Consider the following 280,285-nt stretch of genomic DNA (forward strand, 5'->3'; position numbering starts at 1 on the left):
CTATAAATCGTGACCTTGTGTTGACTCATCAATGACTAAGAACATTTATGTCGATGAATAAATTCTACAGTGCCTGTCAGATTGTTGTAACATAATGTAACATTGTAACATACGTTGTACTATGCTGAAATCTGTCACTAACTGAAGAAATAGAGATTGTATTAATCCAGACCCTTGTGTTTTCTTATAATTGAGTGCCATCATTCATTTTGGGGTGTACAGAAACTAAAGCTGGAGCCTTGTAGGAAAAATGGACAGTTGTGGACAAAGGTTTTGATCCTGGCATACAGTTGAAACCAGAAGTCTAAAAAGACACATCTGCAGGTTTTTCTCACTGTTTGACATGAAATGAGAATAAACCTTTCCCGTTTTAGGTCAATTAGGAACCAAAATTATTCATATTTACCCAATGCCAGAATAATGAGATAGAGAATGTATTAAGGCATTAATAATTATTACTTCATGCAAAGTCAAACGTTTACATACATTACATTAGTATTTGGTACCATTGCCCTTAAAGTGTATGAGTTTTGGATATCCTTCCACAAGCTTCTCACAATAGTTGGTAGGAATTTGGGCCCATTCCTTCTGAGAGAACTGTTGTAACGGAGCCATGTTTGTAGGTCGCCTTGCTTGCACCGACTTTTTCAGCTTTGCCCATAAATTTTCAATATGCTTAAGATCAGGGCTTTGTGATGGCCACTCCAAAACATTGACTTTGTTATCCTTAAGCCACTTTGTAACCAGTTTGGCAGTATGCTTCAGGTCATTGTCCATTTGGAACATCTATTTCTGTCCAAGGTTTAAGTTCCTGGCTGAGGTCTTGAGATGTTGCTTCAGTATTGCCACATAATCTTCTTTCCTCATGATGCCATCTGTTTTGTGAAGTGCATCAGTTCCTCCTGCAGCAAAACAACCCCACAGCATAATGCTGCCACCTCCGTGTTTCACAGTTGGGATGGTGTTCTTAGATTTCAAAGCTTTTCCTTTTTCCTCCAAACATAACGATGATCATTATGGCCAAATGGTTCAATTTTAGTTTCATCAGACCACAGGACATGTCTCCAAAAATTAAGGTCTTTGTTCCAGTGTGTATTTGCAAACATAAATCTAGCTTTTTGTATGTTTCTTTTGGAGTAATGGCTTATTCCTGGCAGAGTGGTCTTTTAGCCCATATTGATACAGTACTCATTTCACTGTGGATACTGACACAAGGTTACCAACTTCCGCCAGCTTCGTCACAAGGTTTTTTGCTTTTGTTCTTGGGTTGATATGCACATATCTGACCAAAGCACGTTCATCTCTGGTACACAGAACCCTTCTTGTTCCTGAGTTCTTGGCTGATTTTTTTGCTTTCCCATGATGCTACACAAGGAAGCAGTGTGTTTCAGGTGTGCATTAAAATAAATCCACAGGTGTGTCATTTATTAACTCAGATATTGCCAATAAACCTCAGAAGCTTCCAAAGACATTACATCATCATATGGGCTGTCTTAAATTTGTTAAATGATAAAGGCTGTGGAAAGAAAAGCGCAATAGGGTCTTACCCTAATATATGCAGGGTATGTACAATGAGCAATCCTACTCACCAAATAGAGTTGTGAAAGTCACAACTACTGTAAAAGCATGTAAAATCCAGATCACGGCAGCAGCACCCCAGGCGGCTGATAACAGAGAGAGGTAGAATAGAGCTTTTGTTCACCACCACAAATCTCTGTGATTTGATGTTTCTTGTGCCTGTCGGTCCTGAAGAAGGGAGCTGAGCCTCCAGAAACGCGTAGACCTGTGCAAAATAAAGTTACATTAATCCAACCAATTCATCAGTGATCATTGGCGCGGTGAAAAAAAGCCCTATTCTACCTCTCGCTGTTACATTTGTTAAAGGCATAGTACTCTTAGGGCCGCTTTACACATTGCGACATTGCTAGCGATGTCACGTGCGATAGCACCCGCCCCCGTTGGTGGCACGATATGTGGTGATTGCTGCCGTAGCAAACATTATCGCTACGGCAGCGTCACACGCACATACCTTGTCAGCGACGTCGCTGTGATGGCCGAACAATCCCTCCCTCAAGGGGGAGGTGCGTTCGGCGTCATAGCGACATCACTGCAGCGTCACTAAGCGGCCGGCCAATAGTGGCGGAGATGAGCGGGACGTAACGTCCCGCCCACCTCCTATCTTCCACATTGCCGGTGGAGGCAGGTAAGGAGATGTTCGTCGTTCTTGCGGTGTCACACACAGCGATGTGTGCTGCCATAGGAATGATAAACAGCATTGTAATGGCAGCAGCAGCGATATTAAGGAAATGAGCGACGTGTCAACGAGCAACGATTTTTCACGTTTTTGTGCTCGTTGATCATCGCTCATTGGTGTCACACTCTGCGATGTCGGTAACGGCGCTGGATGTGCGTCACTAACGACGTGACCCCGACGATATATCGTTAGCGATGTCGCAGCGTGTAAAGCACCCTTTAGTGTATATAAAGTTTTGACTTTGCAAAAAGTAATACAAATGCCTTAACACATTCTCTCACTCATTATTCTGGCATTTGGCAAATATAAATAATTCTGTTAATCCTGTAATGGACCTAAAATGGTGCTCCAGCTGGTGACACCAGCCCTACACAAGGCAAAAGTAATAACTAAGTGGCTCAGTGAACAAAACATTGAACTTTTTCGTCCATGGCCATTCCTATTGGGAATCTGTGGTCAATCCTCAAAAAGAAAGAAAACTATGATAAACTCAATGCCCTGGTTACATAAGAATGGGTCATCAGTCAGTATTTGGCCAGAAGCTGATATCCAGCTGTTAGGACGACGGGCAGAAGTCTGGAAAAATAAGGGTGTATTTGTCAATAAATGTTTTAAAAATTTCTGAAATAGTGAAAATTATACTTCAGTAACCAGAGAAACATCCGACTACGAGATCTAAAAACACTGAAGCAGCAAAATGTATGAAAACCAAAATTTGCGTCAGTCTCAAAACTTTTTGGCCCAACTGTATAAATATAAATTAGTCCTATCCACAGAAAAACATTAGCAGGTACGAGGTAAGCATCAAAACAGGAGTAGAGAGGAATCGGTGGGGGTGTGATGCCATCCCACCGGAAGTGATGATGTCCCTTCCAGTAGTCATCCAAGAGTGCAGCCGATAAGGGTCAACTATCAGGCAACTGAACGAACGGGACCAGGGCGGAAACAAACTGAAGAGGTTCCCCTATACAAGAACAATATATTGTCCCTTTGCAGTCCATTAGCTCATAATAATGCACAATTCCACCTGCTTTGGAGGTGGTCATGGGCCCGCTTACATCTTGGGCTGCACCAATGGTATGTCTACCCTAGAACTTCTGGTCCTGGCAACGTACACAGGGGAAGAGGATTGGACTGGAAAGTAACATTTATTTGATTTACAATATTCACTTCCCTCTGAGCCAGTTCTGAAAAAGTGGTGAAAAATCCCTATAAGAACTTTTATCAGATTTATAATATAGCACCTGTTGGTTGCTGGGGGCCAAAACGTAGCTACGTTTGCCTGATTTTATAGAACAGCACATAAGGCATGGCATGTCTGCTGTATTATGGAGATATTGTACTGGCTGCTGTTTCATTTGCCCTATTGTACCATGATCAGCAGCCTCTGCTTAGCTCCAGTTCTCTATGTAGACTTGTTGGCTTAATAGTCCAGTCAAAATACGGTTTGACCCGGAACAAATTCCAAGAAAGCGTTTTATGATTTTTTTGTATTACTATTATATGTGGGGAACAACATATTAAAAGTTTTCCAAAAATTGATCACCACAAAGGTCCTAACTATGACGTCATAAGACGATGACAGCTATCGCACTAAAAATAACGAATATTTCAAAGCTGTAGGTTACAGAAGAGTGCATTTTTTTTCTATACTATATATTTTCATATAACAATTTTTATACAAAGTTTTATACGATCTACATGGACAGGCGAGGTCATGACGTCATCAATGACATCATGACATACATGTACATTTCTAGAAATTTATAGAATTAATACACAGTGTATTTTAAGACCTACTTCATCACTGAATAATCGTGTCAGGTCAATAGTCACTATTTTCATCATCAGACACCGCTTCCTCACTCATATTGTCACAATGCCCTTCTTGACATGGTCCGCATACCCGTGAACAGGTAAGTCCATGTCTTTTGCAAGTGCACCAAAGTGTACTACAACCACGAGAACAATTGCAGTGAATTATTTTCAGAAGTGTTTCTGGCGCGGGTGAAGTATCCATCATCATTGGAACTAGACTGTTGTTTTGCAATTCCCATTCCCATTCAGTAGTGTCCATGGCCTCACCATTGTCCATCCAAAGTATCACTTGGAGATAACTCCGAAGGGCATGATACTTCGTTGCAGAGGAGGTCGGTGGCAGTCGTTCAGGTGTAACAAAGATTTTGGCTGAACCAACTTTATCTTTATCTTTAAACTCCCTTTATCCGAGTAGAAATGAAGCTTGTTGCCATCGCTGGTTGACGTGTGGTGAAGTAACAACGCCAAAAGATCTGTATCTTCACCAATGAGACTAGTACTTTTGTTGGATGACATTGACACTGCTGCCTTAACAATCTCCACATCTACATCTTCCTCTGATTATATTACGTGGCAACCTCTTTCATTCATGCGCTGTGAAACGAGATTGATAAGAGACTATTTGTTCTCCACATTTGAAAGGAAGTCCTCCTTTTTCCTGACAAATTTCGTTCCTTCAGCAATGTTCACTTTGGTACTTGTTCGATTTTTGCGCCATCGCTGATGGGTAATGTCCTTAGTGTTTGGTCCTCCAATGTAACCATCAAATACTATCGTAGCCTTACCATGGTGCTTTACTATGAAAGATGCATAGTCTTCAGCGATTGAACAATGTCTTTCCTTCTGACCACTTCAGTCGATGGAGAAGAGAACCTCTGTCAAGAACATAATGTTCCACTTCTGGTACATCCTTGCCAGGGTCTTGGCTTTCATTGACCGCTTGTACTTAACAGAAAACAGTTATTGACCCTCCATTGTTGCCACTATTTCTCTGCCAATGGTGAACAGGTTATGGACATTCACATCCTTATTTGCATTGACACCGGTGATAATGTTGCAAAGAGACACTTCATCAGAGAAAGGTGAAAAGGTCTCGAGTTTATCTGCAATTTTCTCCAGGTCTTCACGATCTCTTCTCGTCCTTGACGTTCTTGCCTCCTTGTTCACTGGTGACAAAGCTCTGGTGAGTGAAACCCTGCATTGCATCACTGTAGGAAGAGGACACTGGCACAGAGTCCACAAGGCCCTCTGTTGTTCGGACATTCCACTTCCTCTGGTGAGTCCTCCTGCAGTTTTTAGGGAGCGCATCAGAGCTTGCTCGATAACTAGGTCGCAACCCAGGCCTGCCCAGTACTGATCAGTACGCCATACAACATGCAAGCCATTCATAAATCTATGGAAGACTGATGGCATATCCTCTTCCAGAGTGGTCATAGACTGGAGGTAAAGGTAGGCGGCCTTCACATAGTTCCCATGCCCAGCAGCTGCAAGAATGGGCAAACATTCGGCTACAGCATGAAGGTGCATCAGCCAGGATCCTGTACGATCGGCCTCGATAAGCTCCCTTGCAATTACTACCATCTTTTGATAATTCAGCCATAGTTTACTGGCGTGAGAGTGAACGGATAATCTGTTTCTTTTGGTGGACAATTTCACTAAGGCAGGTAGAAGTGATATCCGAATTCAAGTCACTCTCCCCTGTCAGTGTCCGAGCATACAACTGCTCAAGTTCTTGCAACAGGTCTGCAAAACTGGAATGGTCGCAAAGTACTTTGTCTGCAACTTGCTTTAACATTTTACAGCTTTGGCGGCCATATTCTTTGACGTCACATTTGGACCCTTTGTGGTAACGCTATCTCGGTAAACTTTTAGGCTATGTGCCCACGCTGCGGAAAATGCGCGGATTTTGCCGCGGATTTCTCGCGGAAAAGCCGCGGATTTCCCGAAAATCTGCAGCTCAGGCACTTCCCAGCCATTTCTATGGCATTTTGGAAATGCTGTGCCCATGCTGCGGATTTTTCCGCAGCGGATTTCGTGCGGATTTTTGATCCGGAAAAATCTGCAACATGTCAATTATTGTTGCGGATTTTCATCCGGATTTTGGCTTTAAAGTTGGGGGGGAAAAAAAAAATCTGCATCAAATCCGCGGCAATTCCGCGGCAATTCCGTGGCAAATCCGCACCTTTGAAAAGGTGCGGATTTTGCGGGAAAGCTGCGGATTTTGATGCAGAAAAATCCGCAGCTACATTCTCCCGTGGACACATAGCCTTAGTATGTTTTTTGCTACATGTAATACTACAAAAAAAACAATAAAACGCTTTCTTGGAATTTGTTCAGAGTAAAGGGGTTTTTTTTCGTATTTTGACTGGACTTTAAGGCCCCCAAAATATAAAGCTGAGGGAAATGATAAATGGAGATGATGTGGTTGTGGTTATGTCCAGTGGAGTACCTAGTCCGTTAGGCCCCAGTGCAAAATTTGGATCTATGACCCCACCCGCAATTGGTCAGATTTATGGGCCCTTGTAGTGTTTTAGATCCTATAAAGACATATCTGTTCGTCCCCCATGTATTAATGTCTTCCATCCTGGCCTCTTTTAGTAATAATGTCCCCCATCTTCGCCCCTTTCTGCAATCATGACCCGAATCCTAGCTCCTTCTTGTAATCATGTCCTCCATCATCAACCCTTTCCTATAATTATGTCCCCCCTTTATGGGCCCTTTTCTGTAATAATGTCCTCTGTCCTGGCCCTCATCCTATAATAATGTCTCCCATATTGGGCCCCTTCCTGTATTAATGTCCTCCATCCTGGTCCCTTACTTTAATCATGTCCCCATCATAGCTCCTATCTGGGTATAATATCCTCAGTCCTGGCTCCTTCCTGTAATCATGTTTCCCATCATGGGTCGCTTCCTGTAATAATGTTTTCTGTCCTGGCCCCCATCCTGTAAGAAATGTTCTCCATCCTGGGCCCCTTCTTATAATAATGACTTCAGAAGGAACCCTTTGCTGTAATAATTTCCCCCTTTCTGTCCCCTTTCTGTAAACATGTCCCCCATCATGAGCCCTTTCCTGTACTAATATCTACATCTTGGCCATCATTGTCCCCCATCCTAGCCCATATTCTGTAAGAAATGTCCCCCATTATAGGTCCCTTTCAATAAATAATGTAATTCATCCTGGGCAGTATCTTATTATAATGTCCCCATCCTGGGCTGCATCCTGTAAGAAATTGAACCCATCCTGGGCCCCTTCCTGCTATAATGTGGTGCGTTCTACTTCTCCTTTACAACACATTTTTTTAAGTAAACAATTCTTACCTTCCCCTACTACCATGAAATGCTGCATCCTCTATAGCCGGTGGAGAGGTTGGCAGCTGACTTCGGCATCACTGTCAGGCTTTGATGGGCTCATCGATGTGAGCTGCCGACCACATGTATTGCAGTGCCGGTGGGTCTCTGCACCGCAATACACTTCTGATGAAATAGGTGCTGCTGTCAGCAGGCTCTCTTCCTGCACAGGCCCGCTTACGGTCGCACTCTCTGTGACCATGATCGTTACGCCCCTGCTTATGTCTTGAGAATACCAGAGCATAAAGGGAACCTATCAGCAGATTTTTGAAGCCCATATCATCTATGTTAAGTTGCTATAATGCATACATTTGTTTTAGCAATCCGTGTATCCCCTACAGAGAAATTCCTTATCAATTTTTTATGCTAATAAGCCGCAAGTGCAGGGAGCTTGGTCCTGCACTTTCAGCTGTGTAACCTCTCTTTTTCTATCTGCCCAAGGTCTCGCGCAAGCGCAATCATTTTAGGAGTGGTGCATGTACAGTAAGGTTCTGAGGATGTTGTGAGAGTTGACTATTGATCTGCAAATGAGTGGTCCCCACAAATGTGACTGCTTGCACAAGATTTGGAGTGAAGGAGAAGGTCACTTGGTGAAGAGTGACAAGTTAGTTAGTTATGGGAGGCTGTTGGGGAAAGAGACCGGAGAACTGTAAGTCCAGGGCCCTGCGGCTCAATAGCATAAAATATGGATAAAGGACTTCTCTGGAATGCCTGTCGTGGGTGACATGGTGGTATCTGGCAATAGAAGGTCATAGTGTTTGGCTGCCCAAAATCCTCCCTGACTTTCTATTGTTCCTGCTGTCAGTATTCATTCTACCCCTCACCTACTATATCGTCACCTATCCCTTGTAGACTGTAAGCACTCACGGGCAGAGACCTCTATCCTCCTGTACCAGTCTGTGCCTTGTATTTTTTATGATTGTTGTACTTGTCCCTATTATGTATACCCCTTTCACATGGAATTGATGGCGCTATAATAATAAATAATAATAATACTAGATAGCTTTCCTGCTGGATTTTCATCTCTCCGCCTTTTAGGCCCCTTTCACACGTCAGTGATTCTGATACGTTTGTGCTTTTTTTTAAACGTACCAGAATCACTGACATACGCAGACTCATTATAATGAATGGGTCTGCTCACACGTCAGTGATTTGTCACTGCACGTGTCTCCGTGTGGCGTACCCGCGTGTGCGTGATTGCCGCACGGAGACATGTCCATTTTTTTCAGGCATCACTGATGTTCCACGGACCATGCAGTGGTGTGGTCCGTGAAACACGTGCCAGAAAAAAATGTGCTTCTAAAATAAAAATCATTTTTACTCACCCGGCGTCCAGCGATGTCCTCTGCAGCCCGTTCTCCCTGCTGCTTCTGAGCCGGCTCATTATTGTCGCGCATATTCATTATGCGCGACACAGCCGACCCGGAAGCAGCTGCTGCGGGGGTCACCGCCGGCCGGATGCTGCACCGCGGGAGCGATCAGCACCATGGACAGCGGGAGCGCGCACAGGTGAGTAGTTTTCTAAGTGCAATCACGGGCCACGGAGAACGGAGCCCGGATTGCACTTAGACAACCCACGTGTGCCGTGAATCACGGCACACGCAGGGACATGTGCGTGTTTTACACGCCAGTGAAAAACGTCAGTGTTTTTCACTGACGTGTGAAACGGGCCTTAGACACAGCAGTAGCTCGCCTTTCACCCAGCTGCTGATCATCCATATTCTCTTGGTGCCTAAATACTCCCTTTTTCCCTGGACAGGTGCTGGTGATATTATTCAGTTCATTCTAGCTCTGTTGCACGCAGGTGGCTTGCTCTCATCTGTAGTATCATTGCTGATAAATATTATTTTCCCCTGTGTGTCCTCCTTGTGTCTTCCTTTAGCGTTTAGTGGGGTTGACGAAGAGCTCATCCCATCCATTCCCTATTTAGGGTTCAGCACTAGCGATACCTAGGGTCTGGTATCTGGCTCAGCACATAGGTGCGGAACCTAACTAAGGTGGTGAGGAACCCTAGGGATCAGTGGTAGGTTTGTTCAGGGATCACCAACTCCCCTTTCCCTAGACGTGGGGGTCTCTTTCTCTTACCTTTCGCCACTCACTTGGTACTTTTCCGCACCTAGTATGACATTGCCAAACTGAAGGTATGGATTTATTCAGCATTATAGCAACTTAACATAGACAACCTACATATGAATTAAAACGAATAGATGCACATATACAGCAAATGGAGAAAGCAAACCAGACAGTCAGTATAAGATCTTATTTTAATGTTATTTTTTTTCCTTTTTGGCAAACATTATTTTGGCGAACAAACACCATTTTGAATGAAAAAAATTTGTTTTTTCAATTTGCACTTAAGAACAGCAAATGTATCTATTTACAGACAAAATTGTCAAAATACATCACATTTTAACCATGTAAAAATAATGTGAGTTTCTGAGAGATAATACTGCAAGTCTTTATGGTTTCTTACATATATATATTTTTATAATCTTTTTTTTTATTTTACCAATTTTATACATGATGGAAAGGGCAGTATTCCCTTATCTACTAAAGCTCTCCTATTCCAGATCTTGTAGAACCTAAAGAAAAAAAATAAAACAAAACTTAAAAAAAAGTGAAAAAAGTCATTCCGTATTTCTATCTTCTGCCTGAAACCTCGTTATAGGTAACCTTGATAAGCACAACATTAAGAAAGTGGTGGCATCATCTGCTCGGAATCCAATTATTATCACGATTTCTTACACTAAACCTTCACTGAAGATAGTTAGTCTGCCATAATTCGCCCTAAATTCACATGCCGTTAGGTTATAATCATGGAACTAAAGACGTGAACCGAAAAAATATAGTAGGCTCTACACTGCTGCATATTCGGGACAGACACACGAGGACATTTGTGAATACTGTTGCATAGGAAAAAGTGTTGTATCCCTCGCGAACCAATAGGTGAACCAAAGCCTGATTGATTCCGGGGACTACAGCACTTCTTGGCACATCAGAGGTTGTAAATGTCCTAGAATTGGTCGGACACATCTAGCCTTACTTTCTGATGATATAGGACATTATCATACACATGTGTAACATCAAAGTATGATCAAATTTGCAATAGGGGGATATGTACACACCTAACTTCAGTATCGGCTCCTACAATCCAAGCACTTTTCGTAATAAACAATCACCCATATCCAGCAGGCTCTGTTCACACTAACGAGTTTGACTTTTTTCTGAAAAATGTAGAAAAAAAAATGTTTTATTTATAAAGGTCCCTTATGATTTTAATAGGGTTTTTATAGAGGGAAATACTATTGGAAGCCATTATTTCACCTCCACCACCCAGAAAACCTTTTTGGTGTTCAGAATAGCATAGCCAGCTACACCATTCCTAACCGTAACAATGAAGACCCTGATGATCAATATTTTCTACAACTAAAGTCAGTGAAAAAGATTGATCAGAGAGTATAGATTTTCACTATTAAAAATTGAACCATTGAAAATGGATGTTGAACGTCAGTGTGAACAGAGCCTTAAAAAGTATCTTGTAAACTTGTTTCTAATTTAGTTGTTATCCTTCAGGCATAACGCAGTTATAAATTTTAGTAATATATTTTAATACTTTATTTTTTTTTCCTTCTCTCCCACAACCAATGCCGTAATTTTTGACCACTTATAAGCTGCTTTGAACTGCTTCTCAGCAAGATCCATGTACATTCCCCTGTTTGAGTGTAGGGTTGGAGTGATTGGAGAGCAGAAAGGCTTAGAAAAAAGTCCCATACACAGATTGTTTGAATATAGTGAATGGATATTTGTTGAGTAGCAGTTGAAAGCATCTTTTAAAGGAAAATGAACTGGGCATTGAAGATTTGCAACACTGTTTTGGAGAGAAAGAAGCAAACTAAAACAATGAAGTATATTCCAAAAATTTATAACTTAGAAATGCCTGGAAAATGGTTTAGTAACACAAAGAAATTGTTACCTTTTAAGCTGGCCATACACACTAGACACCCGTCAGCAGATCTTTTGTTTTACAGGTTCCTCCATCAATGCCCTTCACCTATACAGTCCGCTGAGCTTGCATCTGTTCTATAGTGGGAGAGGGGACTAAGCCCTCGCTGGACACATCAGACAGGAGCTTATCTGCCCTATGAACAAAAAGGATTGGAAATGTTGAAATCCAACTGTACAATCTGACTCTCCCTTGACATGTCTGCAGAGAAAGGGATTGTACAATTGGACTTCAACATGTCCAATCATTTTTGTTCAGCTTCAGTCCAAGAGTTGTTCTTATGTCTCAAATTTGTACTATGTAGCTGCCTGGGAATATGTGAAATGCAGGATGGCCATCCTACCAGCTCCGACAGATTTGGTCTACCAATTCCCTAGAGTTTCATATGGTGAATCTGCCCCCCAAAATTGGGTTTAGGCCATGCGAGGGCTAAATGCTCCTATACACATTGGAATAATGTCGTCTGATCCTGCCGATATGAATGAGTTTGGCCAACAGTCTATGGAGGGTACAAGCCATCTGATGGTTGGGGCAGATGCTGTATGTCCAATTTAGGGCTGCCTATAACATTGGTCACCTGGAGATAAGATCTGGGGCTGGTGTGTTATTCGGTGACTTTCTCATAGAGAACACAGGAGCCTCGGCCAAATGAGCTGAGAGTTGACTGAGATGGCGGTCATCCGAATGGACGATAGCCATCTATTGTGTATGGCCAGCCTAAGACATTGGTGATAGTCTTTATCAATTGGCTTTTCCAGTTAAGGAAATGGATTAAAGGAATTTTTAACAGTTTACCCATAAAGAACAACTAAAGAACTTACATTTGATCATAATTTCTTTTACATCTATGTGAAAATGCTTAACGAGGAGATCTCATACTTGTACGTACCTCCAGCTCAGCATCCTTGTATACTTTCACCGTGCAACATTTTGGACATTGATCAGACATCTAGTTCAGTTTGACTTTTACCACTATATTAAATTAAAGAAGCAGTACTAGATACTCACATGTTTGCATTATATAAAAAATTAGGTTAGCTGATAGTTTATTAATGCTCATGACTGTAAATATACTGTATATACATGCATACATAATATATCCAGTATATACAGTGTGTCCACCCATATCCTGTCCACTGCCATTAACTTGAGAATGACGGCAGCTATAGGCATAGAAGTGGTGTCTAGGTATAGTAAAGTAGCCATGTGCTACGCAATGAAACCACCTATAGCGCCACCTGGTGGAAAACAACTGAGTTAGCATTTTTATCTCGAAAACGGAACAAGAATCGACACCTTGCATACAGAAATGCTATGATTAGAATGTGTAAAACTCACAAGGCTGCGGACGTGAAGCGATACCTCATGGAGACCTTCCTACAAGTCATTGGGTATGGTGGCTGCATGGAGTGGCCTCCACACTCACCTGACCTGACCCCACTGGACTTCTTTCTGTGAGGTCACATCAAACAGCAGGTTTATGCGACCCCCTCCACCAACATTGCAGGAGCTACGATGATGTATCACAGATGCTTGTGCAAACGTGTCACCTACCATATTGCACAACATGTAGCAAGATACAGTATGCTGTCCAGAGTCCAGATGTGCATTGCAGCTGACGGTGGCCACTTTGAGCATCAAAGTTAAATGAGCGCCACATGCGTGACCAGCATTCAATGTTTTTGGGGGGTCATGGGTTTCATATCATAGCGTTTCTATATGTAAGGTGTCGATTTGTATTGAATTGATGATGCCCTACAATTTTTTAATTCACTTTTTTTCTCTATCTCATTTCTTTTTCTAGTTAAAAATGCTAATTCCATTGTTTTCCACCAGGTGGCACTATAGGTGGTTTAATTGCATAGCGCATGGCTACTTTACTATACCTAGACACCACTTCTATGCCTATAGCTGCCGCCGTTCTCAAGTTAATAGAGGTGGACAGGATATGGGTGGACACACTGTATACATGGAGTGCAAACTTCTGGCTTTCAGCTTTAGATTTCAGATTTCTATGTCTAAAACCACAGGTAGGATTAATATATAATGAGATACTTTATCTTTGAGAAGTCAAAGTGTCAGATAAACAGTCTCCTACTGGTCATCACTTCGTGCTACAGCATCTCTTCAAATGGACAGGTGACCACTGCACCCTGGCCAATCACTGTCATAGATTAGCTCTGTGACCAGTGATTGGCTGCATAGGTCACATGGGTCTGTGATGGGACATCATCACTGCAGCGGGAAGTTGGAGATCTGGCAAAGTAAGAACATGTGCAACAATAAATCAGGGTTTAAGTATATATTTTTTTATATCTATTCTGAACATTTTGAGAAAACAATTACACCCAGAATGCTCATCTGTCCATAAGAAAAAAAAATCACCATTGAATAAGAAGATTTTCCAATTTTTTTTTTCTCATTCGAAATGCTATAAAAATATTTTTAGACTAAACATCAAATTTAGACTCTGTTCAGACTGTGTTTTCTTTTCCCCATTAGATTTCTATTCTTTTTAGTAGTCAAAATGATAAATCTTTAAAAGTTAATAAGAAAAAAATATAATAATGAATTCCTGTTGTATCAAAACTAGAGATGAGTGAATCAGACAAATCTGACTTCACTTGTCTGCAGGAAATTTCATTTTGTGGAGAAGTTATTCTCCGTGAATTAATTTATGTAAAATCTAAAATAAAAAAAATCCTCATGTTCATGTCACCACTTACTTCTCCAGCCCCTTTGCTCCTCACGGTCATCTGTATTGTTGTCACATCTTCTGATCTCCGCTGCTTGTGCTGAAATCCCTGTGCCTCAATCCGTGAGCCAGGATTTTGGACTCTTATGAGTCTTGGTAGGGCTTTCGCAAGTAAATGATTGGTCATAAGGTGTTGACGTCAGAATGTGTACCATGACCCTTGGTGTGCATGCACAGAACAGTCCTGGGCCTCATCAGAGCTGGTGGTAGCCCCGGCTCAATGAAGGAGGCCTGGGGATTTCGGCGTGAGCAGCGGGGATCAGAATATGCGCTCGAGGATCGGATGGGTGATAATGAGGAGTAGAAATGGCCAGAAAGGTGGGTGGTGAGTATAAGGACTTTTTAATTCTTTCTTTAACATTGTGATGACCCTTTATGGTTTAGAAAAATTGTGACCAACAGAAGAATTACTAAAAATATCCATTTTGGTGAATGCAGAAATTTGTAAAATTCAATTCCACTTGGAATGAATTTGTTCTTCTAGAATCAAAACGGAATTTCGAATAGATCACAAGAGATCATGACGGATTGTAATGGTCTGCCCTATCTGTGTAGGATACTGCGCTTTATCATGCCAGATGGGCAATATATTGTCTGCTTGACATGACTGAACATGATCGATAGCTCAGACAGAGAGCAGAACTAACTCACATGGAGAGGTAATGGGAACAAGTCTTACTGACCTTGGGTTTGTTCCAAATTGGAACTACAGTAGCACTACGGCCTAAAGAAGTACAGGAGCAAAATTAATCTGCCATATAGAAATGTAACAACTGAAAACACATTTTTTTTTTCAAAACTAAGGTCTTGGAGAATAAAGGGGTGGATGTTTTGCATTGTTTGCACATGCTCTGTCCAGAATAAAGGCGTGGCTGTTTTGCATTGTTTGCACATGCTCTGTCCAGAATAAAGGCATGGCTGCTTTGCATTGTTTGCACATGCTCTGTCCAGATTAAAGGCGTGGCTGTTTTGCATTGTTTGCACATGCTCTGTCCAGAATAAAGGCATGGCTGTTTTGCATTGTTTGCACATGCTCTGTCCAGAATAAAGGCATGGCTGTTTTGCATTGTTTGCACATGCTCTGTCCAGTACTGCTTCTTTAAATAGGAGAGAAAACTTACTGATTACTAACAATTATCTTTCTATAGCTCACAGTTATTATTGAAGAAATAAAATAAAAATAAAATATGGATGATCATAAAGAAAAGTAAAAAAGTAACATACAAACACACATTCATGAAGCCTGGATTGTTATGATGCATCGTAAAATTTTGTGGCAGTCGACATGATGAGATGCTGAGTATCTGCTGTGCCACCCGAAGAAAACTTGGTGCTGATGGTGGTGGGAGCTGGAGAAGACATGATCTATCTTTAAGGAGTGCATTCAGTGAAATGTTAGAACCAACCAAGATTTCAGAGTAGTCATTAGCTTTCTTCAAAGGTTTATTCCAACATGAAGAAGGCGAACGTCAAAAATTCCCCGATATCGGAAATTGTCCGCGAAGCAAAACTGTTCCTAAAGTCTCTGTAGGAGAGAAGTTGATCTTTTTTTTCGCGGTTGCAGCAATAGTCATCTAGCAAGGGAACAACCAGTTCACGTCTTCTGTATTGTCAGGTCGGCCATCGTGGTCTACTAAAATCATATTCTTCTCACCAGCCATTGAAAGCAGCCATTGGTACCACATCGTCCACCAGCACAGTCATTACTATTTTCCATCTCCATGTGACTCCCACTTTTGTTTTCACAGTAAAATTCCAAAATCAGGCCTTGTATGCATCTTGCGGTTATAGTCTCACTACCACCAGTGCAAACAATAATAATAAAAATAAAATCAGTGTTGCAGTGAGTTAGTTCATTGTACCATTTGCATTTATAATAGTTCTCTATATACCAAAAGTCAGTTACGTCATTGCTTTAACCAATAAGGTCACTATTAGGTTAATTTTGGCACTAGGAGTAAACCGGATTACCACCAGTAGCAGGTTTACAGTCTGCAGTTCCTATACAGTTAATAAAACAGCTTGCGCTATATGCAGAGGAGCAGTTATGAAAGACAAAGAAAAAATAAAACGATGACAATACAACTTATACAACTTTACCGCCTTTCCTGAGGCATACATAGAGGAGAGGAGGCCTCGTAGCGAAAGATAGAGTTAGGCCCATCTTCTAGTGCATACTTACCAACATGGTTGGCAAAATAGGGGTGTGTAAGTTCCATCTTCATAATCAAGCAAAACTTAGTGAACAACCATTTTTGGGTGCAGTTTATGCAAGGCTTGCCTCTTTGCGGGTCAACATGCCCAAATATGGCGAGCTTCTTTATGGCGGGAAAGTTTCGCCTTGTAAAGCTAACCAAGTTGGAGAAGAATGACTTATAAGCCATGCAATGCTCCTCTGTGAATTGAACTATGCAAATAACCTCTTCAGAATATATCTGAAAATTTGGGATAGTTACAGGAAATTTGGGTCTGCTGGCAGCTATGGTAGTGCTCGGTCACACAAGAAAATGCCTATACTTACATTTACACAGGAGCCACCATCTTTTCTAATATAGTAGAGTGTGTGGTGAGGGAGTCTCTTATACACAGTCATCTAGCCAAGGTGGAAGGGGCTAAGGCCTTAATATCTCAGAACCATCCTCTCCAGAAGGCCCCTCAGCTGCTTGTAATGCTGTTTCAAATAATATGGCAGACTTTAAAGCCTTTCAAAAGTGACCAGTTTTTGCTCTTATTTTTCCCCCCACTGCTACCTTGAGTATAGCATTTTTTGTTTTTTTAAATTCCGCCATTCAGTTCCAGAGATATGGGCCTTTTCATTTACTACTAATTTTTATGGACTTTCACAGGGGGCATGGCTCACACGATTCCCTGGGGGCGCGTCCATTGGCTGCCCGGCACAATTATCCAATGAGCTACGTCATCTTGGAAAGACCCCAAAAATTACCACTACAAAAAAATGCTAATTGTTCTGCAACCGTATAACGGAATTTAAAAACACAAAAACTGCAACACTCAGCCGAACAGTGGGAATAAATCAAGACCAAAAACTGGTCAATTTTGACCTGATGGCAAATCCCCTTTAAGGCAGCTATTGTCTGAATTTTTGTGGGTAACCCTAATATGTATCACGACGACGTTTCTAAAAATTGACTGTGTGCAAATGTAAAGGTAAACTTCATTAGTAAACACCAATTGATATGTGTTGATATGTCACTGCCTCACATCAGGAATATCAAATCTACCTACTTTAGTAATATGATAAAATACATGTCATTTTCTCAATTTCACAGTTATTTAGCCCTCGATTATACAGAAATTCTAAGAGCTGAATAAAACAACCACTGGTTTTTTGCTTTCTCATCTCACCTGCATTAAAAAATGTCTGTCTATAAATAGTTCCGGTATATACGCAGCTTACAAAACCTCTTCCCCCACTGCATCTGTTCGAGAAAAAAAAATGCGTCATTCGCCTCTGCTGACAGTTGTTGAAACTTCTCAGCTTAAACACCTCTATATTTCTATCTAAAGTATTTTGCCAGCTCTGCCCCTGGCGGGCGGAAATTGTCTGAAGGCGTCAATTCTCCGAAGAAGAAGACCGCTAGGTGTAATTCAATTACACAAAGAATAATCATAAATGTATTACCGTAACCCTATGAGTATGAAATGCATGGCCTGGCATAATGGAGTGTAAAGAGTTGGATACATTTTTTGGCACTCTGAGAATAAGGCGGATATCCAAATAAAACATTCCAAAAAAATTCCCAGTTTTAGCACTGATTTTGCAATCTCGGAGAACATGGTGTCACGCACACGTACAATAGCAACATAGTGGAGCAAGCCAAAGAAAAATATCACAAGGGTCACTAGATTTGCTTTGTAATCGGAAGTCAATATGACTGGTGCTTTCGTGGCCTAAAATATCCATGTATGATATATAAGATCTCTACACTTTGAAATGGATCTTAGCTCCGAGAAAGCTAAGAATATGAAAAATGTAAAAAAAGCAATAAAAAAAGAACTGTAAACTGAGGCTGTAAACACTGCAGTCCCATTCATTTGAGCCCACAAGACGCTGATGTTCAGACTGAAGACCAAAGCTGGAACTGGACATCAAATAAAATGGAGTCAGTTTGGCACATTTTTTTTTCAATATGAAGAAATCATCTTGCACAGTCGGCAAGAGAAGAGCTGATTATCCAAAATATCTGATGAAGAGTTCCCACGCAGGCTTGATTATGAAGAGCATGTATAGGATGGTCAATTTGTTTTCTTTTGCTTCATAAATTGCAATCTGCGTTGCTCGTCTATGCATGGATCTTGATAATCCAAAGAGAATCTACCGTTGTGGAAAAAATATATTTGCTCAGAGCTAAGCAGAAAAAAAGAACCATAGAAAGTCTGTAGAAAAGTCGCATGAGGCTTCACTAACTCTGGTAGGACAGTCAGATCTCTTAGTGGCCAAAATTTGTTCAGTTTTCAATAGCACCTGGAGAAAAACAAAATAGTCATGGGTCTCGTTTATTCAAGGATTAACAAATTTACCTTACGATCATTGTCAACGACCATTGATGTAACTCAACTATTGAGTCTTCAGGTTTTCATTGTAGTTTCTGTTGAACCTCTACTACTGTGATTCCCCAAAAATAATCCCTTTTTGGAGTATGCTTAAAATATAAGCCCGCCTCCAAAAATAAGCCCTAGTTGCTTTTTAATAATGAAGTGTACATGCAGTTATAAAAGTTAAAGAATACATTAGGACACTTCATTAAAAAGAGCAGACACTTTAAAATCAAAGGATACCTCCAAAAGAGAGAAGACCGCCCAAAACATCGCACTCACCAGACCTTGAACAGCTAGAGCTGGCAAGTGCCAACGGTGGATGGGCTCTCACACAGAGATCTACGTCGCTATCCGGTCCCTCGCCATTTTACTTACACACACACAGATCTGGACCAGTATCCCTCCGTTTTCTCACACACATAGATCAGGTCGAGTATCCCTCTGTTAAAACACACACACACACACACACACACACACACACACACACACACAGATCGGGTCCAGTATGCCTCAGCTCTTACACACACAGATTGAGTCCAGTATCCCTCCGCTCTCTCACACACACAGATCAGGTCCAGCATCCCTCTGCTCTCACACACAAATCGGGTCCAGTATCCCTATGCACTCACACACACATACAGATCGGGTCCAGAATCCTTCTACTATCACACACATACAGATCGGGTCCAGTATCTTTCCGCTCTCACATACACACACAGATCGGGTTCAGTTTCCCTCTGCTCTCACAAACACGCAAATCGGGTGCAGTATCCCTCTGCTCTCACACACACACACACACAGATTGGGTCCAGTATCCCTCCGCTTTCACATACACACAAATCGGGTGCAGTATCCCTCTGCTCTCACATACACACAAAGATCGTGTGCAATATCCTTCCACTCTTACACACACTCACAAAACAGGTCCAGTATCCCTCCGCTCTCACACACACACACGCACGCACACACACACACACACACAAAACAGGTCCAGTATCCCTCCGCTCTCACACACACACACGCACACACACACACACACACACACACACACACACAAAACAGGTCCAGTATCACTCCGCTCTCACACACACACACAAAACAGGTCCAGTATCACTCCGCTTTCACATACACAAAAAGATTGGGTCCACTATCCCTCTGCTCACACACACACAGAACGGATCCAGTATAAATCCACTATCACACACACACAGATCAGGTCCAGTATCCCTACGCTCTCACACACACACACACACACACACACACACACACACACACACACACAAAACAGGTCCAGTATCACTCCGCTCTCACACACACACACAAAACAGGTCCAGTATCCCTCCGCTCTCACACACACACACACACACACACACACACACACACACACACAAAACAGGTCCAGTATCACTCCGCTCTCACACACACACACAAAACAGGTCCAGTATCACTCCGCTTTCACATACACAAAAAGATTGGGTCCACTATCCCTCTGCTCACACACACACAGAACGGATCCAGTATAAATCCACTATCACACACACACAGATCAGGTCCAGTATCCCTACGCTCTCACACACTCACAGATCGGGGGCAGTATCCCTCCACTCTCTCACACACACACACACACACACACACACACACACACACACACACACACACACACACAGATCAGGTTCAGTATCACTGCGCTCTCACACACACATACAGATCGGGTTCAGTATCCCTCCACTATCACACACACACACATACATCCAATTGCAGTAAGATTCAGCTCACACACACACACACACACACACACACACACACGTCCAGTAATACTGCTTTCAGGACTCAGGGGGACCTGACAGCAATACAGATGTCTGGGGGTCTGGTGTGATTTTTTTTGGGGGGTGTGCCTTCCTTTGGGGGTAAACTTAGCCATGTTTTCCCAAAAATAAGATCTACCCTGAAAATAAGCCCTAGTGCATTTTTTCGGGACAAAAAAATAATATAAGACACTGTCTTATTTTTGGGGAAACACAGTAGTTGAATAAATGAGTGGATTATAAAACTAACCTGCAGGTGGAACTACATCTGAGTCACATAATGGACCATGTGGTTCTACAGCAGGCGAAACAGTAAATCGGGTGAACCTTAGTGAGTCCATTAAGTTTCCTTCAACTTGCTTTCCTTGAAGTACAGGAGGTACTGATCCAGTTGGACTTATCGGTGACTTGAGAGCTGCACCTTCTGCTGCCATGGGAAGGAATGTGGTGTTTTGGGTCATCAAGGGAAAGTCATCGTCCCATTCAAAACTTCCACCTATTAGACATAGAAACCACATTATTAAATAGAAGTCATATACACTGCCAAGTAAAAGGGTAACAATGTTTTGATCTTTTGACTTTCAGGCTCCATATCTCATCATCCACTACAGCTTTGAGCATGAACGATCTTCAGTTTATAGACAATCTTGGCTATCGTATACATAAATGTGACTTGTGACTAATTAGCATATGATAAGTTATGCAGATTCATGTCATGTCACTGCATTGTTACTGTTTTGCTCCTAAAAATCTAAATTTAAATCTTTCTTATTTTGTTAGTATATGTAACTTTGGCTTTCAACATTACCTGAATCATTCTGGGCATACTCTCTATCTTATTCAAGCATGTCTCGACTGAAATCTGATCCCAGGTCTTTTCTACACATTCCCAATGTTGGTGCATACTAGTCTCTCACTTGGGGATGTATACAGCTTTTTCTTCAACTCTTCCCACAAGTGTTGGATTGTGTTGAGGTCTGGGGACCAATCCTGCACCTCTACTTCATTGTCATTAAGCCATTTCTTCATCAACCTTGATGCATGCTTCGAGTCGTTGTCCTGCTTGAGCACTATGTCTTTTTCATACCCATAGTACTTGAGTGTATGAAGAAACTCGTCTTCAAGGAAACTCACATATATCTAAGACCACCATCGATCCTGCTCAAGTATCCAACGCCTTTGACAGTGAAACGCCCCATGTCATCAGGCTTCCTCCACTGAACTTGACAGTTCCTTCCATTTCTCAATTCGTTAGCCCCTTATTCCCTTGTTTTTTCCAGACCTATTTGTCCCCATCAGAGCCTAGCCTATTGACTCTCGTTTCATGGCTTCAAATCCCCCGTTTCCAATCTTCTACTGTCCACTTTTTGTACTTTTTTGTAAACTAAAGCCGATGCTTCTTATGATGATATTGAAGTTGAGGCGTCTTCACCTGTTTTCAGGCCATCATTACAGACTTGTGTAACGTGTGTCGCATGGTGTTTGCTGGACATCTGTGATCTCACTATTATGAAGCATACGAATCTACTCCACTGAAGCGGTTGTCGCCAGAAGTGAAAGATCTTTTCATGATCCGATTGTTGACTCCGATATTTTGTCTGGATGTCCACCTTTTGGCTTTTGAATGTATGGATGGACTTCAATTTGTGTTCTTCCAGCTGTCATGGCACTTACATCATGCAGTTTGTTTTTTCATGGGAAATCTTTTTCGTGGCTGCTCCTCAATGTGAACCAGTGACCTTTCACTTGGGAATCAACCTAGTAACACACTGAGCTATTACAAACGTGAGAACAGGTTGTAATTTGTAGTTTGTAGTATACAGGAAGAAAAAGATTTTTCTACCACCAGTAGCAAAACAGTAACAATGAAGTGATATGACAAGAATCTGCATAACTAATCATATTCTAAATAGTTGCAATCAAATTTATGTATGAGATAGCCAAGAGAATTATCTATAAAATGAAGGTAGTCTCATGCTAAAAGATGTTGTGGATGGTGAGATATGGAGCCTGGAAGTCAAAAGTTCAAAAGGTTGTTACCCTTTTGCTCGCCAGTATATTAGAGAAATATTGGTGTTCAGACCCTTTCACATTCGTAGGTTTCTCCTCATCACTAATGGTACTTTCACACTTGTGTTGTTTTCCTTCCATCACAATCCGCCCTTTTGGAAAACAGCGGAATCCGCTAACGGATTCCGCTGTTTCCCATAGACTTGTATGGATGACAGATTGTGCCAAAAGGACCTGCGTTGCTTCCGCTGGGTGACGCTCCGTTGCTTCCACCCAGCGGGAGGAACGCAGCATGTAACTTTTTTTGAGCAGCGGAATCCTTAGGATTTCACTGCGCATGCTCTCTCTGGCACCCTGCACCCGTAACCAAGGTAAATATCGGGTAACCACGCAAAGTGCTTTGCCCGATGTTTACCCTGGCCACGTGTTCAGGGAGACCGACACTTCCCCGCTCGGCTCCGCCCCCTCCCGCACTCCACTCCGCATGTGTATATATATATATACACACACACACACACCCACCTGTCCTCAGCGCCATGGCTCTGCCCCCTCCCGCACTCCACTCCGCATGTATATAAACATGCACACACACTCACCTGTCCTCAGCGCCATGGCCCCGCTCAGCTCCGCCCCCCGCACACATTCTCGGCGGCCGAGCGATCAGCTGATCACCCGGCAACCGGCTGCTGGGAGCGATCAGCTGATCACCCGGCGGCCGGCTACTGGGAGCGATCAGCTGATCACCCGGCGGCCGGCTGCAGGGAGCGATCAGCTGATCACCCGGCGGCCGGCTGCAGGGAGCGATCAGCTGATCACCCGGCGGCCGGCTGCAGGGAGCGATCAGCTGATCACCCGGCGGCCGGCTACTGGGAGCGATCAGCTGATCACCCGGCGGCCGGCTACTGGGAGCGATCAGCTGATCGTTCACAATAGTCTGCCGCCGGTAAAACTGTAAAAAAAAAAAAAAATCAGAAACGCATTCCGTTGTTTTGCAGCATCCGTTGTGCCACTATATGCAACACATCCGTTGCATCCGTCACACAACGCAATGCAACGGATACCATTCAACGCAAGTGTGAAACTAGCCTTAGTAGTCAACAGGTCAGATAATTCAACAGAAGATTTGTCAACATCCCCAATTTTTGGGAGGCAAGCCAATAGATGGATAAAGGTAGGAAATTCTTTGCAAACACGCCCAAAAGATGGGGTTATAGCTTATTGTTGGGTGATCCTAGGGTGAGGCCTAAATGTCCTGATTTGGGGCATTGAACTGCTGGTTAGTATGCTATAGTATTTAAGCAGTTAAAGAGGTCCCTTCCAACTATAACATTCTATGATTCTATGTTAATGAAATGCTGACTGAGGCTGTACTGTAGAGAAGTCAGAAATATAGTCCCATAGAGAGAACGGGGAGTCTCGGTTATTGCTAATCCATAAACTCCTAGGTCATTCTCTTTATATATTACGACTTTGTAATTACATGGATTTCAATGGCTTGTAGGACATTGACATTGCTTACTGAAACCATCGGTTGATGAGAAGGCATCCAGACTTGACTCCAGTGAAGGATTCTGGGAACCTTGATCATTTTCTGGTGCATTCGGATTACTCAGTTCATTGGTGGGTGTCTCCTATGATAAACACATGCAAAACAAAATCATAACAAGGGTCAGAGTGACTTGAGTTTTTTATAAGCCAATCTATGAAAATCCAAGAATTTACACTTGTAGGTCCCGATTCATCAAGACCGGTGTGAACAATGCTGTTGTTCATGAGAAGGTATGCCGGTAGTCAGATGCTCCGGTTTCAGAGGTGGAGCATCTTAATGAATCAGGAAGGTGTGACGAGCAGCATGGGCCTTCTTGAGACGTCACAATTCTTACTTCAGTCAGAGGCAGGAGTAAGATTTCTCATGTAAGGTACTTCAGAGCTTGTGATGAATTAGACGAGACGTGATATCATGCCAACATTGCACACTCATTCCACCATAGCTCTGTCCATTCTGGCGGAGCTGGGTCGAAACTGATGTGAAAATGCCACAAATCACAGGAATTTTTTGGGCAAAAATGTTGCGACTAAAACAAAGCAATTCATGCAAGAATTCTTTGCTTTGATGAATCAAGGTCTAAATGTCTGTATAAATTGTAAGAGTCTGACACATTAAATTCTTTGACCCCTTTTTCAAGTTTGTACTTTAGTTTATTCCCTCTTACTGAAGCCTATGATTATTTTATTGAATAAGTTCTCTGTGTGTTCCCGCCTTCCTGAGCTGCGTATTTCTCTGAGGTATTTCGAGAGATTGGCAGGGGCGGGAGGCAGATGCCATCTGGGCAGGTCCCTAGTAACTGTTCAGGGCTAGGTGCCTCAGCTGCACTGTACCTTGGATAATCACTTGCGGTCACCTCACATAATGTGCTACTGTGCTATGGCTGTAAGTGATATAATGCAAAGTACAGTGATGCTGATGAACCCGGTCATGCCCCAGCGGTGCTGGACCTTTACATTTACAGTAGCACTAGAAAGAGCAGGATGTGCTCATGTGAAGGCACATTGAGGACACATCCCTATCTACCCAACATGACAGAGAGGAGCAGAGGCTCAAGAGATGCAACAAACTGCATCTGAACACTGAGGAGCATGTACTGCAGACTGCGGTAGTATAAAGGAGCCTTCTAGATGTGGAAGCTGTATACAGGGACTTGGGAGCAATTTATTACCCATAGACGTTGTATCCAGAGGCGGAGGAGCATGTAGTGCATATGGAGGCGGTATCCAGAGACTGTGGAGCATTTGCTGCATATGGTGGCTGTCTATAGGGGCTGAGGAGCATATTCTGCATATGGAGGCTGAATAAAGAGTGGCATGATGAAATGCATATGGATCTTGTTTTTAACATGGAGTGTTTTTTTTTCTATTTTCAATAAATTTTTGGATTTTATTATATTCCTATACTTGGATGCTGGATTCCTTTTAGATTATCTGCATATGAAGACTGTATCCAGAAATGGAGGAGTATTTGCTGCATACGGAGGCTGTATCCAGAGACTGAGGAGCATGTACTGTATATGGAGGCTGTATACAGTGCCTGTGGTGTGAGGAACTGCACATGGAGGCTGTAAACAGGGGCTGAGGAGCATGTGTGATGCCCTGGACTAGCCAGGTAGTCACAGATAGTGCCCCGCACAACACCAGTCCCTCACTAGGTAACATCAGCCAAACACATAAACCCTAGTCACCTCCCTCAGAGCTTAATGGATACACCAGGGAGGCGGAGCCAGGCGGTTGGCACACCCACCGAGGAGTTCAGATGGCCTGAGGCAGGAAACACAAGTTTAGTTGTTGTCAGTTGTGAGTTCTAAGTGGAGTCAGGAGTGAAGTGCGGCAGGCCTGTGGTGACAGGTCTGCAGCGGAAACTGACAGGTGCCAGGGTCGTAGACCTGGTACCTTGGCTAGGAGGCACACGGTGGCCTAGCCTGCAGGAGCCGGGAAGACTGCCAGGTGGAACCGTGGTAGACCGGGACAGGGTAGTGGCCCGCCGGTACCGACCCGGGGAACCGACTGGAAACCGGAGCACACAGGGGGGTACTCAGACCCTGAAACGAGGTCCAGAAGCCACTGGACCAAGTTAATTCACTGATTGAGGTCTGGACTATAGGTCCTTTCCCACCCAAGTCCCGACTGAAGACAACAGCCCACCGAGGGGGATAGAAAGCCACCACACAGGCAGAGAAATCCCACGGGCCAGCGTCTGCAGACAAACGGGCTTTCCCGACACACATACTGCCGGGGAGCGGACTCCCATTGCTGAAGCGAAGGCAGTCTACATACACACTACACGGTGCAGGAGAAAGGCAAAGACCACCAAACCGGGTGGGGGACCAGATGCAGCCGGCTGCGGACACCGACCACCATCAACTTTGTTTACCAGAGACTTGTGTATGTCAATCACAGTGAGTACCACAGTGCCATCCGGCCGCGCACCGCCCTGCACCGCCCAGCTCCCCCCAACGGGTCCCGGGGCCATCATCCCTGCCCACGGAGGGGTTAACATCTTGCTGCCTAACCATCTCCCCCGGGTGCCCCGTAACTGCAGCGGTGGTGTCTACACCTTCACCACATCCCGTGGGTTGCGTCACAAACTCATACAAGGCTTCGGCCGTACACCTTCCTACCACCCCCCTACGTAGCGCCAAACATCCTTTCAGAGCGAAGTGACCCCGGGTCCGGAGGCACTCGAGCCACCCACCAGCGAGCCTGGATCCGAGTGGCTTGGCTGCGGTCGAGCGCGGGGCGGTACACATATACTGCAGAGGAGGATTGTATATAGAGGGGGGTGAGAGTGGTAAATCTGCAGGTTTGTCACAATCTTTAACAGCCATACAGTAGGACGCTTCTTTATGCTTCCTGCGAGAAGACGTCATTGTCCATGGCTGTGACATCAGGGGAGATTGATGTTCATTCTAACCTCGTTCTGGCTCTCTTAGAGATGCATTGGGAACTTGTGATGTAACTTCTGACTTACGGCTAGTCAGAAGATACAGACACAAGATGGCGCAGCGGGACAGGAGAGGCGTAAGGTAAACTCTGAAAATGCTGGAGGGTGAGCTCAAAAGTGGAGGCAGGAGGCTTACATTTAAAGCAGTGTTTCTCAACTCCAGTCCTCAAGACCCACCAACAGATCATGTTTTCAGGTTTTCCTCAATGTTAGACAGGGAATAATTCCATCACCTGTGCAACATTATTGAAATCCTGAAAACCTGATGGAGGAAAACCTGAAAACATGATCTGTTGGTGGGTCTTGAGGACTGGAGTTGAGAAACACTGATTTAAAGCATCAATACATCAATACACCACTGGAGTGGTGATTTAGTTAATATATTGCAGGGGGGTCGGATGGGGGTTGATTAACATTATGTATGTGGTATAATTTATTATTCTACTGTGACCGGGTAATTACAGCAAGGGTCTAAGCACATATACCACATATTTTCAGGTTAATAAAGAACCATTATGTAAATGCACTTATAGATTTGACTGAATTTTCTTGCATAAGAAATACTAAAACAACAATCGTCTCTGCCCCACGGTGTGACAAGCCTCAATGACTTACGAGTATGGTATTATGACTGCATTGTTAAAACACCATGACTCTCTTTAAAAAAATGTCTTACCTGGTCAAATAAGTAAACTGTTACATCATCAAAAAAGGACACCATTTTTCGTTTTCGATCAAGGTCATCATCTACCTCATCAGCAGATTTCGGTGACTTTAGCAGACTCCGGAGGTTTCGTCCATCATCCATTTCTGTTACTACAATTGGGACTCCAGCCACCTCTCCTTCAGCTTCTGAGCCTGTTCTTTGATGCTCTGGAAGACCAAAGCCTTCATCTTCTTCATCCTCATCTTCCTTGTTATAATGTGTATCTCTTTTTTCTTCATCACTGTCCCAAAATGACTTTCGTCCACTGGAGCTTTGGAATGCTTGAAGGTTTAATGGTGGAAGAGACAGAGAAAGTCTTGCCACTTTTGCTTCAGGAATGAAAAAAAAAAGAAAGTTAATCGAATATAAATAAAACTCTGTGATAAATAAATATATATATATGTATTTATATACTGTATATTCCTGCAATATAGCTCACATAGTTCAAATTCACCCTTCCCTCCAAAAAAATATAACTAGTGACTTTAATGGTACAGTTAGCAAATTTGATATCTAGTAGGTTTGAACTATTGTTTTATTGCTTTTTTTATACTGTTTTCCTAAAAGCTGATTTTGCTGATCCGCCACCTATCATTGGAAAAAACGTATTATTAGCTTGTATTGAAGAGTAACTAATGTTTTATATCCCCCATTAACTTTGAACCCCCATTATGTAGTAATGTCCACCATTCTAAACTAATGTCCCCCATCCTGGCTCCTTCCTGGTATATATGTGGTCCATCCTAGTATATTGGCCCAACCTGGTATATATGTTCATAATCGAGATGTATATGCCTCCCATCCTGATGTATATGTTCCCTACCCTGGGCCATGCTAGTATATATGTTCCCCATTCTGGTATATATGTTCCTATCCTGGTGTAAATGTTCCCTAGCCTGCTATATATGTTCCTATCCTGGTGTAAATGTTCCCTATTCTGGTATATATGTCTCCCAACTTGGGCCTATCGTGGTATAAATATCCCCCATCCCGGTATATATGTCCCCATTCTGGAATAAATGTTCCCCATCCTGGTATGTATGTTTCTCAACTTGGGCCCATCCCGGTATGCATGTCCCCATCCAGGTATACATGTCCCCATCCTGTTATATATATCCTCCATCCTGGTGTTTATGTTCATCATCCTGGTATGTATATCCTGGATTCTGGTATACATGTTCCTTATCCTGGTATATATGTTACCCATTCTGGTACAGATGTCCCTGATTCAGGTATATATGTTCCTCACCATGGGCCCATCCTAGTATATATGTCCCCCATCCTGGGCCCATCGTGGTATATATGTTTCCCATCCTGTGTCTCCCATCCTGGTATATATGTCCCCCTTCCTGGTATTTATGTCCCCATCCTGAATCCATCCTGGTATATATGTCCTCCATCCTTGTATATTTATTCCTCCTCCTGGTATATATATTCCCTATCCTGGTGTATATATAACCTTTATCCTGACATTTATGTTCCCCATCCTGGTATGTATGTCTCTCAATCTGCTATATGTGTCCCCCATCCTGGTATATACAGAATGTTACCAACTTGGATCCATCCTGGTATCTATGTCCCTGATTGCGGTATATATGGTCTCCTTCCTGAGTCCACACTGCTACTTTGTGTAGCATTATGGCAAAGTCAAAACAAATCAACCAAGATCTCAGGAAGAGAATTGTGGACTTGCACAAGTCTGGTTCAACCTTGGGTACAATTTGCAGATACCTAAAGGTGCCTCATCATCTGTACAAACAATTATATGCAAGTACAAACAAGATGAAAATGTCCAGCCGTCATACTGCTCAGGAAGCAGACAGGTTCTGTGTACCAGAGATGAACATGCTTTGGTCAGACATGTGCATATCAACCCAAGAACAAAAGCAAAAGACCTTGTGAAGATGCTGGCGAAAGCTGGTAAGACTGTCATTAACCACAGTGAAACGAGCACTGTATCAACATGAGCTGAAAGGACACTCTGCCAGGAAGAAGTCATTACTTCAAAAGAAACATAAAAAAGACAGAATAATGTTTGCAAATGCACACAGGAACATAGACCTTAAATTTTGGAGACATGTCCTGTGGTCTGCCGAAACTAAAATTGAATTTGGAGAAAAAAGGGAGAACCTTTGAACCCTAAGAACACCATCCCAACTGTGAAACATGGGGGTGGCAGCATCATGTTGTGGGGTTGTTTTGCACAAAATAGATGGCATCATAAGAAAAGAAGATTATGTAGAAATACTGAATCAACATCTCAAGACCTCAGCCAGGAACTTAAAGCTTGGGCGGAAATCGGTCTTCCAAATTGACATTGATGCAAAGCATACTGCCAAACTGAGTAGAAAGTGGCTTAAGGATACCAAAGTCAATGTTTTGGAGTGGCCATCACAAAACCCTGATCTCAATCCTACTGAAAATTGTATGGGCAAAGCTGAAAAGTAAAGTGCGAGCAAGACGACCTACAAACATGGCTCAGTTACACCAGTTTTGTCAAGAGAAATGGGCCCAAATTCATACCAATTATTGTGAGAAGCTTGTGGAAGGATTGAGCCAAGTCGAATGGGTACTTTGCACACTACGACATCGCAGCTGTTATGTCGGTGGGGTCAGTGGGGTCAAATCGAAAGTGATGCACATCACGCTGTCGACATCAGAGTATGTGAATCCTTTTTACTATGATTAACGAGCGCAAAAGCGTTGAAATCGTATGATCAGTGTAGCGTCGGTCATTTCCATAATTTCGGAAGGACCGATGTAACGATGTTGTTCCTCGTTCCTGCGGCAGCACACATCGCTGTGTGTGAAGCCGCAGGAGCGAGGAACATCTCCTTACCTGCGTCCCAGCTGCAATGAGGAAGGAAGGAGGTGGGCGGGATGTTTATGTCCCGCTCATCTCCGCCCCCTGCTTCTATTGGCCGCCTGCCGTGTGACGTCGCTGTGACGCCGCACGACCCGCCCCCTTAGGAAGGAGGAGGTTTGCCGGCCAGAGCGACGTAGCAGGGCAGGTAAGTGCATGTGAAGCTGCCGTAGCGATAATGTTCGCTACAGCAGCTATCACAAGATATCGCAGCTGCGACGGGGGCGGGGACTATCGCGCTCGGCATCGCTACAATCAGCTTGCGATGTCGTAGTGTGCAAAGTACCCCATAGAGTTTAAGGGCAATGGTGCGAAAAACTAATGAAATGTATGTAAACTTTTGACTTTGCAGAAAGTAATAAAAACTCCATAAAACATTGTCTCTCTCATTGTTCTAGCATTTGTCAAATATAAATAATTTTGGTTCCTAATTGACCTTAAACGGAAAATGTTTATTCTGATTTCATGTCAGATAATGAGAAAAACATGCAGATGTGTCTTTTTAGATAGTGTATGTAAACATCTGGTTTCAAATTGATGTTCCCTATCCTGCGCCCATCCTGATATGTATGTACCCCTCGTTTAATGAAAGAAAAACCCACAATGGTCACAGAAATAACGTGAATCTGACAAAAGTAATAAGTAAAAATCTATGAAAATGAACAAATGAAGGTCAGACATTGCTGCTTTTCTGCTTCCACAGAAATTAAAAAAAAATAAAACTCATACAATAGGCCTGGACAGAAATGATGGGACATTTAACTTAATATTTAGTTGCACAGCCTTTTGAGGCAATCACTGCAATCAAACGATTCCTGTAACTGTCATTGAGACTTCTGCCCCTCTTGACAGGTATTTTGATCACTCCTCAAGAGCAAACTGCTCCAGTTGTCTCCTGTTTTAAGGTTGCCTTTTCCAGATGGCAAGTTTTAGCTCTTTCCAAAGATGCGCAATAGGATTTAGGTCAGGGCTCATAAAAGTCCACTTCAGAATAGTCCAATGTTTTCCTCTTAGCCAGTCTCGGGTCTTTTTAGCTGTGTGTTTTGGGTCATTAACTTGTTGCAAGACCAATGACCTGCGACTGAGGCCAAGCTTTTTGACACTGGACAGCACATTTCTCTCTAAAATCCCTTCATAGTCTTGAGATTTAATTGTACCCTGCACAGATTCAAATCACCCTGTGCAGGATGCAACAAATCAGCCCAAAACATAACAGAGCCTCCTCCATGTTTCACTGTAGGGATAGTGCTCTTTTCTTGATATGCTTCATTTTTCCATCTGTGAACATAGAGATAATGTGCATTGCCAAAAAGTTCCATTTTTGTCTCACCTGTCCACAGGACATTCTCCCAGAAGCTTTGTGGCTTGTCAACATGTAGTTTGGTGAATTCCAGTCTGTCAACAATGGTCAATTTTCCTCCTGCAGCCACATCCAGCGAGGTTAGCTACAGTCCCATGGATCTTAAATTTCTGAATAATATGTGCAACTGTAGTCACAGGAACATCAAGCTGCTTCGAGATAGTCTTATAACCTTTACCTTTAACATGCTTGTCTATAATTTTCTTTCTAATCTCCTGAGATAATTCTTTCCTTCGCTTCCTCTCGTCCATGTTGAGTGTGGTACACACCATGTCACCAAACTGCACAGTTAGTATCTGTAGCCTTATATACAGGCCCACTGACTGATTACAAGAATGTAGACACCTGTGATACATCTTGATTTAACATGTCCCTTTTGTCACATTATTTTCAGGTGTACCATCACTTCTGTCCAGGCCTGTTTCATGAGTTTTATTTATTTTTTTTTTTTAATTCTGTGGAAGCTGAAAAGCAATGTCTGACTTTCATTTGGTCAATTTCATAGATTTTTTTTTTATTCATTATTACTTTTGTTAGATTCAAGTTATTTCTGTGACCATTGTGGGTTTTTCTTTCATTAAACGAGGGGTACCAACAATTTTGACCACGTGTTTATATGTCACTTATCCTCTTATATAGGTTCCTCATCCTGGTATATATGTCCCTCCTTCTTGAATATATGTTTCTATCCCAGGCATCCTGATATATATGTTTCCCATCCTAGTATATATCCCTCGTCTTGGTATATATGTTCCCCATCTTGGTGTAAATGTCCATCATTCTGTTATATATGCCCCTCATCCAGGTATATATGTTCTTAATGGTATCTGCACTATATGTTTCCCATCCAGGTATATATGTTTCCCATCCAGGTATATATGCCCCCTATCCTAGTATATACAATGAACAAATATATAAACGCAACACTGTTGTTTTTGCTCCCATTTTTCATGAGCTAAACTCAAAGATCTAAAAAAAATTTATGTACACAAAAGGCCTTTTTCTCTCAAATGTTATTCACAAATTTGTCTAAATCTGTGTTAGTGAGCATTTCTCCTTTGCCGAGATAATCCTTCCATCTTATAGATGTGGCATGTCAAGATGCTGATTAGACAGCATGATTATTAGACAGGTGTGCCTTAAGGTCCAGTCACACTAAGCAACTTACCAGCGATCCCAACAACGATAGGGATCGCTGGTAAGTTGCTAGGAGGTTGCTGGTGAGATGTCACACTGCGACGCTCCAGCGATTCCACCAGCAACCTGACCTGGCAGGGATCGCTGGAGTGTGGCTACACAAGTTGCTGGTGAGCTCACCAGCAACCAGTGACCAGCCCCCAGCGCCGCGTGGAAGATGCTGCGCTTGGTAACTAAGGTAAATATCGGGTAACCAACCCGATATTTACCTTGGTTACCACCGCACGGAGCTACACGTGCAGAGAGCAGGGAGCAACGCACACTGAGCACTGGCTCCCTGCTCTCCTAGTTACAGCACACATCGGGTTAATTACCCGATGTGTGCTGCAGCTACATGTGCACAGAGCAGGGAGCAGCGCACAATGCTTAGCGCTGGCTCCTTGCTCTCCTAGTTACAGCACACATCGGGTTAATTAACCCGATGTGTGCTGCAGCTACATGTGCACAGAGCAGGAGCCGGCACTGACAGTGAGAGCGGCGGAGGCTGGTAACAAAGGTAAATATCGGGTAACCAAGGACAGGGCTTCTTGGTTACCCGATGTTTACATTGGTTACCAGCCTCCGCAGAAGCCGGCTCCTGCTGCCTGCACATTTAGTTGTTGCTGTCTCGCTGTCACACACAGCGATCTGTGCTTCACAGCGGGACAGCAACAACTAAAAAAAGGCCCAGGACATTCAGCAACAACCAACGACCTCACAGCAGGGGCCAGGTTGTTGCTGGATGTCACACACAGCAACATCGCTAGCAACGTCACAAAAGTTGTTCGTTAGCAGCGATGTTGCTAGCGATGTTGCTTAGTGTGACGGGGCCTTTAGGCTGGCATTTGGTGATACATCCAACTGGCCTTACAATCGCAAGCCACAAGTAACCACACCAGCTAAGGACCTCCACATCCAGCATCTTCACCTCCAAAATCATCTGAGACCAGCCACCTAGACAGCTGCTGCAACAATCGCTGCATAACCTAAGAATTTCTGCACAAATTATCAGAACCTGTCTCATTGAAGCTCATCTGCATGCCCGTTGTACTCATCAGATTCTCCACCTGAGTTAAGTTCGTTGTCGTAACCGACTTGAGTGGGAAAATGCTCACATTGGATGGCATCTGGCATCTGGCTCTTTGGAAAGTTGTTATCTCTACTGATGGATCCTGGTTTTCATTGTACAGGACAGATGGCAGAGTGAAAAATAGTGGTCACACCACATACCAGTGCCACCATCAGGGCACTATTGTCCTTACAGGTGTATGGGGCCTGATGAAGAAGGGGCACAGGTTAATTACTTAGCTGTCCAAGACTGTGGCCCCAGTCATAGCTGCAACCTGCCGATAATTAAAAGTATGGCCACAGCAGAGGGGGCCAGCCATATCTGACATCATCAATGATGTCATGAGTTGCCGGCATGCCCTCTGTTGCTTTGGCCACTGAGTGACTGCATGGCCCACATAACTAATTTGCATGTAAAGGCAGGCTAGGCTGGGGGTTAGGGAGACATATATCCTCAGGCAGGTGTTTAGGGCCACCGGAAGATTGGCACTGTACTTTGACTGCAGACGCCAAACCTTCTCTTGTGGTCGGGAGACTATAATTTTCTTCATCTTGTATCCAAATACATTTGTGTTTTTGAGACACAAATACCTTTAAATACAAGATAACCGGTAGTGGGTCACAGCAGTGCTCATCATCCCACATCCCAGCGTGCATCAGCATGATGAGGACATCACTCTGGGCCCATATCAGACTGCTGTTGTCGACGCAGTGCTGTGCGGAGGAGGCGAAGATGCGGCTATGAATGGTAAGTGCTCAATGAAGGAGCTGAAGATTATATGTCCTAAAACTGGGGAGGGGTAGGAAGGGGTCATGAGGCAAAGTGTTACTATGAGGGCACATTATAGAGAAATAGAGGACATTGTGAAAGGAGGGACAGTGTGTCAGAGTATATGATACAGAGGGGCAGTGTGTTGGGGATATTATACAGAGGGGTGGTGTGGGGGTATATTATACAGAGGGGCAGTGTGTGGGGGGATATCATACAGAGGGGCAGTGTGGGAGGATATGATACAGAGGGGCAGTGTGTGGGGATATTATACAGAAGGATAATTTAGGGGTGTATTATATGGAGGGGCAGTGTGGGAGAGATATTATGGAGAAGAGCAGTGTAGAGGATTTATTATTATTAATTTTATGAGGAAAATACTTCATTTTCTGGAACAATTTCAAGGATGTCAACAGCTTTGGTCCTGACTGTGTGTGTATATATTTAGCCAGCAGATGGTTTTTGATGAGAACTGTTAATGTGTGACTGGTGAGGATGTGGTGCAAAACTGGAGGTTTTCCAAAAGTAGTGGTGGGACTGTGGAAGATTTGCAGGGTGGAGGCAGAGCTGGGGTGGAGCCCTGGGTGAAGTCTCAAGGGGGCCCAAAAATGTTGCCAGTATGGGGCCCTGAATTTCCTGGTGGCAGCCCTGCCAGATCCTGACTTGTTTTCTGATCTCTGCATCCTCCCAATACTTTAAAAGTGCACATTTCAGAGTAGCCTTTTATTTTGGCCTCCCTAAGGCACATCTGTGTAATAATCATGCTGTGTAATCAGCATCTTGATATGCCACACCTGTGAGGTGGATGGATTATCTCAGGAAAGTAGAAGTGCTCAATACACAGATTTAGACAAATTTGTTAACAATATTTGAGAGAAAAAAAGCATTTTGTGTGCATAGAAAAAGTTTTAGATCTTTGAATTCAACTCATGAAAAATGGGAGCAAAAACAAAGCGTTGTGTTTATTTTTTGTTCAGTATATATCCCCTATCCTGATATATATGTCCCACGAAAGTGAATACACCCCTCACATTTTTGTAAATGTTTTATTATGTTCCATGGGACAACACTGAATATATCACACTTTGATACAATGTACAGTAGTCAGTGGAAAGCTGGATAATGTAAATTTTGTGTCCTCTAAATAACTCAACACACACCCATTAATGTCTAAACCGCCAGCAAGAAAGGTGAATACACCCCTAAGTAAAAATTGCCAAATTGTGCCCAATTTGCCTTTTTCCCTCTCCGCTGCCATGTAACTCATTAGTGTTACAAGGTCTCAGGTGTGAATTGGGGCAGGTGTGTTACATTTGATGTTATCGCTCACACACTCTTTCATACTGGTCACTGGAACTTGACCATAGCACCTCATAGCAAAGGATTCTCTGAGAATCTGAAAAAAATAATAGTTGCTCTACATAAAGATGTCCTAGGCTAAAAGATTTCCAACCCCTTGAAACGGAGCTGCAGCACAGTGGCCAAGACCATACAGCGGTTTAACAAGATAGCTTCCACTACAAACAGGCGTCACCATGGTCGACCAAAGAATTTTAGCGCATAGCGCTCAGCATCATAGCCAGAAGTTGTCTTTCAAAATAGATGTATGAGTGCTGCCAGCATTGCTGCAGAGGTTACAGGGGTGGGGGGGCCTCCTGTCAGTGCTCAGACCATAAGCCGCACACTACATCAAATCGGTCTGCATGGCTGTTGTCCAAGAAGGAAGCATCTTCTAAAGATGATGCGCAAGAAAGCCTGCAAACAGTTTGCTGAAGACAAGCAGACTAAGGACATGACTTGCTGAAGACAAGCAGACTAAGGACATGAATTGGAGCCATGTTCTGTGGTCTGATCAGAACAATGTTAATCCATTTGGTTCAGATGGTGTCAAGCATGTGTGGCCTCAACAGGGTGAGGAGTGCAAAGACAAGTGTCCAGCCTACAGTCAAGTATGGTGGTGAGAGTGTCATGGTTTGGGGCTACATGAGTGCTACTGGCTGTGAGGAGCTACAGTTCACTGAGGCAATTCCAACATGTAATGTGACATACTGAAGCAGAGCATAATCCCCTCACTTCATATTTAAACATGATAACGACATCAAACACTCCTCCAAGATGACCACTGCCTTAATAAAGAAACTGAGGGCAAAGGTGCTGCATTGACCAAACATGTCATGAGGTTAAGTCGTCACATCCCTCCCCTTTCTTAATTAGACTAAAAAAACCTGCTGGATCCAGGTGAGAGTTGTCGTTGACAGGGCTGCCAGACGTAATAGGCCTATGATTATCCTTGTTCTCTTCTCAGGGCGGTCCGCCAACAATTCTATGATGTTTGCCCTTTTAGCAGTGAAGTCAGCAACAGAGGCTCCAAACTATACACCTCCCCCTGATTTCCTTCCCTCGTTTGGCAGTCGCACTATGAACAAGTTCTATGGTGGGGTCTGTGAGTTGGGCTTCCCAAATGCCTTGTGATTTATCTCCCCCCAGTCATTCACCACATTGTGGTTAGATGTACTCACTAGCATTGGCTCAGAGGAGGGTGATGGATGCTGGGAATGTGGGTAATCCTCAGAAGAGGTGGCCAAAGGATCAGCATCAAGGTGCTGCTTGGCTTGGTTGCGAGTGATGGCTTTAATTGTTCCCCAAAAAAACAGGTGTGGGGAGGCCGTCCATAAGCCCACTTCAACCTCTTCGTGGTTGGTCCCCCAGTCCAACTGCACATGTTCAAGAGGGATGTCTGAACACTGGCTACTAGCTAGGGAGATGGTCACTTGGCTACCTGGTAAATGGTGTTCAGGGGGAACAATACCTAGGTTGACCAGGGTGATGGAGGACCCATTGTCTTGAAGTCCCTGGGTCTGTATATCACTGACCTTGAGTGGCTGGATGGGGTGATGAAGGTTGGCTTGGGTAGGGTGTCCAACTGGGTCTATCCCATTCTCTGCTGCTGGTGTATCCCGATTGTAGCATCCTTCAGACCCTGATGGCTCATCTTGGCAGATGTTGCCCGCTGGGTCGGCAGACGGGCTCAAGGCATAGGCCCCGGCTTTAGAAACAATCGTTGTCTATATGTCCAAGGTGCCCGCACATATAACAACGCTGTGGATTTGGCAAGTCACAGGTCTTGTTTCTAAATCTTTCTCCTGGTGGGGCTTCTACGGAATAGGGGGATAGTTCTGCTCAAGTAGCTGATAGTAGGGAAACTGTAACTCCCAAAACTGACTCCAGAACACAAGCCCTCTCCTTGATTGAAACTTCAGGCCCTAATGCAACCCACAACTCCTGGATTTGGGCTGCTTGTGACTTGGTGGTTGATTAAAGACTGCCATGGCATTCTTGATCTGGCATGCAGTTTAAATCTTCTGTGTCAACCTCTTCAGGGTCTTCGTCATCCTCCACAACGTTCTGGATATCCGAACAAATCAATTTTTGGGTCACATACAAATGGGTGTCTGTGGTGTATTCAATCTGTTAAATCTGGCACAGCTTCTGTAGCTGCCATTTCTGTGGAGGCTGTATATCCACACTGATCCTCTTCCCAAAGCCAAGCTGGTGTAGTTGGACATGATAATATCCGAAACCTGTATGCCCCACCTACGGCCTGCTGGGTATGCCTATATGCCTTCCTGGTTGCTGAGTCTTTGGACGGTGTCTACATACATCAGTCCCCTGCACCATCCCACTGCTGCCACCAGTTGTGGAGACAAGAGGGTGAGTGGGTGCTCTTGTCCGCTGGCCTGGCTGTCTTCAGAAAGACATCACGGACCAGGGCTCATACCACTGAACACACGCACTCCTTCCCTGCGGGCAGAACACTACTCAGACAACACAGGGTGAGTGAACCACACATTGGTAAGACTTTATTGATTCACCAAAAGGCAAAAACATTGTACTTTCCTAGCAAGAACACAAGAGGGTACAAGCAACAGAGTCTCACCCTTTCGCTTGTCCACTAGGGATAAGAATCTTTGTGATTTCAGGGCTTCCAGGGCCAACTATCCCAGCGAGCAAGCACTCACTACTGAGTGGAGATGGTGGCAAGCCTAGGTAGCTGACTGAGCACAGCACGATATGTAACCAGGCGACCAAATTGTCCCAACCTGGGCTCTCCAAGCAAATTTCTGGGATCAGCGTTGAGCAATGAAGCAGTTATGTGATCCTCCAGCTGGAACCGTGAATCCTAGGCTGAAGACCTGTAGAATGAATGAAGTGAAGCAGTTTTGTGATCCTCCAACTGGAACCATAGATCCTACCCGGAAGTCCTGTAGAATATGAATCTTGAAGCAGTTCTGTGACCTTCCAGCTAGAACTGTAGATCCTAGGCTGAAGTCCTGGTGACAGAGTAAAGGTCCCTTTTATACCCCTCAGTTTCATTTCAGGGTTTTGTGTCTTACAGGATTGGTAGGAGATGGATGCTCTCTCATTGGTCGCTAGTTCAATCCGACTGCATAATGTTCCTCTGAATTATGTAAGCAAAGGGACTGAGGCTCAGGCAAAACACATTTATCAGACAATTCGGCATCACCAAAATAAGGAACAATACGTCTGGCCTACTTATAAACAGTTCACCCCCCAATCAAGAGGCCAGATGCTGAGTCATCATAACATATACTCGAGATTTTGTCATATCGTAATTATACTACCCATAATGGATGGAACATCTAAAGAAAAAGTGAGTGTGCTGGACTCCTTTAACACTACACTATTTCCCTTCTGTGTAACCAAATATAAAAGGTAGTAAGTGACTTTTGCAGATTTTCTGTTGCATTGTAGTCATACATTCACATGACATCCCTATAAAAAGGCCTAAACACAGATTAAAAAATGTTATTAAAAGCACACCATAGGAGCACAACTACAACATTTACACGAGAAACGCAAAGTAGACTAATTCAGCAGCATTGTAGATTATAGATACAATTTATAATGTTGGAGAAAGGTTGAACTTAATAGACATGTCTTTTTTCAATCTATGTAACTATTTAAAAGAATACTACTGAAAATTGTTTTGGGCTTTTCATTTAGGCTAAAGGACTTTTCACAGATGGCTTAAACATGGTCTATACTAAGTAATCTGAGTGCACAAGGGTGTACTGTAGTACATAAGGTGATGACTGGTTCACTGCAAAATTGTAATTCCGACTTCAGCTATTTAAATTTCAATTATCAAACAGATTTACCTTTTATAGCTTCGCTTCCACTACTGGCTGTAGAGCCAAAGTCTAGATAAAGTTTTGATGATTGGCCTTCTGTGTGTTCCTCTGTTTGGTCAATGGGAGTCTGTTCTTGTGGCTTTAAACAGTTTTTAGGGGCCTGTTCTGATGACGGTTCAACAGAATCTCCGCAGTTGTCATTTTCACAATCTTCTCTTTCTTCTTCCCCATTTTTTTCGGTGGGAATCTCGTCACAATTGTTATCATTTACATCTTTATTCACAATCGGTTCTGATGGGTTACTAACTCCTTCTGTACATATGTCCTTGTGGATGTCATCTGGGATAGAATTGCATTCTAGCCCGTAGTATTCAGATGATCCTTTGAAGATAGGTTTATTATCTAACGTTCCTTCTACAACTGCATTCGATCTAGGCTCCATGGACCACAACTTTAACACAGCTTGGTCTTTTAAGACACATGAGTTCACAGTCCCAGACTCAAATGTAGACAGTACATTCCTGGTTACATTTTCTCTCAACGAGACGAGGAGCTGCTCCTTACAAACCTGAACTACAAAGCCACTTTCTGGTTGTCTTTTCAGCATATTTTCATTTGAATATTTTTGCTCTATAACTGCTTGACATATTTCATGTTTCTCTTGTATCACATCAATGGGATTATTTTTATTAGCTGGATTATTTAAGTCCTCCCCTGGAGTTAAGCTGATCCCACCATTGCAATTCAAAATTCCATTTTCAACATCCTCGACTACATCTTGAACATACTCTGGGTTTTCATGGTTTTCCTCTATATCCATTTCTTTTACGGGGAACTCTTCTGTTATTTCCTTCACACTTATAATATCTTCAGTATCACCCTTTTTTGGATTTTCAACTTGGGGGTTTTCAGCGTCCTCCACAGTTGATATGATAACTGATATTTCTTCACTGCAAACTCCATTGAGATTTTCAACATCAGGTTTTGGTCTAGAAACTCTATTAAGTTTATCAGGTTCATTGTCATAGTCAGAGAAATATGCTGAATCTCTATGAGGTGTGGCCAGATTTAATGTTCTAAGAAAGCTGTCTTCTTCCATAGGTGTTGCCTGTGGTTCAGAGAAGTCTTCTGTAAGAGTCAAGTCGCTAGTTGATTCTGAAATAGGGGTCAAGGGTAACTTCAAATCTTTAAGACAAGTTTCTTCTTCCTCTTTTACGTCTTTGAAAATGAACTCTGGGGAAAATGTGTTTTCTGTTTCGTAGCCACTATCCCCAAACTTCTGACTCGGGGATGAGAAATGAGAAGCTGGGCTACATACATCTGATGAGCTGGTGTTGGAGGGAATATCAAGAGAGTCAACAGAATCTAATGTTGCTCTAGAGGCATGTGGTAGTTTTTCGGTTTGTAATGTGCTATGGTTCCCCGGGAACCTATTTAGTACATCTGGAACTATTTCTATCGTCTCTTCTTCAATGCTTTCTGCTAGGGTGGAAAGAGGTGGGATTTCAATTGGGACAATGACACTACAATTGGCCATCGAGTTGGAAATTCCAATGAAAGGGGAAGGAGGGTGGTTAGAAATGCTCTTTTGCAAAGACTCATAACTTTTTGCTTGACGATTACGATAATCTTGAATGTCATAACTTTTCACAGCTGCTCCCATTAAAGGGTCATAAAATTCTTGGTGCTCTGCAGCGCAAAGACTGTCTCCAAAGGGACCGGCATAGAGGTCTCCATCACCAAAAGTTCTTGCAGGTATAGAGCACTCCGATAAAGAACCCTGTTCAACTTTTAGGGAGGAATCATCATCCAAGCCATAATGATCTTGATGCATGGCAACATGTGTGGTCCAATCAATGACAACATCTCCACGCAGCATTGCACAAGAGCACCTCTGTAGACTACCCAACACTCCTCTACTACACAGGGGGCAAGAAGGCATGTTGCGATGACTGCTATTGTCTGTGCTGCTACTACTACTTTCAGTGCTTTGATCTTCCATTAATGAAGGTTCACAATCCCAAGGTGATGCACGATCATCTAAAAACTCAGCCAAAGACTCAGGATCTCCTGCAAGAGTCTCTCCAGCTCCTCGTTCTTCAAGTGTATCTGAATCCCAGCTCCTCCTATGGTCTTCTATATCTCTATAAACATTCAAAATTGAATCAGAAGAAAACACATCAGATAACGAGGGCTCCATTAATGAAGTCTCCTGTACCTGCCTTGATAAGTCTTTTTCTCCTGGACCACAGAAAGGATTTACGTAACGAGGCAATTCTCTTCCTACAGTAATAAAAGGATTATTATTACTAGGTGTCCACCTGTCAATAAGTTTAGGAACTTCATGTAAAATCAGGTGACCAGGAGGATCATCAGGACTGGTTCTGCCACTCTCAAGTGGATCCCAGTCTGAGGAAAACAGTGGTTCCAGTGGTGAAGATGGGCTTCCAAGTGATAAGCGTTGATGGAGCGATCTCTGCTCCTGCATGTCATACTTTCTTTCGTAGATAGGACTAGGCGCACACACGGTACAGTCCACACCGCTGCCCCTGTCTGTATGTTCTTCTAACCGTATGTAATATTCACTGCTTACTGAAGGGCTACGGGCACTGATGACTGGGACAACACTTGGAGTCTCCAAGCTTTGGCGTGAATGTTGATGGTTGGAATCATAGAAAGGGTTAGCAGGCACTGTCAAATTCCCATTATTTGGCGCATAGTCTTCACACTGAGATGTTGATTTCCAGCGTCCTAATCTGGCCTTCTCCCACATGTATTCAAAATTGAGTCCGCGACTGCTCTCCGTTACAGTTAAGATGTCATCCATGTCTGCATGAAAACCATCTCCACCGCTAAAGTTATCTAGCAGTGGGAATGCGGAAATCTCGTCGGAGTGCCTCAGAGGACCCACTGATGATTTCATTGGCTTCAGTGCATTCCAGCGCCACTCAAAGCTTTCCTCTGTCTGGTTCGAGCATTCGTTTAGCAGGTAAGTCAGCTGCAGATGAAGTTCTTCCACTGAAGGTCTTTGTTCCACAGACAGCCAGCAAGATTGCATCACCTCATACCTACGGAAATAACAGATAATCACTATGAGAAGTCAAAATAAATGGTTTTCCAGAGTTTAGAAAAGTATTTTTTTGCTATGTACATTTCAGTACTTGAAGAAAAAGTGCATTCACATGATAAAACCTTTATTTTATGTTATGGCAAAGTAAAGTGCTACAACGGTAGTCTACTACAATTCACTTAGGGGTAAATTTATTAAAGTGGTTGTCTGGATAAAAAAAAAGTTATCACCTATCCATTGGATAGGTGATAACTGGTCAACGGATAATCCACCACTGAGGCTTGCACTGATTGGTAGATGAGGGAACTTTTATCTCCAATACAAAATGGTGCAGAAGGTCCAACCACCACTCTATACATTCTCTATTGGGTAGCTGGAAAAAGTTGGCAGCCCCATACGGAATGAATGCAGTGTAGATCACACATGCACACTACCACTCCATTCTTGGATAAAAGTTCCCCGTTCTGCTGATCGCTGCGGGTCCCAATGGTCTAATCACCGATGATCAACAAGTTATCACCTATCTTAGAAATAGAGGACAGCTTGCTTTAACTAGACAACATCTTCAATAAAGTTTTTTCATATACAGGAAGTGAGAGCTGCAGCTGCCACTCACTTCCTGTTTATTAGTCAAATGTCCAAAGGCGGGGAGAGAGAAGCCATCTGTAATTGGCCATGGGGCTCGCGTGACGCAACAACCTCATGTGAGCCTTAGGAACACGAGTGACTACACCACTGGAACTTTGCCACATCGGAGGGGAGTATAAGAGTTTTTGTTTTAATGGGGCCAAACTTGGGGAATGAGAAGGGGTTGTCCTAGTAGTGGATAACCCCTTTAAACTTGAAGGCTCGATAAATGTGACTGCCATGATCAAGCATAGATTTGCATCACTTTTTGTTCCATTTAATGGTTTTGAATGTTCTATGTTGTTGGTCAACCACTTTTCAAATTGATTTTCAAAAATGGTGGGAGAGAGAATAGCTACAAATTGTAGAACATCAACATTTTTAAACAAAATAGTAGAATAAATGGATTGATACGTTTCTCGATTAATATCTATGGAGTCTTTTGGGACGGAAGTATAGCTTCCTTTTTGAGTTTTACCCTTACCAGTAATCAGAGTGGGGCAGCTTGAGTCGTGGTTTAGCCAGTTTCATCTGTTGTTCTTTAATTACAAATGCTAGAACCTCCTCATCTGATAGGTGGCGATATGGCTGACTTCCAAATTCAAAGAGTTCCCATATTGTTACTCCTAGAGACCTGTATTGGATTCAAAGAAAAGTTATAAACTGCAAAGACGGACTTGCTCTGGATACTATAATAACCATTCATAGGTAAAGGAGTTGTCTCCCCCTGTTAGAATTAGCATAAGTATTATACAAACAACTCACTTTGTCTGTGGAAGGACCTGTGGTGAGGTCATACCCATGTGACCTGGTATTTAGCTTTGCTGGCTGAGGCCCGACCCCTTCTGGTCACATAGTTATGACTTCACCACAGGTCCTGCTCGACAAAGTGAGTCATTTGTATAATACTTTTGCTAATTCTAACAGCGGGAGGAGATAACAATGAATATATGATCTGCTCCAGTGCAACTGTCACTCAAGAAGCAGCTTATTTTACAAACTTAACTTTCTTGGATTTCAAAACCTAAACATCTGAGCTGACCACTAATGGTATGCAGAGAATCAGCCTGATAGTGCCAGTATACACTGGCGTTAGGTTATACACGAAAATCCTGGTGATTGGTTCCCTTTAAAGAAGTTGTTCACCCATATTTATTATTGGCCACAACAAACCCATCACCTGACCCCCGAACTCCATGAACTTGGGATCCGGTGATGTCATGTAAACGTCCTGTTCACCTGATATCACCGCAGCCAACCCCAGTCTCTGTGAGTGACTGGGCTGTGGACGGAGTTTCACCACTTGTCACAGCCCAGCGTATCTCCTACTTGCATGCTCAGCAGTGAAGGAAGAGGGAACAGGGAGAGGCTAGGCTGTGACGCTGGCCTATGATGAGCGGTGAAACTCCTTTCACAGTCCAGTGACTCAGAGAAGACTGGTGCCGGCCGCGGTGATATCAGGTGAACAGGAAGTTGACGTGACATCACTGGATCCCCGATGTCACGGAGCTCAGTGATCAGGCGATGGGAAAAAGCGGTCCGCAATATCGCCGTTCACAGGCACGAATGGCAACACAAGGCATTTGAGAGAAACCCTGTTTCGCAACATAATATCGATGTGGCCAGTAATGAATATCGGTGAATCACCCCTTTAACACAGCTGTATCGAACAAAAAATCCACACTCTTCAAATGTTTTATTTTCTTCTAACCACTAAAATATAACCAAACTATATAAGTATCGTGTGGACCCAATCAGATTGACATGGGGAATCATGATGAAGGGTCATTTTTGTGTATCATGAGTAACGAAAAACAAAATCTCAAAAACAAATGTGGAATTGCATTTTTTTCACCAGTTCACCTCAGTTGGATTTTTACCAGTTTTTTTTTTCCAGGAAAACTAAATGGTGTTATTTACTACATCTGGAGTCTTCAGATGGCTATGTTGAAGGTAATATAAAAAGTTATAGCTCTTGGAAGAAGGGGATAGAAAAAATGAGAGCTCAAAAATGACAATTCCCCAAGTCATGAAGGGGTTAATAAACACCGTAAAGTATTTACCTGCACATACCAAAAATTAATGTAGGGTTATTAATTATAGCTTATTCATAGACCTCTTTGGTCACTCTTCACAAGACAAGGTTCAGATGTTGGTCAAAGTTGGCCTTTCGACATGTGCGGAATTATCAAGAGCCCCGTGTTCCTGCCTTTAATTACTAATGGCTGTTTATTCCTTACAACATACAGAAAATGAAGACATTTCTGGGCCAGTCGGTATACGGAGTAATAATAAATATGTATGTTCTGACGAGCTGCACTAAATAATGCATCACATCTGCACATGGAACAGATCAGCTGTCTACAAATGAAACAAAAGACGAAATCTAGGTCAGAATAAGAGGGTTGATGAGGAGGAAAGAGACTTACCAGACGTTACTTTCCTTGCTTTGGTCTACCACTACTAAGTTTCCATGAACTTCATCTAAAAGTTCTGGAGCAACCCAACGCAATGGGATCCAGAGACGATCCGGAGTGATATAGTAGTCCTCCTGCATTCACATAAAATAACAGAATATAGTGATTACAATGTTAAATGGGTTTTCTAGACCATCAAATTAATATTTAAACAATAAAATAAACAATATTCATCAGTTCCGCCAGGTCCTGTTCCGGCAGTTACCCAGTCCCTTTTTGGTGTCCCATTCACGAAACACTAGAAATCAATGAGATTAGGGGCACTGAGAGCTGTGTTGCATCTCAATGGGTAGAGCCACAGACCATAGTTATTGGTTGTAGCGTTGTTGACATTACGTCAACACTGCAGCCAATCAGAGACACAGCAGGAGTAGTGGCAGAGAATGAGCAGTGGACCCAGGGAGGGTGAGTAAGGCCCGGTGTCTTTTTCTTTAATACAGACTGCACCATGGGGAATAAAATTTTTTGAAAGAGGATAGCCTCTTTAAGTATGACAAAACAGGACTTTACGCACTAGGGGCAAATTAAGTCACCAACAAAAATGATTAAAAATATGCCTTTTTGGGATTTTATGATTAAAATACTCAAAATCTTCTTCACTGTCCTTAAAACTCTGCCTGAATTATGAGGATTATAGCTAGTCTGTAGGATATGCTCAAATATCCACCCCATATAATCCAAAACAACCCAACAGTATGCAAAAATCATACATGCGACTAAAATATAGTGAACCAAACCAGTAACAGAATACGTAATCTAAGTACAATATAATCAAAACACAGATCAAGACATATAGAGACATTAAAAAACTGTATCCCTTCAGGAAATATGGCATAAACACCTAAGATACTCCCCAAAAAGGGGGTGCACCGCTAATGCCCACTCCTACAAAAACTCAGATAGGTCAATGAAATAACAATAAATGTGAAGAGCAGCAAAATATAGCAAAAACATAAGCCAATAGATACAAAAAACCTTCAATCCCAAAACATCATAAACAAGAAATATAAAAGAGGCCCTCGGAGTGAATGCATAGGAATGCAAAGGCTAACAAGCAAAGTTATCCGACAGAAAAAAAGAAAAATCTAGAAAGCGGAACAAATATAAAATACGAACAAGGATCCACTGGGATTTGGCGTGGTCTGACTATGCCCCCGCTTATCACCCTGTACTGTAAAAGTTGTTTTCATGGGAATGATGAGTAACTGAGCAGGGGCACCTTTACTGGCCCTCAGACTGGGGACCCTGGGCTGTCCCTTATTCCAGAGGTACGTTCGATGGTAGTGAGGTCTGGACCACCAGCGAGACCCTAACTCCTACTGGGGGGAGCAGGGGCACCTAGACTGGTCCTCAGACTGTGGACCACATCCCAGTGGTATGCTTGATGGTAGCGAGGTCTGGACCACCAGCATGACCTTAAGTGATGTCTGTACCCTGGTCTAACGCCCACTCTCCCCAACTCCTGGGGAGGACCGGTACCAAAGTAACAAACCCAACAAATAATGCAGACAGGGGAGAATCAAATATGCACAGGACGAAATAAGATACAGTGAGGATAAAAACTGACAACAGTGACATTTCCACACCACACCAAATATCATGCAACTGATCACCAGTAACTGGATCATACGCTAAGATCGGAATCTCTGGAGCAAAGCTGGAGCTATTATCGGTGATGAGGAACCGGAACCAGAACATTATAAAGGGTGGAGGTGGCTGTGAGTGGTTAGTAGCAACCTGAGCTCCTAGCAGCAGTTCACAAGCCTGCAGGGATTAACTCCTCCTGTACTGAAGAACAGTGAACAAAACACAGCTCGGCTCTGGCTGTACAACTAAGAGACATCAGGTTGCCTGTTATACTCTGCAGTGTGAACAGAGTCCAGCACCACCATGACACCTAGCAAGTGCAGAGCAGAACATCACGTGACAGTGGTATGCGTATCATCATGTTCTATAGTTTCCTTCCCCTGAGGAAGCCATAGTACTTGGCGAAACGCCATAGTCTCACCCGTCACTCCCCAGGCGATACCTGTTGGTATATTATGCTTATTTCCACGTGCTTAATTTCTTTTGAATTGTATTGCAAATTTTTTACTTTTTTTCCCACTTCTCATCTATGTATTAGTCTCACTTCAAAGTGTTTTGATATATACATTTTCTTCTTTCATTAAAATTTCCACTGACCTTATAATTGTTGTGAGATATGCCATAGTCCCCAATTCTGACAGTAAGGTCGGAGGTGAGAAGGCAGTTTCTTAGGGCAAGATCGCTATGTAAAGGAAGAAATAAAAAAATAAATCAAAATAGAATCAACAATTCAAAATTGAAATAACAAAACATTCCAGAATTTAGTAATTATATGCTGTATATTTTACGGATTAATTACCGGTAATTTATGGTTAATGAAAAATAAGAAAACCTACTAAATATTATTACTTATTATTATAAGGGATGATCGAATATTTCGATTATTCGGCTTTGCGAATATTTTCCGAATGCCTCGCCGCGATTCGACTATTCGATGCACAATGTAAGTCTATGGGAAGCCCGAATAGTACTGAATAGTTGTTATTCCAGTTTCCCATAGACTTACATTGCGCATCGAATATTCGCGAATAGTTGAATAGCGGTGAGGTATTCGGAAAATATTCACAAAGCCAAATAATCGAAGTATTCGATCATCCCTAATTATTATTAAATCAGGGACTGCAAATCGGATTCGCTCTCTGGGAGCAAAAGTGTAAAGATGATTAAACAGGCAAATAATAAATAAGGTGTTTGCATAGAAATTATACACTATTATTATTTGCAGACAGCATGTGTTATGTATAATAGTTTTCGGGAGACTTTTGTGATTTCTTTTTTTGTTTAATACATTATTACTTCATGGTTTTTCATATTATCACATGTTTTTCTGAGCTACTTTTCCTTCCATTTCACAGTCCACTTTATGATTTTATTCGGGGTATAGAGCCAGAACTAAATACAGTCTTGGTAATAGGAATCATGACTGGTTAAAATGGCCTCCCAATTGCTTGTCATAGTTGACATGAGGGAGTGACTATAAGGCTACATTCACACATCCGAAAAAATGGACTGATTTTATTCTCAGTTTATTCTTTGTTAAATTTTAGCTGGGTGGAGAAGTTTCACATTTCTGTTCACGCCCCTGTTGTTCTTGTTGGTGCAGAGTTCGGAGGGATTATTTCTTTGTTTGAGGTACTATATAAACTGGTCACATGATGTAATAAAGCAGAAACTTTCAGTGCACCACAAAGCGTGTGTGCTTCAATGATTTCCCGAGTGCTCGTAAAACAAATCTATCATTTTGGAGTTCAAGAGGCATAGAAGGAGTGTATGTTGCTCACAGTACACTGAGTCTTCAGTGCATCATCTGGTTTATTCAGCTCCCCATAGCTGGTCGAGTCTGACCTGCAAAAAATATGTGAACAGAAGATTCTCTGAGTCTCCTGGGTCAGAGACAAAGATCTGTTTTTAAAACTGATATGTATATGGATCAATAAAACTCTATGGGTCAATGTACTGTCCAAGAAAAAAAACCAGACAGTACTAGGAAGCGTTACATGTATGTGTCAATGAAGCCTTAGGAATTACTGAAGATTCTATAACTAACACTGCATCCAGGTATATGTACTTTATTACTGGCTTACAGTAATCATGTCAATGTATATCCACGCTTGTATAAATTAGGATCTGAGTATTTATGGCACCATCGAAATGTGTCTATAGTTTAACCCCTTATTGACAAGTGCAATACATGTACAGCTCTCATAGGGAATGGTTGTATGGAACAGGCTCAAAGGCGTATCTAATACTAAAAATTCCAGGAGTGTTGCATTAAGAAGAGGCTGCTCACACTGCTGTCCACTCTGTCTATCTGATCTAATACTGGAGATACAAGAGGTACTGAGGTTAGAAGACACTGCTCACACTGCTGTCCAACCTGTCTATTTGATCTGATACTGGAGGTATCAGACTGCTGAGTTCAGAAGAGGCTGCTCCCACTGTTGTCTATACTGAGTTTTTTATCTAAACTGGAGATAGCAGAGGTGCTGCGGTAAGAAGAGGCTGCTCACACTGCTGTCCACCATGTCTATCTGATATAATACAGGCGATACCAGTGGTGAAGGAAGAAGAGGTTTGTTCCACTACTGTATACAAAGAATATCTGATGTAATACTGGAGATACCAGGAGTGCTGAGGTAAGAAGTGGCTCCTCACATTGCTGTCCACCCTGTCTATTTGATCTAATACTGGTGATACCAGTGGTGCTGAAGGAAGAAGAGGTTGGTTCCACTACTGTCTACCCTGAATATCTGATGTAATACTGGAGATACCAGGAGTGCTGATGTAAGAAGAGGCTGCTCACACTGCTGTCCACTCACTCTATCTGATATAATACAGGCGATACCAGTGGTGCTGAAGGAAGAAGAGGTTTGTTCCACTACTGTATACAATGAATATCTGATGTAATACTGGAGATACCAGGAGTGCTGAGGGAAGAAATGGCTGCTCACACTGCTGTCCATCCTGTCTATCTGATCTAATACTGGCGATACCAGTGGTGCTGAAGGAAGAAGAGGTTTGTTCCAATGCTGTATACCCTAAATATCTGATGTAATACTGCTTATACCGGGAGTGCTAAGGTAAGAAGAGGCTGCTCACACTGCTGTCTACTCTGTCTACCTGATCTAAATCTGGGGATATCAGGTGTGTTGAGTTCATAAGAACCCGATAACACTGCTTTTTACCCTGTCTATCTAATCTAATATTGGAGACCCTAGGGATGCTGAGGTAAAAAGGGGCTGCTCGCATTGCTGTCCACCCTGTCAATCTGATCTAATACTGTATATACCTATAGTGCCGAGGTAAGAAGAGGCTGCTTACACTGCTGTCCACCCTGTCTATCTGATCTAATACTGCATATACAATTAGTTATGAGGAAAGAAGAGGTTTCAAACATTGCTGTCCACTCTGTCTTTATGTATTCTGAGTAGTTGCTATGAGATAGAGATGGCTTGACATTACGCAGTACATGATATCTGCATGTCACAGCAATACAGCTTCCTTCTGCACATGCTCACAGTTACATGTCCTATTACCATTCCAGGACAGGTTTTTGTCATAAGTTATATAAAAATATAAAAACATTGGTATCAGAGCACAAGATATACTCTACCTGTGTATATAATTGGTTTTATGGAGGTGCATAAGTCCAAGTGTTATCTCATATGCCATTCTCTGCAGGGTTGCAAGGTCACATGTTAGGAGGTCTGGTGTCATGCCATCCGCCTTCCGTTGTGCTCTGAGATACCTTTTCAGATCTCCCTACAGAAGAAATGGTGGAGGTACAAATAGGAGTCAGTGCTGACTGTCTGTTATATTCCTGCATTGAAAAGCTGAATAAAGAAAGCAATTCTGGGGCTACATCCTTTGTAAACAAACACCCCTAATCTCTGAGGTATAACGCTGGGAGGTGATAATAACCTCCATGATGACATTGAAAGGGAATCTATAACCAGGTTTTGAGAGTGGTATAATATATGGGCAGAGACTTTTATTCCAGCAATGTGTCATTTTCAGGGCTACTTGCTGCAGTTTTGCTAAAATCACCGATTCATCTGCTGCACATCTCACAGTTCTCTGAATGCTGAGCCTTGTACCACACACCACTTTTTGACAGCTCTGTGTACACTGTGTATAGGCGGAAAGCTGCCAATCAGTTGTGGCAGCAGGGTTATACAGAGCTCATGAACATGAAGGACTACATGACAGCAGGTTTACTAGTTCTCTATTGATAATCTCCTGCTGATAAAACAGTGATTTTATCAAGACTACACTAAGCAGCCCAGTAAGTGACACATCACTGGAATCAGGATCTCTGTCTCTACATTATGCTGCCCTCAGGTTAGGTGGCAAAAACCTGCTGACAGAATCCCTTTAATATTCCTTCACCCAAGAACAGAAAAAGCTCACCCCTAATGATAAGGAAGAAACCATAAAACTGTAAGATCTAGTGTTGTTAAGGTTGACTTGCCAAGCAACCCGCAATGTTTTTGTAGACACAATGTACTATAACAATCCTACATAAATAGCATAAAATGAGACCAGACGGAGACTGCAGCACATTTATCTCAGCGGTGCGTTCAGTAGGACAAATTTGGCAAATCTAGTGAGATATGTTAGATGCTTTTGTCTTTCTACTGGCGCCTCTTGCCTGACTTACTTTACACCATTATTTACTGTCAAAGTAATGATACATTTTGAAACATCACTTTTACTTTTCTAGAAACTTTTACATATTGTTTAGTGAATAAAAAGTGTATATAACACATAATAAATTTGGTACATGACCCCTGTGCCAGTTGTTGTGCAATTGCACGTTGCCTAGTTAATGTCTCCCTTGTATTCCCTTTTCTTCTTCTGTGACAGTGTTATACTCTACGCAGTAAACATTCTGTATTTCAGAAAGTGTTCCCAGGACAATGTTATTCATTTTTTAATAACTAAAATATATATAAGAAAAGTATAGTAGATGAGAAATATGAGCAAAAAGATTCCATCTATACTGGTCTGGAATCCAATCTGCTGTTCATAGCACCCAAAGTAGAGCAGTGTTCATTTCTTCAACATCATTTTCATTAATTCACAAAACAGATCACAGCCAGTTATCCTGCTGCAAAAGTCACTTTGCTGTCCAGGACTAACGTGTCATACACATTAAGGGGATATGGACCACTGTATTTTATGGGGCACAGTATTGTGGAGCACTGTATATTATGGGGCACAGTATTGTGGAGCACAGTATATTATGGGGCACAGTATTGTGGAGCACTGTATATTATGGGGCACTGTATTGTGGAGCACTGTATATTATGGGGCACAGTATTGTGGAGCACAGTATATTATGGGGCACAGTATTGTGAAGCACTGTATATTATGGGGCACTGTATTGTGGAGCACTGTATATTATGGGGCACTGTATTGTGGAGCACTGTATATTATGGGGCACTGTATTGTGGAGCACTGTATATTACGGGCACTATTGTGGAGCACTGTATATTATGGGCACTATTGTGGAGCACGGTATATTATGGGGCACAGTATTGGGGAGCATGGTATATTGTGGGGCACAGTATTGTGGAGCATGGCATATCATGGGGCACAGTATTGTGGAACACTGTATATTATTGGGCACTGTATTGTGGAGCACTGTATATTATTGGGCACTGTATTGTGGAGCACTGTATATTATGGGGCACTGTATTGTGAAGCACTGTATATTATGGGGCACAGTATTGTGGAGTATGGTATATTATGGGGCACATTATGGTGGAGCATGATATATCATGGGGCACAGTATTGTGGAGCACTGTATATTATGGGGCACTGTGCCAGTTGTCCTTGGTGACACTTTAGACATCTTAGGATCACTTCGCAGTCCCCAACAAAATGGCTCCGCACTGTGATCCTATATTTCATCCTCCCTTATCCTGTTGGAAACACCCAGATTGGGAGGGGGAGGTGACATCACACACAGGAGAGCAGACTCCGCCCACTTTACTGCAGCTGTAATCCAGGCTAGTTGTACATTTGGTTTTCAACAGCTGCTCCCCCTAGTGTTTAACACTAGAACTATTGGACTCGTGACACCTATATAGAAATACATGGTGCAAAGTAGTCAAAATGACTACCTCAGTAGTTCTAGTGTTAAAAGTGGAACATCTCAAACTTTTTAAATTATTTTTTCAGATTTTGCTCCATTAAAAACAAATAAGAATATCTAAACAAAACATTAAAACATTAATAATTTATATTTTTCAGTTATTTATTTATTTTTTATTGGCACCTTAACCCTACTGAATCCATATATAGCACTTTCTCAGTAAGAAAAACTTAAATGGAATGTATTATTAATGTCACATTCAGAATGTAAACTTACCAGTTGACAAAACTCCATGATAAGAAGGAAAGGAATGGTTTCTGTACATAGTCCCAGGCATTGTAAAATGTTGGGGTGCTGCAGGCTTCTTAAAGGAAAAAATATTGTCAATACAAAGGCTCTCAATTTACATTCTGTAAAATACTATTTATTTTTTGCACAGTTAAACTACACGAGCACATGTGATGTTTCATGTTGACAAAATGTTTTTTGTTAATCATTAACATAGGGTATAATACAGTTCTCGAATGTCCAAGATGATCACTACTGATTCCATGATACTGTACATGTTAAGAGGGTTTACATACAAAATACATACATAAAATACAAGAGTAAACAAAGAACCGAGCCCTTACAGGCTAACAGTCTACAGGGTATTGGAGAAGACAGAAGATCGGGGGTTTGGAGGAGCCCCGAAGGTGGTGAGGTGGCAGTGATGTTATTGTAGGCCGTAGGCTTTCCTGAAGAGAAGAGTTTTCAGGTTGTGTCTGAAGGTTTCAGATGTCAAAGACAATTGGACGTACTAAGGGGCACGTTGCACACTACGACATCACAGGTGCAATGTCAGTGGGGTCAAATTGAAAGTGACGCACATCCGGCGTCGCAGGCGATATCGTAGTGTGTAAAGCCTTTTTGATACGATTAACGAGCGCAAAATCGTCGTAATCGAATCATCGGTGTAGCGTCGATCATTTCCATAATTTAGAAATGACCGATGTTACGATGTTGTTCCTCGTTCCAGCGACATCAAACATCGCTGTGTGTGAAGCCGCAGGAGCGAGGAACATCTCCTACCTGTGTCCTGCGGCTCACGCCAGCTATGCGGAAGGAAGTAGGTGAGCGGGATGTTTACGTCCCGCTCATCTCCACCCCTCCGCTTCTATTGGCCGCCTGCCGTGTGATGTCGCTATGACGCCGCACGACCCGCCCCCTTAATAAGGAGGCGGGTCGCTGGCCACAGCGACGTCGCAGGGCAGGTGAGTGCATGTGAAGCTGGCGTAGCGATAATGTTCGCTACGCCAGCTATCACCATGATATCGCAGCTGCGACGGGGGCAGGGACTATCGCGCTCGGCATCGCAAGCATCGGCTTGCGATGTCGTAGTGTGCAAAGTGCCCCTAAGACACTGAAATCTATGGATGAGGGAAACTTGGGAGAAGTCTTGGAGGCTATTGAAAGGGAAATGTACGAATGCGAATTTGAGGAAGTTTTGTGAGGACCAGAGATTGCGTGTAGTGAGATATTGGGAAATTAGTTTGGCGTTGTATAGTTATGGACGGTTTTGTAAGTCATTGTTAGTCATTTAAACTGGAATCGCTGGGGAAGTGGAAGCCATTGAAGGTTTGGCAGATGAGAGAAGTGGAGGAGTAGCGAGAAGAGAGGTGGATTAATCGGTCAGCAGATTTAAGGACAGGCTGAAGGAGTGTGGCAGTATTAGTCGAGAGGCCACACAGAAGAATGTTGCAGTAGTTGAGGCGGGAGATGCTGAGGGCATGTACTAACATTTTAGTAAATTGAGAGTTGAGGAAAATTCTGGAAATATTTTTGATTTGAAGGTGCTAGGAGGCGAGGGCTTGGATGGGGAGAGTCATTGATTATACCCATGCAGCAGAATTGTGATATGGTGGAAAGCATGATGTTATTTATGGTGAGATCTGATAGGGGTGTTGAGTGAGAATGGAGTAAAGGCGATGAGTTCAGTTATTTTTGTGCTAGGCATCCATGAGCTATCTCATTAGTACTAAACATTATGTACATTATAACTAGGGATGATCGAATACCTCAAATATTCGGCTTCGCGAATATCCGACGAATAGGTCGCCACTATGCGAATATTCGATGCACAATGTAAGTCTATGGGAAGCCCGAATAGTTGTTATTCGGAGTTCCCATAGACTTACATTGCGCATCGAATATTCGCAAATAGTCAAATAGCGGCGACCTATTCGGCAAATATTCACGAAGCTGAATATATGAGGTATTCGATCATCCCTAATTATAAGATATAAGTTATCCTGCATTCATTTTTAAATAAAATAAATTACTAAACCAAATTATATAACACTGTACATGAAAGTACTAGTGTGAAATAAAAGAATAATAAATAATTGCAGTATCTGATTATTTTGTCATTACAACCATTAAAAGTTTGGCCATAAACATGCAATATATAGTGTACGACATGTTACTAGCATATTTCTGATAAAATCCATTATACATGGAACTTTTTTATAAAAAAAATACCCTGCTTGAAGCTACTAAACTAATAATGATTAGCAAAATCTTGATAAGCAAAATCTCAATGATTATATAATAGCAGGAATAAAGAAGAGGAGACACACCTTGATTATTATGGTTTTCCTAACTCCTAACCTGCACCACCACATCCCAACAGTACCTAGAGCTTAGCACTAAAACACGGAGGAAACCATTGGACCTAAGGAGATAGGACCGGGTCCCATGCAGTTAGGTGAAGTCATAGAGAAGTCCGCCCTAGAATGGACCATAGGAACTGTAAGGTATATGGATCACTCAAAGTAGCAGATGGTTCAACACTCAGAACTAAAAATCAACAGCTTCCATTCTTCTCACAGGTCACTATTACCTTCACTGGGGTCTCAGGCCTTGTAGACCTCTGAAAAATGTTGACTTCATCCTGCTTATTATAACTAATAATGACTAACTCAACTTTTAAGTCATTGTATGGAAAGCATTCACGACTGGGGCCACCACACCGGCTTCTAGTCTTCTGATGCTCCATGGTGGACAGGTCCCAAGTCCAAATAATCCCGGCAGGTCCCTTATTCCTACATAGGAACGTTGTGCAATTTTTTGCAGTCGAATGCTATCTCTAGTAATTTGATACCTATAACCTCATTTTCACTAGTGATTTGTTTGACTTTTTTTCTTCGGATAATTTACTTTCATGTACCTGAATCTATAAGACAAGTGCTCCATCAATTTTTGTCATGGGATATGTACTGACGGAATAGGGGCTTCTAAGCTGGCCCTCAGACTCGAGACCCTGCGCTGTCACTTATCTCAGAGGTAAGCTTGATGGTAGCCAGGTCCAAGCCCCCAGCATGACCCTGACTCCTGTCCGAGCCCTGATCTTACTCCTCTCCATCCAGGAAGAGGTCCAGAAGACGAGAAACAAAATCCCATAGAAAAGACATGGACAAGGGAGAATGAAATCTCATACACACTGCACTCAAACACAAAGGGGAGACAATATGTGTACAGGGGAATAAAGAAATGGGTAGGGAATAAACTCACAATAGGGGAACGTTTACTCCACACAAAATAGCAACTGTAGTTCACCATGAATGGAATAACCACTGAGACAAGGATTGCTGAAGCTATCTTTGGCGATTACCTACTACACCCCCAGCCTTAAATAGGAAGAGACCAGCTGTGGATGGTAATTAGCAATCTGGCTCTCAGAATAGTAGCACACTTCTCCTAAAAGGATTAACTCCTGCATGGCTGGGGGCAGTGAAACATCTCAGCCGACATCCAGCAGAGCTAAGCACTTGAGACCAGGTTGCCTGTTGGACTCTGCAACAGAGCCCGACGCCATAGTAGTAATCCGTGTGTGCGGATCCAGACAGCAGATGACAATTTTATATAGGAATATGGGATTCCACCACTATGGTTTTAGGAGGATATACATGCAATGGTTAAATATTAATGTCACATACAGAAATACTGGTTTTGTAGGCAGCTGTGTCTGATGTACTCAAATATAATGATTTCTGTTGTTACATAAAGCTAATTTTATTTTTCCTGTTGATCTCAACAATTTCATTTTCTTCTGAATGTTCTAAGAGGAAAACAAGTCTGCAAGGCAGAGATCTAGGTCACAGTCCTATTATGGGTAAGAACATCACAGATCAGTGGTTGACTCCGTGCGCAAGATAATCCTTCACTAAATACGTTTTGAAATTGGGAAGATTTTCAGAATATATATGGGCGACTATTAGACTGTGCATATATGTATCATGGTAATCCTGTAAGTAGGAGTATTGCTGTGTTATAGGAAGATCTCATCATCTGTCTGAGCTCTTGCAGTTGAAGGGCATAGAGAGGTCTCAGAAGTGAAAAGATGGTAATCTGTAGGGTTAGTTAAGAAATGGAAAGAATTAAAAATAGGATGACAACAGATGATATATATATATATATATGTATATATATATATTTATTTAAAAATATATATATATATATATATATATATTTATTTTTACTAAAAGCCAAATTAGTATTCCTGCAATTCTCCCACTGGCCTGGGTTTTTAAGACTCCTACTTCCTGTTCTTTCAGGATGACTTTTCAGAAGGCCCCTTATCATCAGAGGAAGGATTACACAGGCCAGTAACACCTCTATATACTTCTGATAAAAAATGAGATAGCTCTGAGCTAAGGAGTCCAAGGGTACAATAGGGAGTTAGGTTGCCAATGGTTGTTTGCTAAGAAGGTTTGTTAAAATGGAGCTATGATCAAAACATGACCTACTGTAATCAGGTTTTTGTGTGACATGTATTCTTTGAAATGTTTAAACTTTTTTTTAAATCCCATTGTTGATAAAAAAAAAATATAGCATTCCTGCAGTTTTTACACTGGCCACTGGGAAGTTTTTTCAGGAAGAGTTTTCTTGGTGGTCCCTTTAAGTATCTCCACCTAGTGGGGATGCACAGCATGACAATATTGTTAAAGTAGGGAAGGAGTATCTTCAAAGCTGCCAAAACCTGTTCTTAGGGTGTGGGATTTCACTTTTGTAACTAATACTTGTTCAGGGGATGTGGCTTAGCTGGCTGGATGCTGGGAGTGTCTTTACTTATTATGTAGCTATATCTTTTACTATTTGCTATCCTGTATGAAACACCTAAATTTATTGATGGTACATCGATATGTCTGGGGACTATAAATAGATGATGCTCATTAAAAATCATTTGGAGAGCTTTGGATTTCACATGCCTGTATATTTCTTTAATTCTCACCGGAGCAGTGCAATGAATTCCAGAAATGTTTAATTGAAGTGAAAATTACTTCAACAATATTAATAAAAAGTATCTAAAAGGTATATCAAAATATATCATCTATTTTCTGTGATTAAAGTAAAGATTGATGTGAATTGAGATTAGGACATACAGTATAATAAAGCTACGTTCTTCGGTTGCTTCTGTTGGCCAGTTGTAAGCTTCAACATGGGATCCACCATGCAAGCCGTTAATTGTATATATTGAGTTATAACGACTTTTACAAGTTCACGTGAATGCAGGTTTGGATGCTAAGACCCCACTAATGGTCTATAGAACAAGGGGACCCCTATGAGTTCCACTGGGAAAGGTGAAGATAAGGAACAATCTAGATTGCACCTCTACCAAAATAAAGGCCACGTCTCACTAAGAGACATCGCTTGCGACATCGCTGCTGAGTCACGGTTTTTGTGACGCAACAGCGATCTTGCTAGCGATGTCGCTGTGTGTGACATCCAACAACGACCTGGCCCCTGCTGTGAGGTCGCCGGTCGTTGCTGAATGTCCTGGACCATTTTTTGGTCGTTGCTCTCCTTTTGTGAAGCACACATCGCTTTGTTTGACAGTGAGAGAGCAACGATCTGAATGTGCAGGGAGCAGGGAGCCGACTTCTGCGGACGCTGGTAACCAAGGTACACATCGGGTAACCAAGCAAAGCGCTTTGCTTGGTTACCCGATATTTACCTTGGTTACCAGCATCCGCAGCTTCTAGAAGCCGGCTCCCTGCTCCCTGCACACGTAGCCAAGGTACACATTGGGTAACTATAAGCAAAGCGCTTTGCTTAGTAACCCGATGTGTACTATGGTTACCAAGCACAGCGTCGTTACACAGGTCGCTGGTGGCTGGTGGCTGATCTCTGATCGCTGTGGAGATCTGCCTGATTGACAGCTCACCAGCGACCACATAGCGATGCTCCAGCGATCCCTGCCAGGTCAGATCGCTGGTGGGATCGCTGGAGCGTCGCTAAAGTGTAACGCCGGTACCTTAAGTCAGAGGTTTAGCACCGCAGTCCTCACATTCTAGATACCGGTGTAATCTTTTGACAAGCCAGACATAATCGGTTACTGAAGATACACGTTAAAAATCTACATTTTGGATGACATTAAAAAAATAAAATTTTATTTTTAGAAAATTAACTATTATTAGAATCAAGAGTTTGTATGAAATATAAGTTTTATTTTACTTTATTGCTAATTTTTAATTACTATTCACATAAAAAAAAAATCCAAGTTAGTGGGAGGTTTTGGAGCGATGGGTGAGGACTGACCAGCATGGTACAAAGTTCAAAGCATGGTACATGGTTCAAAGATGCGTAGATGGGAAATGTGTTGTTTCCTGAAACCACAGGAAGTTTTAGTTTAAAATCCCAGTGGCCAGTGTGAATATTGCAAGATACACTGTGATATGTAAAAAAACTAAATTGTGGGGTTAATTTCCTGTTATTAAATTGCTTTGGATAAAGCTTTTATCCTATATGGTGTACATAGGTAATTGACCACCAAGAGCCTGGTTGGTTATGTGCAGAAGCTATATTCCAGGCTGAGGAGTTAACTCCTGAGACCCCAGTCAGCTTTCTCCAGCCCATTATTTTCATTTAGCTCACCTTCCTCACATTCCCTCTCAGCTCCTCACTGAGCTGCTGTTATCAGTTCTGCAAAATCAGATTCCACCAGCCCTCATTGTTGTCAGTTTTTAAAGTAGTTCTCCTAATCACTGCTTTCACATTCCCAGACATATTTAAAGGCCCTGCTATCTTTATATGCACATACTGTATAGTGATAATAATGTAGACCTGTAAATAATAGGTCCTTTTTTTATGATCATTTCTCTTTGATAAAGAGTGACTGTTGGTACAAACTGATTATAAAAGAATGACTGTTATGGTATTTTGTAAGGATGAAAGGGAAAGGTCTAAGGGTACCGTCACACTTTAGCGACGCTCCAGCGATCCCAACTGGTCAGGATCGCTGGTGCGTCGCTACATGGTCGCTGGTGAGCTGTCAATCAGGCAGATCTCACCAGCGACCAGTGACCAGCCCCTAGCCACCAGTGACGTGTGGAAGTGATGCTGCGCTTGGTAACTAAGGTAAATATCAGGTAACCAAGCAAAGCACTTTGCTTGGTTACCCGATATTTACTTTGGTTACCAGCGCACACCGCTTAGTGTTGGCTCCCTGCACTCGTAGCCAGAGTACACATCGGATTAATAAGCAAACCGCTTTGCTTATTTACCCGATATGTACTCTGGCTACGTGTGCACGGTGCAGGGAGCCGGCACTGGAAGCGTGAGAGCGGCGGACGCTAGTAACCAAGGTAAATATTGGGTAACCAAGCAAAGGGCTTCGCTTGGTTACCCGATATTTACCTTGGTTACAGCTTACCGCAGGCTGCCAGTAGCCGTCTCCCTGCTTCCTGCACATTCAGATCGTTGCTCTGTCGCTGTCACACACAGCGATGTGTGCTTCACAGCGGGAGAGCAACGAGCAAAAAATGAACCAGCACTGTGTGTAACGAGCAGCGATTTCACAGCAGGGGCCAGATCGCTGCTCGGTGTCACACACAGCGAGATCGCTAATGAGGTCACTGGTGCGTCACAAAACCTGTGACTCAGCAGCGATCTCGCTAGCGATCTCGCTATGTGAGACGTACCCCTAAGGGTTTAGCTTGTTTGCTCCTTATAAGCTTCTTTTTATGCAGAGCTCAATTTTTTTTTAGCAATCATGTATTATTATCATATGCAGGAATATAATAAAAGGTGAAAATAAAAAACATCGTTGCATATAAGACATGATTGCACCATTACCAAAGTGGGCACAGCTCATATCACTTACTTGCACAAACACCTTTGCACTTAATACAGAGGATACCCACAACACTGTGCTAAAGAAGTAATTGAGTTATTTTCTTACTGAGGGTTTTTAATAATAAAATAGTGATTATGTTTTAAAGGGGTTGTCCAAGCTTGGGGGGGCAAATCTACAATCACTCTATGTGACTGCTGACTTGTGAATCCTCACTGCACATTGTGCACACTGTCAGGATTCACCAGTAGTAGGAGCATCAAGTTGCTTGCTTCCGGCCACATTCCAACTAGATGTATCCTGCCTCACTAAATGCACTTTTATTGAGCGAGACCCCTACATCTAGTTAGCACATGACTGCATTATGCAAATTGCATACTCGTGGTCATGTACCTGCCTATTCTTAGTGCCAGCACACGGAGAATACTGAAAAAGCACGCACACTGCATGCTGTCAGGATTAGCCGGTGCTAGTAGCATCGATTTGCTCACTTCTGGCCATATTCCAACTAGTCGTACTCCGATTCACTAAATTCACTTTTTTAAGAGAGGCCCCTACGGCTAGTTGGCACAAGACCGCATGTATGGAAATTGCATAAATGTGGTCATGTACCTGCCTATTCTTAGGGGTACTTTACACGCTGCGACATCGCTAGCATCGGCTAGCGATGTCCAGCGCGATAGTACCCGCCCCCATCGCACATGCGATATGTGTTGATTGCTGCCGTAGCGAACATTATCGCTATGGCAGCGTCAAACGCACATACCTTGGCAGCAACGTCGCTGTGACCGCCGAACAATCCCTCCTTCAAGGGGGAGGTGTGTTCGGTGTCAAAGTGACGTCACCGCGACATCACTATTCGGCCGGCCAATAGAAGCGGAGGGGCGGAGATGAGCGGGACATAACATCCCGCCCACCTCCTTCCTTCCGCATTGCTGGTGGACGCAGGTAAGGAGATGTTTGTCGCTCCTGCGGGTTTACACACAGCGATGTGTGGAGCTGCAGGAACGACAAACAACATCGTACCTGCGGTCGACCTGACATTATGGAAATGAACGACGTTACACAGATCAGCGAGATTGTACGCTTCTGTGCTCGTTCATTGTTCCATCTAGGATTTACACGTTGCGATGTCGCTACCGGTGCCGGATGTGCGTCACTAATGACGTGACCCCGACGATATAGTGGTAGCGATGTCGCAACATGTAAAGTACCCCTTAGTGTCAGCACACAGAGAATACTGAAAAACACACACACTGCATGCTTTCAGGATTAACTGGCGGTGGGAGCATCGATTTGCTCACTTCTAGACAAATTCCAATGAGTCGAATTACGATTCACTAAATTCACTTGTATTGTGCGAGGCCCCTACGGCTAGTTGGCACAAGACCGCATGTTTGCAAATTGCATACTTTTGGTCGTGTGCCTGCCTGTTCTTAGTGCCAGCAGCGGAGAATCCTGATAGTGCTCACACTGCACACTGTGATGATTCACCCCCCTGTAGTTACATAAAGTGACTTCAGACTTGTGCCCTGCATTTGAATAACCTCTTTAAGGTGCAGAAACTATACTAAGCGCTGACATTTTATGTACAAATTGTATTTTTAGATTAAAAATTGCATTATGAACATTGCTTAAAGATAATTCTAAGAATCACATTGCTGACCCTAGTGCCCAGTGCTCCGCACTCTTGGATAATACACTTTTCTACACCTACAACTGCTCATGATATTGAGACCACAACTAGTCAGATATGTTTTCACCATAAATACGGTGATACAACTTTTGTTTTATCACGCCATACGACAAAACATTAAAGTCACTAAACATTAAAGTCACAAAAACTATGACTGAAGGTATAAGCGTAAAATCTCATAATGTCTAAGCATCTGTAGTGCATTCGTTGTGAATTGGATGTATAGGCAAGAACACGGCAAAACAGAAAAAAGTCTCGAAAAATTGTGTTACCACAAATCACAAGATACCTATAAGGTTGCGCTTCAGACAGAAACTTCCGTTGCTCTAAAGGACTGGCATTGACCCGGAGCTCCTTAACCACAACCTGCGCAGGAGTGTAGTCTGAGAATATCTCCCCCAAGATCACCTTTATAGGAATGAAAAATAAATTGTAGATCAGTTATGGCCAAAATTATGGATATAGATATATAAAAAATGTATAAAAAAGGTATAAGCATGATTAAATAAATTACCTGGTGTACCCCTTTTTAAATCTAGCAGTTCCCCACATGAGGTCTGCAGAAAATCAGCGGCTACTAATGGGCTGCTGCGCTCTGTTCTTCCACTTGTCTGACATCCGTACAAGGGAAGTTAGAGTGCAGCAGCCCATTACTACCCGCAGATTGTCTGCATTGTTCATAAGGCCCAACTATGTCATGTGAACCCCAACAAACCAGGCGCCAACATTGCTGCAACGGTGCCGGAGGTGAGGATACATTCTACTTATTTTACAAGGGGGAGAACATAATTTAAAATGTGGCTTTCCAGGTGGTGGACAACCTCTGTCAATGACGACATCTGAAGAGGAACATTCTGAATATTGTCCAATTGTCTCTCTCTTTCTCTGTATTTACATTATATATATATATATAGTGAGATGCCAATCGGCTACATTGCTAATGGACGGCAGCTGCTCCCACTCAAAAATCTGCTCAAGTTGCAAGCTTTACTTGCTTGTGTTTCAAAACCTGTACATCCTAGCTGACAACTAAAGGTATGTATAGAATCAGCCTGATAGTGCCAGTATAGCACTGGCTTTAGGTTATATAGGAAAATCCTGGTAATTGCTTTGCTTTAAAGGGGATGTCCACTGCTTGGACAATCCCTTCAAGTAGTGGACAGCCCCTTTAATAAAATACTTGTTCATTTTAGCATTTATGTCTTGCTCCTTCTTATGTAGAGACGTTCATGTAAATCTATTGGATAAACCATTCTTTACAGCCATTTATTTAGTCCTATTAACATTTTTTTTTTGAAGACCATCATTGAACCCTGTTGGGTTATGTTCTAATATGTGCAGATTACATTCCTTATCTCTTCTCCTTCTCTCTTCCCCATTATTCTTGCTCCCTTTACATTTCAGAGATCAGAATGAATACAGATGGATGGAACAGTTCAATGATTAATACTCACCTTACCAAACCAGCCATTTCCAATCTCCTGGAGATAGCTGAGGTCTTGCCGGCTAAATCCTGTCTGTTTTACTAAACATGCAGAAAATATAGTTAATTTCTTGCTTTTCATTCAAATATATTACTACTGTATCTGTACAATCACTCATTAATTATATAATTTCATATGCGCAACATAAAGATAACAGGAGACCTCCACAAAGAAGTCATAAAAGTCTATATAATGCAAGAAAATGCTATCCCACCAAGCTTTATTCCAGATTATCTCCACCACAACTTCAAGGGGTTGTCCAATAGTAGGACAACCCCTTCTGATTTCCACATTTCTCTCTGGTAAATTAATAAAACATACTCACCTCCATATCAGTGCTGTTCCAGTGATATCCATACTCGTGGTACCGAGACTCACCTGGGGTTGTGATGTCACATGAGCCTCGCATCCAATCAGAGGCAGCTTCCCTCTCCCTGCCTTTGGACCAAACGAGAAAATCAACAGGAAGTTAGCATAGCCGTAGCCCTTACTTCCTGTTAATTAACTTGTTTGGTCCGAAGGTGGGGAAAAGGAAGCTGGAGCTGATTGGATGCGGGGCTCATGTGATGTCACAACCTCACGTGAGCCCAGGCACCACAAGCCAGGACACCACTGGAATGGTACCAATACAGGAGGTGAGTGTAGTCTTTATTATTTTCCCTGGGGAAAACGTGGAATCATAAGGGGTTGTCCTAATAGTGGACAACCCCTTTAACTATTACCTTTTCATGTGGATGATGACAAAAGAGTTTTAATGCAATCGAGCAACCCCAGAACATTCCAAGTTATCTACTGAATGGATGCAGGAAAAATGTCACCCTTAGGTTAGACCTAGAGTTAAACTGTTGGGCCCCTTCTCTCTCCACTGAGCCCAGTCTATTGGTTTCTAACACTACTGGGCCCTTTTTGTTTAGAGTTCAATTTATTTGCCAGTGTTTAACCCCTTCCAAACAAGCTATTTTCCATGTTTGTGCTCTTTTTTTCCTATCCTTTTTTTCTAAGAGCCTTAAAGGGGTTATCCGGCTTATTTTAACTTTTTTTTATTATTACCCTATTGGGCTACATTAGGGCAGGTAAGTAGATAGTGAGCACTTACCTGCCCTACTGTCAGACCCTCTCCTCCGGCTTAGAGCAGTCATGTGACCGCTCCTGACGCGATTTTGCTGCTTCCGGTCATTTAATGTCAACATGGGCAGGACCATGTTGACATGCAAATCTGTGAACAGCTTGTTGCCGCCCTGCTGGGCGCATCAGTGCGTGGAGTCTTCGCCCCCTTCCCTGCACCCTCCCACACATTCCCCCTCACCCCGTACTCTCCCCGCCCACGGTGTCACCGCCAGCACCGGGCCCCCTGCTCAGGATAGCAGGAGTGCCCGTGCGGTCTGTGTCCTGCTCCAGCCCCGCGGCTGCCATCATTGCAGTATCAGCAGCTTCTCACATTGCAGTGCAAGCAGCCACGGGGATGATGAGCGATGCTGTCAGGAGGTTAGATGAGATCATTACCTGCTGTGATGATCTTCGCTTCACTCCTGACGTCAGTGCTGTCACTGCATTCTATGTCCACTGCGTTCTCACGTCACTAGCAGTGACATCACGGGAGATACTGCTGAGAACGAGGCGGGCATAGAAGTCAGTGACAGCGCTGACGTCAGCAGTGCAGGTAATGATCTCATCTAACCTCCTGACAGCAGCGCTCCTCATCAACCTGCAGTGACCTGGGCTGACCTATTGATGTTAGCTCAGGTCACTGCATTACTCTCCCAGCCAATGGGGAACATTCTGTTCTTCATTGACTGGGACATTGACTATGGTACGGATTGTCGTGGGACCCCCTTATTGGATTACGCTGGACCCGGATTTGTTTTTCTTTTTAATAAATTGGTGAAAGAGGGAATGTTTCGGGGAGTGTTTTTTCAAATAAAACTTTTTTTTTAACTACTGACTGGGTTGGTGATGTCAGGTATCTGATAGACGCCTGACATCACGAACCCCAGGGCTTGATGCCAGGTGACATTACACATCTGGCATCAACCCTATATATTACCCCGTTTGCCACCGCACCAGGGGACGGGATGAGTTGGGCGAAGCGCCAGGATTGGCACATCTAATGGATGCGCCACTTCTGGGGTGGCTTTAGCCTGCTATTTTTAGGCTGGGGAGTGTCCAATAACAGTTGACCTCCCTAGTCTGAGAATACCAGACCCCAGCTGTCCGCTTTACCTTGGCTGGTGATCCAATTTGGGGGGGACTCCATGTTTTTTGTTTTAAATCAGCGTGGAGTGCCCTCTGTTTTGGATTACCAGCCAAGGTGAAGCTGCCAGAATGTTGTTTGCAGGCTGCAGCTGTCTGCTTTACCCAAGATGGCTACAAAAGATATGGGGGACCTCACGTGTTTTTTTTTTTTTAATTATTTATTTACTTTTTGGCTAAATACAAGGCTAAGCACCCTTTAGTACCACATGAAAGTCACAAAAGGGTGCCAGCTTAGATATGCAGGGGGGTAGGACATTATATATGTCTTTCTTATCTATCTATCTATCTATCTCTCCATTCATTCATTCATTCATTCATCCCTCTATCTCTCCGTCTCTATATCTATCTTTTCATCTCTATATTTATTCAACTATTTATCTTTCTTGCTGCTTCCGTTTTTTGTGGTTTGCAAAAAAAAGGAAGGCACACAGATAACACACGGATGCATCCGTGAAAAAAATGGACCGTTTTTTGCAGACCGCAAAAACGGAACGGTCATGTGAATGTAGCCTACATGTGTTCCCTATGGGGGTAGGGGTCGGTACAGAACGATGATGAGGGGGTTGGCGGCGTAGAACAATGGGGGGGACGGTACAGAGCACCGTGTGTGTGTGTGGGGGTGGGGGAGGGTTGCCGAGCCTGATGTTGTGTGGGGTGCAGAGCCCGATGTGTGTGTGGGGTGCAGAGCCCGATGTGGGGCTGTTATTTCCATTGCTAAAGTGAAAGCAGGTCAGGTGCTGGGGCAGAATGCTGACAGGGAATGTGTGTGCAGAGGGCGGGGCTGGCAGGGGGCGAGGCTGGACACTGGGGCTCGGCGGTGGCAGCTGTGACTGAGATTTAGCACAGGAAGTGGTCAGTTTGCTGGAGCTGAATGTAAACAAAGAGCTGCAGAGAATAAAGTCATAATTCAAGAGGAACAAAAGTTAGAAAACAAAAAACAACAATGTAGGGGTGATTTATATGACAATACAGCACAGATAAACTCAAACGTTTTTGGTAAGCTAATGTCGGACAACTCCTTTAACTTTTTTATTTTTCCATCTACCGGTACATAGCTGTAGGAGCACTCATGTTTTAACTGGACAAGATGTAGTTTTGATTAACAACATCCATATTACCATTCACTGAATTGGAAAAATTGCGATAAAATTGTGAAAAAAATAGCATTTTTGCTTTTGTTCTATCGGTATTCATTGTACTGTAAGGCCTCATGTGCACGTTGTGTAATATCATGCATTTACGCTGCGTATTGCACTGCAGCGTAATTGCATGCGTCCTGCGTCCCCTGCACAATCTATGACGATTGTGCATGATACGTGCACACGTTGCTTTTTTGAACGCAGCGATTTGGGTGCTAAAATTTTGACCCAAATCCGTGCGTTCATAAAAGCAGCATGTCAATTATTTCTGCGTTCTGGATGCAGCTCCCACTCTATCTATGTTGGGGAAAGCAGCCATAGCGCATGAAATTGGCATTTTTTTTAACAAAAATACTGCATTCATTATGCAGTGTTTCTGCAGCGATTTGAAGCGCACATGTGCTGTCAAATTGCTGCAGAGTATTCAGCAGTTACGTGCACATGAGACCTAAAAATGATTTTGCCTTAAGGTCGGAGTGATAACATACAGTGCCTTGTGAAAGTATTCGGCCCCCTTGAATTTTTAAACCTTTTCCCACATTTCAGGCGTCAAACATAAAGATAAAAATGTTAATGTTATGGTGAAGGATCAACAACAAGTGGGACACAATTGTGAAGTTGAGCGAAATGTATTACTTATTTTAAACGTTTGTAAAAAAGAATAAAGTGACAATTGTGGCGTGCAATATTATTCAGCCCCTTTACTGTCAGTGCAGCAAACTCACTCCAGAAGTTCATTGAGGATCTCTGAATGATCCAATGTTGCCCTAAATGACTGATAATGAAAAATATAAGCCACCTGTGTGTAATGAAGTCTCCGTATAAATGCACCTGCTCTGTGATAGTCTCATTGTTCTGTTTAAAGCACAGAGAGCATCATGAAGACCAAGGAACACAACAGGCAGGTCCGTGATACTGTTGTGGAATAGTTTAAAGCCGGAATTGATTACAAAAAGATTTCCACAACTTTAAACATCCCAAGAAGCACTGTGCAAGCAATCATATTGAAATGTAAGGTGTATCATACCACTGTAAATCTACCAAGTCCATCCCTCAAAAATGTCATCTCAAACAAGGAGAAGACTGATCAGAGATGCAGCCAAGAGGCCCATGATCACTCAGGATGAACTGCAGAGGTCTACTGCTGAGGTGGGAGAGTCTATCCATAGGACAACAATCATCGTACACTGCACAAATCTGGCCTTTATGGAAGAGTGTCAAGGAGAAAGCCATTTCTCAAAGATATCTATAAAAAGTGTAATTTAAAGTTTGCCACAAGCCACCTGGGAGACACCAAACATGTGGAAGAAGGTGCTCTGGTCAGATGAGACCAAAATCGAACTATTTGGGCACAATGCCAAACGATATGTTTGGCGTAAAAGCAACACAGCTCATCACCCTGAACACACCATCCCCACTGTCAAACATGGTGGTGGCAGCATCATGGTTTAGGCCTGCTTTTCTTCAGCAGGGACAGGGAAGATGGTTAAATTGATGGGAAGATGGATGGAGCCAAATACAGGACCATTCTTGAAGAAAACCTGTTGGAGTCTGCAAAAGACCTGAGACTGAGACGGAGATTTGTCTTTCAACAAAACAATGATCCCAAACATAAAGGAAAATCTACAATGGAATGGTTCACAAATAAACGTATCCAGGTGTTAGAATGGCCAAGTCACAGTCCAGACCTGAATCCAATCGAGAATTTGTGGAAAGAGCTGAAAACCGCTGTTCACAAACGCTCTCCATCCAACCTCACTCAGCTCCAGCTGTTTACAAAGGAAGAATGGGCGAGAATTTTAGTCTCTCCATGTGCAAAACTGATAGACACATACTCCAAATGAGTTGTGCTGTAATCGCAGCAAAAGGTGGCGCTACAAAGTATTAACATAAAGGGGCCGAATAATATTACACGCCCCAATATTCAGTTTATTATTTTTATAAACGTTTAAAATAAGCAATGCATTTCGTTCAAGTTCACAATTGTCTCCCACTTGTTGTTGATTCTTCACCATAACATTAACATTTTTATCTTTATGTTTGAAACCTGAAATGTGGGAAAAGGCTGAAAAATTCAAAGGGGCCGAATACTTTCGCAAGACACTGTATATGTTTATTTTTGTAATTATTTTATTTCTTTATTTTTTAGGAAGGAAAAAGAGGGGTAATACAAATTTTTATATTTTGAAATTTTTTTTAAACTGTATTACTTTATTTTTTTATTTTACTTGGTGGACTTGAACCAATGATCAACGCCTGTATATAGTAAAAATCACAGTTACCAATGAAGTCCAGCCACATACTGATCTTCACAAAAACACCATTACAACAGGTACAGTTATTGGAGATGGGTACCTATTTTGGGTGCCTGTGTGTTGGGCACAGGTAAAGAGACCTCTGAGAGAGGAAGGATGTAGACATCAGGAATGGATTGGGAAGAGGAGGTCTCCTCAGCCGGTGGAGTGTACTCCCCAGAAAATTCTTCTCCATCTGGATTTTCAAACTCCTGAAGGACACAGTGATATAGTAAGAGAGGAAAATGTACAAAACCATACAAATTATGTTGTAGAAAACCAATACTCTAAATTAAAATTCACAGATTCCTATGTAGTTGGAAATAGATACAAAATAGAGGTAAAAATAGACAGAAATGTTCGAAACTGTAATCAATGGAAATTGGCCAAATGCCAATGGTTGCATGTGGACAATTTGGTGAGAATTGCTGGCCATATGTTGATTTTCTGCTCTTAAGGTTAGCCATATGTTGATTTTCTGCTCTTAGGCTGGCCATATGTTGAATTTCTGCTTTTAGGCTGGCCATATATTGATTTTTTTGCTCTTAGGCTGGCCATAAGTTGATTTTATGCTCTTAGGTTGGCTATATATTGATTTTTTTGCTCTTAGGCTGGCCATAAGTTGATTTTATGATCTTAGGCTGGCTATATATTGATTTTTTTGCTCTTAGGCTGGCCATAAGTTGATTTTATGCTCTTAGGCTGGCTATATATTGATTTTCTGCTCTTAGGCTGGCTATATATTGATTTTCTGCCTTAGGCTGGCCATATGTGGATTTTATGCTCTTAGGCTGGCGATATGTTGATTTTTTTTGCTCTTAGGCTGACCATATGTTGATTTTCTGCTCTTGGGCTGGCCACACACACAGCCAGATACTTCTACCAGAACCAACAAAAAAATCCAATAACGGTGCTGTATACCAGGCTTATGATAATCAGAATTGCTTGTCATTGCTCAGAATAAATCAGTCTGAATCTGTTAATAATAATGTTCACAATCTTTCCCCTTTTTATAGTAAAGAAAGGATTGGCATCCCGCTGTGCTCTGGCATCGACATCACAAGAACTCACCCTGGCACCAAAAACAGAATCAGCAGCTCAGACGCAGCATCTAATTAACTGTACATGGACATTTTTAGAAAGACAGAACATTTTTTTCTTACAGACATAAATATTTCAGGGTGCTCAAAATCTAAGAAAAGCAACAAAACAAACCCCACAACCCTTTCTGCTACGGAAATCATTTTTGTTTTTCAATAGAAGCTAATTGACATATAAATTGGGTGTGTGTACTGAGAAAACAGTACATCCAGCTGTATAAAAAAGGAAAAAAATACATTAACTGACCTATATCATACAGATAAAGAACATACATAACCTTCCTGGCTTTATAGCCACTAATCTTATGGATAAGATGTCACTACCAAACCATAATCCACTGATGCACTGCTAAAGAGTAACGGCCATTTAATCTGTTCTTCATAAATAAGAAATTTTGTCATATACAGTATATTTTTTAGGAAACAATTGCTTCTTTCTCCTCCTGGAGTTATCATTACTTGGCTAAATTCTTAATTCTCCGATAAAATATAAACAAGCCGGTAACCAATGAATGAGGAAAACGTTCGTCGGGTGCAATGATTTTTAAGGTGGCTTAAGAATTCTAATTTTCTGGATGGCCCGTCTGTACACCTGCCAATCGGTGGTCCTTCAATGGCTGTGATCATAGCATTAGGCTCTGCTCATATCTATGAGTAAGGCGGGCTTTACACGCTGCAACATCGCTAGCAATTGCTAGCGATGTCGAGCGCGATAGCACCCGCCCCCGTCGTATGGTGGATATGTGGTGATCGCTGTCGTAGCAAACATTATTGCTATGGCAGCGTCACACGCATATACCTGCCCTGCGATGTCGCTGTGACCGGTGAACCGCCTCCTTTCTAAGGGGGCAGTTTGTTCAGCGTCACAGCGATGTCACAGCAGTGTCACTGAACCGCCGCCCAATAGAAAAGGAGGGGAGGAGATGAGCGGCCGGAACATCCCGCCCACCTCCTTCCTTCCTCCTTTTCTGGTGGGCGCAGGTAAGGAGATGTTTGTCGTTCCAGCTGCGTCACACAAAGCGATGTGTGCTGCCGCAGTAACGACAAACAACCTCATTACTACAGCAGCACCGATATTATGGAAATGATCGACATGTCAACGAGCAACGATTTTGCACGTTTTTGTGCTTGTTGATCGTTGCTCATTTGTGTCACACGCTGCGATGTCGCTACCAGCGGCGGATGTGCGTCACTAACGACGTGACCCCGACGATATATCGGCAGTGATGTCACAGCGTGTAAAGTACCCCTAAGGCAGAGGAACTGGAAGGACTCCATTGTAAGCCAGTGGGGTCTGCCAGGTATCTCTCATGTCCACTTGAATGTACAAGAGACGTGTGAACAGAGCCAACATCTGCAATTTCCACATGAACTGAAGAGTTGTAATTTTTTTTTATTTTGGTGTAAAATTTGGGTAAATATTGTTAAATATTATTGAATGAAAAATGCAAATCCTATAAATATTTACACATTGTAATTATTTTGGAGCCTACAGATGTGTCCAACCAGAATTTTTCTTGAATTTCAATTTGTCATAAAACCAACCCAGGAAAAAAAGTTCCATTACTGTATCAACCTATGGGTGACAACTATTGGATGACATCTCTCCAACATGTACATTTAACCTTATCTTTGTTTAACATCTTCCCCCATATCTCAGGATCAAGTTATGCCGGCGTCACACGGAACGATCTATCGTGTGATCGCACGAGCAATCGTACCCGCCCCCATCGTTTGTGCATCACGGGCAATTAGTTGCCCGTGGCACACAAAGTCGTTAACCCCCCGTCACATGTACTTACCTCCCGGGCGACCTCGCTGTGGGCGGCGAACATCCTCTTCCTGAAGGGGGAGTGAAGTTCGGCGTCACAGCGATGTCACACATTAGCCGGCCAATAGAAGCGGAGGGGCGGAGATGAGCGGGACGTAACATCCCGCCCACCTCCTTCCTTCCGCATTGCCGGCGGGACGCAGGTAAGCTGTGTTCGTCATTCCCAAGGTGTCACACGGAGCGATGTTTGCTGCCACGGGAACGACGAACAACTGGAGCACAGAAGGAGGACCGACATTTTGAAAATGAACGACGTGTCAACAAGCAACGATAAGGTGAGTATTTTTGCTCATTCACAGTCGTTTGGAGGTGTCACACGCTACGATATCTCTGACAATGCCGGATGTGCGTTACTAACGACGTGACCCCGACGACATATTGCCCGATATATCGTAGCGTGTGACGCCGGCATTAGGAAAGGACACATCTGTTCCATCCATTTGGATCTGCAGAATTCTTTACTGGCTTTCTTTTGTATACACGATTCTGTTTTATGTAGTGTAACTGATCTCACCTTGAATCCAACATCTCCTCTTTTACAGCAGAGACAGGTGAGGAGCAGGAAGATGAAGGCTAGTAGACCAGAGCAAGAGATAAGTACTACAGCATAAGGAGGAGCAAGAGGGGCCCTCTGAGACGAGCCATCTGCAAGAAGATTAAGGAGAAGAAATTGTTTAAAATGTTATTGGAATAGTAATTCAGCATTGATTTTATGCACATGATACAGTTGAAACCAGAAGTTTACATACACTCTCTATAAAGACCCATCTGCAGGTTTTCCCCTCCACTCTCTATAAAGACACATCTGCAAGTTTTTCCCTCCACTCTCTATAAAGACACATCTGCCGGTTTTTCCCCTCCACTCTCTATAAAGACACATCTGCAGGTTTTTCTCACTATCTGACATGAAATCAGAATAAAGCTGTCCTGTTTTAGGTAAATTAGGAACCAAAATTATTTATATTTGCCAAATGCCAGAATAATGAGAGAGACAATGTTTTGAGGCATTTTTATTACTTTCTGCAAAGTCAGAAGTTTACATATATTTCATTAGCATTTAGTACCATTGCCCTTAAACTGTATGACTTGGAATTTTTTTTATTTTATTTTTTCCAGATACCTAAAGGTGCCTCCATCTGTTCAAACAATTATATGCAAGTACAAACAGGATGGGAATGTCCAGCCATCATACCACTCAGGAAGGAGACAAGTTTTGTGTACCAGACATGAACATGCTTTGGTCAGACATAAGCACATCAACCCAAGAACAAAAGCAAAAGACCTTGTGAAGATGCTGGCGGAAGCTGGTAACCTTGTGTCATTATCCACAGTGAAACGAGTACTGTATCAACATAGGCTGAAAGGCCATTATGCGAGGAAGAAGCCATTACACCAAAAGAAACATAAAAAAAGCCAGATTAATGTTTGCAAAAACACACAGGAACAAAGACCTTAATTTTTGGAGACATGTCCTGAGGTCTGACAAAACTAAAATTGGACTGTTTGGCCATAATGACCATCATTACGTTTGGCGGAAAAAGGGAGAAGCTTTGAAGCCTAAGAAAACCATCCCAACTGTGAAACACAGGGATAGCAGCATTATGTTGTGGGGTTGTTTTGCTGCAGGAGGGACTGATGCACTTTACCAAATAGATGGCATCATGAGGAAAAAAGATTATGTGGCAATACTGAAGCAACAGCTCAAGACATCAGCCAGCAACATAAAGCTTGGGCGTAAATGGGTCTTCCAAATGGACAATGACCCAAAGCATACTGCCAAACTGGTTACACAGTGGCTTATGGATAACAAGGTCAATGTTTTGGAATGGCCATCACAAAACCCTGATCTCTATCCTATTGAAAATTTATGGGCAAAGCTGAAAAGGCCGCTGCGAGCAAGCGACCTACAAACATGGCACAGTTACACCAGTTCTGTCAGGAGGAATGGGCCCAAATTCCTACCAACTATTGTGAGAAGCTTGTGGAAGGAGATCCAAAATGTATGACCCAAATCATAAAGTTTAAGAAAAATAAAATAAAAAAAATTCCAAGTCATACAGTTTAAGGGCAATGGTACTAAATGCTAATAAAATATATGTAAACTTCTGACTTTGCAGAAAGTAATAAAAATGCCTGAAAACATTGTCTCTCTTATTATTCTGGCATTTGGCAAATATAAATAATTTTGGTTCCTAATTTACCTAAAACAGGAAAGCTTTATTTTGATTTTATGTCAGATAGTGAGAAAAACCTGCAGATGTGTCTTTTTAGAAAGTGTATGAGTGTATGTAAACTTCTGGTTTCAACTGTATGTTTGCAAATCTCTCCAGAGACATAACATAATGAATAATTGTTCCCTACCTTTCTATTTTAGGATTCATTATTGTAGGTCACATAATACAAACAAGTAACGATACCAATGTCCAAGCTCAAGAAAACGGGAATCTAATTCTTGCAATACAATAGAGCCGGGCTATTCTGAATTGGGGCCGTCATGAAGGAGACTCATAATTCATAAGAGGTTGACCACTACTTTTTCATTGAGGGCGTTCTATACTTGATCGGTGGAGGTGCAACATCCGGAACCACGGCTGATCAGCTGTTACTGGTGCCGTAGGACATTCTCGGATGCTGCCAAAACACATTTCCATCATATATATAGTGACTGTAGCTGGGTACTGCACATTCACCCCCTATTCAAATGAACAAAGGATGTATCTGTAGTGGATCAGCAGTACCCAACCACGGCCACTATAGTTTGCTGCTTTCCGGTAGCATCTGAGAACTTCCAGTAAGAACTGATTGGCAGGGTTCTAAGTGTCACATCCATATTCATCATATATTGATGTCCACTCTCAAAGATATCCCATCAATGAAAAAGTGATGACCAACGTCTTTAAGGCTAATGTGACGCCCTGGCGACCGCCAGGTGGTCACACAGTGTAGGCCCCCGCACAACACCTTCCCTCACAGGGTTACATACAGCCGACCTGAAACCCTAGTCACTCCCCCTTAGGGTAGGACAGGCACACCAGTGGGCAGGACCAGGCTGATGGAGAATGCCCACCTAGGGGTCTGGAGGACCTGGGGCGGGAGAAACTGTAGTTGAAGTTTGGAGTTCAAGTGGAGGAGTAGTGAGGAGGTGAAGCTCAAGTACAGAGAGCAGAGGCGCCGGGGTTGGAGCCCCGGTGTATTGGCTAGGTGGTAGACGGTGGTCCATGTCTGACAGGAGACGGAAGACGGCAGCCAGAGATCCGAGGTGGACCGTGGCAGGGTTGGAGCCCGCCGGTACCAACACCGGAGAACCGACCCGGAAACCATGCACAGAGGGGGTACTTGGACCCTGAAGCCAGGACTGGAACCAACGGCCTAGCTAATTAACCAATTGAGGGCGGGATTATAGGTCCTGTCCCAACCACAGTCCCAAAAGCAGACAACCAACCAGAGAGAGGGATAGGGCATACTCCAGGGCCCGGTAGATCCCACGGGTCAGCGTCAGCGGTCACAGCTCCCAAGAAAAGTACCGGGAGCGGACTCCCGCGTTCCACACCGGGAAGTCCACCACATCACAACACAGTGCAGAGGAAAGTGACACAGACCACCAGCCCGGGTGGGGGACCAGATTACACTCGGCTGTGGCGACTGGCCACCAGCACCTTGGTTAACTACTGGACTTGTCTGATTTATTTAACCGTGAGTAAGCTGAGACTCCCTGGTCTGACCAGGCGCGCCGGCCCCTGCCATCTCTGTCCCCTGCACCGAGTCACCGGGTCCTGGGGCAACCATCCCTACCCACGGAGGGGTTAACAACCAGCTGCCATCCCATCGCCCCTGGGTGCCCCACAGCAGCAGCGGTGGTGCCACACTTCACCACACACCGTGGGTGGCGTCACAGACCGATTACGGCAAATCCCGTACAAATACGTCCCCTTTCATTTGGAGTGTCCGCGTGACCCCTGGGTCCAGAGCATCCCTCGAGCCACACTGCGGATCCGGATCCAAGCAGCCTGACTGCTACTGACGTGGGGGCGGCACACTAACTTCACAAAAATCTGAAGAATTGAACCGGAGTATAAGTTTGAATGCACGCAAAGTATAAGAGCATGGTCACACTGGCCATAAAATAAAGAAAACCTAAGATAAAAATAAAATGAGCATAAATCCTGCCGTAAGCAAATAAGTAAAAACAAATAGTGCACAAAAATAAATAACATAGTGAACTCAATAAACAATTTTTTTTATCAAAAAAGGGTAAGAACCATCCAGCCATGACCGATTCTGATGGTATCTACACTCTCCAATATCAAAATAAGAATAAAAATATTCTAACAACTAACAATTGTATGTTATCATAGAGCATAATGACTAGACATTTGCATAATACCCCTATGTAGGTGGATAGGGACACAACTCGTTATAGAATAAACTGCTACATTTGATAAGAATTGGTGTATAAACACAATGGAGAACAATATTCAATTTCATAAAAATGAACAAATACTATAGATTAAAATACACTGAAAAAGGGTATTTCAAGGGAATCCAAGAAAATATCCACAAGGCTTGGAAATGTACATGACAATATTTGTAATCAGTTTATTGACTTTGAAATAAATTTATAAAGTGACATTAATATACTTTCATGTTAAATACAGTGGTAATGGAAAGCCAAGGGATGTCCCAACATGTGTTTCACATTTGCTTTCTCAAGTGTTTCCTGTCCCCTAGAGAAAGCAAAAGCTTTATGGATATTTTCTTGGATTCCCTTGTAATACCTTTACTTAGTATGTTTTAATCAGTAGTATTTATGTTTTCTTTCGTACTTTAATAAAATTTATATTTTTTTTTATGAAATTGAATCCTGTACTCCATTGTGTTTAAAGGGAACCTGTCAGGTGCAATATGCACCCAGAACCACGAGCAGTTCTCTGTGCATATTTCTAATCCCTGCCTAACCGTCCCTGTATACACTAGCATAGATAAAGGGATCTTTAGAAAAAGTATTTCTAAACATCTTTTACCATATGCTAATGAGCGCAGGGACATCCCCTGGGCGTTAGTTCCCCTTGCTAGTTGGCTTCATTAGCATGTAAGTACACCCTGTGGGTCCCTGTGGGTGTGCTAACATGCTAATGAATGCGCAGCACTATAGGATGATCTCACTCACCTCTCCACTGCTATCGCTGCCCGACGCTGGATGTCGGCTCAGTGCGCATGACCCCGGAGTTCGGGTCATGCGCATTACTTAAGTTTGAAGCCAGGACGTGTACACCTGGCTTCATAGTGCGCATGACCCAAACTCCAAGGTCATGCGCACTGAGCCGAAATCCCCTGTTGGACGCGATGGCAAAGGAAAGGTGAGTGAGATCATCCTCTGGCACTGCACATTCATTAGCATGTTAGCACACCCAGAGGGGCGTACTAACATGCTAATGGAGCCGACTATACAGGGGAACTAACGCCCAGGGGACTAGTCCCCTCGCTCATTAGCATACGATAAAAGATCTTTAGAAATACTTTTTTTTAAAGATCTCTTTATCTATGCTACCAGATACAGGGACGGTTAGGCGGGGATTACCAATATGCACCCAGAACTGATATTAGTAATTTGAACAAAATACACATCTCAATAATTTTAGATTATGTCTCAACAAGACCACTCCATAGAAGCATAAGAACCAAAAAGACCAGGAGTTTTTATAGGCAAAAATAAACAATCTTTATTAATACAAAAAGTACACATATATGAAATATATACGAAGATTAAAATAGTGCTATAAGGGGAAAAGACACCCAGGGACACGTGGGACAGGAATAGCACTCTCATATAGGTGTCAAAAACTATGGGTATATAAGTCAGGCCTCAGTAGACTATAAAGTACAATCATATAATAGGCCAAAAATTCAATTGCTTACCCATTATGTAGAGAGCGTCGCAAGTGCGTCCCACAGGTCACAGAACCCTACCACTACTTTATAGTCTACTGAAGCCTGACTTATATACCCATAGTTTTTGACACCTATATGAGAGTGCTATTCCTGTCCCACGTGTCTCTGGGTGTCTTTTCCCCTTATAGCACTATTTTAATCTTCATATATATTTCTATATGTGTACTTTTTGTATTAATAAAGATTGTTTATTTTTGCCTATAAAAACTCCTGGTCTTTTTGGTTCTTATGCACCCAGAACTGTTCGTAGATTTTGGTGCATATTGCACCTGACAGGTTCCCTTTAAACACTATCCTTACCATGTGTCAGAAAAGACCTCAATGTGATTAAGGGCAGACAGGGACCAGATCCCGAGTATGGACACTCAGCCATGAGAAGCTATATAAATGAAATACCCAGCTCAGAAAAAGAGGCTCACAACTTGTTTTTACTAAATGCAAGTGACTAGTTTGCACGTTGCAAATTTACTGCAGATCGTCTATGCAGAATTGCAATATACATTACTACATATCATAGGAACACATTACATTACAATTCATGACACAATATTTACATAAGACGCAGGACATTGTTCACATTACACTACATAACAACACATTTGAATGTGTCAGAGAAAAAATATATTTTTGTACCGTGTTAGCCAGTAGAGATAAAATTGTTTAAAAGAACTGAAGTCCTCAGTGGTTGATACCGTTTAATGGCCAACTGAAAAGATGGTAATAATAGCAAGCTTTCCAGACTACGTAGTCTCGAAAGCTTACTATTATTACCAGGGGCGTAACGACCGCGGTCGCAGCGGTCGCCATCGCGACCGGGCCCGGGCAGTTTGGGGCCCGCAGGGACCCGACAGATCAGCAGCCAGCTCCTCTCAGTGAGAGAGAAGCTGCGCTGATCTGTCACAGTGCACGCGCCCACTATATGACCCGCTGCCGCCCCCGACACCGGGCCCTCCTGCCCGATGTCAGCGGCGGCACCGGGGCCCCCCTCCCCCGTCACCGCGCACAGTAATAATGAAGCATAGAGCGGCCAGCGCCGCTCTGCATCATCATACTCCCCCTGTGCCTGCGCGGTGACGTCACTCCTGTGCGACTGCTGTGCTGAGTGCACAGAGCGCAGGGAGGGAGGACGCCGACCGGAGCACCGGGAGAGAGAGGAGGACGAGCAGCAGTGGAAGGAGGAGAGCAGGGAGTACAGCAGCAGTGGAACAAGGAGACGTCAGGACAGAGCAGCAGTGGAAGGAGAAGATCGGTGAGTACTTGTTTTTTTTTTTTTTATATATATATAGTGAGTACACGGTGGTCAGAGGCCTGGGGTGGGGAGGCTGCATGATACTGTACATGGAGGCCTGGGGTGGGGAGGCTGCATGATACTGTACATGGAGAACTGGGGTGGGGAGGCTGCATGATACTGTACATGGAGGCCTGGGGTGGGGAGGCTGTATGATACTGTACATGGAGGCCTGGGGTGGGGAGGCTGCATGATACTGTACATGGAGGCCTGGGGTGGGGAGGCTGCATGATACTGTACATGGAGAACTGGGGTGGGGAGGCTGCATGATACTGTACATGGAGGCCTGGGGTGGGGAGGCTGTATGATACTGTACATGGAGGCCTGGGGTGGGGAGGCTGCATGATACTGTACATGGAGGCCTGGGGTGGGGAGGCTGCATGATACTGTACATGGAGAACTGGGGTGGGGAGGCTGCATGATACTGTACATGGAGGCCTGGGGTGGGGAGGCTGTATGATACTGTACATGGAGGCCTGGGGTGGGGAGGCTGCATGATACTGTACATTGAGGCCTGGGGTGGGGAGGCTGCATGATACTGTACATGGAGAACTGGGGTGGGGAGGCTGCATGATACTGTACATGGAGGCCTGGGGTGGGGAGGCTGTATGATACTGTACATGGAGGCCTGGGGTGGGGAGGCTGCATGATACTGTACATGGAGGCCTGGGGTGGGGAGGCTGCATGATACTGTACATGGAGGCCTGGGGTGGGGAGGCTGTATGATACTGTACATGGAGGCCTGGGGTGGGGAGGCTGCATGATACTGTACATGGAGGCCTGGGGTGGGGAGGCTGCATGATACTGTACATGGAGGCCTGGGGTGGGGAGGCTGCATGATACTGTACATGGAGGCCTGGGGTGGGGAGGCTGCATGATACTGTACATGGAGGCCTGGGGAGACTGCATTATACTGTACATGGAGGCCTGGGGAGGCTGGCAGCATTATTATAGATGGAGGCCTGGGGAGGCTGGCAGCATTATTATACATGAGCCCTGGGGAGGCTGGCAGCATTATTATACATGAGGCCTGGGGAGGCTGGCTGCATTATTATACATGAGGCCTGGGGAGGCTGGCTGCATTATTATACATGGAGGCCTGGGGACGCTGGCTGCATTATTATACATGGAGGCCTGGGGAGGCTGGCTGCATTATTATACATGGAGGCCTGTGGAGGCTGGCTGCATTATTATACATGGAGGCCTGGGGAGGCTGGCTGCATTATTATACATGAGGCCTGGGGAGGCTGGCTGCATTATTATACATGGAGGCCTGGGGAGGCTGGCTGCATTATTATACATGGAGGCCTGGGGAGGCTGGCTGCATTATTATACATGGAGGTCTGGGGAGGCTGGCTGCATTATTATACATGGAGGTCTGGGGAGGCTGGCTGCATTATTATACATGGAGGCCTGGGGAGGCTGGCTGCATTATTATACATGGAGGCCTGGGGAGGCTGGCTGCATTATTATACATGGAGGCCTGGGGAGGCTGGCTGCATTATTATACATGAGGCCTGGGGAGGCTGGCTGCATTATTATACATGGAGGTCTGGGGAGGCTGGCTACATGATTATACATGGAGGCCTGGGGAGGCTGGCTGCATTATTATACATGGAGGCCTGGGGAGGCTGGCTGCATTATTATACATGGAGGCCTGGGGAGGCTGGCTGCATTATTATACATGGAGGCCTGGGGAGGCTGGCTGCTATATTATACATGGAGGCCTGGGAGGCTGGCTGCTATATTATACATGGAGGCCTGGAGAGGTTGGCTGCATTATTATATATGGAGGCCTGGTGAGGCTGCATAATAAACATGAAGGACACCTTATACATTGAATATAGAGGTGTAATATACATAGAGGTCTATGAGGCTGCATTATACTGGAGGTCTATAGGGCTGCATTAAAATGGAGGTCGGGGGGGGGGGGCTGTATAATACAAAATGAAGGGACACCTTATACATGGAATATAGGGGTGAATTATACATGGAGGAGTATGGGGCTGCATAATACCATCTGAAGTTTTATGGGGTTGTGTTATAATACATATAGGACTATGGGGGCTGCATTATAATATATGGAGGACTATGGAGGCTACCTTATACATGGACTATGGAAGTGCATTATAAAACATGGAGGACTATGTGGTGCAGTATAATATATGGAGAACTATGGGGTGAATTTTAATACATGGAGAACTATGGGAAATGCATTATAATTGAAGGGCTACTTTATACATGGAGGATTATGGGGGTGCATTATAATATATGGAGGGCTATGTATCTGCATTCTAATATATGAAGGGTTATGTGAGACCCTTTATACAATTATTTGGAAGGCTATGTGGGGGCTGTTATAGTATTTTGAGAACTTTATACAGGGGGGACAAAGATACAAGTATGGGATGGAAATGTTTTGTGCTGAGGGAAAAAGGCTCTTTCCCTCAGCAGCCAACTTTCCCATGCTCTGCTATACATCTCTCAGCACCCAGCTTTCCCATGTTCTGATATACATCTCTCAGCACCCAGCTTTCCCATGTTCTGATATACATCTCTCAGCACCCAGCTTTCTCATGCTCTGATATGGGAAAGCTGGGTGCTGAGGACAAGATAAATATCAGAACATAGGAAAGCTGGGTGCTGATAGAGGGATTTCAGGGTGCTGTGGGTGAGAGCCAAGTGTCAGCGTCATTATCCTGTACCCCGAGTGTCAGTGTCATTATCCCTTACCCCATACCTCCCAACCGTCCCGGATACAGCGGGACTTTCACGCTTTACGTTGTTTGTCCCGTTGCCATGATCGGGACGGCCGGCTCCCGGGCTCCGCCCACCCACTCTCTCTCCGCCTCCCTGCTTTTCCCTCCTACCATCCCAGTAGACGTGGCATAACAGAGAGGAGCGCTGCCTGTGCTGCTGCTGGTACAGTAAAATCTCCCCAGCGCTGATTTCCCTCCCTCCCCCCCCCTCACCCCCGGCCGGAGCCTCTCTGTGCGGTCGGCCGGCCGCCTGTCTGTGCGGTCGGCCGGCCGCCTGTCTGTGCGGGCGCCCCCCCGGCCGCCTGTCTGTGCGGGCGCCCCCCGGCCGCCTGTCTGTGCGGGCGCCCCCCTGCCGCCTGTCTGTGCGGGCGCCCCCCTGCCGCCTGTCTGTGCGGGCGCCCCCCTGCCACCTGTCTGTGAAGGCGACCGGCCACCTCACTGTGTGGGCGACCGGCCGCCTCACTGTGGCTCCCTGCGTTTCCATGCTGGAGGCCCGCCGGCTGCCTGCGTGTCCATGCTGGAGGCCCGCCGGCTGCCTGCGTGTCCATGCTGGAGGCCCGCCGGCTGCCTGCGTGTCCATGCTGGAGGCCCGCCGGCTGCCTGCGTGTCCATGCTGGAGGCCCGCCGGCTGCCTGCGTGTCCATGCTGGAGGCCCGCCGGCTGCCTGCGTGTCCATGCTGGAGGCCCGCCGGCTGCCTGCGTGTCCATGCTGGAGGCCCGCCGGCTGCCTGCGTGTCCATGCTGGAGGCCCGCCGGCTGCCTGCGTGTCCATGCTGGAGGCCCGCCGGCTGCCTGCGTGTCCATGCTGGAGGCCCGCCGGCTGCCTGCGTGTCCATGCTGGAGGCCCGCCGGCTGCCTGCGTGTCCATGCTGGAGGCCCGCCGGCTGCCTGCGTGTCCATGCTGGAGGCCCGCCGGCTGCCTGCGTGTCCATGCTGGAGGCCCGCCGGCTGCCTGCGTGTCCATGCTGGAGGCCCGCCGGCTGCCTGCGTGTCCATGCTGGAGGCCCGCCGGCTGCCTGCGTGTCCATGCTGGAGGCCCGCCGGCTGCCTGCGTGTCCATGCTGGAGGCCCGCCGGCTGCCTGCGTGTCCATGCTGAATGGGTGTGGATGGGGAGTGGATATGGGCGTGACTGTGAAATGGGTGTGGTTAGGGGGCGTGGCCTAAAAATTTGCCGCGGCGCGCTATGCGCGCCGCAAACTTTATCCTTCTTTTCCTTCTTTAAAAGTTGGGAGGTATGCCTTACCCCAAGTGTCTGTGTATGTGGAGGGGGGGCCCAGGTCTAAACTTTGCACCAGGGCCCATCCAACTCTAGTTACGCCACTGATTATTACCATCTTTTCAGTTACCCATTAAATGGTATCAACCACTGAGGACTCTCAGTTCTTTCAGAGAAAAAAAGAATAGATCTACCTGTGGCCAAACATTTTTGTAACCCAGACCACAGCATCATGGACATGAAATTGCTGGTATTGAAAGGAAACTTGAAATCCCAGAGAGATAGGAGACTAGGGGAGTACAAACTTATGATGACCTTTGATACTTTCAGATCAGGAATGAATGTGTCTCATGGATTTATGTCTGTTTACATCAATTAAGGAATGTGCTCCTCAAACCATCTGGGGGCATCACAGCCCCACACCAGACCCCAATCAGAGGACAATACAACTTTCACACTGCTTATCTATGACCTGCTGCAATATTTATGGCCACAACAGTTTGTCCTCTTGCCATAGTGATAGTTCTGCTTCACATAACTTGTCTTCTTAACTGCCCTATTCTGTCCTGTTGTGTATAAATGTGACTCTTCAGATTTTGTGTTATACCATGCCTGATGAAGAGACCTGAGTAGTCTCGAAAGCTTGCTATTATTACCATCTTTTCAGTTAGCCATTGAAAGGTATCAACCACTGACAACTCTTAAGCGGGCTTTACACGCTACGATGTCATTAATGAATTATCGTCGGGGTCACGGTGTTTGTGACGCACATCCGGCGTCATTAACGATATCGCAGTGTGTGACACTTATGAGCGACCTTAAACGATCGCAAAAGCGGTCAAAATTGTTTGCGGCGGAGAGGTCGTCCTGAATCAAAAAATCGTTTTCTGCTTATTAGCGATGTTGTTAGTCGTTGCTGCGGCAGCACACATCGCTGTGTGTGACACCACAGGAGCAACGAACATCTCCTTACCTGCCTCCACCGGCAATGCGGAAGGAAGGAGGTGGGCGGGATATTATGTCTCGCTAATCTCCGCCCCTCCACTTCTATTGGACGCCTGCCGTGTGACGTCGCTGTGACGCCGCACAAACCGCCCCCTTAGAAAGGAGGCGGTTTGCCGGCCAGAGCGACGTCGCTGGGCAGGTAAGTCTGTGTGACAGGGTTAAGCGAGGTTGTGCGGCACGGGCAGCGATTTGCCCGTGTCGCACAACCGACGGGGGTGGGTACAATCGCTTGCGAGATCGCAGCGTGTAAAGCACGCTTTAGTTCTTTTAAACAATTTTCATATGGAGACCTACTCTTCATAGCTGTTTGCTAGACCTGGTACTAATGAACCAAGTTGGCAGACAGCCACGAGCCACACGTCATAAGCCCGTAAGCCACATGATTGAAGATCCCTGGACTAATATGTAAGGGGATCTTAACTTTCTTATGTTGGGATTATCTGCCACCAGCCTGTACTGCAGTAATAAAATATTAGAAATGGAAACATACAAGTCCGTTCACAAGTCACCATATCAGGCATTGGATACTCTAAAGAATCTGTAATAAACAGAAGTGGTTCCGCACTGAACCGTGCAATACTTTACACCAAATACCTTGGAACAGCCTCAGTCCTCCTTTTAGAAGAAATGGTAATGGGGGCACGTGGGCGAGGAGAGGAGATATCCAAAACAGAAGTCCATAAAGTAGAAAAGCATGGCATACACCATCCAAGACCCAGAAAGTGCTTTTATTCCATATAGCGTGCAGGTAAAATAGCAGGGAAGAGAGCGGACCCGTAGAAGCACACAAGGTGTGAAAAGGACGTCGTCCTTGGGGGGCCTGCACCCGGCTCTCTCTTCCCCGCTATTTTACCTGCACGCTATATGGAATAAAAGCACTTTCTGGATCTTGGATGGTGTATGCTGTGGTTTTCTACTTTATGGACTTCTACTCGAAAGAATCTACAGTCCTGCAAGGCTATTACTACATTGCTTGGGCTCTCAACTAAACAAGTAATTAAGTCATTCTAAGGGAATTGTTCTCTAATCAATTACCACGTATATTGTGTAAGGTGGCTTCAAAGATGTCACCTTTAAATGATATTTTGGATCAAATCAGTTAAAGAGAATGAAGGATTTCTATTGCTGCAGAGGCCGTAGTTTACTCATATTTAGTTGGTTTCCGGTATTTTGTATTTTAAGTGTTGACCATTTATCATACACTGATTAAATGTCGATGTTATAAAACAGCAGGGAAAATACAGCCAAGGGAGCTTTCAGCCGGGCTCGGAGGGTTCCTGCTGCAGTGCTAAATTTGACTTGAATGCCAAGCCGAGCTATTAGCCGAGAAAATACTATATTACATCCTCTCTCCTGAGAGCGTTGTGGGCACACGAGAAGTATTTGTCCTCCTAAATAATATCCAAGTAATTTATATCCTATGTATGGTGGTGAGCCAGGCGGGCAGGACAAATGGCACTCGCAATCCTCTGCACATAAAGATACTACCCTAAATGTCTTCTGTCCTTGCATGGGTTGTCCTCAAGCCCGGTGTTTCCATGATCGTACTGAGATGCTCAAGTACAGTGACGATAATTAGATACAGTATCTAATTAATTCTAAAACCCCTTCACAACCTATAATGTACCGGTACATCATAGGTCGTGTGAGTCCCTTTGATCAGGGCTTTCACAGTGAGCCCGCATGTTTCCCCAGACATGTCCGCTGATCTGATCAGCCAACATTTTCCTCTAAATGCCGCGGGCAGATTGGAGATCTACCCGCGACTGTTAACTGGTTAAATCCCGCTGTCAATCTTGGACGGTGGGTTTTAACACGAGCCGGTGGGGAGAGCGTTACTCCTCGCCCCCATTGGTGGCTCCATGACGTGATTACGGGGTGACGATGGGTTCTCATGACAGATGGTGGTCAGCTCTTGACCCCAGGCACTGTCATGATGCGGTACCTGTGAACGCCTGGGATCATCATTTGTGCTGTAAGGAGTAGTGCTGAAGCATCGCTCTGTACGATAAAAGCGACTGGAGTACATCAGCTTTAAGTCCCACTAGTAAAAACAATAAAAAGGGCATAAAAAGGTTTCAGTATTATGAAAAAAGAAGTTAAAATCAGCCCCTTTTGCCCCACTGAAAATTAAACAAAAATAAAAAAACATACATATTTGGTATCGCTGCATTCAGAAATGCCCGATCTATCAAAATATAAAATAAATTAATCTTATGGGTAAAGGACGTAAGGAGAAAAAAATCAAAGTGACAGAATTATGTTTTTTTGGTTGCCGCAACGTTGCAATAAGAGGCGATCAAATTCTGTACATACTTAGTATCAACAAACTCATACTGACCTGGGGAATAATATTGCTAGGTCAGTTTTACCATGTCGTGAACATGGTAAATACAAAAACAAACAAACAATAGTGGAATTGCACTTTTTTTGCAATGTCACCGCACTTGGATTTTTTTCCCTATTTTCCAGTACAACATGGGGCAGAATGAATGGTGTCAAATGTACATCTCGTCCTACAAAAAACAAGCCCTCATATGGCAATATTGATGGAAAAATAAAAAAACCTTATGCATCTTGGAAGAAAAGAAGGAAAAAAGGAAAACAATACGGAAAATCGTCAGATGGTAAGGGGGTTAAAAATAAAATAAAAATCTTGCAGCTTTTATAGTCTAATCTCTGGGGGGTTTTGACGCTTCTACTTTATTCTACCAGAAAATCTACATGAACATTAGAAGTAATAAAGTGACTTGGATCCTATCCTTTGTATTAAAGCATCTAATGAGTGTGTGAAAAAATCATTGTGAAGAGAGGTGGAGCAGGGTCAATTTTGACATCACCAACAGACTGCCTATGGATTGCATTATCAGCTGTATATGGAGGTGTTACCTGTCATTGTAATATTTCCTATAAAGAGACTGCGGAAAACTCTTCCTAAAAGAATATGAAGTATAAGTCTATAAAAGCCTCAGTGGCCAATGTGAAAATTGGATTGCACAGCCGGCTGCCGGGCCCCTATGTGTAGTGCCGCTGTGTAGTGGCCGACAATGCGATCGTCAGGGGGCCGGCCTGTGAGTCAGGGGAGCCCAGTGTCAGTAGAGGGGCCCCTGACCTGGAGAGGCCACCAACCGTTTCTGAGCTGCAGCAGAGCAGGAGTGCTCCTGACCTGCAGTGCACAGCAGACGGAATAATCCATCCTGCAGGACCTGCGATGATGTCACGCCCTTGTGACTGTGTGGGAGGAGACACAGGATGCCGGGCAGAAAGCAAAGATACTGAATCCTGAAGGAGATTTAGACACATGATGACTGTTAATAAGAAAAGAGGGGACATGAGGGGGAGGGGGGTGCAGGGTGAGTGGCATATGAGGGCTGCAGACTGTGACAGAAGCACGTGAAGGGGTGCAGAATGTTTGAGAGGGGTAAGTTGGGGTACAGGCAGGGTGAGATATGTGGGCAGGGTGTGTGAGATATGGGGGTGTAGTGTGTGTGATCTGGGGGGTGCAGGCTGTATGGGGAGCAGGGTGTGTGAGATATGAGGGTGTAATGTGTGTGATCTGGGGGGTGCAGGCTGTATGGGGAGCAGGGTGTGTGAGATATGGGGGTGTAGTGTGTGTGATCTGGGGGGTGCAGGCTGTATGGGGAGCAGGGTGTGTGGGATATGGGGGTGTAGTGTGTGTGATCTGGGGGATGCAGGCTGTATGGGGAGCAGGGTGTGTGGGATATGGGGGTGTAGTGTGTGTGATCTGGGGGGTGCAGGCTGTATGGGGAGCAGGGTGTGTGAGATATGAGGGTGTAGTGTGTGTGATCTGGGGGTGCAGGCTGTATAGGGAGCAGGGTGTGTAAGATATGAGGGTGTAATGTGTGTGATCTGGGGAGTGTAGGCTGTATGGGGAGCATGGTGTATGAGATATGAGGGTGTAGTGTGTGTGATCTGGGGGGTGCAGGCTGTATGGGGTGTAGTGTGTGTGATCTGGGGGGTGCAGGCTGTATAGGGAGCAGGGTGTGTGAGATATGGGGGTGTAGTGTGTGTGATCTGGGGGGTGCAGGCTGTATGGGGAGCAGGGTGTGTGAGATATGGGGGTGTAGTGTGTGAGATATGGGGGTGTAGTGTGTGTGATCTGGGGGGTGCAGGCTGTATGGGGAGCAGGGTGTGTGAGATATGAGGGTGTAGTGTGTGTGATCTGGGGGGTGCAGGCTGTATAGGGAGCAGGGTGTGTAAGATATGAGGGTGTAATGTGTGTGATCTGGGGAGTGTAGGCTGTATGGGGAGCATGGTGTATGAGATATGAGGGTGTAGTGTGTGTGATCTGGGGGGTGCAGGCTGTATGGGGTGTAGTGTGTGTGTGATCTGGGGGGTGCAGGCTGTATAGGGAGCAGGGTGTGTGAGATATGAGGGTGTAATGTGTGTGATCTGGGGGGTGCAGGCTGTATGGGGAGCAGGGTATGTGAGATGAGGGTGTAGTGTGTGTGATCTGGGGGGTGCAGGCTGTATGGGGTGTAGTGTGTGTGATCTGGGGGGTGCAGGCTGTATATTGAGCAGGGTCTGTGGGATATGGAGGTGTAGTGTGTGTGTGATATGGGGGGTACAGGCTATATGGGAAGCAGGGTGTGTGATCTGGGGGGTGCAGGCTGTATAGGGAGCAGGGTGTGTGGGATATGGGGGTGTAATGTGTGTGGGATATGGGGGGTGCAGGCTGTATGGGGAGCAGGGTGTGTGGGATATGGGGGTGTAGTGTGTGTGATCTGTGCGGTGCAGGCTGTATAGGAAGCAAGGTGTGTGAGATATGAGGGTGTAGTGTGTATGATATGGGGATGCAAGCTGTATGGGGAGCAGGGTGTGTGAGATGTGGGGGTGTAGTGTGTATGATATGGGGGTGCAAGCTGTATGGGGAGCAGGGTGTGTGACATATGGGGGCAGGGGCGTAACTACCACGGTCGGAAGGAGAAGAGAGGTACTTGTTTGGTTTTTTTTTGCTGGCTGCATGATACATGGAGGTCTATGGGACTGCATAATAAACATGAAGGACACCTTATACATGGACTAGGGGTGCATTATGCATGGAGGAGTATGGGGCTGCATAATAAAAAATGAAGGACACCTTATACATGGAATATAGGGGTGCATTATGCATGGAGGAGTATGGGGCTGCATAATACAATATGATGATTTATGGTGCTGCATTATAATATATATAGGATAATGGGGGCTACATTATAATATATGGAGGAATATGGAGGCTACCTTATATATGGACTATGGGGGTGCGTTATAAAACATGGAGGACTATGTGGTGCAGTATAATATATGGAGAACTATGGGGTGAATTATAATACATGGAGAACTATGGGGGTGCATTCTAATATATGAAGGGTTATGTGGGGCCTTTTATACTATGTGGAAGGCTATGTGGGGGGCATTATAGTATTTGGAGATCTATATACAAGGGGGGACAAAGATACAAGTAAGGGATGGTAATGTTTTGTGCTGAGGGAAAAAGGCTCATGCTCTGTTATGGGAAAGCTGGGTGCTGAGGGAAAGATGTATAGCAGAGCATGGGGAAGCTGGGTGCCGAGGACAAGATGGATATCAGAACATGGGAAAGCTGGGTGCTGATAGAGGGATTTCAGATCATGGGAAACCTAGGTGCGGAGGCTAAAAGCCAAGTGTCAGCGTCATTATCCTGTACCCCGAGTGTCAGTGTCATTATCCCATACCCTAAGTGTCGGTGTATGTGGAGGGGGGCCCCGGTCCAAATTTTGCACCAGGGCCCATCAAACTCTAGTTACGCCACTGATCACATAGCTTGCTAATCCTTTTCTTTATGCCTATACATTGACATAGAAGACAACAGATCACAAGGTTCACCTAAATCTACAGTGAGCAAATCCCTGTTGTGATCCACCGTGGAGTAAAAGGGTGACACGTCCTTCCTGTTTTAAGATAAGAGCAAGGACAGTAGAGATGTCTGCCTGACATGTATAATTCATCTTATAGAATCCCATTAAAATGCTACCGTTAAGATATGTTATAAAGATGAACACAACGGGTTAGCGAAAGTATGACAGAACACCAATTCCCATGAAAAACTGAGTTGTTAAGCTACATTATGCACCAGTGCTTCGCAAACTGTGAGGTTTCTATCCAGCGTATATGATCGTGGTAGCCGACCAGATGGATGCCTTGGCAACTATCAAATTACAAGGGTCTTTTTCTATAAAAAAAAAAGAGCTCCACAAGTGAAATAAACCTTGTAAAAGGACAAAATGAGATAACACTCACTTTACTGGGTCTATCTCAAATCAATACTGCAGCCAATCTACATTGGCAGAGCTTCCAAGCTCACTGATTGGCTGCAGCAGTGATATGAACTGTGATCTCACAGCTGCAGCCAAAACACTGAAACATATAGTGGGTGAAAGAAGTATTGAACACGTCTTCAATTTTCTAAGTAAATATATTTCTTAAAGGTGCTATTGAAATTACTTTCTCATCAGATGTTGGTAACAATCTAGTGAATCGACACAGGCAAAGAAATCAAACCATAGATATCCATAAATTGTTATATGTAATAACTAGAAATATCACATAGGAAAAAGTATTGAATACTTTAAGTAAAAGAGGTGCAAAAAGCTATGGAAAGTCATGACACCTGCTGAAATGTATCAGTAATTACAAAGCAATCCTGCCAATTAGTGAAAATAATATCAGCTGCTTCAACTGATGGTCTATAAAAAGGTGTCTCATTACCAAGATGCCACACAAGAAACATCTCAGGATGGGTAAAACCTGTGAGCTGTCTCAAGACCTTTGCAACCTTATTATTGCAAAACATAGTGATGACATGGCTTACAGAAGAATTTCTAAACTACTGAAGGTTTCAATGAGCACTGTTGGGGCCATAATCCGGATGTGGAAAGAACATAATTTTAAAATAAACCATCCAAGATCATGTGCTTGCTACATGATTTTAGACAGATGAGTGAAAAGAATTATCAGAAGAGTTGTCCAAGAGCCAAGAACCACCTGTGTAGAGCAACAGAAAGACCTGGAATCAGCAAGTACCCTTGTTTCAAAGAAAACAATAAGTAATGCATTCAACCTCCATGGCCTGTATGCATGCTCAGTATACAAGACTCCAATGCTGGGCAAAAAAGCATATTCAAATGCATTTTAAGTTTCCTCAACAACATTTGGGCAAGCCTGTGAAATATTGGGAGAACATAGTTTGGTCAGATGAGCCCAAAACGGAACTCTTTGGATGTCATAATGCACACCATGCTTGGAGGCCAAAAAGCACTGCATATCGTGCCAAAGACAGCATACCAACAGTGTAGTTTGGAGGTGGGAACATCATGGTGTGAGGCTGTTTTTCAGCATACAGCACTGGCAAACTTCAAATAATTGAAGGAAGAATGAATGGACAAATGTACTGATATTGTTGGTAAAAATCTGCTGCCATCTACCAACATGAAAAAGATGAAATGAGGTTGGACATTTCAGCAAGACAATGATCCCAAATGCACAGCCAAGGAAACTCTCAATTGGTTTCAGAGAAAAAAAATAAAGCTGTTAGAATAACCCAGCTAATCACAGACCTGAATACAATAGAAAATGTATGGAAGGAACTATTTGCACCAACTCCACTTGTTATAGATAATTTAGATATATATTTTTTTCCAGACACTCTGAATAACAACAGTAAAGTAGCATGATCAATATAATGCAATAATCTAAAATTACTCCTTGTTCCCTTTAGAGAATATTCCATTACATAATTCCATTGAAAAATGCATTTGAATTCCCCCTCAATGTTATTACAAAGTTTCCATATTACCTCCAAACCGCAGAGTCAATAATTAATTTACTTAGTAAATGAATAAATGACAGGAAGAAAATAAAATTCCGCTACAAGGAAAAGTAATACCTGTGGTCCTGGCTGAAGAATCTAGGACATGAAACGGGAAAAACGTGGAATAAAAAGAATGCATCAACTACATGAGCATCGTCATGTACTGAGCAATGAGATGTTTTTCTGACTTCTCTGTTTTTAAGTCTGGAGCATTATAAATTATAGAGGTTTACTAGTGACACTAAGTGATCCTCTATGATGCAAACCTCGAGTGAGCAGGATAGAAAATCATACTCCGGCATGAACAAGCGTCTACTTGTTGCTGTGTTTGTCAGTTTTTAATATAGCACATACATTTTTAATGCTTCACCATCCACATAATGTTTCCACCATCGTTACAATACCCATTCACATTAGCAGTTTTATTTTTTATGCCTGGGGCTTAGTGATGCTATCCAAAAGTCAAAGAGATCTAATAATAGAGCTCAAACTAGGGTGCGAATCTAAAGAACCAGGACTGCTTGCGATCCAATGTTTTAACCCAAGCAAAGATACAGCACTTTGAAAAAGTATTCATACCCTATTAGCTTTTGCACATTTTTTCATGCTACAGCCACAGACTTAATTGTACTTTATGGGATTTTATTTTATATACCAACACAAAGTAGCAAGCATTTGTGAATTGTAAAGGAGACGACATATGAATTTCAAAATATTTTACAAATATAAATCTGAAAATTGTGATGTGCATTTATATTTAGCCCCTTGAGTAAAAACGTTGTAGGACCAACTTTTGCTGCAACTACTGCTGCAAGTCTTTAGGAACATGTCTCTACCAGCTTTGATCATCTAAAGGCTGACTTTTTTGGCCATTCTTCCTTGAGCACTCATTGTAGCTCAGTGAAATTTGATGGAGATGTTTTGTCACAGATTCTTGATGGGATTTAGGTCTGGACTGTGACTGGACCATTCACCACATGATTTTGATTTAAACCCTCCATTGTAGCTTTGGCAGGATGTTTGGGGTCATTGTCATGCTGGAAAGTGAATCTACACCACAGTCTCAAGTCTTTTCCAGCCTCTAACAGGTTTTCCTCCAGGATTGTCCTGAATTTAGCTCCATCCATCTTCCATCAACTCTGCCCAGCTTCCCTGCCCCTGCTGAAGAAAAGCAAACCCTTGGCTTTCTTGATGCTGTTTGATCCCTAATATTCTCAATCAAACCTCTGAGGCCTTTACAGAACAGCTATAGTAATGAGAATAAATTACACACAGGTGGACTCAATTTACTAATTAGATGACTTATAGAGGCAATTGGATTTTATTTAGGGGTATCAGACTACAGGGAAGCTGAATACTAATGCACATCACAATTTTTAGATACCACTGCAAAATTTTCAGCTTTTCTGATTTTTCTCTTTATATTTTTGAGTAAAATGTAAATTTTTCTTTTATTCTATAAACTACAGACAACATCTCCGAATTTCCAAGCAATTCATTTTGTATTTATTTTCTGAAAATGAGAATGGTGACAATAACCAAACAATGCGTTGCTTTCAGACCTCAAATAATGCAAAGAAAACAAGTTCATAATAATTAGAAACAACAATACTAATAATGTTTTACCTCAGGAAGAGATCAATCAATCAATCAATCAATCAATCAAGAAGATGATGGTTAATCACAAGCCATCAAACAAAGAAGAACTGCTTACATTTTTACACCAGGAGTGGCATAAATTCACCCAAACGCAGTGTGAAAGACTGGTGGAAAACAGCCAAGACGCATGAAAGCTGGGATTAAACATCATGGTTATTCCACAAAATATTGATTTTTGATCTCTTTCTGAGTTAAAACATTAGTATTGTTGTTTCTAAATGATTATGAACTTGTTTTCTTTGCATTATTTGAGGTCTGAAAGCAATGCATTGTTTTGTTATTTTAACCATTTCTTGTTTTCCGAAAATAAATACAAAATGTATTGCTCGGAAATTCGGAGACGTTGTCAGTAGTTTATAGAATAAAAGGACAATTTACATTTTACTCAAAAAATATACCTAGAAAGAGAAAAATCATAAAAACTGAACATTTTGCAGTGGTCTCTTAATTTTTGCCAGAGCTGTATGTTTTTTTTTAAATATTTAATAAACCAGGCATCATTGCCTTTACACGTCACAAATGCTTGCTACATACTGTTGGTATATCACATAAATCCCTATAAAATACATTTAAGTTTGTGCTTATATAGTGAAAAATTAGGAAATATTCACAGGGTATGATTACTTTTTCAAGGCACTGTATGTATCTGTGTTTAGTGTTGCCATAATGAATCCTGTAGAGTAGTGTGCCCTAACCAGAGTTTCATTAAACTATTAGGTTCATTACAACTTATGCAGGGATTCTCATGAAGACCTAAGCATCTGAAGACGTGTTACATTTAGGATGCTTGATGAAGCTATTGGCGAAACATACATTTTTGGTGGATGAACAAGTCACTTACAGGTTATTTTTTTTTCTCCTCCACTTATTACTTATATATCTCTAAGCCAACAGGATTGTTTTCGATGCCCCAGTAGACTTTATGTTTCTTATCTTTTTTTGTCTTGTGCACCAGGTGATTACATCTGCTTTTGACTAGTCCTAAATAGTTTTACATGCCACTTGGTTCTTTGTATACTATTTATATCTACTGGTTTTATGCTTCAACCTATTTTTACAGAGGTCATTAAGGGGACTTATAAATTTTTCCAGATGCTGAGGAGTGAATAATATCCTTGGATGGGTGAAAACGTTGCGATAATGATTGGCTTTAGCGTCGTTTAAACCGTTAGATACTACTGTCAATCACGACAGCGGCATTTAGATGGTTAAAAAGGGATGAGGGCTTCCTCTTTAACCCTATAGATGCCCAGTGACCAGAGGTCATGTATTGACTTCAGGATAAGGTTGTCTATTAGGCCCTGCCATCAGCAGGGTCTAATAGGCTGTGTGAAACTGACAAGACTAATGAACACGCAGTATCATGTCAGTGTATAAGACTAACAATCAAAGTCAAATATATTCAAGACCTGCTGTGGGACTAAGTAAAAAAAATTCTGTAAAATTTGTAAAAATGTTAAAAAAAACCCCCACAAAATTAAGCAAAAAGAAAAAAAATCAAGGAAAGTGGTTTTCTGAAGCCCCTCACATCTATAAAGTCGTCATGTTATTCATCCCATACAGAAACCACCGCAAAACAAAATTGACTATATAAATCTTGTAACATATAATCTTATTGCATGGTGAATGATGTAAAAAAAAAAAATAAATAAAAAAAAAAAAAATAATAATTAGAATTTCTGGCTTTTGTTCATTTTGCATTAAAAAAATCAGGAAGAGATAAAATGTTATTTATCCCAAAATGATTCTAATAAAAACTTCACTTCTTCCTGCAAAAAAACCCCTTCAAAAAGCAAAAAAGTTCTAGCTCTCAGAATATGGTGCCGAAATTTATTTTTTTTTATAAAAAATAATTTTTAGCATGTAAAACGTAGCATACATAAAAACCTATATAAATATGGTGATGATTTTTTTTTTATAACAAATAATTTTTCGTGTATAAAAAGTAGCATACATAAAAACCTATATAAATAAGGTGACGATTTTGTTTTTTTTTTTTAGAAAAAATAATTGTTAGTGTGTTAAAAGTAGCATACATAAAAACCTATGTAATTATGGTGACCAAAAAAATTATATATTATTATAAAAAATAATTTTTAGCTGGTAAAAATTAGCGTACGTAACAACCTATAGAAATCTGGGATCAATGTAATTGTGTAATTGCATTGACCCAAATATTAAAGCTGTCTTAGGCCTGCAACACACATCCGTGCCGCCGATACGTGTTTGGTACGTTTTTCCATGTACCGGCGGCACGGAGACATGTACACCAATGTTACCCTATAGTAACAGGCACACACACCTACGTGTGTCCGTGTCGTTTGTACGTGTGTGCATTTTTCCTCACGCTTAACATGTCCGTGTTTCTCCGGCATTACGCAGGCACAGACCCGCTGAAGTTAATGGGTCCGTGCCTGCACGTACGTGACACGTAGCATGTATGTGTGCTATCCGTATTGTCCGTGTGCGTTTTTTGTGTTTTTTAATGGTGAAACAGCTCAAAAAACACGGACGTCACACGGACATGACACATACGTATTTCACGCATACACAGACATTCCACATGCACACACGTCGAGCATACGCCATCACACGGATGTTACATGTACCGGACATAAAAAACGGAACACGGACACGAAAAACGGAATGCGAGACACTCACGTGTTTTTTGCGGAAGTGTGGCAGAGGCCTAAGTACTTATACTGCCCAGTGAATGTTGTAAAAAAAAATAAAAATAATTAATGAACTGCTGTTGTTTTGTTAATTTTGCCTTTCAAATATCAGTCTAAGTATATGGGCACATAATGTCTTTTTGAAGCAGGTATACTCTGTAACCCGCCTGAAAAACCCTTGATAAATGTAATAAAAAACGAACATATGTCCTGTAATGTAAAAACGAGTTGCTGTACAGGTGTTCAGTCTTTTCAACTTTTGACCATGCGCGCGCCACTGCTCAATAATATTATCAGCCTGGGAAGGTCCATGGTTATTGGGCCATTCCCAGCCTAAAAATATCAGCTCACAGGCGCCCCAGAAGTGGCACATCACATTAGTCCGGCTGTTCATGACTGCCCTGGTGAGTGGCAATCAGGGTAATATTTTTTGGTGTTGATGTCAGCTGAGTAATGTCAGCTGGCATCAAGCCCATAGGGTGAAACTTCTATCAGATACCCCCATTACTAACCCAGTAATAAAAAAATACATACAGAGGAAAAAATAGTTTATTTGAATAAAGACTCCCCCACACTATCCCTCGTTCACCAATTTATTGTCAAAAGTGTTAGCAGAAAGTTCTGTCATAGTCCACATTCCCCAAATGCAGCTTTAGCAAACACGAATATTAGAAAAGTACAGCTATTCACAGGCATTGTGTAATGACGACATCTCACGTCAGAGCCACCAGCTCGACGCTGCACTCAGTGAGACCTGGAGATTGTGATGAGAGTTGTCGTCAACACCCGGCACCTGTGAATAGCTGTATTTTATTGCTATTCACAGTTAGGGAAAGTGGTCTACAACACGACTTCGAGGGAACATTTTTGATAATAATTGGTGAATGAGAGATAGTGTAGTAGAGTATTTATTCAAATAAACTGTTTGTTTCCGATGTGTTTGTTTTTAACTTTACACCTACCTAGTTAGTAATGGGGGTGTCTGATAGACGCCTAACCATTACTAACCTCTAGGCTTCACGCCAGCTAACATTACACAGCTGACATCAAATCACAAAGTATATTACCGCTATTGCCAACGCATCAGGGCAATTGGGAAGAGACAGGCAAAGAATTGGCACATCTAATGAATCCGTCATTTCTAGGGAGGCTGCAAGCTGGTATTTTTAGGCTGGGAAGGGGCCAATATCCATGGATCTTCCCAGCCTGATAATATCAGCCCACAGCTGTCTGCTCTATCTGAGGTGATTATCAAAACTAGGGGGACCGCATGTCATTTTTTAAAATTATTTATTTATTTAGTTCCCCGCAGCGACATGGGAGTCCAGGCATCTTCCCCATGCTATTTCCATCCATGTCAGTGATTTTCCAGCTCCCCCACCCCTTCTGTTAGAGTCTTCTGGAAAAATGTTTGAGTTCCCTATTGAATTCCATTATGCTTGGTCCAACCAGTCCGAGTGCTCAACCTGCCTGAATCGAATACCAACCACTCAAGCATTTTAGTGCTCACTCATCACTATTTACAGTATATTATATCTAATGATTTGTTATACAAGGCACCACTTCCGCATATTGTTCTTATTGCACTGCAGGAGTGGAGCTTTAAATCTAAGTTACCTGTCTAATATTCACCTTCTGCCACCTTCACTTTTTCCAACAGAGTTTTAGTTGTGTTGCTGCAAAAAGTGACTAGCCGGCAGCTCCAGTGTTTCATGGAGCGTGCCGGAGGTCACTGTTCAATGCAAGTCTATGAGATCATCGTTCTGGCTCTCAGAGATGTATTGAATGCCTGTGACGTAGCTTCTGACTCAGCCAGTGAGAAACTAAGGGCACAAGATGGCATCACGCTACCAGAGCGTTGGTAAAGTAGGAAAACGGTGGAAGGTGAGTATATGACAGGGGGATGGAGGCTTACATTTAAAGCACCACTCCAGAGGTGACCCCCCTCTCCATCTCGCTGTAGTAGTGCTTTAAGAATTTGGTCTATATCTCTGTTATGTGCCAATTTTTATGTCGATGTTTTCTTGGGTGGTTCTTTAAGGCTACATGCACACATTCAGTATTTGTAGCCAAAACCAGGAGTGGAACAATCCGGACAACTATCCAAGAGACACGGGCACCACTTCTACATTTTTCATCCACTCCTGGTGCACATGGCCTTAAAAAACTACCCAAGAAAACAGACATAAAAATTTGCAGAACATGTCCAAAGCCATATTGATGGGGAATTTAGATTGTGAGCCAGTGATAATGATAAGTGCCACGGAATTTGTGGCGCTATATAAGAGAGTAAAATAAATAAATGGAAAAAAAAAGTATTTTAGTGCAATCTGCACGAAATCATGGAGCCCTCTCAAAAGATGCTTGGCAAAGTAGTCAACTTATATACCATTAAACAGAAATCCAGGGTCAGGGTCTTCGGATAAAAACATGTCTTCTATAGAAATAGTAAACAAAAAATCACAGCTTCCACCCCACGCATTTCATACAAAGATTTTAATGTTTCTTATCGCAGTAATGGGAAAATCTGCCTTCAATGAAAACAGATTTTACAGATATAACCCCTGAATTGAGAATGAATGATCAGTCCAGGAGGAGAAAGAAGCAGATTTCTCTGATAAGATATATACAACGTTGCTAATGATTTGTCAAATATAAAAATTATAACGACGGTTAAACAATCACCAGGTCTACATATATACCGTAAATCAGAGCAATATAAAAATTATATAAAAAGAACGATACAGCGTGTGCCCATAAAGAAGGGAATTTTGTTACTTACCGTAAATTCCTTTTCTTCTAGCTCTTATTGGGAGACCCAGACGATTGGGGTATAGCTACTGCCCTCCGGAGGCCACACAAAGCACTACACTAAAAAGTGCAAGGCCCCTCCCCCTCTGGCTATACCCCCCCGTGGTATCACGGGTTCTCCAGTTTTAGTGCCAAAGCAAGAAGGAGGAAGCCAATAACTGGTTTAAACAAATTAACTCCGAATAACGTCGGAGAACTGAAAAACCGTTCAACATGAACAACATGTGTACCCGCAAACAACCAAGAAATCCCGAAGGACAACAGGGCGGGTGCTGGGTCTCCCAATAAGAGCTAGAAGAAAAGGAATTTACGGTAAGTAACAAAATTCCCTTCTTCTTCAGCGCTCTATTGGGAGACCCAGACGATTGGGACGTCCAAAAGCTGTCCCTGGGTGGGTAAAGAGATACCTCATGTTAGAGCTGCAAAACAGCCCTCCCCTACGGGGATGTCACTGCCGCCTGCAGGACTCTTCTACCTAAGCTGGCATCCGCCGAAGCATAGGTATGCACCTGATAATGTTTGGTGAAAGTGTGCAGACTCGACCAGGTAGCTGCCTGGCACACCTGTTGAGCCGAAGCCTGGTGTCGTAGCGCCCAGGACGCACTCACGGCTCTGGTTGAATGGGCTTTCAGCCCTGAAAGAACCGGAAGCCCTGCAAAACGGTAGGCTTCCAGAATTGGTTCTTTGATCCATCGAGCCAGGGTGGCTTTAGAAGCCTGCAACCTCTTGCGCGTACCAGCGACAAGGGCATCGGAATGGCGTCGTGCGTGAAATGTAGATTCTGAGTGCTCTCACCAGATCTAGCAAACGTAAATCATTCTCATACCGGTGAACCGGATGAGTGCAAAAGGACGGTAAGGAGATATCCTGATTAAGATGAAACGAGGATACTACCTTAGGGAGAAACTCCGGAATGATGCGCAGCACTACCTTGTCCTGGTGAAACACCAGGAAGGGAGCCTTGGATGACAGAGCTGCCAGCTCAGACACTCGCCGAAGCGATGTGATCGCAACGAGAAACGCCACCTTCTGTGACAGGCGAGAAAAGGAAACTTCCTTCAGAGGCTCGAAAGGCGGCTTCTGGAGAGCAACTAGAACCCTGTTCAGATCCCATGGATCCAACGGCCGCTTGTACGGGGGTACGATATGACAAACCCCCTGCGGGAACGTGCGCACCTTAGAAAGACGTGCTAGACGCTTCTGAAAAAACACGGATAGTGCTGAGACTTGCCCTTTGAGGGAGTCTAGCGACAAGGCCTTTTCTAACTCCTATTGTAGGAAGGAAAGAAAGATAGGCAATGCAAATGGCCAGGGAGACACTCCCTGAGTAGAGCACCAGATTAAGAAAACCTTCCACGTTCTGTGGTAGATCTTAGCAGACGTGGGCTTCCTAGCCTGTCTCATGGTGGCAACGACCCCTTGGGATAATCCTGAAGACGCTAGGATCCAGGACACACAAGCCACACAGTCAGGTTCAGGGCCGCAGAATTCCGATGGAGAAAACGGCCCTTGAGACAGTAAGTCTGGTCGGTCTGGTAGTGACCCCGGTCGGCCGACCGTGAGATGCCACAGATCCGGGTACCACGATCTCCTCGGCCAGTCTGGTGCGACGAGTATGACGCGGCTGCAATCGGATCTGATTTTTGCGCAGTACTCTGGGCAAGAGTGCCAGAGGTGGAAACACATATGTGAGCCGGAACTGCGACCAATCTTGCACTAAGGCGTCTGCCGCCAGAGCTCTGTGATCGCGCGATCGTGCCATAAATGCCGGGACCTTGTTGGTGTGCCGAGACGCCATTAGGTCGACGTCCGGCCCCCCCCCCAGCGGCAACAGATTTCCTGAAACACGTCCGGGTGAAGGGACCATTCCCCCGCGTCCATGCCCTGGCGACTGAGGAAGCCTGCTTCCCAGTTTTCTACGCCCGGGATGTGAACTGCGGATATGGTGGATGCTGTGTCCTCCACCCACATGAGGATTCGCCGGACTTCCTGGAAGGCTGCTGACTGCGTGTCCCTCCTTGGTGGTTGATGTATGCCACCGCTGTGGAGATGTCCGACTGGATTCGGATCTGCTCCCTTCTAGCCACTTTTGGAAAGCTAATAGGGTAAGATACCCTGCCCCGATTTCCAGCACATCGAACTGAAGGGTGGACTCCTGCTGAGTCCACGTCCCCTGAGCCATGTGGCGGAGACAAACTGCTCCCCACCCTGACAGACTCGTATCTGTCGTGACCACTGCCCAGGATGGGGGCTATGGCAATGAGGTGGGAATAAGCCACTATTGCAGAGAGTCCTCGGCCGTCAGGGAAAGGGAGACTTCCCGTCCAGGGAGGTTGACTGCCCATCCCATTGGCGGAGAATGTCCCATTGCCGTTGGCGCAGATGAAACTGCGCAAAGAGAACTGCCTCGATGGCTGCCACCATCTTCCTTAGGAAGTGCATGAGGCGCCTTAAGGGGTGCGACTGGCCTTGAAGGAGAGACTGCACCTCTGTCCGCAGTGAACGCTGCTGGTTCAGCGGAAGCTTCACTATGGCTGATAGAGTATGAAACTCCCTGCCGAGATACGTTAGTGATTGAGTTGGAGACAGATTTGACCTTGCCAAATTGATGATCCACCCGAAAGTCTGGAGAGTCTCCAGCGTAACATTCAGGCTGCGTTGGCATGCCTCGAGGGAGGTTGCTTTGACGAGTAGATCGTCCAAGTACGGAATCACCGGGTGTCCGTGAGAGTGCAAGACTGCTACCACTGCTGCCATGACCTTGGTGCCCACCCGTGGGGCTGTCGCCAGACTGAATGGCAGAGCTACGAACAGAAGATGTTCGTCTCCTATCACAAAACGTAGAAAAACGTTGGTGCTCCGTAGCAATTGGCACGTGGAGATAGGCATCTTTGATGTCTGTTGAGGCAAGGAAGTCTCCTCGAGACATTGAGGCAATGACGGATCGGAGGGATCCCATCCGGAACCGCCTGGCGTTCGCATGCTCGTTGAGCAGTTTCAGAACCAGAACAGTACGGAAGGAACCGTCCATTTTTGGAGCCACAAAGAGACTGGAGTACAAACCCTCGCCCTCGTTCCTGAGGGGGGACAGGGATCACCACTCCTTCTGCTCTTAGAGCGTCCACCGCCTGCAGCAGGGCATCTGCTCGGTGGAGAGGTGGGGCCGTTCTGAAGAATGGAGTCGGAGGACGAGAACAGAACACTGTCCTGTGCACGTGAGCACAATGTCCGTCACCCACCGGTCTGTGACCTGTGGCAGCTAAATGTCGCCAAAGGCGGGGGAGTCTGCCATCAACCGCGGATGCGGAGAGAGAGAGAGAGAGCTGAGAGTCCTGAGGAGACCACCTTGGTAGCGGTTCCTCCGACTGCCCTCCTTGGGCGAGATTGAGCCCGGCCGGAATCTGAGCCCGTCTGAGGTTTTGTAGCCCTTTTGCACGAGGACAATTGGGACCTGCCGGAGCTTGGGAAGGACCGAAACCTCGACTGTACTTTTAGGACAGCATTAACAGGGTAAGTCGCAGTGCAGACATTGCGGGGTTACGGACGCCTCTGCGGTACAGATGTCCCTGCTCAAGGTCAGCTGCGCAAGAACAGCAGAAAAGGTTAGGTTGCCAATACGGCTGTGGATGCCGGAGCAACCGACACGCCGATAGCCTCCTAGACAGATTTCAACCAGAGTCCATCTGTCTGTGAATGGCATCTTGAAGTGAAGCCCCATCTCCAGTGCAACTATGGCTCTATATGCAAGCCTGGAGATTGGAGAATCCACCTTTGGACCCTGGGTCCAGCGCTGACCACGTCAGGGGAAAAAAGGGATAACGTGTATCCTAAAAACGTTTGGAGAAGACGCTTATCTGGTAAGCGTGGTGTTCCTGGACTGCTTCTCTGAAGTCAGCGTGGCCAGAAAAATACTCAATATCTGCGTGAGACACTGAAAAGGAACTTCTCCTGTTCGTCTCCTATCTCCACTGGGGGAGCTGAGGGAGAAAGATCCAACCTTCCATTGGTGGACGGTATAGGATCATTCCGTATGGCGTTACCACCCGGTGTATCCGGATTGAGAGCGATGTCAGTATCAAAGCCCTGAAGAGCTGCCTTTTGTTCAAGTAGATTGCCCATGGGTGCAAGTCTCTATATTATGACTACTCCGTCCCTGTCCATGGACAGGGTTGACAGGAGGTTTCTTTGGCCACAACTAGTAGAGCCCCGGCAGACGAAGTGCTAGAGACCCCGGCAGACGACGTGCTACAGGGGAGCATGCACACAATGGGACGGTGTCATGAACAGCATCCCATGTAGTAAAAACAGCACTGAAAACTGTGTTGCTTTTTTGCCGCTGCCGACTAGCTATCTAGAAGTATATAGCCAAGATTGGTGACCGTACATTGCAATGTATAGCATACAGGCATAAAGTACAAATGACCACTGCAGCACAAGCAATACAAGCAGCATAGAAGCCTGTGCCCTGGCACCCCTGCTCTTCTGCTGCTGTATACTAGTCATCTAGGGGAATATAGCCCAGAAGAGTGACCCTACAGTGCAATGTATATAGCACAAGTACAAATGAACACTGCAGTACATGCAATCCAAGCAGCATAGAAGCCTGTGCCCTGGCACCTCTGCTCTTCTGCTGCTGTAGACTGGTCATCTCGGGGAATATAGCCCAGAAGAGTGACCATACAGTGCAATGTATAGCATACAAGCACAAGTACAAATGAACACTGCAGCACATGCAATACAAGCAGCATAGAAGCCTGTGCCCTGGCACCTCTGCTCTTCTGCTGCTGTAGACTAGTCATCTCGGGGAATATAGCCCAGAAGAGTGACCATACAGTGCAATGTATAGCATACAAGCACAAGTACAAATGAACACTTCAGCCCATGCAATACAAGCAGCATAGAAAAAAACCTGTGCCCCAGCACCCTTGGTTTTCTGCTGCTGTAGTCTAGCCATTCCAGAAGAATATAGCTAAGACTAGCGACTGTACAGTGCAATGTATAGCATATAAGCATAAACACAAATGAACACCTCAGTCGTGCAAAACAAGCAGCCTAGAAAGCCTGTGCTTTAGCACACCTGCTTTCCTGCTGCTGATGTGTCGCTCCCCAAGCGGGCATATAGCGACCTATGTAGTCAAAAACAACACATGTATACACTGCAGTTATATCGTGGTCAGCACTATGTGTGCCTCTTACCGCCCGCCTATAAGCGGGTGTATGATCGCCACTGTCCTGCCTTGGTGCCCCGAGCTCTGCAGTAATGGCTGCCGGCTTCTTCCCCAGCTCGTGTGAGTAGGGGCGGGCCGTGGGCGTGCCCCCAAGGCAGAGCGGGAATCCGGCGTCCGACAGAGTGCAGTGAGAGGGCTGGAGCATGTAAAAAGGCTCCAGCCCTCGGCGCTGCTGATTGCTCAGCGCCTGTCCCCTTCCCTGAGTGACAGGGAGGGGGCGGGAACGAAGCGGCACTAGGCCGCAGAAGCCGGGGACTGGAGTTATAAGCGCCGCCGCCGTAAAAGCGCGGTCGGCGCCCAGTCCCCGGCGAACTACAAGTCCCAGCCGCGCCGCCGCTCCCGGAGCGTCCGGCGCGGTAGTTCCCAAAACACAAAGTCACTCAGCAAAGCTGCAGTGACTGTAACCCTTTACTGTCCCCGGCGCACTAGCACACCCAGCAAGTCTGGAGTGTGCTGTGCCTGTGTGTACGGGGACACAGAGTACCTGTAATGGTGCAGGGCCATGTCCCTGAACGGTACTCCAGCTCCGTATCCAGCAGGTTCAAATGGGTCTGTGGATGGAGCCCGGCCTCAGGGCTTTGAGGCCGGCAGGATCCCACTTCCTCAGAGCCCCTCAGGGGGATGTGGAAGGAAAGCAGCATGTGGGCTCCAGCCTCCGTACCAGCAATAGGTACCTCAACCTTACAACACCATCCAGGGGTGAGAAGGGAGCATGCTGGGGACACTATATGTGTCCTCTTTTCTTCCATCCGAAATAGTCAGCAGCTGCTGCTGACTAAAATCTGTGGAGCTATGCGTGGATGTCTGACCTCCTTCGCACACAAAGCTAAAACTGGAGAACCCGTGATACCACGGGGGGGTATAGCCAGAGGGGGAGGGGCCTTGCACTTTTTAGTGTAGTGCTTTGTGTGGCCTCCGGAGGGCAGTAGCTATACCCCAATCGTCTGGGTCTCCCAATAGAGCGCTGAAGAAAAGTAAAATTAATTTGTGAGACGAACACAGGAAATATAGATGTTTGTATAACCTCAAAAATCGTAAAACATTTCTTTGGGTACAAGGCAGCGCGCGGAGGCTTTGTGTCCCAATGTGCTCAGTACTAAAAATAATAATATAATGATTAAATGGATTAAATGGTGAAATGTTCCAGACCTCTATAAATAAAAAATTGTTTTGAGTATTAATAAAATACTCTACAACATTCAGAAGAAACGTAGTATACGCAAGTATATAAAAAAGTGCCAACATTTAAAAATTCTGTATAGTATACGTACTGTGTATATATACGGTAAATCAGCAGTAAATCAGATTTGCAAGACCAAATCGTTTTAATTGCAATATATATGTAAAAATCAAATGCTGTATGGCTGATCCGTATGGGATCCGGTTTCTATTTCGTCATTTAAAGACTTCAATAGGCGAGTCTCATCCGAATACACAAGAGAATGGTGAATGGCGGAATTTTTTTCAGGCGGACATTTGCACTGTAATCTGAACATATTCGATGGGGATGGGGTTAAATGTTTTTATTGTTAATTTATATATTATATTTTTTGTACATGATCACGAGGGCAGCCATCTTGAAAAAACATTTAAAGGGAATGTTTCATCAGTTTTTTCCATATATACTTTGGCCACATCCAGTAAGCTCTTACATATAGCATTCTACAGTAGAATACAGTATATAAAAGCCCAGGCAGCTCTGTATAACATAATAGAGACCTTTTACTACACTCATTTGATCAGGTACTGCCTCTCTGCTTGCAGGCGCCTTCCTCTTTCCCTACTTTGTGTAGATGACGGATCCTACATCATCCACACACTGTCCTCCATTGTGCTCCTGCGCATTTCTCTCTGCACTTTTGATGGCAAAGTTCTGTAATGTGCATGCACGAGGAAAGGTCAAAGAACGCCCATGCATGCGCACTACAACACTTTGCTCTGCCCTCAGTAGCAAAGAGAGAAGTGTGCGTGTGCAGGAGGGCAATGGAGGCCACTGGTGGGGATGATGGGGATGTGTCATCCACATGAAGCAAGGAGGAGGATAGTGATCATGAAAAGAGAGGAGGCACCAGATCAAGATCAGCGACGTCCATCAGACTGCCTCGCAGATGAGTATAATAAAGGTTTTTTTATGTTTTGCTGATTTGTTTAGGCATACCTCCCAACTTTTAAAGAAGGAAAAGAGGGACAAAGTTTGCGGCGCGCGTAGCGCGCCGCGGCAAATTTTTAGGCCACGCCCCCTAACCACACCCATTTCACAGTCACGCCCATATCCACTCCCCATCCACACCCATTCAGCACAAACACGCAGGCAGCCGGCGGGCCTCCAGCACGGACACGCAGGCAGCCGGCGGGCCTCCAGCACGGACACGCAGGCAGCCACAGTGAGGCGGCCGACCGCACAGACAGGCTCCGGCCGGGGGTGAGGGAGGGAAATCAGCGCTGGGGAGATTAGTTTACTGTACCAGCAGCAGCACAGGCAGCGCTCCTCTCTATGCCACGTCTACTAGGATGGTAGGAGGGAAAAGCAGGGAGGCGGAGAGAGAGTGGGTGGGCGGAGCCCGGGAGCCGGCCGTCCCGCCCGTGGCAACGGGACAAACAACGTAAAGCGTGAAAGTCCCGCTGTATCCGGGACGGTTGGGAGGTATGCAGCATGTTAGAATGTGTACATAAGATCCCGCTGGTGGTGGCCGCAGCTTATAGGCCCCAAATCTGGTGACAGGTTCCCTTTAAAGTGAACCTGTCAGGTGCAATATGCACTCAGAGCCAGGAGCAGTTCTGAGTGCATATTGCTAATCCCTGCCTAACCGTCCCTGTATACACTAGCATAGATAAAGAGATCAAGAACAAATATTTTTAAAGATCTTATATCTTATGCTAATGAGCGCGGAGACTAGTCACAAGGGCGTTACTTCACTTGGCTAGTCGGCTCGCATAGCATGTTAGCATGTTATTACGCCCCTGTGTGAGTACTAACACGCTATATGAGCCGACTAGCCAAGTGAAGTAACGCCCTTGGGACTAGTCCCCGCGCTAATTAGCATAAGATATAAGCTCTTTAAAAATACTTTTTCTATAGATGCCTTTATCTATGCTAGTGTATACAGGGACAGTTAGGGAGGGATTAGCAATATACACCCAGAACTGCTCCTGGCTCTGAGTGCAGATTGCACCTGATAGGTTCCCTTTAAAGGGAACCTGTCACCAGAAATTTAGCAAAAAAAATAAAAGATTCCCCTCTGCAGCTCCTGGGCTGCATTCTGGAAAGGTTCCTGTTGCTATTGTGCCCCCTTTGAGACCTAAAATAATACTTTATGAAGTCTTACCTTTTTGTATGCAAATCTGTTTTTATGGTCACGGGGGCGGGCTGCCTGGCGTCCGTTATTCCCCCTCCTGCCGTTGTACGCCGTCCCCCATTGCTCATTTCCATACATGAGCACGCCTTCCTCATGTAACTGTCCTCCTGAAGTTTTGTGCATGCCCAGTGCCACTCTCGCGGGAGTAAGCACTGTGCAAAGTGTGAACGCTTTTGAGGTGATTGCGCAGGCGCGAGATTATGGGCGGGTACTTGGTTAACGCTGCTGATGACAATCACAGCGCTGCCCATAATCTCGTGCCTGCGCAATCACCTGAAAAAGCGTTCACATGCGCAAAACTTCGGGAGGACAGTTACATGAGGAAGGCGTCCTTGTGTATGTAAATGAGCAATGGGGGACTGCGTAAAGCGGCAGGAGGGGGAATAACGGACGCCAGACAGCCCGCCCCCGTGACCATAAAAACACATTTGCATACAAAAAGGTAAGACTTCATAAAGTATTTTTGTAGGTCTCAAAGGGGGCACAATAACAACAGGAACCTTTCTAGAAGCAGCCCAGGAGCTGCAGAGGGGAATCTTTTACTTGTATTGTGAAATTTCTGCTGACAGTTTCCCTTTAACTGGTAGGGGAGCCAGGATAAAGCAGAGCTGAAGCTGTTGGGAAGCTAGGACCCAGCAGCTCTGCTCCACAGGCAGGAGACCACTGATCGGTAATAGAAGCCTGCAGATGTCACTCTGCATAGGTTATTGTCACTGCTATCTGCAGGAGATAAGTGCTGATTGCACGGTCTCCTCAGCGTCCTGACTCCCCGCGTGTCTGCAGCAGTGAGAAGCCGCACACGGGGAATCAGAGAACAGCTGCAGACAAACGCAGGCTCCGGGACTGGGGGGGGTCGGCTCTGGTGCAGGGGGGGGGGGCTCTGCTGCAGGGGGGGGTCGCTCTGCTGCAGGGGGTGATTCATACCTCAGCAGCAGTCACAGGAGTAGGTGCGCGCTCGGCTCTGTAATGAATAGTAGAAGGGAGAAACAGCGAGGCGGGGCTACAGTGGGTGGGTGGAGCCGGGATAAACAGCCTCACGGGCGGGACCCGGGATCAAAGGCTCAGACGAGGGACTGTCCCGCTGTATCCGGGACGGTTGGGAGGTATGGTTTAGGGACTTATATACAGTACTTGCTGTAGTACTCGGCGTTGCCAGGGATAGTAACTGTCTCTCTGTTTTCTCACCCCTTCTCTATCTGTCTTCCTCTCTGTCTGTCCCTCTCACTTTGTCTGTCTAGCTCTCTGTCTCTCTCTATCTCTTTGTCTGTCTATCTCTCTGTCTCTATCTCTTTGTCTGTCTGTCACTTTCCCTGTGTCAGTCTCTTTCCCTGTCAGTCTCTTTATCTCTTTCCCTGTCTTCCTCTTTCCCTGTCTTTCGCTTTCCCTGTCTGTTTGTCTGTGTCTGTTTCTTTGTCTGTATCTATCTGTGTCTGTCTGTCTCTCTGTCTGCCTGTGCCGGTCTGTCTGTCTCTTTGTCTGTCTGTCTCTTTGTTTATGTCTGTCTGTCTCTTTATCTGTCTTTGTCTGTCTGTGCCTGTCTCTGTCTGTCTCATTGTCTCTGTCTGTCTCTCTGTCTTTCTTTCTGTGTCTGCTGTGTCTGTCTCTATCTCTGTGTCTGTCTCGTTCCAGGCTTATCTCTTTCCTCGTCTGTCTGTCCCTCTCCCTGTCTGTCTGTCTCGCTCTGTCTCTTTCCCTGTCTGTCTCTTTTCTTGTCTGTCTCTATCTGTCTCACCACCGACATCTTATTACCTCACACATAAGCTTCTTATACTATGAATGTCTTTCATTGCCTATAGCAACCAATCAGAGGTGCTAATAATTACCTGTAACTCCTAGCTCCATTGACTTTAATGGAGGCAGGTTTTTTGGAGAGTAACTGTAAAGCGTGGGGTTAAATTTTTCTGTCAAAACATAGTCTGTGATATGTTCCTTGAGTCACATGAGGCATCTGTGCAAAATGTCGTGATTGTAAATGTGATGGTGAGGATTCCTTTAGTGGACATACACACACACACACATACACACACATACACACACACACACACACACACACTCACTCATCTTTATATATTAGATTCTAGAATGCTGTATATAAGGACTCACTGATGGTGGCCCAGGAAAACCTGATGACAGGTTCCCTTTAAAGATATGTTTTACAGCAGCTTCAAGGACAAAAAACAACAAGATTGAGGATATCGCTGTTCAATTTCCAGGGACTGTTTTCTAGGCATGCTCTGTGATATGTCCAGAGTTTATTATGCAGGGTGGGGGAGGAGGTGAGCTGTTACCATCATGTATTAATGGTGGATCCTGTATTATCTATCGGGCGGCACGGTGGCTTAGTGGTTAGCACTGCAGTCTTGCAGCGCTGGGGTCCTGGGTTCAAATCCCACCAATGACACCATCTGCAAGGAGTTTGTATGTTCTCCCCGTGTTTGCGGGGGTTTCCTCCGGGTTCTCCGGTTTCCTCCCACACTCCAAAAGACATACAGATAGGGGCTCTAGATTGTGAGCCCTAATGGGGACAGTGTTCCTGATGTATGTAAAGCGCTGCGGAATATGTTAGCGCTATATAAAAAAAATAAAGATTTGATTTGATCTATATTTATTTGTTACCAAAATTGGACAATCGATTCATAGCACTCTGGTCCATCAGCCAAATCACTAATTTGTGTTACGCTGGATGGGAAGCTCACAAATCTCCTTACCCCTGGTACTCTTGGCTCTTCTTTTAACTGGGCTGGCATAAGATCATCATTGTGGAGTGATGCACACATGACATTGCGCCAGCATCGCCAATCAAAAGAGGAGCTGGTAATGTCATGAAGTAAGTAGATTCAAGAGCGATTATAGATTACTGACCGTGCCGATTGACCGAAATCCTATAAATAGATTCACCCAACTTTATTTACTACCTTTCATTGTAATCCTGTCTGTACTGATAATGAGATGAGACTACTGAAAAGTGATTTCTACAAATAGAAAGTTTGAGTCTATTATGAGGCTCAGTGGATGCAAAACTGCAAAGATTTATACAGATAGTAACATGTAAAATGAAAAAACACCTTTTTTTATACCTGATTTAAGCAATGTCATTTTTTTTATATGTCCCCTTTAACTCTAACAGTATGTTCTGATAAATTACATACATGGGTAAGAAGATATGATCAGAGCAGTGCTATATACTTGATTTCTGTATAAAACTAAGTGTCAGGGATAGTGATGAGCAGACTCGCAGATAACTGGTAACAGGTGATCCGGTTTCTAAAATCTGGTTCCGGGCCGGATTCCAGCCCCCAAATAAAGCCCACTTTACACGTTGCAATTAGTTGTACAATCGCATTTGCGATGTGACACGCCCAGGTTGCATCCGGGATCTATGAGATTTCACGTTGGTCGTTCATTTGCTGTCACACGTGCGTTAGTAGTCTATGTTAAATTGATCAATGTTATGTGCGATCCTTTAGATCATGTGATCTGTGACGTATGCATTGGGCACCTTTTTTTATTTTTTTATTTATTGACTTGACAAGCGTGTGTAATGTGTAGGGATGTGTTTTTACTATGTCATCTGCCATTCAGCTCTGCTACATGGCCGCTGACAGAAGACACAGACAGCCATGTAGCAGAGCTGAATAGCAGATGACAGCAGACACAGACAGAGCCGCACTGTCAGAATGAACTCGGGTGAACTTCACCCGACTTCATTGTCATGCTGCGGCTCTGTCTGTGTCGCGTCCTGATTAGCGGTCACCAGTGAAGGACTCACCGGTGACCGCTAATCTCCTAAGTTACTGAAGTTAGCAGCCCTCTCTCATACTCACCAATCCCCGGCGCTGCACGGCGTTCACACTGCTCCGGCGGCTTTTACTGTTTTGAAAAAGCCGGCTGCCCATTAAACAATTTCGTATTCCCTGCTTTCCCCGCCCACCGGCGCCTATGATTGGTTACAGTGAGACACGCCCCCACGCTGAGTGACAGGTGTCACACTGCACCCAATCACAGCAGCCGGTGGGCGTGTCTATACTGTGTAGTGAAATAAATAATTAAATAATTTAAAAAAACGGCGTGCGGTCCCCCCCAATTTTAAAACCAGCCAGATAAAGCCATACGGCTGAAGGCTGGTATTCTCAGGATGGGGAGCTCCACGTTATGGGGAGCCCCCCAGCCTAACAATATCAGCCAACAGCCGCCCAGAATTGCCGCATACATTATATGCGACAGTTCTGGGACTGTACCCGGCTCTTCCCGATTTGCCCTGGTGCGTTGGCAAATCGGGGTAATAAGGAGTTATTGGCAGCCCATAGCTGCCAATAAGTCCTAGATTAATCATGTCAGGCGTCTATGAGACACCCTCCATGATTAATCTGTAAATTACAGTAAATAAACACACACACACCTGAAAAAATCCTTTATTAGAAATAAAAAACACAAACATATACCCTGGTTCACCACTTTAATCAGCCCCAAAAAGCCCTCCTTGTCCGGCGTAATCCAGGATGCTCCAGCGTCGCTTCCAGCTCTGCTGCATGGAGGTCACCGGAGCTGCAGAAGACACCGCCGCTCCGGTCACCTCCACGCAGGTAATGAAGACAGCCGCGCGATCAGCTGCTGTCACTGAGGTTACCCGCTGTCACTGGATGCAGTGGTGGCCGCGGGTAACCTCAGTGACAGCAGCTGATCGCGCGGCTGTCTTCATTAGCTGCGTGGAGGTGACCGGAGCGGCGGTGTCTTCTGCAGCTCCGGTGACCTCCATGCAGCAGCGCTTGAAGCGACGCTGGAGCATCCTGGATTACGCCGGACAAGGAGGGCTTTTTGGGGCTGATTAAAGTGGTGAACCAGGGTATATGTTTGTGTTTTTATTTCTAATAAAGGATTTTTTCGGGCGTGTGTGTTTATTTACTGTAATTTACAGATTAATCATGGAGGGTGTCTCATAGACGCCTGACATGATTAATCTAGGACTTATTGGCAGCTATGGGCTGCCAATAACTCCTTATTACCCCGATTTGCCAACGCACCAGGGCAAATCGGGAAGAGCCGGGTACAGTCCCAGAACTGTCGCATATAATGTATGCGGCAATTCTGGGCGGCTGTTGGCTGATATTGTTAGGCTGGGGGGCTCCCCATAACGTGGAGCTCCCCATCCTGAGAATACCAGCCTTCAGCCGTATGGCTTTATCTGGCTGGTTTTAAAATTGGGGGGAACCGCACGCCGTTTTTTTTAATTATTTAATTATTTATTTCACTACACAGTATAGACACGCCCACCGGCTGCTGTGATTGGGTGCAGTGTGACACCTGTCACTCAGCGTGGGGGCGTGTCTCACTGTAACCAATCATAGGCGCCGGTGGGCGGGGAAAGCAGGGAATACGAAATTGTTTAATGGGCGGCCGGCTTTTTCAAAACAGTAAAAGCCGCCGGAGCAGTGTGAACGCCGTGCAGCGCCGGGGATCGGGGATCGGTGAGTATATGAGAGAGGGGGATAGACTGACATGGACAAAGAGTGAGGGACAGAGATAGTGACCGACTGACAGAGATTAGTGACTGACAGACATTGTGAAGCGCTTCAGAACGCAGCTTTTCAGCTGCGCTCTGAAGCGGACCTTTTTTAAGCTGCGGTGCAGAGCGCACACCTGCGCATAGCATCAGACACCAAAATCGTATGAGGGATGTCACACGTTACAATTGACTAGGTTCGTGCAACAAAACGCTCAATTCTAGAGAATGATACGATGTGTTTGCGATCAACGGTTTTGCGTTCAATCCTGATCGCAAGTAGATGTCACACGCAGATACCTCACAAACGATGCCGGATGTGCGTCACTTACAACTTGACCCCAACGACAGATTGTGAGATATATTGAAGCGTGTGTAGCGGGCTTAAGTCTATGGGGACGAAAATCCGGCAGTTAAAAATGGTGGTAGAAGGAATAGAGGGGTGGGAGTAGGCGCGCTGTACTTACGAAGGCTCCGGCATGACTGTACACTATTCCCAGGCCTCGCATTCACTTCCTGGGTCGCTAATTACTGCTCATCCATGTGCACTGTTTATCCCGCCACTGGTGCCTGTGATTGGTTGCAGTCAGACACGCCCCCACCTGAGTGGCATCGTGGCAGCTGACTGCAACCAATCACAGGTGCCAGGACGGACGGTGGGCGGGGAAAACCGTGCAACTGTCTGTGGGTCAGTATTGTGGTATAAAAATAACTAAATAAAACATGTGGCGCAGCGTCCCTCCGTATTATGATACCCAGCACAGATAAAGCCCGTGGCTACAGGCTGCACCCCACTGGCGTACGCCTGACTTGGCTGTGTATCAAAATAAGAGGAGCAGCATGCACCTTTTTTATTATTTAAATAAATCATTTTAAAAAAAGATGTGTGGTCCCTCCCAATTTTGATACCCAGCCATAATAAAGCCCAACAGCTAAGGGTTGGTATTCTCATCCTGGTGAGTCCCATGGTTATTGGGACCCCAACCTCACCCCCTAGGCTAAGAATAGCAGCTTAAAGCTGCCCCGGAATTGATGCATCCATTAGATGAGACAAGACCAGCGCTTTACTCGACTCTTCTGACTGCCCTGGTATTGTGGCAATAGGGGTAATATAAGAGGTTAATAACATCTAACAGCTTCCACTAAGCTCTAAATTAGTAATGGCAGGCATCTATGACACCCGCCATTGCTAATCTGTCAGTGAAAGTAAATAATCACAAACACCAAAAAAATCCTTTATTTGGAATAAAAGACAAAAAACCCTCCCTCTTTCACCACTTTATTAACCCCCAAAACAACCCTGAAGGTCCGACATAACCCACACGAGGTCCCATGACGATTCAGCTCTGCTAAATCTGAACCTCACAACGCGTGATCATGGAACTTGGCTGCCCGCTGTGAGCTCCAGAGATTGAATAAGCCGTAGCGATCAGTGGTGACGTCACTCCACCTCTCTCTGTAATTATAGGGGGAGGAAAGACAGGGGGATGAAGGACAGGCAGGCAGATAGGGGCGGGAATACCTAGCAAAACCTGACCCACCTATTAGATATTCTGTAGCTGCTATCAATCAAGTTACTGTGCATTTCACAAACTTTACTTGCCGATATTTCAGAAAGTATACCTCCGATCTCACAGATAATGGTATGTTTAGAATCAGCATGATAGCGCCAGTATAGCACTGGCTTTAGGTTATATAGGAAAATCCTGGTGGTTGGTCCTCTTTAGGCTATGTGCGCATGCTGCAGATTTGCCGCGGATTTGCTGCAGGAAATGTGTCGTCGGAGATACAGTTAGGTCCAGAAATATTTGGACAGTGACACAAGTTTTGCTATTTTAGCTGTTCACAAAAACATGTTCAGAAATACAATTATATATATAATATGGGCTGAAAGTGCACACTCCCAGCTGCAATATGAAAGTTTTCACATCCAAATCGGAGAAAGGGTTTAGGAATCATAGCTCTGTAATGCATAGCCTCCTCTTTTTAAAGGGACCAAAAGTAATTGGACAAGGGACTCTAAGGGCTGCAATTAACTCTGAAGGCGTCTCCCTCGTTAACCTGTAATCAATGAAGTAGTTAAAAGGTCTGGGGTTGATTACAGGTGTGTGGTTTTGCATTTGGAAGCTGTTGCTGTGACCAGACAACATGCGGTCTAAGGAACTCTCAATTGAGGTGAAGCAGAACATCCTGAGGCTGAAAAAAAAGAAAAAATCCATCAGAGAGATAGCAGACATGCTTGGAGTAGCAAAATCAACAGTCGGGTACATTCTGAGAAAAAAGGAATTGACTGGTGAGCTTGGGAACTCAAAAAGGCCTGGGCGTCCACGGATGACAACAGTGGTGGATGATCGCCGCATACTTTCTTTGGTGAAGAAGAACCCGTTCACAACATCAACTGAAGTCCAGAACACTCTCAGTGAAGTAGGTGTATCTGTCTCTAAGTCAACAGTAAAGAGAAGACTCCATGAAAGTAAATACAAAGGGTTCACATCTAGATGCAAACCATTCATCAATTCCAAAAATAGACAGGCCAGAGTTAAATTTGCTGAAAAACACCTCATGAAGCCAGCTCAGTTCTGGAAAAGTATTCTATGGACAGATGAGACAAAGATCAACCTGTACCAGGATGATGGGAAGAAAAAAGTTTGGAGAAGAAAGGGAATGGCACATGATCCAAGGCACACCACATCCTCTGTAAAACATGGTGGAGGCAACGTGATGGCATCGGCATGCATGGCTTTCAATGACACTGGGTCACTTGTGTTTATTGATGACATAACAGCAGACAAGAGTAGCCGGATGAATTCTGAAGTGTACCGGGATATACTTTCAGCCAAATGCCGCAAAGTTGATCGGACGGCGCTTCATAGTACAGATGGACAATGACCCCAAGCATACAGCCAAAGCTACCCAGGAGTTCATGAGTGCAAAAAAGTGGAACATTCTGCAATGGCCAAGTCAATCACCAGATCTTAACCCAATTGGGCATGCATTTCACTTGCTCAAATCCAGACTTAAGACGGAAAGACCCACAAACAAGCAAGACCTGAAGGCTGCGGATGTAAAGGCCTGGCAAAGCATTAAGAAGGAGGAAACCCAGCGTTTGGTGATGTCCATGGGTTCCAGACTTAAGGCAGTGATTGCCTCCAAAGGATTCACAACAAAATATTGAAAATAAAAATATTTTGTTTGGGTTTGGTTTATTTGTCCAATTACTTTTGACCTCCTAAAATGTGGAGTGTTTGTAAAGAAATGTGTACAATTCCTACAATTTCTATCAGATATTTTTGTTCAAACCTTCAAATTAAACGTTACAATCTGCACTTGAATTCTGTTGTAGAGGTTTCATTTCAAATCCAATGTGGTGGCATGCAGAGCCCAACTCGCCAAAATTGTGTCACTGTCCAAATATTTCTGGACCTAACTGTACATTTTATACATAACTGGATGTGTCAGATGGTATCTAATTTTTTCTGTTTATTTTTTATATAACCGACCTTGTCAGTTTTATAAAATCAACAAGTTTAAAATTTTCCATTGCGTATAATTGGCAAGCAGCAAGCTACAGAGGCTTCATGTTAAATTAACACTCACTGTATAAGACAAAAAGTATTGTATTTCAGAGTTCAGCTGTGCACGCAGGGGAAGGATAAACTACAAGCCCAAAGGACTGCATATATAGGCCATTCCTTCATGTAAAAGATTAAAAGACAACATAAAAGGGTAGATTATGACCAGGACACAATCTGCATGGAGAAGGAGAAAAAGTTCAGATCTCAAAATATAACTTGTCCAGTCAGCATTCTGCTAATTATTAAGGATCCCACTTTTAAGATAAAACGGTGGCCTATCCAAGTGATCCTAAGACCTCATTCAGACTTCTATTTTTCATGTGCGAGTTCTGTGTATTTCATGGCTTGAACACGTACAATCATAGTCTATGTGGCAATTCACATTTCCTCACGTATAAAAAAATGGATGTCTGATGGTCTAAGGATATGTGTCATCAGCTAAAAGAGGGAATATATCAGCAGGTTTTTTTATATTACCCCCTTCACGGCATATGACACGGATTTACGTCATATGTCATGTGCCTGAATTTGTACATATGTTTCACGGCTGTGCCCATTGACATGCCCGTGATGTGATTGCGGGGCGCTGATGTGACGCCCTGGCCTATCAGGTCGTCACAAGGGTGCCATGCAATCTGCCCTTCTGCATGGTACCCGCTCCTCCTTGGTTACGGGTTCTGTCCATTTGGTGTTGCTAAGAACAGGTATACACAAATCCTGAGGAACACTCTGCACCACACCCATCAAACACCCATTGGGTAGCCTATGGGGAATAGGGCCGCCCAGATGGAGGGATGGTAGAAGGAGGGCCAGAAGTGTCAGGAGTGAGTGAGAAGTTGAAGGAGAGAGGAGAAAAGTGCCAGTGAGCAGTGACAGGAAAGGTCACGCTGCGGAGCTGGGCTCCTGTAACAGTCTCAGATGCCAGACGTTGGTCTGGCATGGAAGGAGCTGGAACCCTAGTCGCAGGGGGTAGTGATAGGGGGCACAATACTGCCACGTAGGGCAGACAGGCGGCCTTTTCCTACAACCGGGCAGGGGCCAGGGCACGACAGGGTACGCGGACCCTAGGCTGGGAAGTAGCTCACGCAGCCCAGTAATTCACCCGACGGGAACGGAATCTTCAGGAACCGCTCTCCACCCGCTCCAAAATCGGGGTAATATCGCAACCACAGGGATAGGACTTCCCAAAACTGTCCAGAAAATCCCACGCGTGAACCCTGAGAGCAGGCTCACCTTGCTAGCCACGCAGGTGAGCGGGACCCTAGTAGTTATAGGCGAAAGGGATCCACCAAGTGTAAACACAGTGCCACGGGACAAGGCTTCAGACCAACCAGCAACGCCAAATGAGCACGGACCCAACGTGTTTGGACTAAGGCTGCAGGACGTTCAAGACTTTGGTTTACCTGGTGTCAGTGTCAGCATCTCTGGACTGTGTGAGTACGTTGTGCCCCTTTGCTCCCCATGGGTCCCCAGCAAGCCAGCACATAGCCCCGGGACACCTTCCCCTGCCCACGGAGGGGTTAACATCAATTGCTGCCATTCCATTGCTCCCAGGCGCTCCCATCTCCCCTAAACACAGCAGTGGTGGTATCCCAATTTTACCATGAACCGTGGGTGGTGTCACGAACATTATCCAAATCCACCCTTTTCACCCCCCCTTTTATTTTTGAGAGGCCGCGCGACCCCGCCTCGGGTCCGGAGACCCCTTGAGCCACTGCAGATCCGGATCCGAGCAGCCCGTCGGCTGTCGCGGGGGCGGCACACCCTCGAAAAACTTGGCGTCACAAACAGGATGTGAGCAGGACCCACTAACCTGGATGACATGCGCCTTGAAAAATGAAGTCCGGGAGTCCAAAGTCTTTTTCCCCCGACGTCCGCCATTTTTCCGCTATTTTCGCGTCAAAAACGCCATCTTCCCCGGAAAGTGCATGAAGCCGAAGCCCCGCCCTTTTTCCTCAGCCTGAAACAGGAACCGGAAGTCCCCAGAGGGCCAGAGTGCACGAAAGAGTGCTGGGAGAAAACTGAGGGGGGATGCAGAATGTAGCGAAAGCGGAAGAGAAGCAGGAACGCCAGGACTCTGCCATACTGTTCCTGGATAACGCAGATGGCAGAGAAGCGCAGCCGCGCACTAGAGGCTCCTGCGCCCGGAGTGGCTAGGCGGAGAGGGATGCAGCGAGCAGCCGTGGCAGTGCAGACCCGGGAGAATGAAGGCCCACGTGTGGAGCGGATAGGCAGTCACACAGTCCCTGCTGATTTCACTGATCCGGCTGATGCGGCTGAGGGATCCGGCCCGCCCACGCTCGTGGCAAGCACTTGTCCACCGCCGCCTCTGCCCCCTGCCCTGGTTGATCCGGGGATTCTGCCCGTACCACCGGCAGCGGATCCTGTGGCTCCCGAATGGGATGACCAAGCCGAGATTGCCGACCATATTGACCCGGTTGCTGTGGACTCGGAACCAGAGGAATTAATTGAAGGAGATTCAGGTTCCAGTACCCCAGAAGCAGCATGGGTGCCCCGCTTCGGAGGAAACGGCCACAGCATGAGGTTGTCGTCACGAGCCCTGCTGGCGCTGAAGATCATGGAAATGGAAGTAGAGTCCACTTCAAATGAGGAGATCTCCGCTGACAACATGGAAGTTGAAGTAGTCCCATCTGCCGCCATTTTCGAGAGGCCGCGCGACCCTGCCTCGGGTCCGGAGACCCCTCGAGCCACTGTAATGATGAGCCAGGGGAGCCTCCGGCCTTGTAGTCGTGGCCTTTGTTGCGTCAAGGCTTACCCCTGACTCCATCACTACCTGAAGGTCGGGGACTGGCTTGGTGGGGCAGAGTGTGATGGTGCATTCGCCGGACGATGTACAAACGATCTTCAGACAAAGGGTGCTGGTAACAAACGACATGCTTTATTTGTACAACACGATCCGGCAGTAAAATCAGGCACTTTCGGTGGAGCTGGGGGCAGCCTGCCCTAACGCACCCTCTGGTGGGGATATGCCCGGGGTACTCCACTTCGCCGGGCTCCCACTCTTTGGTTTCATGCACACTGGACCCACACCAGTTGCTTCACACCCTGAGGTTTCGTTCCACACCTTACTCTCCGGCGCCCCCTGCTGGTCCCGCTCACACACTCTGCCCCTCGATGTTTTCACTCTTCCATCCCAGATCCAACTCCTCTCACACACACACACACTCCCCTGTGATTCAGCCGGCTCCTCCTCCCCGGTGGCGACAGCCGTCCCACCCGGCCACTAGGGGTGCCCTATCACAATATACAATAAAAGTCAAACATTTTTATTAATTACAATTCCGGGTTATCTCAGCTCCCTCCTGTAGGGGGTATGCTCACCCACTACATGCCTCCCCTCTTAAAATCCGAGCCTCCCGGCAAGGCTCTATCTATAAACATATAAACTGTAAAAACAAACATATCACGGTGGTAACCTTCAGTCCAGTCCACCACAGGCGGCCCGTCCGAGAAAAGAGGCACCAGTCCAGCGCCCGGCAGCTTAGCAGCGCTCCCGGTCTTTGCTGGCGCCCGGAGGCTTAACAGCGCTCCCGGTCTTAGATGGCGCCCGGAGGCTCAACAGCGCTCCCGGTCTTAGATGGCGCCCGGAGGCTCAACAGCGCTCCCGGTCTTAGATGGCGAGCAACACTTGTAACAACTGCAAACTCTTCGCCCTGCGGAGGAGTCCCTGACTCAGTCTGGCAGCGAACTCTCTCCGGGCTTTAACAACTGGAACATAAACTTCTGCCGGTCAATCAACAATACCGGTCTTCATACAAGCCGTCTGCGGTAATCTACTCCGGAGGCCAGGACCGCTTCCATTCGGCCGCCTGGGCCTGGATGTAGGCGCCCAGGGACTGCCCAGGTTGGCGGCGTACCCTCCGGAAAGATACAGGAGCGAAAGGGGGCTCCACTGGCGTGGCTTCTTTTTCTTTTTTAAAATACCGCCCACTTCATATTTCTTTCTTCGTGCCCTGGGACTGGCGCCTCCCCTCTTTGGGCGGAGTACTCCGTACCTCTTCTTCGGCACCGGCCAGCCCCAGGCTCTTCTTTTGGCGCCAATTTTCCGGGCCCTTTCTTCCTCAGTTTCACAGACGGCGGCCATTTTGCCGTCATCTTGTGCCCGGTCCAACGCCTTAGGCACTTCTTCCTCCCACCATGGGACGGGAAATCTTCTCTCATAGCCCGGATACGGTGCACTCGGCACCACTTGATCTCCGGCTTCTTGGGTTCCTGGCAGGGGAATCGCATCCTGCCGGCTACGCCACATGTAATGAAGAGCCAGGGGAGCCTCCGGCCTTGTAGTCGTGGCCTTTGTTGCGTCAAGGCTTACCCCTGACTCCATCACTACCTGAAGGTCGGGGACTGGCTTGGTGGGGCAGAGTGTGATGGTGCATTCGCCGGACGATGTACAAACGATCTTCAGACAAAGGGTGCTGGTAACAAACGACATCCTTTATTTGTACAACACGATCCGGCAGTAAAATCAGGCACTTTCGGTGGAGCTGGGGGCAGCCTGCCCTAACGCACCCTCTGGTGGGGATATGCCCGGGGTACTCCACTTCGCCGGGCTCCCACTCTTTGGTTTCATGCACACCGGACCCACACCAGTTGCTTCACACCCTGAGGTTTCGTTCCACACCTTACTCTCCGGCGCCCCCTGCTGGTCCCGCTCACACACTCTGCCCCTTGATGTTTTCACTCTTCCATCCCGGATCCAACTCCTCTCACACACACACACACTCCCCTGTGATTCAGCCGGCTCCTCCTCCCCGGTGGCGACAGCCGTCCCACCCGGCCACTAGGGGTGCCCTATCACAATATACAATAAAAGTCAAACATTTTTATTAATTACAATTCCAGGTTATCTCAGCTCCCTCCTGTAGGGGGTATGCTCACCCACTACACCACTGCGGTTCCGGATCCGAGCAGCCTGTCGGCTGTTGTGGGGGCGGCACGCTGATGGGTTCCATGACAGCTGGAGGTCTGCTGCAAACCCCCATGCCTGCCATTATGGAACTCCTGTAAAAGACAGACTGTAGAAAGCTTTCCTAGGAGACCGTGATTTTTTCTATACATAGTACTGCATCAGCACTGGTCTTCATGGCGCTGTTTGGAGATCTCCTTGGTCTTCATGGTGTTGTTTGGAGATCTCCTTGGTGTTGATGGTGTTGTTTGGAGATCTCCTTGATCTTCATGGTGTTGTTTGGATTATCTTCTTGGTGTTCATGATATAGTTTGGAGATCTCCTTGGTCTTCGTGGTGTTGTTTGGAGATCTCCTTGGTCTTTATGGTGTTGTTTGGAGATCTCCTTTGTTTTCATGGCGTTATTTGGAGATCTCCTCGGTCTTCATGGTGTTGTTTGGAGATGGTCTTCATGGTGTTGTTTGGAGATGGTCTTCATGGTGTTGTTTGGTTAGTGGTGCCTCTTGCTTAGTGGTGTTGCAGCCTCCGTGGCCTTTAGGAAAAGTTCTCCTGGCTTTACTCCATGCTTGTGATAGTATCTCTATACTGAGCACTTTGAAAGCACATTTCTCTGGAGTTGCTGCTAGTTATTTCAATTGCAGCTGTGAAGTTTCCTGCTGAAGAAAACTAGGAGTGTTATTTGTTGTGTCGTTTCCCCACCCCATTAGTCTTACTTTCCATCCTGCTGTTTTATTGTAATAGTGGGACTAGTGTCTCACTGACCTACTTACTAGCTAGGGTAGGTTCAGGGTCAGCGCGGGCCTAGGCACGTGATGACACTTGGTGTGAAGGACCTGTCTATGGATGTTAGGGAGCTCAGGGATCAGTCACAGGTGACTGTGAGGTGGTGACCTCTCTCCCCTCACCCTATCGTTAGGGCTTTCCTCTACATCTCCCTAAAATACCAAATCTTTATTTTTATTGTGCTTGCTCATACAGTGTCAACATATTCCATACCGTTTTACAGACATTGTCTTCACTGGGTCTCATAATCTGTATGCTTTTCAGTATGTCTTTGGAGGAAAACCAAAATACCCATACAAAAAACATGCAAACATCGGGAGAATATACAAACTCCATGCAATTGTTGCTCTAGTGGTTATATTTGAACCCAGGGCTACAAAGCTACAGTGCTAAGAAAGGAGCCACTGTACATATGTGACGCCCCTGGACTATTCAGGTCGTCACAGGGTACTGCACGCTCTTTTTCTTTAGTGCAGGACTCAACCCCCCATGGTTCTGGGTCTCTGTCCTGCAGTACTGCCTCCACCAGCATTCACATATCCTAGATACATCTTGCACCACACCCTGTCAGGCACACCAGTGGGCTGCTTAAGTAGGAATAGGGCCGCCTACCTAGGGGTCAGGCAGGGAGGTGTCAAAGAGAGTGGAGTGGTAGCCCTCGAACTGTGAGGAGCTCTGAGGAAGCTGGGAGTTGTAACTCCCAGGGGAGAAGCGAACTAGGTCATAGACGGTGGTCTGGACCTAGAGGAGTCGAACCCCCGGTCGCAGGGGATTGAGGCTAGGTGCCTGGGACCTGTCTTGGAGGACGGGCGGCAGCCTGGGCCTAATCACCGGTCCGGGACCGAAGGCACGGCGGGGTTCACGGACCCTAGGTCAGGGAGAGGCTTCAGGCGACCTGGCAATTAACCTGCGGAGGACAGGGCCCATATGGACTGTTCCCACCCAGCTCAGAGTTCAGGGGCACTAGCACAACGAGGGGGATAGGGCTTTCCAAACAAGAGTCCCACTGATATCTCAAGCGTGAGCCCCTGATAGCAAGCTCCTTCACTTAGCCATAGTGGGGAGCAGGGCCCAGAAAGCTCCAAGCTGACAGGCCACAAAGGACACTCTAAATTTGTGCCATGAGGCAGGTCACGGACCACCAGGCAGTGCTGCAGGGGACGGGACCTGGACAAGCTCCGGTTGAGAGGCAGCGGCAGTCAGAGACTTGGTTTACCCTATTGTCAGCGTCTGCTTTATTGCTGAGTGAGTACATGACTGACCCCTGCAACCAGCGAGCCTGCACTCTCCCTGCATCCCAATCCACCAACCAGAGTCCCGGGGCCTTCCCCTACCCGTGGAGGGCAACATCATCTTGCTGCCCCACTCCAACACCCTGGGTACTCCCAACGGCAGCGGCGGTACTCCCAATTACCGTACACCACGGGTGGCATCACGAACTATATATACTTCCCCTGTAAATACCCCCTTTTCCATTTGAGTGTGGCCCCTAGCCCCCGGGTCCGGAGACCCTCAAGCCACGAGTAATCACCACCCCCGGATCCGAGCGGTTCGATACGCTGCAGGGGCGGCACACATATTTGATACAGTATCGCCTTATGGTACTTCTTTCTTCCAAGCAAAATTGGAAGAAACTGACTCCAATGTGTTGTGTGTTAGACACATTTTCTGCAGTGTTGTGCAATATGTTGGTACGATAATAATACTGGTTTACAAAGGACACAGGCTCCGATTCAGCAAACCGTTTTCTCCAAAATTCTGGCACAAAACTGTTTGAAATGTTGAAAAACGTTTGCCCAACTCGTAGTTGTGTATAGATTTTTAAACTTTTGCCATTTTTACTGCAGTCCCCAACAGCTCCATCATCTTTTTGAAAAGTGGACACAGCATAGAAGCTTAGACGCCATGATTGCAGCCGCAGGTGGGACCGCAACCAGATTTAGCTGTTGGTCTCTGTGCGGCACGTCGTGGGAAGGTGAGAAGAATGTTTATTTTTTAATGTGTTAGAGAGCAGCAGCAGAACAGGAAACATTATTACAGGATGTGTTGAGTAGGGGAGACATTACACCAGAACGGGGTCCAAGATGGAGGACATTATTAATGGAAGGGGGACAGATGAGGGATGTTATAATTGGAAGGGTCACAGGATGAGGGACATAACATTATTACATTATGGGGGGTTCAACAAGTATGTCTTTGTATGATGCCCATGCATCTGACCAACATGAAGATGGGGACCCAGGTCCAAATTTTGTGCCCATTTGACTCCAGTTATAACCCTGCATAGCAGGTAAAATATGTAGGAGAACATCGCCGACAAATTCTTTAGAATTGACAGCACAAAATTCACTGATTGAAGTACATTTCTAAAGTGGCACAAGGCCAGGAAAGATGTCCCAAATTCTTTCAGAGGTGCGTGCATAAAAAGCTGGTGGTCAATGTCCCTAAACCTAGTGGAAGGTTCTCTTTAATTAGACAAGTCAGCAAGGGTAAAATTGTCTGAAAAGTAAGAGGTGATGTTTATATACTTCTGATCTCTGAGCTCAGTAAAAATATTTTAAAAATTCCATCACGTACAATTTTTACTCAATCACTGACCCCATAAGCTTCCAAAAGAACAGATTTCCAAAAGGGTTCCAATTGCTTCCATACTTTTCTCCAGACGGTGCTCTAATGTATTGCAGTGAAGTTCCTGGGATGATGGAAAAATGTAACATTGAGTACAATGTGAGCAAGTGGAGAATCTTTATTGATTCATCCAAAAGAGTCTGAAAGCTGCTACTGCACAATGGCTGCCAGTATGCTTCACTGCCTGTAGGGTATTCTGTGCACTTGAGGGAAAGCTATGAGAATTTAGACTGTATTGTAAAGAAACGTAACTACGAGGATCAAGGACAGTCAATATGGGGTGATCTGACAGTTGTCTTTGCTCATTGGTCAGCAAGGAGGGTACATAAAGTACCCATGCGTTTTGCATAATTGGGACAGCCGGGATAGGACTCATCACTGGAGCCAAAAAAGTTGGCCAACGAGAACATCTGTGCAACCTGGGCTCAAGTATCGGAAAGCTTAGTTGATGCCATTAAAGTTCTCCTGCCCCCACTCCACATTAAGATTGGACTGATGAAGCAGTTTGTGAAAACTCTACCGAAAGAAGGAGACTTTTAGGTCCCTGTGTACCAAATTTCAGGGACTATCAGAAGCAAAACTGAAGGAAGGCATTTTTGTGAAACTTTTGGAGGACCACATGTTCGAAACAATATTGAAAGCTGTTGGGAAAAGAGCTTGGGATTCTTTAAAAGAAGTTATGAAGAAACTTCTAGGTAACAACAAAGATCCAAAATGTAAGTCCATCATGGAGGACATGCTGAAACGTTTCAAAGCCTTGAGTTGTCTGATTAATTTGAAGTTATATTTTTTACACTCCCCTTTGGACAACTTTCCTAAAAACCTCGGTGCCATTAGCAAAGAGCAATGAGAAAGATTTCATCAGGATATCAAGGAGATGGAAAGTGAACATCATGGGGACAACTGCTGGAGGCTTCACGGAGAAGATCCGCAGCCTTCTATAAGAGAAAAGGGGTCAAGAGAAGCCAAGAAGAGAAACGGAAAATTGCAAGAATTAATTTCCAATAAAGTTGCTGAATGAATGATCAATAAATGTATATATATATATATATATATATATATATATATATATATATATATAAAATATTGTGTACTTTTTTGACTACAATAAAGCTTTCTCTTGTTCATCTCTCTTGTACGTAATTTCAAGCACGTTTTGTGCAGAATCCACACTTGATGGTTGAAAATAGAAGAGGTTTTTTAATTCAGGACATAAGAAAACAAAAGAAACAGTCATTGGATTTTAAACAATTTTCAGAAATAAAGCTTGCACACCTGTCTAATCGAAAAGTATGCAGTAAGGCCCTAATCTTCCTCTATTGTTGGCTGCAGGTAACCTAAATGTTATGTTTTTAATCTATGCCTGTGCAAGGTTTTTGGATCATAAAAATGGCGCTCATCAGGACAGAATTTCATACATAGGGTTTAGTACTGTTGCTTTGAAGCAGTGGAGTTTTGAATCTGAACCACAGACACAGTCGGCATGGCTTTTGTGTGTTTTTTCTCTTATTTTTGGATTTATCCCATACTCTAAGAACATACCAATAGGATAATAAGCTACCATTAACTTGATTCTAGTTTCAGTCTATGTCGCAGTCCTTGTTCCCTATGGGGCAAGAACTAACGGAAATCTTGAACTTTGTAAAGCAATACAGAATATGCTGAAAATGTAAAAGCAACAGTAGCTGAATATTAATAATAGTTTAAAAGGTATACATAACATTTAAAGGGATTGACTGAGACTTAAAGACGGTGTCCAGGTTTGGGATGAAAGTCTGAAGTCACGCTATGCGACTGCAGGCTTATTAATCCTCACAGTGTGCACACTGCACACTGCAGGATTCTCCAATCTCTGGGCAGTCACATGACCTCAAGTAGGCGATTTGCATATATGCGGTCACATGCCAACTAGACGTGTCTAGCTTTGCTCAATTCACTTGTATTTAGTGAGGCCACGCATATCTAGTTGGAACATCACCAGAAGTATGCTCTTGCCGCTGACACCAGAGAGTCCTGACAGCATGCAGTGAGCGCGCTTTTAGGATTCAAAACTCTGCAGTCACATAGAGTGACATTCATCCCAACCCTGGACAACCCCTTTAATAACTGATGATCTTTGCAAGAAATATGTCATCAGTAGGGGATTGGAAGGAGGGGGAGGGATCTTTCACCTATTAGCTTAAAATGGCTCACTCAGAGGCCACATATATAAGATGTACGGAGTGCAACACAGCTACTAGTGGATAATACAATTTATCCTCAATTCAAATGAATTGGAAATACCCAACCGTACCCGGTAGGGACCATAAGCAATGTTCAAGACTTCTTTGCCACGTACATTACTTAACGGGGATGTCCACTAATTGGACAACTCCTTCTCATCCCCCTTGTTCGCCTCTGTAAAATTAAATAAGCCTATACTCACCTCTGGCATGGCCAAGGTTAGTGTGATGTCTGAAGTTACGTTCCCTGGACTCACGTGTCATAACAATGACAATTAGCACCTGGCATCTGTCTCCCCGCCTGTAGACATTTAAGCAGGACGTGAGCTCTGTGCCGACTTTCTGCTCAAATGTCCGAAGGCAGAAAGAAGAAAACTTGCTCTGATTGGTCATAACAATGTCACATGTTCCCCGGAAACACAGCTTTAGACATCCCTGGAAATGAGGCTGCACTGGAGGTGAGTATAGGCTTATTTATTTTGACGGGAGCAAACAAAGGGGAATGAGTAGGAGTTGTCCAAATAGTGGACAACCCCTTTAAGTCTGGTCGAAACAGTTTATCGGTGGGGTTGCTCGGTGTCTGATCCCCACTGATAGGTTAAAAATTCCAAAGGACAACCCCTTTAAGTCCCTTTCAGACAACATCCTAATATATAGTACCTTATCAATAATGTAAAGAAAAATATATTGAAATATACAGTATAAATTCATCTTGAGCCAATGTGTATTACTTTTGCTACCAGTCCAGGTTTCAGAACTTGAGTAAACTATGGTGCAGTAGGTGATAAAGCTACTGTCAATAGTGGTATTCATTACCCTGCTAAGCAGAGAAGATGAAGGTGATGACCTCTGCAAAACTACAGCAAAACAGTAATTGAGAGAAATGAAGCAAGACGTTTATTGCTCTCTCTAAAGTCATTATTTTTTCACTGAGTATTCAATACATGACTCATGAGACAGATCACTATGTATAGACCAACTGTTTGGTGTCTCATCTGCATGGAGTTCATTTGCTCTTTTTAAGTTTATGTGATTTTCATCACTTTGTTGGTCTATGACATGAAAATTACACTGTAGGCTCCTCGGGGGCGGGGCTTGGTAAGAATCATAACACACTTTGCAGAACTCTACACAGTATGTAAGTCTTTTAATATGTGGGAAATAAACCACCCTAAATATTCGAGCTCAGGGACCTCTCTAACCTCTTTTAAACTTTATAAATGTCTTCTCTTTTAGTCTCCAATGATAAATACCCACAAACTAGGGTATTTAAAAGAGGCCTTCACTTTGGACATCCCTAAGTGCTAAAAGGATCAACAAAATTGATACTTCGGTGTCCCTGTGCTGGGACTCTAGTTATTAAATGTTATCTGTGGGAAAGCTCCTTGTTCATTTTACTACAGTGCCTCCATACTCACCTATGAGGTATTGCAGAGTGGCTATTCTGATCAGGTTGATCTTTCTAATGACTAGCTTTTTGGATAAGAGACAATGATCCTGATACTAGTTTGTAAACAGGGTATCTGAAAATGGAGTTTATGTTTTATAAGCCTGTGTCTCTGTTTTATAGAAATCCATTTAATATGCAAATGAGCAGTAAGTGCAGGGGGCACTACGGCCGCTCTTCCCTTTTCCCTTCTTTCCCACCTGTCACTGGCCTCTTATCGGTGATTGACACGTCACTCTTCTCTGCGACCTGCTTCCCCACCTTAGATCCCATCATTCCTGTCATTATGCACTTGAAGATTATTTGCATAAAAATTTGTAGATTGCTATCTATAAAACAGAGACATAGACCTATAAAGCAAAGTATGGATGTCATCAATGTAACAGGGACTTTACATTGATATTAGTAGTTTAGGGTCTAAACACCTGCATATAGGTTCCCTTTACAATAGTGATATTGAAAAAAAAAGTTTTAAGACAGCCCTAACAGCTCTATATATATTTAGAAGCAGATCTGTTACCATATCTTGCAAATATAAACAACATATATTAATAAAGTATGCAGGAACCAGGAGAAAACGTGGATTAAAACTGCGCTGCTGTAGATTAAAGAAGATCCAAATTGTTGGAAAAAAGATAGTGCTGTTTTATTCAACGCGTTTCGAAGTGGAACCTCACTTCATCCGGAAATGCACTGACTACCATGCAACACTTTTCAAAGTGAAACCCCAGTTCATCAGGAAATGCACTGAATACCATTCAACGCGTTTCAAAGTGAAACCCCACTTCATCAGGAAATGCACTGAATACCATTCAAAGCGTTTCGAAGTGAAACCTCACTTCTTCATCAGTAAATAGACCAAATACCTTTCAATACATTTCGTAGTGAAACCCCACTTCTTCATCAGGAAATGCACCAATTACCATTCCACACGTTTCGACGTGAAATCCCACTTCTTCATCTGGAAATGCATCGAATAACATTCAACGCATTTCAAAGTGAAACCCCACTTCAACAAATGCACTGAATACCATTCAATGTGTTTTGAAATGAAACCTCAGTTCATCGGGAAATGCACCGAATACCAGTCAACACGTTTCAAAGTGAAACCCTACTTCATCAGGAAATACATTGAATTCCAATCAACGCGTTTCGAAGTGAAACCCCTCTTCATCAGGTAATGCACAGAATACCATTTTGTGTGTTTCGGAGCGAAACCCCACTTCATCAGGAAATGCACCAAATACTATTCAATGTATTTCAAAGTGAAACCCCCCGTCTTTATCAGGAAATGCACCGAATACCATTCAATGCATTTCAAAGTGAAACACCACTTCATCAGTAAATGCAGGAATACCACTCAACGCATTTTGAAGTGAAACCCCACTTCATCAGAAAATGCACTGAATACCATTCAACATGTTTTAAAGTGAAACCCCACTTCATCAACAAATGCACTGAATACCATTCAATGTGATTAGAAATTAAACTCCAGTTCATCAAGAAATGCACCGAATACCAGTCAACGCGTTTCGAAGTGAAAATACACTTCTTTATCAGGAAATGCACCAAATACCATTCAATGCGTTTCAAAGTGAAACCCTACTTCTTTATCAAGAAAAAATGCACCGAATATCATTCAATGCGTTTCGAAGTGAAACTCCATTTCTTCATCAGGAAATGCATTGAATACCATTCAACATGTTTCAAAGTGAAACCCCACTTAATCAGGAAATGCACTGAATACTATTCAATGTATTTTGATGTGAAACCTGACATCTTTATCAGGAAATGCACCGAATACCATTCAACGGCATTCAAAGTGAAACCCTACTTCTTTATCAGGAAAAAAATGCACCGAACACCATTGAACGTGTTTTGAAGTGAAACTCCATTTCTTCATCAGGAAATGCACCAAATACCATTCTACGCATTTCAAAGTGAAACCCCACTTCATCAGGAAATGCACTGAACACCATTCAACTTGTTTCGATGTGAAACTCCTCTTCATCAGGAACTGCACAGAATACCATTCTACGCATTTCGGAGTGAAACCACACTTCATCAGGAAATGCACTGAATACCATTCAACTTGTTTCGATGTGAAACTCCTCTTCATCAGAAAATGCACAGAATACCTTTCAAAGTGAAACCACACTTCATCAGAAAATGCACAGAATACCTTTCAAACGTTTCAAAGTGAAACCCCACTTCAACAAATGCACTGAATACCATTAAATGTGTTTTGAAATGAAACCCCAGTTCATCAGGAAATGCACCGAATACCAGTCAACATGTTTCGAAGTAAAACCCTACTTCATCAAGAAATGCATTGAATTCCAATCAACACGTTTCGAAATGAAACCCCACTTCATCAGGAAATGCACGAAATACTATTCAATGTATTTCAAAGTGAAACCCAACTTCTTTATCAGGAAATGCACCAAATACCACTTAACGCGTTTCAAAGTGAAACCCTACTTCTTGATCAGGAAAAATGCACCGAATACCATTCAACGCGTTTCAAAGTGAAACACTTCATCAGTAAATGCAGGAATACCATTCGACGTGTTTCAAATTGAAACCCCACTTCATCAACAAATGCACTGAATACCATTCAATGTGTTTAGAAATGAAACCCCAGTTCATCAGGAAATGCACCGAATACCAGTCAACGCATTTCGAAGTGAAACTACACTTCATCAGGAAATGCATTAAACACCATTCAACGTGTTTCGAAGTGAAACCCCAACTTCATCAGGAAATGCACTGAATATCATTCAACGCTTTCAAAGTGAAACCCCACTTCTTTATCAGGAAATGCACCAAATACCATTTAACGCGTTTCAAAGTGAAACCCTACTTTACCAGGAAAAAAATGCACCGAATACCATTCAACGCGTTTCAAAGTGAAACTCCATTTCTTCATCAGGAAATGCACTGAATACCATTCAACGTGTTTCAAAGTGAAACCCCAGTTCATCAACAAATGCACTGAATACCATTCAATGTGTTTAATAATGAAACCCCAGTTCATCAGGAAATGCAACGAATACCATCCAACGCGTTTCGAAGTGAAACCCCAACTTCATCAGGAAATGCACTGAATACCATTCATCGCGTTTCAAAGTGAAACACTAATTCTTTATCAGGAAAAAATGCACCAAATACCATTCAACGCATTTCAAAGTTAAACTCCATTTCTTCATCAGGAAATGCACTGAATACCATTCAACGCGTTTCAAAGTGAAACACCACTTCATCAGTAAATGCAGGAATACCGCTCAGCGTATTTTGGAGTAAAACCCCACTTTATCAGGAAATGCACTGAACACCGTCCAACGCATTTCAAAGTGAAACCCCACTTACTCAGGAAATGCACCGAATACTATTCAATGTATTTCAAATTGAAACTCCACTTCTTTATCAGGAAATGCACCGAATACCATTCAAAGCATTTTGAAGTAAAACCCCACTTCATGAGGAAATGCACTGAATACTATTCAGTGTATTTCGAAGTGAAACTCCACTTCTTTATCAGGAAATGCACTGAATATCATTCAGTGGGTTTCGAAGTGAAACCCCACTTCATCAGGAAATGTACCAAATACAATTCAACGCGTTTTGAAGTGAATCCCCACTCCATAAGGAAATGCATTGAACACTATTCGGTGCATTTCCTGATGAAGAAGTGGGGTCTCTCTTCGAAACGCATTGAATAAGGCATCCCTATCTACTATCTGGCAATTTGGATGTTCTTTCACCTACAGCAGCGCAGTTTTAATCCACATACTGCAGCAGCTGTTTTTTATCTTTACTACTGGTTGTAGGTAACCCACCTTGTAAGGTGAGCACATTACCAATACAGTATTTCCCCTTGTATTTGGATAAGACCCTATTGTGTTTGTTTGTCCAAACCATTTCAGTATATATTAACAAAGACATTTTGATATTTGGACCTGATGAGGCTGCTAAACTTACTATGTAGAGCAATGTCTCAATGACTGTATAATCCAGCTGTAAAGGGCCTTCTAAAATGCTCATTTCAATATTAGGCAGCAACACTTTAACAACAACAAAAAAAAGATTACGCAGCCATTCTGATATGGATTTTCAAAGTAAGTGTGCCAGCTTCCTCAGGTCTAAGAGATCTATTTAATAATGGATGCAGTTTAAATGGTAAAATTTGGTGATGGATCGGGTTTAAATGCCTCCAAGGGGTAGAAACATCTGCATGGAACAGGTGTCAGGGGTGGTTATGAATAGCAAACAGCGCCACGCACCTCCGCAACCACTATTATAAGCTGAGGAGCTTGAAATAGGGGTGACCAGATGTAATATGGTCTACCATTTTCCAACAGGTCAAAAAAAAATTAGATTGCAAGCTCTTCTGCAAAACCAGATGTGTCTTCTGCAGCACTTTCCATAGGACTGTATATTAATATATGGCATGTTTAATGCTCTCCCTCTATTATAGGGTAGATGTATGGGATTCCAGCCACTATGAATGGCCTAAGGACACAAATAACACTAAAGGCTCTTCATTATTTGCGGTGTAGTACATGACCATGTGTTGTGCCTTGTCCACCGCTCTACGGAGTGATATCATTTTCTGCTGATACGAGTACAATCACACCCATGTATACCGTGGGGAGCCTTAGAGGTAAACACTTGACAGAGCCTCCGGGAATTAATGAAGACGAGCACAAACCTTGAAGAGCGTTTCATTTCTACACCGGCAAAAAGCAACCGACGCTTAATCTCATTTTGCATTCGGCCAGATTAACATCGGAGCAAATAATCTCCCTTATTTATTCCGGGCTGTGATTAAAAAGCGGCATAATTGATCGGCAATTATTGTCCTAGGGTTAAAATATAGCTGCCATTGCAATGGAAGTGGACGTAGTGAATAAACAAGGGGGGTGGGGAGATTAAAGGGTTAAAATGGATGAGGTAACCGGGGCGCCGAGCCTAAAATGGGGAGAAAAATAAAAAGGCAAGTGGTGGATAAATGAGACAAATCGACATATAAAGCAGCACTTGGCGTCGGTATGACATAGGAAAGACACAGGACAAAAGGAAAAAAGGGGGTTGGGTAGCTCACCGCTTTCTGCTGGGGCTGCCAAGGCCTTTTCTGGGTTGAAATACGACATGGAAACCACCAGGATAAAGAGGGGGTCCACTCTCAGCATCTTAGGGGGACAAATTCCGTGGTCTTGGAGAGATCACACTCTGCTAGAACATAAGATATAAGCACAGACAGTATGCAATGCACATCATGAATGCCGAGAGCATGCAGCCCCGAAAAGTCTAAGCCTCCTGCAGGATGAAACCCCCCAGGTCTGGACGCCATGCAGAGGATTTGGGCTTTTATGAATTATGTCAGTGTCCCTATTGTGCCTGACTGAAGTGATCACCATCATCATCATCATCACCATCATCACCATCACTATCATCCCTACCACCATCACCACTATGACCATCATCCCTACCACCATCACCAACATCATCCCTACCATCCTCACCACCATAATCACCATCACCATCCCTACCATCCTCACCACTATCACCATCATCCCTACCATCATCACCAACATCATCCTTACCATCATTACCCCTACCATCATCATCCCTACCATCACCAACATCATCCTTACCATCATCACTCCTACCATCATCATCATCATCAAAACCATCATCCTTACCATCATCCCCATCACCATCCCTACCATCATCACCATCATCCTTACCATCATCATCATCATCCTTACCATCATCCCCATCACCATCCCTACCATCATCATCATCATCCTTACCTTCATCACCAATATCATCCGTACCATCATCATTCCTACCCTCATCATCATCCCTACCATCATCATCACCCTCGGTCTTACCTGCTTCCCCATTGGTGTGATATCATTGCAGAACGGAGGGATCTAGGTCTCATGTCAAAAAATAAACTCCGCTTGTCTGAAGGAGAAAAAAAAATGCACACATGGAATACGGAGAAAAAAAACCTTCCCAGACGGAGGCAATGTGGCCAAGGGTGATGATATTGAGACACTACGGATGGTCTTGGCCGTCGGACACGGTGAAAAACAGGCTCTGTGCCGGGAATATGGACATGTCATGCAAAAGGGAAAAGAAACCGGGTATCAAATAAATATAATGAAGCGGAGATTGATATTTTTTTTTCAGCTGTGTATGTAGCAAGGGCCCCCTTCTATGTGATGGATAGGAGACCCTCCTATTGTCCCGCCTGCCTGCCTTTACAGATGGGGATAGTGATTGGCGCTCGGCTCTGTCTTTTAGGATCTCGGGTAGGGGAGATGCTGGAGAAGGGAGGGAGGAGGCTGTCGTCATGGAGACCGTGGTGCTAGCAGCCTCAGCAGCCCGCTCGCTCCGACGGGGAATCTGCAGAAGGGCTGAAGCTAATTTGGTGGAAAGGCAGAGCTGACTTACCCTCCATTGTGATGATGGCAGAGATCACTTACGGAGGCTAAAAAGCAAAAGGTTCTTCACGTCATTCCTCCACCTGACGGCCCTGCGCCCCTGCATGATGCCACGTCTACCACCATTACACCAAGCAGATGTGCGCTGCCTCAAATGCCTCTATGCAGATCTCATTTTTAGCTTTTATTTATTGTTTTGCTTATGGATTTTATGAGGGTTTTTTTCTGCATTGATGCTAGTGAGAAAAATACATAAAATTGAAAACAGCTCGTAAACAGCACATTTATGTTTATAGCAATAAATAAAAACATACATGTAAATAATCATCTGAAAATAAACACCGCCTAATCATATAAAAAGATGTATGTATACACTGAGGCTAGGACACTTGTTTTTATTTTATCATGATGTGATGAAAGATAGATTTTACCTTGCAGAAGGGGATTTTTATTATTCTGCCTATGGCCTCATTCACACCGTATTTCATCAGTATTCTTGATCAGTATTGCATCAGTATAAAAAATACTGATGAAATACTGATACAATACTGATCGAAATACTGATGAAATTCTGTACACAAATGCTGATGAAATACTGATCAAAATGCTGATGCAATACTGATCAAAATACTGATGAAATACTGATCAAAAATACTGATGCAATGCTGATGAAAATAATGGTTTAAATACTGATGGAATACTGACCAAATATACTGATAAAATACTGACCAAAATACTGATTAAATACTGATCAAAAATACTGATGCAATACTGAACAAAATACTGATAAAATTCCAATCAGTATTTCATCAGTATTTTGATCAGTATTGCATCAGCATTTTGATCACTATTTCATCAGTATTTTTGTACAGAATTTCATCAGTATTTTGATCAGTATTGTATCAGTATTTCATCAGTATTTTTTTATCAGTATTGCATCAGTAGTTCATCAGTATTTTTGATCACTATTTCATCAGTATTTTTTGATCAGTTTGTCATCAGTAATTTTGATCAGTATTTCATCAGTATTTTTGATCAGAATGTCACTATTAATTTTGATCAGTATTTCATCATTATTTTGGATCAGTATTTTATCAGCATTTTTGCTTAGTATTGCATCAGTAATTTTGATCAGTATTTAATCAGTATTTTTAATCAGTATTTCATCAGTATTTTTGATCAGTATTGCATCAGTAATTTTGATCTCTATTGCATTAGTAATTTTGATCAGTATTTCATCAGAATTTTTTATCAGTATTTTGATCAATATTTCATCAGTATTTTTTATCAGTATTGCATGAGTATTATTGATCAGTATTGCATCAGCATTTTTGAGCAGTATTTTTGATCAGTATTGCGTCAGTATTTTGATCAGTATTTCATCAGTATTTTTGATCAGTATTGCATGAGTATTATTGATCAGTATCAGTATTGCATCAGCATTTTTGATCAGTATTTTTGATCAGTATTGCATCAGTAACTTTGATCAGTATTTCATCAGTATTTTTAATCAGTATTGCATCAGTAATTTTGATCTCTATTGCATCAGTAATTTTGATCAGTATTTCATCAGTATTTTTTATCAGTATTTCATCAGTATTTTGATCAATATTTCATCAGTATTTTTTATCAGTATTGCATGAGTATTATTGATCAGTATTGCATCAGCATTTTTGCTCAGTATTTTTGATCAGTATTGCGTCAGTATTTTGATCAGTATTTCACCAGTATTATGATCAGTATTTCATCAGTATTTTGATCAGTATTACATTAGTGTTTTTGATCAGTATTTCATCAGTATTTTTGATCAGTATTGTTTCAGTAATTTTGCTCAGTATCTCAGCAGTATTTGGGTACGCTCACATGAGTGATGAAATCAAATGAGTGCAATGCGAGAAAATCTCGCATTGCACTTTGACCAATGTTCGTCAATGAGGGACAGCAGTTGGTCAGCTTTTCTCGCATGCTGCGATTTTCTGCTAGAGCCGAATCTCTCGCACCCATTAAGTGAATAGGTGCGAGAGATACATCGGACTGCACTCGGATGTTATCCCAGTGCAGTGCGATATATGGGCAGGTTGACAATGGAGGAGATGGGGGGATTAACCCCTCCCTCTCCTCTGCAGCACCCGCCCTCAGCTTCACAGCTGTGACCCGATTGCAAGATCCGGTTACAGTCGCATGACACTCGGCTCATGCTCGCAACAGAGCCTGAGCCGGGGGTCATTAGCATATCGCATCCGATGCTCTTGCATCGGATGCCATACGCTCGTGTGAGTCCAGCCTTTTGCTCAGTATTGCATCAGTAATTTTGCTCAGTATTGCATCAGTAATTTTGATCAGTATTTCATCAGTAATTTTGATCAGTATTTCATCAGAATTTTTGCTCAGTATTGCATCAGTAATTTTGATCAGTATTTCATCAGTATTTTGATTAGTATTTCACAGTATTTTTGATTAGTATGTCATCAGTATTTGCATGCCAAACCAGGAGCGTATCCAAAACACGGAATAGGTTTCAATCTTTCAGTTTTTCTCTGTACGTTTCACTCTTGGCTTTGGCATACAAACACTGATACATGTATATATTGTTGTGTGAATGATGCCTAAGGCCGGCTTCACACTTGCGATTAACTCGCACGAGTGCTATGCGAGAAATTCTCGCATTGCACTCGGACCAATGTTAGTCAATGAAGCAGCTCCCATCTGCTATTTTTTACTCACTCCAAATCGGACTGAGAAAAAAAATCGCAGCATGTTGCGTTTTGGTGAGTTTCTCGCGCGAGTCTCATCAATGCAAGTCTATGGGTGTGTAAAAAAAAAACACGGATATCACACAAACGGCACACACACCATCCTAGTGACATCCGTTTTTCTCAATAGGTTTCTAGCAAGTAGCAGAGAACACTGTAAGTGCTCCTGTACATAACAGTACATGAATAGCAGCTGCTGAGGGTGAAACTGATTGCACACTGACTGCACACTGACTGCACACTGACTGCACACTGATGAAATGTGAGAAGAAATCATCCGACTTTCTGGCATGAGAATCGGACCGATTTTACACTCGCAGGTGTGATTCCAGCCTTAAGCCTGATTTACATGGGACGACCGATCGTGCGATTTCACAATCGACCGTACCCGCCCCTGTCGTTTGTGCGTCACGGGCAATTGATTGCCCGTGGCGCACAAACTCGTTAACCCTCCATCACACGTACTTACCTCCCGGGCGACGTTGCTGTGGGCGGCGAACATCCACTTCCTGAAGGGGGAGGGATGTTCGGTGTCACAGCGACGTCACGTTGCAGCCGGCCAATAGAAGCGGAGGGGCGGAGATGAGCGGGATGTAAACATCCCGCACACCTCCTTCCTTCCACATAGCCCGCGGGAGCCGCGGGACACAGGTAAGCGATGTTCATCGTTCCTGTGGTGTCACACGGAGCGACGTGTGCTGCCACGGGAACGATGAACAACCAGCGCCATGTTTCATAAACGATTTTATGAAACCTAGCGACGAGTACACGACTCACGATTTGTGAGCGATACTGCGTCGCTCGGAGGTGTCACACAGGCCAACGTCGCAAGTGACGCCGGATGTGCGACACAAAAAACGTGACCCCGACGATCTATCGCACGATAGATCGTCTCGTGTAAAGCACCCTTAAGGGTGCGTGACCATCAATGAGTTATTTTCACTGCTTCACATATGCATTTTACAGTTCAAATAAAGTGGATGTAATTTATGGAAATCTCCTGCCCACTGTGCTTCTTTTTTTACGCTGCGTAAACTTATCTGCAGTGCATTTCTTCAATCCACAGCATGTCAATCTCTCTTGCAGGTACGCTGAGTTTTCTACGCAAAATTTCCCCATAGACTTGCATTACATGTGGAAACTCTGCAGGTGAAAGAAAACATGCGTTTTTAGTGCATCTCTGCAGCGTAAATGCATATAAAATGCATGCAATCCATACTCAATGATGTCAATACCAGGAAATATCAAAAACAAAGCATGACACATCAAACAAAGACAAAAGCCAAAGTCAAAAACGCAATACAAATGCTTGGTAGTAAAATGTGCACAAAAATGCAATGAAAAATGCAAGTAAACTAAGGTGCACAATTTCTGCAGTGTCAAAAACTCAATAAATACTGATGGTGGGATGCAGCCTTCTACTTTGTATTATTTTATAACCTACTAGACTTGGTGTGGATCGATTTGCAGAACCTGGTCCATTGGCCACTGCATGAGAAATACGAGGTCTGTGAATGGAAGCCCTGAAAACCGCCTCTTACCTGATGGCAACCGTGCTCTTCTTTTGATTATGTGGCCTGGTGTGACATCACATGTTCGTCACACTGCAACAATGACATCATCCCAGGTTTACTAATTAAAAGAGAAGCCATGGGTACCGTCAAGTGGGAGATGACTCTCGGGATTCCTGTCCAGCAGCTACAGATTACTGATGTGGGCAATGCACCAGGTCCTGCACAAAGTGATCACATCCCTCTCTATATTGTACCTGTCACGCTGTACTCTAAGATGTACAATAGCAGTACAGCGCAGTAATGTGAGAATGAGAGGATTCCTGAAACTATCTGAGAAGGTGGTTAGCTGGTAAACCACTAGGGGGCGTAAAAGTGGAGGAAACGTATGAGCAGGGAATTCCCTAGCAGAGGTAATACTAGTCAAGCCCACCAGATGGCAGTAGAATCGTCAGAAAGCCGTGTCACAACATGAGGTCTTGTAAGTACACAAGGGCAAAGTCTAAACGTAGTCAGAGGGAAGCAAATAGTCAGTAGCCAGGAAATCAGAGCCTAGAAGCGAGGGGGAGTGGGAAGACAAGACAGAATAAAGGTAAACAGATAAGGAACGAACAGGGAGACAGCGGGAGAGACACTGATGGAAACAGACAACAGAGGAGGTTAACAGGTCAGGTGAACACGGAGGTCAGGAGGGGGCAGGGCAGACAACAGGTCACTCAAGAGCAGAACACAGCAGAGCCAGAAATATCACTGGCGAAGTCCAAGAGAAGCAGTGCCCTAATAAAGCAGCCTGACCTCCAGAACGAGGCAGAAAGGATTAACCCCTAACGTGACCTGCATCAGAAGTGAAACTAAAAAAAAAGGCTCAGCTCCAGCTGAGCCAGGAGTCAATCATGACAGTACCCATTTTCCATGTATATGAGCAGTACTGTATAATAATACAATTTGAAATCTTATTTTTGCTGTAGCAAACATTTCATATGATTGCAATCGCCGGCTATGTCCTTAGGCAATATGTTAGTCACCTTGTTAGGTCTCTTTCACATGTTTCCAGCATGTGTGTCCGCGAGATCCACGGAGACATGTCTGTTTGTTTTTTCCAGGCAGCACAGATCACACAGACACATATAAGTCATTGGGTAAGTGAAACACATGTACAACACATTAATGACATCTGTAAGACATTTGTGTGCCATCCATGTGACATGGACCACAATTAAATTCATTCAAGAAATTACTTATTTTAATGTATTAAAAATGTGTGAAAATGATGGGAAATGGATCGATAGATAGATTCTACAGATATTAACTAAATAAAAAAATTATATAAAAAAACCTATGTGGGGTTCCCCCCATTTTTCATAACCAGCAAAGGTAAAGCAGACAGCTAGGGGCTGGTATTATCAGGCTGGGAAGGTCCATGGTTATTGGTCCCTCCCCAGCCTAAAAATATCAGCCCGCAGCTGTCCAAGAAGTGGCGCATCACAAGATGCTCTAATTCTGGCCCTTCGCTTCGGCTCTTCTAGATGGCCCTGGTGATGTGGCAATCGAGGTAATGGTATTGGGGTTGACATCAGCTCTGTAGTGTCCATATGCAGAGCTGGCATCAAACATTGGTGTTAAAAACAAAGAGGCGTCTCTCAGACACCTTCCATTACTAACAAAGTAATAAAATAGAAAAAGTCACACACAAACAAAAGAAGGGAATTTTGTTTACTTACCGTAAATTCCTTTTCTTCTAGCTCCAATTGGGAGACCCAGACAATTGGGTGTATAGCTTCTGCCTCCGGAGGCCACACAAAGTATTACACTTAAAAGTGTAAAGCCCCTCCCCTTCTGCCTATACACCCCCCGTGCCTCACGGGCTCCTCAGTTTTGGTGCAAAAGCAAGAAGGAGGAAAAGTTATAAATTGGTTTAAAGTAAATTCAATCCGAAGAAACTTCGGAGAACTGAAACCATTGAACATGAACAACATGTGTACACAAAGAACAACAGCCCGAAGGGAACAGGGGCGGGTACTGGGTCTCCCAATTGGAGCTAGAAGAAAAGGAATTTACGGTAAGTAAACAAAATTCCCTTCTTCTTTGTCGCTCCATTGGGAGACCCAGACAATTGGGACGTCCAAAAGCAGTCCCTGGGTGGGTAAAGTAAAACCTCGAAATAGAGCCGTAAAACGGCCCCTTCCTACAGGTGGGCAACCGCCGCCTGAAGGACTTGCCTACCTAGGCTGGCATCTGCCGAAGCATAGGTATGCACCTGATAGTGTTTCGTGAAAGTGTGCAGGCTCGACCAGGTAGCAGGAGATATCCTGATTGAGATGAAAGGGGGATACCACCTTAGGGAGAAATTCCGGAACCGGACGCAGAACCACCTTGTCCTGGTGAAACACCAGGAAAGGGGCTTTGCATGACAGCGCTGCTAGCTCAGACACTCTCCGAAGTGATGTGACTGCTACTAGGAAGGCCACTTTCTGCGAAAGGCGTGAGAGAGGAATATCCCTCATCGGCTCGAAAGGTGGTTTCTGAAGAGCCATCAGCACCCTGTTCAGATCCCAGGGTTCTAACGGCCGCTTGTAAGGAGGGACTATGTGACAAACCCCCTGCAGGAACGTGCGGACCTGTGGAAGTCTGGCTAGGCGCTTCTGAAAGAACACAGAGAGCGCTGAGACTTGTCCCTTAAGGGAGCCGAGCGACAAACCTTTTTCCAATCCGGATTGAAGGAAGGAAAGGAAAGTGGGCACGGCAAATGGCCAGGGAGAAAAACCCTGATCAGAGCACCAAGATAAGAATATCCTCCACGTCCTGTGGTAGATCTTGGCGGACGTTGGTTTCCTAGCCTGTCTCATAGTGGCAATGACCTCTTGAGATAACCCTGAAGACGCTAGGATCCAGGACTCAATGGCCACACAGTCAGGTTGAGGGCCGCAGAATTCAGATGGAAAAACGGTCCTTGAGACAGCAAGTCTGGTCGGTCTGGTAGTGCCCACGGTTGGCCCACCGTAAGATGCCACAGATCCGGGTACCACGACCTCCTCGGCCAGTCTGGAGCGACGAGGATGGCGCGACGGCAGTCGGACCTGATCTTGCGTAACACTCTGGGCAACAGTGCCAGAGGAGGAAACACATAAGGGAGTTGAAACTGCGACCAATCCTGAACTAAAGCGTCTGCCGCCAGAGCTCTGTGATCTTGAGACCGTGCCATGAATGTCGGGACCTTGTGGTTGTGCCGGGACGCCATTAGGTCGACGTCCGGCATCCCCCAGTGGCAACAGATCTCCTGAAACACGTCCGGGTGAAGGGACCATTCCCCTGCGTCCATGCCCTGGCGACTGAGAAAGTCTGCTTCCCAGTTTTCTACGCCCGGGATGCGAACTGCGGATATGGTGGAGGCTGTGGCTTCCACCCATAGCAGAATCCGCCGGACTTCCTGGAAGGCTTGCCGACTGCGTGTTCCGCCTTGGTGGTTGATGTAAGCCACCGCTGTGGAGTTGTCCGACTGAATTCGGATCTGCTTGCCTTCCAGCCACGGCTGGAACGCCTTTAGGGCAAGATACACTGCCCTTATCTCCAGAACATTGATCTGAAGGGAGGACTCTGGCTGAGTCCAAGTACCCTGAGCTCTGTGGTGGAGAAAGACCGCTCCCCACCCTGACAGGCTCGCGTCCGTCGTGACCACAGCCCAGGATGGGGGCAGGAAGGATTTCCCCTTCGACAGAGAAGTGGGAAGAAGCCACCACTGAAGGGAAGCCTTGGCTGCCCGAGACAGGGAGACGTTCCTGTCGAGGGACGTCGACTTCCTGTCCCATTTGCGGAGAATGTCCCATTGAAGTGGACGCAGATGAAACTGCGCAAAAGGAACTGCCTCCATTGCTGCTACCATCTTCCCTAGGAAGTGCATGAGGCGCCGCAAGGGGTGTGACTGGCCTTGAAGGAGAGATTGCACCCCTGTCTGCAGTGAACGCTGTTTGTCCAGCGGAAGTTTCACTATCGCTGAGAGAGTATGAAACTCCATGCCAAGATATGTCAGTGATTGGGTCGGTGTCAGATTTGACTTTGGAAAATTGATGATCCATCCGAAACTCTGGAGAGTCTCCAGAGCAATGCTCAGGCTGTGTTGGCATGCCACCTGAGAGGGTGCCTTGACAAGCAGATCGTCTAAGTAAGGGATCACCGAGTGTCCCTGAGAGTGCAGAACTGCTACTACTGTTGCCATGACCTTGGTGAAGACCCGTGGGGCTGTCGCCAAGCCAAAAGGCAGTGCCACGAACTGAAGGTGTTCGTCCCCTATGGCGAAACGCAGGAAGCGCTGATGCTCTGGAGCAATCGGTACGTGGAGATAAGCATCTTTGATGTCGATTGATGCTAGAAAATCTCCTTGGGACATTGAGGCGATGACGGAGCGGAGCGATTCCATCCGGAACCGCCTGGTTTTTACATGTTTGTTGAGCAGTTTTAGGTCCAGAACAGGACGGAAGGATCCGTCCTTTTTCGGCACCACGAACAAGTTGGAGTAAAAACCGTGACCCTGTTGCTGAAAAGGAACAGGGATCACCACTCCTTCTGCCTTCAGAGTGCACACCGCCTGAAGAAGAGCATCGGCTCGCTCGGGGGGCGGCGATGTTCTGAAGAACCGAGTCGGAGGACGAGAGTTGAACTCTATCCTGTAACCGTGAGACAGAATGTCTCTCACCCAACGGTCTTTTACCTGTGGCAGCCAGGCGTCGCAAAAGCGGGAAAGCCTGCCACCGACCGAGGATGCGGTTTGGGGAGGCCGAAAGTCATGAGGAGGCCGCTTTGGGAGCGGTTCCCCCGGCGGTCTTTTTAGGACGTGACTTAGACCGCCATGAATCGGAGTTCCTCTGATCCTTCTGAGGCCTTTTGGACGAGGAGAATTGAGACCTGCCCGCGGACCGAAAGGACCGAAACCTCGATTGTACCTTCCGTGGTTGAGGTCTGTTTGGTTTGGACTGGGGTAAGGATGAGTCCTTTCCCTTGGATTGTTTAATGATTTCATCCAATCGCTCACCAAACAGACGGTCGCCAGAAAATGGCAAACCGGTTAAGAACTTTTTGGAAGCAGAGTCTGCCTTCCATTCACGTAGCCACATGGCCCTGCGGACTGCCACCGAATTGGCGGATGCTACCGCCGTACGGCTCGCAGAGTCCAGGACAGCATTAATGGCGTAGGACGCAAACGCCGACGCCTGAGAGGTTAAGGACACCACTTGCGGAGCAGACGTACGTGTGACTGCATTAATCTGCGCATGACAAGCTGAGATAGCTTGGAGTGCCCATACAGCTGCGAATGCTGGAGCAAAAGACGCGCCGATAGCTTCATAGATGGATTTCAACCAGAGCTCCATCTGTCTGTCAGTGGCATCTTTGAGTGAAGCCCCATCTTCCACTGCAACTATGGATCTAGCCGCCAGTCTGGAGACTGGAGGATCCACCTTGGGACACTGAGCCCAGCCCTTGACAACGTCAGGGGGGAAGGGATAACGTGTATCCTTAAGGCGCTTGGAAAAACGCTTATCTGGACAAGCTCGGTGTTTCTGGACTGCCTCTCTGAAGTCAGAGTGATCCAGAAACGTACTCAATGTACGCTTGGGAAACCTGAAACGGAATTTCTCCTGCTGAGAAGCTGACTCCTCAATTGGAGGAGCTGGGGGAGAAATATCCAACACCTGATTGATGGTCGCTATAAGGTCATTCACTATGGCGTCACCTTCAGGTGTATCTAGGTTGAGAGCGGCATCAGGATCAGAATCCTGGTCTGCTACCTCCGCTTCATCATCCAGAGAGTCCTCCTGCTGAGACTCCGAACAGTGTGATGAAGTCGAGGGAATTTCCCAGCGAGCACGCTTAGGCGGCCTGGGACTGCGGTCCATGTCAGAGACCTCACCCTGGGACCCATGGTTCACCCCAGGAGCACTATGCAGCTCCAAATGAGGGGGGCCTGGGGTCAATGAATGAACAGTGCCCGGGGCCTGAGTTACCGGTCTGGACTGTAAGGCTTCTAGTATCCTAGCAGACCATTTATCCATACTCTCAGACAGTTTGTCAGCAAATACTGCAAACTCCGTCCCTGTCACCTGGACAGTGGTAGCAGGTGGTTCCACCTGGGCCACCAGCAGCAGAGGCTCCGGCTGAGTAAGTGCCACAGGGGCCGAGCATTGCACACAATGAGGATCGGTGGAACCTGCCGGTAGTATAGCCGCATATGAGGTACAGGTTGCAAAGTAAGCCTGTGCTTTGGCACCCTTGCTTTTTGCGGACGACATGCTGTTGTCTCCTCTGAGTACAATCCAGGAGGGTATATAGCCAAAAATCAACAGTGCGACCGTACAGTGTAAATGTATAGCATATAAGCATATATATATATGTACACTTCGGCACTCAGTGGGGCCAGCACCCAGGTGCTGCTTACCGACCGCTAAAAGCGGTTGTGTGATCACCAGATTCCCTTGCCTGGGCCTCCCAGAGCCGTGTTGTCTCTCCTCTCCAGCGTCAGAAGTGCTGACAGGAATGGCTGCCGGCGTTCTGTGGGGAGGAGGGGGCCGTGGGCGTGCCCTAGAAAGTGCGGCAATCTGATGCCCCACTGAGCTGAGTGAGGGGGGAGGAGGATACAGAGTATGCTCCAGCCCTCAGCGCTGACGTCCTGTGCAGCGTCCCGCCCTTCCCCTGACTGGCAGGCCTGGGGGCGGGAATATGCGATACTAGGCCGCAAAAGCCGGGGACTAAAGTTATAAGCGCGGCCGGCAAATAAGCGCGGCTGGCGCGGTAGTCCCCGGCGCACTAACACACCCAGCAGTGCTGCAGTGTGTATGGCACAAGCGCTCCATGCGCGGTCCCCCAGGGGGACACAGAGTACCTCACAGTAGCAGGGCCTTGTCCCTGACGATACCCGGCTCCTGTCCAGCAGATTCCCCAGGGGCTGTGGAGGGAGCACGGTCTCAGTGCCTGGAGACCGATTAGGATCCCACTTCACCCAGAGCCCATTAAGGGATGGGGAAGGAAAACAGCATGTGGCTCCTGCCTGTGTACCCGCAATGGGTACCTCAACCTTAACAGCACCGCCGACCAGAGTGGGGTGAGAAGGGAGCATGCTGGGGGCCCTGTTATGGGCCCTCTTTTCTTCCATCCGACATGGTCAGCAGCTGCTGCTGACCAAGATGTGGAGCTATGCGTGGATGTCAGCCTCCTTCGCACAAAGCATGAAAACTGAGGAGCCCGTGAGGCACGGGGGGTGTATAGGCAGAAGGGGAGGGGCTTTACACTTTTAAGTGTAATACTTTGTGTGGCCTCCGGAGGCAGAAGCTATACACCCAATTGTCTGGGTCTCCCAATGGAGCGACAAAGAAATCCTATATTAAGATAAACACTCACCAAAACATTCCCTTTTTCCCCACATTATTAAAAAAAATTCACACAGGTACGCAGTAGTCTAGCAAATCTGCTGAAGTCCCCTGAATCCATTGTAGACTACAAATGGAATCCTGAAAAACCCACAAACATACAAACTGTGATGCCAGTCACTACTTACGGGTAGTACGAATGGGAGAGTAGTCAGATAAGCCTGAGTCAGGTACCAGGAGGATATGTACTGGAGTAAACAGAGGCATAGTCAAGTCACGATCTGGGGTCAGGATTCCAGGAAGACAGGTAATAAATACAGGGAGTAAACTGAGACGTGGTCAGGTAACAGTCCGAGGTCAAAATACCAGGAGGTAGCATCAAGAACAGAGAGCGGGCAGAGGGATGTCAAACAACAGTCCAGAGTAAGGAAACAAAGATCAGAACACAAAGGTATACATGGATACCATGCAATCTTGCCACATGATTGATGAACAACCTGGAAAGTGTTTCAGCATTAGGTAACATTGATAACAGAACAAAGTGAGCTTGTTTACTAAATCTGTCAACCACCGCCCAAATAATGGTCTTCCCACCAGACACAGGTAAATCAGTAATGAAAATCATGGACAGATGGGTCAATGGGCTTTCCGGAATTTGCAATGAAGCCAATTTCCTGGCTGGCCGGCTATGACATACTTTAACACGTGTGTAATTTTCACAAAATACAATATCTATGACATCATTATGCAAGGAGGACCACCAGTAGAGTCTGGAAATAGCCTTTTGGGTAGCTGCGACCCCAGGGTGAGCACTCAACACAGAGGTGTGAAATTCCTGCAGCAGACGTAACCTCAGGTACACAGGAACAAATATCTCGGACTCTGGGGTAGTAGAAGGTGCCAAGGACTGTGTATCATAGATTTCTGCTTTCAACTCTGATGACACCATGGCAACTACAATACCCTGCGGAAGAATAGAGGATGGAGGTTCTGGAGAAGATACGGAATCCAGACTATGTAGCAAAGTGTCAGCCCCAGCACCTGGTCAGTGGAACGGGCCACAGGCGCTTGCCGCGCTCCTAGTGATCCCTGGGATCCCCCTTCTTCCTAAGAACCAGGGCCAAGCCGCTTCAGCTCCAAGCCACGGGTCCCTTGTTCTTTCATGTCCTCTCTCCCTTGTCTGCTGTTGCCTGTCCGCAGGTCTAGGCTCAACTCCCTGTGTTGTTGCTCCTCTCTACCCCTGATGGTGCCCCGCCTCCTGGGTTGCCGAACTAGTGGGCAGGAGGTCCCATACCTCCTGATGGCCGCCCCCAGCACCTCCCCTAGCCCAGTCCTGGAGGGAGGGCAGCTAACTGTGTGTTGTATGAATTGTGCTGTGCACCGGTGAATGACCCAGTCTTACCCGGGATGAATAAGACACCTCGGCTGAGGTGCAATACTCTGTAGCGACTGAAGCCTCAAGGGCGCCACATAGGCGGGCAGCAAGAAAAGGCAAAAAAAGCTGCTGGATCAGGATCAGGAAAGCAAAGTGTCAGACATTACATGTCTCACAATGCTAATGCAGATTCTCAGGGAGATCTGTCTGGCCTATAGAGCTTATAACCTATACAGCTCATTTACATATTGAGAATAATGGGTGTTTCTCTAGAATAAGACATCAGATTGCAGTTATCAAAGTATAATTTTATTTGCGTTTCTATGACCTACATTTCCATATAGATGGCTTAGGCTGGTTGATCATACTAACAGATTCCCTTTAAGAATGTTTTTGGAGAGTGGGAGGAAATGGAGAGCACCTGTATTCTGTACTGTGTGAATACAGAGATACAAATGTGCTGGACAGAGTATTTTTATATTGCGTACATAAAGTGATGTGTGTGTGATATAATAACATAACCTTTAACAAAGGCATCACTGTCGCTGTGTGAACAAAGTCCTAAAAGCAAGAAGAAACTCAATTGATCAAGCCGAAGTAATGATTGTGACACAGTAGTTTGCTGTATAAATAACAAAAAAGCTACTAACGAGTGATGAGTGAACCCGAACTGTAATGGTCGGGATCCGTATCAGATACCTATTGTCCGTGCATGGACCCCAAACACTGATTTCTCAGGGAAGTCCATGTTACTGTTCGGGTTCTGCCACCCGGATTATGATAGAAATTTAAATAAAAAGGCAAAATAAGGAATAAAGCAGGTCAGTTATACTTACCGACTTTCCCCGCAGCTGTATCACCGCTTCCGGGTCTTCTCATACTTATTCACTGCTTCCCCCGCCCTCCGACAATACTGATTTCTGTGATTGGTTGTAGTCAGACTGTGCCCCCACTCTGTGACAGCATCTGTGATTGGTTGGAATCACACACGCTTGTCTGTGTCCCTATAGTGTAAGAGATTCAAATTTGGTGCTGAAATTTATACACCAAATTCTTGCACCAAGTCTGCATCTTCTATCAAAAACGCATCAATATCGCATCAAAACCGCATAGCGTTTAGATGCATTTTTTTGCCAGAAGATTCCGATATCGTGCAGGAATTTAGTGTATACATTTCAGCACCAAATCTGCATCTCCTGGCAAAAAAAACTGCAGTTTTCTGCCAGGAGAAGCAGGTCTCATTGAACTGAATGAGTTCCCCTGAAGTGAGGTCACTGAGTTCAAGGAGGTCATCTGAGGTTAGTAAACCTAGAGTCACAGATGGGATACCGTGGGAACTTCCAGCTGTAACTGCAGATAAACTGAGTGAGATCACCACTCACAGCTAGAAGCTCAGTCAGTCAGTCTTTGACTGAAAACACGGAGGGCAGTCACGTTCTCTAATGTGCCCTTACTTAGCAGAGCCATGATTGTCGTGGGACCTCATGTTTATTATGTCAGAACTAAGTGTTTAGGATTAATAAATTGGAGAAAGAGGGTGAGTTTTAATTGTATTTTATGTCAAATAAAGGATTTTTTCAGTGTTTGTTTTTATTTCTTTGCAGTTACAATATTAGCAATGGCCGGGGGTTGTCTCAGACGCTCTCCATTACTAATCTAGGACTTAGTAGCAGCTATAAGCTGTCATTAACCCCTTATATTAGCACGATTGCCACCGCACCAGAGCGATCGAGATGAGCTAGTTTTGGGTGGCTGCAGACTGCTATTTTTAGGCTGGAGAGGTAATAACCATGGGCCTCCCGAGCCTGGGAATTCCAGCCCCCAGCTGTCAGCTTTGTCATGGCTGGATATCAAAATAGGAGGGATGCACGTTGTTTTTTTATTATTTATTTAAATAATTTTTAAAAAGCCTACATAGCAAAGATAAGAGCATGTCTGGGGTCTGCAGCCTGTTGCCTTCTGTTGCCTTCTGCTTTATCTGTACTGGGTATCACAATACTCGGTAACTATAACGGTCCTGTTTTATTCCTTATTTTCTTTCTTTTTCCTTTCTTTTTTATTATCCAGGTGGCTGAATCCCAATAGTTACATGGATTTCCCTGAGAACTCTGTTGTGGGTCCGTGCACGGATACTAGGTATCCGGAATGGACCCCAAACTTTACAGATTAGGTTCACCCATCACGAATAGTAATTATTATGATATAGTAGTTTGCTGTATAACTGAGAGTTCATCCTTTAAGTGAACTTGACAGTGATACTACCACTGCATAAAAAGAGGTTGAGACAGATAGGCATATTTCATAATTTTCTATATTGCCCTATTACAAAGCCATCTCCAGAGCTGTTGTGCTAATATACTGGTTTTGTTTATATGCAAATTATTTTGCAAGTGCACTGATGGATATATAAGTGCACTTGCAGTCTATGAATCCTCCTTGTTCGTGCTGCCCTCTACTTCTTGATTGTCAGTAGAGACTATATAACATCACCTCTGTTCTCTACTGTCAATTTTGAAGCTAGAACGGCACCAGTAGGGAGAAGCATTGGCTGCAAGTGCACTGATGGATATATAAGTGCACTTGTGTAGCGCCCCACGAGGCAGGTATTTTAACCTACTCATTGCCGGGCCGGGGGTGCAGATCCTCTGCGTCGTCACTGGGTGGCTTGGCCCGGTTCCGTTGCCCCGAGGCGTACAGGAAGGAGGATTGGAGGGTGGTAAGGAGGACGGAGGTAGTAGTCGGGGGTTTAGGAAAGTCTTTTAAGGTGATCGTGATGCCACCTGTTGTACATGGCCAGGGATGAGGGCCGCCGCTGCAGGGTCTCTCACCGGGGCAGATGTTAAATGCAGCCAGGATGGTGTCGCTCCCCACAGGAAGAGCGGGATTACCCCGGGAGGATGGCAGGGTTTGGTGGTAGTCCCCATTGGCGCTGCAGCGCAGGGCGTCGGCACCGGTAAAGGAGAAGCAGAGACAAAGGCAGCGGTTCCAGGTGTTTTTACTCACAAGTCTTTCAGACGCTGCCCGAGGTACCGTTCTCCACCACGATGGGCTCCAGCCGATCCTGGATCCGTGAAAGGTCAAGTCCGGTGTGTGTGTGCCTGTGAGCTCTCTCCTCCTTTTATGTGCTAAGTATCGGACTCCCATGGCGTGAAGCATTTGAGGGTCCCGGTGTCAGTAAAGTGTGTCCCGTTCTGTATGCTGATTTTGCGGTTCCGTTATGGGGCCAGTCCTCAACCCTGGATCCTATGTGCCATTTGCTGCAAACTCATGGTTTGGTTCGGTGATTTTCTGTAGCCAAACTCTGCGACCCTTGCAGAATTGGTAACCCTTGCAAAGTTGGTAGACAACATGAAGTATATGTGCCCTAGGAATCTGTATCCCGACAGCGATAGTCCTGTGAAAGCAGCTGCCCTGGTTCTCCCCAGCGACTGCGTTGAACGCCTTGGCCCACAGAGCTGCTGGCGGCACGTCCACTCTGCTCTGTGTCTGGAGCTGAATTCTCTGTTGTTGTTGTTATGTTGTGTGGTCTGAGCTTTTGCCCCCAGTCGCTGCCACTGACCGGTTCACTGCTCTCACTAGGTCAACCTGCTCTTCCCACTGTGCTCCTAAGTCCCCCCTGGTGGTTGCTTCTCCCTGACCCTGGGTCCCCAGTCCAGTGGATCTGGGGAGCCCCTGGTGCGGTGGCGTCCTGTAAACCCACCGCTATAGTGACCCCCTACTGTGATCAGACCCTGGCCCAGTCCCCATTGGGGAGTGCAACCCTGTGACTGTATGTTTGTGCATGTGTAAACCAGCGTCGACCTTCCTCGGACCCAGGATGAGTACTACACCCTAATGGGGGTGCAGTACCCTGTGGCGCCTGAAGCCGCAGGGGTGCCACACTTGCAGTCTATGAATCCTCCATGTTCGTGCTGCCTTATACTTCTTGATTGACAGTAGAGACTACATAACATCACCTCTGCCCTCCACTGTCAATTTAGAAGCTAGAACGGCACCAGTAGGGAGAAGCATAGGCTGCAAGTGCACGTAAAAACCACCTGTGCACTTCCAAACTTAATTTGCATATCTATGAAATGCCAATTTCAGTGCAGTGGATGGAGCTGTAGTAGGCATCTTTCTTAATGATTTACACTTTGCTATGCACACTACCAGACGTAGTGTTAATGACATACTCCCTTTAAATGAGGATTATTTTGTAATGTATCCCCACCTCCTTTGCAATAACTTATGGCCAGACACTCCTATAGAAAAATACAATATATACCTGTGACATTACTGCAGGTTATTATACAAAACCAAGTGAAACATTTATTAAATGACCAAAGCTTAAAATAACAGCAGCACAAGTTATTAGGCCGAACGTTGACCTGATAAAGGCGCCTCACAACATATGGCCCTTGTTCCTGCTATGTCTCATGGGCACGTGGAAACACCAACGAAAAAATGTGCCAGGTGAAATGTATGATTAAAATAGTAAAATCTTTATTTCATGATTTTAAATACACATACGTCATATACAAAAGCTAAAAACACAATGGTGCCTAAAAATAAAAAATTGTGGCTTTCTGGCTCAAAGGTGAAGAAAATTGAAAGAACGATGTAAAAGTTAATATTGGCTGCACATCCGGTACAATTTTGATGCGTAGTATTTATTTTAAGAAGTCCAGTTAGAAAAGTACCTTCAATAGTAAGCACATTTTACAGAGAAAACCAGTAGAGAAAAAGTTAACAAAGGACTAAGGTGGTCACCAAAACTCAACAAATTTTCCCACTCGTATCTCCAACGTTTTTCTCATTCACAACCCAATTTTGTGTTTGATTCTCCCCTACAAGCAGGTGGTGGAGCAACTTGCTCCAGCAGAACATTCCCTCATCTTATCAGATGGTATCAGATTAACTCTGCTTGTTTTAGATGCAGATTGACCTAGGTCTTTTTTCAACCTATGTAACTAGGTAATCCAAAAACGTCTAAGCCAGTCTCAAGTAGATGATGCATCATTTTGACCTCAATGAAAATCACGGAAGTAGTTATAGTGGATGAAGTGGGTATAGAAGCGTCAGTTGCACCCAAGCATTCTGAGTCTGAGTCTGAGGAGGTCCAAACATTAGAGCAAAGTTGGCTGAAACACCAATTTTGGTAGAGCCTGCTCACTATGGGTCATGCAACTGTTACTTGACAACATGCCCATAGGATAAGACATGTTAATTTTCAATGCCCGATCCTTAACTTCTGAGGGAGTCACTGATAGAGATATCTGGCAGTGGCTTACTCACTCCACTCTCCAGCATAGGCACCTTTACACATGTCAAAATATCCTATCCACTTAAAGGGAACCTGTCAAGTGGAAAACCACTATTAACCTGTAGATATGAGGTTAATCTGCAGGTTATTAGCATTCTGAATCTGCCCGGCGCCCACACTTAGAGCCCCACTGCCAGGAGGAAATTAACTTTATTCCTCCCAGCATCTTTTGTCATCCAGTTAACGGGGCACCGCTTTAGTCACCACTCAGTGTATAGTCAGCAGTGGTTGTAACTGTGCTTTGACTGAGAGTCGGCTCTTCATTAGACCAGTGCTGTCAGTCAGTGCATGGGGCGTGGTTACAGACGACGCTCACTATACACTGAGTGATAACTAAGCTGGCACCGGCACCACCTCTATGGCTGGAAGCTGAATGCTGCCAGGAGAAATAGAGTTAATTACCTCCCAGCAGCGAGGCTCTAAGTGTCGGTGCTGGGCAGGTTCTGAAGACTATTAACCTGCAGATTAACCCTATATCTGTAGGTGAATAGCATTTTTTCACATAACAGGTTCCGTCATTGGAGATGGTAACGGCGGGGGGAGGGGAGGGTAGGCGGCCCGTACTCATACATCCCAGCGGGTGACAGGGGTAAAGTGGAGCAAACAGCATAGCTGTGAGCTCCACAATGATGGCGCCGATCTCCTCCCTCTGCTGTGATCTGGACAGCCCAGGGAGCGCGTCCAGGTCACAGCAGACGCCTACTGTAACATTACTAAATGGGGTCGGATCCCAACCACTGTTCTCTATGCACAAGGGCTGCCATAAAGGAGTGAGTAACTGTCGTTACACACACAGCAAATCCAGCATGGCAGCCCCCAGTGCCTCCAGTAAAATTAGAATTAAATAAAAACTAGATAAGCAGTGATTTTAATTTTATATTAAAAATACTTGATTTCATAATCACTATTTTTAATACAAAAATAAAAAACCGCGACACCTTCCTTTAAGTAAGGTATTTACATGCAAATGACTTATCATCAAAATTACTGCAAACGAAAATCAATTCCATTCATTGTTGTTTTAGTTTTTCACAATCCACCATACGGTGCTACAGATACGGGCTTTTTATTTAGCACTCATTTTTTATGGTCTTTGCCAAAGGGGCGTTGCTTAGAGTCTAAAGTCACACGCCTCTTTGGTAAAGATCATAAAAATAAGCAGTAAATAAAAAGACTAGAATCATATGTGGATTTACTAACCGTGCAGATTTCTATATGCTGATACAAAATATTTCCTCCCATACAACAACAGTGTACGGAAATCTATTGTGGTCGTTCACCGCATACTGTAAAACCATATGTTGTTACACTTGTCAGTCACAATAGAGCACGGGACGTGATCACAGCAAAATATGTCACATATGCTCACCGGCGGCGTATCGGTATCTGCGCTCTGGAAATGAGGTGACTGCATGTAACGTACCGGAGAGGTGTTTTGACATTAGTGACAGCAAACCTGAGAAAAGGAGGCATCATATGAATCCAATTAGAAGCATTTCATACAAACTCATACCAGTGATAATTCGTAGCACAAATTAGCACATACATGGATGGAGTCATATATATAACATAGTTGGGTGAAAAGATTCAGTAAGTATCAAGCACAGCATGAAAAAATAAAAAACTGTAAAGGCACCGGCTAAATCAGATCTGATGACACCGTACACTATGACAGAGGGGCAACGCTGGATTTTGAGATTTGTAGGTTTCCTTGCATTAATGCTGCCAGCACTTAAAGGGAACTTGTCAGTTACAATATGCACCCAAAACGATGATCAGTTCTGGGTGCATATTGCTAATCCCTACCTAACTTTCCTTGTATCTAGTAGCATACATAAAGAGATCTTTAGGAAAAGTATTTCTAAAGATCTTTTATAATATGCTAATGAGGCCAGGGACTAGTCACAATGGCGTTAGCACCCTTGGCTAGTTGGCCCCCGTAGCACATTAGCACGCGTGTGGGGGTGCTAAGATGCTGATGAATGCGCAGTCACTCTCACCTCTGCTGCTACAACTAGTTTTCGGCTCAGTGCGCACAATCAGAGCGTCCCCAGACTTCTGGTCATGCGCAGTATACCAGTTTGAAGCCAGGGTGCGTACACCCAGCTTCATAGTGCGAATGACTGGAAGTCTGGGACTTCTGATCATGTGCACTGAGCCGAAATGCAGTGTTGGGTGAGGTGGCAGCAGAGAGCGATGAGAACGACCATGCCTTTGACGCTGCGCATTTATTAGCATGTTAGTATGCCCACAGGGGCATGCTAACATGCTAAGGAGGCCGACTAGCCAAGGGAACTAACACCCTTGTGACTAAGGGTGGTGTCACACACAGCGACGACGACAACGACGTCGCTGCTACGTCACCATTTTCTGTGACGTTGCAGCGACGTCCCATCGCTGTCGCTGTGTGTGGCATCCAGCAACGAGCTGGCCCCTGCTGGGAGGTCGCCGCTCGTTGCTGAATGTCCAGCTTCATTTTTTGGTCGTCACTCTCCCGCTGTGAAGCACACATCGCTGTGTGTGACAACGAGAGAGCGACAAAATGAAGCGAGCAGGAGCCGGCATCTGGCAGCTGCGGTAAGCTGTAACCACGGTAAACATCGGGTAACCAACGGAAGACCTTTCCCTGGTTACCCGATATTTACCTTCGTTACCAGCGTCCGCCCTCGCTGCCAGTGCTGGCTCCCTGCTCTCTGCACATGTAGCTGCAGTACACATCGGGTAATTAACCCGATGTATACTGTAGCTAGGAGAGCAAGGAGCCAGCGCTACACGCGGCTCCCTGCTCTCTGCACATGTAGCACAGCGACGCCCGTCGTTATGATCGCTGCTGCTTCTGCTGTGTTTGACAGCTAAGCAGCGATCATAACAGCGACTTACAAGGTCGCTGTTACGTCACAGAAAATGGTGACATAACAGCAACGTGGTTGTCGCTGTCGCTATGTGTGAACCCAGGTTTATACTGGCCTCATTAGCATATGATAAAAGATCTTTAGAAATACTTTTTCTAAAGATCTCTTTATCTATGCTGGTATATACAGGGACAGTTAGGCAGGGATTAGCAATATGCACCCAGCACTGCTCGTGGTTCCGAGTACAAATTGCGCCTGTCAGGTCACCTTTAAAGGGGTATTCCCATCTCTAAGATCCTATCCTTATATATAGTAGGTGTAATAATAATAATATTAACAAATAGCTTTAATTAGAAATGAAATGTAGTTCTGATTCACCATGTGGCTTACCTCATGTGCAGGGCATTGCAGGACCTTAGGTACTCATCATTACGACCACTCATAGTGACAGTTAGCTGTGGTCATAAGTTATAAACACTGGCAACTAACTAACTGTCACTATATGAATGGTCGTAATCATGGATACCCAAGGTCCTGCAATGCCCTGCACACAAGGTAAGAGACATTAAGAGACATAGCTATATCAGGTGAACTATACTACATTTCTAATTGGATGTATTTGCTAATATTATTACACATACTATATATTGGGATAGGATATTGGAGATGGGAATACCCCTTTAAGCCGAATTTACACCGTGTAATAACCGACAAGTGTTTTATAACTTTCTGCATAACTAGGCTGCCGATCACCTGATGAACATGAAAAACGATTGCTCAATGGGTGCAATAATCTCATGCGCCACACAAAAATCATCGTTCTCAGCAGTGTATTGCGCTGCTGAAAAAAATGGAAGCCTATGCGCGCAAAGCAATTCATTACATACATTACATATCATTGTTCAGTTTGGTTTGCCAATGAATCCGCCAATCAGTAAAAGTTTACCCAGGGCTGGCTCAAGGTTTTCATGGGCCCTGGGCGAAAGAGTCTCAGTGAGCCCCATCCACACATAGACATGCACAGATACATACACATACAGGCATACGTACGCATACTTATTTAAAGAGAAATTCACAACAACACATAAATAGACATAAATCTAGACACAGTCATATACAGTGACATACATAGATACACATCATACATGCACACACAGACACATTAGAGATATTTCTAATATTGGGAAGCCGGCAACAGCCTCATTCACATCCCCGCTTGTCTCCATCCAGCTCCTCCTGGGCATGTGTCTGTGCCACGCTGATTGATGGCCGTCACTAACAGACATGGCCATACATAGAGAACACTAACACTGCTGTATATACATCACAAGAGAGGCTGGGGACATACACATTATTGGGGGGGGGCATACATATTACTGGGGAAAGGGGTATACAGCAATGGGGGGCATACAGCTCCAGAGTGGGGCATACAGCTCTAGAGGGGGGCAGTGGCTCTGGGGTGGGGGGGACAAACAGCTCTGAGGTAGGGGTGACATGCAGCTCTGGGGGTATACAGCTCTGGGATGGAGGGTGACTTACAACTCTGGGGGGGTATACAGCACTGGGATGGGGGGACATGCAACTCTGAGGGGGTATACAGCACCGGGGTGAAGGGGACATACAACTCTGGCGGTATAGTAGTATGCAGCCCCCATATTCCTCCATATAGTGTTATGAAGCCCCCATAGTCCTCCATATAGTATTATGTAGCCCCCATGTAGTATTATGCAGCCCCCATATTGCACTATGCAGCCCCCATATGGCACTATGCAGCCCCATATGGCACTATACAGCCCCCATATGGCACTATACAGCCCCCATATGTCACTATGCAACCCCCATATGGCACTATGCAAGCCTCATATAACATTAAGCAGCCCCCATATAGCACAATGTAGACCCAGATAGCATTAGACACCCTCATGTAATATACAGTCCCCATATAGCACAATGCAGACCCAGATAGCATTAGGCACCTTCATGTAGTATACAGCCCATATATAGCACAGTGCAGACCCAGATAGCATTAGGCACCTTCATGTAGTATACAGCCCGTATATAACACAGTGCAGACCCAGATAGCATAGGCATCCTCATTAGTATACAGCCCACATATAGTAGACCCAGATAGTGTGTCACCCAGGGTTATGTGGTACTCAGTCCCGGGCTGTATAACTGGGGAAAATGTCATTTTGGTGACCGTTGCCTGGTTCCGTGCCCTGGGTGCTTTTTTTCAAAAGGGGTATACAGCCCATATATTGCACAATGCAGACCCAGATAGCATTAGGCACCCTCATGTAGTATACAGCCTGTATATAGCACAGTGCAGACCCAGATAGCATTAGGCACTTTCATGCAGTATACAGTCCGTATATAGCACAGTGCAGACCCAGATAGTGTGTCGCCCAGGGTTATGGGGTACTCAGTCCCGGGTTGTATAACTGGGGAAAATGTCACTTTGGTGACCGTTGCCTGGTTCCGTGCCCTGGGTGCTTTTTTTAAAAAGGGGTATATTTACAAGGGAATTAAATTAAAGTTTATCACGTGACGCCACTTGCAGTTTGCGGCTATGTGGATGGAACCGCCACTGCACAGTTTTCACTACTGGGGCTGGTGTTAGTGGCAGCCTGGATGTTAGGCCCTCTGCAAGCAGGGCCAGACCCCAGAGGATAGGTGAGGTAGATGGGCGTTGAAAGAAGGTAGGCCACACAAGGGGTTGCCAGTTAGCTGGAAACTGGTCCCCGAGGCCGGCTGGTCTCAACCGCAGGTCCCCTTACTCCCAGTGCCAGTTTAGTGACCTGGTGGCATCTTTCCCCCGCACCTGTCTTTGGTTGGTGGGTCCCTGTGGCTTGGAGCAGCTGGGGGTCCCCTCCTGGTAGTCTCTATGTTGGTAGCATGAACCTTGTGGGGTCGGAGTCTCTGGTCCTGGTCCTCAGTTCTCAGTGATGGTCCCCTCACTGTGCAGATTTTTATCAGTTTTTTCCTTGTTCCCACGCTGCTCCGGTCTCCTCTGCACATCCACTGCTGTCCCTCTGACCTCTCAGCAGGTGTGCAGTGTTGACGTAATCGTACTCCGCTGCTGAGCTGTCAAAGAACCAACAGACACAGTGGGAGAATGATAAGAGAGGGAGCGTCCCGCTCCATCTCATCATTCATTGCTTTCAATTGTATCGGCAACTGCGATGCCGATACAATTTAAAGTGCGATTCTCGGCGGGGGGCGGTAACAGGCCCCCCTGAGTAGCGGTGACGTGTTCTGCCACTGCGAGTGGGCCCCCCGGCAGCCCAAGGGCCCGGCATTTGACCAGGTTTGCCGATCAGCGGTCGTTGGTCTTGTGAACAGATCATTAGGCCATATTCACATGTTGAGCTTTTGATGCTGCATATTTTCTCTGTGTCAAAAACTCTGCCAAGGACATATCATTACATCTTAAATAATGACGGCGTGATCACCACCCGCTGCTGTGGTGAGCCAGCAGTGATCCCTGCACATGTTTGCTGATTTGAACAGCAGACATGTGCGACGAACAGGCGCAGGTGGATCCACAACCCACCAGCACCTGCTTGCCACTTAGATCGTGCTGTTCCCCGCACAATTTAATGGGGATCGCGCCATTCCCTGCCGCAATCAGAGGCCCCTGCGTGATCATGGGGAGCCAAAAATTGTCATGGCAGCTCAGGGTGATGTGATGATCCCTGACGCAACCATGACGTAGTTCCTGTTACAGCCAACAGTGGCTCTTAAAGGAACAGTACATTTTTGCTGATCAGTGCTGTGCAGATGTGATCAACAGAAATGCACAAGCGATCAGACTGTGGATCCATAAAGTCCCCTAGGGGGACTAGTAAAATAAATAAAACATAAGTTTTAATAAATATAAAATAAAACAAACTAAAATAAACAAAAAATTCGAATCACCCCCCCCCCTTTCACCCCATTGCAAAGTAAACAATAAAAAAAGAAAAAATATACATGTATTTAATATCACTGCGATCAGAAATGCCCAATCTATCGAAATATAAAATCAATTAATCTGAACAGTAAACGGCGTAGCAGCAAAAAAATTCCAAACGGCAAAATAACGTTTTTTGGTTGCCACAACATTGTATTAAAATGCAATAACAGGCGATCAAAACAATGCATCTACCCAATAAAGGTATAATGAAAAACATCAGCTCAAGACACAAAAAATAAAAGCCATCACTGAGCTCCAGAGTCCAAAAAATGTGAACTCTACTGGTCGAGGAAAATGGCGCCAAAAGTGCAACTCTTTTTTTGAACAAACTTCTGAGTTTCTTTTAACCCCTTAGATAAAAGTAAACCTATAGATGTTTGGTAACTACGAACTCGTACCGACCCGAGGCATCACACTGACACATCAGTTTTACCATATAGTGGAATTGTGAAATTGCACTTTTTTCACAATTTCCCCGCACTTGGATTTTTTTTTCCGTTTTCCAGAACACTATATGGTAAAACTAATGGTTTCATTCAAAAGTACAACTCATCCCACAAAAATATACGCCCTCATATGGCTATATTGACGGAAGAATAAATACATTTCGGCTCTCGGAAGAAGAGGAGGAAAAAATGAAAATGAAAAACGGATAATCACCCGGCGGTGAAGGTGTTAAAAAAGTGAGAATATTACAAAGTCATCTCATCCCACAAAATAAAACAATCCCTCATATGGCTCCGTCATCAGGAAAATAAAAATGTACAGCTCTCAAAATACTTTGTTTTGTAAAATATTTAATGCACAAAAGTAGCAAAGCATAAAAAACTGTATAAATCTGGTATCACTGTAATTATTTTGACCTGGAGAATAAAGAAGTCTTATCACTTTTACCTTAAGATGAATAGTGAAAAAAAAAATAAAAACAATTTCTGGACTGCTGTGTTTCCTTGCTTCTGTGTCAAAAAATGTGAATAAAAGTGATCAAAAAATGTTAGGTACCCAAAATTTGTACCAATAAAAAAAACAAAAAACTATGGGTTTCCATGTAAGGCTATGTGCGCACGTTGCGTACAGTCACTGCAGAATTTTCTGCAGCGATCTGAAGAGCACACGTGCGCAAATGTCCAAATGTAGAGAAAAAAAAAAAAAGCCGATTCCATGCGCTCTGCCTGCAGCTCCTGCCATAGACAGAGCAGGAGCTGCCGGCAAAGCGCACGGAAGAAGTGACATGTCACTTCTTGAACGCAGCGCTTCGGGCAGCAGCCGAAGCGCTGCGCTCTAAGACGCCACGTGCGCACGGCTCCTGCATAATCTCCATAGACTGTGCAGGGGACGCAGGACGCATGCAGTTACGCTGCGCTACAAAGAGCAGCGTAACTGCATGTATTTACGCAACGTGCGCACATAGCCTTAGGTCTGGAGCAGATGGGTACATTTCATGGTCCGAATACGGACCACAGTGCCTGGACTGACTGAGTCTCCTAGCCCAAACTGACAGTATGGTAGACACATCAAAGGTTGTAAGGTTAGGTCTGTTGACCCGCGCTCAATACGAGCATTTCAGTCAATATAGGGAGGGACTGTGAAATATGCCTCTCTGAACCTGATGAAGCTTGATCACTAAGGCCGTCCTTAAGGGGCTTAGGGTATGTGCAAATGATCAGAACCCGCTGTGTCTTGGATGTGGCGGGTCTTGGCCTGCGAGCCACAAGTCTCCTCCGCAGTAGATCGCAGCTGCTCATGTTCACGATTAGGGTTTGGGGCACTGCGGTCTCTCGCTGTGTTCTCCCTGCGGAGAATGGTTGCAACTCTGCAGCAAAAAATTGACATGCCTACTGCTCGAAAAGCCACACACGCAGTTGAAACATGCTGCATCCAAAAACTGTGAACCCTGATTATGGGCATGTACCCTAATGTTGGAAAATCTAAACCAACCATACCTGATCAAACCTTTCTCTTTATTTGGATTCACACATTGCGTTTTGACTATCTGCGGGAAAAGAAGCCTGCTCCTAGGAGTCTGGACTCAGCAATGCAGCGCTGGATGTCCCTTGGCCTGCTAAAAGGGGACAGTGGTCGGCTGCTTTCTCCCATCAATTTTTTTTCCATGGCGAGATAAGGACAGGGCTCTTTAGCGTGCCAAGCGTGCATAGGACCAGCTGCTCAAGGTGTGGTGTAGCTCCAATCGGACCAAAAAGCACAAGAGAATCATCAGAAGGCTGGTGCCCCAGGTGGTGGGTTTTCAGCTCCCATGCTGCTTGGTGAATATACTTCAATTTTATGCTCATTGCCTTCTAATGTATTGTTACCGTGGACTGGGGTTATTGAGTTGGCGGAGGCAGGCTAGGATTTGACTCCATCTTGTCAGAACAGGGAATTGCTGAGGAGCATTAGGAAGTTATTGGCACACTTTGAACTGGAAGGTGATCATTTAGGTGGGTCCCCAGTTCCTTCTTGGGTGGGAACAAGTAGCAGCTTGGGATATAAGTTAGGTGGTTTCGCCTTAGAACCGTGAGCCAATAGAGTCTTGGTTTCTCTTCAGACAGAAAAGGTGGTGATAGGATTTCTTTAGACAATCGGATAATGAAGGAGGTTATGTCTGTTTTGAAGGCCCTCTGGGTGCTCATCTTCAAAAGGAGGTTAAAGAGAATGTTTGGAAGGAAGAATATGCAGAATTTTTTCCCTTCTCCCACTGGAGAAATGTTACCTAGATAAGGGAAAAAAATATGATAATAAAGAGGAAGAAGAGGAAAAATGCCAGCGGTGCTCCTTCAAACATTCTCTAAATAGCTGCAGGCATTTACAATTTTGGCAAGTGTTAACAGGAAGAAAGCATCAGAACATGTATCTGCACTATTGGGTAGACTTATACATTTGACAGAACCGGTTGAGGTATGATGAGCAATTTAGGCAGAGGAAGGCTATATGGAGAACATAGACATCGGACTTTGGTTGACGGTTATGACCCCAGCACGGCAAGGACAGACCTTACATGGTAGGGCCAGCTCAGCTAATAAGTCTAGGCTCTCAGGGTTCTCTAGTCACCAGGGGTCATCAGGGAGCAGAGATGGCTTGTGTTGATCGGCCAAGCAACTTTGGCGTCAATTGTACCTCTAGTGGACTATCGTATGGGCCACACAAATGATTTTGTCAAAGGAACAGGAAAACCTGTTTTGGGGGCTAACTGGAAAAGGGAGTGAAGACAGGGAATTTATCCACGATGGTCCCCTATATAAGTAAGTACCCCTTTAAGAAAAAGGCAGATTTATTATGGGAGGGGTTTCAACTATTTTTTTTATCCCCACTCACATGGTCCCTTATTTTTGAAAACCTTATGTCCGCATAGCAATACAGTTGGCTGGTATCCAGAAGTTGGAGAAGGAGGTGGCTCTTATGTGGATGGCAAGGCCTTTTGAACCACCCTATTTCCTAAATTAGTGCTGTTTCTTCTGGGGAACGTCCCCAAAGAGAGATGCAGCTGCTTTCCCAATTCCATCGGATGTCTGATTTGTCCGAAGAATGGGAGAGTGAAGCGGCTGCTGATTAGATACAGGGTTCGCGTGGCATTGTCATGAGCCCTGGTAGAGCCAATGCCAACAATACTGGAATGGCGCTGGCACCGGAGGTGAGAATAGCTTTTATTATTTTATGAAGAAGGAACATGGTGATTGAGAAGGGGTTGTCCAAGTATTGGACAACTCCTATAACTATGTCGGTGTCTTTGCCTCCCTGTTGTTCGATTGCTGAAATATCTGATTTTGCGGTGTCTGTGCCTAAATTCATGGATGGCAGCAGTTGGTAGTATGCACTCAATGGCTGAATCTTTATCTCGCTTTCAGTGGGAGAATTTTTTAGTATTGGCGCATGGAGCAGAGGTGGAAGATTGCTGTTATCCTGCTGAGCTTTGGGAGTTGGTCTTCGAGCATCGGGCCACCTGATAAGGGCAGCACTGACAAAGAAAACATAGGCAGCGCATGATGCTGCTTAGTGGAAATGGGAAAGCTGGATCTTATGTGCTGCCCCCACGTCAGCAGCCGGGCTACTCGGATCCGGATCCGCAGTGGCTCGAGGGGTCTCCGGACCCGGGGGTCTTGCGGACACTCAAATAAAAAGGGGCGTAATATGTACAGGGGAATGTTGTAGATACTTCGTGACGCCACCCACGGTGTGTGGTAAGATGGAGTACCACTGCTGCTGTTGGGGAGCAGCCGGGGGCGATGGAGCGGCAGCTGGATCTTTAACCCCTCCATAGGTAGGGGTGGATGCCTCGGAGCTCAGTGTCCAGAACACGGGAGTGATGGCGGCTGGTGGTGGTGCGCCGGGCCGGACCAGAGGGTGTTGGTGTACTCACGATTAAATGATTGCACACAAGTCCACTGGTAAACCAAGGTGTCAGTGGCCGGCTGTCGCCTCCGGGTGTATACGGTTCCCACACCCGGTTGGTGTACGGGGCACGGGTACAGTGCTCCTCCTCCTCCTTGGGAGCTTGGCTCACACGGACACCCTCGGTGCCGGCTATGACCAGCCTTTCTCTCTGCCGAGGGCCTCATCTTTCACTGGCCTTCTCTGCTTCCCTGCAAGTACATCCCGGCTGTTCCACAGCCGGGACCGGGCACTGGGTAGCAACCCGCGCGGCTGCCGCGGGTGGCTTCTGATCGGCCACCGCCTCCGTTGTAGCCGGGCGGACTGATGAAACCGACGTCATCACAGTTGCAGTCGGGCGGACTGCCGGAGCCGACGTCATCACAGTTGCGGCCAGGCTCAGGGCCGGGGGTGACGTCACCCATGCTGCGGCCTGGCTCGGTGCCGGAGGGGATGTCTTCCGGACTACGGTCCGGCGCGGAGCCGGGAAGGGTGTCGCAGCGAGGTTGCAGGTAGGGCCTGAGGCCCCCATTGCTGGGTCCTCTTCTTTAGACAGGACAGGTTCCGCTGCCGTTAGTTGAAATAGCGGGCCGATCGGGGCATTGGCCGCGGACACGGGTGGCGAGGGAGACGACGTGGCGGACAGGGGCAGACCGGACCCCTCAGCCAGTACGGCCGGTTCCTGGAGAACATAGGGGCGTGGGTCACCGCTTACCCGCTCCTCCGAAGCCATCTCCATCTCGCGCGCCCAGACAGCTGCAGCCAGGCCCTTCATTTCGGTGGTCCACCGCGTCATGATGAATTGCGCCTGGACCTGGATTCTCCGACACATCTTCTCCGTTTACGCTTCAATCCAGTCGGCGGTCCCAGGAACGGGTTTCTCCACATGCTGGTTGTCGGACCCCTGAGACATTCTGCCGCTTGCTTGTCCAGGAACGGGATTTGGCAAAATCCTGGTGTCCCTGCCTCGTATCTTCTTGTGTCACATGCCGCTTTTTCTGTCCTCCCCCTTGGTTTTTCGACAGCAGTGCCTGGTCACCAGGTCAGTGGTTTGTTTTACTTGATTGGTGTAATGCAAGGGTAGTGATGTGATGATTGGACTGCAGGCCAGCAAACAAAGTATGCCAGACACAGTTTGCACTAGCTGTCATGCAAAACTGAACCCTTAAGGGCCGGAGAACTTTTCACCCGCCTTCCCGCTCCTGGAGGGGGACTTTGGCAGAGCCCTTCCCAGGTGACAATAGTGGGGTGGCTGGTGGATGGGCACACAGGCTGCAGTCATATCAAATGCACCAACACCAGCAAGGAAAGGAGTAACCACTACACAGGTATTTGGGGAGGCAAGGGAAAAAGCCAAAACCAAAGACCAGAGCGAAGAACAAACCAGCAGAAACACAACTACTAACCTTACTACCCAGGCACAACTGAAAATACTCAGCACTGACCAGAGGATGTGGCAGGTTTAAATATCCCTCTCCTGGGTCAGCTGACACTGCTGAGGTAACTTCCAGTCTCCACCCACAACCCAGAGTGGCAAAGGAGCGGGTGAGGAAGATTGACTGGAAAGAACTTCCCACCACCTTGCTGAACCAGAAGACATGTTGTCCCATATCCCCTGGCAACAGCTGACACTAAAGGACCCGGTCTCCCAAGACCCCTGCACCGCATAACCACTGGGAGCGATGGCGCCTCACCTCCCAGCAATGCCACAACCTGAAATCAGTCTCTTAGAGTGCAAAACACAGCCAGAGTGAGCACCTGCACTAGCTCCATCCCCCGGAGGCGACATCCCACTCCTCATGGCCAATGAGGGTCGATAAGTGACCCGACGGAGATCTGGACTATACCAAGGAGTGCGAGGGACTGGCTTGTGTACAGAGGTATGAGAAGGGTTAACCTACCTGACCGCCGGAGACTTGCCATGACGCCCACCACCATGCAAACCGAAAGACCTGACAATAGGTGGTTCAGCAGTCAGCTTTAAAAGCTGAGTGTTTTCTAGCTAGGATAGTATTTGGTGGTAATGGAAATGTTTTGCAGTTTTTATTTTTGTATTATTGATTATATAAGCATTTATTTTTACTTAAAAAAAAGTTTTAACATTTCTTTAATTATATCTGAGCACAACAACAAAGAAATATCAAATTTGGTAGCCCTAGGCTATAGGAGACTACAGTTGATGTATACTGGAGACCAAAATTAGAGAACAACACACAATTTCCTAAATGTTGCGGACATTGTGTCGCCCTATGTGATTATATCATCATGAGGAAACTTGCAGTATTTTAAGCTTATTTCATAATTTGAATTTATTCCAAATCACATAACAAATATGTAAATAAGATAAATGAAAAAGACACTGATCAAAATTAGAGAACACTTTCCGATACCTGCAAGTTATTGGTGTTAATCTGGCACCTGGTGCTAATTTCCTTAATTATCTGACAAACCCTATGTAACTGGCAGCCTAACTTTCCAGTTTGTACTGACTTTCCAAAAACGGTGTGCTGCTCCAAAGTGATTGAAACCCTCCGGCAGCAGGTTGTCCAGATGAAGACCAAAGGGGTGACCCTATCAGCCATAGCAAGAGAAGTTGATCATTCCAATTGTGTGATTTCAAGAATATTGCACCTTTACAACATCACAAACTCAAGTCCCCCAAGAAGGCTGGTCGATCTCGAAAGACAAATGCAAGAGAGGACAGGATAATGCAGAGAATCTCCATGGGTAATCGTTTCAATATTGTAGGAAGAATTACTTGGCAATTCAGCACTGAACAGGGTAAGGATCTGTCTCATTATACAATGTGTTAGGGCCAGATGGACGGGCAGACCCAGGAGGTGGATCCACTGGGCCGAACTCCTTGATGATGGTAAGGGGTCCGGTAGCTGGAGCACTACAGGTAGCAGAACAGTCCGTGTACAAGAGGAGAATGCAGAAGTCCCTGGGACCACGGAGTCACTGATGGTAGTCCGGGTGACGGAGCTCAGGTTCGGAGGCCAAGATGTTGTCAGGCGGAGTCCGGAACCGATGGAGCGAGCAGACGGGTCACCGCAGGGATCAGAGATGGAACGGACTGTCAGGATGGCAGATGGGCAGCGTTCGGGATTCGGCAGGACCGGGTGGCGAAGCAGGATCGGCTCTAGAAGAGAGAGAGGTGAGTATCTCACAGAAACACAAGGAGACCTGACTCCTAGCTTGGGAAACACGAAGAACAGGCCCCGCCCACTTGGACATTAAACCCCTTTATACCCTGTACCTGCGTGTTCAATTTCCTGTTAGTGGACGCTGGCCCTTTAAGAGAGGGTCAGTGACCGCGCGCGCGCCCTAATGCGCATGCGTGCGGCCCGGGTGCCAGAAGCCAGAGGAGGGAGCGGTGAGGAGGAAGCAGGAGAGCCAAGCTGGGGCTGGGTTGCCATCGGACGCCGGGAGCGGGGACCGCAGGCGATGGGGCAGGAAGGCTGTGGAGCAGGGGACCAGGAAGCCTGGCACGGGAGCGGCGGAGCGCGGCAGGGGAGCCGGTAAGCAAGGCAGGAGAGCCGGGGAGCATGGAAGAGGAGCCGGGGAGTGTGACAGGGGACCCGGGGAGCGTGACAGGGGACCCGGGGAGCGTGACAGTACCCCCCCCCACGCCCTCCTCCCCGCAACCGGGACAGGAAGGCACGGATCAAAGGGGTACCCACATTCTCCCGGGGTTCCCAGGACCTATCCTCAGGACCATACCCTGCCCAGTCCACCAGGAAGAACTGTCGGCCCCGTACAGTTTTCATGGCCACGATATCCCTTACCGCATAGATGTCGTCATCGGCAATAGGAGGAGGAGCCGAACTGGCAGCAGCGGAGAAGGGACCAAGGACAACCGGCTTGAGCAGGGAGACGTGGAAGGAGTTGGGTATCCTCATCGTGGCCGGGAGCTGCAGCTTGTAGGAGACCTCATTGATCTTGCTGAGGACTTTAAACGGCCCGATGTAGCGAGGTCCCAGCTTGTAGGATGGTAGCTTCAATCGGACGTACTTGGAAGCAAGCCAGACGAGATCTCCTGGAGAGAAACACGGAGGGTCCAGACGCCTCTTGTCTGCGTGTCTCTTCATCCGCAGGGAAGCACGTCCAAGGGACGCCTTGACAGAGTCCCAAATCGTTGCAAAGTCACGGGCTACAGCATCAGCAGCAGGGACATCCGAGGAAGAGGATACAGGCAATGGGACGGAAGGCTGAAGTCCGTAAACGACATGAAAGGGAGAGCTGGAGGAGGACTCACTGACGTGGTGGTTATGGGAGAATTCAGCAGAAGGAAGAAGCGTGGACCAGTCGTCATGATGGGCGTTGACATAGTGACGTAAGAAGGAGGTCAAGATCTGATTGACCCGTTCCACTTGGCCGTTCGACTGAGGATGGTAGGCTGAAGAAAAGTCCAGAGTCACTCCCATATGTTTGCAGAGAGCCCTCCAGAAGCGGGAGGTGAACTGAGTTCCTCTGTCGGACACAATGTGTGATGGAAAGCCATGCAAGCGGAAGATGTGTTGTATATAGGCGTCAGCGAGTTCCTGGGCAGAGGGCAGTCCAGCCATAGGGACGAAATGAGCCATTTTAGAGAACCGATCCACCACGACCCATATGACTGTGTGTCCGGAGGACAGTGGCAAGTCCGTAATAAAGTCCATCGCAATGTGTTGCCACGGGACTGAGGGTATAGGCAGAGGCAGAAGACGGCCATATGGCAGGTGTTTGGGCGTTTTGTTCCTGGCACAAGAGGAGCAGGCTGAGACAAAAGAAGCGACATCCGTCCGAAGGGATGGCCACCAGTAATGACGTACAATCGTACTCCATGTTCTCTTCTGACCAGCATGACCGGCTATTTTTGAGGCATGGCCCCAGTGTAACACTTTTTGCCTGTCAGTCTCAGAGACATAGGTCTTCCCGGGCGGTATCTGGGCCAGGGTGACAGGAGCCACCGGAATGATCTTACTAGGGCAGATGATGGGCTGGGATGTCTCCTCCTCCTGCTCCATGGGCATGAAAGACCTGGACAAGGCATCTGCGCGTACATTCTTGTCCGCGGGTCGGAAATGGAGCTGGAAATCAAATCTGGCAAAGAACAAGGACCACCTGGCTTGCCGTGGGTTCAGTCGCTGAGCAGACCGCAGGTATTCCAGGTTCTTGTGGTCCGTGTAAATAATAACGGGGTACACTGCTCCTTCCAGAAGGTAGCGCCATTCTTCCAGAGCCAGTTTGACTGCCAATAGTTCTCGGTCACCGATGGTGTAGTTGCGTTCAGGCGCTGAGAAGCTCTTGGAGAAGAAACCGCAAGTCACCATCTTCCCGGAGGAGGACTTCTGCATGAGCACTGCTCCAGCTCCCGAGGAGGAGGCATCCACCTCCAAGGTGAACTGTCGGTGTAACTCCGGACGGTGGAGCACAGGAGAGGAGGCAAATGCCCGCTTCAGAGAGCCAAACGCGGCGTCGGCCGCAGGTGACCAGTCCTTTGGATTAGCCCCATTCTTGGTCAAGGCGGAGAGAGGAGCAGTCAGAGCAGAGAAGTGAGGGATGAACTGGCGGTAATAGTTGGCGAATCCCAGAAAGCGTTGGATTGCCTTCAGTCCAGAAGGAGGGGGCCAGTTGAGAATGGAAGAGACCTTCTTCGGATCCATCTGCAGTCCGGTATCGGAGATGACGTAACCCAGGAAGGGAAGAGAAGACTGCTCGAAGACACACTTCTCGTACTTGGCGTACAGACGATTCTCCCTCAGTCGTCGTAGTACCAGCTGCACGTTCTCTCTGTGGGTCTGGAGGTCCGGAGAAAAGACCAGGATGTCATCGAGATACACCACCACACAGATGTAAAGAAGGTCCCGGAACACGTAGTTCACCAATTCCTGAAAGACTGCTGGTGCGTTACACAGGCCGAAGGGCATCACACAGTATTCATAGTGCCCATCGCGAGTATTGAACGCGGTCTTCCATTCGTCCCCCGAGCGGATGCGGACCAGGTTGTAGGCACCCCGAAGATCCAACTTGGTGAACACACGAGCTCCTCTAAGCCGATCAAACAATTCGGGGATGAGCGGCAGAGGGTACTTGTTTTTCACGGTGATTTGGTTTAATCCCCGGTAGTCTATGCATGGACGTAGGTCACCTTCTTTCTTCTTAATGAAGAAGAAGCCTGCTCCAGCAGGAGAGGAGGATCTCCGAATGAATCCCCTTGCCAGGCTCTCTGTGATGTAAGTAGACATGGCCCTTGTTTCGGCTGGAGACAGCGGATATATCCGTCCTCGAGGTGGTGTAGTTCCCGGGAGCAGGTCGATGGCACAATCGTAAGGACGATGTGGCGGAAGTACCTCTGATTCCTTTTTGTCGAAGACATCCGCGAAGGACCAATAGGCCGAGGGCAGTCCCGGTAAGGACTCTGGAACCGGAGGTCGTCGGATGGGTTGTATGGTCTTCAGACATTTCTCGTGGCAAGAGGAGCCCCATCGGGTGATTTCACCAGTACCCCAGCTGACTGATGGTTCGTGTGTCCGTAACCAGGGAAGTCCCAGCAGGATTTGATGGGACATGTGTGGAAGGACGTAGAGAGCGATGTTCTCGGTGTGCAGGGCACCGATACGCAGTTCGACCGGCCTGGTGATCCACGAGATGGTGTCAGAGAGGGGTCTGCCATCCACAGAGGCAATAACGAGGGGTTTATCGAGTGGAGTAACAGGCACCTGGTACTTGTCCACCGTGGCCTGCTGGATGAAATTGCCTGCTGCCCCAGAATCGAGGTACGCCTCAGCCGTGAACCGCGTCTCTCCCGTTGTCACTTGCACAGTCCAGGTAACCGGGTCTGAGAGAGTCCCAGCACCTAGGGTGGCCTCTCCTACCAACCCTAGGCTTTGGAGTTTCCCGGCCTTTCTGGACAGGAGCGTAGCAGGTGTGTGCCCTCTCCGCAGTAGAAGCAGAGGCCCTTGGCGAGCCGCTCTGCTCGGCGTTGTTCAGACTGCCGCACACGGTCGATCTGCATGGGCTCGTGGACGGAGACACCAGATGCCGTTGACTGAAGTACGGCGGGCTTCTGCGGAGGAGAGGAATGCCGTACCGGACATCTCTCACGGGACACCTCTTTGGATCGCTCCTGAAAGCGAATGTCCACTCGGGTCGCTAGAGTAATCAGGGCATCCAGGGTGGATGGTACGTCACGACCAGCCAGCTCATCTTTAATTCGACCCGAGAGTCCTTCCCAGAAGGCGGCGGTTAGAGCCTCGTTGTTCCACCCGAGTTCCGATGCCAAGGTGCGAAAACGTATGGCGTATTGACCCACCGTCAGAGTCCCCTGACGTAACCGGAGAAGAGATGAGGCAGACGCGGAGGCGCGTCCGGGCTCGTCAAAGGTGCCACGAAATGCCTGCAGGAACTCCTGGATGTTCGTGGTCACAGGATCCTCCTTTTCCCACAAGGGGTTCATCCACGCCAGTGCCTCACCCTCTAGATGGGACATGATGAACGCGACCTTGGCTTGGTCGGAGGCAAACAAATGCGGCAGCTGCGTGAAATGGAGGGAGCATTGGTTTATGAATCCCCTGCAGGTCTTGGGATCTCCGGCGTACCGGGGTGGTGAGGCCAAACGAAGTCTGGAAGCATCCGAAGAGGCTGCCATGGGGGCTGGAGCCGTGGATTGTCTAGTGGAAGCCCGAGATGCTGAAGATGTAACCGACGCTTGTAGCGTGTTCAGGCGGGCGTCCACAGAAGACATGAATTGCAGCATGCGGGTCTGAGTCTCACGCTGGCGTGTGAGTTCCTCCTGCAGGGCTGCTAGTGCTTCAGCGGGATCCATGGCCTGTTCTTACTGTTAGGGCCAGATGGAGGGGCAGACCAAGGAGGTGGATCCACTGGGCCGAACTCCTTGATGATGGTAAGGGGTCCGGTAGCTGGAGCACTACAGGTAGCAGAACAGTCCGTGTACAAGAGGAGAATGCAGAAGTCCCTGGGACCACGGAGTCACTGATGGTAGTCCGGGTGACGGAGCTCAGGTTCGGAGGCCAAGATGTTGTCAGGCGGAGTCCGGAACCGATGGAGCGAGCAGACGGGTCACCGCAGGGATCAGAGATGGAACGGACTGTCAGGATGGCAGATGGGCAGCGTTCGGGGTTCGGGATTCGGCAGGACCGGGTGGCGAAGCAGGATCGGCTCTAGAAGAGAGAGAGGTGAGTATCTCACAGAAACACAAGGAGACCTGACTCCTAGCTTGGGAAACACGAAGAACAGGCCCCGCCCACTTGGACATTAAACCCCTTTATACCCTGTACCTGCGTGTTCAATTTCCTGTTAGTGGACGCTGGCCCTTTAAGAGAGGGTCAGTGACCGCGCGCGCGCCCTAATGCGCATGCGCGCGGCCCGGGTGCCATAAGCCAGAGGAGGGAGCGGTGAGGAGGAAGCAGGAGAGCCGGGCTGGGGCTGGGTTGCCATCGGACGCCGGGAGCGGGGACCGGGCTGCCTGGGGACCGCAGGCGATGGGGCAGGAAGGCTGTGGAGCAGGGGACCAGGAAGCCTGGCACGGGAGCGGCGGAGCGCGGCAGGGGAGCCGGTAAGCAAGGCAGGAGAGCCGGGGAGCATGGAAGAGGAGCCGGGGAGTGTGACAGGGGACCCGGGGAGCGTGACAGGGGACCCGGGGAGTGTGACACAATGTCACGATGTTTAAGAGCATTTGGAAAGAAAACTCATTAGTAGAAAGGATTAAAGGCTAGACTCACCTTTGGTGAGAAACATGTTTTGTGGACAGAGAAGAAGTGGTCCATAGTTCATATTAGTGATGAAAGCAAGTTTAGTTTATTTGGGTCTGATGGGAAACATTATGTTCGTCGACAAACTGGGGGAAGACTGAACTCAAAATGTGTTAGGAAGTCAGTGAAAGGTGGTGGAGGAAGGGTCATGGTTTGGGGAATGTTTTCTGCAGCAGGAGTTGGATCTCTCCTACAGCTACCTGGTAGAGTGAATGCAAGTGTGTATCAGAACCTTTTTCAACAACACGTGGTTCCTTACTTGCATTTATCACTCAATCAGCCAGCAGTTTTCATACAGGACAATGCCCCTTGTCACACAGCAAAACGGGTAAAGCAGTTCATTGAAACAGAGAACATTGACACAATGAAATGGCCGCCCAGAGTCCTGATCTAAACCTAATAGAAAACCTCTGGAAAATCATTGGTGACAAAGTTATGGACAAGAAATCCAAAACAGTGAAAGAACTGTGGAAGAAACTGGAAGAAGAGTGGACAAAATCACACCCGAGCAGTGTGAGAGACAAGTGATGTCCTGTGGCTGCAGATGTGCTGGAGTCATTCAAAGCAAAGGCCGCTACACGTCCTACTGATTGGTGACTGTTGTTACGTTCAAAAAACTTACTTATAATCTTTCTCTGTGCTACAGTCATTGCTGTTCTCTAATTATGATCACCACATTTTGGGCAAAATAAAGGTTTTATGTTGATAAATTTTGGATCTTTTGTAAATCACTGTTCTAGTGGCATGGTGCACCCCTTACAGAAAACCTTCAAATTTTCATCAATATCGATTACATTATTTCTGAAAATAGCAACTGATCATACATTTTTCTCTAAATTTGATCTCCAGCGTATGTGTATGGAGGTGGACAGGCTGTCAAATTCCCCCTAAAGACACCAATCGTATTGATTTTAATGTAAATTGTGATGTTTAATGGGGTTTGCTGGACGTAGGTTAAGATAGAGTTGATATTTGCCTGCATAATGTTGTACATTATCATGTGAGGAAGCTGTGTTCTGCCCAGCAACAGGCAGAGAACAGGGACAATTAGAGCTATGTTTGGATGTGGTGTGTGAGAGCAATGAAGAAGACAACTTTAGGAAGGAGACAAGTGTTGGGTGTGTGTGTGTCAAGAATAAGGAGCAAGTCCAGCAAGGAAAAATGTTCATTTTAAAGTTGATTTTAAGCAATAGATCTTAGAATAATAATAAATTATACAATAGGATGTGTTTAAAAAAAAAAAAAGGAGATATGAGATACAAGAGCAGATTCCACCTACATGTACTACAGTACATGTACCATAATGTGAGCAAGTAGTGCACTGGGTATTCATGGCAAAATTTAGCAGCTGCTCCCCCTAGTGTTAAAACGTTGAAAATATCAACGCTTTTTTAAATTATTTTCCATATTTAAAACCATTAAAAAATATTTTTAATTTTGAAAAATAAAGAAAGAAAACATTAATACTTTACATTTTTTTCAATTGTTAAAAAAACTCTGTCTTTTGACCAGTTCTAAACCGGGTCATTGAGCCCAGTTCCTGACCAAGAACATTTTTCTTTAAAAAAAAAAAAATATTTTTTATTTTTTTTTTTTAAGAGCTATACATTTTTTTCTTGTTTGGATACTTACACAATTTTGTTTCTTTTTTCATACATGTGGCCTCATTTTATGTCACTTTCATCTTCTTTCTCGCTCTTTTTTTGCCATTAAAAAAAGGCAATAATGGTGGAGAAATAAATCTGTTTTGCATTTTTTTTTTATAAACACACCACTACTAAAATACATTTAAAACTGTGTTATTAGAATATATTGGACACTTTTATTTACCTAAACATAAAATTAGTAGGTGTTAAAGCCTTATAATTGACTAAATTAAAAACCTTTTCACTTAAAAAAAAAGTCAATGGAAAATTTCACACAAAAAAATAGCAGTCATAATAGAATACATATCTAAACACAAATGCACAACAGGATGCAGCCGGACCCCCATGATAAACGCAGGGGAAGCACAGGTGCAAAATACTGATGAAACAACCACTTACTAACCTACCAAACATCAATACTTGTGATGAGCGGGCACCACAATCTGGTGCTCATTACTTCTAACTAGTGATGAGTGAGCACTACCATGCTGAGGTGCTCAGTACTTGTAACTAGTGATGAGCGGGCACTACCATGCTCAGGTGCTCAGTACTAGTAACTAGTGATGAGCGGGCACTACCATGCTCAGGTGCTCAGTACTCGGAACTAGTGATGAGCGGGCACTACCATGCTCAGGTGCTTAGTACTTGTAACTAGTGATGAGCGGGCACTACCATGCTCGGGTGCTCGGTACTCGGAACTAGTAATGAGCGAGCACTACCATGCTCAGGTGCTCAGTACTTGTAACTAGTGATGAGCAGGCACTACCATGCTCGGGTGCTCTGTACTAGTCACTAGTGATGAGCGAGCACTACCATGCTGAGGTGCTCAGTACTTGTAACTAGTGATGAGCGGGCACTACCATGCTCAGGTGCTCAGTACTAGTAACTAGTGATGAGCGAGCACTACCATGCTCAGGTGCTCAGTACTCGGAACTAGTGATGAGCGAGCACTACCATGCTCAGGTGCTCAGTACTCGGAACTAGTGATGAGCGAGCACTACCATGCTCAGGTGCTCAGTACTCGGAACTAGTGATGAGCGAGCACTACCATGCTCAGGTGCTCAGTACTCGGAACTAGTGATGAGCGAGCACTACCATGCTCAGGTGCTCAGTACTCGTAACTAGTGATGAGGGAGCACTACCATGCTCAGGTGCTCAGTAGTCATAACTAGTGATGAGTGGGCACTACCATGCTCAGGTGCTCTGTACTCATAACTAGTGATGAGCGGGCACTACCATGCTCGAGTGCTCTGTACTCGTAACTAGTGATGAGCGGGCACTACCATGCTCAGGTGCTCAGTACTAGTAACTAGTGATGAGCGAGCACTACCATGCTCAGGTGCTCAGTACTCGGAACTAGTGATGAGCGAGCACTACCATGCTCAGGTGCTCAGTACTCGGAACTAGTGATGAGCGAGCACTACCATGCTCAGGTGCTCAGTACTCGGAACTAGTGATGAGCGAGCACTACCATGCTCAGGTGCTCAGTACTCGTAACTAGTGATGAGGGAGCACTACCATGCTCAGGTGCTCAGTAGTCATAACTAGTGATGAGTGGGCACTACCATGCTCAGGTGCTCTGTACTCATAACTAGTGATGAGCGGGCACTACCATGCTCGGGTGCTCTGTACTCGTAACTAGTGATGAGCGGGCACTACCATGCTCGGGTGCTCTGTACTCGTAACTAGTGATGAGCGGGCACTACCATGCTCGGGTGCTCTGTACTCGTAACTAGTGATGAGTGAGCACTACCATGCTCAGGTGCTCAGGACTCGTAACTAGTGATGAGTGAGCACTACCATGCTCGGGTGCTCTGTACTCGTAACTAGTGATGTGCAAGCACTACCATGCTCGGGTGCTCTGTACTGGTAACTAGTGATGAGTGAGCACTACCATGCTCGGGTGCTCGGTACTCGTAACTAGTGATGAGCGGGCACTACCATGCTCGGGTGCTCAGTACTCGTAACTAGTGATGAGTGAGCACTACCATGCTCGGGTGCTCAGTACTTGTAACTAGTGATGAGCGGGCACTACCATGCTCGGGTGCTCAGTACTCGTAACTAGTGATGAGCGGGCACTACCATGCTCAGGTGCTCAGTACCCGTAACTAGTGATGAGCGGGCACTACCATGCTCGGGTGCTCAGTACTCATAACTAGTGATGAGCGGGCACTACCATGCTCGGGTGCTCAGTACTCGTAACTAGTGATGAGCGGGCACTACCATGCTCAGGTGCTCAGTACTCGTAACTAGTGATGAGCGGGCACTACCATGCTCAGGTGCTCAGTACTCGTAACTAGTGATGAGTGAGCACTACCATGCTCAGGAGCTCAGTACTCGTAACTAGTGATGAGTGGGCACTACCATGCTCGGGTGCTCAGTACTCGTAACTAGTGATGAGTGAGCACTACCATGCTCAGGTGCTCAGTACTCGTAACTAGTGATGAGCGGGCACTACCATGCTCAGGTGCTCAGTACTTGTAACTAGTGATGAGCGGGCACTACCATGCTCGGGTGCTCAGTACTCGTAACTAGTGATGAGCGGGCACTACCATGCTCAGGTGCTCAGTACCCGTAACTAGTGATGAGCGGGCACTACCATGCTCGGGTGCTCAGTACTCGTAACTAGTGATGAGCGGGCACTACCATGCTCGGGTGCTCAGTACTCGTAACTAGTGATGAGCGGGCACTACCATGCTCAGGTGCTCAGTACTCGTAACTAGTGATGAGCGGGCACTACCATGCTCAGGTGCTCAGTACTCGTAACTAGTGATGAGTGAGCACTACCATGCTCAGGTGCTCAGTACTTGTAACTAGTGATGAGCGGGCACTACCATGCTCGGGTGCTCAGTACTCGTAACTAGTGATGAGCGGGCACTACCATGCTCAGGTGCTCAGTACCCGTAACTAGTGATGAGCGGGCACTACCATGCTTGGGTGCTCAGTACTCGTAACTAGTGATGAGCGGGCACTACCATGCTCGGGTGCTCAGTACTCGTAACTAGTGATGAGCGGGCACTACCATGCTCAGGTGCTCAGTACTCGTAACTAGTGATGAGCGGGCACTACCATGCTCAGGTGCTCAGTACTCGTAACTAGTGATGAGTGAGCACTACCATGCTCAGGTGCTCAGTACTTGTAACTAGTGATGAGCGGGCAATACCATGCTCGGGTGCTCAGTACTCGTAACTAGTGATGAGCGGGCACTACCATGCTCAGGTGCTCAGTACTCGTAACTAGTGATGAGCGGGCACTACCATGCTCAGGTGCTCAGTACTTGTAACTAGTGATGAGCGGGCACTACCATGCTCGGGTGCTCAGTACTCGTAACTAGTGATGAGCGGGCACTACCATGCTCAGGTGCTCAGTACTCGTAACTAGTGATGAGCGGGCACTACCATGCTCAGGTGCTCAGTACTTGTAACTAGTGATGAGTGAGCACTACCATGCTCGGGTGCTCGGTACTCGTAACTAGTGATGAGTGAGCACTACCATGCTCGGGTGCTCGGTACTCGTAACTAGTGATGAGTGAGCACTACCATGCTCAGGTGCTCAGTACTTGTAACTAGTGATGAGTGAGCACTACCATGCTCGGGTGCTCGGTACTCGTAACTAGTGATGAGTGAGCACTACCATGCTCGGGTGCTCAGTACTCATAACTAGTGATGAGCGAGCACTACTACGAGTAGCTGGATGCTCAGATGGGCGCATCTCAAGTACCCAAATATATGAAAGTCAAGGGGAAACTTGAGAATTTTTCCAAAACTTGAGTTCTCCATTGACTTTCATTATACTCGGTTACACAAGTCATATGCATTCGCCCATCCAACTGCTAGTTACCAGTATCGAGCACCTGAGCATGGCAGTGCTCACTCATCATTAAACATTATATACATCTTTTTTGAACGTTATTTGCATTGTGCAGACTGGGTCCTTCAGCGGTGGCTGTTTGACCAGATGGGCAATCTTCCCTGGTTTCTTCATCCAAGACAAGTCATAGTAAACATTGGTTAACTTGACAAAAGACAGATTAGCTCATACTGTCTTTACAGTGTTGGCTGGGAGCCCTGAAACAGATTCCATAACGTCCTTAAGACCCCCTTCAAACGTTTTGCAGGGTCCGTTGTGAAGTTCATGGACCATCCGTGTGTCAGTGTGTGTGTCATCAGTGTGCTGTCTGTGTGTTACCTGTGTGACATCCATATAGCATAGGGACAGCATGAACTTCTATTCTTACCTGTCTACAGCTTGCTTCCGGGTTTGCATGTCAGTGCAGTGAATATTCATGAGGCATAATCAGCAGGGCCTGGAAGCAAAAGCAGCGCCAGAGACAGTTAAGTATAAAAATCCATTTCATTTCAGTGATGTGTCCTCCGGTATGTGTCACACTGATATCACATGGATCACATTAGTGTGTGGAACGTGTAACATCCGTGCTGCATGCCAAAAACAGACATGTTGCCGTGTGGAGTACACGGACACGTGTGTGCTCCATACGGACACACAGTGCATGTCAAAACACAGATGTTTGAACAAGCTCATTGAATTTAATGGGTCTACATGTGTCTGTAGCGCCCCTGAGACCCTCAGGGCACTACAGGGAACTGCATCCTCTTGGGGATGCAGGACCTACCCCCTGAGACCTGGAGTACCAGTGCCGATTACACCAAAACACGACCAAAATCCTAGTTCTCCACTCCACACTGGGCATAGAGGGTTAACCATGTAAGGGGATGGTCGCCATGGGAACGAGTTGCTGGGTATAGCCAGCCTGGTGGGAGGGGTCAGTCAGTCTGTAGTGAGGAGAGAGTTAAGTAACACACGGGAGAGGTGTGCGGACGTGCCTGAGCTGTGTCCGTGTAACGGTGACCTCGGGGGCACAGGAGAGAGGTCGCCAGGACGGGTACCGGAGATACCGCTGGGACCGGAGCACGAACGGGGCACAGTGCCCTAGGTCAAGTGCAAGTTTTAGACTGTTTGGCAAATACCTGCCCGGTGAGGACACCTTCACAGACTTCACCGAACCAAATAATCCGGGGGCATCAGCAGTAAACTAGGATTGGGGTTCGGACACTTACCTTCCCACAGGATCCTCACTGCCCGCCGTATGGAGAAGGAGACTGTACCCCAAAAGAGACAGTCAGGGCTCCCAAACTCTCCACGCTTTGGGGACCAAATCAACTCAGAGTGCCGGGGACAGAGCAACCTGGGTCACTACATTGGTACTGGTCCTCCAAGGGACCTGAACCAGCAACCCCTGGGTCCACAGTCCGTAGAGACTATTAAAGACAACCTGGTGTGGTCTCCGTTATTGCCCCTGTTACATCTCCCAGGCACAGCCCTACCTGCGGAGAGCCTAGCATCACAGCTGCCACTACTATCAGCCCTGGGAGTAAGTATTCAGCAGTGGCGGTTCTCCTCCATTCTTAACCGCAACCCGCAGGTGGCGTCACATAACAAAAACTCTTATCTCCCCTGTAAATACCCCAGCAACCAGAGTGACATTCCCAATTGTTACTGCCGGGGACCGAGTACCCCCTTCTCTGTGCGCTACATGTCCATGTCTCCGGTAAGTGTGGAAACGGATACCACACATACTGGAGACACGAATGTGTGAAGGGGGGGCCTAACATTGATGAGCTTATGGATTGTGTTGGATTTCCACAATTTGGGTTTAAGTCCCTCTAGTTGATATTCCCTCACAAACCAGATAGCTCATAAACACAGGTTCTCAATGGCCTTGAGATCAGGGCAGTTTCCTGACCAAGGAACCAAAATTTCAATGAGCCATTTAGTTATCCCTTTTGACTTGTGACATCATGCTGGAAAAAGCAGTACTCATCAAAAACTGGCTCCTCGATCATTGGGAGCAGTTGCTCTTGCAGTAGGTTTAGATCCCATTCTTTATTTACGCCAGTGTCTATTCATGGCAACATTATGAATGAGCCCTCACCACCACCACTCTTGATGATAAGCAACCTGACACATAAATGGTCTCAGGATGCTTAACTGTTGGCATTACACAGAACTCACCTTTTCTTCTCCCGACAATCGTTCTTACTCTGCCATTCAATTCCTACTTCCTACAGATATTCGGGGAAACAGGACTGGGGAAAAGTTTTTTTTTCTAATAAAGTCCCATAGACTGTTTGGAACACCTGGAAGAATCATTACCCCTTAGACTCACTGACAAAGGCCTCTCACCCAGTCAACCAAATTTTCTATTTTGTACTGATGTGGAGAAAAAACACTGAATCACATGTCTGCAGCTGGAAGTTCTAGTTTGGCTTTATGTCTAAAGTCATGTGGCAAGGCTCTTTAAAGAGTGGATATTGATTTATAGGATTAATACTTACATTAGGTTCCCCCAGAAACCCTGTTCTCTTTTTCAGTGAGGAGATTATTTGTAGAGATGAGCAAATTGATTTCCAATACTCTGGTCCAGCGGCTACGTCAGTATTCTGTGGTTGCTAGATGAGAACCCTGTGAACCGTCTCCTACCTCTTAGTCCTTGGCGGCTCTTGATTAGTAGACCTGATTCAACGTGATGTGTGTCATGCCACAATGATGGTATTGAGCCAAACTACAAATCAGGAGAAGCGCTGTTGATTCGAGCAAGTAGAACTCCCATTCGGCAGTCACAGAATACAGACATGGCCACTGAACTAGGGTCCTGTAAATTAATTCACTCATCTCTAAAAAGGATAGGCAACAACAAAAAATGCTTTTTCTTATGACCTTTCCCTCATCTCCTTAGGTGGCTCCTCTGTTCACTTTCTGGCTTATATTCATGGGCCCATTCTGAGATCTAATCCCATTTCTTCTCCACTCTATTCCTCCCTACCACTTATTCATCGATTTACCTTTTGTGATCTAGTTGTATAATTTTGCAAGTACCGTATTTTCTGGATTATAAGACGCGCTTTTTCCTCCCTAAAACTGGGGTAAAATGGGGTAAAATGGTGTAAAATGAGGGTAAAATGGGGGTGCGTCTTATAATCTAGATATGGTGATGGAGCAGGGTCGATGATACTGAGGGCTTGGAGGAGGAGGTGTCACTGCAGTGGAGCAGCTCAGGAGGGTCACAGGACGGTGGGTCGGTAATGTGGCAGGTGCCATTGATCTGACAGCGGGGCTGCGGGCTCCATTGAATCGCCGGGGTTGATGTGATAGACTTCAAGAAAATGGCTGCGGAGGAACCACGTACGCAGATTGACACGATGGACTTTAAGAGAAAAGCCACGGAATCCTATCTGTGCAAACGCCACCTCCATGCCCATTTTCTTTAAGTTAATCTCGTCAACCGCGGGCAATTCAATGGAGCTCACAGTCCACCGGCAGATCAATGGTGCCTGCCGCTGCGACACCCCAAGCCCGCAGTATCACAGACCCTCCTGAGCCGCAACACCCCCTCCACCGAGCCCGCAACATCACCGACCTCTCCTCCTGTGACCTTCTTGATCCACTCCACCACGTCGCTCTCCTCGATGAGATATTATAAGATGCACTTAAATTATAAGACGGACCCTCATTTTAGAATTCAAAATTATTTTTTCCTATTTTCCTCCTCTAAATTTGGGGCCCGTCTTATAATCTGGTGCGTCTTATAAAATGGACAGTAGGTTATTTGGATGCAATGACGCAATAAAGGAAACTCAGTGATGGCTCAACGACAGGTATTTATTTACACAAATGAAGGAGTGGCAGTGGTAAGGTATGATCAGGGAACAGCATAAATGACTATTACAAGACAAGTTATATTACAGTAGAGGAATTAGCAACACAGTTATTCTGAATACAACCACAATATTGTCTACTCTATAATATGACTATCACTATACAACGGTGACTATCAACATTATCGTAAACTAAATCCCTCTATCAGGGAAACATCAGAGTCACTCTACTCGTCACTGTCATTCTTTATCTAAATGAGACTAAATGGCACACATTCCCTAATGGGGTATGAGACAATACCCGATCGGCCGCAAGTCCAAGTTGTTAGGTATACTCCCACACTAAATCGGCTGGCTGACTGTGTTCTCGGAAACGTGGCCTCAGTCCCCATTCAATACCATATCTCTGCACAGGAGGCAAGAACTCGGCTCACTCGGATCTTCTTCAGAAAATGATGTTCAGTCTTCAACTGGTGCTGGTCAGAGACTTCTACTGGTGCAGGACACGGGCTTTTATTGGTGTAGATCACAGTCTTTTAGTCGTTAAACTATACATCAAGCCCGCTCTGGGAACTGACTGCTCCCTGGCCCTTCTGCTGCAATGGTGGCTGTAAGCCCTCTTTTATCCAGCACAACCCTCCTGATGAAGGTTCTGGTGCCAACTTCTTAGTGGTACAGTATTTCTACTATATTGTGCAGCATACGCTTACAAGCTAAAGAGAAACAATATTTTGAACTTTTGACTTTCAGGCTCCATATCTCAGTTTTGAGCTTGAGACTGCCTTCATTTTATAGGCAATCATCTTGGCTATCTCATACATTTGACTTCAAACTATTACGCATATGATTAGTTGTGCAGATTCTTGTCAGGTCACTGCATTCATGTATACTACAAATTACAACCTGTTCTCACATTCCCTAATTGCTCAGTGTGTTATTAGATTGATTCCCAAGTGAAAGGTCACTGGTTCAAATCAAGGAGCAGCCATTAAGATTTCCCAAGAAAAGAGACACAGCATCGCCTGGCTCATCGATAGCGGTCTCTCTGGCAAGAAAAATTTCAAACTGCATCATGTGAGTATAATGACATTTGGAAAAATATGAAATGAAGTCCATCCAATCAAAAGTCAAGAGGTGGATATCCAGGCAAAATATTGGAGTCAGCAAGTCGGCTCATCACAAGGTCTATCAGTGTCACAGGGTATGTAATTATGGGACAGGCCCCTAGGCTGGTCCTCAGACTACAGTCCCTACCTCGTCTCTTATCTTGGAGGTAGGTTTGATGGTAACCAGGTCCAAGCCCCCAGTGTGACCCTAATTCTTGTCCAAGCCCTGATATTACTCCTCCTCTCCCACAACCTCAGGGAGGGCCGGAAAACACAAAGACAAAACCCCACAAAACGACACGGACAAGGGAGAACTGAACCTCATACACATAGCACTCAAAACACACAGGATAGATAATATGCGTACTGAGAAACAATGGAAAAAAGGGTGAAGTAACGCACAACAGGGAGCGCTCACATCACTCAGAAGCTGAACATGGATCACCATAATCAGGAAAATCACCAAGACCGGGATCGCTGGAGCTAAAGCTGAAGCTATCATCAGCACAAACAGGAAGGAATCCGTGCTTTAAATAGGGAGGAGACAGCTGCACCAGGCAATTACTAACCTGAGCTCTTAGGTCCTGCTCACCAGTCTGCAGGAATTAACTCCTGCAGAGCTGAAGACCAATGAGCCAGCCGACGCCTGGCTCTGGCTGAACAATCAAGAAGCCTCAGGTTGCTTGTCAGACTCTCTGGTGTGAACAGAGTCTGACCACATCATGTCAGCAGGTGTGTGCAAAGCCGAACATCGCATGACAATCAGTTCTGGTGTTAAAACCGCATGTCTTCTATTTTTTGTTCCTTATTTAATTATGGATTAAAATCTCAAGTATTTTAGAAGTGCTGGACCTTGTTTTTTTCTTTCTCATAAATAGCATCTTTAGTAAATCCTCCGTCTCCCCATACATCCACGTGCAGCCTTCTGTCTGGGCTTCTATGCAGCTTCTCATTGACACAAAAACTGTATCATTATGAATGAATTCCTTAATACCTTTAACCCCTTCCTGGCGTGTGACATGTATGTACGTCATATGTGGGCACGCACATGGCAGACGCCGCCAGTGGTAACAACATAGACCAGAGTGAGCTCTGATGGCTGCTCGTAACTCTTCAACTGTCATGGCCAATCACTAACAATGCTATTTGGGGTGTGAGATCGCAAAGGATGATCCCTCAGCAATCAGCAAGATATACATCATTCCTTTGATAGGTAATATTTGTTTTTTGGGGGGGAATAACGCTTTGTGTACTTCTGTCAGCAGGTTTTTGACACCTAATTTGAGTGCAGTATAATGTAAGGGCTAAAGCTCTGATTCCAGCGATGTGTCACTTACTGGACTGCTTGCTGTAGTTTTGACAAAAACACTGTTTTATCAGCAGGAGATTATCACTAGAGGACTAGTAAACCTTGTGTAATCTTATCCTCCATTTTGATGAGCTCTGTATCACCCGCATCCACCAATGATTGGCAGTTTTTTGTATACACTGTGCATAGGCAGAAATCTGACAATCAGGGGTATGGGTGGGGTTATACAGAGCTCAGCATTCAGACAGCTGGTAAATCTGCAGCAGATAAAACAGGGATTTTATCAAAATTACAACAAACAGTCCAGTAAGTGACACATCGCTGGAATCAGAGTATCAGCCCCTACATCATGCTGCTCTCAGATGGTGACAGATTTTTTTAAAGTCTTTTTTAGCTTTCAGCACCAAAATATATGCTCTGAATTCATTTCCTACTTGTGGTAATTAATTGTTTGGATTATAAAACTTCTAGCAAAAAAAATATTTTTAAAACTAAGTAAAAAGTTGAATCCAATGCTATATTGTAGAACTAATCTTATCACATTAATGAATCAGACAGAATTAACACCTTATTGCTGTGATATCGCCATGATTTCATGGTGAGGTAGTGTGATACATTTATTGATGCCAATTATGTTTAGAAGAAAACAATCACGTCCGCGATTTCCCATAAGTTCTCTACAAACTGAATCACTCAGTTAATGATTGAATATTTGTCACTGCCAGATCTACAGGGTTGGATGTACTTAATAATATAAGTATATTGAGCAATGCCTATTAGTTTGCAGATTTTCTGGAGGTGCTTTTCCCGGAACGTGATGTCTTCACTGAAGATTTTAATTGAAAATGACAAAGCATTATTGTGGATGAGGTTATCAGTGTGAAAATGGATCTTACAGAGAAGCTTTCATCAGGATTTTATACTACAAACATAAAAGATAATCTGCCACTTAATCTGAGAGCAGCATAATGCAGGGGCAGAGATCCTGATTCCAGCCATCTGTCACTTACTGGGCTGCTTGCTGTATTTTTTTTATAAAATCACTGTTTTATCAGCAGGAGGTTATCAATACCTGACTAGTAAATCTGCTGCCAGTTAGTCCTTTATATTTATGAGCTCTGTGTAAATCGGCACCCACCACTGATTGGCAGCTTTCTGCCAATGTATAGTGAAAACAGAAGGTGCCAGTCAGTGGTGTGGGCGGGGCTATTCCGAGCTCTGCTAGATCTGCAGTAGATAAAAGTGATTTGATCAAAACTGCAGTAAACAGACTAGTAGATGATATGTCATCCTGTTGCTCTCACATGCAGCTATTTTTATCCAAACTGCAGCAAGTGTGGCACCCCTGAGGCTTCAGTCGCCACAGAAGTACTGCACCTCAGCCAGAGGTGTGGTATCCCATTCCCCGGTAAGGAGGAGACCACAGGTCGTTGCACACAAACACAGACACTCTTAATTTAGTAACACTCCATTAGGCCGTGGTTAGGGCAAGTTGCAAACTAAGATGTCGCCTTAGGAAAAAGCACAGCCCGAAGCTAGTCTGGAGGAGGAGCTTAGCTAGTTTGAACAGCCAGTAGAAGGTGAGTCATTCAGTAAGAGGACACGGAGGAGAGAGGTCCTGGGGTCTGGAGCTGGGGCAGCTTGTCCCAGGATCAGGACAGAAGGAGTCTTAGAGCCGCGAGAAGTGCGTCATACACCCGTGGGTTCTTATTCACAGCCGATATCCCGATGTGGAGGGACTTGGCTGCAAAGGAGACCGGCCCCTCAACTAGTGGAGAACAACAAGGCTCAGCTAGCAAACGGGAGGCTGAAATTACCGCAAGTACCGAAGCCACCACCGCACATACTGTAAACCGCTGAAAAGGTGACCACATAGGACCAAGGGACAAGGCAGGCTAGCCACCCATCAAAAGGATTCACGGACACTAGATCAGGGCACAGTGTGTGAGGCGGGAGAGGACAGCGCAGGAAGACGACCAGGGAAGGAACATTGAAGGGTGCATCGGGTTGTGCCTCCGAACTATCTGGAGATTGGCAGGGGCCCATCACAGCAGGACCCAGCACTCCGAGGGCAGCACTTGACCGGTCGTGATAGCCTGGAACTCTTAACTGTGAGTAAAGATCTTGTGACTGCATTCCTGTGTTGCCCAGTTATTGCCGGTGCCTCCGACTCTGCACCCCGCCATTGCATCTCGACACCATAGACTCTGTCCCCATCAACAGCCCTGGGGTTCAGCTCTACCTGTGGAGAGCTAAATCAACACAGGTGCATCACCACCAACCCCAGGGGAACCGACTAGCAGTGGCAGCACCCATCTTGCCGCATGCCACAGGTGGCGTCACGAATCATCCCATGTAAATATTCTCACCACCTACTGTAGCTTTAAACGACACCGCCAGGGTCACGGAGCCGGGCCTAACCGCCGTGACATCCTCCCTAAGAACATAACTGGCCCGGTAACGAGTGCCCCATGGCCCTGGTGGGCGTGTCACAAGCACCCCAGTAAGATAATCAGGCTCCCTGCCCTTAAAGCATTCTTCCCTCAAAGCCCTGGTGACAGGTACCCTTTAATTTTGCAGGGAAATAGCTGTTCCACGGCAAAACTGTACAGTCATTGAGGTCGACTGCCCAATCTTGCAGGAGAATCAGCTATTTCCCAACAAAACTAAGTGTACGAGAGCAGTGACAAATCCACATCGGCAAAGGGCTGCTCTGATTTCCATCTTTACCGTGCTGTGAATGCAGCCTAAAAAATATTTAATAGATTTACAAATTCTCAGTCATTTTTAGTTACCGTAACTCATTTTGCCACCAGCAATAACCAGTGCATCACAGAGGTTTGAAGGCAAGTAGTGCAAAATTTTGAAGGAAACCCACTTGCAACAATGAGTTTTATCCAAAAATATGAGAAATTAGGTAAAAAAAATGCCCCAGTGGGAGTCCTCATTTTTTAAAGACTATAAAGTAGTATTTAACATGACGAGTAGTGTGTATTGATGTACTGTCATCCCCAACAACTAGCAAGCTTTGTAATGTAAATACCCAAAAAGTTCCCTAACCTAAACCAACCAGTTTCCCCTTTGTTCCAATTTGTACAGTAGAGTATCGTCAGTTGAACCCACTGGTGAGACCAGTTGGCCAACCTATGTGTGTTTTGATGTCTTTATAATATTTGATGGCATCAAAGGGGAAAAGGAATTATTCAAACACCCAGTTGTCAATTTATTCATACACTTCCATGAGCAGTGACACAAGAACCACACAAAGTACAGCTCTAAAAACAGAAGCTGCATTATGAAAAATTCAATTATTTTCGAAAATAAGACTTTTCAGCTGTATTTGTTTCTCTTTAGTCTGCAGAATGATTTAACTAAGACCCATCAGTGAGCTAGTTCTGAAGGGGAGTTTGTATCACATTTATGATGCACCCACAGGGTCGGGTGCTACTCGTTACCGGTTCTTCTCCTGGGTCACCGCGGTGGCCTTGCCCGGTTCCTTGACCCCGGCAGTGTCAATAAAGAAGGGGATGGGGATGATGGGAGTAGTTGTTTGTGACAACACCTGTGGTGTGTGGCCAATAGTAGCCGCCGCTGTAGGAAGTCTCTCTTCTGGATCAGATGATAACGCAGCTCAGATGGTACAGCTCTCCATGGGCAGAGCTCGGGCCCCAGGGAGGATGATGGAGGTAGTAGTCACCTATGGCGGAAGGGCGCGAGGTTGCGAGCACCAGCAGTGATGGGACGACACAGAGGGTGCAGTTTAAATTCTTTCCTCACTGAAAACACACTGCCGTTGCAGTGTCAGGCTACGCTGTGATGGACTTTAGCCGATCCCGGATACTTCGGAGGTCGAGGCCGGTGTTTCCTTCTGTGCGTCACCTTTTAACGGTTTCCCTCCACTCCAGCTCCTGTGCTGTGGAGTGGGTCATGGGTGCCTTAAGCACTCCCCGCGAACCCTGGGATCCCCCTTCTTTCTTAGGAACCCGGGTTGAGCCTCCAGCTCCAGACCATGGGCCCCGAACTATCTGTGCCTTTGCTTGCTTGTCTCTTCCTGAGTCCTTCCTGACGCTTGCTGCGCCCGGAGCTCTCTTCTGACTGACTTGAGTGTGGGATTGCTCCTCACTTCCCCTGTTGGTGCCCCACCTCCCAGGTTGCTGAACTAATGGGCAACAGGTCCCATTCCTCATGATGGCCACCCCAGCACCTATCCTAGCCCGGTCCTAGTGGAAGAGCTCTCGTGTTTATGTGTTGGATGAGTGTGTTAGTGATGGTTAAAGGTGACGACCTCCCCCGTATCCGACATGAATACTGCACCTTGGGTGAGGCGCAGTACCCTGTGGCACCTGAAGCTGCAGGGGCGCCACATTTATCTTTAGGCGTTTTTATAGCAGGTTCTCCAAGGCCAGACAATATTGGTGGAGATGAGGCGGGATGAGGATTTGTGCCCAGACGGACACAGAGGTGTACAACACTCTTCCACCACTTCTGAATCATCAAGACCGGCGTGAACAACACCGAATTAAGAAATCAGGCCCAATGTGTTTACATTTGGACACTGCGCAAGCTATATCAGCTGATGGGGTGTTATATGGGGGCCTCTCAACTTTCCTCCAATATTATGTCGGGGGAGACACGGATCCTATATTTTCTATGGAGATAAGCAGCTTTTATAGTAGTGTAGGATCTCTTAAATAAAGAACACAGAAATGCTCTGCTGGGCTGAGCATTCCTGGGTATGGGGGAGTCAGGAGAAACAGCTGTTAGCTGAACGATCTAATTGTATATTGGGCGCTTAAAGGGAATGTTTTATTAATTCATCATAAAATGACAATGTTTACACGTTTGAAATTTTTTGGAGGGCTATGTGAGGGTCATCATACTATTTCAGGAGGCATCATACTATTTGGAGTGCTCTGTGGGGGCCATCATGCTACTTGGAGGGCCATCATATTATTTGGAGGGCTATGTAGGGGGCCAACATACTATTTGGAGTGCTATGTGGGGGCCATCATGCTACTGGGAGGGCCATCATATTATTTGGAGGGCTATGTAGGGGGCCAACATACTATTTGGAGGGCTATGTGGGGGCCATCATGCCACTTGGAAGGCCATCATATTATTTGGAGAGCTATGTAGGGGGCCAACATACTATTTGGAGGGCTATGTGGGGGCCATCATGCTGCTTGGAAGGCCATCATACTATTTGGAGGGCTATGTAGGGGGCCAATATACTATTTGGAGGGCTATGTGGGGGCCTTCACACAATTTGGACTGGTATGTGGTGGCAGTTATACTATTAACGGAGGCATCATACTATTTGGAGGGCTATGTGAGGGTCATCATACTATGTCAAGAGGCCTCATACTATTTGGAGTGCTATGTGGGGGCCATCGTGCTACTTTTAAGGCCATCATACTATTTGGAGGGCTATGTAGAGGCCAACATACTATTTAGAAGGCTATGTAAGGATCATCATACTATTCCAGAAAGCATCATACTATTCGGAGTGCTGTGTGAGGGTCATCATACTATTTGGAGGGCTATGTGGGGGACTTCATACTATTTGGAGGAATATATAGAGGGCATTTATATTGTTTTTAGGGCTGTGTGGTGGGCATTATACTGATTTGAAAGGCTACTCAGGGCCGTTGTAATGTGTGCAGGTAATTATATTGTATGGAGGCTTGCGGGGCCACTATACTGTATAGAGGCCTGTGTGTGGATCTTCATATTGTGTAGAGGGCTATGTCTGGGTCATCGTACTATGTGTGGGGGACTATGCGGCCCATCAAACTGTGTTGGGGTCACTTTGCGGGGTATTATACTTTGTGGGGCAGACAGAAGGGTCATCATACTATGTGTGTGGAGGAATTCACTCTGAAAATATATAAACTGTATTTTGGGGGGGGCACATATGTTGGCATCATACTTTATGGGAGCCATGAAAAGGGTATCCTGCTGTGTGAGGCTTCAATGGGGTAATATTACCTTGTAAAGGCAGCAAAATTGTGGGATATGCTCTTCTGTGACCCCGTTGAATATTTTTTTTTGGGGGGGGGGGGGAGTGGGGTGCAAATAGGACTTTTGCTATGGGGCTCCATAATTTCTATGGTCGGAAGTAATTGTTTAACCTTTCGCAGCTTATTTAGTATAGTAATTCTACCTACTGACGTAAAATCACAATGATTGGGGCCAAGTGATAATCTCTGCTCCGCAGCTATGCCTACTGTTCATAAGAAAGTTCGGATACTCTGAAATCAGAGTGAGAAGTTTGTGAGTTACTACATAGCCTGGCTCACAAATATCTCAGAAATACCTTGCAGGAGCAGGGGGCACTGGATGGCGCTGATGGCTAATCCCTGCTCACCTCTCTTCGGAGGGTGGGTTCTCTCGCCCCTCCACTTGTTAGAGGGCTGGCCACAAGGAGGAGGGGGATTAATACTTTGTCTGCTCTTCATCCAAACACTTGATAGCAGAATTCCAGACTGAAAGGCGACTACATAAAAAAGACTTGCATGTGGTGAGTAATAAGAACTGAGGGTGCGGATACTTTCTGGGAAGCTCCATTCTAAGAATGGGACGTTCTCTTCTCAATTCCCCATCTCTTGCTATGTTCAGATTCTTTGTTTTATTTATCAGTTATTGTAAAGTTTGTGTTGGATTTGTTGGTTATGTTTTTTCTTTCTGTGCTTATTGTTTTTGACCTTTTTTTGCTATTACAATGCATCTGATAGGACAAATGATGGTGAGGTCAAAGTTACTCGAAATGTTCCTCTAATATTCAAAGATAACCGACTTGTTAGACGATAAAGAGGTTTTTCCAAGATTGTAATTTATCCATTGCATAGGGTCTATCTTACTGACTGCTGTTGGTCTGACTATTGGGACCCCCAGTGATCCCAGCAAGTGGAGGATGAGAATGTGCACCTCCACTTTATTGATCGTCTAAAGGACATTCGTAAAAAAATCTGAGCTCCGCTTCATTCAGACCCTGTAGAGCCGCAATCTCAGGATTTCTGAGGGAACCATTACTCGGAATTCCAGCGATCAATAAATTATCCCCTATTCTGTGGAAAGGCGATAACATACTACATTGTGAAAACCTCTTTAACTTGGTTCTGTTGATACAACATACTTGCAGTCATAGTTCTTAGAAACCATTAGTACTTGGGTGAATATTCAGCCAGACCCAGAAAACTCAGGTCAGTCACCATGGCATATTGCAGGCATGACTTGCTCTGTTTGCTGGTCCATATAGTGGAAAAGAACATGAGCTGCCCGCTGTCTACACCCCAAAGAACCAAAATAGTGAATGTTGTGACATTTTCCACACCGTTTGTTGGTCCATGTAGAAAACTGGCTATACGCACTGGCACGTTGGCTGTAATAGGTGCGCGTGCTTTGAGTTTGCGGTCTGTGGTGCACATGGAGAGCACAGGTCTATTATGCTCATCTGATCAAGCCCTTACTGTCTGGTAGCTATATGTGATGTCTCCAGCTGGATCTTCGCCTAAACCCCAGTAAACACATATTATACCAAAAAGTTAACACTCACATACTTGATATGTATGTGTCACTTGTTGATAACATCTGGATTTGCTATAGTGTGCCGCCCCCATGCCGGCAGCCTCCCGCTGCTTGGGTCCGGGCCTTCCAGTGGGTGGCTTGAGGGTCTCCAGACCCGGGGGACCCCGCGGACACTCCAAATGAATAGGGTTTGGGGGTGGTGGATGTAGGATGTATAAGTACGGGCATTGCCGTACTAGGTTTCTGACGCCACCGACGGTATGTGGTGAGTTTGGACACCACTGCTGCAGTTACGGGGCACCCGGGGGAGATGTTGTGCAGCAAGTTGTTAACCCCTCCGTGGGCAGGGATGGTGGCCCCGGGACCCGTTGGGGTTGGTGGTGCAGGGAGATGGGCGACTGCAGGGTACTGGTGTACTCACTATTAAGAAAACACACGAGTCTCTGGTAAACCAAGGTGATAGTGGTCGGTGCCCGCAGCCGGCTGCGTTCTGGTCCCCCACCCGGCTGGTGGTCTCTGTCTATTAAGAAAACACACGAGTCTCTGGTAAACCAAGGTGATAGTGGTCGGTGCCCGCAGCCGGCTGCGTTCTGGTCCCCCACCCGGCTGGTGGTCTCTGTCTTTCTTCTGCACTTTTGTGTAATGGTGCCTGTGCTTGCAACTTCAGGAGTCTGATCCCGGCTGGTTGTGGCCTAAGGAGCCCTTTGCCCACAGACGCTGGCCCGTGGGATCCTGGCGGTGGCCTGTTATCCCCCTCGGTGGGCTGTTGCCTTCAATAGGGACTTTGGGTGGGACAGGACCTCTAGTCCTGGCCGCAATCAGTTAATTAACCAGTTCCAGTCACTTCTGGACCTAGCTTCAGGGTCTGAGTACCCCCCTGTGGGCTCCGGTTTCCGAGTCGGTTCCCCGGGTCGGTACTGGCGGGTCACTACCCTGTCCCGGTCCACCTCGGTTCCACCGAGCCGTCTTCCCGGCTCCTGCAGACGGAGACCGCCGTCTGCCTCCTAGCCAAAGGCACCAGGGCTCCTACCCTGGCACCTGTCAGTTTTCCTTCAGGCCTCAGACACAGGCCTGACCTCCACTCTCCTTGAACTCTACAACTGATCTGACACTAAACTCTTGTTGTCTAAAACTCCTAGGTGGGTGTCCTCCAACCGCCTGGTTCCGTACCCTGGTGTGTCAATCAAGCCCTAAGAGGGTGACTAGGGTTTTAAGGTTCGCTCATGTCACCTGTGAGGGAATGGGTGTTGTGTGGGGCCCTATTTGTGATTACCTGGCCCAGCCAGGGCGTCACAATAGCAGTAGTCCAAACTTATTCCGATGGCTGCTTACAAAACAGCAAAAGGGAGACAGCTGCATTCTGTAGCGCTATGATATGTTAAACAATGAATATGGGAATATAGACATGCATTACTGCTATGAAAAACATGTAAAAATTGAGATACTTAGCAAACAAAAATGGCCAGTTTTATGTGAGTCCAACGGCCAATGAGCCAATCTTTTGTTGGGTCCCTGCCTACTCTATCACATCTCTTTGAGCTACAAAGCAGAATAGAGCATCTGTAGGATACCTCATTTTTTTGTGTTTCCACTAAATCTGCAGAAAACAAGCCATAGACACAGGGGCCGATTCATCAGGACTGGTGTAATGCACAATCACGCTCTGCCAGTCTGGCTGAAATATGTGCTGAGCGCCTTTAAGAGGCACAGCGCCTCTTCAGATGGACTGGAGTATCATTTCTGGCGCATAAAGCTCCAACATTTGTGAATTTGATGGCCGGACGAGTGTGTCGCGCCCCGACTCTGCCCATTTTGGCAAAGTTGAGTCAAACTGAGAAAAGTCAATATACTGTAAGCGAGCAGGGAGAATATAACTTCATTTTCTCCCTGAAGCCGCACTTCCAATTAATCTGTCATGTGTTTAAAATGATATTTAGCTGCAGATTACGACTATGGCAGCAGGTAAATACTGTTTTGTTGCTGACTGCTTTCCTTTAAGGATTGCTCTTTTTGCAATTTGCTAATATATAATTTACACAGTTTTAAAAGATAACGCTCTACACAATCTACGGTCCTGGTTAGTTGTATGTTGGATATTATTCCATTTCCGCCTTTATGTGATATCATATCTACCTGGGAGAGGTTGTAGTAACCTTTTTTGTAAATGTCTCTGTTTGTGCTGATTTGATGATAAAGTTGATACACTGTGTTTTCGCTGCGTCCAAAACGCTGCATTGTACAGTACAATCAAAGTGGATGGGATTTCAAGAAATCCCGTGCCCACTGTGCTTCTTGTCTCTGCACCGTAAACTGAGATGCGGCGCGGCTGTTGAGACGCAGCATGACAATTTATGCTGCGGAGATGCAAAACTTCTTCGCAGGGAGAACACAAAGTCCGCAGTGGCACAAACTCTGATTGTGGGCCGGACCTCTGCGGACTCCTGCAGGGAACTCTCGCGGCTACGCAGGAGAGAACACACTGTGTCCAGGACGCAGCATGTCTGGATCATAGGCACATACCCTAAAGAGGACCTTCACCAGATTTTATTCCCACTCATCCTCTGAATATTCAGCTGTTTGGTTTTATTCCATCATTCAGTTCCACAGATTTGGGCCTTTTCATCTATTGCTAATTTTGTTGATCTTTTCTAGGGGATGTATCTTTAGACTGCTCTTCATTATTAATCTGGTAGCACACCCCCTTGGTAAAGAACATAAAAATTAGCACATAAAAAAGCCAGTTCTGGAACCCAGCATATTTAGAATAACATAACAGCAAAAACTGGCCACTCATGATACTGGGACATCATGCAGTTTTACCAAACAAAACTTGAAACAGCATAGAACTTAAAGGTTTATGCCCATTATAATAATTTATAATAAGGCTATGGGATGACTTACTGAGCATTGGGGGTCCAACCATTGCGAACCCCAGTGATCCTAACAATGAGGCTCTAGAACATGGGCACTGTCTCTACGACATGGGTAGCGCTCCGTCTCTAAGGCCTCTTTTACACATTCGTGAAAAACCACGCACATTTTTCACAAACGTGTCAGAGGTGCGTTTTCCCTTCCGTGACCCGTGTTTATGGGCTACGTGTGTTCTCCGTGTGTTATCCGTGATACACGGAGAACGGAAACTTTCTGCTCACCTGTCCCTGGTGTCACTGTCTGAGGTGCGGATCTTTGGTCTCCGGTCCTGCAGACTCCCCGCTGCTGATGCTTCCGGCCGCAGTGAAGTGAATATTCAATTAGCATAATGAGCGGCGGTCGGCAGCACGTGACAGCAGCAGCAGAGACAGCAGGGCTGCAGAAGGTGAGTAAAGTTTTGTTTTTTTTTTCTCACAGACACAGGTCTTCTCTCCGGTGCATGTCAACACGGAACACATCCGTGTGGTCCGTTTGTGTTACGTGTGACACGTTTGCGTTCCGTGTGACCCCCGTGATGCCAGAGAGAAAACGGACATGGCGTGAGAAACACACGGACACACGTAAGTACGGAACGGGCACACAAAACCATAGGAATACCTAGGCCTATGTGTGCACGTGTCACCGATACGTGAGAAAACTGCCAAACACGTACCGGAGGTACGTACGTGTGAAAGAGGCCTAAAGGAGTTTAAGTGTCACATGTAGATTTTGACTACCTTCGCTGACTGTCATGGCGGCGGCGGTCTCTATTCACATTGCAGATTCTGACACTCCACTCCTATAGTTTCTCTGCTATCTGGGATCAACACAGGCAGAATCGGGCATCGACCTGCTGTGTGCTGATTCATAGGCAGGCTAGCAAGAGTAAAGCGGGCTTTACACGCTACGATTTCGCTACAGCAATCTCGTTGGGGTCACGGATTTTGTGACGCACATCCGGCCACTGTAGCAATGTCGTAGCGTGTGACTCCTACGAGCGATTTTTGGATCGTTGCAAAAATGTCCAAAATCGCTCCTCGTTGACATGGGGGTCCGCTGCCAGTTATCGCTGCTGTAGCTGGGGCGAAGTTGATCCTCGTCCCTGCGGCAGCACACATCACTACGTGTGACGCCGCAGGAACGAGGATCATCTCCTTACCTGCCTCCGGCCACAATGCGGAAGGAAGGAGGTGGGCGGGATGTTACGTCCCGCTCATCTCCGCCCCTCCGCTTACATTGGGTGGCCGCTTAGTGACGTCACTGTGACGCCAAATGGACCGCCCCCTTAGAAAGGAGGCGGTTCGCTGGTCACAGCGACGTCGAAGGACAGGTATGTGTGACGGGGGTGCGCGATTTTGTGCGCGACAGGCAGCGATATGCCCGTCGCGCACAAACGATGGGGGCGGGTGTCATGCTAGCGATATCGGGCCGGATATTGCAGCATGTAAAGCCACCCTTAGTCTCTTCTAGTCTGCTTGCTTGCTCTCTTTGATCATCTGTTGTGATGAAGCCTATCACATCTGCTCCTCACCTATAGATATTGGCTGGGTCCTTCCTCCTATGCCAGCTATAGCTTGTCTTATTTGGTCTGGTGAGGTGTGGTGTCTCAGATTATCTGCTGCTTGTAGGCTTCATTATAAACAACATATACATGGCTTAATTCAATAATCACTGGGGGAAACATAACCTGGAGTTCCCACAGGGGGGGGTGCCTACTTCAAAGAGCATTTTGAACAAAGAGGAGGGAAGAAAAAATGGCACCAAAATTGTATGCAAAAAGTGTTAAATTTTATTCACATAAAATATATGAGGATGCAACATTTGTCATAAGAATAAATAGTACAATATCAAATAGAACAGAAAATAGAAAAAATGAGGAAACCTGGGGATGAGGAATGCAGGTGTGGGTAGAACACAAAAAGGGGGGAAGATGTGAAGTCCTACCCGTTGCCGTAACGGAACCCTGGGGGGGTGGTGTATCACTGAAGTGTATGAGTCCAAAAAATGGACCCCAGCCCCCCAAGGTAGTAAATAACCCAGATGACCCTCCACAGAGGATGTATAGTCAAAGATTGAAGTACATGACCAAAAAACAGGTAGACAAAGTAATTAGAAGAAGTATAAAGAGATAGTATCCACCAGAGTAGTCGTGAGGCAATAGAGAGGAGGCTGAAGCGTTGTGTGTAATGAATGATTATAGTCGTGAAGCCGAGAGGTGCCCAATAGCACATAAACGGCTAATAAAAAATACACACACACAATCAGGTCCTTTATGCCCGGACTAGTCGTGGAGCTGGAGAGGAAGGAGAATACACACACACAATCAGGTCCTTTATGCCCGGACTAGTCGTAGAGCTGGAGAGGAAGAAAAGAAAAATGTGAAAAGTCCCGTTAAAGGACACAAAAAGAGGGCAGATATAAACAGTTAGAAGGGTGTGCAGCCCAGCTCAAGAAGTGGACTAGTCGTGTGGCAGAGAGAGGAAGCAAGTAGGTACAAGAAAGGAAGTAGTCGTGAAGCCGAGAGGTGCAGTACAGCACAATGACGGCCAAGGTAAAACAAGGAGGGAGAGGAAAAGCAAGTCTCTGGAAGGAGGTGGCGGCAGGAGGACGGTCCCAACAGCTGTTTCGCCTGAACGCTTTTACAAGGGAAGTCAAGTGACTTCCCTTGTAAAAGCGTTCAGGCGAAACAGCTGTTGGGACCGTCCTCCTGCCGCCACCTCCTTCCACTTGTACAGGTAGTCTTTGTTCTTCTCACTTTTGCACTGTTTTCACTCCCCTTTGACTCACATAACTACTGTGGGTCCAGAGACTTGCTTTTCCTCTCCCTCCTTGTTTTACCTTGGCCGTCATTGTGCTGTACTGCACCTCTCGGCTTCACGACTACTTCCTTTCTTGTACCTACTTGCTTCCTCTCTCTGCCACACGACTAGTCCACTTCTTGAGCTGGGCTGCACACCCTTCTAACTGTTTATATCTGCCCTCTTTTTGTGTCCTTTAACGGGACTTTTCACATTTTTCTTTTCTTCCTCTCCAGCTCTACGACTAGTCCGGGCATAAAGGACCTGATTGTGTGTGTGTATTCTCCTTCCTCTCCAGCTCCACGACTAGTCCGGGCATAAAGGACCTGATTGTGTGTGTGTATTTTTTATTAGCCGTTTATGTGCTATTGGGCACCTCTCGGCTTCACGACTATAATCATTCATTACACACAACGCTTCAGCCTCCTCTCTATTGCCTCACGACTACTCTGGTGGATACTATCTCTTTATACTTCTTCTAATTACTTTGTCTACCTGTTTTTTGGTCATGTACTTCAATCTTTGACTATACATCCTCTGTGGAGGGTCATCTGGGTTATTTACTACCTTGGGGGGCTGGGGTCCATTTTTTGGACTCATACACTTCAGTGATACACCACCCCCCCAGGGTTCCGTTACGGCAACGGGTAGGACTTCACATCTTCCCCCCTTTTTGTGTTCTACCCACACCTGCATTCCTCATCCCCAGGTTTCCTCATTTTTTCTATTTTCTGTTCTATTTGATATTGTACTATTTATTCTTATGACAAATGTTGCATCCTCATATATTTTATGTGAATAAAATTTAACACTTTTTGCATACAATTTTGGTGCCATTTTTTCTTCCCTCCTCTTTGTTCAAAATGCTTGTAGGCTTCATCACAACAGATGATCAAAGAGAGAAAGCAAGAAGAGTAGAAGAGATTAACTCTTGCTAGCCTACCTATGAATTCCGCACACAGCAGGTCGATTCCCGATTCTGCCTGTGTTGATCCCAGACAGCAGAGAAATTATAAGAGCGGAGTGTCAGAATCTGCACTGTGAATAGAGACCGTTGCCGCCATGACAGTCAGCGAAGTTAGTGAAAATCTCCATTGTTGCTTGGTGTGGTTGTGTTTTGTAGTTTCCTTCCTACTCTTGTTTTCCATCTGAATCTCTTATTGTCGTGTGTGTGAGTGTGTGTGTGTGTGTGTGTGTGTGTGTAGTGTATCAGAGTTTAGGTTTTCTCTTGTCAGTCTTCATCAGTGTTGAACCTCACACTCCTGCCCCGTCCTGCCCTGGTGGGAGGGGAAATCAAATTAGCTCTGTTAGGTCTAGTCAGAAGCAGGGCAAGGAATGGGACTCAGGCGTCTCCACCATCAGGAGCATCACTGATGTTACGGATAGCAGAGGGCCCCCTAGTGTTGGGACAGCATAAGGGCCCATATCCCTCGTTATCCAACAAATCACACAGTACGTATGCATGATTGTCTATGGAACTGGTGGAAATTGCAGAGCGTTGTGCTCATCTTTCTGCATAGAAGGTGATTGGAGAAAAGAGTGAGCACGTGCATCTCAGCTCTATTCAAGATGGATCTGTGCAGAGCCCGGTTGAAATGTTCCAGAGCCCTGTTCTCAGTATTGATGGGGGTCTCATCAGTCGGACCCCAGCATTCAGGAAGTTATCCCCTATCCTATGGATAACTGAATATATTGAAAACAACTCTTTAATGTTTTTTATGGAAAATGTAAACTCTTTGGTCAGATCTAGGAAATTTGTGGATTTTGCAGAAAAAATCCACCACAAGACACAGAATAATGTCAAGGAATATTGTTTGAAGCACAATTTTGGTTAGACATTTTGAACCACGTCTGTACCACTAATGAAGCCTACTGACTTCTAAATCTTAATCCTGTAGAATCTTCTATGAGCTTTTGGAAGCAGTGGCGCATTATTTATCACCTCTGCCATACTAACAGTAGTAACCAGGATTCCTTACACGAGTCTCCGACATTTCATCAGTTCCCTACTGGAAGGACAATGCTTTATGGTAACCAGTGCAAACTTCGATCCCATAAAGATTTATGGTTCTTGGCTGACCGTGAAACATCTACAGAAACCAGGCTCCTGTTAGATGGGACTAGTTCAAGGATGGGGTCAGATTTCCCTGTAAATAACCTAAAAATGGACAGAAATCACTGGTTATTCCAGCCCAATCTTGATAGTTCTTGTGAATCAACTTCCTGGAATGTTTGGTGAGAGACAGGGAAGTCAGGGAAAAATAACATTCATGTACAATGTCAATGATACAAAAAGGGTAAAGTGAAAAGCAGCCAAGTGATAAGAAGGCTGAGCACAAAGAAACGTGACGCAGCTCTGCGGACTGCACCAAGCAGATTAATCCAACAGATTATCATGAATCACAGCTGCGGTCAGTGCACCTGGCATACATACAGCCTCACCACCCTGCCGCCCATTCACAAGGGCAATGTGTGCGCCTAGAGATATACTGCACAATAATATATCAGAAAAGGAATATCTGAGTGACACTAAAGTGCAACATGGCAGCCAGGAGGCAAAAATAATAGCACAATCAGTGCAAGAAAGAATACATTGGAATTATTCAATGAAAGGGTAAAACACTTACAGCACTATGCAAACGTAGGAGTGTTAAAAGTTTATTTTTAACAATTAACAAAATGCAAAGTGAATATCACAAGGAGGTTTTTGCAGGCATCGCCGACTGTGATGGTGGAGTCAGTATCTGGGGGAACTTCAGAGTCTTGGGTTATGCCTGATAACGTCTATGATGTCTTTAATCAGTGCAGGGAGACTTGGGCATCAAATAACATACCTGTGGTTCATGGGCAGGCTAGTTAATCTTTGCTGGGCTGCTTATTAAAGGGAACCTGTCATAAATCCACCAGACCAGGTATAGTCAAGCTATAGCTGGCAGCATAAGAACAGTGCAGCCAGCATATATAGGAGGAGAGCGAACGTGACTGGCTCTCCCATAGCAAGTAACCAAGGAGACTTAAAAGAAACCTGTCAGGTGCAACATGTACCCAAAACCACAAGCAGTTCTGGAAGCATATTGCTAATCCCTGCCTAACCGTCCCATCATCTCCATCATCTAGTTCCATAGATAAAGAGATCTTTAGAAAAAGAATTTCTAAAGATCCTTTATGACATGCTAATGAGCGCAGGGACTAGTCACAAGGGCGTTAGTTCATGTGCTCATTCCACCCTCTTATCATCCAAAGAAAAGAATGGCAGCACACTGCGCTGAAAGTGTACTTTAATTTTGCTTCAAACAAACAGGTGTGACAACGGCAATAGGGGGAGAGGGAGGGGAGAGTGCACGTAGGACGACGGTACCATTTCGCACCTCTAGGGGTGCTTTCATGGGTCCACCTAGAGGTGCGAAACGGTACCGTCGTCCTATGTGCACTCTCCCCTCCCTCTCCCCCTATTGCCGTTGTCTCACCTGTTTGCATGAAGCAAAATTAAAGTACACTTTCACCGCAGTGTGATGCCGTTCTTTTCTTTGGATGGATGTATCTTCACTTTGGCATTAGCACCTCGAATCTAAAGCTGCCAGTTTCCCTCTAGCCAGGTTAGTAAGGCAAAGACTCAGCAGGCGCACAGGACCACGCTGCAGGACTGGATTAGTTCAGGTGGCTCACGCATACAGGATGTATTGGATTGAAAAGACGCCGCAGCTATTCACTGGTGGTACGGTAAGCGGTGCCCAGAAATTTTCCTTCTTTTTTCATTATATTAATGGTTTCTATCCACACTCTTAGTATGTTAGCATGCCTAGAGGGACGTGCTAACATGCTATTAAATGCCCATGACTTAGCATCATCATCGGCGGTGACGCATGTACCTGTGTCCGCTGCACCACCTCAGACGCCGGGCTTAGGCTCAGTATGCATGATCAGAATGCCCGCACTTCCATACATGTTCACTGTGAAGCCGGGTGTACACATCCCAGCTTTAGAGAGGTCTAGTGCGCATGACCCGAAGTACGGTAACTTCTGATCCATGCGCACTGACCCTAAGCTCAGCGTCTGAAGCGATGCAATGGAGACAGGTACGTGCGTCACTGCCAATGATGATGCTGGGCCATAGGCATTGAATAGAATTTTAGTACGTCCCTGTGGGAGTGCTAACATGCCAAAAGGGCAGAGTGAGCGCAGGAACTAACGCCCTTGCAACTAGTCCCTGCGCTCATTAGTAGATCATAAAGAATCTTTAGAAATACTTTTTCTAAAGATCTCTTTATCTATGCTACTAGATGCAGAGACAGTTAGGCAGGGATTAGAAATATGCACCCAGAAGTACTTGTGATTCTGGGCGCATATTGCACTTGACAGGCTCCCTTTAAGTCTCCTTGGTCACATGGTATGGGAGAGCCAGCCACGTTCGCTTTCATTCTATATATGCTGTGAGCAGTATCCTTATGGGGCCAGCTATAGCTTGACTACACCTGGCCTGGAGAGGTGGATTTATTAAGGCTTACTGGTTGCTGTCATAATGTTGTGAGTGGTTGCGGTGTAAACCCTTATTGTATTTTTGTTCCTGGATTACTTCTCTTGTCTAAGTTTCAACATTTTTGGGTGTTCCATATGTGATGGGATGGCACACTCCATTAGAAACCTTTACTTTTTTATGCCCTTCACAGCTGACAAACTTTATATTAAAAACTAAGACAATTAGTATTTAGGATTTCTATTATGCAATCCACTCTTCAATACCCTTGAAGTTTTTGTTTAAGGTTTCCCTATGTCAAACATTTTAGGAGATGACATAAAGGTCTCCTAAGTGTGGGTTCCACTTCTCCATTGCCAGGGTCATACTTTTTTAGCTGTGGACAGTCCCTTTAATAGTCACATTGTATTATTTATATAGCACCCAATGTGTCATGTGATGTTCAGGTATGTTCACACTACAGGCTCTGTTCACACTACAGAGTCTGGCCATCAACCTGAGGCTTCTGGAGTGTTCACACAGAGCCGAGTGTTGGCTGCTTCAGGTTCACTGGTCTACAGCTCTGCAGGAGTTAATCCCTGCAGACTGGTGAACAGGACCTAAATGCTCAGGTTGCTGATTGCCAAGTCCAGCTGTCTCCTCCCTATATTAGCAGGACTTCCTTCCTTTATGTGCCAATGATAGCTTCTGTGATCCCGGTCTTGGTGTTTCTTCTGTTCATGGTGATCCGTGCTGCACTCCTGAGTGGTGTGAGCATTCCTTCTGTTGTGTGTTACTTCCTCCCCTTTTTTGTTACTCCCCAATACACATATTGTCTCTCCTGTGTGTATTGAATACTGTGTGTATGAGGTTCAGTTCTCCCTTGTCAGTGCCGTTTTGTGGGGCTTCGTTTTTCTGTTTCTCGGGCTACCCCAAGGGTGGGGAGAGGGGAAGTAACATCAGGGCCCGGAAAGGAATTAGGGCCATGCTGGGGGCTGGGACCTGGTTACCATCAAACCTACCTCCGAGATAAGGGACAGCACAGGATCGCAAGTCTGAGGGCCAGTTTAGGGGCCTATATACTATTCCCATATACCCCATGACACAAAGGCAAAGTAATGGTAGCCAAGTACCCCCAGGTTATCCAACGTATTGTTGCTCAGCACACCAAGACGTTTTTGTTTTTCAGTTAAACATTTACTGTATTTTGATTTATTATACATCCGGTGCCAATGAAGTCCTACACCGCTAAACATTGTAATTAGTGGCAAACCTCCTAGGCCCAGAAGGTATTAATAGCTTCTTCATTAGTCTGATGGCGCTTGGAGGTAGCGCATGACTTAGCCCAGTTGAGGATGACGCGTCTTCCTTTCTCATTTCCCAGATGGCTTTATAACAAAATGTTATATTTGAAAAGCTTAAGCGATAATCTTCAATGGTTGAAGAGCTTGAATATTATATTTCTTACGGCTACTTGATTTCCTATTAGACCCACGGTATATAGTAGCGTTTTATCAGGCATGTTAGTCATAAATTATCAAAATTTTCTAATCCTGCACCAGGAGAGAGCAATAAATCTTACGTCAAATAGCCGGCTGTTCCTTACATATGAGAAGTGCTACCAAATTAACAAAATGATTTGTGGAGCCAGAAATCTCCAGCTTTTATAGCAGCCCAGCTGTGAATCTCATGACCCGCAAATGTCTCACCTAGATGACGGATTTTGCACTTTCCATATTCTTCACTAGGTGGCAAATTATAGTTAGATTTGACATTAGTGAAAAAATCCACATGAAAGATTCAGTGTTCCCAGGACTCCAACCTGATTAGTACAATGATGCAAAAATGCTACAAATGAGAACGAGGTTTCTTCTTTTCAGTTTCTAAATTGTCTTAAATGGTTATTCCCATCTCCAAGATCCTATCCCAATATGTAGTAGGTGTAATAATAACAATAACAAATGCCTCCAATTCCTATAGTTCTCCTGATTTACTGTGTCACTTACCTCATGTGCAGGGCATCACAGGACCTTCAGTATTCATGGTTACAGCCACACATATAGTCACAGTTAGTTGCTAGTGGTCATAACCATTCATACCTAAGGTCCTCAAATACTCTGCATTGAAGTCGAGGCTTCTTCACTTTTTTTCAGGCCACTATTCCAGATTTGTGTAACGTGTGTCGCACTGTACATGCATGGACGTCTATGATCTCACTATTATGAAACATACAAGCCACCTCCACTGCCGGGTTTTTTTGCACTAGAAGTGATAGACCTTGGAATAAGCCGACTTGTTGACTCCGATATTTTGCCTGGATGTCCACCTCTTGGCTTTTGAATGGACATACTTCATTTTTTATTCTCCCTACTGTCATGGCCTCACATGATGCAGTTTGGCAATTTTCTTGGCCGAGAGACCGCTATCAATCAGCTGGATGATGCTGTTTCTCTTTTATTGGGAAACTTTCATGGCTGGTCCTTGATTTGAACCAATGACCTTTCACTTGGGAATAAACCTAATAACACAGTGAGCTATTAGGGAATGTGAGAACAGGTTGTAATTTGTAGTATACAGAAAGAAAAAAGATTTTTCCACCACGAGGAGTAAAACAGTAACAATGCAGTGACATGACAAGAATCTGCATAACTAATCATATGCTAAATACATGTAAGCCCAATTTATGTATGAGATAGCCAAGATAAATGTCTATAAAATGAAGGTTGTCGTCAGACTCAAAGCTGTTGAGGATGATGAAATATAGAGCCTGAAAGTCAAAAGTTCAAAACATTGTTACCCTTTTGCTTGTCACTAAAGTTGAGCCAAAAGATTTGCAGAACCTCGATCCAGTGACCACGTCAATAGTCCTTGTCTGCTGAACCTCCTACTACCTGTGGACTTATAGACACCTGTTTTGACAAATAGACCTCGGTGATATCATGCGTACATTCTGCTGCAATGTAATTACATTGTGGACCCTATTAATCAAAACAGGAACAGTGGATGCCGCAGGTAGTGGGAGCTTTGCAGTGCCCTGATCTGGCAACCATGAACTACTGTAGGGGCTGCTGGACAACAATTCTGCTAATCTTTTTGCTCAAATCAAGTTGTCAACATTACAAACAATGCCATTAGAAATAACAAGAATTCATAACAAAAATAATCAAAAAGTATTGAAAAGTATAGAACGAGCAATGTCATAATCCAATTTGTAATGATGCAGCAAAACTAAGGCCGTGCTTTACATTTTCCCATCTGAGGTCTGAAGAAACTCCGCAGTGACCCAAGTCGGAGCTTTAATGGCCACCAAGTTGCTTTTTCAACCAATATTTATTTTGCAAACTTAACTGCGGTGGGATTAATTCAGATCAACAATTGATTGCTAAAAACATTATTTATTATTATTTTGTTGTAAGTTGGAAATTGAAAAAGAATCACATTATGAAAAGGGACATTGGTTAAGCTGGGAAGCATCAAATCCTCGAATCTGATATTTTGTACGTTGCAGTTATTAATAAACTGCAGATAAGACTACAATGACTTTGCACGTTCTGGCCACTTATTCCGTTGTCTCCTGGCAGCAGTGATGATTCAGTGGACACACATGGGCCGGTATCGTCAGGACTGACTGGCCCTGAGTGGGAGGACATTAAGTTGCCCGGCATGGAATCCAGTTTGTGTTTGTTAGTCCTGCTGTTAACATAGAAACTGTTTTGCGCTTGGGTGATTCTTTCTCAGTCGTCCCATTGTCTAAGTTTATAGATGCTTGAAATTGGGGGTGGCGCACAACTTTAATGGGTTTCCTGTAATACTGATAGTGCGTGGAGACTGAAATTCTCTTTTAGAAGAGACTTGTAATCTTCAACTACATTAGCTGTGGTGTTTTCTTATAGGAAAAGTCCACATTTTTAAGTTGGTTTCACTGGGAAATGTAAATTTCTTTCAGTTTCACCCACAATTCTTGTTTGATCAGTGTAGAGACCACCAATGTGACCCAGACAATACAACGCTTTTATCCAAATTGCCCCCTGTGATGTTCAATCTACTACTCCCAATGAGACTCCTGTTTGGTGTCAGTCAAGTTTATTTTAATCACTAGCTGTAGTACCCCGCGTTGCCCGGGATAGTAACTGTATCTCTCCATCTCTCTCTGTCTCTGTTTCTCTCTGTCTGTCTCTCTCCACCTCTCTCTATATGTCACTCTCTGTCGCTCTTCTTGTCTGCCTCTCTCTCTTTCTGTCTCCCAGTTTCTCTCTTTGTCACTCTCTGTCTCTTCCTGTCTGCCTCTCCCTCTCTGTCTGTGTTTCTCCCTCTCTCTCCCCCCTCTCTGTCTCTCCCTTTATTTGTCTCGTTATCTGTTTCTGTCTCTCTGTCTCTCCGTCTGCCTCTCTCTCTCATTGTATGCCTCTTTCTCTTTCTGTTTCTTTGTCTCTTTCTCTGCCTCTCTATTCGTCTGTCTCTCTCCATCTCTCTCTGTATGTCACTGTCTATTTCTCTGTCTGACTCTCTCCCTGTTTGCCTCTCTCTCTGTCTATCCATTTCTCTCTCTGCCTCTCTCTGTCTCTCTCTGTGTCTGCCTCTATCTCTGTTTCTCCCTTTCTCTCTCTCTCTGTCACAATCTGTGTCTTTTCTCTGTCTCTTTATCCATTCTCTCTCTGTCTTTCTCTTTCTGTCGCTCTCTCTTTGTCTGTCTCTTCCTTTCTGCCTCTCTCTGTCCGTTTCTCTCTGTCTGACTCTCTCCGTGTCTGTCTCTGTCTGTCTGCCTCTCTGTCTCTATCCATCTCTCCATCGAAATCATATTACCTCACACATAAGCTTCTCATACTAAGAATGTCCTTCGTTGCCTCTTCGTTGTCTCTTTATCCATCTCTCTGTCTTTCTCTGTCTCTCCGTGTCTGTCTCTCTCTGTCTTTCTCTTTCTCTCTGTCTCCCCACCAATACCATATTATTTCACACAAGCTTCTTACACTAAGAATGTCCTTCGTTGCCTATAGCAACCAATCACAGCTCCTATTAATGACCTGTAGCTCCCAGCTCCATTGACTTTAATGGAGGCAGATTTTTTAACGAATAACTAACTCACAGGGTTAAATTTTCCCATCAAAACATAGTCTATGACATTCCCTGAGTCACATGGGGTGTCTGTGCAAAATTTTGTGAATGTAAATGTGACGGTGCAGATTCCTTTAGCGGACATACACACACACATACATACACACACACACACACACACACTCAGCTTTATATATTAATGAATTAATGACTATTACACAAAATCTGATTTTTGTTTCTCAATTCTAAGCAATATGTTTACAAGTTAATACCAGAATAATAATGGATGAAACAGGTTAGATTAGTGTCAGGAGGGGGCAGAGAAAGGTGCGACTGTGACTCAAGTGTAAACATTCGGAGGCTTTATAAAGAAACCTTGCTAATTTGACTAATCAGATTGCTATTTAATTAGTTTGTTGTGCATTCCTGGCAAATACGTCAGATTAACGGAGCTTTATAAAACATTCATCGTTTGTTGTTCCCAGTAGGAATCATTCAAAATGTTAGCAAATATTCATTAAAATCTCCAGTCACCAAAATAGCCCTAAATATTGATTATCTAGTCAAGCGATTATGGAAAATACTCTAACGTTTTCAGATTTACTTTCCAATAAACTGCAATGCAGAGAGCAATAAGAAGGCGAGAGGGACAACAGAATCGCTGGTAGCCCACAGGACGTCGATAATTTTATCACATTACTCTCACATTTCTGAAGGGATGGAAAACTGCAGCACATTTAGTGCAAAAAATACTGAGGTTTTGCGGTAATTTTGGAAAACAGTGACACAATGCAGACACAATATCTGAAACCAGTGTTATGTCAGTGATATCTGTCACACAGTGTATATCGTCTAAAATAATGATATAGGAATACATTGGAACTAAATACACATTTTTCTATGATACATGGGGCTTAATTTTTTATGTCACTTTTATATTTTTTTTCTTGCTAATATTGAGGAAAAATGTAAAAAAATAAAATAAAATAGGATGAATGTGTCTATTTTTCAAATGGTATGACCACAAAGGACTGCTAAAAAATATTTTAGATTGTGTTTCCTTTTCTATAAAAATGTATTATTTTCCTATACTTGGCATATTTTTATTTTTTTTAATAGAGGAGGGCTATAAATAGTGTTTCAGACTGGTGTTTTTGTTTTTTTTTAAATTATTTTTCCATTTATCTTGCACACGGTCTTAAAATACCTTTGTGAGGCATTGAAACTATTAATACATTATTTTATTGCTGATTTCCACTGTAACTGGGGCTGGTATATTAGCACCAGTTACAAGAGAATATCATGGGTGGGCTAGCTGGGAGAACTAAACTGGCGCTAAGACTGGGATCCCTGCACTCACCCGCAACCCAGGGGTACACTTAAGGGTAGTAAGGTCTGGTGCCCCAGCATGTTCCTGTCTCTTATTTATGTCCTGACCTAACCCCCAGACAGACAGACACACACACACACACACACACACACACACACACACACACCCCTGAGGTGGGCAGGAGACCCCGATATAACCCCACTCCCAAAAAGACACAGAGGGGGGAAGAACTGAAACTTATTCACTCTGCAAACAACCACAAAGGCAATACAATAAGGCAAAGGGGAAAATAAAATATATATTGGAAGAAGTAACACACACCAAGGAACACTTCCACTCCACACTAGCAACAAATAGGAGGTCAGCAAAGAGAATCGCCAAGGACACCAGATATTTGCAAAAGTACGAACAGATGCTATCATCAGTGATCTCCTAACAAACTCCTTAGCTGTGGATGGTAATCAGCAACCTGACTTAGAACAGTCGCACACTGCTCAGAGAAGGATTAACTCCTATACAGCTGGGAGCAGTGGACACAACTCAGCTGATGCCCGGCAGAGCTGAGCATAAAAGAGAAACCAGGTTACCTGTCGGACTCTGCAATGTGAACAAGATCCAATGCCGTTGCTTTAATCCGCAAGTGCAAGCCTGGACAGTGCATGACAGAGAAATTCCATTTCCAGGCTGCATAGCAGAGCTGACTGGGTCTCAAAACCCAGCAGCTCCTGTTCTCTCCCTGCACCCAGTGATCACATGATCACTGGGTCCGGCGGAAGAAGCGCCATCCTGCTTCATAATCTGTATACACTGCATTGTGTTCACCATGATTAGGAAGGCAAATATTATAATAAATCATATTTATGTTCTCTGTGGGAAGTCTGGCTGTGTCTCACAATCATTTGAAATCTGCTTACGATGCAATTAATTTTTACAACATCACTACAGGGTGAAGTATGGCCCTCCCGGACATTAATAGTCTATGGGCAGTCCAGAAGTAATTAATATTAATGTCACCAGAGTAGTGTAAGAAGGCAAACAAAATGTATACTCACCTCCCATACTGCCATCGCTACGCCACACTCTATACTGTCTCACCCGCTGGTTGACTCAGACGTCATACAGTATGATCCCTCACTGGATGTTGATGCCAGGAGCTGAGTAAAAGTTTTTTGTTTTCTTGCCTCACTCTGTGCCCATTAAGATGAACTTATCTATATATATAATTGCCTTATTCTGTCTGTCTGTCTGTCTGTCTGTCTGTCTGTCATGCTCCGAAATTGTGTCCTTACGGGGACACAAAGCTGATTGGCCGCTGGGCTCGCCATGGCCCCGCCCCCCCACACGGATTGGCCTCTCGCCCCGGCTCTCTGCAGGCCCCGCCCCCCTCACGCAATGCACGCTCGCTGTGGCCCAACTGACACGGGGCTCCGATTCCCAGGTGAGTACACACACATCAGATCACACACACCTCACACATCACATCACATCCACACATCACATCCACACATCACATCCACACATCACATCCACACATCACATCCACACATCACAACATGCTGGGATATCACTTGCTTCTACACCGGCTCCGTCAGGATCCCGGCAGCGCCAGACATAACCTTGCGATGCTGGGATCTTAACGGAGGCCGTGAAAGCTGGTAACCATTATACACATCGGGTAACTAAGGTCCCTTAGTTACCCGATGTGTATCATAGTTACCAGTGTACACCGGCTCACACTCACTCTCATACACACCTCACACACATCACATCGCATCCACACATCAAGGTCCTGCAGCTGCGGAACATACATAACATAACAGCACACACACACACACAAATCAGATCACACTCACTCACACACACACATCACATCGCATCCAAATACTCACAACATCCTGGGATATCGCTTGCTTCTCGGCGGCGATATTGTGCTGTGAGCTTCCAGGACCTGACGGAGGATCACATGGCCAGAAGCATGTGATATCCCCGGAAGTTGTGAGTATCAGCGCGTATGTGCAATATCGTCAGTGTCTGTGTGTGTGAGTGGATGCGATCGGGTGTGTGTGAGTGGATGCGATCGGGTGTGTGTGAGTGGATGCGATCGGGTGTGTGTGAGTGGATGCGATCGGGTGTGTGTGAGTGGATGCGATCGGTTGTGTGTGTGAGTGGATGCGATCGGTTGTGTGTGTGAGTGGATGCGATCGGTTGTGTGGGTGAGTGGATGCGATCGGTTGTGTGGGTGAGTGGATGCGATCGGTTGTGTGGGTGAGTGGATGCGATCGGGTGTGGGTGAGTGTCGGCAGAGGAGCACGGCGTGCTGGAGGAGGCTGGGAGCAGAGAGGCTGATCTTGGGGAAGGCTGGGAGGGGGAGGCTGATGCTGAGGGAGGCTGGAAGGAGAGAGGCTGAGCAAACGTGCTCCATCCGCCATACTGCGCACTCCCCATCGTGCTGCATCCCCCATGCTGCGCACTCCCAAACGTGGTCCATCCGCCATGCTGCGCACTCCCAAACGTGGTCCATCCGCCATGCTGCGCACTCCCAAACGTGCTCCATCCGCCATACTGCGCACTCCCAAACGTGCTCCATCCGCCATACTGCGCACTCCCCATCGTGCACCATCCGGCATGCTGCGCACTCCCAAGCGGATGGAGCATGATGGGGGGTGCGCAGCATGGCGGATGGAGCACGTTTGGGAGTGCGCAGCATGGCGGATGGAGCACGTTTGGGAGTGCGCAGCATGACGGATGGAGCACGTTTGGGAGTGCGCAGCATGACGGATGGAGCACGTTTGGGAGTGCGCAGCATGCCGGATGGTGCACGATGGGGAGTGCGCAGTATGGCGGATGGAGCACGTTTGGGAGTGCGCAGTATGGCGGATGGAGCACGTTTGGGAGTGCGCAGCATGGCGGATGGAGCACGTTTGGGAGTGCGCAGCATGGCGGATGGACCACGTTTGGGAGTGCGCAGCATGGCGGATGGAGCACGTTTGGGAGTGCGCAGCATGGCGGATGGAGCACGTTTGGGAGTGCGCAGCATGGCGGATGGAGCACGTTTGAGAGTGCGCAGCATGGCGGATGGAGCACGTTTGGGAGTGCGCAGCATGCCGGATGGTGCACGATGGGGAGTGCGCAGTATGGCGGATGGAGCACGATGGGGAGTGCGCAGCATGGCGGATGGAGCACGTTTGGAAGTGCGCAGCATGGCGGATGGAGCACGTTTGGGAGTGCGCAGCATGGCGGATGGACCACGTTTGGGAGTGCGCAGCATGGCGGATGGACCACGTTTGGGAGTGCGCAGCATGGCGGATGGAGCACGTTTGAGAGTGCGCAGCATGGCGGGTGGAGCACGTTTGGGAGTGCGCAGCATGGCGGATGGAGCATGATAGGGGGTGCGCAGCATGGCGGATGGAGCACGTTTGGGAGTGCGCAGCATGGCGGATGGAGCACGTTTGGGAGTGTGCAGCATGGCGGATAGAGCACGATGGGGAGTGCGCAGCATGGCGGATGGAGCACGTTTGGGAGTGCGCAGCATGGGGGATGCAGCACGATGGGGAGTGCGCAGTATGGCGGATGGAGCACGTTTGGGAGTGCGCAGCATGGCGGATGGACCACGTTTGGGAGTGCGCAGCATGGCGGATGGAGCACGTTTGGGAGTGCGCAGCATGGGGGATGCAGCACGATGGGGGGTGCGCAGCATGGGGGATGGAGCACGATGGGAGGTGCACACCTCCCCCCAACACACACACACACGCGCACTGCACAACACACACACACTAGGAATCACAAACAACGCCCTACACAGACACCCACACACACAGACAACGCTGCACACACAAATATACGCACATACTGCACAACACACACATTGCTCAAAACATACCTCCCCCCAAAACACACCACACACACACAAACCGCACAACACACACACACACACAACGCTACAGACACACAGCGCTCCACAAACAACGCAACACACGCAACACACATACAACACCGCTCTCACCCCCCGCGACACTCAGAACATGTACAGCGCCCTACACAAACACTTGGTAACTACACACAACAACATCTATATATATATATATATATATATATATATATATATATATATATATAACAAAAATCATACATGAACTACACAATACGTAAATTCTAGAATACCCGATGCGTAGAATCGGGCCACCTTCTAGTCTATATATATAATTGCCTTATTCTGTCTGTCTGTCTGTCTGTCTGTCTGTCATGCTCCGAAATTGTGTCCTTACGGGGACACAAAGCTGATTGGCCGCTGGGCTCGCCATGGCCCCGCCCCCCCACACGGATTGGCCTCTCGCCCCGGCTCTCTGCAGGCCCCGCCCCCCTCACGCAATGCACGCTCGCTGTGGCCCAACTGACACGGGGCTCCGATTCCCAGGTGAGTACACACACATCAGATCACACACACCTCACACATCACATCACATCCACACATCACATCCACACATCACATCCACACATCACATCCACACATCACAACATGCTGGGATATCACTTGCTTCTACACCGGCTCCGTCAGGATCCCGGCAGCGCCAGACATAACCTTGCGATGCTGGGATCTTAACGGAGGCCGTGAAAGCTGGTAACCATTATACACATCGGGTAACTAAGGTCCCTTAGTTACCCGATGTGTATCATAGTTACCAGTGTACACCGGCTCACACTCACTCTCATACACACCTCACACACATCACATCGCATCCACACATCAAGGTCCTGCAGCTGCGGAACATACATAACATAACAGCACACACACACACACAAATCAGATCACACTCACTCACACACACACATCACATCGCATCCAAATACTCACAACATCCTGGGATATCGCTTGCTTCTCGGCGGCGATATTGTGCTGTGAGCTTCCAGGACCTGACGGAGGATCACATGGCCAGAAGCATGTGATATCCCCGGAAGTTGTGAGTATCAGCGCGTATGTGCAATATCGTCAGTGTCTGTGTGTGTGAGTGGATGCGATCGGGTGTGTGTGAGTGGATGCGATCGGGTGTGTGTGAGTGGATGCGATCGGGTGTGTGTGAGTGGATGCGATCGGGTGTGTGTGAGTGGATGCGATCGGTTGTGTGTGTGAGTGGATGCGATCGGTTGTGTGTGTGAGTGGATGCGATCGGTTGTGTGGGTGAGTGGATGCGATCGGTTGTGTGGGTGAGTGGATGCGATCGGTTGTGTGGGTGAGTGGATGCGATCGGGTGTGGGTGAGTGTCGGCAGAGGAGCACGGCGTGCTGGAGGAGGCTGGGAGCAGAGAGGCTGATCTTGGGGAAGGCTGGGAGGGGGAGGCTGATGCTGAGGGAGGCTGGAAGGAGAGAGGCTGAGCAAACGTGCTCCATCCGCCATACTGCGCACTCCCCATCGTGCTGCATCCCCCATGCTGCGCACTCCCAAACGTGGTCCATCCGCCATGCTGCGCACTCCCAAACGTGGTCCATCCGCCATGCTGCGCACTCCCAAACGTGCTCCATCCGCCATACTGCGCACTCCCAAACGTGCTCCATCCGCCATACTGCGCACTCCCCATCGTGCACCATCCGGCATGCTGCGCACTCCCAAGCGGATGGAGCATGATGGGGGGTGCGCAGCATGGCGGATGGAGCACGTTTGGGAGTGCGCAGCATGGCGGATGGAGCACGTTTGGGAGTGCGCAGCATGACGGATGGAGCACGTTTGGGAGTGCGCAGCATGACGGATGGAGCACGTTTGGGAGTGCGCAGCATGCCGGATGGTGCACGATGGGGAGTGCGCAGTATGGCGGATGGAGCACGTTTGGGAGTGCGCAGTATGGCGGATGGAGCACGTTTGGGAGTGCGCAGCATGGCGGATGGAGCACGTTTGGGAGTGCGCAGCATGGCGGATGGACCACGTTTGGGAGTGCGCAGCATGGCGGATGGAGCACGTTTGGGAGTGCGCAGCATGGCGGATGGAGCACGTTTGGGAGTGCGCAGCATGGCGGATGGAGCACGTTTGAGAGTGCGCAGCATGGCGGATGGAGCACGTTTGGGAGTGCGCAGCATGCCGGATGGTGCACGATGGGGAGTGCGCAGTATGGCGGATGGAGCACGATGGGGAGTGCGCAGCATGGCGGATGGAGCACGTTTGGAAGTGCGCAGCATGGCGGATGGAGCACGTTTGGGAGTGCGCAGCATGGCGGATGGACCACGTTTGGGAGTGCGCAGCATGGCGGATGGACCACGTTTGGAAGTGCGCAGCATGGCGGATGGAGCACGTTTGAGAGTGCGCAGCATGGCGGGTGGAGCACGTTTGGGAGTGCGCAGCATGGCGGATGGAGCATGATAGGGGGTGCGCAGCATGGCGGATGGAGCACGTTTGGGAGTGCGCAGCATGGCGGATGGAGCACGTTTGGGAGTGTGCAGCATGGCGGATAGAGCACGATGGGGAGTGCGCAGCATGGCGGATGGAGCACGTTTGGGAGTGCGCAGCATGGGGGATGCAGCACGATGGGGAGTGCGCAGTATGGCGGATGGAGCACGTTTGGGAGTGCGCAGCATGGCGGATGGACCACGTTTGGGAGTGCGCAGCATGGCGGATGGAGCACGTTTGGGAGTGCGCAGCATGGGGGATGCAGCACGGTGGGGGGTGCGCAGCATGGGGGATGGAGCACGATGGGAGGTGCACACCTCCCCCCAACACACACACACACGCGCACTGCACAACACACACACACTAGGAATCACAAACAACGCCCTACACAGACACCCACACACACAGACAACGCTGCACACACAAATATACGCACATACTGCACAACACACACATTGCTCAAAACATACCTCCCCCCAAAACACACCACACACACACAAACCGCACAACACACACACACACACAACGCTACAGACACACAGCGCTCCACAAACAACGCAACACACGCAACACACATACAACATTGCTCTCACCCCCCGCGACACTCAGAACATGTACAGCGCCCTACACAAACACTTGGTAACTACACACAACAACATCTATATATATATATATATATATATATATATATATAACAAAAATCATACATGAACTACACAATACGTAAATTCTAGAATACCCGATGCGTAGAATCGGGCCACCTTCTAGTATAGTAATAAAGAACCCTTGTACTATAAATTGTGTGTAAATAGTATAAAACCATGACAAAAAAAATTACACAAAATAAGTCTACAGGAATACAGAACTCAACTATTTCTATGGGTAGAGATTTCTGCCATTAAGTGAATTAGACTGAAGATGTCAGCATATTCCTCAATTATTCAAATTGTCTCTCCAGTAAAGGAGACAAACTCTAGCACAGCGCCACCTATTGGAAGTAGCGATCCTAAAAGTCACAAGTGGATTTTCGACAATCCTCAATTATTGTCATGTAGTGATGTGGTCTGAAATGAAGGAATTTATAGCAAGAAAATGCACCAATTACTATTGACCTTTGTGGTCACTGAGGGGTGAGATCTGGGGGATGGTAGGAAGAGAGCACAGTATACATCCAATATACAAATGTCCTAGAAAAATAAAAAGGAACAGAATTCAATGCATGTTTCGCAGTTATTTCTTAGAGTCTTCTTGCAGTTGCTCCATAGTTAATGGTCATATTTGGCTTTATTATTTGTATTTTAATTAGTTATCATACATTGATTTTATTAGCCTTTCATGGGACTTTAGGAGGTGATTCATACTGCATAAACTACTTAATGGGAATCTGTCAGCATGTTTTTGCTACATCATACATCAGTTGATTTCTTTTCCTGAGGAAGGAGACGGATGTCTCTGAAACGCGTAGGAATTGTCAAATAAAAAGGAAATCTTTTAATTTACACGCATCAGTGGTTTTTAGCGCGGCATAAACCCGGTCTTCTCTTCTACCTGTGTGATACAAAATTCCTCTCCCGAGGCTGCAGCTAAACCACCGGGCACTCACAGGCTATCATAAGGGGTTGTGACTGGCACAACCTCACCAGGTGAGTGCTTCTTTGTCTTGTTTGTCCACCCTCATACCGGGTAAGACACTATCTCGCTTTTTCCCCCCTACAGTTTTGCTACATCATCTGAGAACAGCATGATGTAGGCAAAGAGACCCTGAATCCAATGACGTATCACTTAGATTACTGGCTGCAGCCATTTTGACACAACCACAGTTTTAAGATTTAGCCATGTAGGAGAGCTGAGAGAGCTGTCCCCGCCCACACCGGGCTCTATATAGAGATTGTATATTGACAGTGAGAAGGGGGCATGCCGGACTGCTGTGCACATGATATTGTAGTCCGAGCAATGATGTGCTGCTGGGTAAACAAACATAGCAAATAAACAACAGACCGGACCTTGACAAGACAGTCATCCCTGAATTGTATGTTTCAACCCTTGCAGCATGCTGCATTCAGATTACATAGTAAAAACATGCTGACAGATCACTTTTAGAACAGGAATGGAGAGTTGTCAAATCTACTACCCTACAATTCCCTTATACATATATTACCTGACATGGAAGAATAACTATTATTTTCCTTCTGTTATTCTTTTAGAAATACGAGGAGATGGCGTATGCACAGCACCTGCTCATTTTTTGCTTGGCATCTTATTTGAAGGAAGGATTGGCTCATAATTCAAGTGTGCCGCCTAACCCAGCAAACTTTTCCGTGCTTCCAACTGGCTGTGGTCAGGACGTGAAATCTCTTTACTTTGCTCTTTGTGACCTTACAGCCGCCTGGGGCATTGTGCTTGAAGCAGTGACCTCCTTAGGCATTCTTTGTACACTGGCTTTAGGATTAATTTTTGTGGCACTTGCCCCTTCAGTCTCTCAGGATGCGCGCAAGGGTACCCTAGCCCTTAACTTTCTGTTTCTGGTCGGGGTCCTAGGTTTATTTACATTAGTTTTTGCATTTATCGTTGCCCCCAGTTCCACGGTCTGCATAGTCCGAAGGTTTTTGTTTGGCGTTTTATTCGCCCAGTGTTTCGCCTGTCTGGTTGCACATTCGGTCCGGCTCAACTACCTAGCGCTTCGGAACAAAGGTCCGGGTGGGTGCCTGGTGTTTCTCCTGGCAATTGGACTTTTTTTGGTAGAAGCTGTTATTAATGTGGAATGGCTGCTCATTACTAACGTGCGTCAAACACTCCAGGATTCCGAGTCTTCTGGACCTCCGTGTAGCATAACCAATGAAGATTTTGTGACGGCTTTGGTCTACGTCATGCTCCTCATTGTAGCATCGCTGGTCATCCCTTGCCCAGTGCTGTGCGGACACTACTTACAATGGAAACGTCATGGAAGACACATTGTACTAACAGCATTTTTCTCACTTCTCATCTGGATAGCATGGATTATAATGTATCTGTACGGCAATGGGAGGCTACAGCGCCCCTCCTGGGATGATCCGGTACTGGCTATTGCTTTAGCATCGAATGCCTGGGTTTTTGTGTTGTTTTATATCATCCCACAGTTAATGGAAATGACACGATCTGGATACAAATATGACGACGACACCCTTAATATACTGAAGAGGAATTCTGACATCCCACAGTCCATAGTAATGGAAAACAGAGCATTTTCAATGGATAATCTGGATGCGGCTGAGTCTGTCATCTCTAGGCATGAACAAGGTGAGCTTATCAAAGGAAATCTGTCACCAGGTTTTCCTACCCCATCTGAGACAGCAAGATGTAGGGGCAAAAACCCTGATTTCAGTGATATTTTACCAACTTTACTGTTTTCTCCAGTTTTAAGAGCTGCAGATCTATCAGATATCTGAATGCTGATCCATGTATGAAACCGCCTACACCACTGATTGGCAGCTTTCTGCCTATGCACAGCGTACACAGAAAGCTGCCAATCAGTGGTGGGGGTGTCATTGGACTACATGGTAGCAGCTTTTTCTAAACCTCTACAGTTAATTTCCTCTTGATAAAACAGATATGGGATTAATCTGCAGGTTAATAGCATTCTGATGCTGTGTGGCGGCCATACTGTCAACCTTTTGAGGTTTTTGAGTTATTAATGTCTTGCATGTCTCCTGGATGATGGCTGGTTTGATAAATATCATCCATTTCTAGAGCATAACTAGAGAAAAAGACATGGACCGCACTTCTAAAAATCATCAGTTGATCCAGTGCCACTAGGCAAAAATTTAAATATCTGAACATGAGTTTCTTGGTTTAACATTCTGATCAGACTGTATGAAGCCCATTAGCGGCATTAGATCAACTGATGATTTTTGGAGGTGTGGTTCATGTCTTTTTCTCCAGTTATGCCATCATCCTTTACTGCTTGATCTTCCAGGCTATGGGGCATGCAGTGCACAAAACATTCGGTCTTCATTACACATTTCCCCTCCATGTCTCTCTTTTAGTGTCTGTGACGTTAGGTGCGCGGCCAGAAATTCTGTGGCTGCATTCTGCCTGCCTCCTCTCACTAAACATTTTTCACCCTTCTGTAGGCCTGTCTCCAATTTTGATATGCACAGGTGCTGGAGATTTAAATGCCGTATTAGAAACCAAAGAAGGGTGAAACAGTGGAGAGATGGCAGGCAGAATGCGCAGGATTTCTGGCCGTGCACCTGACATCACAGAGACATTGAGGAAGGTAAGAGGAGGAGGAATCTTGTATAATGGAGAGCGGAGGCACGCTTATCTTCTAGGCAGCGCACGCCCCATAGCCTAGAAGATCAAGCAGTAAAGGGAGATATTTATTGAACCAGTTATTATCCAGGAGGCATACAAGACATTAATAAATCCTAAACCTCAAGAGGGTGACAGTACGGCAGCCACACAGCGTCAGAACACTATTAACCTGCGGATTAACTCCATATCTGTTTTATCACGCCCCATAGCCTGGAAGATTAAAGCTATAAAATATGATTTTTACTGAAGAAGCCATCACAGGTGTGACTAATTTCTCTCCATACAACCTGTATGCCCTAGTTAATAAATAAAAAACCTCAAAAGGTTGACAGATTCCCTTTAAAAGAGTGAAGATTGACTTGTTATATCATCAATTGGCGCTCACGATGGTCAGAGCCTGCCCAGTGTTATCTTTATATTTCACTCTGACAAGCATCCCACGCACATTAGATATTACTATTAGGGATGATCGAATACCTCAAATATTCGGCTTCGCGAATATCCAACGAATAGTCGCCGCTATTCGAATATTCGATGCGCAATGTAAATCTATGGGAAGCCCGAATAGTTCCGAATAGTTGTTATTCAGGTTTCCCATAGACTTACATTGTGCATCGAATATTCGCGAATAGTCGAATAGCGGCGATTTATTCGGAAAATATTTGCGAAGCCGAATATTTGAGGTATTCGATCATCCATAATTACTATGCAAAATCCTACGTTCTCCGGGCTCGCATTTTCTCTATGCGACTGATTAAGCATGGAGGACATAGGCAAGCAGGTAACTTATGTCTATGGACGCCTTTATTTATTCCATATGGTTTCCCAGTATATAAGTTTCTAGGCTTTAACACACAAATTAAATCATTCTGCCCTCTCTGGCAGGTTCTTAAGAGCCTTGCTAATAAATATGATTTACGATCTGCTAATAAAGTAGCTAGTAATTAGCTAGTAACATTACTATCCTTATGTATTCTGTAATTTACTAATTGCAGGTTCTGAAATAACACCACTATTACTTTGTCTACACTAAGTAGTTCCTACGACATTCAAAGTGTCTCTGCCTAATATAAAAAAGGTTTAAGAGTGCAATTAGTTACATAGTTACTTAGGTTGAAAAAAGACCTGGGTCCATCTAGTTCAACCTTCCTCCACCAGGCAGCAATAAGATTTACGGGACCCCAGTCTAGGCCCCACATTGGTAGTCCATGGCCACCGGAACAGAGTCTTGAGAACGTCTTCCTACTTTCCAGCATCTTCGACACCTCTACCATCTAGAAGGCCTGGTTTGATATTGTTGAAATCTGAAACACCCATGACACTGCGCCAGGCTTACTAGTCCGATCGCACATCCTATATCTTTCCAAAATGAATGCAAAAGACACTCGAGGGGGCATGTTTTAGACCTACCACTGCAAATCCCATGCCAAGGCAGAATCAAGAGGAAAGGAAATCCGATCTGAAAAGAAGAGGCTTTGGGCAAATGGAAGGCACCAATGCGATGATATTCTGGATTATGAAAGGATCATTAAAAAAAAGCATATAAAACTGACTTGTAAAAGAAGAAAACCTGTAAGAAAAATCAAGGTGTTAGCACAAAATCTAATACTCTAAAGCCTGCTTTACACGTTCCAATTTCGCGCACGATATCGTAGGCGATTTGCAACGCCCCCATCGTATGTGCAGCACGTTCAATTTGTTGAACGTGCCGCACATACGATTAACCCCCATCACACGTACTTACCTTCCATACGACCTCGATGTGGGCGGCGAACGTCCACTTCCTGGAGTGGGAGAGACGTTTGGCGTCACATCGACGTCACGCGGCAGCCGGGAAATAGAAGCGGAGGGGCGGAACTGAGCGGGACGTAAACATCCCGCCCACCTCCTTCCTTCCGCATTGTGGGCTGGGAGCCGCAGGACGCAGGTGAGATCTGTTCATCGTTCCCGGGGTGTCACACACTGCGATGTGCGCTACTCCGGATACGATGAACAATGTGACGTTCAACTCGTCAGGAATGAACGACATGCATGCGATGAACGTTTCTTCGTTTAATTGCAATTGCATGTCGCTGTCACACGCTACAACATACCTTACGATGCCGGATGTGCGTTACTTACAACGTGACCCCGCCGACACATCGTAAGATATCTTGTAGCGTGTAAAGCAGGCTTAATACTGCATCTGATAAGTATGATCTGAATATCTTCATAGGAAATGGATATCAATTAGTAATAAAGTATAATAATTAATAGCTATATTACCACTATTACTTTTTATTATAAATTAGTTTTTTCATCAATGTTGCAGTAAAAAATGGCAGCCTCCTGATAATCGCTCTGATCAGAAATATATTTGTTATGGGGAAGAGTTAAAGGGAAACGGTCAACAGTTTTGAGCAGGATGAATTCCAGGGATGTGTCACTTACTGGGCTGTGTTCTGTTGTTTCAGTACAATCATTGTTTTATCAGCAGGAGATTATAACTACAGGACTAGGTGCCTTGTGGTCCAACCATGCCCCAGCACTGATTAGCAGCCAATCAGTGGTGTGGGCGGGGTTATGCAAAGCTCAGCACAAATCTGCGGCAGAGAAAACGGTGATTGTCACATAACTGCTGCTGCACCCAGGAAACTAAGTGATACCTCGCTGGAATCAGGAGGATCTCTGTCCCTGCATCATGCTGCTTTCAGATTAGGTAGCAAAAACCTGTTGACAGATTCCCTTTAAGATATCATACATGTATCGCACTCCCCCCATATAAAGGGCCAGCTCCGCAGTGGGGGTATGCAATAACTCAGTGGTAAATGAGTTAAGGAAGACAACTTTTATGGTTTCTGTAACATCCAACCCCAAAAATATTAGGCCCTTGAGGACATCAATTCCGTTACACTCATTTCTGACTCTTATTTTATTAGACTCTTCCAAACAACTTTCCCATAATGTTGTGCAAGGTCGTACACTGGTTTACATGGATATATACTGTACATAATGATATAATTGTAATACTTATGGCCAATTTCTCTTCCAACTAAATGCAACATGACAATGTCATTTACTAAAGTTGTTTTTCTTTATTTCTTAACTAGACAAACCAATTTCTCCATACAGTAATTATACTGGACTTTATCCCACTCTAAATCTGCACCCTGGGGTAAGTTTTAGCTAAAAAATATCGACAGTATAAACTTTCTTTTTAATCTTTGTTTTGTTTATTAAAGATGGAAATAAAAAGTCTCAAATATCCTGAATCAAAGCAAACCTGTTGTGATAGTATTTTGCCTGAAAGTAACAGATTATCGCCACCTGCTGGTAATGATGGGTGGTTATTTACCGATGGTGTTCTCGGTTGCATCATTACTAGTTTGCGTGCACCTATATGTCATTTTTCCTATGACCCATCAATGTTGGAGATCTCTAGCCCTAGGGAAAAGACAAAGTGAACAGCATGTAATGATGTGTTCACAGAAAAGACTGTGTGCAGATTACCAATGAGAAGAAACAAAGTTTTTGAAAAGTCTTAAGAATGGTGGAGAATTTGGAGAGTTTCTGCTCCAATAGCTTCTTAAAAGCACTGTGTGCACATAGCCTAAAGGTGTACTAATGGTGAGTTATCTTCAGGAGTTTTTGAAGAACTTTTTGATAAATTGGGGCCATGTTTTGTTTGTTTTTTAGAGTTTCTGCTCTAAAACCTCCTGAGACAAACTCAATGTGAACACCCTAAGGCATTGTTCCTACGGAAGAAAGTAACTGCGGATTTTGCTATGGAAAACCCGCGGATTTTCTTGATGTTCCAGTTAAATTCGCGGGTTTACGCAAGTTTAGACACTCTCCATGTTATCCTATGGGATTTGGGGAGTGGTGTATCAATGCTGCGGTTTTTGTGGCTGCGGAAAATGCTGCGGATTTCACGCAGCCGCACATAACTGCATATCAATTATTCATGCGGAAATATCTACGGAATTCCTGCCTTTCCACTATGGAGATACAGGGCGTGAAATCCGCAGGAATTCCGCACCGTTTCCACAGGTTTACCGCAACAATTCCGGGGAATTGCTGCGTGAACCTGCGAAATACCTGCAGAAAAGTCCGCAGTTACTTTCTCTTGTGGGCACATGGCCTAAAGGGTACTTTACACGCTGCGATATCAGTACCGATATCGCTAGCGAGCGTACCCACCCGCGTCGGTTGTGCGACACGGGCACATCGCTGCCCGTGGCGCACAACCTCGCTTACACCCGTCACACGGACTTACCTTACCTGCGACGTCGCTGTTGCCGGCAATCTGCCTCCTTTATAAGGGGGCGGTTCGTGCGGCGTCACACGACAGCCGTCCAATAGCAGAGGAGGGGCGGAGATGAGGGGCAGGAACATGCCGCCCACCTCCTTCCTTCCTCATTGCGGGCAGCCGCAGGTAAGATGTTCGTCGCTCCTGCGGTGTCACACATAGCGATGTTTGCTGCCGCAGGAACGATGAACAACATCGCTACTTACCAGACGATTTTTGGTAAATGAACGACCTCTCATTTACCAACGATTTTTGTCTCTTTTGCGATCGTTTAAGGTCGCTCCTGCCTGTCACACACTGCGGTGTCGCTAACGACGCAGGATGTGCGTCACAAACACCGTGACCCCGACGATATATCGTTAGCGATGTCGCAGCATGTAAATGGCCCTTTAGGCTAAGTGTAGACAGAATTTTTTGATTTAGTCAAGACCCATGAGCTTTTCAAGTGGAAACCACCTACAGAAACATTCCTTCTTTGGAGGAGTTTTTGGAGGAGTTTTGTGTTTCCTGAAGAGGTTCTGAAGAGTTTTTGAAACTTTTGTTTGATTGGACAATGCCTATTTTGAATCAGATTTCATCATGAGCCACTTAAAAAATGTGTCAAGCACTTCTTTTTTTTTTACCAGACAGTTTTCAAAAATGGAAGAGAAAAAAAATACGCTTACAACACTGAACAAATGAAAAGCAAAGAGGTTTTTAGAAAAGAAACGAATAAGTCTTTCTAGCGGTTTTTACTATGTGTAGATGGCATTTTTTTCAGCATCCTGAAAAATCACTGCAAAACTACCTAAAAAAAAATGGGACATTGTGCACAGCAATGTCAAGACAACACCGCTGTGCACATATATAATATAATAATATTCATTTATATAGCGCTATTAATTCCATAGCGCTTTACATACAACAGCAACACTGTCACTGTCCCTGTTGGGGCTCATAATCTAAGGTCCCTATCTGTATGTCTTTGTGGTGTGGGAGATAACCAGGGAACCCAGAGGAAACCCACGCAAACACGGGGAGAACATACAAACTCCTTGCAGATGTTGTCCTTGGTGGGATTTGAACCCAGGACCCCAACGCTTCAAGACTGCAGTGCTAACCACTGAGCCACCGTGCCGCCCTGTTCCGTCTTTTGTTTCCACCTTCACGGCTTCAGCGTTTGGAAACCGTGGAGCGGTTAAAATATGTAAAACGTAATTTTGGGGGCGACTTCCGCTCGGAAGCGGCCCTCTCTCTTGATAGAAGATATAAAGAACTGACAGTAGTAATTCCTCTACGAAAAATAGTGCTAAACTTTTGGGGGCACTGCTTCAGGAAAAACTTCTGGCAGCTCCATCATCTGATTTTGTGTGTACATAGCCTTTAGGTGATTTTTGTGGCCTTTGTTTTGGGTGGGGGAAGATCAGCTCCAATAAACTGTCTATAGAGAGCCTAAAAGGAGCCATGCTGCCCTAATTTCAAGTGGCATGGCTTAGTGACCAACGTCTGTATTCTAAACATCCATGTTTTAAGGCTCATTTGGTCATCCATATAGATTGGTTTGATCTTGGACGGCAATGCTCAGAATGGCCACAGGTCTCCTGACTGGAATATGAAAGCTAGAAAAAATATATACAGCTGCACTCTGAAATGCTGCAACATGCAAAGTTTGAACATAGGAATTTTGGAACTGCATTACTGCTACAGGAACTATGTTTGAAAGGAGAAGATATTTAGCGCTATAACATTGTCACAGGAACCAGATGACAAGACTGGGACACCCAAGCTTACCCTCAGACTACAGACCCTGCTCTGTCCCTCAGCTCAGAGGTACGCTTGATGGTAGTGAAGCCTGAGTCGCCAGTGTGACCCTAACTCCTGTCCAAGGCCTGATTTAACTTCCCTCTTCCACCTGAGGGGTGAGCAAGGACCGCAAACACAAACGCCACAACAGGAACAGGGAAAAAACTAAAAACTCATACACTCGTCAATCAACCACAAAGGAGAGACTAAACGTGCACAGGGGAAAACAACATAAAAGGGGGGGGGGGGGGGGTGGAGTAAACAGACAACTGGGAAACTTTCACATCATACAGTAAGCATACCACGGACTGCCGCAGTCAGCACCAATGCTGCAGCCAACACAGCAAGTAGCAGAGAGGGCTACTCCAGCTCCTTACACCTCCTGGCCAAGCTTCCAACTGAATGAAAATAATTGGTGCCATCTGCTGGAAGCAGAGGGTATATATGGGGCCTGGAAGTGATCAAAACTGCAAACAACTGACCAGGAGTCAGGAGCTGCTGGAAAGCAAACTGATATTAACCCTTTCTTCCCAAAGGAAAGGGAATACATTTAATTAGCATAGTCTCACAAGGTAAAGTGAGACTCTAACCCAGAACCTGTCGCAAAACTCCACAACAGAGAGACAATTGTGACAAACATTAAATGCAGGAATTTTGGAACTGCATTATTGCCATTGAAACTATGAATAAATGAGACACTTAGCGCACAAATTGGCCAATTCATGATCGCTCAACAGCCAGCGACAAGGCGTATCTCTTTGCTGCCAGTCTAATCTAAAACAGCTCTATTCAGGCTAATAACCTATAATTACATAGGCAGATAGGATCAAGCAAAATTGACGACTCCCTGGCTGAAAGGAGAAGTGCTTATTCTTTCTAATATAGTTCCTATAGCAGTAATGCAGTTCCAAAATTCCTATGTTCTATGTTTCCATTGAAGAGTGCTGCTGCATATATTTTTGTAATTGTAGTGAATTTTCAGCTTGCACCTATTCACACCTGTCTGTTTGGAGGTAATGGTCATTCTTATATATTTTTTTTGAAACATGACAGCTTCATATATTTATATATGGCTGTGGCGCTCTGAAAATTCGTGCATTGCAGTCCGAGAACTGAACAATGTGAACAGAATAAGCCCTTATGCTGAATGCCTTTGTTTCAGGGAAAAAAAGTTGAACGCGTAGCTGGGGACAGGATGAGTAGTCCAATAGGTATGTCTATCTTTAAAGAGGACCAACCACTAGGATTTTCATATATAAACTAAAGCCAGTGCTATACTGGCGCTATCATGATGATTCTAAACATACCTCTAGTTGTGAGATCGGATTTATACTTTCTGAAATATAGGCAAGTAAAGCTTGTGAAATTCACTGTTACTTGATTGATAGCAGCTACAGAATATCTAATAGGTGGGTCGGGTTTTGATAATTATTCCCACGCATGTCTCCCTGCCTGTCCTTCCTCCCCCCTCTCCCTCGTTCCTCCACCTGTAATAACAGAGACAGAGGCAGGAAGGACAGGAGGGCAGACAGGGGCAGGAATAACTAGCAAAACCCGGCCCACCTATTAGATATTATGTAGCTGCTATCAATGAAATAACAGTGCATTTCACAAACTTTACTTGCCTATATTTCGGGAACTATACATCTGATCTCACAACTAAAGGTATGTATAGAATCAGCATGATAGCGCCAGTATAGCACTGGCTTTAGGTTATATAGGAAAATCCTGGTGGTTAGTCCTCTTTAACAGTCTGAGCCGAAGAGGAAAAACCAATGATAAGTGGACTGTGATTTGAACACCACGTTTCACACTAAAATATGGATGATTAGTGTGCAGGAGTCAATCTCTGATTCATGCTGTAGTGATTCGGGCAAAATGAAGTATCTGACGTGTTCCCTTAAGAGTGTGCCATGTACGTACTATTTATAATATAACTGTTATGTATGCAAATATTAATGACTTCCCTCTCCCCCAGGACATGGAAACTGTGAGCCACATCCCATTACATATACCGCGGATTTCAATGGAACCTTGGCGTTACCATCTATGAAGTTGGGCCACATTGACATAAAGATCGGCAGAAGAAGACATAACGATCGAGAAGACCACTCCATGGTCACACACTATTCAACAGATCCCTCACAAACTCCACAATAACACTTGTAGGTGTAACTGGACTGTTTATATCTCGAGGGAGACAAAATGAATTTTATCACAAGTTCTGCTATCAATTCTTTCCAACACTGTAAATATTTAATAGGGCTACATTACATTTTAATCATTCTTAGTCTGATTTACTGTTTCCTACTTGCCAAACAGTCCTCCTGAGCCTTCATTAACCAACCTGTAAACAATTCAAAAGGACAAATGTTTACTCGCTGCGCACAACGCAGCAAACATCAAATCAGGTCTGGTCACTAAACTCTACCACAAAAGGAAGGTGTCAAGACAAATGCATCGGCACTAAACTTACTAATGATACTGATGGAGTGCAGAGTCAATTAAATGTATCGTACGCCGGGGATCCAACCACATGATTGCCATCTTGTTTTATCATCTTGTTCATTTGTTGATTTTAAAATTAATGGTAAAAAGTCTATAAAGTAACAATGGAGTAATTGATTTAGTTGTCTAAGGGGTGAGCAGGATGGGAATTGAGATGAACGTTGGTAATTGCATTCAAGTTTTTTCCTCTACAATGGCTCGACCAAATATATCACTGCCATCATCTCTTCGTCTGTTATAATCGTAGTTGGCAGTATTATAATGTGATGATCCATCCTTGAAACATGTCCAAATGCTGCAGTGAGATATCGGATTACCAGACCTAGCGGATCTTATAAATGGAAGAAAACACTGAGTGGAGACTGACTTCACACATCACGTAGCAGACACTGAGACTGCTGTATATATATATCACATAGGATACAGACTGCTGTGTACACATCACATAGGATACAGTGAGACTGCTGTATATACATCACATAGGATACACTGACTGCTGTGTATATATCCCATAGGATACAGTGAGACTGCTGTATATACATCACATAGGATACACTGACTGCTGTATATATATCCCATAGGATACAGTGAGACTGCTGTATATACATCACATACGATACACTGAGACTGCTGTATATACATCACATAGGATACACTGAGGTTGTTATATATAAATTCACAAGCAGCATGTTTGTTTAGGAACGTTTTACTCCAGTCCTATGAAATTGCAGGCTTCCATTGTGATTAATACAACCGATAGTAAGGGGTTATCTGAGACATTGGTTCTTTTACAGGTAAGTAGTTGCTAACTACCAGCCTGTTTTACCAAGTGACAGTCTTTATTTAAAAGCAGTCATGGTGCGCTCCTACAGGTGATACATGACCTCGACAGAGAAGCTTCTTCTCTTCCATCATGCTCTATCGATGAGGCTTCACTGCAAAACTGCGAAGAGATGATTTTCAATGAGAATGAAGTCGGCAGTGGCGCCTTGTTGACATAGCTACCCGGAAAATAAGGCGCTGCTCTTGTTGAGATGAGATCAAATGAAGTAAGAGTCCCTGTCTGAGCTGGAAGATATCATTACAGGGCAGAACAGTCAACAACTACCTGCCGGTAAGTTCTTCGCTCCATGGGAAAAATAACTGCTATGTTCACACACTGCGTTTTTTTACCTGCGTTTTTGGTCCGTTTTTGCTGCAGAAATTTCTTGAGAAATTCTTGTAACCTTTCTGTAGACATTCCCCAGCAAAACCTATAGCAAAAAAAATTAGCTGTGCACACACTGCGTTTTTTTCTTAAGAAAATTCTTTCAGTAGATTTTCTTAAGAAAAAGAATGAGCATGTCACTTCTTTTCTGCAGCTAACTGCGTTATTTGCCATAGATAATTGGCACAATAACGCAGGGAGCAACCAGCGGTAAAAACGCACCGAAAACGCACCAAAAACGGACCGAAAACGCGGCAAAAACGCAGGTGCGTTTTTGGTGCGTTTTTTAACACAGGTGCACTAATCCTTCACTCTTAAGAAATTTCTTAAGAAATTTTCTTCAGAAAAATCATTTTTCTAGTGTGAACATAAATGTCCTGGATATACCCCTTTAAGTCACAGAAATATCCACAAATCTTCTGTGTGTGAACATACCCTAATTGTACCCATCAAACATCTTTGTTAAAAGGGTTGTGTAATCACAGCTGCCATTATTGTGACACTCTACAGAATTCATGTTTATTGTAATTAACATGCAATGATTTAGCTTCAAAATGCAAAAACTCAGAATGCAATTGTGACTATATAGAAGCCAACTTTAGCTTTTGCTGGTATATTCATAACATATATGTCCACCACAAATTTTGTAAGGTACAATAATAAAGCGTTATATTTTCTATCTGTTCACATTATCGGAATATATAATTATTAATAATAATAATAATAATAATAAATGTATTCATTTATATAGCGCTATTAATTCCACAGCGCTTTACATAAATGGTTCACTAACACTGTCCCCATTGGGGCTCACAATCTAGGGTCCCTATCTGTATGTCTTTGGAGTGTGGGAGGAAACCGGAGTACCTGCAGGAAACCCACGCAAACACGGGGAGAACATACAAACTCCTTGCAGATAGTGTCCTTCGTGGGATTTGAACCCAGGACCCGAGCGCTGCAAGACTGCAGTGCTAACCACTGAGCCACCGTGCCGCCCAATCAAGTAGGTCTGATCCCCATACACGAAAACTCGGCCCCTAAGAGATGCAACAGGCCAGATCCTATTATTATTATTATAGCGCCATTTATTCCATGGCGCTTTACATGTGAAAGGGGTATACATAATAGGGACAAGTACAATAATCATAAACAATACAAGGCACAGACTGGTACAGAAGGAGAGAGGACACTGCCCGTGAGGGTTCACAGTCTACAATGGATGGGTGAGGATACAGTAGGTTAGGGTAGAGCTGATTGTTCGGCGTTATATCAGACTGAGGGTTACGGCAGGTTGTAGGCTTATCGGAAGAGGTGGATCTTCAGGTTCCTTCTGAAGCTTGTCAAGGTAGCTGAAAGTCTGATATGTTGTGGCAGAGCATTCCAGAGTATGGGGGAGGCACGGGAGAAATCTTGAATGCGATGGTGGGAAGAGGAGATAAGGGGGCAGGAGAGAAGAAGATCTTGTGAGGATCGGAGGTTATGTGCAGGTAAGTACCGGGAGACTAGGTCACAGATGTAGGGAGGAGACAGGTTGTGGATGGCTTTCTAGGTCATGGTTAGGTTTTTGAACTGGAGTCGTTGGGCGATGGGAAGCCAGTGAAGGGATTGGCAGAGAGGAGAGGTCGGGGAGTAGCGGGGGGACAGGTGGATTAGCCGAGCAGCATAGTTTAGAATAGATTGTAGGGGTGCGAGACTGTTAGAAGGGAGGCCACAGAGCAGAAGTTGAAATAATCCAGGCGGTAGATAATAAGAGCATGCACTAGGGTTTTTGCAGCTTCCTGGGGAAGGAATCCTAACAGTCCTAGCTTAAGCAAACTCAGACTTTCTTACCATGACTTAAAAAATTTACTGCAACATCATTTTTCAGCTAACATGAGCCCATAGACTTCTATGAGGAGTATGTAATCTGATAATTCAGTGAGCTTTTAGTTGTCTCACAAGATGAAGTTTAGCAATAAAATAAGAGTGGATGGTGAATATAAGAGAAGTGGCTCATAAGTGGAGAAAGATAAATTTTTTCTTTAATAAGATATATTATAGTTTCCTATATTCACTTGCTCTATCGGTTTATGCACTGCATGTTGAAATGACAATTTACAATCATTATGAAGTACATTTATTGTTTATCATGAAGTCAACATTACTGTCCTCATTCACAGAAGCGTACGTTACACAAATATATATATTTTAAAATATCTTACTTTTATCTAGAGATATTGTAGTAACAGGGCCAAACCCTGTGGGGGTACACTAGCAGAGGACACTGCAAAATGCAATATTGGGGAGTCTACAATTAGCAGGCATGTTGGCTTTGACACAATTTTCTTAAAATTCAACCAGATCCGTTTTGTATCACTGTGAGCAGCCTTTATGGTCTAATCATGCTCCTGTGGCCTGCAGTTTCTCCGGACTTGTCCCCATCAAGGAAATCTGGGACGTCGTTGATCGGCAATTACAAATGAGCTGCCAGCAGTAGATTCTGATAATTTGTCCAAGTGCAATCAGCGGCAGACCCTTCTTCAGACAGCCATTAATAACCTCAGTGACAAAAGCAGAGAGGCTGTAAGTCACGGAATTTCTGCTGATCTTTTCCCTTTCATCTTATTTCGGCATTGCTCCCATCCTGCGCTGCCATCACCGTAGCTTCAGACTGGCTAGAAGTCAGAAGTTACATCACTTCACAAGCACTCAATGCAAATCTATTAGCGCCAGAACGAGGCACTCTTAGGCGGGCTTTACACGTTGCGACATCGGTAACGATATATCGTCGGGTCACGTCGTTAGTGACGCACATCCGGCGCCATTACTGACATCGCAGCGTGTAAACCCTAGGAGCGACGATCAGTGAGCGCAAAAACGTCAAAAATTGTTGATCGCTGACATGTCGTTCCTTTTCATAATATCGCTGCTGCTGCCGGTACGATGTTCCTCGTTCCTGCAGCCTCACACATCGCTGTGTGTGAAGCCGCAGGAACGACAAACATCTCCTTACCTGCGTCCACCAGCAATGCGGAAGGAAGGAGGTGAGAGGGATGTTATGTCTCGCTCATTTCCGCCCCTCCGCTTCTATTGGCCGGCCGCTTAGTGACATCGTTGTGACGCTGAACACACCTCCCCCTTGAAGGAGGGATTGTTTGGTGGTCACAGCGACGTCGCCGACCAGGTATGTGCATGTGGAGCTGCCGTAGCGATAATGTTCGCAACGGCAGCAATCACCACATAAGGCATGTGCGATGGGGGCGGGTGCTATCGCGCTTGACATCGCTAGCAATTGCTAGCGATGTCGCAGCGTGTAAAGCCCGCCATAGAATTGCAATGAGTTGTGCCCTTAGGCACACTCCATGAAACACTTGAGCAGCCGGCAGGTCACAAACTGGAGAAGACCGAAAGGAGCGGTGGGGACAACAGATGAAGACGCCAGAAAATGATAAGAGAGGGGGCAAGTGACTTAGATTAAAGCACCACTCTAGTACTAAAATAAAAAAACAACACTTAAGTGGTGCTTTAAAGTATGTATGGTGTGCAACCCTTTAACATATATCCTCATAGGTACCCGTTTATACCTTGTGAGACTGTGACCGGGGTTATCTATGACGGCCGGTATGTCTCGCCCCGGTTGTGCTCACTCCATGATAGAAAGTAAATCCACTCTAGGGTTAATGCTGTTTCCCTACAGGCTGAAGGAAGGGTTAAATGGAAACAGGAACAAGGGCGGGTGTGCCGGGTGTGGGGGAGTGAACAGAACTCCCTGAGTTCTCTGCTGGAGAGGCACATGTATATTGTTGTGGACTTTTGTTTGGACATTAAAACCGTGTGCTGTGAACCTTAATGCCTGGATCCCGTGTCTTCTGCTGCGCAGCCGACCGTGCTACCTCACATATGGTGGAGAATCGGCGGGCATGACAGCCGGTGAGGTGTAGCATCCATCCCTGGTGACCCAGTAGCACATGTCCTGGATTCGAACGGCTATACTACAGCCCAAACCCGGCGACGCCATGGAGGACATACTAAAGCAGCAGCAACAGACTAATGCACAGCTACAAGAGGCTAATGCACAGCAGCAACAGACCAATGCACACCTGCTCCGGGCGTCGGAACGTCAGCAGCAATCCTTGCAAATGCAGGAAAAAAGGCACCAAGAACAGATGGTTCTCCTGGCCAAGTCGATCCGTGCCGGACCGGCAGCAACAACCCCGGGACCGGGTGACGACGGCAGCGTCCGGAAAGCGGTGAGACAAGCGTTGCAAAAGATGACCCCGGGGGATGATGTGGAAGCGTTCCTGGCGGTGTTTGAGCGGGTGGCCGAGCGGGAAAAGCTGCCGACCCCCCAGTGGGCTGAGGTATTGTCGCCCTATTTGACGGGGGAACCCCAAAAAGCGTACCTGGACCTCTGTACCGAGGACGCCATTGACTATGTGACCCTGAAAGCCGAAATACTGGCTCGGTTGGGGGTGAATACCTATGTACGGGCTCAGCGGGTAAATCAGTGGTTCTATGAGGAAGCCAAACCCGTACGCTCCCAGGCCTATGACTTGTTACATCTTGTAAAAAAGTGGTTGCAGCCTGACACTCTGAGCCCGGCGCAAATGGCGGAAAGGGTAGTAGTGGATCGTTTTGTGCGCACTTTACCCGTCACCGTTCAACGGTGGGTAGGACAGGGTGACCCGAGTACCCTGGACCAATTAGTGTCCCTGGTAGAGCGGCATGTGGCTACGCAGGACTTGATACGGGACACTGAGACTTTGCGTACCGCCCGTCGGTCCGGCCCCTCCAAGCCTAGGGCCAAGGACCCACCGCTGACAACGGTGCAGGAGTCCCCTACCGTCCCGTCTGAGGCCGCGGCCGCCATCCGGAAGGTTCTGTACCCTAAACGACAACCCGTCAAGGGGGTTTCCGTCCCCATTAGATGTTGGCGGTGCCAGCGGGTGGGACATATGGAAGCCCAGTGTCCACTCACCACGGAGCCCATGGATTGTGGGGTTACCCGGCGGGGTTCAATGTATGCTCAGGTGGTGTGTACCGCTGACCTGGTCTCCCCAGAGACGGAGCCCCACTTGTGCCAAATACAGGTGAATGGATGTCCGGTTACAGGATTGTTGGATTCCGGAAGCTTAGTGACCCTTGTGCGATCCACCTTGAGGGCTAAAGTAAAGGCCACAGGACGTACCGTGGGGGTGGTTTGCATACATGGGGACCGCCGAGACTATCCCACGGGGATTGTCACCATCACAGCACCTTGCGGTCAGGTGCAACATGAGGTGGGACGTCTTAACACTCTTCCTTATGACGTGATCCTAGGAAGGGATCTGCCCTATTTTTGGACTTTATGGAGGGGACCCCCTAAGTCCCCTCAGATATTGGTCAGTCCGGGACCTGAGCCCCACAATCCTGAATCCGGGATGCCTGCCGTAGGGGTCACCATGATAGGGACAGAGTGTGAACCCGATAGGTCACCCCTAGAGGTATTGGCAGGAGAGGCTGAGATGGTCGAGCCCATCCCGGAGTTGGAGGCGTCCCCGGATACGTTTGGGACAGCCCAACTCCAGGACCCTACGTTAATACATGCCCGGAGTCGGGTGACAGTAGTTGACGGGGTGGCACAGCTGCCCGGTGCCCAGGTAAGGTACCCCCATTTCGCTCTTAAGCAAGATTTACTCTACCGGGTAGATGAAATAAGGGGCGTGGGGGTAGAACAGTTGGTGGTGCCCCAGCCGTATCGCCGGCGGGTCCTCGACTTGGCTCATAAACACCTGATGAGTGGCCACCTAGGGGTCAAGAAAACGCAGGAGCGAATATTGCAAAGGTTCTATTGGCCCGGGGTCTTTGGGGAGGTAAAACGGTTCTGCGAAACCTGCCCGGAGTGTCAGCTTACCGCACCCCTGACCCATTTTCGCAGTCCGTTGGTACCGTTACCCATTATAGAAGTCCCTTTTGAACGGATAGGGATGGATCTGGTGGGGCCCCTCGTAAAGTCCGCTCGAGGGCACCAACATATCCTAGTGATCGTTGACTATGCCACCCGGTATCCTGAGGCGATAGCTCTCAGACATACTGCAGCAAAGCTTATAGCTCGGGAGTTGTTTGCTGTCTTCTGCCGGGTGGGGTTGCCCAAGGAGATCCTTACGGATCAGGGGACCCCATTCATGTCTAAAGTGACCAAAGAGCTATGCCGGCTACTCCAGATAAAGCAGTTGCGTACGTCTGTGTATCATACTCAAACGGACGGTTTAGTCGTGCGTTTCAATAAAACCCTGAAAACCATGCTAAAAAGGGTGATTTCAAAAGACGGGAAAGACTGGGATATGATGCTTCCCTATTTGATGTTTGCCATACGAGAGGTGCCACAGGCATCCACGGGGTTTTCGCCTTTTGAGTTGTTATACGGGCGACATCCCCGGGGATTGTTGGACCTGGCAAAGGAAACATGGGAGCAAGAGCCCACCCCCCATAAAAGTGTGATTGAACACATTTTGGGTATGCAGAACCGCATAAGCGCGGTCATGCCAATTGTGAAGGAGCATTTACAGGAGGCTCAGGCCGCGCAAAGCGGCCGCTACAATAGACAAGCCACCGTGCGGACCTTTAAACCCGGGGATCGGGTGTTGGTATTAATCCCCACGGCGGAGAGTAAATTCCTGGCTCAGTGGCAAGGCCCCTACGAGATAAAGGAAAGAGTAGGGGTGGTTAACTATAAAGTATTGCAGCCCGGTAGGCGGAAACCTGAACAAATATACCAAGTCAACCTATTAAAACCTTGGCAGGAACGGGAAAGCCTGATGGCTGTTTTTTCCCCACCTCCCTCCTCTTCGGGTTGTTCACATCCGGCTCCAGCGACCTCCGGAGAGGACGAACCGGAAGTAAGGATTGGAGAAGCCGTCACCAAGACTCAGAGGCGAGAGGCCAGACGGTTGGTTCAGCAGAACCCCGATGTCTTCTCCGAGCTGCCCGGTAGGACCAGTCTGATACGACATGATATTGTCACCGAGCCCCACCTGAAGGTACGCCTGAAGTCATACCGGGTACCGGAGGCTCGACGACAAGCCATATCGGAGGAAGTAAAGACAATGTTACGCCTGGGGGTCATCGAAAAATCCCGGAGTGAATGGGCTAGTCCGATTGTCCTAATACCAAAACCCGATGGCTCCTTAAGGTTCTGCAATGACTTTAGGAGATTGAACGAAATATCCAAGTTCGATCTCTACCCCATGCCCCGGGTGGATGAGCTGATTGATAGGCTGGGACAGGCGCGATATTTTACCACGCTCGACCTGACCAAGGGGTACTGGCAGGTGCCACTGACGGAGTCCGCCAAGGAGAAAAACGCTTTTGTTACGCCGGAGGGTCTCTTCCACTATGTTGTCTTGCCTTTTGGGTTACATGGCGCTCCGGCCACGTTCCAGAGGTTGATGGACTTAGTGCTGGAACCCCACCAGGCGTATGCATCAGCGTACCTGGATGACATCATTATTTACAGCTCCGATTGGCAGACCCACTTGGAACAGGTACAAGCGGTGGTGGACGCGCTTCGAACAGCCGGATTGACAGCCAATCCCAAGAAATGTGCATTGGGACTCACGGAAGCCCGCTACTTGGGCTACGTGATAGGCCAAGGAGTGATTAAGCCCCAAATTAACAAGGTTGAGGCGATCCAGAAGTGGCCTAGACCCCTGACCACGAAGCAGGTTAGGGCCTTCCTGGGTATCGTGGGGTACTACAGGAGGTTTGTAAAGGATTTTGCGGGACTATCAGCCCCCTTGACGGACCTTCTCAAAGGCAAGAAGTCCGTCATGGTGCGCTGGACTCCGCAGGCCGAGGACTCCTTCCGGGCCCTGAAGGAGGTCCTGTGCGGACAGCCCGTTCTTGTACACCCTGATTTCCGGAAGGAGTTCATAGTACAGACTGACGCCTCAGAGGTCGGCCTGGGGGCAGTGCTGTCTCAGGTGGTTCAGGGGGAGGAACACCCCATCACCTTCTTAAGTAGGAAGCTCACCCCTCCCGAGCGGAATTATAGCGTAGTGGAGAAGGAGTGCCTGGCGATCAAGTGGGCCTTGGAGTCCCTACGCTATTACCTGCTGGGACGGCAGTTTCGCTTGGTGACGGATCACTCTCCACTGGTCTGGATGAGGTCCGCCAAGGAACGGAATGCCCGGGTTACCCGGTGGTTCCTTTCTCTGCAGAACTTCCGGTTTACGGTTGAACATAGGGCCGGTGGGTTGCAGGGCAACGCCGATGCCTTGTCCCGCGGCCCGTGTTTGATGGCGGGAGTTCAACCCCGCACGCTTGAACTGAGGGGGGGGGTATGTGAGACTGTGACCGGGGTTATCTATGACGGCCGGTATGTCTCGCCCCGGTTGTGCTCACTCCATGATAGAAAGTAAATCCACTCTAGAGTTAATGCTGTTTCCCTACAGGCTGAAGGAAGGGTTAAATGGAAACAGGAACAAGGGCAGGTGTGCCGGGTGTGAGGGAGTGAACAGAACTCCCTGAGTTCTCTGCTGGAGAGGCACATGTATATTGTTGTGGACTTTCGTTTGGACATTAAAACCGTGTGCTGTGAACCTTAATGCCTGGATCCCGTGTCTTCTGCTGCGCAGCCGACCGTGCTACCTCACAACCTGTAAAAAAAAATCTTTTTTCAATGTCCCGTTCTGCATACAAATTGTGTAATCTGATCCTATGGGTGTCTCCAGATCAGCCTCAGTGCTGCTTCTGTCCCTTCAAATGCCACCTCAAGTGGATGATGTCTCCTTAAAAAGTCATGGGCATGGTCTCCAAGGTATAAAACTGGGGACACGTTCCCTCGAACATATCCCAAATGTAAAGGCTGGAACTGCTTCAATTTGGTAAGGCGTGTGAGGTTAGGTGGTAATGATGATGCTGTTGTCCACAACTATTTTCCAAGTTTGTGCAGTCGACGCTTTGTGATACGTTTTGAAAAGAACTCGCAGCAGTAAGTTATACCAAACACAGACGAATATTTCAATGCATGTCTCCTCTAAGTGGGAAATTCCCCACTGCTCATGTAATGTTTATAGACCTCAATTCAGTGGGAGATCTGCAGTATACATCTCATAGGAGACACCGAAACAGCAGTGTAGACATCACATAGGAGACGTCAACTGCTCTATATACATCACATAGGAGTAACCAAGAGTGCTTTATAAACATCACATAGAAGAAACTGAGAGTGCTGTATATACTTCACATAGGAGAAACTGAGAGTGCTGTATAGACATCACACAGGAGAAAGAGTGCTGTATAGACATCACATAAGAGAAACCTAGAGTGCTGTATAGACATCACATAGGAAAAACTGAGAGTGCTATATATGTATCACATAAGAGAAACTGAGAGTGCTGTATATGTATCACATAGGAGAAACTGAGAATGCTGTATAGACATCACACAGGAGGAACCGAGAGTGCTGTATATACATCACATAAGAGAAACCTAGAGTGCTGTATAGGTATCACACAAAAGAAACAGAGTGCTGTATATGTATCACATAGGAGAAACCGAGAGTGCTGTATATACTTCACATAGGAGAAACTGAGAGTGCTGTATATTTATCACATAGGAAAAACTGAGAGTGCTGTATAGACAAAACATAGGAGAAACCGAGAGTGCTATATATACACATCACATAGGAAAAACTGAGAGTGCTGTATATGTATCACATTGGAGAAACTGAGAGTGCGGTATGTAAGGTCATGCACTTGGGTAGAGGAAATAACATTTATGATTATGTACTTAATTGTAGAACACTGGGTAAAACAGACACAGAAAAAGACTTGGGTGTATGGGTGGATGGTAAACTTCACTTTAGTGGACAGTGTCAGGCAGCTGCTGCCAGGGCTAATAAAATAATGGGATGTATTAAAAGAGGTATAAGTGTTCATGAAAAAAATATAGTTCTACCTCTGTACAAGTCACTAGTGCGACCGCACTTAGAATACTGTGTACAATTCTGGTCACCGATATATAAGAAGGACATAGCTGAACTGGAGAGGGTGCAGAGAAGAGCCACCAAGATTATTAGAGGAATGGGTGGGCTGCAATACCAAGACAGGTTATTAAACTTGGGGTTATTTAGTTTGGAAAAACGAAGGCTTAGGGGGGATCTAATCACAAGGTATAAATATATGAGGGGACAGTACAGAGACCTTTCCAAAGATCTTTTTACACCTAGGCCTGCGACTGGAACACAGGGGCATCCGCTACGTCTTGAGGAAAGAAGGTTTAATCATAATCACAGACGAGGATTCTTTACTGTACGAGCAGTGAGACTATGGAACTCTCTGCCGCATGATGTTGTAATGAGTGATTCACTACTAACATTTAAGCAGAGCCTGGATGCCTTTCTTGAAAAATTTAATATTACCAGTTATGTATATTAGATTTTATGACAGGGTATTGATCCAGGGAACTAGTCTGATTGCCGGATGTGCAGTCAGGAAGGAAATTTTTCCCCATTGGAACTTGTTTGCCACATTGGGGTTTTTTTTGCCTTCCTCTGGATCAACATGTTAGGCTACGGGTTGAACTAGATGGACTTAGAGTCTCCCTTCAACCTTAAAAACTATGATACTATGATACTATGGTATAGACATCACACAGGAGAAACTGCGAGTGCTGTATATGTATCACATATGAGAAACCTATAGTGCTGTATAGGCATCACACAAAATAAACTGAGAGTGCTGTATATGTATCACATAGGAGAAACCGAGAGTGCTTTATAGACATCACACAGGAGAAACTAAGAGTGCTGTATAGACATCACATAGGATACACTGAGACTGCTATATATATACACATTACACAGGATACACAGACTGCGTATATACAACATATACAGGGCCGTATTTGCCGGGCCGTATTAAATCCGGCGCCTTTTTGGAGGAGGGAGGGAGCGCACAGTCATTTATAGTCACGTCTATAACACGCGAATATAAATGACACTGTGAGCGTGCCGGCACTTACTTCCGGGGTCAGAGGAGCTGTAAATCAGCTCCCCGCCCCGACGTGCTGCCGTGCGCTCACTGTGCAGAGGTCACAGCAGTGTGAGGCAGCGCCGCGCAGAGGAGGACGGGACATGGAGCCGCCGCCGAGGAAGATGTGAGATGATGATCCTGCCACCGCCACCACCACCGCGGAGAACGGGAGGTGCAGCCGCCGGAGATGCCGCCTGGAGCAGGTAAGCGCTTTACAGCCGAAGACAGCGCCGAACAAGCAACCCGGGGGGGGAGGGGGGATGCCGGAGGATGTGGGGGCGCAACATGGAGGATGGGGGGATGGAACATGATATGGGGGCGCAACATGGAGGATGGGGGGATGGAACATGATATGGGGGCGCAACATGGAGGATGGGGGGATGGAACATGATATGGGGGCGCAACATGGAGGATGGGGGGATGGAACATGATATGGGGGCGCAACATGGAGGATGTGGGGATGGAACATGATGTGGGGGCGCAACATGGAGGATGGGGGGGGGTGCAGCATGATGTGGGGGTGCAACATGGAGGATGGGGGGGGGATGCAGCATGATGAGGGGGCGCAACATGGAGGATGTGGGGATGGAACATGATGTGGGGGCGCAACATGAAGGATGGGGGGATGCAGCATGATGTGGGGGTGCAACATGGAGGCTGGGGGGGGATGCCGCATGATATGGGGGCGCAACATGGAGGATGGGGGATGGAACATGATATGGGGGCGCAACATGGAGGATGGGGTGATGGAACATGATATGGGGGCGCAACATGGAGGATGGGGGGATGGAACATGATATGGGGGCGCAACATGGAGGATGGGGGGATGGAACATGATATGGGGGCGCAACATGGAGGATGTGGGGATGGAACATGATGTGGGGGCGCAACATGGAGGATGGGGGGGGATGCAGCATGATGTGGGGGTGCAACATGGAGGCTGGGGGGGATGCCGCATGATATGGGGGCGCAACATGGAGGATGGGGGATGGAACATGATATGGGGGCGCAACATGAAGGATGGGGGGATGGAACATGATATGGGGGCGCAACATGGAGGATGGGGGGATGGAACATGATATGGGGGCGCAACATGGAGGATGGGTGATGGAACATGATATGGGGGCGCAACATGGGGGATGGAACATGATGTGGGGGCGCAGCATGGAGGATGGGGGGAAGCCGCATGATGTGGGGGCGCAACATGGAGGATGTGGGGCGCAACATGGAGGATGGGGGGATGAAGCATGATGTGGGGCGCAACATGGAGGATGTGGGGGCGCAGCATGGAGGATGGGGGGGATGAAGCATGATGTGGGGCGCAACATGGAGGATGGGGGGGATGAAGCATGATGTGGGGGCGCAGCATGGAGGATGGGGGGGATGAAGCATGATGTGGGGGCGCAGCATGGAGGATGGGGGGGATGAAGCATGATGTGGGGGCGCAACATGGAGGATGGGGGGGATGAAGCATGATGTGGGGGCGCAACATGGAGGATGTGGGGGCGCAACATGGAGGATGTGGGGGCGCAACATGGGGATGGAGCATGATGTGGGGGCGCAGCATGGGGGATGGAGCAGAATGGGAAAATGGGGGGGGGAGGGAAAATGAGGGAGGGTGGTGGACAGTATAGCAAATGGGAGTTACAGTATGGAGAATGAGAGGCATGGTATGGAGAATGGGGTAGCATGGGGGGAGGCATGGTATGGAGAATGGGGTAGCACGGGGGGGGGGCATGGTATGGAGAATGGGGTAGCACGGGGGGAGGCATGGTATGGAGAATGGGAAAGCATGGGGGGTACTCTGTATGGAAGGGGAACCATGGTGGGCTTGGTATGGAGGGGGCTTGATATGGAGAAGGGGCAGCATGGGGAGCGCTCAGTTAGGAGCCTGGAAGGGCTCGGTATACATAATGCGAAGCATAAGGCTCATTATAGAGTGGGGACATCATGAGGGGGACAGTGAAGTGGGGGCTGCATGGAGAGGTGGGGACAGTGGAGGTCATAGTTCATAAGTGAGGAAGGTCTGGAGGGTATAATTCAGTGGGGAGGACAGTGGGGATTTCATGTGAGGGGGCAGTGTAGTGGAAATGTTACAGGAGAGAATGTGGAGGCTGTAAACTGTAAGTGACACGGTGTGTGGTCATTCTTTGTGCTGTGAGCTCAGTGATGGGCAATTATTTATTCTTGGGCACAGCCTTGGGCTTACTTCGGGTGGTTACTCTTTAGTGAGAATTATGAGTCTGTCACCAGGTTTTTGCCACCTAATTTGAGAGCAGCATAATGTAGGGGCAGAGATCCTGATTCCAGTGTTGTCACTTACTGGGCTGCTTAGTGTAGTTTTGATAACATCACTGTTTAATCAGCAGTAGTTATCATTACAGGACTACTTGGTGTGCTGCAGGTAGTCCAGCATATTCATGAGCTCTGTATAACTGCGAGATCTGCAGCAGAGAAAACGACAGCAAACAGCTCAGTAAGTGACACATCGCTGGAATCAGGGGCTCTGTCTCTACATTATGCTGCTCTCAGATGGGGGAGCAAAACCTGGTGACAGATTCCCTATACGGGCACCATTGCAGTATGTGCTGCAGCAGACCAAATAAGAGGGGAGTCTTGGGAGAGGCAGGACAATGTGTTGCTAAGAGCGATGACATTTTACTTTTACTCCCAAAATGGCAATTAATCTGCAGACACATTTATACAGGGGACGTCGCTCTGGCATGTACAGTTTTACCTTAATATTATATATATGCAAACTGTTCTGTCCCCCCTGGTGCAGCCGATGTCTTGGTGCAGATGTGCACCGTCCTATTTGCATATTAAAGACAGTCCCTCGTCCTTAGGTGAGTCAGTGCTGTTTAAAATCACTTAGCATTTCTGCACGTGTCCTGACACTGGAGGAGCAGAGTAGCACTCCAAGTGTCCGCGTGGGTGCGCCTGCAGTGTGACTGCAGTGTCCGCGTGGGTGCGCCTGCAGTGTGACTGCAGTGTCCGCGTGGGTGCGCCTGCAATGTGACTGCAGTGTCCGCGTGGGTGCGCCTGCAGTGTGACTGCAGTGTCCGCGTGGGTGCGCCTGCAATGTGACTGCAGTGTCCGCGTGGGTGCGCCTGCAGTGTGACTGCAGTGTCCGCGTGGGTGCGCCTGCAGTGTGACTGCAGTGTCCGCGTGGGTGCGCCTGCAGTGTCCGCGTGGGTGCGCCTGCAGTGTGACTGCAGTGTCCGCGTGGGTGCGCCTGCAGTGTGACTGCAGTGTCCGCGTGGGTGCGCCTGCAGTGTGACTGCAGTGTCCGCGTGGGTGCGCCTGCAGTGTGACTGCAGTGTCCGCGTGGGTGCGCCTGCAGTGTGACTGCAGTGTCCGCGTGGGTGCGCCTGCAATGTGACTGCAGTGTCCGCGTGGGTGCGCCTGCAATGTGACTGCAGTGTCCGCGTGGGTGCGCCTGCAGTGTGACTGCAGTGTCCGCGTGGGTGCGCCTGCAGTGTGACTGCAGTGTCCGCGTGGGTGCGCCTGCAATGTGACTGCAGTGTCCGCGTGGGTGCGCCTGCAGTGTGACTGCAGTGTCCGCGTGGGTGCGCCTGCAGTGTGACTGCAGTGTCCGCGTGGGTGCGCCTGCAGTGTGACTGCAGTGTCCACGTGGGTGCGCCTGCAATGTGACTGCAGTGTCCGCGTGGGTGCGCCTGCAATGTGACTGCAGTGTCCGCGTGGGTGCGCCTGCAATGTGACTGCAGTGTCCGCGTGGGTGCGCCTGCAATGTGACTGCAGTGTCCGCGTGGGTGCGCCTGCAATGTGACTGCAGTGTTCGCGTGGGTGCGCCTGCAATGTGACTGCAGAGTCCGCGTGGGTGCGCCTGCAATGTGACTGCAGTGTCCGCGTGGGTGCGCCTGCAATGTGACTGCAGTGTCCGCGTGGGTGCGCCTGCAATGTGACTGCAGTGTCCGCGTGGGTGCGCCTGCAATGTGACTGCAGTGTCCGCGTGGGTGTGCATGCAATGTGATGCAGGCACGTTCTGACACCTGGTTGCTGCCTGTATTTGACTGCCGATTCAATGAGGAAGGTTGTTGAAGTGAGCAGACAGCAGATCACAGCGCCGTGTCCCCCTCCTCACTGTGCTCCTCCTGTGTTGTGTGCACACCCGCACTGACGCTTGGAGTGTGCCGCTGTGCTCCTCCTGTGTTGGATGCACACATGCACTGACGCTTGGAGTGTGCCGCTGTGCTCCTCCTGTGTTGGATGCACACATGCACTGACGCTTGGAATGTGCCGCTGTGCTCCTTCTGTGTTGTGTGCACACCCGCACTGACGCTTGGAGTGTGCCGCTGTGCTCCTCCTGTGTTGGATGCACACATGCACTGACGCTTGGAGTGTGCCGCTGTGCTCCTCCTGTGTTGGATGCACACATGCACTGACGCTTGGAGTGTGCCGCTGTGCTCCTCCTGTGTTGGATGCACACATGCACTGACGCTTGGTGTGTGCCGCTGTGCTCCTCCTGTGTTGTGTGCACACCCGCACTGACGCTTGGAGTGTGCCGCAGTGTTGGGTGCGGTGCAGCAGGAGATCTGGTGTTACGGTGCTCACTCTCACCAATGGATCACTATTAATCAAGACAAAGGCCTGGCTAGTATTTTCCTATATTCGGTGGTAATGGTGCACCAGGCTTAGGCCGCGCAGAAATGTCCTCATTTTCATATCAAATGTGTCTTTTCAAGTGAACATTAAAGGGAACCTGTTACACCCTTTTTCAATTCTAAACTGCCCCCGATGTCTTGTTAGTGACGCAATGTAAGTGATGCACATTTTCTGACTAACAAGACAATGGAGCAGTTTAATATTAAAGGTCGTGACCAGTTCCTTTTAAGCTGAACTCTATATGGGTGGGATTATTTCTCCACAGATCATGTCCCCCATATAAATATTTCCGCAGTCTAGGTGTCATTTTGGGGTGACAGATTCCCTTTAAGTCAGCTTAAAAATCCTCTCACCTGACGAATGAAAGTTTTTTGCTCGTGCATCGGGTGATGGACACTGTTTAGATAAATCAGGTTCCCATCTTTGGCTGCAGTGTGAATGCTGCTTTAAAGGGGTTTTCTCACATTGGGATCTTACCCCCTATCCTTGGGATGGGGAATAACTTTCCAATCGCTGGGGGTCCGACTACCGTGGCCCCGAGTGTTTCCCAGAACCAGAACATGCAGACAGAATGGATTCCGGGAGTAAAATTTCATAGTCCTGTCTCCTGAGCTGTGCACTTAAGAGGTCTTTTGAGCAATTGGTGGGGGTCTCAAGTCCCACCCCATGATGCCCCTTCTCCCTACTGAGCCCACCTCTGCCCTACTAATCTCCTCAGAATTAATGGACCTAAACCTATAAGATCTGGTCCAAAAGTTAAGTCTACTGCCTGGGACTAATCAGTATTGTGGTTCTTATATGGTCCACAGTCTAATGATGGCTGGTAACAACTACCAGCATCTCCTTACCATTGTTAAGGACATACTGAGAGTTGTACGTTAATGCAATACATAGATGTATATGGGTCTAACCTGACACTGCACTTGATTGCTGTGTGAAGTTGGCATTGTATTCATGTACTGATGGTGGTTTTGGCGATGCATTGTCTTCAGGGTGGGTTTGGTGATGTGTTATTGTGTTTAGGGTGGTTTTGGTGATATTACTGTATTGACAGTAGTTCTGTTGATGTATTACTGTACTAACTGTGGTTTTGGTTACGTATTATAGTATGTAGTGTGGTTTTAGTTATGTATTACTGTACTGATGGTGGTTCTGGTGATAGTCATGTGGCTGTTGTAATCTTTACCTTATCAGTCTTGATCCTAAAACATAGGGTCAGCGTGCTGGACTAAAAATACAGCTATCTGCATGTCTGTCAGCCGAATAAGTAATAGACTAAAGCCCCCATACACTATACTCTGATTTTTAGGCCGGCAGCTATCTTGCTCGGCTCTCCCATATACAGGAGCACTCATTCTGCCAAGTGTTTCTGTGTTCTTTATTAGAGCCGCTGCTGGACATTTCCGACAGCAGCTTATCATTTAGAGGATAATAGGATCTACACTCCGTAATTGGACATTCTGGATCCTTATTCCCCTGACAATCAGAATTGAGAGCCCCTGTTCACATTGGGCTATCAGCAGAACCTGTCGATATTGGTGGGTTTAGACAACTTTAGGTTAATGTGTATGGAGGTCTTAACTACTATCTGAAGGCTCTGGGCTCTATCAGGGAATGTGCACACGTCTTGTAGTGGTCTGTGAACCCCCGGAATTATTCAGACAGAAAACACTTTAGGACAGTCATTTTATCCTGAAGCAAATATTTATTTTTTTTGCTGTGGCTTCTTGGTTGTTTTTTCCAACATCTTTTAGCTACTGGATTTTACTTATTTTTTTAAATGAAGTAGTAAGCGGCATCCAAGCAGCAGGCGCCATATAATGGACCGGTCACTGTCAGCCGCTTCATGTCTGAGGAAACCTGACGCGCTTAAAAAAACTCCAAAGACTGAACATATGGACAGCAAGTCGTTTTACACTGCAGTGTATGAGTTCATTTCTTTAATATTTAGAGTTTGGGTTTTTTGGGCGGGTTATAGGGCGGATCTGTCTTGGAAAAAAAAAAGCTGTGTGCACATACCCGTAATCTGACTGATCAGAAGGGGGCGCCACCACTGACAGTGCCTAGGGCAGCAAAAACCCCAAATACGGCCCTGAACATATAGAAGATACAGATTGCTACATATACATGATATAGGTGACATTGAGACTGCTGTATATACATTATATGGATTCACTGAGACTTCTGTATATACATTATATAGGATTCACTGAGACTGCTGTATATACATTATAAAGGATTCACTGAGACTGCTGTATATACATTATATAGGATTCACTGAGACTGATGTAGAACACGGTTTGCAAAAAAAACCATGCACATCTGAACAGCTCTTTAGACTTTAATAGGTACATATTTTATCCTTGAATGAGATTTTCCACAAGATGTTCCATTGCAGCTTTCCCTAGTGGTAGATTACATGTTCATCTGGACTGCCAATATATCTCGTTTTGTTTAACTCCGTATCTGGTATGGAACATGCAATATGATCAAATTAATTAAAGGTAAACATAAATATAAATAAATATATATATATATATTATATATAATTGCCTTATTCTGTCTGTCTGTCTGTCTGTCTTGCTCCAAAATTGTGTCCTTGCGGTGACAAACAGCGGATTGGCCGTTCGCCTCGCCTCGGCTCCGCCCCCCCCACACGGATTGGCTGCTCGCCCACGCTCCGCCCCCCACACGGATTGGCCTCTCGCCCTGGCCCCCTGCACGCATTAGCAACTTGGCTACGCCCAGCCCCCCTCACGCATTGCACGCTCGCTCTGGCCCCGCCCCCTGCACGCATTTCCCGAAACGACACGGAGCCCCAACTCCCAGGTGAGTGCTGTACCCTCGGGAGCCCACATCAGCGTACGCCGGTGTACGCTGGTGTGGGCTCCTGTGCGAGCGGGGGGGGCGGGGTACGCTGGTAACCATGTAATATTGTGTTGCATGGTTACCAGCGTACACCGGCTCCCAGGTGAGCGCATCAAGGTCCTGCAGCGGTGGAACACACACACACGCACACACATAAGAACAGACACACACACACACACACATCAGATCACACTCACTCTCACACACACCTCACACACACATCAGATCGCATCCACACACTCACAACATCCCGTGATATCGCTTGCTTCTCGGCGGCGATCCTGTGCGTGCACTGATCTTCCAGGACCTGTCGGAGGATCACATGGCCAGAAGCATGTGGTATCTCCGGATGTTGTGAGTGTGAGCGCGTATGTGCGATATCGTCAGTGTGTGTGCGTGTATGCGATAGGATGTGTGTGTGTATGCGATCAGATGTGTGCGTGTATGCGATAGGATGTGTGCGTGTATGCGATAGGATGTGTGCGTGTATGCGATAGGATGTGTGCGTGTATGCGATAGGATGTGTGCGTGTATGCGATAGGATGTGTGCGTGTCGGTAGAAGGCAGAGGAGCACGGCGTGCAGCACAGCTGCTAGGACCGCCCACCGGAGGGCACAGGCAGAAGTGGGGTTTGAGTGTATGCGATCAGATGTGTGCGTGTATACTGTCTGATGTGTGACTGTGGAGCACGATGGGGGGTGCACAGCATGGGGGATGGAGCACGATGGGGGGTGCACAGCATGGGGGATGGAGCACGATGGGGAGTGCGCAGCATGGGGGATGGAGCACGATGGGGAATGCGCAGCATGGGGGATGGAGCACGATGGGGAATGCGCAGCATGGGGGATGGAGCACGATGGGGAATGCGCAGCATGGGGGATGGAGCACGATGGGGAATGCGCAGCATGGGGGATGGAGCACGATGGGGAATGCGCAGCATGGGGGATGGAGCACGATGGGGAATGCGCAGCATGGGGGATGGAGCACGATGGGGAATGCGCAGCATGGGGGATGGAGCACGATGGGGAATGCGCAGCATGGGGGATGGAGCACGATGGGGAATGCGCAGCATGGGGGATGGAGCACGTTTGGGAGTGCGCAGCATGGGGGATGGAGCACGTTTGGGAGTGCGCAGCATGGGGGATGGAGCATGTTTGGGAGTGCGCAGCATGGGGGATGGAGCACGATGGGGAATGCGCAGCATGGGGGATGGAGCACGATAGGGAGTGCGCAGCATGGGGGATGGAGCACGATGGGGAGTGCGCAGCATAGGGGATGGAGCACGATGGGGGGTGCGCAGCATGGGGGATGGAGCACGTTTGGGAGTGCGCAGCATGGGGATGGAGCACGATGGGGAATGCGCAGCATGAGGGATGGAGCACGATGGGGAATGCGCAGCATGAGGGATGGAGCACAATGGGGAATGCGCAGCATGGAGGATGGAGCACAATGGGGAGTGCGCAGCATGGGGGATGGAGCACAATGGGGAGTGCGCAGCATGGCGGATGGAGCACAATGGGGAGTGCGCAGCATGGCGGATGGAGCACGATGGGGAATGCGCAGCATGGGGGATGGAGCACAATGGGGAGTGCGCAGCATGGGGGATGGAGCACAATGGGGAGTGCGCAGCATGGGGGATGGAGCACGATGGGGAATGCGCAGCATGGGGAATGGAGCACGATGGGGAGTGCGCAGCATGGGGGATGGAGCACGATGGGGAATGCGCAGCATGGGGGATGGAGCACGATGGGGGGTGCGAAGCATGGGGGATGGAGCACGTTTGGGAGTGCACAGCATGGGGGATGGAGCACGATGGGGAATGCGCAGCATGGGGGATGGAGCACGATGGGGAGTGCGCAGCATGGGGGATGGAGCACAATGGGGAGTGCGCAGCATGGGAATGGAGCACGTTTGGGAGTGTGCAGCATGGGTGATGGAGCACGATGGGGAATGCGCAGCATGAGGGATGGAGCACGATGGGGAGTGCGCAGCATGGAGGATGGAGCACAATGGGGAGTGTGCAGCATGGGACATTGAGCACAATGGGGAGTGCGCAGCATGGCGGATGGAGCACGATGAGGGGGTGCGCAGCATGGGGGATGGAGCACGATGGGGGGTGCATCATGGGGGATGGAGCACGATGGGGGTGCGCAGCATGGGGGATGGAGCATGATGGGGGTGTGCAGCATGGGGGATGGAGCACGATGGGGGGTGCGCAGCATGGGGGATGGAGCACGATGGGGGGTGCGCAGCATGGGGGATGGAGCACGATGGGGGGTGCGCAGCATGGGGGATGGAGCACGATGAGGGGTGCACACCTCCCCCCAAAACACACACACACACCGCCACACACGCACTGCTCAACACACCACACACACACACTGGGAACCACAAACACCGCCCTACACAGACACCCACACACACAGACAACGCCGCACACACCCAACACCCAAACACCGCGGCACACACAAATATACGCACATACCGCACAACACACACATTGCACAAAACATACCTCCCACCAAAACACACACACCCCACACCCACACAAACCGCGCAACACACACACACACAACGCTACAGACACACAGCGTTCCACAAACAACGCAACACACAACGAAACACACAAACAACACCGCTCTCACCCCCCGCCACACCCAGAACGTGTACAGCGCCCTACACAAACACTTGGTAACTACACACAACAACATCTCATATATATATATATATATATATATATATAAAACAAAAATCATAAATTAACTACACAATACGTAAATTCTAGAATACCCGATGTGTAGAATCGGGACACCTTCTAGTATATATATAAAAACATTAGATTTTTGTGAAATAAATGACAAACTGATCCTTATATATAAAGGAAATGTGTCACCAGGTTTTTGCTTTCCTAACTGACGCAGGGGCAGAAACCTTTATTCCAGTGATACTGGGCTGCTTGCAGTAGTTTTGGTACAGTGACATCACTGGAATCAGGGTCTCTGACCTATCATCATGCTGCTCTCAGATTAGGTGGCAAAAACCTAGAGGCATATTCCCTTTCAGCCACAATGTTGCATCGTGACACGACATCTAATGATTTCCTATGGTGTCACATCACCATATAATGACATTAAAACAATGGTAATTGAATGTGCACACAGACATTTCTGCATAAAAAACATGTCTCTTGGCACACTATGTGTGCACAACCCTTAAGGGTGCTTTACACGCTGCGACATCGCTAGCAATCTCGTTAGCGATGTGACACGCCAGATCGCAGATAAGATTTGCTGAGATCGCACATGAGTCATTTTTTTTTTTTTTTTAGCGCTGGTCACATGTGCGATCTTGGCAAATCGCATGTGCGATCTGGCGTGTTACATCGCTAACGAGATCGCTAGCGATGTTGCAGCGTGTAAAGCACCCTTTAGAGTGATTTCTGACACAAGTTGCATATAAACCATTTGCCTTTGCTCCTGACCGTCCGGGCTCCGCAGCTTCTTCTTCAGGGAGGGAATGTCAGGCATCTCTCTGCACATAATTAAAATAAAGAATTCATCTCTTCTCTGGTCTCCCTAACGCCATGCTCGCAGGCAGCAGCTCCAGCTATGTGCCACAGTCCACACTGAGGAAGATGGGAGAATTTGTTATACTTGACCTGTATTGCAGGCAGTGAAAACAGAGCAGCTTATACTGGTACATAGGGATACATCTGTACACAGCAGTGTATTTCTAAGTCTCTGTATTCTAGAGTTGAAGAAATATTAAGATTGTTTTGTTCCTATAAAATTACTAAAAACAATAATAAAAAAAAAAGTAAATTTCTTTCTAATGACAAAAACATAATTTTCTCTTTTTTTCTGAGAGTCTCTGGGGGCGTAAAGCCACGACCTGTACAATTGCAGCCAGGAGCTAAACCATTGAGCCACAGACTCTGCTGATGTCCCTGGGAGAGTTTTCTATACTTCATCTGCATTGCAGTCTATGACACCACAGGCAGAATATACTGGTACATAGAGGTACACTGCTCTGTACAAGTATCTCTATGATCCTGTATTCTAGAGGGAGAATAAAGGATAATTTTTCCTATAAAATTACTAAAAAATTTTTTTAAAAAATTAGTCATTTTTAATGCCCTTTTTTGAAAAATAAACATAAATCAGCAAATAACATGAACATAATTGTTGTCCCTGTAATCGTAACGACATGCACAATACAGCAATCAGATTATTTAAGGGGATATATCAATGGTGTAAAAGCATGGCATGACTGGTTATTTTTCTTTATTAAACCCATTAAAAAATGCAATAAAAATGTATTGCTGAGGCTGTGTTCACACGTAGCGTAAATGCTGCATTTTTCCCCTCAAGGTTTCCACACCACGCAATGCAATAACAATCTTCTGTTTTTGCTGTGGATCTTTTATGCTTTTCCCCCCTTATTTTATGCACTTTTGGTGCAGATGTGAATCTGTGCTGATAGGCTAGGTTCGCACACTGCGTCTTTTTGACGCTGCGTTTTTGTGCTTTTTTGGCCGCTAAAAACGCACAAAAACGCACCTGCGTCGAAAAAACGCATAAAAAAACGCATGCGTTTTTGCCGCGATTTGGTGCGTTTTTGGCTGCGTTTTGTTGCGTTTTTGATCTCTGCGTTTTGCTGCGTTTTTCAAATGCATTGCATGGGCGGAAAACGCAGAAAAACGCAGGAAAGAACTAACATGTCCATTTTTTTTTTTACTCAAAAACGCAGGTAAAAAAAACAGATGTGTGCGGACAGCAAAAATGAAAACTCATAGACTTTGCTGGGGAAGCAAAGTCCTGCAGTTTTGAGGCCAAAAACGCACCCAAAAAACGCACTGTGCGCACATAGCCTTAATGGTTTTTTTTTAGTATCACAGAAAAGCTTTGATTTTGCGCTTACAAACATTTAGGTTTTTTTTTTTTACCTGTTTTTATTTCAAGCTCCACATGAAGCCTATAGAAAAAAAAGCAATAAAACAGCACAATTCTGCGGCATCTTTACATGCACCAAGGGCGGAGATTTCATACATCACATCCACTTTCCTTGGCTATTTAGTCCGTGTTCACATGTAGAGTAAATGTTGCAGTTTTTCTGCTGCTTTTTTTTGTGTACGGAAATTCTGCTGTGTTTAAGGCTATATGCACACGTTGCTTTTTTGCGTGCAGATTTTATGCACATAAAGCATGTTTTGGCAAGAAAATAGCAGCTGGAAAAACGCCCATTTTTTTTATTGCATTTGCTCATTTTTTCATGCTTTTTTTTTAGTCAAGGCGATTGCGAGGGTTCAGACGCTGTACAGCCACGATCGCCTCTGGGTCTCCAGCTGATGTTGCAGTCGGGACCCAGCGCTCCTCCCAGCAGTTTAACCCCCTGAATGCTGCAATCAATGCGATTGCAGCAATCAGGAGGCAGGGAGAGGAATCGCTTAGGCTACTTTCACACATCAGTTTTTTCCCATCAGGTACAATCCGGAAAAAAAAGGGTAAACCGGATCCGGTATCGCATCCGATTTATCCCCATAGACTTGCATTGTAACCGGATTGTACCTGATTGCTTTGCGGTGCATCCGTTTTTTTCCGGATGCGGCAAAATAATTAAATGCGGCGGCCGGATAGAACGTTCCATGTAACGTTTTTTTGCCCCTTAAAAAAACCGCATTCTGCCGGATCCGGCACAATGCGGCATTGTATACAATGATTGTCTATGCATGCCGGATCCGGCGCAATGCGGTTTAAACCGGATGCGGTCACCGTATCCGGTTTGGTAAACAGAGCATGCGCAAATTTTTTTTTTTTTCATCACAAAACATATAAAAGTCTTCTGCACATTCTACACACTTCCTGCTGTTCGTTCCTGCCTTCAAGTTCTGCTGTCCTCCAGTCCAGTGCTCCAGGGAAGAGGTAATGTCCACAGATAACTTTTCTGAGCTGCGTACATGTACTTAGACATTTTTTTTTTTTTTTTACAGGTGCAGTGTTGCGGGCAGCGAATCTTATTGTGGTCCAGCCAGTTGCTGTTTCATCGCGTTCTGTCCTGTCCCTGTGTGCGTTTGGGGGAGTCCAGTGTTCCTGAGGTAATGTCCACAGTACTGTCCACAGATCACTGTTCTGAGCTGCGTACATGTACTTAGACATTTTTTATTTTTTTTTTACAGGTGCAGTGTTGCGGGCAGCGAATCTTCTGGTCCAGCCAGTTGCTGTGGAAGCGAGGCCTGTAAAAAAAAAAAGAGATGTCGTCTTCTGGTAGCCCTCCCTCCTGTTCACAAACTGAGGTATTTTTTTTTTTTTTTTTTGTGTTTTTTTTTTTTAAAAGAAAAAAAAAAGTTTTAAAATAACTAAATTTACACAGGTTGCAGAAACATCACAGGAGGTGCTGCCAGAAGTGGACGAAAGGGGTGGAGAAATACACGGAGCGGGCGGTCATAGTGTAAGTTTCATACAGGAATTGTTTACCACAGCACACCAAACACATAAGTAAATAATGTTTTTTTTTTTTCTTCACTAAAGGCTTCGACTTCTAGGGCTCACGATAGAGCTCCTCCAAGACCGTCCCAGGGTCGTCGTCGAGGTGGCGGTGGTCATAGTGTAAGAAAATTTTTTTTTTTTTTTTTTGGTTTATGTCTGTGTGAATTGCTGTCTAATTTTTTTTTTTTTCTTTTTTCTTTCTTTGAACAGGCATCACAGCGTGCTCCCGATTCTGACGGTGAGGAGGCCGGATGTATCAACATCGACCTCCTCATCGATGAAGTTAGAGAGAGGGAGCCGCTGTGGAACATGGCTGACCGCCGCCACGCTGATACTATCGTAACCCGTCGACTCTGGGACGAGGTATGCCACGCAGCGATAGAAGGTTGGGAGGAGCTCAATTCTCGTGGCCAGAAGAAAACACGTAAGTATTCACAGTTCAGTAGGTTATGCTGCAGGATGTAATGTGTTGTATACTAACCACTTTGTGCTTTCCACTTTCAGGTGACAAACTTCAGAAGCGGTGGCGGTCTATCAGGGATCGCTTCAAAAAGTAGTTGAATCAAGAGATGCAGGCCCCGAGTGGATCCGGAGGACGCAGATCGAAATACCGTTACTTTAGAGCGTTGTCGTTCCTCCGGACAACTATGGTGTGCAGAAGGTAAATATTCCCCACAATATGTACAAAGTATAATAGTTTATGTCTGATCTTTTTTGCCTTTTTTTTTTAGTCAGTGCCAATGTATAGCAATTAAATTAATTATTGTTTTGTTTTTCCTCTTTTTAACAGCACTGTCTGCAGCACTCGGGAGCCTGCATCGAACCCGTCAGGAGCGATCCCTGAACAGTCCGCCACTGGGGAACACAGGCACAGACCCGACCCATCTGAACCTTCCCTTCCATCTACATCTGTCCCATCCACCTGCGCTGGAGCTTCCGGTGAGACTTCATTACCTGAAGCTGCTGGTGACGAGATAGCTTTTCCCCTACCCCACCCCTCTGACACTGCTGCCCTCAGTAGAACACCTTTGGGTTCTGGGCGTCAGCGTCATAGGGGTCAGGATAGGAGCTATGCGCCAGAGTTCTTGCATCTAAATGCAGCCTTCCAGAACGCCATTAAATTATTAGCAGAACAATCTAGTTCTGGTTTTAGCTTCATGAAGGCCTCTATGGATAAAAATACACACGAATTGTGCACGCGTCTGGACAGGCTGCATTTAGATGCAAGTAAATCACCCAATCATTATTTTTTTCAAGCCGTACTCGAGCGCATGGAAAAGCTATCTCCTGACCAGCAGATGCATGTAATGCAAGCCACACAGCAGGCTCTGGCGCAGGTTTCCTCCCAACCACCTCCACCCACCCCTCGTCCAGCACCTGCCCCCCCTCCAGCCATTGTCCCTACTCCCCCTGCTGCCCAGTACCAGCCTGCTGCCCAGTACCAGCCTGCTGCCCAGTACCAGCCTGCTGCCCAGTACCAGCTCCCAACCACATCTGCCCCTACACTTCCTACCCACTACCACCTCTCGCCTTCCACACCCATCATGACCCCAACACAAGCCTCTAATTCACCCGCCACCTCTTCTGTCTCCCAATCCCTCCACTCAACCCCACAATCCTTAACACATCCCATCCCATCTCCTGTTTTCCCTCTTGGTTTCTCAACCACACCTTCACCTTCTGTTACTTCCCCACCACCACCACCAACACCACTTTCCACCCTCCATACTCCCACTGTGCGTGTGTTCCCATCTGACAGCCCCTCCAGTACTATCTCCACCCCAAGCCCAAGATATACAAATTTATAATTTATTTATGTATGTAATAAAAAATAAAACATTTTATTTGAAATGTATTTATTTGTTCTTGTTTTTTTTGGGGGGGAATATTATTTTGCAAGTTCAGTTAATAATAAGGTAATACAAAAACATAACATGTTATAATTTGACGGTGTAAAAATTACAAATTTTTAAAGATATTCAAAGATTAAAATTACCAAGGTAAACAAGATATTTTTTTATTTATTTTTAACTATTTTTATTTCTTATAAAACTAAAGATAAATCTTATACCATTTGATCTTGCCAATCTACTCTACCTTCTGGGGACACAAAATAGTCAGCATATTTGTCACGGATTGTGGAACAGGCAACACTACTCCTAAATCCAGGACTGGTGTAGTCTGACAAAGAGGTGGATTCCAAACTCTGGTCATCCAAGGACAAAGGTTCCTTTGTTAAAACAAAATTGTGTAGTACCACACATGCTTTCACTATTTCATCAACAGTTTCAATGTTTAAATTAATGGCTGTTAACAACACTCGCCATTTGCTGGTTAGTATCCCAAAGGAGCATTCCACCATTCTTCTGGCTCTGGATAATCGGTAATTATATATTTTTTGGGTTTGCGTCAATCCACGGCTTGCATATGGCTTTAATAGATGTTGGGAGAGTTGAAATGCTTCGTCGGCCACAAAAACAAAGGGCATTGGGGGCTCACATGTGCCAGGAAGAGGTCTTGCAGGAGGGAAATCAAAAGTATTCCCATAGATTCGCCGCCCCATTGGGGACATTTTAAAGACCTGCGAGTCATTGGATCTCCCATATGCGCCAATGTCCACTGAGATAAATTTGTAGTCCGCATCTGTTATTGCCATTAGGACAATTGAGAAATACTTTTTATAATTGTAGTATTCAGACCCCGAAGCTGCAGGTTTCACAATTCTTATATGTTTGCCGTCCACTGAGCCAAGGCAATTTGGAAACTGACAAATGTTGTAGTATTGTTCGGCAATTGCAAGCCATCTGTCCCTGGTGGGCTGGGGGATGAAATCCTCCTGGAGGCAATCCCACAAGGCTCGGCAAGTGTCTCTAATGATTCCCGAGATGGTGGAAATTCCTAGTCGAAACTGGTAGTGAAGGGACGAAAGTGACTCTCCAGTTGCAAGGAATCTGTAAAGGAAAGACAATAATTAAAAAAAAATAATAGCAAACACATTACAGTTAAAAGTCAATTTAAACAGGAGGATACAATTAAAAAAAAAAAAAAACTTACCTAAGCGTAACCAGCAAACGCTCCTCGGGTGTTATAGAGTAACGGCAGAAGGTGTCCGTTTTACGTATGTTGTCCGCAACAAGGCCAAGGAGGACGTCAAAATTATTCACTGCCATCCGGACATAGCTTGTGAATTTTTCATGGTTTCCACGGAGCTCCAGGTATAGGGTTGAAAACACCCCACGTGTCAGTCTCTGGGCAGTCAGGGGATGGATCCAAAAGCGTCGATGTCGCTGACGCCTCAGTCGCTGTCGCTCCTTTTCTCTGACGATGATCCCCAAGCGATTTGCCTCAAATGTAAAATCTGCAGTGATCTTTGTGATCTTTTCAAGAATAACATCCATGCTTTCTGCTTGTCTCTGTCTTCATTCTGTCATATATGCTTCAAAATACTGTATATATACCGTATTTTCCCAACAGCCAATCAGAATACGGAACGCGTTAATTGTTTGTTTAGTGTTTAAAAAACGGATCCGTAAAAAAACGGACAAAACGGATGCAAAACGGATGCAAAACGGAACCACCGGATCCGTTTTTAATCGGATCCGTTAGGACGGATCCGGAAAAAAACGGATCCGGTGGGTCCGTTTTGTACGAAAAAAACGGAAACGTTGGATACGAAAAAAAAAAGGACTGTACCTGAATACAGAAAACTGATGTGTGAAAGTAGCCTTACCTGTCTCTAGCAATCGGGTCCCTGTAATGCGATCACAAGGACCTAACCTCAGGTTACTGAGCTATGGAGAGCCTCACACACCATGCCAGAGTGTGAGTCCAGCACTTAGGCTATGTGCGCACGTTGCGTATTTGCATGCAGTTACGCTGCGATCTGCACTGCAGCATAACTCCATGCGTCCGTCGTCCCCAGCATAATCTATGGAGATTGTGCAGGAGACGTGCGCACGTGGCGTATTAGAGCGCAGCGCTTCAGCTACTGCCCGAAGCGCGCGTTCTAAAAAGTGACATGTCACTTATGCCGTGCGCTCTGTTTGCAGCCCCCGCTCTGTCTATGGGAGGGGCTGCACTCAGAGCGCATGAAATCGGCTTTTTTTTTTTTTTCATTACGGACTCTTTCTGCAGCGATTTGAAGCGCACGTGTGCTGTTCAAATTGCTGCAGAAATTTCTGCAGGGACAGAACGCTACGTGCGAACATAGCCTTACAGTTAGGCTATGTGCCCACGGGACAACGTCCCGGCGGTTTTGCCGCAGGTATTTCCGCAGGTTTCACGCAGCTGCTCCCCGGAATACGCAGCTATTACTGTTGAATTCGAGCAAAATTGTTGTGGTAAACCTGTGAAACAAGTGTGGCATTTGTGTGAAATACCTGCGGACGTCCCACCCTCTATCTCCAAAGTAGAAAGGCAGGATATCTGCAGATATTTCCGCATGAATAACTGACATGCAGTTACGTGCGGCTGCGGGAAATCCGCAACATTTCCCGCAGCCGCACATAACGCAGCATTGATAAAGCAGTCCCCAAATCCCATAATAAAAATAAAATAGGATAACATGGGGAGTGTCTGTACTTGCGTAAACCTGCGGATTTATATGGAAAATCCAGATAAATCTGCAAGTTTTCCGCAGCAAAATCTGCGGGTACATTGTCCCGTAGGCACATAGCCTTATAATCCACAGGAGTGATCAAGCCCTGCAGTGGAGTATATCAGACACAGGAAAAACCGCAGGAATCAATTCACATGCTGCTTCTTTTTTCAGCAACAAGATCTGCAAGGGAAAAAAGAAGCAGCGTGTGCAGCTTCTCATAGACATTGCTCAGATGCCTTTTTCCTTGCAATATTGATTCAAAAAGCAGCAAAACAGCAATGTGTGCACACAGCCTGATAACTGTGCAAGCAAAGTGCATGTGATTTTCTGAAAACTTCATGCTCTGAGCGGTTTTGGCGCTTTTTCTTTCTCTAGAAGCTTCTATGCGGAGGCTAATAACAGGTGCACCACTGTTTTTGTCACGTGTAACCATTGTGGCGCCCTGCATTACGGTTTCCTGTTTACCTCAGGTTTTTGGTAAACATGAGACATTTGTGCCTCCTCCCTGCGCCATTGATAACTGCACTGGGCGCCTTTACTTGTAGCTGCTCCCCGCCCGCAGGACACCGCCGGCATCAGCACCACAGCCTGCACCGGCCGGCACTGAGCGGTCACGTGTCCTCCCTCACTGCAGCAGCATAGCTCCTCCCCCTCAGTGTGTCAGTGACGAGGGGCGTGTCCATTATGTTCCCACTCCCAATGTGTACGCAGCTCAGTAGCCCCGCCCACAACCACGCTCTTGCATAGATCACGTGCTGATCCCCTCCAGTAGCGGCAGTGACTGCAGAGGGAGGGAGGAGCCACCACAGCATGCACATGGAGCGCCGCACACAGGCGGAGGACGCGGAAGGTACGGTTCAGCCGGCGTCAGTGCTGGCAGCCGAGCGCGATTTACATTACTGCGCATGTGTGAGATGCATGGTCAGAGGCTGTGCTGGGTTGCTGCTCAGGGTCAGATTTGGGGGATACACCCCAGGCTGGTGGTGATGAGGCTGAGCCTATATGTGCTCAGAGGGGTGGAGGGACCTCTGGTGCCTGATCACAGTGCAGCAACAGATGTACCCGGATCACCATGCCCATAGGTGGTCGGTAACCTAGGCAACAAGTAGCAAACAAATCATTATTTTCTTGAAAACAAGAGGCTTTGTAATAGGATAAGTTGGTTTTTACCTATAATAATCATTAATTGTGATATTGTACAACTAAGCTGTAAAATAAAAGTTTGGACAGTGTTATTTCTGTGGCCTGCAGCTTCTGCGGTGTCACCGCAGCCATCATGTCGCGGCTCTGATCTGGAGCAGCTTTGTGCCACTGGATTCTTTCCACTGTTTCCCTGCACAATCACTTAAAGGGGTTGTCCACTTTTCAAAAAGCTTTTTCGTATAGTGTTCCTCAGTAGTAATAATAATAAGCACGTGCTTTTCCCACCATCCCCTGGTCCAGCTCTTATCTGTGTCTGCTATCGCCAGTGCTGCAGCTGTTCAGTGAGCTCTACATCTGCAGAGCCACTGAGATTGATTGTCTGCAGCGTTATTGATGTGATGGATCCACTATTACAGCTGCAAAACTGAAGCCCCCCTGTAGTCTATCAAGTGAGACGGCTTTTTGCTTGCAAGATCAAGGGATTGTTCAAGGATATGGCGGGAAGACTCTGACCGCAACATATGCCGGAGTAATTCTGCAGCTTAGGCTACTTTCACACTTGTGTTGGACGGCTTCCGTTGCTATCCGCAGCCTTGAGGAATTACGGTAACCGTTGCAGGAATCCGTTATATTCCTCATAGACTTCTATTAGCTACGGATAGCAACGGATGGCCTTGCATTGCATCCGCCCCGTGGTGCATCAGTTGTTTTGTCGCTGACCGTCAGTGACCGTCGGGCGGATGGAACGCTGCATGTAGCGTTTTTCTGTGCTTGGCGGAGTGTCAAAAAAACGCAACCTGCAGGAATCCGTTGGCGTCCGTTGTTTTTATAATGGACGCCTATGGTGGCGGATTCCGTTAACGCAACCGTCTTTACACAACTGCGCATGCTCAGATGTGTAAAGTCAAGGAAAAAAAAACCTATAGCGGATTGCGTTATTTTGTACGATCTGTAGCATCCGTTGTGCCAATATATGCAACGCACCCATTGCATCCGTCACACAACGCAATGCTACGGATCCCGTCCAACGCAAGTGTGAAAGTAGCCTTACAGGCTAAAGAATATCATGTACACATCCTCCGTACACCCGCACACTCGGATCACAGGGCTTCGGTTAGAGACGCACACAATGACCGACCACCTAATGTCTGATTATTGCACAGAACGTCCTCGGATCCTAATCCATCTTCAGCAAGGAAAAGCCTTGGTATGGACAGCGGAGGACGCTCGCCGGATTCGGGAGGAGCACGCCCTAGTAGGAAACCTGGTGGGGGCGCTGGTGAGAAAACCAAGACAGAACACGCGGCTCGGCCTCCCAGTACAACTCCTGCCTGAAGAAGCCCGGCTACTGGTGGAAAATGGGGCCGCGAGACTAGTGCACCATCGCCTGGCGGAGCAAGAATCCTCCGAATGTGATGGATCCTCTGTGGTGCGTATAACGGTCTACCTGGAATTGTGTTGCGGTGATTAATATAGACCATAAATGGCGGTCTCTAAAGTTATGGGGTCGTTTACAGGGTGAAGCTGAGGTGTCAGCTGATGCAGATGAGAAGGAGACCTATGCACAGTTTCTGGATCAGAGCTATGCAGAGCAGTGGAAGCTGGCCTTACAGGACAAGAAGCGCACCCTGGAAAGCTTGTCAGAGCGGATCGCAGAAGGGAGAAGCAAGAGGAAAAGACATCGAGGTCAGCAGGAAGGTATGTGGGGGCAATAGGACCAATATCTGCCCGGATAATGCCCGTTATTAGTGGCATCTATGCCCAAACTTCAGTAGTTGTAGATAGTTTTCTATTGCCGGGGTCCTGTAGAGGAAAATCCTTTTAATGTCTGTGATGCCAGGTAAGGCTCTGTTCACATGTCGTCTTGTCATCTGTTTATTTGTAACTGATCCAGTGTTTAATAAACTAGATCCATTACAAATAAAGTAAAATGTGACTTACACTTTGGTTTCCATTTTTCATTCCATTCAGACCAATATTACTCTATGGAGCCGCTCCCATGTGCAATTTCAGTGCAGTATGCTGCGGGTGGAATCTGATTCGTTTTCACTGGCACCCATACAAGTCTATGGGTGCGAGAGAAACATCGCATTGCACCACTCGCATTACAGTGGAGTGCAGTGCGATATACGCATTAGCTGACAATGGAGGAGATAGGGAGATTAATCCCTCCTTCTCCTCTGCAGCTGTGCTCCAATCGCAGGATGGCATCACAGTGGGAGATGAGTGTCAAGCATTACCGCGAGTGCATCGCATATGTGGCCCCAGCCTAAAAGATCCATTATGTCTCTACACAATTACAGTTGTTCTTGGTATGAGCAGTGCTATAAAAAAATGGATCTAACAGAACAGATGACCATTAGTGATGAGCAGGCACTACTATGCTTGGGTGCTTGGTACTAGTGATGAGGGCGGTGGCCGTCGTGCTCGGTACTAGTGATGAGGGCAGTGGCCGCCGTGCTGGGTACTAGTGATGAGGGCGGTGGCCGCCGTGCTCGGTACTAGTGATGAGGGCGAGCGCCGCCGTCCTCGGTACTAGTGATGACGGCGAGCGCCGCCGTCCTCGGTACTAGTGATGAGGGCGAGCGCCGCCGTCCTCGGTACTAGTGATGAGGGCGAGCGCCGCCGTCCTCGGTACTAGTGATGAGGGCGAGCGCCGCCGTCCTCGGTACTAGTGATGAGGGCGAGCGCCGCCGTGCTCGGTACTAGTGATGAGGGCGAGCGCCGCCGTGCTCGGTACTAGTGATGAGGGCGGTGGCCGTCGTGCTCGGTACTAGTGATGAGGGCGGTGGCCGCCGTGCTCGGTACTAGTGATGAGGGCGGTGGCCGCCGTGCTCGGTACTAGTGATGAGGGCGGTGGCCGCTGTGCTCGGTACTAGTGATGAGGGCGAGCGCTGCTGTGCTCGGTACTAGTGATGAGGGCGGTGGCCGCCGTGCTCGATACTAGTGATGAGGGCGGTGGCCGCCGTGCTTGGTACAAGTGATGAGGGCGAGCGCCGCCGTGCTCTAGTGCTCGGTACTGGTAACAAGCAGTCGGATGCTCGGATGGGCGTGACTGGAGTACCAAGTATAATAGAAGTCAACGGGGAACTCAATCAATTTTCCAGAAAAATGCTCAAGTTTCTCATTGACTTCTATTCTACTCTGGCGCATGAGTCACGAGCGTCCGATTGCTTGTTACCAGTGCTGAGCATTGTCGTGCTCGCTCATCACTAATCACCATCCATTATGATCTGGGTCCCATAAACTTCAATGTGAAGAAAGCATCCGGTTGTTTTATTTATCCAGTTGAAGAGCGTATACGAGGCTGAAAAGACAAAACAGGAAGACGTTTTAGGATATCTCCATCCCCTTTTAAATGAATAGCTGTTTTTTATCATCCCAAAAATGGCAATAACTACATGTGAACAGAGCCATAAAGACATTTTAAAGTACAATGTCTCCAAATCAAACTTAATTTGATTTAGAAACACATGTTCATCACTAATCGGAGAAATGAAGTTTGGAAACTTGCTCTAGACAATTGCCTCACACATTTTTAATTTTTTTTTTGAGGGGTGTTCCATAGAAAACCACCTGAGTATCACAGCCACTATTTGTGTGTGCAGAGAGATGGAGGGTGGAAGTTACATCTTTTTTTTTTTTTTTTTTTAATCTCCATAACTGTCAAGTATCACCCTTCCCCAGCATTGGTGACAAATAGTCACGCGGTGGAGGCCGTGTCACCACCAATCCTCAGAATGAGGGTCCCTTCCTCAGGATTGAGTGTAGATGAGAGTCCACCGCTCAGTTATCTCAGTGGGTCCATGAGACCTTAATGGAGCGGCAGCGTTCCTGTGTGCTTCATCATGGATGTAGTGAGGCGGAATGGGGGATCAAGATCCGCGGTGTACTGATTGGTCGGGAGCAAAAATTTATAGGAAAATCCCTTCAGTGTACAATCCTGTCTATAGTGATTACAGAAGAAGCAATGGAGTCGTCCTCTCCGGCTCCTATCAAAGAGCTGCTAAATCTAGAAGAGACCTTCCACTTTCCGAAGGAAGCCATGATGGTGCAGATTCCTACTGCTCAGCTGCGTCCTGGTGATGAAGAAGAGGTGGATATACAGGAGGCCTCCCCACAATGGCCATACGCTGGCCAAAAGAGTCATGAAGCACGCTATAAGGTTTTCCGGGATCTTTGGCAGAAGGGCTACTACCTCACCAATGGTGGCAAGTTTGGAGGAGACTTTCTTGTTTATCCAGGTATCCGATTCCTCTCAGTACTATATTCTTTGTTACTTGTCTACTTTTTAGCGTTTAACGTCCTAACAACCAATGATGTACATTCCCGTCACATCGCAGTAGGCTATGGCGTGAATAAGGATCTTAGCTGGCTTTATATGGGGATGATGGCTGTGTTACATAGCTGTCATCCGCCTGTAACTGCAGTGACCGGAGTGCGCTTAGACGCAGCAGTTAACCATTTAAATGCCAAGGTACCGTATTTTTTGGTTTATAAGACGCACCCCAAATTCAGAGCAAAAAAGGTGAAAAAAAAATATGGGGTACAATCCGGTGGTGTCTTACCGGAGGGGGAGTCACAGGAGTCAGGGGCAATGGGTGTCCCAGAAACTGTAGGTTGTGCTGCGGCGGAGGCTGGGGCAACCATGCTAGTGCTGGGGCAGCCATGCTGGGGCTCGGGCTGTGAGCAGTCAGGGCTTCAAAGAAATGGTGCTTGGAGCTCAATGGCAAGCCAAGATCTCATCTGCGCAAGCACCACCTCTAGGCGCTGTTTTCCTTAAGTCCACTGCTGGGAGATCAATGGGCTGACTGGGCTGGTGCTGCAGCGGCGGCTGTGCGGGGTCTGTGGCGGCTGTGCGGGGCCTGCGGCGGCTGGTGCTTGGACGGCTGTATGGGGCCTGCGGCGGCCAGTGCTGGGGTGGCTGTGTGGGGCCTGCGGCGGTCGGTGCTGGGGCGGCTGTGCGGGGCCTGCGGCGGCCAGTGCTTGGGCGGCTGTGCGGGGCCTGCGGCGGCCAGTGCTGGGGCGGTTGTGTGGGGCCTGCGGCGGCCGGTGCTGGGGCGGCTGTGCAGGGCCTGCGGCGGCCTGTACTGGGGCGGTTGTGCAGGGGGTGAGGACTTCAAAAAATGCCGCCCGGAGTCGGTGCGTGTGCAGATGGAGCTCTTGGCTCAAATTCTCATCTGCGCACGCACAGCCTGGTGCCCTTTACAAGCCATTTGTGTACAATTTTAATACTAAGCAATCACCCCCTCCATGGAGTGGCAGCGTTTGAGTGGCGGCTCCATTAGTGTTTTGCACCTGTTGCTTCCATTCTTATTAATTACGGTAGTTTTGCTGCATCCTGTGAGTGCATTTGTTCCTAGGTAAACATTGGGGGACTTTTGTTACTGTGAATTTTTCTGTAATATTTTTGGGGAAAATGTAATTCCTGTTTTTGTGGTGTTCTTGGATCCGGAGCCTGCTCTCTTCCGTCCATTGCTGTCCTCTTTCCCAGCCCCATGTGCATAATGTGTCCTACCTCATCCACAGAGGCCTTTATGATGCTCCTGCACATGCGCACTTTGACCTGCCCTGCTAAGGACAGAGCTAAGTACTATAATGCGCAGGCGCAAGGAAGGTCAAAGACCGCAAGGAGGGACCAGTCTTCTACCCGGCCTCCGAGCAGCCGCATGTTGTGCAGGTCTCGTCTAAGGGTACTTTCACACTTGCTTTTTTTTTCCTTCCGTCACAATCCGCCCTTTTGGAAAACAGCGGAATCCGTTAACGGATTCCGCTGTTTCCCATAGACTTGTATGGATGACTGATTGTGCCAAAAGTACCTGCGTTGCTTCCGCTGGCCGACGCTGCGTTGCGTCCGCCGGGCGGAAGGAACGCAGCATGTAACGTTTTTCAGTGGCGGAATCCTCTATTTTTCACTGCGCATGCTCATCTTTTTTTCTTTTTTTTTTTATCACAAACTTTATTTTGTCTCTAGGTGGCCGAACGTTCAGCTGAGCGCTGGCCACCGACATGTGAGAGCTCTCAGCTGAGCGCCCGGCCGCCGGCATGTGAGAGCTCTCAGCTGAGCGCCCGGCCGCCGGCATGTGAGAGCTCTCAGCTGAGCGCCCGGCCGCCGACATGTGAGAGCGATCAGCTGAGCGCCCGGCCGCCGGCATGTGAGAGCGATCAGCTGAGCGCCCGGCCGCCGGCATGTGAGAGCTCTCAGCTGAGCGCCCGGCCGCCGGCATGTGAGAGCGATCAGCTGAGCGCCCGGCCGCCGGCATGTGAGAGCGATCAGCTGAGCGCCCGGCCGCCGGCATGTGAGAGCGATCAGCTGAGCGCCCGGCCGCCGGCATGTGAGAGCGATCAGCTGAGCGCCCGGCCGCCGGCATGTGAGAGCGATCAGCTGAGCGCCCGGCCGCCGGCATGTGAGAGCGATCAGCTGAGCGCCCGGCCGCCGGCATGTGAGAGCGATCAGCTGAGCGCCCGGCCGCCGGCATGTGAGAGCGATCAGCTGAGCGCCCGGCCGCCGGCATGTGAGAGCGATCAGCTGAGCGCCCGGCCGCCGGCATGTGAGAGCGATCAGCTGAGCGCCCCGGCCGCCGGCATGTGAGAGCGATCAGCTGAGCGCCCCGGCCGCCGGCATGTGAGAGCGATCAGCTGAGCGCCCGGCCGCCGGCATGTGAGAGCGATCAGCTGAGCGCCCGGCCGCCGGCATGTGAGAGCTCTAAGATGAGCGGCCGGCAGCTGGCATGTGAGAGCTCTAAGATGAGCGGCCGGCAGCTGGCATGTGAGAGCTCTCAGCTGAGCGCCCGGCCACCGGCATGTGAGAGCTCTCAGCGCCCGGCCGCCGGCATGTGAGAGCTTTCAGCTGAGCAGCCGGCATGTGAGAGTGCTCAGCTGAGCAGCCGGCATGTGAGAGCTCTCAGCTGAGCGCCCGGCACAGCCGGCATATGAGAGCGCTCAGCTGAGCGCCTGGCAGCCGGCATGTGAGAGCGATCAGCTGAGCAGCCGGCATGTGAGAGCTCTCAGCGCCCGGCCGCCGGCATGTGAGAGCTCTCAGCGCCCGGCCGCCGGCATGTGAGAGCTCTCAGCGCCCGGCCGCCGGCATGTGAGAGCGCTCAGCTGAGCAGCCGGCATGTGAGAGCGCTCAGCTGAGCAGCCGGCATGTGAGAGCGCTCAGCTGAGCAGCCGGCATGTGAGAGCGCTCAGCTGAGCAGCCGGCATGTGAGAGCGCTCAGCTGAGCAGCCGGCATGTGAGAGCGCTCAGCTGAGCAGCCGGCATGTGAGAGCGCTCAGCTGAGCAGCCGGCATGTGAGAGCGCTCAGCTGAGCAGCCGGCATGTGAGAGCGCTCAGCTGAGCAGCCGGCATGTGAGAGCGCTCAGCTGAGCAGCCGGCATGTGAGAGCGCTCAGCTGAGCAGCCGGCATGTGAGAGCGCTCAGCTGAGCGCCCGGCAGCCCGCATGTGAGAGCTCTCAGCTGAGCAGCCGGCATGTCAGAGCTCTCAGCTGAGCGCCCGGCATGTGAGAGCTCTCAACTGAGCGCCCGGCAGCCGGCATGTGAGAGCTCTCAGCTGAGCGCCCGGCAGCCGGCATGTGAGAGCTCTCAGCTGAGCGCCCGGCAGCCGGCATGTGAGAGCTCTCAGCTGAGCAGCCGGCATGTGAGAGCTCTCAGCTGAGCGCCCGGCAGCCGGCATGTGAGAGCTCTCAGCTGAGCGCCCGGCAGCCGGCATGTGAGAGCTCTCAGCTGAGCGCCCGGCAGACGGCATGTGAGAGCTCTCAGCTGAGCGCCCGGCCGCCGGCATGTGAGAGCTCTCAGCTGAGCGCCCGGCAGCCGACATGTGAGAGCTCTCAGCTGAGCAGCCGGCATGTGAGAGCTCTCAGCTGAGCGCCCGGCAGCCGGCATGTGAGAGCTCTCAGCTGAGCAGCCGGCATGTGAGAGCTCTCAGCTGAGCAGCCGGCATGTGAGAGCTCTCAGCTGAGCAGCCGGCATGTGAGAGCTCTCAGCTGAGCGCCCGGCATGTGAGAGCTCTCAACTGAGCGCCTGGCAGCCGGCATGTGAGAGCTCTCAGCTGAGCGCCCGGCAGCCGGCATGTGAGAGCTCTCAGCTGAGCAGCCGGCATGTGAGAGCTCTCAGCTGAGCAGCCGGCATGTGAGAGCTCTCAGCTGAGCGCCCGGCAGCCGGCATGTGAGAGCTCTCAGCTGAGCGCCTGGCAGCCGGCATGTGAGAGCTCTCAGCTGAGCGCCCGGCAGACGGCATGTGAGAGCTCTCAGCTGAGCGCCCGGCAGCCAGCATGTGAGAGCTCTCAGCTGAGCGCCCGGACGCCGGGTGATCAGTTGATCGTTCACAATAGTCTGCTGCCGGTAAAACTGTCAAGAAGAAAAAAAAAAAGCTTTCCGTTGTTTTTTACAATCCGTTGCGCCATTATATGCAACGCATCCGTTGCATCCGTCACACAACGCAATGCAACGGATGCCGTTCAACGCAAGTGTGAAACTAGCCTAAGGATGTGTTCAAAGTGAGGTTTTATTTGATCAGAAACTCTCCAAAAATCTCCAAGCTTTCCGTGTTTTCCCCGCCCACCGGCTGTCCTCTCAGCTGTGATTGGTCCTGGCTGACGTGCCCCCCCGGCCAGTGACAGTCTCTGCCGCGGTCATCGCTTATCGCGGCTCAGTAATAGGCTGCACTCAGAGCGGGCAGTCTTCTCTATGGCTGCTCGCTCTGATATGTAGCAGTGCTGGATGTGTCGGCATGGGACTTCCCCTGTGGATTACGTCGGAGCTGCAGGATGTTTGGGCTTAATAAAGAGGTGAAGCAGGGTGAGTTTTGTACTTTATTTCAAATAAAGGATTGTTCTCTGTATCTGTGTTGTTTTACTGTCACTTACAGGTTAGTGAGATGCAGGTATCTGATAGACGCCTGTGCCATCACAACCTAGGGTTTAGCAGCAGCTGTGTGCCACTATTAACCCCTGCTATTACCCCAACTGGCACCGCATCATGCCTGCGGGATGAGCCGGTATCGTACACCGGTATTGTCACATCTAATAGATGCGGCAATACCGGGCGGCTGCGGGCTGAGGATATACCAGCCCTCAGCTGGCGTTATCTTGGCTGGGGATGAAAATTAGAATCACACATGCGAGGGGCTCATGCGAGTCTGCCATGGCAGCACCCGGCAAAGCCTCGCACGTGTGACTCTGGCCACTGGATACAGAGCACAGATACAGCGCGACAGCTGGGGCTGCAGCCGCGCGCTAACTGTGCTGCCAAGTGTTTATTTTAAACACCGTGTACTGACCGACAGACTGTACTGCTTTCCCCGCCCACCGGCCGTCCTGGTGCCTGTGATTGGTTGCAGTTAGCTGACACGCTGCCACTCAGGGTGGGGGCGCGTCTAGCTGCAACCAACATGCGCCAGTGGGCGGGGAAAATGATGATTATTGAATTGCCGGCTCCGGAAGCTAACAGCGTGACCCGGAAGGAGTGTGCCGCCATGACAGTGCCTCGGTGAGTATGCCGTGCTCGCTCCTAGCCCCTCCACAAACGTTTTTAACCTCCAGATTCCGGTCCCCATTGACTTATAAGGGCACCGGATTCCGGAGCGGATCGGACTTTTATTTAAATCTGGCAGTGATCCGCCGGTCCCGGATTATTGGCCGTCCGATCAACTCTAGTCATTATCAAAATTCTGAGGTAAAGTCTGTGTTCAGTGAAGCCTTTCTCATTACTGAGATAGGAGATGGCAGTCGGTGCTGATGAGTGTCTATGTAGATAGAAGAGGGAGCAGGTTGCAGAGCTCGGACCCTCGCTCTTCCCCCTCGGACCCTCGCTCTTCCCCCCTCGGACCCTCGCTCTTCCCCCCTCGGACCCTCGCTCTTCCCCCTCGGACCCTCGCTCTTCCCCCTCGGACCCTCGCTCTTCCCCCTCGGACCCTCGCTCCTTCCCCTCGGACCTTTTCTTGGCCCCTCCCTCGGCCATTCTCGCTCCCCATCGCAACCCTCCCCCCCCTCTCGCGACCTCCCCCTCTCGCGACCCTCCCCATCGCAACCCTCCCCCTCTCGTGACCCCCCCCTCCCCCTCTCGTGACCACACCCCCCCTCTCGCGACCTCCCCCTCTCCCGACCCCCTCTCCATAGAATCTCATCAGCACCAACTGCCATGTCCTATCTCTGTGATGGAAATGTCTTTACTGGTTTTACCTCAGAATTATTTATGATAAGGATTGATCCATTGTGGCAGAGAAAGAAGCAGATTTCTCTGGTAAGATATATTATGGAGATGCTTATTTTCATGTGTACTATTGCTTTCTTAAATAATTTAAAATGCTGGTTATGTTTTAACCCCTTAGTGACGGAGCTAATTTTCATCTTAATGACCAGACCAAATTTTGCACTTCTGACCAGTGTCACTTCATGAGGTTATAACTCTGGAACGCTTCAACGGATCCTGGTGATTCTGAGATTGTTTTTTCGTCACATATTGGACTTCATGTTAGTACCAAATTTAGGACAATATTTTTTGCGTTTATTTATGAAAAAAATTGAATATTGGCAAAAATTTTGAAAATTTAGCAATTTTCAACTTTTGAATTTGTATACCGTTAAACCAGAGATTTCTGTGACACAAAATAGTTAATAAATAACATTTCCCACTTGTCTACTTTACATCAGCACAATTTTGGAAACAAATTTTTTTTTTTTTTTAGGAAGTTAGAGGAGTTCAAAGTTTATCAGCGATTTCTCATTTTTACATCAAAATTTACAAAACCATTTTTTTAGGGACCACATCACATTTGAAGTGACTTCGATAGGCCTAGATGACAGAAAATACCCAAAAGTGACACCATTCTAAAAACTGCACCCCCCAAAGTACTCAAAACCACATTCAAGAAGTTTATTAACCCTTCAGGTGCTTCACATGAACAAAAGCAATGTGGAATGAAAAAAAGCAAAAATTAAATTTTACCTAAAAATGTTGCTCTAACCCAAATTTATTCACTTTTAGAAGAAATAACACAACAAAATGGACCCCAAAACTTGTTCCCCACTTTCTTATGAGCGCGCCGATACCCCACATGTGGTCAGAAACCTCTGTTTGGACAAATGGGAGGGCTCGGAACAGAAGGAGCAATATTTGAATTTTGGGAAGCAAATTTGGCTGAAATAGATTGCGGGCACCATGTTGCATTTACAGGTCCGCTAAGGTACCTAAACAGAAGAAACCCCTCACAAGTGACACCATTTTGGAAACTAGACCCCTCAAGGCTTCTATCTAGGGGTATAGTGAGCATTTTAGATCCACAGGTACTTCACAGATTTTGTTAACGTTACGTTGTCATATTGAAAATTTTAATAATTTTCTCACAAATGTTGCTTTAGCATCAATTTTCTCACATTTTCAGGAGGTAATTCCAAAAATTTGACCTCAAGGTTTGTTAACCACTTTTTTATAAGCGCGGTGATACCTCACATGTGGTCTGAAACCTTTGTTTGGACAAATTGGAGGGCTTGGAACGAAAGGAGCAATATTTGAATTTTGGAAAGGAAATTTGGCTGAAAAAGATTGCGGGCACCATGTCACATTTGGAGGACCCCTAAGGTACCTAAACAGCAGAAACCCCGCACAAGTGACCCCATTTTGGAAACTAGGCCCCTCAAGGAATTTATCCAGATGTTTGGTGAGTACCCTGAACCCTCAGGTGCTTCACAGAATTTTATAACGTTGAGCCATGAAAAAAAAAAATAAAATTTTACCACAAAATTGTTATTTCAACCAGGTAGCTTTTTTTTTTACAAGAGTAAAAGGAAAAAATTCAGCATAACATTTATTGTGCAATTTCTCCTGAGTTTGGCGATACCTTATATGTGGTGGAAATCAACTGTTTGGGCGCACAGCAGGGCTCGGAAGGGAAGGAGTGCCATTTGACTGCAAAATTGGCTGGAATGAATAGCGGACGCCAGGTTGCATTTGGAGAGCCCCTGAGGTGCCTAAACAGTGGAGGTCCCCCACAAGTGACTCCATTCTGGAAACAAGACACCTCAAGGCTTTTATCTAGGTGTATAGTGAGCAGTTTGAATCCACGAGTACTTCTCAGAATTTGATAAGCTTAGGTTGCCATATTGAAACTTTTCATTTTTTTCACAAAAATGTTGCTTCAGCATCAAATTTCTTACTTTTTCAAGAGACAACAACAAACCGTGGACCCAACAGGTTGTTATCCAATGTCTTATGAGCACAGGGATACCCCACATGTGGCCAAAAACCTCTGTTTGGATAAATAGGAGGGCTTGGAATGGAAGGAGCACCATTTGAATTCTGGAAAAGTTGAAATAAATTGCGGGCACCATGTCACATTTGCAGGGCCCCTTGGGTACCTATACAGCAGAAACCCCCCACAAGTGACCCCATTTTGGAAACTGGATTTTATTCAGGAGTATAGTAAGCATTTTGAATCCACAGGTACTTCACAAAAATGTTGCTGTAGCAACAAATGTCTCACTTTTAGGCTATGTGGCCATGATCCAGCGACATGGCGTCTAGTACACAGTGTCAGCCTTCCTGCAGAGATGCGAGTGTTGTCCACGGGAGAACGCATCTGCCCATGCCCACGATTTGGTTTCAGGCTGCTGTGGAGCTCTATGCTACCTGCAGAGAACACTCTTGTCTCTGCAGCATAAATTGACATGCTGAGGCTCTGGAAGCTGCACCACAGGTCAGTGTATGCTGCGGAGAAAAGAAGCACATTGGGCAAGCACATTAGGCATGGGATTTCTAAAAATCCTTCCACTGTGCTTCTACTGCACAACGCAGCATTATGGACACAGGGAAAACACTCTGCGCCCAAAACGCTGCAAACCCTGATTGTGGGCACATAGCCTAAAATGCTACAATGGATGAATGGATAGATGTCAAACATATATAACGTCCCACCCCCTGCATATTCTAAGCTGGCGCCCTTTAGTGCCTTTTCATGTGGCACTAAAGGGCGCCTAGCCTTGTATTTAGCCCCCCAAAAAATTAATAATTAAAATAAACGACGTGGGGCCCCCCTATTTTTGATAGCCAGCTAGGGTAAAGCAGACCGCTGTAGCCTGCAAACCACAGCTGACAGCTTCACCTTGTCTGGTGATCAATTTGGAGGGCTCCCCAGGCGTTTTTTTAAAAAAAAAAACAAAAAAACCTGGGGTCCCCCCCAAATTAGATCACCAGCCAAGGTGAAGCGGACAGCTGGGGTCTGGTATTCTCAGGGTGGGAAGAGCCATGGTTATTGGACTCTTCCCAGCCTAAAAATAGCAGGCCGCAGCCGCCCCAGAAGTGGCGCATCCATTAGATGCGCCAATCCTGGCGCTTCACCCCAGCTCATCCCGCGCCCTGGTGCGGTGGCAGACGGGGTAATATATGGGGTTGATACCAGCTGTAATGTCACCTGGCATCAAGGCCTGGGGTTAGTGATGTCACGGCATCTGAATAGATACCCGACATCACGAACCCAGTCAGTAATAGAAAAAAATAAAGACAAAAAAAAAATTTATTTGAAAAAACACTCCCCGAAACATTCCTCTTTCGCCAATTTATTGAAAATAAAGAAATTCCCGTCGCTGTAATCCATTTTGGAGGTCCCACGCTGACTCTGGATCTTCTAGAATATGGGGGGCACGTTCAGGGAACGTATCCCCCATTTTCTGGAAGAGCAAGCTCTCCATGAGCAGTGTGGGTGCAGTAATCTGAGAATACTGCACTCACACTGCCCCGGTCCAACTTAGGGCAGAGTGACCTGCAGTAACCTCATTCCAGAATATGAGGGGCACGCTCACAGAATGTAGCCCCCATTTTCTGGAACAGCAGTCTCTCCATGTGAGGAGTGTGGCTGCAGATTACTGCACTCACTCTCCCCCGGTCCACAGTGGAGCAGCCTGTGCAGCAGCGACGTCAGTGTCCCTGCTTGCAGGGATCCAGCTGACAGCCGCTGTCTGCGCATGCGCCGCCAGCATTCAAGAAGGAGGCGGCGTGATCGTGGGACGGATCACCAGACAGGTAACGTAAGACCGGGGGCTGGGGGGGGTGACGGGGGGTGACCTAGCGGGACCTGGGGACACCTTTCTGTCGCATGCGCCGGCGGCAGTTTTCTGTGCGCTTCGGCGCCATTTTGACTGCTCCGGAGGGGGGGTAGGGGTGGGGGGGGACTCTCCGGTACCGGGGGCTTTGGGGGCACTAGGGGTTTAGATTTCTTTCTCATCTGACATGTTTGATCATGTCAGATGAAAAAGAAATCAGTTTTACCGGCCATTTCTTTTTTTTTTTTATGTGACCGTCGGTATAAGGTGTATACCGGCGATCGCATTATCGGGGTCCAAAAAAAACACCCCGATTCATAATCTGGGGGGTCTCAGCTACCCCCGGTAGCTGAAACCCCCGAGATTTTCGGTCGCTGGGGGGCGCTACAGGGTTTTTTCGGGCCGCTGCTTTAAAGCGGCGGAACAGAATAAGTACCCTGTTTTGCCGCCGCTTTAAGTCGTACGGCCGTCGTTATGAGGTTAAGAGCGGGAAATACCTGTAGAATGGCCAATTTATTTATTTATTTATTTTAACCCATTCAGTGTCTTTAGAAACCTGAACATACAGATGCTTCTATTCACTCTTCTGGGTACTTCTTCAGCCAGGATCTGGAGGGCATCTTCTGGAGACCCACTTGGTGGTGACCTTGGGCTCGGTGTCACCCACACACTGATGCAAGGTTGCATAATGGCACCTGTGGATGTAAAGTGGTGGGTGACGCTTTTACAATTTTTGAGGTGTCTGCCTATGGATCCTAGCAGGGAGCGTTACATTGTATCACACGGGTTATCTGGCCTTGTAGCTGTGACTGCAGGATTAGAATGGATGTAGCGGATCATAGACTCCTTGTGTAACCACGCGCACGTTTTGTCTGCAGGAGATCCCATGCGCTTCCATGCACATTACATCGCTATCTGCCTTCCAGAAGACGAGGACATTGCGCTGAGTGACATCATCACTGCGGGACGCCTGGGCACAAATGTGAAGAAGACCGTTCTGCTGTGCTCCGCCAACCACGAGGGACGGGTGACGTACACGTCTCTACAGTGGGCAGGACTGCAGTGAGGCCACACCAAGCCACTGGACTGGGCACGTTCTCCACATCCCAAAGCCAAGCTGTCAGGTGGATGCTTGGTTTGGACAGAAGGCAATGACGAAGGCGCTTCTGAAAAAAAAAACCTGTGGTTTATCTGAGGAATCTGTCAGCGGGAAACTAGAAGTCCCATGGATATATCGCCATATCTAATCAATGGCAACGTCTCGACCCAACATGACGTTTCTCATGTTTATTTTTCTGTGTAATGCAAAGAATTAAAGCTTGTTATACAGTGTGTCCACCCATATCCTGTCCACCGCCATTAACTTGAGAACGGCAGCAGCTATAGGCATAGAAGTGTTGTCTAGGTATAGTAAAGTATCCATGCGCTACGCAATTAAACCACCTATAGCGCCACCTGGTGGAAAACAACAGAGTCTGCATTTTTATCTCAAAAACGGAACGAGATACAGAAAAAAAGTGAATTACAAAGTTATAGGGCATCATCAATCGACACCTTGCATACAGAAATGCTATGATTAGAAAGTGTAAACCTTACAAGGCTGCGGACGTGAAGCGATACCTCATGGAGACCTTCCTACAAGTCATTGGGTATGGTGGCTGTGTGGAGTGGCCTCCACGCTCACCTGACCTGACCCCATTGGGTTTCTTTCTGTGAGGTGACATCAAACAGCAGGTGTATGCGACCCCTCCACCAACATTGCAGGACCTACGACGACGTATCACAGATGCTTGTGTAAACGTGTCACCTACCATATTGCACAGCGTGCAGCAAGATACAGTATGCTGTGCAGAGTCCAGATGTGCATTGCAGCTGACGGGGGCCACTTTGAGCATCAAAGTTAAATGAGCGCCATATGCGTGACCAGCATTCAATGTTTTGGGGGGTCATGGGTTTCATATCATAGCATTTCTGTATGCAAGGTGTCGATTCGTATTGAATTGATGATGCCCTACAATTTTGTAATTCACTTTTTTTCCTCTATCTCGTTCCGTTTTCGAGATAAAAATGCTAACTCCGTTGTTTTCCACCAGGTGGTGCTATAGGTGGTTTCATTGCGTAGCGCCTGGCTACTTTTACTATACCTAGACACCACTTCTATGCCTATAGCTGCCGCCGTTCTCAAGTTAATGGCGGTGGACAGGATATGGGTGGACACATTGTATAAAAAGAATATGCTTGTTATATTAAAAAAAAAAGAAATTAACAATGTTGCAATTCTCACACTAGACACTGAGGCTTTTTTTAAAAGCTACCTTTCAGCAGACACCTTATCAGTAAAGACAGGATTCACCTCTACCCACAGCTGATAACACAGGATTCACTAATCCCAATAGGTGACGTCCCAGCTGCCCCTGCTCCCTCCATTTACAATGAACTCTGCACATTATTGCTTCAAAAATGGAAAGCGAACACTAAATAATTTAGTGCAGCAGAGTTACGCAGCACATGCAAGAACTTGTCCCAGTCACATTACTGGGGCTTTCATAAAAATGGAAGAAGTGTCAGTGGAGCTATTATGTCATATTAGCTGTCAAATAACAGTACAGCTTGATGACCACTAGTTTTCAAATCTTGCAAAATCGGGAAATGGCCCTCAACATGTGCTGGATCCATTCTATGACGGGTGCCAATTTCCATCTTGGTCTTAGAAGTCAGTGATCACCTTTAATTTGTTTACTGATTGCAAGGTGTAAAATTTCTGAAAACTAAATGAATAAAGAGATTCCGCTATTAAAAAAAATAATGTTCATAGAGATTTGTTAACGTTTTATTTTTAGTTCTCTTGATGGTTATATTTATCCATTTGTGCAGAAATTAATCCACACTTATTACATATAATAGGGGTGGGGAATCTACAACCCATGATGACCTTTTCTGCAGCCCCAGAGCAGATTGCCAGGGACTGCGATGCTCAGGCGGCAGCCACATCTTGCTCACTGCTGGCCCTTTAAAGCCCCACAAGTACTGAACACTGCTTGCACATACAACAAAGGATTAGGTCTTCACGCTGAGCAGCGCCAACATGCTGAGAACGTACTTTGTGGGTGGGCTTAGCATGCGATGTCCTACAGAACTTAGAAGAGGAGCAGCAGCCCCAATACTATAATTGTCTCCCAGTGCTGTCTGTGCCCCCCAGATATATTTACCCACCTTGTACCTGCCTCCCAGTGATGTTTATACTACAGCCCTCATGTCTTGTGTGATGTATATACAGCAGTCCCAGCATGTGTGATGTATATACCGCAGTCCCAGCATCTGTGTGATGTATATACCGCAGTCCCAGCATCTGCGTGATGTATATACAGCAGTCCCAGCATCTGCGTGATGTATATACAGCAGTCCCAGCATCTGCGTGATGTATATACAGCAGTCCCAGCATCTGCGTGATGTATATACAGCAATCCCAGCATCTGCGTGATGTATATACAGCAGTCCCAGCATCTGCGTGATGTATATACAGCAGTCCCAGCATCTGCGTGATGTATATACAGCAGTCCCAGCATCTGCGTGATGTATATACCGCAGTCCCAGCATCTGCGTGATGTATATACCGCAGTCCCAGCATCTGCGTGATGTATATACCGCAGTCCCAGCATCTGCGTGATGTATATACCGCAGTCCCAGCATCTGCGTGATGTATATACAGCAGTCCCAGCATCTGCGTGATGTATATACAGCAGTCCCAGCATCTGCGTGATGTATATACAGCAGTCCCAGCATCTGCGTGATGTATATACAGCAG

The 280,285-nt window shown here is 46.1% G+C and overlaps 4 protein-coding genes across 7 annotated transcripts; 3 read left to right on the forward strand and 1 right to left on the reverse strand.

Annotated features, from left to right (window-relative positions):
• Positions 1-12,658: 12,658 nt before the first annotated feature.
• On the reverse strand, positions 12,659-137,044 carry LMTK3 (lemur tyrosine kinase 3). 3 transcript variants are annotated; one of them, XM_075328638.1, is made up of 16 exons: positions 136,689-137,044; positions 135,896-136,023; positions 74,429-74,559; positions 71,045-71,195; positions 65,268-65,338; positions 64,103-64,221; positions 54,281-54,368; positions 51,518-51,666; positions 48,502-48,586; positions 46,270-46,391; positions 44,325-44,474; positions 40,171-43,211; positions 27,725-28,083; positions 24,073-24,184; positions 20,794-21,039; positions 12,659-18,664 (listed from the first exon to the last, which is right to left on the reverse strand). In XM_075328638.1, exons 2-16 carry the CDS (start codon positions 135,981-135,983, stop codon positions 18,648-18,650), a joined length of 4,929 nt encoding a protein of 1,642 aa, XP_075184753.1. In that variant the 5' UTR covers positions 135,984-136,023; positions 136,689-137,044; the 3' UTR covers positions 12,659-18,647. The 3 variants fall into 3 exon arrangements, with proteins under 3 accessions (XP_075184753.1, XP_075184754.1, XP_075184752.1); XM_075328639.1 differs by having other exon boundaries at positions 54,281-54,365; positions 135,896-136,026; XM_075328637.1 differs by having other exon boundaries at positions 135,896-136,026.
• Positions 137,045-193,638: 56,594 nt separating this feature from the next.
• LOC142257212 (G-protein coupled receptor family C group 5 member C-like) lies at positions 193,639-232,387 on the forward strand. Its single transcript, XM_075329357.1, has 4 exons — positions 193,639-193,727; positions 219,855-220,926; positions 225,033-225,097; positions 229,992-232,387. The coding sequence occupies exons 2-4, from the start codon at positions 219,867-219,869 to the stop codon at positions 230,064-230,066; spliced, it is 1,200 nt and encodes a 399-aa protein (XP_075185472.1). The 5' UTR covers positions 193,639-193,727; positions 219,855-219,866; the 3' UTR covers positions 230,067-232,387.
• Positions 232,388-257,290: 24,903 nt separating this feature from the next.
• Positions 257,291-258,509, forward strand: LOC142255813 (uncharacterized). Its single transcript, XM_075327259.1, has 2 exons — positions 257,291-257,362; positions 257,492-258,509. Exons 1-2 carry the CDS (start codon positions 257,349-257,351, stop codon positions 258,507-258,509), a joined length of 1,032 nt encoding a protein of 343 aa, XP_075183374.1. The 5' UTR covers positions 257,291-257,348.
• A 3,558-nt stretch (positions 258,510-262,067) lies between these two features.
• TSEN34 (tRNA splicing endonuclease subunit 34) lies at positions 262,068-277,844 on the forward strand. 2 transcript variants are annotated; one of them, XM_075329278.1, is made up of 5 exons: positions 262,068-262,151; positions 263,608-263,873; positions 263,962-264,142; positions 266,398-266,688; positions 277,359-277,844. In XM_075329278.1, the coding sequence occupies exons 1-5, from the start codon at positions 262,112-262,114 to the stop codon at positions 277,544-277,546; spliced, it is 966 nt and encodes a 321-aa protein (XP_075185393.1). In that variant the 5' UTR covers positions 262,068-262,111; the 3' UTR covers positions 277,547-277,844. The 2 variants fall into 2 exon arrangements, with proteins under 2 accessions (XP_075185393.1, XP_075185394.1); XM_075329279.1 differs by having other exon boundaries at positions 266,407-266,688.
• Positions 277,845-280,285: the final 2,441 nt, after the last annotated feature.

The sequence above is a fragment of the Anomaloglossus baeobatrachus genome, chromosome 11, assembly GCF_048569485.1.
Source record: "Anomaloglossus baeobatrachus isolate aAnoBae1 chromosome 11, aAnoBae1.hap1, whole genome shotgun sequence".
In the NCBI taxonomy this organism is placed as follows: Eukaryota; Metazoa; Chordata; class Amphibia; order Anura; family Aromobatidae; genus Anomaloglossus; species Anomaloglossus baeobatrachus.

Coding starts and splice junctions, on each gene's coding strand:
- LMTK3 (XM_075328638.1), bottom strand. CDS start 135,983: ATGCTGAGAGTGGACCCCCTCTTTATCCTGGTGGTTTCCATGTCGTAT. Junction 54,369..64,102: donor TCTGAAGCGCAACCTTATAG/GTATCTTGTGAT, acceptor TTTTCCTTTAAG/AAGCCTGCAGCACCCCAACA. Junction 46,392..48,501: donor TATCTCACAACAATTATAAG/GTCAGTGGAAAT, acceptor ATGTGAATGCAG/GAGGACTACTATATCACTCC.
- TSEN34 (XM_075329278.1), top strand. CDS start 262,112: ATGCACATGGAGCGCCGCACACAGGCGGAGGACGCGGAAG. Junction 264,143..266,397: donor ACATCGAGGTCAGCAGGAAG/GTATGTGGGGGC, acceptor TCCTGTCTATAG/TGATTACAGAAGAAGCAATG. Junction 266,689..277,358: donor AGACTTTCTTGTTTATCCAG/GTATCCGATTCC, acceptor TTTTGTCTGCAG/GAGATCCCATGCGCTTCCAT.
- LOC142257212 (XM_075329357.1), top strand. CDS start 219,867: ATGGCGTATGCACAGCACCTGCTCATTTTTTGCTTGGCATCTTATTTG. Junction 220,927..225,032: donor CATCTCTAGGCATGAACAAG/GTGAGCTTATCA, acceptor TTTCTTAACTAG/ACAAACCAATTTCTCCATAC. Junction 225,098..229,991: donor CTCTAAATCTGCACCCTGGG/GTAAGTTTTAGC, acceptor CCTCTCCCCCAG/GACATGGAAACTGTGAGCCA.